Source organism: Bufo gargarizans, chromosome 4 (assembly GCF_014858855.1).
Source record: "Bufo gargarizans isolate SCDJY-AF-19 chromosome 4, ASM1485885v1, whole genome shotgun sequence".
Taxonomy (NCBI): domain Eukaryota; kingdom Metazoa; phylum Chordata; class Amphibia; order Anura; family Bufonidae; genus Bufo; species Bufo gargarizans.
The window spans coordinates 429,262,995-429,551,352 of NC_058083.1; the positions used below are offsets into that span (position 1 = coordinate 429,262,995).

Consider the following 288,358-nt stretch of genomic DNA (forward strand, 5'->3'; position numbering starts at 1 on the left):
ACCCATGTAAAAGTCACTTACGTTAAAGGAGTCAGAAGTCAGTCTGTCGGCTTAATGAAGTGAGAGCATGTTTTATAGCCACTTACATTTTCTGAAATGCATGGACTTTTCACATTCAAGGAAACGCAGGGTCCAATCGCACCTGAAATTTTCAGCTCTCTGGAAGTCTGTTGGAGACACATAAGTTTTACTAAAAACCTGAACCACACGTTAGGTTATCAAAAGTTGAGTCGTGGACAATAAGTAAGTACACTGCAAATTCTTATATTTGGGATGAACAGTGTCCCTTCGAATACCAGTCGATCTGTGTGTATATCACATTACAGTGCACATACTTACCTTAACTTCGAGGTTCGCACCGAAGGCCATTTTGAAGGCTCCATTTGCATCTTTACTGAACACTCGCTGAAATGTCTGCTTAAACAGAGAAGTATTGAAAGAATCTCCAATGACAATCTGACCCCTGGAAAAAAAAAGAAACCGGTTACTATTGTGAACCACACACAGCACAGCCACATTATTGTAATCTCTGGAACGTACCCGGTGAGGTTGGAGCAGCACTTCATCTCCAGGAGGCCTGTCTGGTCCAGGGCACAAGCATAAATGTCAATGCAGTGACCGTTGGCTGCGGAGCGGTTAGCCAGTCCTTCATAGTGCTGTGTCCAGAGAACACAAAGTTGTGATTACACATTTACACCATTTCACACAGGTTATTCATACATATACTGGAGCACAATATCTGTGGTTACAGATCACCCCATATATCTCAGCTGCCCTTTCCGAACAAGTAAGAGATTCACAATTTACACAAATGTGTAGGAGTTCCTTAGAATACAATGACCCACTTTGTACATTCCTTAGAGAACGAAATAAAACACTATTGTCCGACACAATGAAGAGAAATCCAACACCCAGAAAATAAAACTGCTCATGCCTTAGTAGCCTTCTTCATAAAACGTGCATTATCTTTATCAATGTCGTGCCAGGAACGAATTGGTGTTTTCAGTTCATCTCCGACAACCATCCCTGGTCCTTGTGATGGTGGCCCTCCAGTAAACAGCATGATTCTGGCACCAGTGTTTGGAAGTGTTCCCTACAGAGGTAGAAAAAAAAAACATATACTGTATATCAAACCAGAATGGTGAATAATAAACCCAACTGAAGTCTTTAACACTGATGTCTTTGGTTACACATCCAGGTCAGAAATGTATATATACAGAGAAGTCGATAATTAGCATTGGGTATTATCCTCCATCTTCCTCTCTGCCAGCCAGAACTACAAGTGCTTAAAAGGGGTTGTCCAGACTTTTGGACTTTAACCACCTCCAGCACTGTGTGGTATCTACCGAAAAATAAAAATCATACTTCTCTGCTGCCCGGCGCTCCGATCCAGCTCCCTTGCTCTGTTCAACGATCTTCCAATCGCCAGCCTGTACACATTCAGATGGGTCACATGTGGCCTCATCGGTGACATGACCCTCAAGCGGCACACAACTCAGTTCTTCCAATCAGGGTCATGTGTTTACAGGCCGGGGAGCAGAAGATTGCTGAACAGAGGGGCAGGAGAGCATGATTTTTTTTCCACTAGGTACAACACGCTGCTGACGACAGTTAAAGTCCAAAGGTCTGGACAACACCTTTACGTGCAGCCCTTCTACAAAAGAAGGGTCCATTCACATGTCCACAAGTGTTTTGCGGTCTGTAAATTGTGGATCCGCAAAACACAGACACTGGCCATGTGCATTCAGCATTTAGCCGGCCTATTCTTGTCCGTGGCTGCGGACAAGAATAAGACATGCTCTATTTTTTTGCGGGGCCATGGAACGGAAGTGCGGATGCGGACAAGCACACGGTGGTGCTGCCCGCATCTTTTGCGGCCCCAATGAAAAATGAATAGGTCCGCAAACGTTCTGCAAAACTGCATAATGGATGCGGACGCATGAATGATCCCTAAGGCCCTGATCACGTCACACTTTGAGCCTCTATTTGCTGTATACCATTGATGGAAGACTGCAATGTATCTCACTGTATAGACATAGAGCAGGATACGGCACCCATAACTTTCACAGTTTAATAATTACAATGAGATGTGTTGTAGGGCTTTACTTTATATAGAACATAACCTTTAGTTCTCATCTCTTTATTTAGCTGCTTTTATCAGATCAGTGAGCCCAGATAAAGTAGGGTTCATAGTAATGACTGGTCCATTCAAAAGGCTTTTGTATCCTGGTGATTTAAGTGCAAAATAAAGCCTCGCTGACGGGTTAATGCGCATCTTTTAGCACGTGCCATGGCATCTAATTTTACTTGTTAATGTAACGACATCTAGTTAACATTCACTTCAATATTAAAAGTTCTGATCCATTTCCACATGAGCTCATTTATCTAGTGAGCGGTGAAGTCCCCATTACTGTAGGAAACAATTACCTCTAACAAACCAACAGCAATGGACAGAGCCACCCCGGTGGATCTCAGTGGTCTTTTCCCCTGGGTTACAGGCCATGGGTCACGTTGTAATTCCCCAAGTAGATCTGTTAAATTCATGTCGATCTTGTGAACTGGCTGCAAAAACCTACAGCAAGGATGAAAATGTCATTATTGGAAGAAAATAAATAAAATATAGTAGCTGGAAAGGTAAAAAAAACAAAAACATGCAAAACACTACTGTATATTATCCAAAAATGTTACCTGCTTGACAAGAAAGGCTGCTCATGGGGCTGTTGTGGTCTCCCCTGTTGTGCTGCAGCGGAAGGTTTTACAAGACCCAACATATCCTGAATTACCAAAAATAAATAAATAAATCATAAATACTGATGATTATTATTATTAAAAAGCAAATCATCTTGAAATATTGCTAAGGCTTGTTTCACATTTCACATTAGGCCGTTTCATCTAAGTCAGCCATAACAAGAGCCACTATTAGTAGCATGTGTGTATTCCAAGTGGGGGACCCCCTCCCCCAAAACATCCATAAGCCTTAATAGAAATCTCAAATCACCTGAAACGTGGCATAATGATTCAGTCTGGTAGAATTCTTGCAGAAGTAAAGATTGTGCAAGAATCAGGAGGCCATACTGAGCGATTCCAAAGGCTGGAAATGCCAAATTTTCTGATTTTCAGAAATAAAAATATTTCTGCAATGCAAGTCGCTCCCTCCTGCTCAGGCAGCAGCCATTTTTTAGGCTTCGTCCGTGTGCATTCCGTATTTTGCTGAACGGAACAGCTGGCCCCTAATAGAACAGTACTATCCTTGTCCGTGATGCAGACAATAATAGAACATGTTCTATTTTTTTGCGGAACGGAAATACAGACATATGGAAACGCAATGCACACTCCCCCAGCGTTTGTAGGACATTTTATCGTTTCCAGTAGGCCAGGGATCAGCAACCTCCTGCACTCCACTGTTCTGATGCCTGGCCCTGAAATCCTGCGCTTGTGCTGTTGAGACTTCATCGGCACATGTGCAATTGATCTCAGGAGGCTTTTCTTGCTGAGATTCTGCACTGCTCAACCATCAATGATGTCGCTCTCCTCTTGGCAGAGAAGATTCTCGACTTTACTTCTAGATCAGCAAAGTCAGCAACTCTTCTGGGAGGAAACTGATATCACTGGCGGTACAGCAGTGCAGACCTCAGCGGGAAGAGATCAACTCTGCATGTGCTGATTAAGTCACACTGGCACCAAGAGCAAGATTTCGGCGGCAGGCATCAGCGAGGATGCCTGGTCCTGTCAATCGGGCCATGTGGGGGGGGGGGGGGGGGGACGGTGAAGTGGTGCTCCAAGGGGCTAGGCCCCCTACTCACTTGAATAAGCATAAATATAAACATTTTGTACCAATAGTACATCAAATGGCAGCAACACAGGGATCAATGAATTGAATTCACCATGATCAACCCTTCCAGGCAGTACGCCAGACATAGGGTCCTCAGATGTGAGGGCTGCAAAACTGCCACGTCACACAGAACAACATAGCTCCCTGCAACACTAAGAAGTCAAAAGACCCAAGGGAGAACGGATTTCACCGCAATCCCCTTAGGAGTATGTCGTTGCTTGAAATGTAGAAGCTTCACAACACACACAGCAGCTCCTACCTGTATTTGCTTAGCTGTAAGATCTTTGGTTCCTCGGAAGACATAGCTTTTTGAGATCCCATCACAGTTGAGTTCATGCACTTGAACCATTCTCCCAAAAGTAATTAATCCCACCAAGGCATCTGGAGGCAAAAGACTAAGTGACATCTGCAGCGATTCCTTGAGAGCTTGCAAGTCTTCTTCCTCCAGGCAGGTATCGACCACATACAGGAATATCAGAGGAGTTGGTGGACCTCGCTGGAACGATAAAACATACAGCAGTCTTTATATATGCTGTACTATACCGCAGAGTGAAAAAGACCATCATGAACTATGACTATATTCAGACATTATCCATTCTCAAATGAATATTACCTAGAAGAATAAAATAAAATGTTGCATGCAGTTCTGTACTCCACTCACATCCAAAGCTTCATTCAGGAGTGTAGTCACAATGTGTACAGGTTATCTGCACTGTATAGACAGTTTTGTATCTAAGAGCGTAGCCAGACATTAAAGCTGGCCATATACATGACCAAACCTAGATCGGCTGAACATATCAAGTATGCAACGCTTTGTTGGGGGGAGAAATGTGGAGTCAGTGGCCAGGTAGTTTGAGGGTCTCCAGACAGTCACCAACATATTCCAGGTGGATTTTATAAGTTATATTGTTTGTTTCCCTGAAGATTAGCAGTGCCACACATACATATTAATCAGTATAATGCTGTGCGCTCCTGCGAAAAGAGCAGTGTTCATAATGGGAAATCACACTAAGACACGGAGCACAATTTCCACACTTTACACGCTCGTCTGAAGAAGGCCTAAAGAAGATGTCTGGTGGAAACCAGACAACACAGCGAATCGGCCCACAATAAAGAATTAACCTGTCAGATCCTGCGCCGCAGCTCTGGTTCTCACTGGCGGGATCTGTTTACCCGGCTACAGTGGTGATGTCACATCAACTGCAGCCAATTGCTGGCCTCATCGGTGCGCCAAAGAGGCCTGTGACTGGCTGAAGCAGTCAATTGTCGTCAACATGACATCCATGCTACAGACAGGTAAACAGATCTCAGCTGTAAGAACTGAAGCCGCTAGACGGGATCTGCCAGACAGCCCCTTTAAATGTAATAGATAATACAATGAAAGTGGGCATAATAGGCAATTCAGTTGTGACCAGAATAAACGCGACAGGAATTTATTTGCATTTCTCAAAAAAAAAAAAAAAAGACATGAAAACTGTCTATAAAGACAGGATTACGTTAGCATAAAACCCAATCACTGGTGATCAAAGACCATGGTGTTGTTATACTGGTCTGTGCATACAATGCTTACTAGGGAAATCCTCTAGGAGGGGTCTATCAAGAGTGTAAGTTCATGGAAATATTCTTAGACCTGCCGTAGTCTACACTATTCTGCTGGTTCTCTTTGTAAGCTCAGCGCACAGTACCTTACCTGGACAATATATTCGATGGTAGAGAACTGTGGCATCAGCTCCGCAGGCTGATTCACTTCGGATATTCCAGCATACGTAGGAGGGAACTGAAAAATAAATAAAAATGCAATAAAAGGTAAAACAAATTATAAGTCACATACAAAGGGCACATAGCCTAAAAAAACAGGCAACACATGGAAAACACTTGCACTCACCTGGTTACGTTGGAAACAAAAGTTACAAGCCCAAAGCTTAGCTCTGTAGTCAACTTGGCTAAGGAGAGAGAGAGAAAAAAATGAGATGCAAGAAGAAAGAAAAATCGAATTCTGATCCATTTACTGCAGAGGAAGTCTAGTAATGAAGCACGATGCACAGTCTTAGTAAATAAGCCCAGAACAGGAATGTCACATCCCACAGCCCCATTTATCCGGACTCTGCAGGTATAATTATCAGTCATTCCTCACCACAGTGGATTAAGGACCGCTTTGCAGGTTGGCCTTGTGCAGAGGACCGGCTCATACTGCACGGGTGGCAAGTCCGACCGTTCTTTAAGTGGGGTGAAAAGGCATCCTAGGGGAACAACCATCCGCGTAGCTTCCAGCCGGCTCGATGGCCAAACGTTCCAGCTGAAACGCACCCCATCTCGCTCTTCGTTCTGCTGAATAAATTCCAAGTAGGTTGCCATAGAAACGGTAATGCTACAAAAAAAATTAAGAAAAGAAAGGAACAAATCAGTATATATGGCATAAACAGGAGCGATGCGATCTGCAATAACCTAATGCCAGCTGTAACCGCGTCCCCTGGCTCCATCATAAATGTCTACTTTGGTCAACCCCGGGATACGTGGCTATCAGACATCTTAGGATCAGACTGGTTGCACTCCAACCCTATCAAGCCACATTTTGCCAGATATCAGACAGTCTGCCTGTCAGCTATATTGACATGTCTATGGTCAGTGTCTATGACAAGCGGTACTGAAGGTGTGACCACATCTACCCCCCCCACCATCATCATGGACACTACTAGACTAGATCTAGCTAGACACCTTAGATAGATGTTGGTGGAGTGGGCGATTGGCCGACAGCTATTCCTACCCTCCCATACACACTCATTTTGGCTGAGCGCGACACTTTTAGAAACCTCTGGTGGCAGCATATCTCCTGTGAAATCCAACATGCCCAAATCTTCTTTCCTCTCAGACATCTGCTGTCAGGGAAATAGTGGGAACAATACACATAAGATGGTCGGATGCTCCTGCTGATATTGGCGGCGTCACCTGATATTCATCAACGTATAGTATGGGCACCTTAACAAATGATCACCTGATCACCACCACAGAAATGTAATCTACTCTGAAGCATATATTTAATGCAATAAATAAAAAATTTCACTTCTTTTACAACCTTTGACTCTGGTAACCAAAAGAATAACAACAGAGCGACCTCATCACTGAAGAATGCCGCAGGCAATGACTGGGTATATGCTCCCATAACTGCAGGAGCAGCGCCAGGGACCTGCTGGACTTTGTAACATTACAACTTCACAACTCGAGCAAGACACGGCGAACCGACGATAACATCTCTGAATGTCAGCAGTCCAACGCAACGTGTAGAAGCATGTACCAAAGGCCACACAAGCATTCCAAAGGGAGACACGTCGGGCATTAGGCTAGGCTATCCAGCTATATTGCACATGCAACCTAAAGAGATATGAACACAGTGCATATTACACAAAGATTTTCATGCAGAAGAGCCGCAGCCGAAGGCTACTTTCACACTAGCATTTTTTGCGGATCCGTCATGGATCTGCAAAAACACTTCTGTTACATGAACGGATCCAGTAGCATTATGTCTTCTATAGCCATGACGGATTCGTCTTGAACATCACTGAAAGTCAATGGGGGGTCAGATCCGTTTTCTATTGTGTCAGAGAAAACGGATCCGTCCCCATTGACTTACATTGTGTGCCAGGATGGATCCGTTTGGCTTCGCTTCGTCAGGCGGACAGCAAAACACAGAGCGGAATGGAGACGGAACGGTGGTAAACTGATGCATTCTGAGCGGATCCTTTTCCATTCAGAAAGCATTAGGGCAAAACTGATCCGTTTTGGACCGCTTGTGAGAGCCCATGACGGATCTCACAAACAGAAAGCCAAAACGCCGGTGTGAAAGTAGCCTAATACAGTACCCGCTGAGTAGATGAGATTTTCAAAATTAGCTAATCTAAGTGAGGAAATTTTGCAGCTGGGAAATTGACCAGTGGTGCAGATTTCACCCGTTGGGACAGCAAGTAACATAAGCAGATTTTTGTGCAGAAATGCGCATGTACCCTAGGGGTATCTTGAGATGGACAATTTTGTCCTCTAAAAAAAAAAAAAATCCAACGCATATCCCATGGCAGAAATCGCTACGCTGCGGTTTTTGTTGTGGGTTTTCATGCTGACTTGCTTTAGGCTTAAGCTGTATTGAATGGAGCTAAACTGTGAGCGGGCTCCGTCTGCAGCTTGTCAGGAATCCGTACAGTAACCGCGCCAGGAAGGAACCTGTATGGCAAAAATCCTCAGCCGAATGAAATGCAGCATGGTCATTAAAAACACTGTATCCGCGCGCTGACACCGGCACGCAAAACCTTTTGTCTGAACATACACTGAGGAAGCCGTTGATGGTCAGATTCAGCAATGTGAACAATAACGAGATATGGGTATCAAATTGTACCGTTTAGGATCGAAGCAAATCCATTGCATGGGAATTCTCATCCAAACTATATTTTATACATGTTACTGGGCTCAACACTTTCTCCTGGTAATAGACAAGAATGCCCCCATATACAACTGCTGCCTTGTCTGTACACGGCGCTTGTATTCTGCGGCTGACAACTACAGACAGTACCTGATGATGTTTATACAGGGATATGTCCATCTTGTAAAGTGATTGCCGATCGCTAACAATGGCAGCACTGCATGGTTGGCAGGGGTCTGACTTCTGAGCCCCGACCTATCCTGACACCGAAGGGGCTCAGGAGAAAAAATAACAAGCATCATATGTCATTGGCGACAGTGTTGGGAGGTATTCTCCAATTCAAGCATTGCTTACAGGGGACTATACAGAATCACCACAGTACGGGACTACCGATCCTGAGAAGGAAGGGGCTGCAGCACTGATTCTGATCGACGGTACATATTGCTGCTGGTCGGGTCATTTCTAGTACCACGGACACAACCAAGACCGTTGAAGCTTATAAAATGGGTCAGATCGTTACTAATAATTTACACGGATGTCTGTGAAGGTTCTCATTTATTCTTTACACACGGATGGTGAAATTTCGGAGGCGCCTGTAACCTGCTTCATGCAAATCATGTCCATTACATCAACTAGGAAGACGACATCATCAGATGCAACCCCATCACCGGCAGAAGCGGTACAGAAACTGGATGACAGGTCCATAACAACCCCGCTCCCATAGGGTTAAATAACAGGTCTGCTCTATACATCTGATGGCGGGTCACCACTTTATTGCTTTTAGGGTACATTCACACTAGCGGTTTTCTTTTCCGGCATTGAGTTCCATCCTAGGGGCTCAATAGCCCCAGTTTTATCCTAATGCATTCTGAATGTAGAGCAATCCGTTCAGGGTGCATCAGGATGTCTTAAGTTCAATCATTTTGCCTTTTCAGGACAGAGAGAATACCGCAGCATGCTACGGTTATATCTCTGTCCAAAATTCCGGAACACTTGCCGGATCTGGCATTTTTCTCCATCGAAATGCATCAATGCCGGATCCGTCTTTCTGGTCTGCGCATACCGAAAAAAAGTTTGAATTTTTTTTTTTAAATGCCCGGATCCGTTTTTCCGGATGACACCGGAGAGACGCATCCGGCATTTCAATGCATTTGTAAGACGGACCAGGATCCTGATCTGTCTGACAAATGCCATCAGTTGGCATATGTTTTGACGGATCCGACAGGCAGTTCCGGCGACAGAATCCTCTGCCGCAAGTGTGAAAGTAGCCTTACACAGACAGCAAGTGAAATACTGGATCCCTGAGAACCTGTACATGTAACGCTCCTTACTAGATCCACTGGATCACATATTGCAATGATTTATACTGGGTCCAGCAGATTACTGGACAGAATAATGATGGCAGTGTGATCAGAACCGGATCTATATAATATATACAGAAATCATGGACTGCACATCCTACTTATCAATTATCCAATCAAATCATTGCTCCTGATTTTAATAATTTTACACACACAGTTATATATATATATATCTGATAGATAGATAGATAGATAGATAGATAGAGAGAGATACAGACAGACACAGATAGCAATAAGTAACAACCGTCTACACGGTAAGCAGCAGGGCTCCCACGTACCTGCACAGCACCGTACAGTGCGGTATAAAGCCGCAGTATAAACGCAGTGTGCTCTCCTTACCTCCTCTATCTCATTCACTCCGGTGTCGGCACGGTTTCGGAATCCGGGTGTAGGTTCCGGCCAGAAGTACAGCTCAGCAATAGGCCTGTTAGACCAAGACCAAGAAGTGACGTCGGTCGAAAGGGACGTTCTGAGCTACCAGCCACGTAGGTGAGTTTCAGCCAATCAGCGAGAGGATCCTCCCCGCCCTCGACGTACGTCATCAGCTCGGGTCGCGCACGTCTGAAGAAACAGGTTTTGCCAGTTCTCTGACGTCATCACGCTGGGCATTCCTTCCTGACTAGAGGCTATGCCTTCTGTGGTGTATTTAGTTACTCAGTGTGTTACTATAGAAATCATGTCCCTGATCGATCTGTGTGAGATTGTAGGTGAAATAAACGTATCTGCAACATGTCTGTATTGTACATTACATACAGCCATGATATCACTGGAGCACAGCACCAGCCTGGGAATGTCACTTCCCTTTTATCATTTGAGGATGGAAGCTGGCCCAGTTAGGCCTCCTTGGCGCCAGTAAATCTCAGGGTCCATTTCTCTACAGATTGCACACTACCGCAGCTTTCACACAGTGGGACACATTTACTAAGACGTCCGGGTGCATCTGTGGCAGTCCTTGCGCGTGGCATAAAAACTATCCTGGCGTGTGTTTTTTTTTTTTTTGTGCTAACATTTGCACCTGTTTCCAGGCGTAAATGTTAATAGATTTGCCGGGGCTGTAGTCCTGGCATGGCCCCACTCAACGTATTGTCGCACAGCCGGTTAAAAACGGGGAATTATAAAAAAAAAAATTAAAAATAGTTGAAAATCCCTTAGTAAATGTGCCCCAGTGTTTAGTCAGTGACTGAGGCAAATCCAGATACAGGTCAAAAAGACAGAAGAGGTGAAGATCTCCCCATGATACCTCATCCCTGTGTAGCCTCCACTCCTGGTTTTGGCTCCTAATCACTGATTTAGGGCTCATTTATCTGCTTGCTCTACTATTTCCGTCGGGCCCAGAGAAGTGAATGGGAGCAGTGGGCGGTCATGCATGGTGCGCTCCCATTCACTTCTATGGGGAGAGCGCTTGGTGGTGGCCGGACTGGAGTCTTCCAGCCACCACTTTGCCCGCTCCATTCTCGAAATAGGTGCGGGTCCCACCGCTATCAGACAATGGGGCAAAAGTGGCAGAAAGTTTTTTTTATGGGAATACAATGTTAATGGCCTATGCTCAGGATAGGTAATCAGTATCCAATTGTTGGAGGACGACTCCAGGCACCCCCGCTGACCAGCTGTTTGATAGGGCTCTGGTGAGCGACACTCCTCACAGCTCACCAAGCACAGCGCCGTACATTGTATAGTGGCTGCTCTTTGTATTGCAGCCAGGCCCATTCACTTTAATGGGACTGAGCTGCTCCTAGGCCACGTAACCGATGAATGCGACGTCTCCGGCCTAGGAAGGGGTCGCATTGCGTCGTCAAACTGCTGGTCACTGGCGTTGCTGGTGGATGGACCCCCACAATCAGATATTGATGACCTATCCTGAGGACAGGTCATCAGCAGGGGCGTAACTACCATAGCGGCAGACCATGTGACCACTATGGGGCCCAGGGCAAGAGGGGGCCCAGTTTTAGTTGGGATTATCCCCTCTTCTACTGGGGGTGAAAACTTAATCAGGACTCTACCCTCTAAAGGAACAACTTTTAGCAAATGAAGCAGTGAACAAATGGCCCAAGGGTCATTGAAAGGGGTTTAGGCAGAAATCCTTCTGTCCTGTGTGGGGGTCTGGTTTGATCCTTGCTATGGGGCCCTTACTTCTCTATGTACGCCACTGGTCATCAGTGTTGTATTCCCCAAAAATCCCCTGTAATGTCTTTATTCACACATCAGTGGTTTTCTACTGACTGTGAAGCTTGCACTACTTTGGCCTGTGATGCTAACCACCGCGGATGTAATCTTTTGCAAAGGAGTGGGTGAATTCCACAGCTATTTTAGATTTTTGTGGTGAAAAAGCAAAAGAAGAACAGAAAAAAAAAGAAAAATTCTGTAAAAAAAAAAAGAAATCCCTGATCCTAGTTTCACACTAGCGCTAACGATCAGGCAGGCTGGTCCGTCTGTGTGCAGCGGTTTTCTTCCAGCCAATTCTCATCCTATTTGCCGGAATGCGGCCAGATCTCCTCTGGTCCCCATTATAGGGCTAGACAGAGACTTACAAGCTTCTAGCAATGCCAGAATGCAAAGAAATCTCTAACGCTAGCCTTTTGCACTTCTTTCCATCTAAAAAAACAGATCTCAGGCAGAAATTGATGCGCAGGATCTTTTTTTTCTTTCTATTTCTGTTCTTCTGCAGGAAAAATAACGGTGATGTGAACTCGCCCCTACCAACATTTTAATAAATTTGGGGCATGTAAGCCTTTCCCTCGGGAACACCCAAGATTCTAGCTGATATGCCCACAACAACAATTTTTGGCTCGGGAATCACCAAATTTGCCAGGACTGTCTCTGAAAATTTGGGACAGTTGGTAACTATGTAATACAACGTTTTTGCCGGAGAATGGTGGCAAAAACCACGGCGGCCGTCTAAGGCTACTTTCACACCTGCGTTAGGTGCAGATCCGTCTGGTATCTGCACAGACGGATCTGCACCTATAATGCAAACAATTGTATCCGTTCAGAACGGATCCGTTTGCATTATGAAGAACAAAGTCCAAAGTCCATTTTCACTGACACAATATTGTGCAATTGAAAACGGATCCGTCCCCATTGACTTTTAATGTAAGTCAGAACGGATCCGTTTTCAATTGCACAATACTGTGTCAGTGAAAATGGATCCGCCCCTATTGACTTACATTGTAAGTCAGGACGGATCCGTTTGGCTCCGCATCGCCAGGCGGACACCAAAACACTGCAAGCTGCGTTTTGGTGTCCGCATCAAGAGCGGAATGGAGATGGAACGGAGCCAAACTGATGCATTCTGAACGGATCCTTATCCATTCAGAATGCATTGGGGCTGAACTGATCCGCTTTGGACCACTTGTAAGATCCCTGAAACGGATCTCACAAACGGAATTCAAAACGGCAGTGTGAAAGTAGTCTAAGCTGTATTTTCAGGCACGTGTGGACACACCCTGAGAATTCCTAAGGCCCCTTTCACACGAGCAAGTTTTCTGCACGGGTGCAATGCGTGACGTGAACACACAGCACCCGCACTGAATCCTAGTGTCACCTTTAGACGTGGCCCCAGCTTGAAAGACCAATTGGTGCATAGTTTTCTCCCCAAAATTGGGCAGGAAAACAGGAGATCGGTGGTTGAGATCTAGAGTGACTGGTTCCTATCCGTGTGGTGGTTGTACTTTCTGTGGGTTTCTACCCAAAATTAAAAAATTCTCTAATCCAGTTGATGGTAGGGAATATGAAATTCGGGATTGGTTTAATTGTAAAAGCAGTGGAATAGTATATATAGCCTCTTGCACCTGCCCAAAGTTATATGTCGGCAAGACGGTTCAGGAATTGAGGAGACGGACATCGGGGCATATTAGTGCAATCAACACAAAAAAGATACAGTACATCCTTGTATAGACATGTCTCATATGTTCATAATGGTCGCATAGATGTACTTAAATTTTGGGGACTCTTTCAAGCAAAATTGGGCCCTAGATCTGGTAACCTGGATGCTAGGTTACTAAGAGAAGAAGCCAAATGGATATATAGACTGTCTAGTATGACCCCATCTGGACTCAATGAAGGCTTTTCCTTTTCTGCCTTCTTATAAAAATGTCTGTGCCGAACAGATATTTTGGGCTAAATCTGGGTTATTCTTTAGAGACTGCCATCTGTGTGATCATACAAATTAAATAAAATGAAATATTAATAAATTAATATATATGTAAGGTTATAAGATGACCCCATTTCTCCTGTTCTTGGAACTGAGGAATTAATATAGGCTTACGTAGCTTTTAATGTAGAATGGAGGCAAAGGACATCTGAACAATGGATCTAAATTCCTGTTATGCTTTATCTAGTTAGTTTTGTATAAGTATGTATCCGTTGTTACCAGTATAAAAATGTACATCGTTCTGCCTCTGTTCTGTTAGCTGTATCTAATATTTAGCTACTACCCATCTGAATGTATCTAGTTGCGCTTACTATAAATTGTATCCAGTGACTAATTGTGTGACTGTATCTATTTTGGACCTCCGTGACATGGAGGAGGAGGAGCGATTACGTCTGGCATGACGTCATCAGACGGCGCCGACAACCAGAATCGGTAGGAGACGCCTGGTGATGAGGTCATCACCGGGGCGCCTCTGTATGCGATGCAGTCGACACGCCCCACGCAGCCGCGATCAATGGGCCAGCCGCTGCGTACGAGTGGAGGCGTGACTAAGCTCATATGGCCTCTGTTTCCTCAGCGCGCCGGCGCTAATACCCCAAACCCCTGACGAAGCCGCATCGCGGCGAAACATGTCGGGCGGGGACTAGTGTTAGGCGCAGTTGTTTTAGACAGACGCTAGTACTGTGAGAGCTTTAGTTTGCAAAAACATGATATTCTGAGTGTATGGCCCCATGCACACGGCCGTTGTTCACGGCCGTGTGCGGGCCGTGGAACCGCGGCCTGGATCCCTCCTGAGAGCAGGAGCGCACGGCGTCACTGGTTGCTATGACGCCGTGCGCTCCCTGCTGCCGGCACAGTACAGTAATACACTGGTATGATCTATACCAGTGTATTACTGTACTGTGCCGGCAGCAGGGAGCGCACGGCGTCATAGCAACCAGTGACGCCGTGCGCTCCTGCTCTCAGGAGGGATCCAGGCCGCGGTTCCACGGCCCGCACACGGCCGTGAACAACGGCCGTGTGCATGGGGCCTATGTGTGTATCGTGTGTGACAGTGACGAGTAACACACAGCTTGTCTGAGCGGGGATTACTAGCTAGGGTCCTGGGGCTCCCCAATTAGGGTTATATCCTCATTGTGTGTTAAACTGGACACTACCAACTTGCGCATTCAATTTCTTCTCTCCAAACTGAGAGAAATAGGATCAATCTCTATATAAGCCAGTACTATCGTCTGAGAGTTTTAAGTGTGTGGATATTGGGGCATCTATAACCCCCCTCTTTTTAAAAGATCTAATAAAGTTTACGTTTTAATTTTCAAATTAGTAGACCCCTACAGGGATTTCTTTTGGTCTTGAGACCAGTGGTGTATTTGAGATTCGCACTGAATCCTGACCCATTCATTTCAATGGGTCTGTGTACATGAGCGTTGTTTTTCACGCATCAGTTCTGCGTTGCGTGAAAATCGCAGCATGTTCTATATTCAGCGTTTTTCACGCAGCCCTGGCCCCATAGAAGTGAATGGAGCTGCGTGAAAAACGCATTGCATCCGCAAGCGAGTGCGATGCGTTTTTCAATGATGGTTGCTAAGAGATGTTGTTTGTAAACCTTCAGTTTTTTATCACGCGCGTGAAAAACGCATTAAATCGCATTGCACCCGCGCGATAAAAACTGAACAACTGAACGCGATTGCATACTAAACTTATTGGACTTGCTTGCGAAATCCTGCATTTTTCACTGAACGCATCCGGACCTAATCCGCTCACGCTCGTCTGCAAGGGGCCTAATTGAAAATTTGCAGCAAGCAATGCAAGTGAATAACGTTTTATTCACACTGTGCAGAAAAAAAATCGGTGTGGGTTTTAGAGTATGCAGGCTCTTGTTGATGTGGCGTTTTTGTGTGATGTACGGTATTAGGTTTACTGCCCAGTCAAAGCATAACGCGCTTCCTTCAGTACTCTGTAGTAAGAAACTACAATTCCCACGATGCAGTTCTCTCAGGCGCAGCACTTCCTGCACATTGTGATGTGCAGCAATGTCCGAAGGCTCAGCTGCTGCAGGGGTTTCCCCTGTAAAAGCTGTCATAGTGCCCGGCAATGGGGGAGGGAACGTGGAGTCTTGTATCTGGTATGGTTGGACTAAAAAGAGACTTGACAAGGTGAGAATATGTGAAGCATGCACTTATATAAATAGGATTGTATGGGAGGCCACTAACGTGCTTAGGTTAATTGGCTTTCTATGAAACTAGTCCGTATGTGATAGGATAATTAGATTTGTAGCAGCCACCACCACCCCTACCCCCCATGGACGGCTTGAATACAAATGGTGTACAGTGCTGCGGAATAAACAGCGGAGTACAGCCCCACCGAATGGTGCAGGATTAATCACGGAAATGCTGCGGATTTGTCAGAAATCCGCAACATATCGAAACGCTACCGATTTAAGTCCTCACCGCAAGTCATCACGTACGGATTCTGTTGCAGAAACTTTGTTTAGCTTGTGGAGGAGATATTTATTTTACGCACTTAGGCCTCATGCACACGACCGTTGTTCGGGTCCGCATCCGAGCCGCAGTTTTTGAGGCTTGGGTGCGGACCCATTGACTTCAATGGGGCCGCAAAAGACGCGGACAGCACTCCGTGTGCTGTCCGCCTCCGTTGCTCCGTTCTGTGGCCCCGCCCAAAAAATATAACATGTCATATTCTTGTCCGTTTTGTAGACAAGAATAGGCATTTCTACAATGGGCCGCCTGTTCCGTTCCGCAAATTTTTTTGAGGATCCGCGGTTTGCAGACCGCAAAAAAAAAAGGAACGGTCATGTGCATGAGGCCTTATATAGATAAAATGCCATCCACTTTGCTGCTACTGTAAATTCTGTGGATTTTCCACGCACATTTCCAAGCCTGCAGCACAGCCCTACCCTAAAAAGTGTCATTTAAAAGAAAAATTGTAGGACACAAATATACTAAGTAGTGTCCCCCTCCATTACCCTTTAAAGAGGTTCTGCAGTGTGATGACCTATCCTCAGGATAAACCCTCATTCACACGTCTGTGTGCAACGTACGTGCGCTTTACGTGTTCTCCACGGACAGCACACGCCCCCATTCATTTTAATGTGTGTATTATCACGTCTGTGTTTTACCATGGCCCATTTTAGCATCGCACCAGGACGGAAATCTCGCTCGTGTGAAAGGGGCCTTAGACCAACAGCTATTCTTCCTGACCTCCCCCATGCTTAGGCCTCATGCGCACCAACATATATTTTCATTCTGTGTCCGTTCCAATTTTTTTGCGGACCATGTACGGAACCATTTATTTCAATGGGTCCGCAAAAAAAAAAAGGAAGTTACTCCATGTGCATTCCGTTTCCGTATGTTCGTATTTCCGTTCCGCCAAAAAATAGAACATGTCCTATTATTGTCCGCATTACGGACAAGGATAGGACTGTTCTATTAGGGGCCAGCTGTTCCATTAAGGAAAATACGGAATGCACACGGATGTCGTCCGTATTCTTTGCGGATCCATTTTTTGTGGACCGCAAAATACATACGGTCGTGTGCATGAGGCCTTAACCAGGGTGATGGGAAAGCTGCTTTCTAATAACATCTGCAGTCAAAGGGAGACGACACAGACCTATTCATGTTAGATGGTCGGCCGCAGTTCATTTCATGTGTACAGGAGGCATGCGTCTGTGTTTAAAAAGGGAGAAAATCAGTCATTTTAATAGTAAATTAGTTTAATCTTTGGGTTTGTTTGCAGATTCCAAATTTCAAGTGTCTGCTCCGTAACATGCCCGATCCAGGTAAGTATGTATACAGTGCTTGTTAATGCATGGGTTTTCCGGGATTAGATATTGATGACCGATCCTCGGCTTAGCCTTAGATCATGAATATTAGATATACGAGGGTCCAAGACTCGCACCCTCACAGTCAGTTGTTTGGGCAGCCACTGGTGCTAGTAACTAACAGCAGACAGAAGCAGTTATGCCGGGGTACTGCAGCTCAGCATTCACCTCCGTCCACTGTATAGTTTCCGGTACCGGCTACTGCCGGAAAGAGCTGATTGGTGGAGGGGTGGATGTCAGAACCCCACCAATCTGATACGATGACCTAGATTGAAAAACCCTTCAATGTATCTCAAACCCAAGACTAGACTAAAAAGGATGGCGCTGTTGAATTTCAACATGACCAATCCTTTTGCACTCAGAGGAGATAAGCTACTGATAGAGATGTCTGACAGCGACTTTCTCCTCTCATTCACAACACACGAATGGCTGGGTGAGCCGAGTGTGCATGGTTATGGGGCTGACGGCAATCTAAAGCGTGTGACCAGACTTAGGCCCCTTTCACACGGGCGAGTATTCCGCGCAGATGCGATGCGTGAATTGAATGCATTGCACTGAATCCTGACCCATTCATTTCTATGGGGCTGTTCACATGAGCAGTGATTTTCACGCATCACTTGTGCGTTGCGTGAAAATCGCAGCATGCTCTATATTCTGTGTTTTTCACGTAACGCAGGCCCCATAGAAATAAATGGGGTTGCGTGATTTTCACGCACGGTTGCTAGGAGACGATCGGGATGGAGACCCGATCATTATTATTTTTTTCCGTTATAACATGGCTATAAGGGAAAATAATAGCATTCTGAATACAGAATGCATAGTAAAATAGTGCTGCAGGGGTTAAAAAATGTTTAAAAAATAATTTAACTCACCTTAATCCACTTGATCGCGCAGCCGGCATCTCCTTCTGTCTTCATCTTAGCTGTGTGCAGTAACAGGACCTGTGGTGACGGCACTCCGGTCATCACATGGTCCATCACATGATCCATCACCATGGTAAAAGATCATGTGATGACCGGAGTGACGTCACCACAGGTCCTGTTCCTCCACACAGCTAAGATGAAGACAGAAGGAGATGCCGGCTGCGCGATCAAGTGGATTAAGGTGAGTTAAATTTTTTATTATTTTTTTTAACACCTACAGCGCTATTTTACTATGCATTCTGTATTCAGAATGCCATTATTTTCCCTTATAACCATGTTATAAGGGAAAATAATACAATCTACAGAACACCGATCTGTGAAGAAGTTCGGGTTCGGGTACCAAACATGTGGGATTTTTCTCACGCGAGTGCAAAACGCATTACAATGTTTTGCACTCACGCGGAAAAGTCGCGCATGTTCCCGCAACGCACCCGCACCTTTTCCCGCAACGCCCGTGTGAAACCAGTCTTAAGGGGTCACATAACATGAATGGGTTTTAGTTGTAAGACCATACATAGTCAGACACCCACCAATCTAAGGCTACATGCACACAACCGTATGTGTTTTGCGGTCCGCAAATTGCAGATCCGCAAAAAAAAACGCGGATGACATCATTATGCCATCTGTTGTTTTTTTTTTGCAGATCCATTATAACAATGCCTAAAATGGACAAGAATAGGACATGTTCTATTTTTTTTGCGGGGCTACGGAACGGACATACTGATGCGGACTCATTGAAATGAATGGGTTCGCATCCTATCCGCATAAAAAAAAAACGTAACTGACACGGAAACAAACAACGTTTGTGTGCATGTAGACTAATACTGTTCTAAGGATAGACTATCAGTTTTGTAGTCCTGTTAAATCTGTAACTATAGAAAAAAATGAAATGCATTAAAAATGCTGAAATCTTTTCTGTGGTGCCGATTCCACTGCTACATTGCGCAGAGGCCTAATAGTACACGGCAGCCTGCAGTATGTTGTTATGGAGCCCCTGACAGACTTCCACATGTCCTGGCGAATCTCAGGAGACCACGGCCATGGCATTACTAGAGGATCCTCATTCTGGCACGATGAAGGCCCAAAGGTCCTATAAACTTCATTTAGAGCCAATCACTTGTTGCAGGCGCAGCAAGAACCCTATTATAATGTACGACTTTTATGACTTGTTTGCACACTCTCATGCATGTTCTGTACAGATTGAAGGCCCAAGGCATGGCAGTCTGACACCAAAAGTTATTCATAAACTGTACCTTGCATGCTGAAATATAATCTACAATAATCGATAATCCACAATGATAATCACATTGGTAGAAGACGCCAAAGGATGGTGGTCAGCGTCCTTTTTTCTTCCCTACTGCCGAATCTTTGCATGTGATGGTTAGAGGGAGAAGGGAACGTCCTCTGTACTTCTGGATGAAGTTAAGACGGTAACATTTTCTCTCATAGTCAGCATTGAACAAATCCAAAATCTTCTCTACAAAGACAATGGGGGAGATTTATCAAACTGGTGTAAAATAGAACTGTCTTAGTTGCCCATAGCAACCAATCATATTCCACCTTTCATTTTTCACAGCTGCCTTGGAAAATAAAAGGTGGGATCTGATTGGTTGTTATGGGCAACTAAGACAGTTCTAGTTTACACCAGTTTGCTAAATCTCCCCAATGTGTGTTTTGTTTAGCTGCCAGGTTCCTGTTGGCACAATTCACTGTATCCTGTGGTGATATTATACTACAGTGTGCAGCCGGTGCAGGTCACATATCGCCACATTTCATGCACCCATACTTGTACATTACATATTGTTTTACAGTGAATTCTGGAATACGGGAATAAATAGGCTCACACAACTGTGAATAATCAGTGATTTTACTGAATAATAACAGTGATAAAAGGCACAGAACAGATAGGGTTGCCACCTTTCCCAAAAATAAAACATGGTGGTGGGGAGTGGCATAACATGGGGTGTTACATCAATATGATCATATTTTGAGTTTTGCGCCTTTTTTTTTTCCAGATAAAACAATTTTTTATTTGTATTTTTTTAAAAGGGTGGTGTAGTGGCTTAATATTGATGACCTATCCCTTGGAATAGGTCATCAATATCAGATCAGTGGGAATCTGGCTCCCGCTGATCAGCGGTTTGAAGGGGTTGCCTGCGCATCGTTTCCTTTGCAGCAGCTGTGCAGTGTAATTACAATACATTCATTTGAATGGGAAGAGCTGTTATAATTACATTCTTCAAGGAGACAATGCAGGTAAATATTGAAGAGGGCATGTTGCTCGCTACACCTTCAAACAGCTAATCGGCAGTGTTGTCGGGAGTCAGACCCCCGCCGGTCTGATATTGATGACCTATTGTGAGGATTGGTCATCTACATTAAGCCACTGCACAACCCCTTTAATATAAAATGCTGCGTTGGCCTCATGTGTGAACAGGTGTGTGAATGAGCTCTATGGAAAAGCAAAAAAACACAAAGCCAGAAAAAATCCATCCCCTCCATCTATTCCACTGCTGCCCCTGAACCGTACGGCTCTATGCAGGAGCCCAGTTTGCCGTGGTTAATCATACAACACTCAGTGGGAGAAAATGTCTGTTCTGACGAAAACCTTCTCCATCTGCAAGAAATCTATGAAATCTTTCCCTCTAGTAATAGTCTCTATTACTGCAGTGTGTAACGGGTATCGCTAGACAAGTGCTCTATGTTTTACACTACAGATCAGGTATGGACAGGAGAACATGGAAACTTTACTGGTGTCTGTGTGTTTGGTGTGACTAATCAGACGCTGTGGGTTTCGGACGTTGGTAAATGTCTGGGTTGTGGCATCTGTAAATGGCCTAACTTGGAGCAGAGGGGTCAGATGGCTAGCAGTAGTTTTCTCACTCCTTTTCTGGAAAAAAAAAGACCCCCCTTATGTGACATCGGAGAGCAAGTATGCTCAGAATGATGGGGGGTTGATTTGGCTGATGTCACATGTGTATTGGAGGATCAGTCGGTAGCTTCCATTGCCAGATTTTCTAATGGAAACCAGATCCTATCATAGTAAGTGCAGTCCATCAGGTGGCGGTTGTTTTTGTAATTTGACGGGGCAACACTTACATTATTTTAACTTTTCTCCTCCCATAATGGATGGTTTTGTGGCTATTGTAATTTATTTTGCACCATTCATTTACTAAAAAAAGTAACATTATACTCCCGCTTTTATCCTCTAAAAAAACCAAGAGAAAACAAACAACCATTCAATGTACTGGTACATATAGATATATACAGTGCCTTGCAAAAGTATTCACCCGCTTGACTTTTTTTGTGTTTTGTTACATTACAGCCATAATTTCAATGTTTTGTTAAAGGGAACCTGTCACCTGGATTTTAGGTATTGAGCTGAGGACATGGGCTGCTACATCGCCGCTAGCATATCCGCAATACCCAGTCGCTCTGTGCTTTTTATTGTGTCAAAAAAACTATTTTATATATATGTAAATGAGGCTACTAACGTTTCCGGAGCCCAGCCTTGCCCACTGTGAAGTAGCCCAGCACCGCCCCGCATACTCCGAATCTCCTCCTTGCTCCCTGACATCACAAAGCTAGAGTGCCGTGATCTCGCTATGTGCGAGCTAGCGCATGTGCAGTGTCGGCATAGTGTTCCTTCCCTGTGCTTGCATCAGCCTCAGGGAATGAACTGCACATGCGCTTGCTCACGCATCGCGAGATTACGGCGCTCTAGCTTTGTGACGTCGGGGAGCAAGGAGATTCGGAGGATGTGGAGCAGTGCTGGGCTCCTTCACAGTGAGCGTGGCTTGGCTCAGAGTCAAAGAACGCTGGACTCATCTCTTAAGCATGGAGGAGACAGGACATATCAAAGGTTAATTTACATATCTATAAAATCTTTTTTTGACACGATAAAAGCACAGACTGGAAACTGGATATTGCGGATGTGCTAGCGGCGATCTAGCAGCCCATGTCCTCAGCTCTATACCCAAAATCCAGGTGACAGGTTCCCTTTAATCTGAACACAATAGTCTTAGTTGGTGAAGTGAAATGAGAAAAATATATAAATAAAACTATTGTTTAGAAATAGAAAACAGAAAATTGCCATGTGCGTATGTATTCACCCCCTTTGTTAGGAAGCCCATTAAAAGCTCTGGTGCAACCAATTACCTTCAGAAGTCACATAATTAGTGAAATGATGTCCACCTGTGTGCGCAATCTAAGTGTCACATGATCTGTCATTACATATACACCCCTTTTTTGAAAGGCCCCAAAGGCTGCAACACCTAAGCAAGAGGCATCATTAACCAAACAGTGCCATGAAGACTAAGGAACTCTCCAAACAAGTAAGGGACAATGTTGTTGAGAAGTACAAGTCAGGGTTAGGTTATAAAAAAATATCCAAATCTTTGATGATCCCCAGGAGCACTATCAAATCTATCATAACCAAATGGAAAGAACATGCCACAACAGCAAACCTGCCAAGAGAAGGCCGCCCACCAAAACTCATGGACCGGGCAAGGAGGGCATTAATCAGAGAGGCAGCACTAAGGTAACCCTGGATGAGCTGCAGAGTTCCACAGCAGAGACTGGAGTATCTGTACACAGGACGACAATAAGCCGTAAGCTCCATAGAGTTGGGCTTTATGGCAGAGTGGCGGGAAGAAAGCTATTACTTTCAGCTAAAAACAAAAAGGCACGTCGTGATTTTGCGAAAAGCTATGTGGGAGACTCCCAAAATGTATGGAGGAAGGTGCTCTGGTCTGATGAGACTAAAATTAAACTTTTCGGCCATTGAAGAAAACGCCATGTCTGGCGCAAACCCAACACATCACCCAAAGAACACCATCCCCACAGTAAAACATGGTGGTGGCAGCATCATGCTGTGGGGATGTTTTTCAGTAGCCGGGAAACTGGTCAGAATTGAAGGAAAGATGGATGGTGCTAAATACAGAGATATTCTTGAGCAAAACCTGTACCACTGTGTGCGTGATTTGAGGCTAGGACGGAGGTTCACCTTCCAGCAGGACAATGACCCCAAACACACTGCTAAGGGCCCATTCACACGTCCGCAATTTTGTTCCGCATTGCGGACCCATTCATTCAGTTCCCGAAAAAAATAGAACATGTCCTATTCTTGTCCGCAATTGCAGACAAGAACAGGCATATTCTATTAGTGCCGGCAATTTGCGGTCCGCAAAATGCGGAACGCACATTGCCGCTGTCCGTGTTTTGCTGATCTGTGGATCAGCAAAACACGTTGCGGATGTGTGAATGGAGCCTAAAGCAACACTTGAGTGGTTTAAAGGGGAAATATGTAAATGTGTTAGAATGGCCTAGTCAAAGCCCAGATCTCAATCCAATAGAAAATCTGTGGTCAGACTTAGGCCTCTTTCACATGGGCGAGATTTCCGCACGGGTGCAATGCATTCACCTCACGCATTGCAATCCGGACCCATTCATTTCTATAGGGCTGTGCACATGAGCAGTGATTTTCACGCATCACTTGTACGTTGCGTGAAAATCGCAGCATGCTCTATTTTGTGCGGTTTTCACGCAACGCAGGCCCCATAGAAGTGAATTGGGCTGCGTGAAAATTGCAAGCATCCGCAAGCAAGTGCAGATGCGGTGCGATTTTCACGCACGGTTGCTAGGAGACGATCGGGATGGGGACCCGATCATTATTATTTTCCCTTATAACATGGTTATAAGGAAAAATAATAGCATTCTTAATACAGAATGCATAGTACAATAGGGCTGGAGGGGTAAAAAAATTTTTTAACTCACCTTAATCCACTTGTTCGCGCAGCCCGGCTTCTCTTCTGTCTTCATCTTTGCTGTGCACAGGAAAAAGACCTGTGGTGACGTCACTGCACTCATCACATGATCCATCACATGATCCATCACCATGGTGATGGATCATGTGATGGACCATGTGATGAGCGCAGGGACGTCATCAAAGGTCCTATTCCTCAAAGAAGAAGACAGAAGAGATGCCGGCTGTGCGAACAAGTGGATTAAGGTGAGTTACATTTTTATTTTTAGTTTTTTAACCCTTCCAGCCCTATTGTACTATGCATTCTGTATTAAGAATGCTATTATTTTCCCTTATAACCATGTTATAAGGGAAAATAATACAATCTGCACAACCCCGATCCCAAACTTCGGTGAAGAAGTTCGGGTTTGGGTACCAAACATGGTGATTTTTTTCTCACGCGTGTGCAAAACGCATTACAATGTTTTGCACTCGCGCAGAAAAATCGTGCATTTTCCCGCAATGCACCCGCATCTTATCCGGGCCAAAAACATGACGCCCGTGTGAAAGAGGCCTTAAAGATTGCTGTTCACAAGCGCAAACCATTCAACTTGAAGGAGCTGGAACAGTTTTGCAAGGAGGAATTGGCAAAAATCCCAGTGGTAAGATGTGGCAAGCTCATAGAGACTTATCCAAAGCGACTTGGAGCTGTGATTTCCGCAAAAGGTGGCTCTACAAAGTATTGACTTTAGGGGGGTGAATAATTATGCACATTGACTTTTTCTGTTATTTTGTCCTATTTGTTGTTTGCTTCACAATAAAAAAACATCTTTCAAGTTGTGGGCATGTTCTGTAAATTAAATGATGCAAATCCTCAAACAATCCATGTTAATTCCAGGTTGTGAGGCACCAAAACACGAGAAAAGTCAAGGGGGGGTCTGAATACTTTTGCAAGGCACTGTATCTGTCGTTACATGTGGAAACATTATACTTGTGAGGAATACTATTGAGGTTTTGAGTCAGAGAAAAGAGTGGGCTCTGTAGCTCCCATACAATTCACCTCAGAGCACTGACTCCATATATGGACACAGTCATATATGGGCTGGAGTGAAAGCAGGGGTCTCCTAGAAGCACTGACGCCATATATTGACTCTGGTCAAGGTGCCTATGGTCACCTCTGTCCACCACTGAAATCAAGACTGGAACTTCAGTGGGCCGGTAAAAATAAAATACCAACACTGGACTCCTGCCATAAATACTATCTGGGTTGGTGGTTTGTTGGTGAGGTGGAAACCCTATTGACAGAGGAAATATTTTAAATCCTCAACCATTTAAAGAATGGACATGTGCTTTAGCTAAACCCTCAAAACCCCTGCAATAATCTAAAAGTTATATGACTGTCACTTTTGAAATGTACCGTAGTTACCGCAAGAGAATCAATATGGCTGCCATTCATGGAATCAGAGCTGCAGTGTGACAGCAAGACTATAGTCATTGGGCACAGTTCTGGAGCAGCTGCAGCCATGAGGTATGGACACTTTCTCCTCTCCCTTGTGCCATGTTCCGATCCTTCTTTTGATCTAAGAAGATGTGCAGTACAATTAATCTATTGTATGAAATGTGGTTAGCTAAGTAACATGTGGCCAAAATGAACACTCTTGTCTGTTTCTCGCTAGATGCCTAACACGAGGCTGGATAGATCTCCCAAATGACCATTTACTCTATATTCTGTTCTGCAGGTTTTCCGAAACGCATCAAGTGTTTGCCATAATTCTTGTGTCAGCATACACCTCTGACTTGGGAGATGAAAATGAGAGAGAAAGCGGTATGTTTTAAATTACATCATTTTCAATGGATGTGCCACCTAAATGTATGTTCTGACATGTCAGAATATAACATTGTTGGTGGTGGGGAAACAGAGTCTAAAATTAGAAGGGTAAAAAGCTCCAAATCAATCAGGAAATCTCTACCCATTAAGGATTTTGAGGTATGGAAAGCACCCTCAAAGTATGAGAGAGAGGGGCTTAGCCTTTGTTTCAGGAATCAGTGGGGACCAAGAGAAAAAAATAGGTGGGTTGAATCTCCTATTGTATTCTATGGCTTGGTGAAGCTACAAATATGGCAAACCGATTCTTATGTCTCAGGCCTTAACAACTGTCAATACAGATCAACCAGAACATTACACCACCTGCCTTGTGTTGTCTAGATCCTCTATGCTGCAAATACAGCTCTAACCAGTTGAGGCATGGACTCCACAAGACGTCTGAAGGTGTCCAGTGATATCTGGCAGGAAGATGTTAGCAGCTTTGACGCTGGGTTCACACCTGAGCATTCGGGATGTCGCGCTCTGTATGCGCGATTCTACAGGCGTCTGACATACGCGGCTCCGGAACAAGCGAACGCCTATTGTCGCGCGTTCCCGCTAAGTCTATGTACGGGAACGCGCGACAAGACGCCCCAAAGAAGCTCATGTACTTCTTGGGGCGTCGGGCGTTTTACAGCGCGATCGTACGCGCTGTAAAACGCCCAAGTGAGGACCATTCCCATAGGGAATCATTGGTTCTTGCCTGTTGAGCGTTTTACAGCGCGTAGGAACGCGCTGTAAAACGCTCAGGTGTGAACCCAGCCTTAGGCCTATAAGCTGCGAGGTGGATTTGACTTGTTTTTCCAACACATACCACAGAAGCTTGATCAGTTTGAGATCTAGAGAATTTGGAGTCCATCACCTTGAACTCTTCCTCAAACCATACTACTGCCATGGAGGGGCGTACTTGGTCTGTAAGATTATAGGTGATATATGTCCAAGTAATAGCCACATGAATGCTAGGACCCAAGGTTTCCCAGCATAACCCAGAGCATCACACTGCCTGATCTTCTGGTGGTGTCATCTCTTGACAGTGCACATTATATAACAGAAAATATGATTCATCACTCCAGGCCTACTTCCATTGCTGGTCCAGTTCTGATGCTCGATGACTGGATGTCGTATAGATGCAGTTTTTCCCCACAGAAATCATCGGAGACTGAAGAACCACATGCGCATATATATATATATATATATATACATATATATATATATATATATATACAGATCTGTGTAAAACCTCCATATGGTTACCATACAAGTACTGCTTTTCCTCCCCTAAAAAGAATGGATCTGAACACTGGGAACACTTCAGCACTCCTATAGTCATTACTAGGGTGTATATAGGAGCGTCCAGTTTTATTCCTAAATTCAATATAGTAATGTATACCTCTCAACATTGAAAAAAATAAGCAGAGAGGTACAATACTAGTGGCAATTTTTTTTACCTTAAGTCATGCCTGTAACCCCACCCAATCCCTCTCCATAGATGTCCAGTCCAGGGATGTAACTACCATAGCGGCAGACCATGCAACTGCTATGGGGCCCAGGGCAAGAGGGGACCCAGTCTTAGTTGGGATTATCTCTTCTTCTACTGGAGGTGAAAACTTGGTCAGGACTCTACCCTCTAAAGCAGGGATGCTCAACCTGCGGCCCTCCAGCTGTTGCAAAACTACAACTCCCAGCATGCCCGGACAGCCTACAGCTATCAGCTTACAGCAGGGCATGATGGGAATTGTAGTTTTACAACAGCTGGAAGGCCACAGGTTGAGCATGCCTGCTCTAAAGGAACAACTTTTAGCAAATGAGGCAGTGGCAAAATGGCCCAAGGGTCATTGAAAAGGGTTTAGGCGGAAACCCTTCTTTCCTGTGTGGGTGGCCTGGTTTGATACTTGCTATGGGGCCCTTACTTCTCTATGTACGCCACTCGTCCAGTCCTCCTTGTGCTCCCATACAGTAAGTGTATGTTCAGACAGAGGATTTTGGGTGCAGCCTTCAGCACGGATTTGGTGCAGAATCTGCGCTGAAACTGCCTCCCATTTCATGCGGCAGAGGATTTTTGCTGCACGATTTTCAAGACTGTGCCAATAATGCACAGGTGCATTTTTTGTGCGGTTTTCGCATGGACTCCTTGCAAAGCTGCAGCGGGAGCCTGCTCGCGGTTTAGCGCCATTCAATGGAGCAAAACCTAGAGTTGGTCTACATCAGGAATGCCCAACTTGCGGCCCTTCAGCTGTTGTCAAACTACAACTCCCACCATGTTCTACTGTAGGATGATTGCTGTAGGCTGTCTGGGTATGCTGGGAGTTGTAGTTTTGCAACAACTGGAGGGCTGCAGGTTGAGCATCCCTGGTCTACATAAAAACCCAAGGTACAAACTGCGGCACAGTGGTTTCTGCAACAGATTTTGTTGTGGCCAAAATTGTCTGAACATACACTAAGAATGCCCCCTTAGTGCCCCCAACACAGTAAGTAACGTTCCCCCTGCGCCCCACACAGTGATGTCCCCTTAAGTATCCTCCCCGTACGGAGTGATGCTCCTTTAGTGCCTCTGAATTGAATACTGTTCCCACGATAAGCAGAGCAGGTCTACTCTAGACTCTGCTGTCGGTTAAGCGCAGCATCATCAGTGCATAAAGCCTGCCTGGCCAAACTACTGCTGGAATGGTAAAGCAGAAAGCGGATGAGTCTCCTCTTCACCATAGTATTCAACTGACCTGCATCCTGAGGAAGCAGATACATTTAACATCGGGACATATGGCAGCCATCCAGAGTTTGTGGGACGGCGGCCAAAATTCAGGTCTGCCCTGCTGGATCTGGGATGGTAGGGAGGAATGTTAATTTAATGTAGTAAGATTCAATGAAGGAAGCGTGTGGAACTTCTATGGGGCCCAGGACTGAACTCCTTCTGTTCCCGATGTGAAAGTGCTGCATTTTTCTTGCAGCCTCCACTAGAGGGAGCTAATTGCAAAAAGAAACTTTAGAGCAGGGGTGTCAAACTCAAATTCATCGGGGGCCGCATCAGCAGTTTGGTCACCCTCAAAGGGCCGGTTGTATCTGTAGGACTATGTGTCCACTCTTTATTATCATAAATTATTGTCACTGCATTCAATTATTACAGTTTTTTGTAATAATGTAAGTAATAACTAGCTCTGAAAGCTTGACCTGCAAGCGCTGACTGGGGTCACATAGCATTATACTGATTTATGATGCTATGTTCTGGAATGTGTTGGATAACACTGACATAAGACGCACCGGCCCATAAGACGCACCTAGGTTTTTGAGGAGGAAAATAAGAAAAAAAATATTTTGAACCAAAAGGTGTGCTTTTGGTGGGTTTTGAACTAATTGTGGTCTGTGGGTGGCACTGTTATGGGGGATCTGTGGGTGACGCACTGTTATGGGGGATCTGTGGGTGACGCACTGTTATGGGGGATCTGTGGGTGACGCACTGTTATGGGGGATCTGTGGGTGACGCACTGTTATGGGGGATCTGTGGGTGACACTTATGGGGGATCTGTGGGTGACACTTATGGGGGATCTGTGGGTGGCTCTTATGGGGGATCTGTGTATGACAGTTATGGGGGGGATCTGTGGATAACACATATATAGCATCTTATGCTATGTGTCATCCACAGATCCCCTCCATAAGTGTCCCTGTAGTAGTGAATGACCCTCAATACACGGGCTAGGGGCCGGCATCTGCTTTTATAATGACAGCGGGGCCCGTGCAGTGACTATTCTACTACACGGGCCCCGCTCACTGTATAATCGTATCTCTAATAGTTAATGGTTACCGTATGTATATAATCGCATAAGGAGAGCTGTGTATTACCGGTACTTACAACTACAAGCGCTCGCCGAGAGGAGGCAGGCCGGGAGGACAGGCGCTGGCAGCGTGAGTCATACGTCATGCGACCACGCCGCCTGCTTCATTCATAAAGTGGGCGGCGCAGGCGCGTGACGTATGACTCACACTGCCAGCGCCCATCCTCCCAGCCTGCCTCCTCCTTCCTCCCTGCGAGCGCTTGTAGTTGTAAGTACCGGTAATACACAGCGCTCCTTATGCGATTTATTATCACTTCCTGCAGGGGCCGCCTGCAGGAAGTGATAATAAAAGGTGAAGGCCGGCGGCGGCTACGCGGGCCACATGACGAGGTCTGGCGGGCCTTGTGTTTGACACCCGTGCTTTAGAGTATAAGCTCGTATGCACCCAGCGCTCCCTAGTGGTGGCTGTAGGCAGAAAGCTTTGTAATATGTGAAGTAGGAGATTTATCAGTGTATTGAAAAATAGAGTTCAGAAAGAACACTATTTTTGATGCACCCTTTCTGACGTAGAGGGTGACTTTTTATTTCAGATTTCTTCTGAATAATAATAAAAAATCATAAATCAGATAACGGAGACGTTGGGTTTGTATTGCCCATTGCCTGGGTGAACTTGATGCATGTGTACTGAGAAAGTAGTGGTGTTGTGGGGCTCTATGTACGCCCCTGGGAAGATCCATTTTATTATTTTACTTAATTTAAATTTGGAGTGCTGTATCACAAGTGGAGTTCTGACCACTAAATTAATTACAGCAGATTGGACCTAGAAAAGACATGGTGTTAAAATAAGCAAGTTCACTTTATGGACCCTTAGGCCGAATGCACACGGCCGTGTTCCGCAGCCGAGAGCGGTCCGTGGTATGCTGGGCTGGTTACCTGTTCAGAGCAGGAGCGCCCGGCGTCACTGGTTGCTATGACGCAGTGCGCTTCATGTCGCCGCTGCACTACAGTAATACACTATATGAGAGTATTACTGTAGTGCAGTGGCGGCATGAAGCGCACGGTGTCATAGCAACCAATGACGCCGTGCGCTCCTGCTCTGAACAGGTAACCAGCCCGGCATACCACGGACCGCTCTCGGCTGCGGAACACGGCCGTGTGCATTCGGCCTTAGGCCTTTTTTAGATGAGTGAACTCAAGAAACACTCTGTGTGGGAGTGTGGTTTCCTGTCCTGAACTCTGCTGTTAGGCCCCTTTCACACAGGCGAGTATTCCGCGCAGATGCGATGCGTGAGTTGAACGCATTGCACCCGCACTGAATCCTGACCCATTCATTTCTATGGGGCTGTGCACACCAGCGGTGATTTTCACGCATCACTTGTGTGTTGCGTGAAAATCGCAGCATGCTCCTCTTTGTACGTTTTTCACGTAACGCAGGCCCCATAGAAATGAATGGAGTTGCGTGAAAATCGCAAGCATCCGCAAGCCAGTGCGGATGTGGTGTGATTTTCACGCACAGTTGCTAGGTGACGATCGGAATGGGGACCCGATCATTATTATTTCCCCTTATAACATGGTTATAAGGGAAAATAATAGCATTCTGAATACAGAATGCTTAGTACAATAGGGCTGGAGGGGTTAAAAAAATAAAAAAACTTTTTTTTAACTCACCTTAATCCACTTGTTCGCCCAGCCGGCATCTCTTCTGTCTTTATCTGTGAGCAATAGGTCCTTTGATGACGTCACTACGCTCCTCACATGATCCATCACCATGGTGATGGACCATGTGATGAACGCATTGGATCGACGAAGCCTGTGCCAGTAGTCCGCACGGGTGCAGACTACTGTCTACACTGCACCTGCGCGAGATTACGGCGCTTGGAAGGAATGATGTCAGGGCAAGTACAGTGAATAAATTAACTGGTAGGAGGCACTGGGCTCCGGAACGATGGGCGCGGCTGGGCTCCAACGGATCATGGGACAACCCCTTGGGCTCCTTAGCAAGGTAATTTACATATCGATAAAATCGCTTTTTGGAAGAATTAAAGACACACAAAGCAGTAAGAGTGGGATCATTTAATACAAAACAAGGAGACTGATGGGCACATATAAATATCTCTATAGGGTGAATCCTGGTGACAGAATCCCTTTGACATAATAAAATCCACCTTTCTCCAAAACTGTAATAATCTAATGTGCAGATTTCTCAGAGAAATTTCTGTAAAATCTATTCCATACCTATGAATATCATTATGTGTGGGCTTCAAGTCGTAGACATTTCTGCAACAAATCTGCCCTCTGAGGGCATTCCCTAAATTAATTGGTCTAAATTCTAATTATGTTAACTGCACACAATAACTATTTCCTCTTAGGTTATTTCAGTCGTCCTTGGCAATGGGAAAAGATAAAATCCAACTGTCGTCACATCATTCAGTTTGGTTCCACAGATGATCCGTTCCTTCCATGGAGTGAGCAGCAGGCGGTTGCTGATAATTTGAACGCGGAGTTGCATAAGTACACAGACCGTGGACACTTCCAGAATACGGAGTTTAATGACCTTCTGGAGGCCGTGAAGAAACTTATTCCCACTCCTGTATAAACACAATTTTGTACGAAGCATCTGGTTACCGCCTATAGTGTAAGGATACATGCACACGGCCATGTAGTTTATGCAGATTTTGCTGTATTTCAGTCCCCAAATCCACATGTTCCTTCATGATTTTATCACAGTTGAGCCCCAGATCTTACCCTATGCATAGCAAAGTGTGAATTCTGTAGTCCACACTACAGGTCCATTTTCACAGTAATCCCCCACAGTGTACATGAGACTTGGAAAAGGTGTGATTTTAAAATGGCAGCCAGCAAGTTGTCCTAGAATGTGAGCAGGAACGATTTCCTCCACTTGCAGACCCGCCTACGGTTGTGGGGCCTCACTACACTGCTTTACAGAGAGTAATGATACCATCATGGCTGAGCAGCCCGACAGAAACGCTCACCAATCTGTAGTATATGCAAGTGCCCTGCGCCCTCACCTTCCCTAGGCAGCTCTGCAAGTGTAGGCAATCAGTCCTCGCATTCTACGACAGGTTGCTGGTGGTCATTTTAAATCATTCCCAGAGAACACCCCCCCACCATTGCTGGTACCGTATTAGGGTCCGTTCACACGTCCGTAGTGTATTGCGGATCTGCAGTACACCCCGCCAGCACCCTCATAGAACTGCCTATTCTTGTCCGCAATTTTTTTCCGGAGGCGTGGACGGGAAGTGCTCCGGAAATGCGGATGCGGACAGCACGCTGTGTCCTGTCCACTTCCACTCCATAGATAATGAATGGGTCCGCACCCGTTCCGGATAATTGCGGAACGGGTGCAGACACATTTTACGGACGTGTGAATGGACCCTTAGGCTGCAGCTTTTTCACAGTAAAATCCTTGCATAATCCACACAGTGTGCATGAGGCCTAAAATGTCTTGAGTGAGAGCTTTTTCTCTAGATATCTACCCTATTTGTTGTATTCTCATCTGTTATGTAACCTAAAAGAATTAAAAAAATTCATAAAGTGAGGTACTGTTGTTCTGTTTTTCACACCTTTACATCTATTATTGTAGCCTGTGCAATGTGTGGGAAGTTCATTGTAGGCTGTGGAGGCTCTTACCATCTCTAGCAAAATATGTTGTCTGCTATTTAAAAGGTATTTGCACTTTAATAACCGATCACTTCTGTATTACCCTGATGCAGCTGAATGGCAAACAATTGTAAACATCTTAAGTAAACGTTAAATATGCAGTGTGAACTCAGCCTTAGGGCTCATTTAGACAACCGTATATTTGTGTCTGCATCCGTTCCACAGTTTTGGAGAACTGATGTAGACACATCCATTTCAAACGGGGGCCGCAAAAGATTCGGCTCCCACACAGTGTGCTGTCCACTTCCGTTCAGTGGCCCCGCAAAACAGATAGAACGTCTCCTATTCTTGTCTGCAACTGCAAAGGCACTTCTATCATAGCAGCAAAAAAAAAAAAAAAAAAAAAAAAAAACTGTGCAACAGCACTCTGCAAACAAATAGAGCCATACTTACTATAGAAAATGTACTAATGCTACGTTATAAATGTGAGATTTCTGTACAAAATAATTTATGCCTATCCGCCAACGACAAGGTGATCTCTTTAGGACAGGAACCTACACTAAATATTACCTCCGTTGGTGCCATACTGGGCTCTATTTAAATTCAGGGAATGCAGGTTCTACATACATGCTGTGGGCTCACCTGCATTCCCTGAATTTAATGGAGGCCATTGTGACACCAAGAGGTAAAATACAGAGTGGGCTCATCAACTGGGCCAATAATCAGGGTATCTGTCACTAGTTTATGCAGCCCTCAGATAGGGTAGCATAAAACTGGTAAAAGATTACCTTAAAAGCTGCTGACAGGTTCTCTTTAATTCCCCGCAGGACTGGGCGTTTTTGCTTTTCACTCCCTTTCTTCCCTGCACCATAACTTTTTTTTTTTCTCTGCACATAACTGTATGAGGGTTTGTTTTTTTGCAGGACAACTTGTACTTTTCTAATGGCAACATTTGATATTGCATTCGATGTAGTGGGAAGCCAGAAAAAAAACCTGAATGGGGTGGAATTGAAAAAAGTTCAATTCCGCAATAGTTTTATGGGTTTCATTTAAACTGTTTCCTATGCAGTAAAACTGAGCTGTTGGGGGGGGGGGGGGAGACATCAAGAGACTCACTTGCCTCCAGCGAAGACCCTGCCCAGGAGTCTGAGCCTTCTTTGAAACAAGTAACCGAGCAGCTTTTACAAGCCATAGCCAGCTGCCGTTCTTCTCTATCTGGGAAGCTGGAGGAGGTGAAAGTAGATATTGGTCTGCTGAGGCATGACATGCAAAACATGAGGGAACGAATCAGAGAGACTGAAAATCGAATCTCTGCTGTGGAAGACCACACGGCCCCTATACCCGCACAAATAGCGGAGTTGGAGAAGAGGGTGGAATTCTGGCAACAGAAATGCGACTGTTACGTGAATCGCACACGTCGCAATAATCTGCGCATTATAGGGCTACCAGAGAAAGCGGAGGGCACTAATACAAGTGTCTTTGTGACCACATGGCTACGGTCTACGTTTCCTGACGCCATTTTTTCTTCCACCTTCGAGAGGGCTCGCCGTGTGCCAGCAAAGCCTTTACCACCGGGGGCACCTCCGAGGCCTCTATTAGCCAGGCTACTCAACTCTGCAGATAGAGATCATATCCTTCAACTTGCCCGACGCAAACCAGAACAGCGTTTTGAAAATGCAAATATCATGCTATTTCCAGATTTTTCAGCAGATCTCCAAAAATGCAGGGCAACCTTTCCTGCGGTCAAAAGAAGGCTTAAAGATCTGAATCCACCGTACTCGATGGTATATCCGGCCAGACTGCGGGTCGCAGACGGGGAAACCAGCAGATTCTTTAACACGCCGATGGAAGTCTCTAATTGGCTGGACGGCAAAGCTAGACCAGCAAGAGCACAGAGATGAGCCACCTCTTTTGAACTAAACTTACCGCCAATGGACTTCAAGTCTTCTCAGGAGCGGAGTCATCTATATACTCTTCCTTCTTCCATCCTCTTTGCTCCTTCCCTTTATATTTTTATTTCTTTGTCTCTCTTTATACATGCCGACCTCTTCTCTATCTCTATCCTCACTGGTTGAAATTTCTCAGGTGAACCCGAGACTCATGGGATATAGGCGAGACCAAGAAACAAATGAGCTTCTCCTTGCTCTGTCTATGGAAAACTCGGTATATAGTATAGCAGTTATAAGGGACTTTCTCCTCTGAGAGTATCTCCTGTCTATCATTCATATAATTCCATATATTTGCGAGTATTAATGAGCATTATAGTTGTGGCTCATGTTTACAATGCTGTAGTTCAGTGTATTCTAGTGCAACGGGCAAACACTGCCACTAGCACACCCCGTGTGATTATTGCCACGGAAATTTTGATAGTTTTAACCTAATTACCAGGATATCTGGGTTGGGTCAATGAGTTTACACCTCAATCCATAGATACCTTGTGGTATGTTTATGTTTACTAGCCGGTTCTTCTATAATGTACAGCATTATTCTTTGTAGGAGTTAGATCAACGATGGTATATGTATTACTTATTGATAGGATCTTGGAAGCTGGATCACAGAGTATGGAGAAGGGGTATAATGATTATTATGATAATCTGATATGACGGATATACGTATAATGTCCTGGAATATTAGGGGGCTAGGAAACGCACTATGTTTTTTTTCAAGAGTCAGACAATTCAATCCCCATATTTTGTGCCTTCAAGAGACACACTTAACTCCAGCCATTACTAAACGGGCACATAAGAACTGGGTTCAATGGGAACAGCACTCATGTCATACTAATTTATCCCAGGGTGTTTCTGTGCTGGTAAATAAATCCTTACGATGGGAGGTTGAGAAATTGCAAATTGATCCCAACAGACGGTTCATCTTTGTAGCCACATACGTCAATTATGTTCTATATGTGATTATGGGTGTATATATACCCCCACCTTCCTCCTTGCAAGTATTACACCAGGCAATGAGTTTTGCTGCGTCTTATCCATAAGCAAGGGTGTTGTTCATGGGGGGTTGTAATATGACATTATGCAACAGCTTGGACAGGTTCTTCTCAGGGGGATGCCACAGAGGCCGAGAGATGCTAAATCGCCATTAGCCGGGCTGTTGGAAGAGGATATGTAGCGCCTTAAATATCCTGAGGATAGAACCTATTCATGCCAGTCTGCTAGTTACAATGCCCTGTTGCGTATTGATTATACCTTTGGCAATTCTGCTATGTGCTCTTTGGATTACACTGTGGAATGTGGAGCTAGAGGAGTCTCTGATCATTCCCCCGTGAAATTGACTTTGATTTCCAAGGATAAAGGGTTAGGATATTCTATGAGAATACATCCTTTTTGGCTGACTTTATTTTCACCAGCTGATCGTATTCCTGATAAGGGAGTAAACCAGGCATATTACAAATGACAAACGTCTTGCCTTTGTTCATAAATTCCATCCCAATGCACAAAAAGTGATCAATATAATTAAGTCCCATTGGCCCCTCTTACGAAAGGCCTTTCCGGAAATTGAGGAATTCAGGAAACCCCATTCTCCCGTGCAATCGTCGACCTAAAAAACATTAAGGATTTTCCCACACAGAGGCAAACCATATAAAATTCAAGGCTATTTTACTTGTGAGACAGATTATGTAGTGTACACCATTAAATGTCCCTGCGGCCTAATGTATGTAGGCGAAACCACACAAACAATCAGAGACAGAATATGTCAACATAAGTCCACAATACGCCGTCAGAATCTGCTACTACCACTCCCACATCATTTTGATCAAGCCCATCATAACATTTCACAATTGAAATTTCAAATCATTGAACATGTGTTACCCCCGAGAAGAGGGGGAGACAGATCCGGGATGCTGAAACACGGAGGCATTCTGGATTCATACTCTACAAACCTTGTCTCCCAAAGGACTGAATAGAGAATATGAACTTTGTGCGTTTATGTGACTTCTCACCTGCTTGTGACGGTTCAAGACATATCATGAGTTTACAATTATTACAGTTGAGATAACTATGATTTGATGGTTACAACTAATATTATTGTAAAGTGTGTATTTCCACAGCATAAGCGATTACCATATTGTCAGAATTTACATATGGCCATAGTCTATCCATCGTTTATTTCTTCAAATACTAATCTCTATGCTTTTCACCATTCCCACAGGTATCCTAGATAGATCCCTTAGGACCATGCCGCAGGAGGTATCCTTTTTCAAAATTTCATACTTTCCTTATAGATAATAGTTTTTCTGTACTAGCTTCTGTCCAGTGCGCTTCACCTCTCTTTGGAGCGCACATAGTCTATACTTCCTGTCAGTTGGAACGCATCATGCGTTCCACCACCCGTTTCCACTAACATGGAACGCACGCCGGCCGCACTTCCTCCCTCAGACGGCCGCCCTCCCGATGCCGCGAACATGCTAAAAAGCGGGACTGGGACATCAGACTCACAGAGACCGATGTACTGTGTGGCGGCCGGAGCGCTCCATCTCTTTATATATTCTCATCCTCTCACCTCTCGCGGCATAGGTAAGACTATACAATAGAATACTACAGTCATCATAGATATCAGTTACTCTTTCTGGCCCTATTTTTAGAAACGTAATGCAATATAAGAACGTTTCACATACCCTGTCATCATAGGATGCAATTATTCTGTAAATTGAGCTGTTATCAGGTCATTTGAGAAAGTTAAAAAGACTTATGGTGGACAGTTTCCTTATAACCTATTCAACAGATATGAATGTCATAGTAGACTTACCAGTGTATATTGTTTTCTACTACAAAGACAAAGATGGCGATTTTGTTGTAACGGATGTACTTTGTGTTAAATATATAACATGTAAACTGACCATCATGTACATATGGACTGATTTTTGCCAAAATTACTTTTCTAGTGCCTGACGAAGGCCCAATAAGGCCGAAAACGTTTGTGCATATACATTGCTGCTTTTTCCTAAGAAATAAAATTAATTCATGTAAAAAAGAAAAACAACTTACCTGCTGTGATTTTTGCATTCTATTATTACGGGTGGGGACCCTATCCACAGCACCCAAGGAGGCAGGTGGCCACAAAGTCTGGCAAGTTTCGTATTTCTGATCAGTTATCTGTGTTTATCTCAGACCATACAGTTCATGAAGATGCATTACTAGTATGGGAAACCTTGAAAGCGTACTTGAGGGGATGCCTGAAATCATCCATCTCTTTTATCAAACGAGCTACAGCTAGACAGGAACAGGAGTTGGCAACTGAATGCTCCAGATTGGAGGAGGTAGATGTGGCAGACCCCACAGACCATAACAGGGAAGAATGGCTATTAAAAGGACGTCAATACCTCACCTTATTGAGCGAAAAAGCTAAATGTAAAATGTTTTTTTTATTAAAGGGTTCCTATCGCCTCGTTTTGACATAATTAGCTATCAGACACTAGCGATCCGCTAGTGTCTGCTCTACCAAACAATGCTATTATAATACATTTGTCTGCAGCCGTTTGCCTAAAAAACGAACTTTTATTGATATGCTAATGAGCCTCTAGGTGCTCTGGGGGCGTCTTTTCAGCACCTAGAGGCTCTGTCTACTCACACAAAATGCCGCCCAGCGCATCCCTCCAGCCCGCCCATCTCCTCTGGAATGCGATTCTCCCTCTGAGCCAGCAGACGAATTCTCGCGCCTGCACCGTGCGCGTCTGTATTCGGCGCAGTGACTGTCTGAACGCTCCCTGCAGTGGAGATGTCTCTGCAGGGAGCGGTCAAACATTCACTGCGCCTGCGCCGAATACAGACGCGCACGGCGCAGATGCGAGAATTCGTCCGCTGGCTCAGAGGGAGGATCGCATTCCAGAGAAGATGGGCGGGCTGGAGGGACGCGCTGGGCGGCATTTTGTATGAGTAGACAGAGCCTCTAGGTGCTGAAAATACGCCCCCATAGCACCTAGAGGCTCATTAGCATATCAATAAAAGTTCGTTTTTTAGGCAAACAGCTGCACACAAAGGTGTTATAATAGCATTGTTTGGTAAAGCAGACACTAGCGGATCGCTAGTGTCTGATAGCTAATTATGTCAAAACGAGGTGATAGGAACCCTTTAAACAATCTGGCAAATTATTAGCACATATAGTAAGACAGAATCAGGCTCTGTATGCGCGATTGTACGGGCGCTTGCAATCGCGCATACAGAGACAAGCGAACGCCCATTGTCGCGCATTCCCGCTGAAGTCTATGTGCGGGAACACGCGACAAGACACCCCAAAGAAGCTCCTGTACTTCTTGGGGCGTCGGGCATTTTACTGCACGATCGTACGCGCTGTAAAACGCTCAGGTGAGAACCATTCCCATAGGGAATCATTGGTTCTTGCCTGTTGAGCGTTTTACAGCGCGTAGGAACGCGCTGTAAAACGCTCAGGTCTGAACCCAGCCTCAGACTCTCCAGGAAGTGGAATTTCCCAAATTGTCAAGTGAGGCAGTAGAGTTGTTAGAAGCCACAAGAAATTACGGATGCCATCGCCTCCTTAGCGAGGAGGAAGTCCCCTAGCCCAGATGGATTGCCACTAGAAGTATATGCCAAATATGCAGATATTTTGTCTCCCCCTCTGATTCAAATGTATAAGGACTCCTTTGTAAAAGGGAGTTTACCACAGTCATTATATGAAGCTACTATTGTGGTGCTTCTTAAACCAGGCAAGGATCCAACGGAATCTGGATCGTATAGACCTATATCTTTATTGAACCTTGATTATAAAATATTGGCCAAGATACTGGCTATGCGCTTGACAGGTGTTATTAATGGTATTATCCATCCCGATCAGTCGGGATTCTTGCCTGGCAGAACCACAACAGATAACATCAGAACAGTACAGGCGATAACCCAGATAGGTCCTAGGCAGAAGCAGAAATAGGCACTGGCGTCCTAGACACTGCTAAGGCTTTTGATTCAGTGGAATGGCCGTACCTGCTAGCCACTCTTCAATGCTTTGGTTTTGAACCCAACTTCATTAAATGGATCTCAATATTATACCAACAACCAAAGGTCAATGTTCTGGTAAATGGTATGTGCTCGGCGTTCTTCCATCTGGGTCGGGGGACTAGGCAGGGGTGCCCACTATCCCCTTTACTATTCACCCTGGCAATAGAACCCCTAGCCGTGCGGATTAGAGGCGATTCACAATATCGAGGAGTGCAGGTGGGAGATAGGGAGGACAGGGTGGGACTTTATGCAGATGATATGGTGCTCTTTATGACAGAGGTGGAGGGTACCCTTACTCGTGCCATCTCTCTAATTGACGCTTTTAGCTATTTTTCAGGGTTACGGATTAATTGGACCAAATCTGCTCTGTTCCCATTTTATACTTCAGAAGAGATATGTTTCCCCAGAGAATTACCTATGGTTACTAAATTTAAATACTTGGGCATATTTATTACTATGGATGCCTTCCATTCTCCCAACATACAACCTCTTCTAGATTACAGCAGAGATAAATTTCGGGTGTGGAATGGCTTACCACTATCAGGTCAAAATTAATTTAATCAAGTTAATTATACTAAGTTTCTATGTGTGTTAGAATATGCCCCATATATAGTCCCCAAAGCAATTTTTCAGCATCTTACTTCAATAATGTCTCCATTCATCTGGGGCACTAATGGACCCAAATTATCCATACCCAACCTGTGTCGTCCTAGGGGGGAGGGAGGAATGTCTTTGCCTGATTTTTACTCGTACTATCTGGCAGGTCAACTGCAGCACCTGAGGACCTGGGTGTCCTGCACAGAACAACTAGCCAACTCGGAGGCTCACTTGGCCGCATATCTGAACCTTAAATCTTTATGGCCTGTACTGGAGAAACCTCAGTTATTCTCACGAATACTGTTACCAATACACAGATTAGCTATACAGGTTTGGGAAGCCTACAAGAGGATACATGCATATAGGGGTTGTATGGCTGAGACACAACTATGGGACAATCCTATGCTCCTCTCTGGTTTCTCTTCCTGGGAATCAATTCTGGAAGGAATATGGCATACGAACTTTGGGAGATGTGTATAGTAATAAAGTTTTTAACACTTTTGATGCTTTAAGTAATAGATACAACCTACCTAGAACAGCATTTTACAGGTTTTTACAATTAAGACATGCTTTGCATTCTCACTTCAGTGCCACCCGAATTGATATATCCAATGATTGGAGTGATTCGCTCACAAGGTCCCCGTGGATTCATATCAGCATTATATACCCATTTACTGAGCACCAAGATACAATCTACCCCACTACTAGCCATTTCTAAATGGAAAACCATAATACCAGAACTTAAATATGAAGACATAGATGATGTCTTGGAGTCACCATCCTTGGTTTCTCCTGCTATTAATAACAAGTTCATACAGTTATGCGTTATACACCAATGTTATTTAACACCCTCGAGATTGTATAAGATGGACGGGCTATCACATTCAAGATGCCACAGGTGCGCTGCAGAAGGGGCTAACTTTTGGCATCTTATATGGGACTGCACATATATACAAGCATTCCGGAAGGAAATTACAGATTTCTTGTCTAATTTACTGACTCTTCCCAGCACTATGGATCCTATAATGTGCTTATTTGGTATCATGGATGAGGCTATTTATACACATTATACCAGAATATTTTTGAGGGAAGTTTTATTTTTGGCACGAAAAGCCATAGCTATTAGGTGGATGGGAGATAGAACTCCCACCGGGAACCAGTGGAGGGTATTGGTGAATACGGTAATACCGTATGAAAATATAGTTTTCAAAAATCAAAGGTGTTTCCCTAAGTTTCTAAAGGTCTGGGGACTGTGGTGCTCCTCTTCACAAACTTTGTATTCAGCCCATAGATTCACTGCTGCTTTACTTATATGTATAAGTCATTCATATTTGATCTTCTCTATGTACACCAAATGTCATGCTCTTCCTGATTAAGATTGTAAAGACACAGTGCTGTACTTGTTTTTCAGAATTTTGGTATGTAGTTGTTCTGTATAATTCGGTACTATAGACCTGTTCAATAAAACGAATAAAAAAACTAAAAAAAAAACTGAGCAGTTACCTTTATTCCCTGGGTCTGTACAATTACAACATTTATATAGTTTTTCTTGTGTTTTAATAGGTAAAAATAAAAACGCTAGAAAAAATAAATACATTTTTTGTGGGGTGATCTGTAGTTTTTATTGACACCATTTTGGAGTGTGTATGCCTTTTTGATCACTTTTTATTAAGTGATCAAATTATTTTTTGTGGGGGAAAGGAGAATGATTAAAATTTTTTTTTTTTACTTGTTATTTCTTATAAAAGTCCCCCTAGCGGACTTGAATGTGCAATCATTAGATCATGTCTCCCATAGACTGCAATGATTTACCATTTCAGTTTATAGGAGATTCAATAAGTTCCTCTGGAGCCCTATAACAGACAGGCCTCCATAGGAATGTATTGCTGTGGAACCCTTAGCTTCCTAATGCTCAAGACTTACACAGAGAATGAACGGCTACCCCGATCACTGTATTTGGGCCCTGAGAACACAGTGCTCCTGGGAAAAGCTGCCTCAGATGCCGTGGTCACAATTAACCACAGAATCTGAGAAATAAAATGTCTATGATCAGTGTTATCACCAATCACAGACATTAGCTTCAGATATCTGCTGTTTAAAACAGCAGAAGCAGGGAAGCTGTGGTTAAACAATCTGACTTTCCCTTTACATGTATGGCAGTGGTCCTAAAGGGATTTACAATAACTTCCCTGGTTCTGATGACAGTACTTCCAGTGTGGAGCGCCTGCTGGTCTGTGTTATTATAGGGAAGCCAAATCACAGGGACATTAATGCCCCCTATGACAATGACTGAATATAAATTAACAGGATTTTTTTAACATTAGGATAAAATCACAGCAACTTATAAGCTTTACTCAAAAGTGAAATGATCCAATTTTTACCTTTGGAGAATACACATCATCTCCCGATCTATCCTGACCTCACATCTAGTTTAAATGACATCCACCCGGAGGTTTTTTTTTTTCACTCCCTGCCTTTCCAGGGAGGACTTATATTTTGCAAGGCAAGTTGTACTTTCTAATGACACCATTTAAAGGGGTTCTGTACCTTTTTATTACTGATGATGATCTTCAGCATCTGATTGGCCAGGGTCCGACACCCAGGACCCCTGCTGATCAGCTGTTTTAGAAGGCAGCGGCACTCGCAGTAGAGCCGCGGCCTTCTTGCCATTGACGTCACAGCTATTTCACTTCAATGACAAGGAACATCATACTGACAGAACGTGGTGAGCTGTAAATTTTAAAACATTAAAGGGGTTGTCCCACGAAAAATATTTTACACTTTTCAAACCAGCACTTGGGTATGAATACTTGTATGTATCTGTATAGTATTTTTTTTTATTTCTACATCCAGCTCACAGATGGCCGCACATGCTCAGTTTCATCCTTCAACTGGCTACTGAGCTGTGATAGGGAGAGCTGAGACACGCCCCCTTAGCTGCAGCAGAAAAGACACTCCCTTTGAGCCGCCAGCTTGATATAAATCTAGCAGAGCAATGAATGGGGAGATTTCCGGATCCATGCGAGGTACAGGGCTGGTTCTAGCTTTGTTAGAAAGAGATTATCATGTATTGTGTGGTGTCTCATTTTTTACATTAGTCATGGGATAACTCCTTTAAATAGGACTTACCAACATCATCAGTTTCCTAAATTAGGGGACTTGGGGCTGAGCGAGAGTGAACATATAAGGTAAATTTATTAACACTTATCTAACAAGCAATGAGGCATCTGCTTTGCAAATAAGATTTAAGGAATTATTTTGCATTATTCTTCACATCATAACATTCTGACAAGTTATAAATAAGGAATGGAATGATTTAAATAAAACCTTGTTGCTCCTCTGCCAAGACCTTCTTCATCAAATACCAAATATAATAAAATCTTAAAATAAATATATTTAGCACAGTCTGTCCAGTCTAATGTTCCATCCATGACGACCATCCTGCAATATACCGCTATACTTTCATAAGCAGACTTCATTAATATTCCAGCCACTCTGTCATGTATATGCAGTTAGAGGGAGAGATTTCACCACCTTCATGACAATCATGAAATACCTAGGACGACAAAATAAGAGAAAGTGTTTAAGTTCTTAACTAAAACGCTGAACAGTTGAGTGACCTAATTTTTTTTATCCATTTATTATGTCGGTTTCCAGGAAAGCTGGGTGACAACTGGAGGTAAGTGATTGACTACTCCATAGAATATAATGGGATAATCTATTTACCTTTTATTCTATTAAATGGTTTTTCGAAATTGGCAACCTATCCTCAAGATAGGTCACCAATATCAGACTGACAGGGGTGTGACACCTGGGACCCCCGCTGATCAGATCAGCTGTTTGAGGAGGCCTTCTAGCAGCTTACCAAGTGCAGCGCCATCCATTGGATAGTGTCCGTGTTTGGCATCAGAGCTCAGCCCCATTGACTTGCCTAGACCACGTGACCGATGAATGTGACATCACTGGCCTAGGAAGAGGCTGTGGCGATCACTAAAGGGCCGCGGCCTCTTCATACAGATGATTGGTGGGGGATCCCGGGGGATCTATTTCAAAATTACAGAAAAGACCTTTAAATTTGCAAACTCAAAAAACCAGGCACAAAACCTGCTCATTTCTAGACAGGAAACATAACATGAGGCTCTCGGGTTCTGATGGAGAAACTGTAACATAGCCCGCAGATACACAGTACATACAACATATAGTAATGGTATTTCGTTATGTAATTGAGGAATTGTTGGCCACCTCAGACAATCCTCACAATGACTGTCACCTCTGTACCGAATATACTTATGCCCCTGAAACTGCGCAGGAATAATAAGCAGTAGTTATCACAGAAGATGGATAGTGCACACAATTACATGTTACAATAAGGATAATAATCATTGTGACACCACAGCGCAGGGATAATACAATGATGTCCCAGTACAGAAATATTAAACAGTGATCCACATTTACTAATGTGAGTGCACCTTGATTTTGGTGTAAATTATACCAAAATACGGTGTGTCTAAGTGATCTGTGCTTAGTCCAAAAAGGGGGTGTGAATTCATGGGAAAGGGCCGTGCCCTCATGACAAAGGAAGTGCAGTCTAAGGCCCCATTCACACGTCCGCAATTTTGTTCCGCATTTCCTATGGGGTCGCACGATGTGCTGCCCGGATACGGAATTGCGGACCCGCACTTCCGGGTCCGCAATTCCGTTTCCCCAAAAAATAGAACATGTCCTATTCTTGTCCGCAATTGCTGACAAGAATAGGACATGTTCTATTAGTGCCGGAGATGTGCGGTCCGCATGCCGGTGTCCGTGTTTTGCGGATCCGCATAACACGCTACGGACGCGTGAATGGACCCTAAAATGCAACATTGTGCCCTAAAATGTGGCACAATGCTGGTGTAAAATTCTGTCAAGCTATGCCAACCAATAGCTGGTATACTCAGAAAAATTATCCTCCAGTCTGACTCTCTGTGATAAATCTAGTACATGTCTAGACAGCCTATCTAATTTCACGCCATCCACAAGATTAGTAAATCTGCCCCATTGACAGCACAGGAATAATAGTCATTTTGATGTCACAGTGCAGGGATGACAAACTGAGTGATGTCATAATAGGCGATTAATAATAAACACATGGATAATAAAAAACAGTGATGTCACAGGAAAGGGTTATTGTAAAAACGAGATTTTTTGGAAATCACCTGTAAAATCTCTTTCTCGCTTTATTCATTGGGGGACACAGGAACATGGGTATAGCTTGCTGCTGCCACTAGGAGGCGACACTAGGCGGAAAGCTGTTAGCTCCTCCCCTGCAGGCTATATCTCCTCCACAAAACCAAATATACAGCGGTGAAAAATCCTCAAAGTGTAAGCCCCAATACGGTCTACGCGTTTCAAACCAGATGGTTCTTAATCATGAGCACATCGTTAAGCACGAAAAATCGAGGTGCTGGATTTTTTTCCTTTCAAGTATACGAGTCTGGGTCTCTTCCCATCCGTGCACCTTCCAAACTACTGATGCAGGTGAGCTGGACTGTTACTATTATATCTCCTCCAGCCTGGAGAGAGCATATCAGTTTGTGCTCCAGCAGTAGAAGCAGAATTAACTGAAAAAAACAACTAGAACTGCACACTGCCATAAGACCGAACCAAAACCAGGTCCCAACTGGCAAATCAGGACCCCACTTGCCGTATAAAGAAACATTAGTTGGGTGCTGTGTCCCCCAATGAATAATGCGAAAGAGAGATTTTACAGGAGAGTTCACAAAAATCTTGTTTTCTCGCTCATATCATTGGGGGACACAGGACCGTGGGACGTCCTAAAGCAATCCCCAGGGCGGGAAACAACAACTGTCAAAAACGTACTCCCTCATGGAAGTCACTACACTGCGGCCTGTAAGACTCTGCGGCTGATAGCAGCATCTGCCGAGGCTAAAGAATGCACTCTACAAACTTTTGTGAAGGTGTGCTAGGATGACCAAGTTGCTGCCTTACACAATTGAGATGCAGAAGCGTGGTGGAGGTGCGCCCAAGAAGCCCCGACCGCTCTGGTAGAGTGCGCCGTAATTCCGGGAGGAGGAGCCTTGCCCTTAGAACGATAGGCCTCGGCAATGGCCGACCTAATCCACCGAGCAATAGTCCCATTGGAAGCCGCTAAAACCTTTACAAGGCCCTTCCAAGATTACGAACAGAGCGTCAGTGCGCCTAAAGGAGGCCACCACTGACAGGTAGATTTTCAAGGCCCGTACCACGTCCAGACGGTGGAGGGAAACCTCCTGTGAATGAGAAGGCTCAGGGCAAAAAGAGGGCAGAACAATGTCATCGTTAACGTGAAATACAGAAACAACCTTTGGTAAAAAGGACGGCACTGGGCGGAGCACTACCTTATCTTGGTGGAACACTAATAAGGGCTCCCTGCAGGAAAGAGCTGCCAGTTCTGACAACCGACGAATAGACGTAATAGCCACTAAAAACGCCACTTTCCAGGAAAGTAACCGGAGAGAGACCTCTCTCAGGGAGGTTCGAAAGGTGTGGCCTGGAGTTAAACCATAACTAGGTTCAGGTCCCAAGAGTGTAAGGGCGGTAGATAGGGAGGCGTGGTGTGAGCCACCCCCTGCATAAAGGTTTTAACCGGACGCAAGACTGCCAGTGTACGCTGGAAAAAAATGGAAAGGGCTGAGACCTGTCCCTTCAGAGAACTAAGAGCCAGTCCTAGTTCTAATCCAGATTGAAGAAAGGCCAGTACAGTAGGCAGGGAAAACTTCCTGGGAGAAAGACTGCATTGTTTGCAGAAATGTAGGAAGGACTTCCAAGTTTGATATGTTGTAGAAATATTAATAGTTGTAATCCGCTCTCCAATGTCTTTGTGTAAGAAAGGGTAAAAATCTCAACCGCAGTCCGCCAAAGGTGTTTTCATGTTAAGTTCTGCTGAGCAACTGCCCCTCCTCCCTGCCCAGTCTGTTTCTTTTATTTACTCACAAAAGGTGTAAAAGGGGCTGGCCCAAGACAAGGATACAGGAAGTGATGACATACAGGAAGTGATGACATGTCAAAGGACAGGGAAGAGCATCAATGTGGCTGGACAGACAATGCACACATCCCACCCCTGTATAAGGAAGGATGAGTCATGTTCATTGTCTGACCAGCCAGGTGGCCACCCATCCCCCATCACTGTCAGCATGGATCCCATTCAATACTGCTCAAAGTGACCAGTATCTAATGAAGATCATTCTACTGGTTCTTATAGGTTTGAGATTATCATAGAGACATTGCTACGGCTATTATCAGTATACGGTACGAGTATACCGACAAGGCAGATATGCATGTCTTAAAAGCAGATCTGTATCCAGAAAGGGATAGCGAAGCCGCAGCAGAGGTATAATATGTATCTCTCGTTATGCAGACTTCACTTCTCTAATGTGTATAGACATTTGAAGGGAAGAAGCCCAGTGCAGATGTCGTCTAGATACGGTAGTAGAGTAATGCCTCTGGATCGCAGTAGGCCCAGAAGGGGTGCTAGTACCTTTGTGAATACTCGTGGAGCAGTCGCCAGACTGATTGGTAGGGCGACAAATTGGTAATGGGTCGAATGAATGGCGAACCGAAGAAAACGTTGGTGAACAGTTGCAATGGGAACGTGGAGATAGGCATCCTGAATGTCTATGGTTGGCATAAAATACCTTTTACCAATGAAGCAACCACGGAACGGAGGGACACCATCCTGATTCTCTGAATCTGGAGGAATCTGTTCAATAACTTGGAGGTCCAGTACCGGGGACCACAAACAGGTTGGAATAAAAACCCGTAAACCGTTCCTCTAAGGGTACCGGTGCTATCACCCCCCCCGTGAGAGAAGGGATTGAACTGCATGAAAGAATGCCACGGCTCGAACAGGATCCCTGGGAGGCTGCGAGAGGAAAAAATGGTTTGGCGGGAGAGACGAACTCTATTTTGTAGCCCGAGGAAACTACCTTGAGCGTCGATGCGTCCGAAACATGGGATCGCCAAATTTCCTGAAAAAGGAGGAGACGTCCCCCCCACCCGTGAGGGTAGGGACGCACCTTCATGCTAAAGGCTGTTTTCCTGGGGCGGAATGAGGTTGCTGAGCACATGGATGCCAGGCCTGCTGGGGCTCAAAGGCCGGTCCCTTCCGTCGTTCTTGAGTGGACGGTCCCGCCGTTGAGGTTGGGGCTGGACGGGTGCCCGAGAAGCGGCGAAAGGACTGGTAACGGGAGGAGGAAGCTCTAGAATGAAAAGGACGTTTCACCTTAGGTTGGGGCAGATGGGTGCTTTTCCCACCCGTTGCCTCCAAAAAATAATCTCGCCCAGTCGGGTCCCAAAGAGTCACGACCCTGCAAAGTGAAGTCTCAAAAGTGTGCGCTTAGAGGATGGGTCTGCCTTCCAGACCTTAAGCCATAACTCTCGGCGGATAGATACAGCGACAGCCGAGGAACGAGCGACCATCGTCCCCACGTCTAGAGATGCTTTGCAGAGATATTTCCCTGCCTGAGAAATCTGGAGTGCTAAGGACTGAGGGTCCGCGGAGGGAAAGTCGGACACTAGGTCTTAATTCAAACGGAGGGCCCATTCCGAGACCGCCTTGGCTACCCATGCAGAGGCGAAGATCGGACGTAATGCCGAACCACTGGCTGCAAAGATCGACTTGGAGAGTGATTCTATGCGACGGTCTACTGGGTACTGGAGAGAAGAGCCATCCACTACTGGAATGGTCGTGTTCTTAGCCAGGCGGGCGACCGGTGGATCCACTTTCGGTGGAGAGGTCCATTTTTTAACATAATCGCCTGGAAAGGGGAAGAGTAGGTCCAGTCGCTTCGGAACAATGAAGCGTAAACCTGGTTGTTCCCAAGCTTTCGTGATAACGACGGAAAAGTCGTTGTGTAAAGGGAAAGACTTGGGTGTCTGTCTCGAATTGAGAAATGACACCCCCTGGTGGCTAGTGGAGGGAAGTTCCTTCTGAACCTGGATAGTGTCACGAATAGCTGATATCAGGTTATCAACCATGGACGCAATCTGAGAAGAATGCTCCGGGTCTATTTCTGCATCCAAATCCCCAATAATCTCACCCTCTGACATTGCGTCACCTAAGAGGGAGGACGTCTGCGAATGGGAGCCAGGAGGTAGGGGGGATGCAGAGGCGTCAGAGGTCTGCCTCTGGTTTGTACGCCCTGCGACGGTGTGGACTGCACTGGTGGCGGTTTCTCAACCAAACGACCCAGTAAGGAAAGGAATGGAAAGGGAGATTTTAGAGAGTTCTTCCACTGCCCGGGACAGGGACCTTGCCCAGTCGGGTTCCCCATAGCCAGGATGGTCTTGTGCTTCTGTGGGCTGCTGAAGAATAGGGGGATGGCTCTGTGCAGGCGCATGACGTGCAGAGCATAGTGATAGTGACTGGCCACGAGGGAATTTTACTGAGCATAAAGTGCAGGCATAGTAGGTGGTCCTGCAGGAAGCCTGAGGGGGAGCATTGGCTGGGTCAGACATTGTGGCCTGTCTCTATGCTGGAGGGGGTAGCGATCTCCTACAAGAATATGGCTGTCCCCAGTCCTGTGTCTCGCCCTGTAGCGATTGTCGCAAGGAAGAGGAAGCTGTGCTGAGGCAGGAAAATAGGCCCCACCTCCTCCGACACTTGTGAATGAAGGCGAAGTGGGTGATTTGAATAAAATTGAATAAGCCACACCCCACTGCGTTCCGGTCTTCGTCGGGCGGCGCATGCGGCCGCCATAAATAGCGGCCGAGTAAAAAGATGATGGTGGCCGAATCTATTTAACCCCCCATAACGTGGCTGCAATGCAGAAGATGGTAGCGCCTGCGACGATATGTGCCCTTCTGTAACGGGTGCCGCTGAGTGATCTGTACCCGTACTGGAAGGGTACCGAATATCGCTACCCTCTCTGGTGGAGGGGGGATATGGGAGGAGGCTCTCCCCCATCCAGACACGGCCATTCGATTGCGTCTATGTAAAAATGCTGCCTGAGGTGGACTTAACCCCTGATGTCCCGGCGCTCGGTAGGAAGAAGTTGCTGGCCAGACGCTACCCCCTATAATAGGAAGGGAGAGAGGGAGAGATATACTCACCTGGCTTCATCAGTGCTCTTCGCCCTTGCAAATCGGAACCAGCAGGGCCACCACACGACCGCTGGCACCAGGCAGCAGGGGTCCGGCAGAGAAGGGCTGGAGATTAGGTGGCCCTCTTGCTGGCGGGAAGCAGGGGAGCGAGGTTGCCCTGGTCCGTTTTGTCTTCTTGGGGGAGGCAGGGCGGTGAAATCAGTGACACCGGCCAGCCTCCCAGGGAGACAGAAATCTGTGCCCCATTCAGTAAACCTATAAGAAATTTTTTTTTTTATTAAAAAGCGCCACCCTGCAAAGCAGGGAGGTCTGCCTCCTACCACACTAAGCTAAAAACTGATATGCTCTCTCCAGGCTGGAGGGGGTATAGCCTGCAGGGGAGGAACTAACAGCTTTCAGCCTAGTGTCTCCTAGTGGCAGCAGCAAGCTATACCCAGGGTCCTGTGTCCCCCAATGATATGAGCGAGAAATGTGATGTCACATGTGGATAATAAACAAAGCATCATAATTAGGGATGAGCAAATCGACTGCAAATGAAACATCTGAAGTCGATTTCCATAAAACTTTGTTCTAATACTGTAGGGAGCAGGAGCTCCGTACAGTATTACAATGTATTGGCTCCGATGAGACAAAGTTATTGCTTCGCAAAGTCTCGCGAGACTTTGTGCAATAAATTCATTTGTACTGTAAAAAACCAAGGTACCACTTGGAACAGAACCAGAGTTTGGGAAATGTTTTTTTACAGTAGAAATTAATTTAAGAAGTTATTCCGCGAAGTCTCAGCAGACTTCGTGAAGCAAGGCGGGAGGCGGAGGCGGAGGAGGGAGGAGGAGGAACTGTGGCCACTGCGCCACCAATGAATGTGCCGGCCATATCCCACAGGGTCCCCCTCCTCCCCCCCATCATTGGTGGCAGTGTCAGTTCCGATCGGAGCCCCAGCAGTGTAATGCTGGGGCTCCGATCGGTTACCATGGCAGCCAGGACGCTACTGAAGCAGCGCATTATACTCACGTGCGCTGTGGCCAGTGGTCGCTCCTTCTCATAGGTCTGTGCGGCGCATTGCTAATGCTGAAAGCATTAGCAATCCGCCGCACAGACAGAAGAAGGAGCGACCGGCGGCCACAGCGCACGTGAGTATAATGCGCTGCTCTCTGCTCACTAACATACCATGGCAGCCAGGGCTTCAGTAGCGTGACTCCTGGCTGCCATGGTAACCGATCGGAGCCCCAGCATTACACTGCTGGGGCTCCGATCGGAACTGACACTGCCACCAATGATGGGGGGGAGGAGGGGGACCCTGTGGCCACTGCCACCAATGATTAATACTGGGGGGGGGTTGCGTTACCAGAGGGGGCAGGCAGATCAGAGGCTGGGGGGAGGGGGGGGGGCAGATCAGGGGGCATGTCTATGCTGTCCCCATCACAGCTCAGGGGGCATGTCTATGCTGTCCCCATCACAGCTCAGGGGGCATGTCTATGCTGTCCCCATCACAGCTCAGGGGGCATGTCTATGCTGTCCCCATCACAGCTCAGGGGGCATGTCTATGCTGTCCCCATCACAGCTCAGGGGGCATGTCTATGCTCTCCCCATCACAGCTCAGGGGGCATGTCTATGCTCTCCCCATCACAGCTCAGGGGGCATGTCTATGCTCTCCCCATCACAGCTCAGGGGGCATGTCTATGCTCTCCCCATCACAGCTCAGGGGGCATGTCTATGCTCTCCCCATCACAGCTCAGGGGGCATGTCTATGCTCTCCCCATCACAGCTCAGGGGGCATGTCTATGCTCTCCCCATCACAGCTCAGGGGGCATGTCTATGCTCTCCCCATCACAGCTCAGGGGGCATGTCTATGCTCTCCCCATCACAGCTCAGGGGGCATGTCTATGCTCTCCCCATCACAGCTCAGGGGGCATGTCTATGCTCTCCCCATCACAGCTCAGGGGGCATGTCTATGCTCTCCCCATCACAGCTCAGGGGGCATGTCTATGCTCTCCCCATCACAGCTCAGGGGGCATGTCTATGCTCTCCCCATCACAGCTCAGGGGGCATGTCTATGCTCTCCCCATCACAGCTCAGGGGGCATGTCTATGCTCTCCCCATCACAGCTCAGGGGGCATGTCTATGCTCTCCCCATCACAGCTCAGGGGGCATGTCTATGCTCTCCCCATCACAGCTCAGGGGGCATGTCTATGCTCTCCCCATCACAGCTCAGGGGGCATGTCTATGCTCTCCCCATCACAGCTCAGGGGGCATGTCTATGCTCTCCCCATCACAGCTCAGGGGGCATGTCTATGCTCTCCCCATCACAGCTCAGGGGGCATGTCTATGCTCTCCCCATCACAGCTCAGGAGGCATGTCTATGCTCTCCCCATCACAGCTCAGGAGGCATGTCTATGCTCTCCCCATCACAGCTCAGGAGGCATGTCTATGCTCTCCCCATCACAGCTCAGGAGGCATGTCTATGCTCTCCCCATCACAGCTCAGGAGGCATGTCTATGCTCTCCCCATCACAGCTCAGGAGGCATGTCTATGCTCTCCCTATCACAGCTCAGGAGGCAGTTGAAGGATAACACTTAGCATGTGCAGCCATCTCAGTGACCAGGTCAAAGAAATAAGAAAAAAAAAAAAACAGCAGGTGGCGCTATATGGATATATTTTATTGAATAACACAGTGGCTACGCAAAATTTTTATTACATGCAATTACAAAATAATTCTGATCCAGGTGCTTGTTTTAAAACTGTTGAATATTTTTTTATGGGACAACCCCTTTAATTTCTAAAGTGCAACTGAAGTGCCAGGTTTTGACAGAAGTGTCCACTGGCTGGCAAGTTTCCTCTCTACTACCTGTGATCCAGCTTTTGCTCTCATTCTAACTGACATCAGGTAAATATATATATATACACACACATCATTCACATAATGTCCACTTACCGGGCACAGACCGCAGGGAGTACGCACTAAGCCTGCTGGCTGTATGATTGGGTTCACCGCCCTATATAGCTTCATCTGTCCATCTACACTGCCCACTGTCCCCTCTTTAGCAGCAATTATGGTCATCTCTACTTTCCCGTCATAAATTAATGTGTTCAGGATGGTTTCTATATCTTCCATTGATAGTTCAACCTAAGATGGAAAAATATAGACTTAAAAACAGCATATTAGAAAAAAAAAAAAAAAAGATCTAATGTGAAGAAGTACTGATGCATGAGTAAAACATACACCTTTACACCTTTGTAGTATGCTAAATAAAAGGGGTTATCCGGGAATAACTGATGACCTATTCTAGTGATAGGTCATCAATATCAGATTGGCGGGGGTCTGACACCTGGGATCCCCGCTGATCAGCTGTTAGAAGATGCCAGGTGCTCACTGAGCACAGGGGCCTCGTCTTAGGCCATGTGGCGTCACCGTACATTGGTCACACGGCCTAGTTGCAACTCAGTCCCATTCAAGTCAATTGGGCAGAGCTGCAAAACAAAGCACCCGGGAGGCCACCATGCCCACTAAAGCTCCGGTGAGCGCCACAGATTCCCAAACCAGCTGATCGGCAGGGGTGTAGAAATTCGGACCCCCGCTGATGTGATACTGATGACCTATCCTGTGGATGGGTCATCAATATTATTTCACGGATAACCCCTTTAGGCCTCATGCACACGGCCATTGCTCGGCCATTCCCTGCTTTGGGGACAGCAATTTGCATGCGGTTGCCGGGACGGATCCAGACCCATTCAAACTGAATGGGTCCGTGATCCGTCTGAACCAAAAAAATCAAGTTCTATTTTTTTGCAGTGCAGAGTCACGTAGAGGAACCACACAGAAGCACACTGTTCCGCACGGCACTGCCCCTCCGGATTGTGTACCCATTCAAGTGAGTGGGTCCGCATCTGTGATGCTGTGAGCACACGGCCGGTGCCCACATATTGCAGACCCGCTGTGCATGATGCCTCAAAGTAAAGGTCCTGTTTGGCAGAGATCCGATAGTAACCCTGCAGGGAGCAGTAAGCGACAGCAGGAAGAAAGATCATGGCTTGTTCCTGTCATCTCTACTACTGTCCAGCCTTCAGTGACCACAGTGGGGTGGGTACAAGAACTTTTTTTCATGTTATCACCACTTTCCAATGAGAGAGTATAAACTGCTCACTGTCACAGATAGGCTTTGTGCACATCAGGTTTTAGTCCCCTGTTTTAAATATATATGTGATACCTGTTAAATGGATGCCTCAGACAAAAATAAATTGTTTAACCGCCTCCGGACCGCCTAACGCAGATGTGCGGTCCGGAGGCGGCAGCCCTGCGCAGAGTGACGCATATACGCGTCATCTCGCGAGGGCCGAGATTTCCTGTGAAGGCGCGCGCGCTCACAGGAACGGAAGGTAAGCGAGTGGATCTCCAGCCTGCCAGCGGCGATCGCTCGCTGGCAGGCTGGAGATGTGATTTTTTTAACCCCTAACAGGTATATTAGACGCTGTTTTGATAACAGTGTCTAATATACCTGCTACCTGGTCCTCTGGTGGTCCCTTTTGTTTGGATCGACCACCAGAGGACACAGGTAGCTGTGTAAAGTACCACAAAACACTACACTACACCCCCCCCTGTCACTTATTAACCCCTTATGAACCCCTGATCACCCATGATCACCCCATATAGACTCCCTGATCACCCCCCGTCATTGATCACCCCCCGTCATTGATCACCCCCCCGTCATTGATCACCCCCCCGTCATTGATCACCCCCCCGTCATTGATCACCCCCCCTGTCATTGATCACCCCCCCGTCATTGATCACCCCCCTGTCATTGATCACCCCCCTGTCAGGCTCCGTTCAGACGTCCGTATGATTTTTACGGATCCACGGATCGGATCCGCAAAAGCATACGGACGTCTGAATGGAGCCTTACAGGGGGGTGATCAATGACAAGGAGGTGATCACGCATATAGACTTCCTGATCACCCCCCTGTCATTGATCACCCCCCTGTAAGGCTCCATTCAGACATTTTTTGGGGCCCAAGTTAGCGGAATTTTTTTTTTCTTACTAAGTCTCATATTCCACTAACTTGTGTCAAAAAATAAAATCTCACATGAACTCACCATACCCCTCACGGAATCCAAATGCGTAAATTTTTTTAGACATTTATATTCCAGACTTCTTCTCACGCTTTAGGGCCCCTAAAATGCCAGGGCAGTATAAATACCCCACATGTGACCCCATTTCGGAAAGAAGACACCCCAAGGTATTCCGTGAGGGGCATATTGAGTCCATGAAAGATTGAAATTTTTGTCCCATATTAGCGGAAAGGGAGACTGTGAGAAAAAAAAAAAAAAAAAATCAATTTCCGCTAACTTGTGCCAAAAAAAATAAAAATTCTATGAACTCGCCATGCCCCTCATTGAATACCTTGGGGTGTCTTCTTTCCAAAATGGGGTCACATGTGGGGTATTTATACTGCCCTGGCTTTTTAGGGGCCCGAAAGCGTGAGAAGAAGTCTGGGATCCAAATGTCTAAAAATGCCCTCCTAAAAGGAATTTGGGCCGCTTTGCGCATCTAGGCTGCAAAAAAGGGTCACATCTGGTATCGCCGTACATAGGAGAAGTTGGGCAATGTGTTTTGGGGTGTCATTTTACATATACCCATGCTGGGTGAGATAAATATCTTGGTCAAATGCCAACTTTGTATAAAAAAAATGGGAAATGTTGTCTTTTGCCAAGATATTTCTCTCACCCAGCATGGGTATATGTAAAATGACACCCCAAAACACATTCCCCAACTTCTCCTGAGTACGGCGATACCAGATGTGTGACACTTTATTGCCGCCTAGGTGGGCAAAGGGGCACACATTTCAAAGAGCACCTTTAGGATTTCACAGGTCATTTTTTACACATTTTGATTTCAAACTACTTACCACACATTAGGGCCCCTAGAATGCCAGGGCAGTATAACTACCCCACAAGTGACCCCATTTTGGAAAGAAGACACCCCAAGGTATTCCGTGAGGGGCATGGCGAGTTCCTAGAATTTTTTATTTTCTGTCACAAGTTAGCGGAAAATGATGATTTTTTTATTTATTTATTTTTTCTTACAAAGTCTCATATTTTTTGTAAGAAAATTTTTTGCAAAGAAATAGTTACATTTCGATTAATAACAAAAAAAGTAAAAATGTCAGCAGCAATGAAATACCACCAAATGAAAGCTCTATTAGTGAGAAGAAAAGGAGGTCAAATTCATTTGGGTGGTAAGTTGCATGACCAAGCGATAAACGGTGAAAGTAGTGTAGTGCAGAAGTGTAAAAAGTGGCCTGGTCATTAAGGGGGTTTCAGCTAGCGGGGTTGAAGCGGTTAAAGTGTAATCAAAAATGAAATTCCTAACATATGTGATGCTGAAGGGAAGATATTCACAAAGTTTTTTTTTTCCAGTTAATTTTACCTTTCTGATGTCGGTATTCAGCCCTTAGCAACCCTATTTCTCTGTGCCATTATTTCAGCATCTTCCTAAGATGGCCTCTGCTGCACTTCCTGTGGTGATCTTTGCCCTGTCCTTGAGGCCATCCTGTATTTCCCTCACTTCCCATAACCCCTTGCTCTCCTCACATGAACTAGCAAGACCAATCAGAATGCAGATAACCTCCCCCACTACCCCAGAGCAGTGTGCATCCTCTCACAGACAGCTAACCAGCATTTGTTTTAGCCTCTTAATAGTCACCTGTCAGCTCTGCAGCTGCTCCCTCATTCTCCTCCACACCGACAGGAAGGGGGGGGGGGCTGCTTTAGCTGCTCATATCTCTAGTTTGGTACCAGCTAGAGTTATGGGCTTTGTATTGGCTGAAAGCTGAAATTACAAGCTATATCAGAATGACAGCAATCAGTTCAATACAGGGGAAGATAGCACTGAAAGAAATCGGGATGCAGTGAATACAGCGGAAAATAAAAGCATTTTGGTTGTTTATGAAAGCCTGGAATTTCAGCTTTCAAACAAGACCAGTTGCATGTTTCTAGCTTCTACCATTCAGGAAAAAGCAGCATCTAAAGCAGCCGTCCCCTCCACTTTCTGCCCGAGCCCAGGCACTCGGGGCCGTGCTCCTCCTGCCAGTGCTCTCCCCAGCACTCGGGGCCGTGCTCCTCCTGCCAGTGCTCTCCCCAGCACTCGGGGCCGTGCTCCTCCTGCCAGTGCTCTCCCCAGCACTCGGGGCCGTGCTCCTCCTGCCAGTGCTCTCCCCAGCACTCGGGGCCGTGCTCCTCCTGCCAGTGCTCTCCCCAGCACTCGGGGCCGTGCTCCTCCTGCCAGTGCTCTCCCCAGCACTCGGGGCCGTGCTCCTCCTGCCAGTGCTCTCCCCAGCACTCGGGGCCGTGCTCCTCCTGCCAGTGCTCTCCCCAGCACTCGGGGCCGTGCTCCTCCTGCCAGTGCTCTCCCCAGCACTCGGGGCCGTGCTCCTCCTGCCAGTGCTCTCCCCAGCACTCGGGGCCGTGCTCCTCCTGCCAGTGCTCTCCCCAGCACTCGGGGCCGTGCTCCTCCTGCCAGTGCTCTCCCCAGCACTCGGGGCCGTGCTCCTCCTGCCAGTGCTCTCCCCAGCACTCGGGGCCGTGCTCCTCCTGCCAGTGCTCTCCCCAGCACTCGGGGCCGTGCTCCTCCTGCCAGTGCTCTCCCCAGCACTCGGGGCCGTGCTCCTCCTGCCAGTGCTCTCCCCAGCACTCGGGGCCGTGCTCCTCCTGCCAGTGCTCTCCCCAGCACTCGGGGCCGTGCTCCTCCTGCCAGTGCTCTCCCCAGCACTCGGGGCCGTGCTCCTCCTGCCAGTGCTCTCCCCAGCACTCGGGGCCGTGCTCCTCCTGCCAGTGCTCTCCCCAGCACTCGGGGCCGTGCTCCTCCTGCCAGTGCTCTCCCCAGCACTCGGGGCCGTGCTCCTCCTGCCAGTGCTCTCCCCAGCACTCGGGGCCGTGCTCCTCCTGCCAGTGCTCTCCCCAGCACTCGGGGCCGTGCTCCTCCTGCCAGTGCTCTCCCCAGCACTCGGGGCCGTGCTCCTCCTGCCAGTGCTCTCCCCAGCACTCGGGGCCGTGCTCCTCCTGCCAGTGCTCTCCCCAGCACTCGGGGCCGTGCTCCTCCTGCCAGTGCTCTCCCCAGCACTCGGGGCCGTGCTCCTCCTGCCAGTGCTCTCCCCAGCACTCGGGGCCGTGCTCCTCCTGCCAGTGCTCTCCCCAGCACTCGGGGCCGTGCTCCTCCTGCCAGTGCTCTCCCCAGCACTCGGGGCCGTGCTCCTCCTGCCAGTGCTCTCCCCAGCACTCGGGGCCGTGCTCCTCCTGCCAGTGCTCTCCCCAGCACTCGGGGCCGTGCTCCTCCTCCCAGTGCTCTCCCCAGCACTCGGGGCCGTGCTCCTCCTCCAGTGCTCTCCCCAGCACTCGGGCCGTGCTCCTCCTCCCAGTGCTCTCCCCAGCACTCAGGGCCGTGCTCCTCCTCCCAGTGCTCTCCCCAGCACTCAGGGCCGTGCTCCTCCTCCCAGTGCTCTCCCCAGCACTCGGGCCGTGCTCCTCCTGCCAGTGCTCTCCCCAGCACTCAGGGCCGTGCTCCTCCTGCCAGTGCTCTCCCCAGCACTCAGGGCCGTGCTCCTCCTCCCAGTGCTCTCCCCAGCACTCGGGGCCGTGCTCCTCCTGCCAGTGCTCTCCCCAGCACTCGGGGCCGTGCTCCTCCTGCCAGTGCTCTCCCCAGCACTCAGGGCCGTGCTCCTCCTGCCAGTGCTCTCCCCAGCACTCGGGGCCGTGCTCTCCCCAGCACTCGGGGCCGTGCTCCTCCTCCCAGTGCTCTCCCCAGCACTCGGGGCCGTGCTCCTCCTCCCAGTGCTCTCCCCAGCACTCAGGGCCGTGCTCCTCCTCCCAGTGCTCTCCCCAGCACTCAGGGCCGTGCTCCTCCTCCCAGTGCTCTCCCCAGCACTCAGGGCCGTGCTCCTCCTCCCAGTGCTCTCCCCAGCACTCAGGGCCGTGCTCCCCCTCCCAGTGCTCTCCCCAGTACTCAGGGCCGTGCTCCTCCTCCCAGTGCTCTCCCCAGTACTCAGGGCCGTGCTCCTCCTCCCAGTGCTCTCCCCAGCACTCAGGGCCGTGCTCCTCCTCCCAGTGCTCTCCCATCTCTTGTATATATTAGAGAGGAGACGGACTGCACATGATAACGCTGTGAGAGGAGAGCTGCTGAATAGGAAAGTAGCACACATTTGTGAAAGTTATTATCAGGTAAAACTAAAAATGATGACATTTTAAAGCACAAAAGCACTTATACAGCAGGGTGTACTATACCATTAGGGTATAAAAAAATGAAACGCCAGTTACACTTGAATATACATATTTTTTCTGGATTCTGCCTTCAGTGTACTACGTTTCTGCATTCTCCCCCCCTCCCCCAACATATACTGTATATGTAAACATGATGTGAACACAGCCTTAGGGTGCATATTTTTGGTCTTTACAGTTTTGATACATTTTGTGAACACATATGAGTCTGTGATTATTTACTAGGGGTCATGCACGGACCCTGTACAGCTCTTTTTTTTAATTTTTTATGATGTGTTATGCATCTCAGGCTTCATTTAGGATAGCCTTTTAGACACAAAAAGGAATTTATTTTCTGTCAAAAGTGTGAAAGTTGTCCCGGCAGCGAAAAGAGTTAATTCAGCCTCTTACCTTGCTAATGCCAAGTTCACAGATATATTTCCAAACTTCATGTGATGAGCCAAAGGAGCTGTTCCTCTGGATCATGGGGTTCTGCTTACTGTCCCTCGCCGCTTCTGCCTGTTGCGAGCAATGAACAATACCGTAAAGGTGAAAACTCGAGCACAGAAATGAAAAGCGAGAGTAAATATGTCCGACTGCCCGGAATTGTATGCAGCAGGTTATTCATTCAGTCTTGTTAACATCATAAACAGAATTGTGTTATAAAAATAATAGGACTCGTCTAACAAGTATAAATGTGTATTCATCAGAAATACAGCAGACGGCATATGCACATTTACTGTATGTTACTTTATTCCCTACCACAAGTAGCAGCAACCTCCACACTTTTAAAGATGGCTGGCTAAACAGGTGCCATATGCTGGCAAACATGACACAGGACTGCGTGCATGTACGATAGTCTTTAGCCATCATACTGGGGGTGCTGCTCTGAAAGGGGTATCTGACCCGACAGCCCTGTCAACAGTCCCCCTCCAAAGAGAACCATGACAGAGGCACTTTATAAAATGCACAAGACAGTGTGGAGCTGCTAAGAAAATGACTGGGTCAAGACAAGTAACTCACACAGCATTTTAACCACTTCCTTAACGCCGCACAACTTTATACGTTGGTCAGTGAGCTCTTAACTAACTTGGCATATAAAAGCGGTGGGTAACATTACGATCGGCTGGACCCCTGTGGCGCTGCAGTTCGCTGTGACCGTGCCATCAATACACAGCTGTGGTCACAGTAAAGATCCTAGAGACCAGCCAAAGTGGTCTCCAGGAATGTGATCAGAGTGACAGATTGTCAACGGTGAAAGGAAAGCCTTGATATGAGCGTGACCCCATACTGGTTGTAAAGGCAGCTGTCACCTGGCTGAGAATTAACCCCTTCCTGCCCTGAATGGGGCACGAATGAGCTTATTCACTTTTTTCTTAAAATAATAAAAAGTAAAAAAGAAATTAACTTAATTTGAGAATAATAAAAAGAAAAAAATCAGTTATAGCTGTAGTTCGCTAGTTACTAGTTTTAGTAATAGTACAGCAGACTATGTACACACTGACATTTTCTCCTTTTTCTTTCATAAAAAAAGAAATATATTTATTGGTTTTAGCAATAGTATTGCAGACTGTGTGAGCAAAATACAAATAATAATGTACAAACTTTTCTTTTTCTACCTTTTTTTTAAATATACGTATTTGTTTCAGCTACACTTAGTACGGTATATCTTTTTTGTGCACAATATATTTTAAAAAAGCATGCATATTTTTTTCATTTCTAAAAAAAAGAAAATTACTTACGGGTAATTGGATTTTCCTGAACACAAGACAACAGATGGATCCGCCCCCCAAAGACCGGAAACCTGCGGCACAAAAAGGTGGAGACTCCTCTCTGCCCTCAGTATGACACTGCCACGGATTTGAGGAACTCTGCCGTATATGTTAGTTTACTTTTCTATTTTCTTTTTTTTTTTTCTTTGCTACACCCGTGAAAACACTCCACCAGCCAAGAAGGGAGGGAAAATATAAGGGTGCTGTCGTGGGTTCAGGAAAATACAATTACCCGTAGGTAATTTTCATTTTACCCCTCACCCATGACAGCACCACGAGAGAGAGAGCCAAGAAAAACTAGGGAGGGATGACAGCAGAAAGCACCAAAGCTCCAAAGAATAAATCAGAAGGAGAGTTCAATTGTAACCGGTAGTGGTTAAAGAAGGTAGAAGGAGAAGACCAAATTGCCGCTTTACAGATGTCCTCGATAGAGATAGAGAGTGCAGCTTTTTCAGCCCAAGAAGTAGATATAGCCCTTGTGGAGTGTGCCCGGAGACCCTCAGGCGGTTCCTTCCCCGAGGAAGAGTATGCCAGAGTAATCGCTGACTTGATCCATCTTGCCAGAGTCTTCTTTGATGCTAGATGTCTGTTTTTTCCCTAAAAAAGAACAAAAAGCGAGGAAGATTTCCTCCACTCCCTAGTCTCATTCAGGTACTGAATAAGACATCTTCTGACATCCAGGCAATGGAAAACTTCCTCCCTGTCTGAAGCTGGATTGTCATAGAAGGAAGGAAGAATCATTTCTTGTGATCTATAAAATCTAGTAGCTACTTTAGGTAAGAATGCTGGGTCAGGTTTTAAAATGACTCTGTCCTGAAGGATAATTGTGTACGGGGGATTTATTGAAATTGCCTGGATCTCGGAGACTCTACGTGCAGATGTCAATGCCACTAGTAAACATAGTTTTAGAGAAAGAAGCTTTATATTAATCTGATTGATAGGCTCAAAAGGAGGGGCTGTAAGGGCCTGCAGAACCAGATTTAGGTCCCAAGTAGCTATTCTCTGGGAGAGATTAAGAGAAGACCTGGAAACGGCTTTAAAGAAACGCATAATCTAAGGATTAGACGCTAAGCGTTCGTTAAAGAGGGCCGACAAGGCAAACATCTGAACCTTCAAGTTGCTTGGAGACAGGCCCATTTCTAGCCCCTTCTGAAGGAACTCTAAAACCTTTTTTAAGGGAGGAGAGCCGCAAAAGATAAATAGGTTCTGGCATAAATAGTCATAGTTATTCTTTTTCTGCTACCTAAAAGGGTGTTGGTTATTGACAGAAAAACCCTTACTCCTTAACAATTGCCTCTCAAGTTCCACGCAGTCAGGTGGAGGTTGTCCACCTGCGGATGGAAAATTGGACCCTGAAAAAGAAGATCCTGAGTTGCCGGGAGCACCCAAGGATCTGGGATCGATAGTTTTCTCAGCCATGTAAACTATGGTCTCCAAGGCCAAAATGGGGCAATTAGAATTACCCTTGCCTGGTCTTCCCTTATTTTCCTCAGCACTCAGGGAATCAGAGGGAGAGGAGAGAAGGCATAGGCCAGAGGAAAATCCCACCTGTGGAGGAAAGCATCCAGCCCACAGGGGGACCCCTCTGGAGACAGGGAAAAAAAAACATCTCCACCTTTTTGTTCTGGGCCGAGGAAAACAGGTCCACATGTGGGAGACCCCAGTTTTTTGAGATCTGAGAGAACACGTTCTGGTCCAGACACCACTCTCCCTGGGAAATCTGATGGCGACTCAAAGTCTGCATGAATATTTTCCTTCCCCCTGATGTGGACTGCTGAGATAGACCTGCATTTGCCCTCTACCATCTTCTGGAGGATGCAACTTAGAACTAGCATTAGGTCCTGACTCCTGCCCCCCCCCCCCTCCTTGTTTATGTAGGAGACAACTGTTGTATTGTTGGACATAATTCTTAGATCCTTGCCTACACAGAGGAAAAGCCTCCTGAATTGCTTCCTTCACTGCCATGAGCTCCTTCATGTTGGAGGAAGCCTTCATTAGGCTTCCCTTCCAACATCCCTGAAAGGATATCTTCTGAATGTGGGCCCCCCAGCCCCATGGACTTGCGTCTGTTGTCAGACAAACAATGTTGTTCCTTAGCCAAGGAAGACCTTGATTTAAATTGTCTGTCTTGAGCCACCATCTTAAGTTGAGTAAGGTCTGGGAGGATATTGTGAATCTCATATCTAGAGGCAAACTTCCTTTCTGCCAAGTCTCTAGAATCTCCCACTGCAGCTCTCTTGTATGGAACTGTGCCCAAGTGACAGCTGGGATGCAGGAAGTTAAGCTCCCCAAGATCGACATACCTTTTCTTAGAGTAATCCGGGGATGATCTATTAAGTTTAGAATTTTCTGTCGTATACCGACCATCTTTTCTTCTGTTAAAAAACACCTCGAGCCTGGAGTCCAAGATTAGGCCCAGGAACTGCTGATGTTGAATAGGCATTGGTTTCGACTTCCTGTCCTTGAGAATCCACCCCAGCTTCCTCAAGATGCAGATTACTTCCAAGACCGCCAACTCGCAGGCTTTTTCTGTTTCTGCCACAATCAAGAAATCGTCTAGATAAAGTATGAATAATGTGTCCTTTTCCCGGATGTGAGCTGACATTTCTGCTATCACCTTGGTGAAGACCCTGGGGGACATTACTAAGCCGAATGGGAGTGCCTGAAACTGCCAGTGTTTTAATTCTCCTTCCATCTGGATCGCAAATCTCAGGTATTTCTGATAGTCCTGATGAATCGGAACATGGAGATAGGCGTCCTTCAAGTCCAGAATCGCCATGAAGCAACCTGGGAAGAGTAGATTTATCGTTGAGTTGATAGTCTCCATTCTGAACTTTTTCTCTAAGAGAAAATGGTTCAGTCTCTTTAAATTGATTATGTGTAATGACCGGCGTCACGCAAAGGGAGGGAAGAGGGAAGGCCCTGCCCAAGGGAGAGGGAAAGGTGGTGACCCCTGACTCACCTCGCGGCTGGCACCTGACTGCCCTGACGTCCCTAGACGGGTTCCTCACCCGTACGCCGATCACGTGCCTGAACCCCGGCTTTCCCTTAAGATGAGCCCTAGGTAGTGAACGGGGCGGTGGGATCACTAGTCCGCACCACTGACACTAAGAGGAAAACACCAAGGAGAGGACAGACAATACAGACAAACATATAATCCCAGATGGGCGACAACAGCAGACCACAAAGGCCCAACAGGGATCCGGAGGGTAACGTTCTGGAACAACAACCAGGGAACGCAGCAACACAGCTCCAGTGGGTCATTATAGAAGTCCAGGCAGGAAGCTCTATATCTGGCAACCAGAGAAGTGGGAGAGGGGAATATAAGGAGGTTGGGAGTGCTGGACAAGGAACAGCTGAGGAGAAGGAGCTACGGATCCCTGAGTGAGCCAAAAAGGGTTGCAAAGCAAACCCAGAAAGCTACCATAAAGAAACAGCCCCATCTTTCTACCTAGAGCGCGCAGCCAACCGCTGCGACTTCCTGACCACGGGTATAACGGAGTCAGGCGTGGTTCTTGACGCCCTCGTGACATTATGGTTCTGTAAGAACTATCGGGCTTTTTCACCAAAAATAGAGAAGAATAAAACCCCTCTCCTTCCTGATGCTTCTAGACTGCTACTAAGACCTTCTTTTCTGCTAAAGACTGGACTTCTGATGTGATTGTCCCTCCATCCTTTTGCGCTGCTTCCGTAATTACGAACCTTGAAGGAGGACTTAAACGGAATTCCAGCTTTAACCCCTCTTTTTAAAGTGTCCAGAATCCAAGGGCTGCTGGAAATATGGGTCCATGCAGGTAGAAAGTGTTTTAACCTTCCTCTCACATGGTCCCTGGCGTCATTGTTGTTCAGACTTTTTCTCTCCTCTGGTCTGTTTGTTGACGAAATAGCCTTTTGCTCCTTCTCTTCGGGATCTTGGTTTGTAAGACTTCTCTTCCTTTGTATTTTCTCTGTTACTCCGAAAGGAACGGAAGGTGGGAAAGGATCGATTGGATCTTTCCCTCGAAAAAAAGGTGGTCTGTGTAGAATTTTTTTTTTTCCTTGTCAGCAGCCTTATCTAGAAGGTCATCCAGAGCTGATCCGAAGAGATACTCTCCCTCACAAGGTACTGCACACAGTCTTTTCTTAGACTAAGTCTCCCTTCCAATTTTTCAGCCATAAGTCTCTTAAAGACCCCATGTCCTCGAACGGAAGAGCCGATTTCTTAGATTCTTTAGAAATGGCCACGTCAACCTTTGGCGCTTTATTCCAGACAGCGGCTACATCCTCAGAAAAGGGATATTTCCTCTTTAAATTTATTTGAAATGAAAACTCTCTTGTTTGGTTTACGCCACTCCTCATTAATCAGGTCTGATACATTTTTATGCAGCCCCAACATAATGTCCTGCACCGACCTAGTCTCCTTAACGTCTTCTATACCCATAGTTGCTTTGATCGCTTTCAAGAGTTTATCCACATCCTCCACGGGAAAGAAAGCTCTCTCAATTTCGTTATTATTGGAATCCGAGGAGAGGGATGAAGCATCCGAGTCCAAACCAAAAGACTGGACCTCCTCCCCCTCGTCTGACTCAGAAGACACCACTTTAAACTCCTTTTTCTTTTTTCTTGATTTGGAGGATAAGGAAGCGTTAATCTCAGCTCTTACGAAATTTTGAAGACCGCTATTAAAAGATGGAGTCTCCTCAGCCACTGTTTTATCTATACATTGCTTGCATAACCTCTTGCTATAGTCAACAGTCAGAGAATATCTGCACAAAGCACATTCTTTGTGACGTCTTTTAGAAACGGCTTTTTTAGGTTTTTCCTGCAAGACACATATACATTCATACATCAAAAGATTGTTATAAAATCAGTGGCTACATCAGCCTCTCACCCCTCCCTGGTACCGAGGTCTGGTTGGCCGCCGGATCCTCCATAGTCTCCTTTTCTTCTTCCATACTGCAGCTCCTGAGCTCAGACGCTGTCTCTGCAATCGTGACCGCCGGCAGCCATTTCCGGGTTCCAGTGGGCTTTAAACCACACACCCCCCTGCACGCGATTCCAATCCGTGCGCTCCATGCCTCACTCTCAACCCGAAAGTGGCAGTCATGTGAGCGGAGCTTCTCCTACGACTCCTCCCCTGGCTGGATCTCCTGCGTCGACGAATGCTTACTGGTGCTCGTTATCGCACCGAAGCATCATGCCCCTCCAGCGCTCAGGAACGCCGAGCCATCACGCCTCTGCAAGCCCCACTGCGCACAGCGTGCTGCATACAAACGGGAGCCGCAGGTAACAGGGCAGCCTAGTGGGAAGAGGACGAACCACAGGCTTCCCCTCAAAGACAGGAAAGCATACTGAGGGCAGAGAGGAGTCTCCGCCTTCTTGTGCCGCAGGTTTCCTGTCTTTGGGGGGCGGATCCATCCTCTCTCGTGGGGCTGTCGTGGGTAAGGGGTAAAATTTTTTTTTTTAAAGCAAAAAGGGGGGGGGGGCGCATGCACGCGGCTTGCAGGAAAGACATGGCTCTGTGAGCTCCGCTCCGACCGCTGACAAATTCCCTATACCAGCGCAGTTTAAACGGCTCCACAAGCCCTGAATACTCATGCAGGGGTCGCAGAAGACTGCCCGAGGCAAGAGGGGAGCTAAAATCCCAGGAACGCCGACAGCATCGCAGACCATACCGGAGATCTACTGGAGCACGAGGCAATCCATCATGGCGGATAAAGCAGCGTCCCCAGCAAGTCCAGCCTCCTCTATTGAGAGTGAACCCCGCACGGACGCGGCAACTTCACAAGCAGGTCAGGCAGATCTGTATGCCAACATAGCAAGTCTTTTTAAAACCGAGCTTTCCCAAGCGGTTGCAGAGTTCTCCCGCCAGATAAATGATTTGGGGAACAGAGTCTCGGACCTGGAGTCCAAAGCGGACGACCTTTCTGACGCCATAGGCACCGACAGGGAGGACATTGATGCGCTCTCTCTCCAACTACAAGCGCTTGAAGCGAAACTAGAGGATTTGGAGAACAGGTCAAGGAGAGGTAACTTGCGGATCCAGGGCTTACCCGAGTCCTACCAGGACCTCACAACCACCATGGGTTCACTATTCGCCACTTTATTACCCCAGGCCCAACCAAATCTGTTGCGGATGGACAGAGTTCATTGAGCCCTGGGGAAACCGCGAACCCCGGACACTCCCAGAGATGCAGTCCTGAAATTTCATCACCCTGAGGTGAGGGACATGATATTAAATGCCGCAAAAAATATGGCGGCCCTGCCGGATCTCCCACCCACGGTGCACCTTTATGCTGACTTAGCCCCCACAACGCTTCGTAAGCGCAGGGAAATGAGGCCTGTGACACAGGCGCTCCAACAAGTGCAAGTGCGCTACAGGTGGGGGTTCCCCTTTGCTTTATCTTTTCAACTGAACTCTCGCTCCTACACAGTCCATACCCCAGAAGAAGGGATTTAAAAGTTACTTCAAGCTGGATTAAAAGGTGGATCGTTTGGAGAGACCAGCTGCGCCTCCGAGGCCCCAGCGCCCGGCCAGAGCCTGGACCCAAGTTCCCACCGCCGCTTCTTCGACAAATAAGTCCCCGGGTCATTGAGTGAGCCATTATGTCCTATACTCCTCTGTCCAGGGGAAAATGGGACACTAATCCAACACGTTCTACTATTGCTAATGTTCACTTCATGAATGGGCTCATCGTGCAGCCCAGTAATGTTGTATTTTGATTATATCCTCTTGCATGAGTATCAATCAGGTTATCCGATAGGGACACAGCTAATCGGATTCCTATGTTGCCTTCCATTGTTGGGCTCTTACTTGTGGGTACAGGGATAGATATTATTCCCCCGATGCCCATATCCGGCCCACTTGTTTATGCTGGCCTTTTTGGGCACAGTCAATCAAGCTGTCTAACAGCATTGTTAGAATTATTGTCCTTTTTGTATGTTAGTTTATTTGTCTTATTGGAGATCCATACTCTTGCCGTCCACTTCACTATGTGGTCTTTACTATTTGATTTGCTAAGCTTCACTATTTACTGTTGGGATAATGTGTAAGTTGCTGTCACACAATGTACGGAGTTTGAACTCCCTGAGGAAACGCAAAACGGCCCTTACATCCTATCTTAGACATAGCCCGGATATAATATGTATACAGGAAACACACTTTACACCTACCTCCCATCCCAAATTCTTCCACCCCCGCTACTCCAGATTCTTCTCCTCTACATTTCGCACTAAAAGCAGGGGAGTAGTCACCCTTTTGCGGAACTCTTTTCCGATCCAGATAACTAACCACATTACTGATCAAGAGGGACGCTATGTTATCCTGCTGGGGGAATTTGAGGGGAAAATATTGTGTATAGTGAATGTGTATGCCCCAACTGAAGATCCGATTGCCTTTTTCACTCGAATGTATCACACACTTGAGGCACTATGATGAGATAATATGGGCTGGGGACTTCAACTTTGTGGTTAATCCCTCACTGGATTGCTCCTCACCTCCTAACACTCCGCGCCCTGCTGCCCAAGGAACCCAAATTAGAACTGTTATGGAGTCCCTTTCCATTGCTGACTCCTGGAGGGAACACAAGAGCACTAAAAGAAGTTATACTTACTATGTGCCCACCCATCACCTCTATACCCGCATCGACCTGGTCCTGATCTCCACGTCCCTGCTACCACTTTTGGCTTATTGCAGACACCAAGTAGCGTCATGGTCTGATCATGATATGGTCATCATTGACATTACCCCAGCCACTCCCACGAATCGTCTCTTCACATGGAGACTTAATGAGTCACTGTTGTCCAGGCCGGCCGTGCGAGATCGGCTTCAGGATAACTTAAAGCAATATTTCCTGGAAAACACTGACCCAGATATTGACCCTGTCGTGATCTGGCTCTCCCACAAAGCTTTTATGAGGGGGCAAATTATTAAGGAAGCATCGCTGTTAAAAAAAAGAGACATGCCCTTCTGTTAAACCTTGAGTCCAAACTTAGTAAACTGGTAAGGGCCCACCAGAGAGCCCCCTCACTTTACTGAGAGAAATTAAAAACACCAAACGGCTAATAAACATGATTCTCACGAATCATACAGAGAAAGCCTTACGTTGGACCGCATCCTACCACTACAAATACTCTAACAAACCTGACAAGATGCTGGCCCGTCAACTTAAAGGGCTTATGTCACCCCACTAAAGTCATTTTTTTGGGGGGCTAGTTAAATTCCTTATACGGCGATATATGAAAATATAATGGTGTTACTTACTTTCCTTCAGCCGTTTCTTATAAAAAATAACTTTTATAATATGTAAATTAGGTCTCTACCAGCAAGTAGGGCTCGTCTCCTCAGAACTCCCTCAGTGCGCCTGCGCAGATGACATCACCGAAAGAGAAGACGTCATCGGCGCAGGCGCACTGAGGGAGAGCTGAGGAGGCGAGCCTCCTCATCTCAGAGCGCCTGCGCCGAATGAATATAGGCGCGCGATTTTTGAAATGCTGACAGGGCCGGCCGGCCGGAGGAGATCGCGGCTGGCCCTGTCAATCAACACGACGAGGGGGCGTTTTTTTGCGGCGGCTACCAGCAAGTAGACGCCCTACTTGCTGGTAGAGACCTAATTTACATATTATAAAAGTTTGTTTTTATAAGAAACTGCTGAAGGAAAGTAAGTAACACCATTATATTTTCATATATCGCAGTATAAGGAATTTAACTAGCCCCCAAAAAATATGACTTTAGTGTGGTGACAGAAGCCCTTTAAAGCTAGACAAAAAATCAACCAGGTGTTTCGGATTCGCTCTGGGTCAGGACAGGTGTCCTCCAACCCGGAGACCATATACCAAACCTTCCAAGCATTTTACCAGAAACTGTATGCTAAACCAGGTGCTAAACAGGGGCAAGCGGATAGCAATTTTCTGCAGTCTGTCAGGTTGCCACAAGTTTCCTCCGAGGCTATAAACGACCTAAGCAAAGTAATAGTGAATGAGGAAGTAGAACTTACGATTAAGGCCCTGAAGTTAGGTAAGGCACCTGGGCCAGATGGGCTATCGGCCCTCTACTACAAAAGATTTGCTTCCTTGCTGACCCCTCATATCACCAAATTTTGTAACCATATAATGCTAGGTAATATTCCTCACCCCGATTTTCTTGCTGCCAACATCACGGTAATTCCCAAACCTAAAAAAAAGACCACCTTTCTCCATCCAATTATAGGCCAATTTCATTATTGAACCTAGATACAAAAATTCTCACATCCATTCTGGCCCGGCGACTAAATAATCTTCTCCCGAGCCTCATTGGTAAAGACCAGGTAGGATTCATACCAGGTAGGGAAGCCCCCGATAACATCCGAAAAATCCTCAATCTGATCCAGGTAGCAAATAAACGGACCACTTCGTTAGCTGTCTAAGCTCTTGACATAGAAAAGGCTTTCGATTCTGTCACATGGGATTATTTACATCAAGTCCTTCTGTCCATGGGTATTAGGGGTCCATTTGTGCAGGCAGTCAAGGCCCTTTATTCCAATCCGTTTGCCTACCTTAAGCTTCCGTCCAGGAGCCCTGCTCCCATCCAAATACTCAGAGGTACACGTTAGGGGTGCCCTCTTTCCCCGGCTCTCTTTGCCTTAGCAATGGAACCCCTTGCCATTTCTATCAGAAATGACCGGAATGTTACGGGACTCAGGGTGGGGAACACTGAACACAAGCTGAGCTTGTTTGCGGATGACCTCTTATCCCTTACAAACCCTCTCATTTCCCTGACAAATCTTTTACAAATCCTGAAATCCTTCTCAGAAGTTTCTGGGCTACATATCAAATCATCAAAAATCTGAGCTTATGTTATGCAATGTTTCCCCATCACTAAAGTCAACCCCATTGCAAGACTTCCAGTTCCAATATTTACCCAACCATATCCCATATCTGGGTACTATAGTGCCCGCCCAACTCCACTTGATGTATAAATTGAACTATACCCCCCTATATCGAACAATTAGAGATGATCTTAAAACATGGGGCGCGCTGCCAGTATCTTGGATGGGCAGGATACACATAATAAGAACGGTAGTTCTACCTAAACTATTGTACCTCTTCCGCACTATACCATTGCCAGTCCCGAGTCGGGATCTCCATGACCTACAAAAGGATGTACTGAAATTTATCTGGGGCAATAAGCGAGCACGCATTGCTAGGGCCACCATGTGTCGACATAAGACACAGGGGGGTCTTTCAGTACCCGACTTCATAAAATACTATAAAGCAGCTAGAATAGCTCAGCTTTTCCTGACACATCTGAAACCAGAGACTCACCCCTTATGGGTATCAATAGAACAATCACTCCTTGCACCTCGTGGAGAGCTCTGCTCTGGACTACCCTGCCTATCCCGGCGGCAGTTCGTTCTAATTCACCGCTATCCTATCAGGCCATACTGATGTGGAGGTCTGTCAGGTTCAAGTTGGGCTTGCAGTCTAAATACACACCACTGCTTCACATAATAGGTAACCCGGCCTTCCCACCAGGGCTTAGGGCATCCGATTTTAGCTGGTGGATCAATAATAAATGTGGAAGGTTACATAAATTTCTGGTCAGGGGCAAATTAATCACACTGACTGATTTTAAGGACAGGTTTGATCTCCCTACTAGTGAGTCATTCTCAGCCAATCAAGTCTTTTCATTCCTTCACTCTTTAAAGATTGACGATATGAGCTTAGATTTTACTCCCTTTGAGTGTTTTGTTACTTTTTCTTTATGTAAGCAGGGACTACTATCTAGACTATATGGAATGCTTGATGCCTTGCCTGAGGGAGTCAAACTTTCATATATGGTGGAGTGGGAGAAGGATATACAGGAAGAATACCCACTTTCAGAGTGGTTTCTCCGTTCCCAGACTTTAACCAAAAACTCATGGCAGACCACTCTGGCAGAGACCTCTGTAAAAGTCCTTCATAGGACCCATCTGGTACCCTACAGGTTACATCATATATATCCAGAAGTTTCACCGAGGATGGTACAGTTTATCACATCTGGTGGACTTGCCCTCAAGCCCACCCCCTCACTATGTCTTTTAGGGGATAAACCCCCTTGGCTGACATTTGCCATGTTCAAATTATCGCAACACATCTTGCTAGCTGCTAGAATCCATATTGCGTCTAAATGGAAATCTGATACATTAAGTTTTAGTGCAGTTATAGATAGAGTCAATAAGATTCTACTATATGAAAAACTGTCGGCCATTCGCATGGATACATATAAACCTTTTGAGAAATTGTGGGAACTTTGGGTTTCCTCCTCCTACTCCGCCAATGTACAACAAAGTATATCGCTGTGATATCTAATACACCCTGTGGGAGACTTCAAGTATACGAGGCCTATAAACCACTTGATTATGTACGGTTGTAACACTCTACACCATTTCCCTGTAATTGACCACTATAAGATCTCCACTGGATAATTGTTCAAGTACTTTCTTTTTGTTCCTTTGTTTTATTATTTGTATGTACCAAATACCTTTATCATTGGTATCTCAGGATACATTCCTGATGCTATAAACTTTCAATAAAGCATTTGAAACATAAAAAAGCCAAAAGCTTAAAACGTCCTAACTTCACTAATATGATGTCCTTAATAATAGTCACTTGAACCCTAATGTAATAAACAGTATTTCTTCTCGTGATGGCTATATATCAGACACTTTAAAGCAAATGATAAGCAACTATTCTTATTCTTCAGAATTCACACAAAGTTACCTTGGTTTGCAAGAATTTAAAACACTGTTGGTTTAATACTTCTACAAATTCGGATTCAAAGTCTTGGTCACTGTACCATGCTCCGCCGGTCACCGAACGGTCAGGCTGTACGTTATAGAGCATGTACACCTTCTTTTTTGAAGCCTGGAAAAGAACAAACACAGAATTTTAGGGTCCATTCACATGTCCGCAACTGTTTTGCAGTCCGCAAATTGCAGATCCGAAATACACAGACACCAGCCAAGAGCACTCCACATTTTGCGGACAGCACATGGCCGGCACAATTATAGAAATACCTTTTCTTGTCTATGTCTGTGGACAAGAATAGGACATGTTCTATTTTTTTTGCGGGGCACCAGAACGGAAGTGCGGATGCGGACAGCACACTGTGTGCTGTCCGCATCTTATGCGGCTGCTTTGAAAATGAATGGGTCTGCACCCGTTCCGCAAAATGGGAAACAAAACCCACGAAACTAGGGTGGAATTGCATTTTATTTCCAATTTCACCCCATTAGGAATTTTTCCCAACTTCCTGCTACATCGTATGCAACATGAAATGGTGCCATTGGAGAGTACAATTTGGTGCCATTAGAGTACAAAAAAAAATAAAGTTATGGCTCCTGAAATGCAGGGAGCAAAAAAAAAAAAAAACGAAAGTCCCTCTGGTCCTGAAGGGATTAAAGTGCTGTTTTTCTCCCGGTTGCTGCAGGTGCAGAGCAATGAGAACTCATAGTGCACCTACATAAAAACAATAGGACTTCTTACCGCCACTGACTTGACAGCTTTGATGAGTTTCTTGCTTTCCATGTTCTTCAGGATCTTGTTGATCTCAGTAAGTGGAAGATTACTTTTGTATCGTATATCTCTGCTCCATATTCCTAGTAAAAGCAGGTACATTTATATAAAGAAAGAAAAATTGTCTCCAAGAGACAACAAACTAAATGATGGAAAGAATACTAAAGACTCCAGAAGATGCTACAGCCCCTTTGTTCTTGTGAATCTGAAGGCGGTTCCCCTTCACTAACCCTCCACCAATGTTCACTTATACCTCTATGACATTAGCTGTGACCAGAAAGCTAGTTCGCCACAGCATCTTTCTGCAACTGAAATTAAACCGCAGTCCACAGGAACATTTTAAAGGGGTTGTGTCACTTCAGCAAGTGGCATACTGTATGTCATGTAGATAAAGTTAATACAAGCCACTTACTAATGTATTGCCATTATCCATATTGCTTCCTTGCTGGCTTGATTCAGTTTTCCATCACATTATACACTGCTTGTTTCCATGGTTACGACCACCCTGCAAACCATCAGCGGTGGCTGTGTTTGCACACTATAGGAAAAGCACCGGCCTCTCTGGTGGATGGGATTGGGGGAGCTCACGTAGGCTGTTGCCTTTTCCTATAGTGTGCAAACACGGTCACCACTGCTGGATTGCAGGGTGGTTGTAACCATGGAAACGAGCAGTGTATAATGTGATGGGAAAATGAATCAAACCAGCAAAGGAGGCAATATGGATAATAATAATAATAATACATTAGTAAGTGTCTTGTAATAACTTTCCCTATGTAATAAATGCAATTTGCTGAAGTGAGAGAAACAGTATAAAGGGATTATGGTCACCAGATTTAACCCTATTAAGCGAGCTGATATGAGCGATGTGCTAATGTCAGCTAAACCTAACTTGCCTATTCCTACTTTTATCTATGTCCCCGTTACACCAGAAATCTAACTTATATAATATGCTACTTAGCCTCTAGGAGCGGGGCGCTGTTCCTGCTCCTAGAGGCTCCGTTCTCCCACCTTTGTCGCCTCCCTCCAAATCCTGATTGACAGGGCCAGGCAGCGCTCACATCTGTCTGCCAGCCCTGTGCTCTGGTGAAATCTTGCACCGTTCAGTATTCGGCGCAGGCGCAGTGAGGAAGCTGGCAGCCTGTGAAAGTCTTTTCCTCACCGCGCCTGCGCCAATTACTGAACGGCGCGAGATTTCACCAGAGCACAGGGCTGGCAGACAGATGCGAACGTTGCCTGGTCCTGTCAATCAGGACTTGGAGAGAGGCGACAAAGGTGGGAGAACAGAGCCTCTAGGGGGATAATTTGCATATTATAAAAGTTAGATTTCTGGCGTAACGGGGGCATAGATAAAAGTAGGAATAGGCTAGTGAGGTTTAGCTGACATTAGCACATCGCTAGTGTCAGCTAGCTTAATAGGGTTAAATCTGGTGACAGAATCCCTTTAAGTTGCATGCAGCACAGCGTGCTCATGTGGACTGCAGATGTCATTCATCAAAAAAACTCACTAGCCTAAAATGATACATCTGCTATACAAAACAACCTAGGCAAGTGTGACATGAGCGTGTTCGGTCATGGAAATGCATGTGACAGTCACATTTCCCAGACCGACTGCTGCTTGTCGGACCCAAACTCATGTTGTGCGTTCCTGTCCAACGAAAGGTCTACTCATGTGCTCCAATGACGGTGTGAGAACAGGACAGCAGACCTGTGGTCAGGCAGGCATTCACAGGATCAAACTACTACCATGTGGCAAGTCCGTCTGAGCAGCGGTCAGTCCACAAAATGCAGACGGCCTTGTGTGAAAACTGGCCTTAAAGGCACACTTAGATCAATTATACATACCTTTATTGCCAGCATCTTCAATAATCTGATATACTAACTTTTCCTGGTTGTCAGAACCCTTCATTTTACTACAGAAAGTGAGAAAAAAAAAATCATAAACGGTGTCATTTGTATAGAAAGCAGGTCTACTGCAGTACAGATATTAAATCACTAGCAAACACTAAGGCAGGGAACAGCTTGCCTACTCTCTCTGTATTCGGCACTGTCGGAAGCTACAGCATTGCTGTCCAGCCCCATTAACTACAATATCTATAATAATTAATAATACCGCGCAGCGGAATTTGCCTGGATAATTCTTGCCATAGTTGCCGGATACAGAGAGAGACGGCAGGCTGCTCCCTTTCGGAACAGCCTGCCAGATGTAGCAAGCGCTATTGTCAAACTAGCCTAAGGCCTCATGCACACAACCGTATGTATTTTGTGGACCACAAAGTGGAGATCCACCAAATACAGATACAGTCCGTGTTGTATCCATCTGCATCTTATTTTTGCGGATTCGTTGACGTCAACGGGTCCCTCTGTTCTACGCCCAAGCACAGGACATGTTCTATCTCTTTGCAGAATGGACATACAAATGCAGAAAGCTCGAGGTTCTGCAAAATGCGGACCACGGCCCCACTGAAGTCAATGGTTCCACACACACAAAAAAAGACTGCATTTCTATTTTGCGGACTGCAAAAATGATACGGTCGTGTGCATGAGGCCTAAATCAGCATAAAAACAAAATAATAGTTTAAAGAAACACTCCACAAAATAATATAAAAGGTGGTCCTCCTGAACACCTAGAGAGCTATAGGTCCACACTATGTTCCATCTCCATTTCCTCCCAGAACCATTGCTTCTAGGGGACATATGGAAGCAGAGGGACGCTATGTGCTACTGTAAGGCTCCTCACAGAGGTCTTCCATTGTATTTCATTGTTGGGGCAGATTAAATCGCTCTGCCACACTTACACACTCTGTAATGCAATCAGCTTACACAGAAGGCTGTATGGATCAATACCACATCTCCCTATGCATCTGCACTACTACTATCATGACATGGTTAAAGGGGTTCTGCAGGTTTTTTAAACTGATGATTAGTGTTGAGCGAACTTGTGTTTTAAGTTCGGTGTCTAAAGTTCGGGTTATCGAAGAATCGCGTTATAGATTCCGCTACCATGGACCATAACGGAATTTAGAATCCATAACACGATTCTTCGATAACCCGAACTTTAGACGCCGAACTTAAAATACAAGTTCGCTCAACACTACTGATGATCTATCCTCTGGATAGATCACCAGCATCTGATCGGCGGGGGTCCGACACCCAGGACCCCTGCCGATCAGCTGTTTGAGAAGGCATCGGCGCTTGCATTAGTGCCGCGGCCTTCTCGCTGTTTACCACAGGCCCAGTGACGTCACGACTAGTATCAATGGCCTGGGTGCGGCTAAGCTCTGTTCCCTTGAATGGAGCTTAGCCCCGCCCAGGCCAGTTGATACTAGTCGTGACGTCACTTGGCCAGCTGTAAACAGCAAGAAGGCTGCGGCACTACTGCCAGCGGTGCTGCCTTCTCAAACAGCTGATCGGCGGGGGTCCCGGGTGTCGGACCCCCACCGATCAGATGCTGATGATCTATCCAGAGGATAGATCATCAGTTTAAAAAAAACTGCAGAACCCCTTTACTATCGCTATCCATGTGTCTATATAACTGCACACTATCACGACCTGTATCCAAGAAAACTCTGTTGCATATAATACTGACATGCATGCATCAGGCTCCAATCTGTCATAAATGGCATAAGGGCCGATTCATGCGTCACAATTTTTTTAGCCTTTTGTGCTGACATCTAGTGGCCAACATGAGAACTGCAATATTTCGCAGTTTTTAGAGCTAGTCATGGCAATTTTAAGAAAAAACATGGATGTAGAAAATAAAGCATGTGGCCCATGAGACATTGTCATTTTCTAGCCTCTAATGTCATGTGTGATAAGTATATGTAGCACAGTTATGTAATACTCCTTACCTAGCAGTTTGTGCGTCCTTCAGCCTGTACAAAAGACCGGTCCCACTTCTAAGCAGATCCAACTGACCCTAGGGGGTTAAACATTTTTTCAGTTAAATATAAGCACTAAAACAGTCAAAACCTGGGGTCAGCAATCTCCAGCTGCTGTGAAACTACAGCTCCCAGCATACGCCATTCATTTCTATTCCAAGAAGAGCCAAGCGTGTACATTGGGAGTTGTAGTTTCTGCTCGTATGCGGGAGACTGCTGACCTCTGATCCAATACTCCTTTCTGCATCGGATCGACGAGTCATGTGGCCATGTGCAGCAAGCATAGCCAACGCTTTTGTAATTAATATTTACGGGGGGACACCGGAGAGTCCTTTGACGTCCACCAGTTGTCAGGGCAAACAAGCATCAGACTGGACGGGTACTCACCTGTCCAAACACGTTCCTTTCCTGAACTAAGATATCAATAATTCATTTAGAATTTTTATACAGTTCTGATCACAAGTTTAAGACCACTTGAAAAATGGCAAAAAATCATATTTAGCATGGCTGGATCTTAACAAGGTTCCAAGTAGAGCTTCAACATGCAACAAGAAGAGATGGGAGTGAGACTAAACATTTTTTGAGCATTCAATTTAATGAAAACAACGAATAAACTGAAACAGGCTGTTTTACAGCTGATCAAAAGTTTAGGACCACACCTCCAAAAAAAACTAAACCCCCCCAAAAACAGAAATCGAACTTCCAAACATGAACTCAGTAATGAGTAGCTCCGCCGTTATTGTTTATCACTTCCAAAATTTCTTTCGGCATGCTTGATGCAAGCGTTTCCATGAGGTGAGTGGGAACATTTCTTCAAGTGGTGAAGACGGCCGCACGAAGGCCATCTACTGTCTGGAACTGTTGTCCATTTCTGTAAACTTCCCTTGCCATCCATCCCCAAAGGTTCTCAATTGGATTTAGATCAGGGGAACACGCAGGATGGGCCAAAAGAGTGATGTTATTCTCCTGGAAGAAGTCCCTTGTCCTGCGGGCATTGTGTACTGTAGCGTTGTCCTGTTGAAAAACCCAGTTACCACACAGACGAGGGCCCTCAGTCATGAGGAATGCTCTCTGCAACAACTGGACATAGCCAGCCGCCGTTTGACGCCCCTGCACTTTCTGAAGCTCCATTGTTCCACTGAAGGAAAAAGCACCCCAGACCATTATGGCGCCCCCTCCACTGTGGCGCGTAGAAAACATCTCAGGTGGGATCTGCTTGTCATGCCAGTAACGTTGGAAACCATCGGGATCATCAAGGTAAAAAAAATTCTCATCAGAGAATAAAACTTTCTTCCACATTTGAATGTCCCATGTTTGGTGCTCTCTTGCAAAGTCCAAACGAGCAGTTCTGTGGCGTTCAAGGAGACGAGGTCTTTGAAGACGTTTTTTGTTTTTCAAGCTCTTCAGTCTCAGATGCCGTCTGATGGTTATAGAGCTGCAGTCAGCACCAGTAAGGGCCTTAATTTGGGTCGAGGATCGTCCAGTGTCTTGACGGACATCCAATTGGATCCTCCGGCTCAGTGCTGATGACATTTTTTTGGGTCTTCCACTTGACTTTTTTGTTCCATAACCCTCAGGATCATTTAAGAAATTCCAAATGACTGTCTTACTGCGTCCCACCTCAGCAGCGATGGCGCGCTGTGAGAGACCCTGCTTATGCAGTTCAACAACCCGACCACGTTCAAAAAGGGAGAGTTTTTTTGCCTTTGCCATCACGTGTGACTACCTGACAGAAAATGACAATGAATCCACATCTTTGCACAGATTTGGCCTTTTAAAGGCATGTGGTCCTAAAATTTGGATCAGCTGAAAAACAGCCTGTTTCAGTTTAATCGTTATTTTCAATTAATTAAATGCTCAAAAAATGTTTTGTCTCACTCCCATTTCTTCTTGTTGCATGTTGAAGCTCTACTTGGAACCTTGTTAAGATCCAACAATGTAAGATATGATTTTTTGCCATTTTTCAAGTGGTCTTAAACTTTTGATCAGGACTGTATAAGGAAAAGAAATCCCTGGAAAGTCCACAAGTCATGTGAGGCCTCTTACACTGCTGACTGGATCAAATGTCCCCATTTACAAGGTTGTGTGATTATTTTGATACCAATGGCCTATCCTGAGATAAGTGGGGGTCCCAGCACCCCACCAATCAGATGAGCGCTTCAGACTCTTGCCAGGCACAGCGCCGTATGCTCTGTAGTGGCTTTACCCCATTCATTTCAATACAACAGAGCTACAGTACCACATACAGCCACTACAGAACACGTGGCGCTGTGCCTAGAAAATGAAGAGGCTGCATCGGTCTAATATAGGAAGAGATCTGATCCAAGGATGGGCCCCATTTACACCATCGTGCGTGAATTGTTTTCTGCAGACAATCCGCGTCCGTCACAAAACAGATTATTAGATGACATCTTATCTTACTGGAGGATTCACTCCTGGTTTTGGTTCCTAATCACTGACCAAACACTGACTGTGAATGAGGCCTTACGTTTCCCTGCTCTAAAATCGCCTGTAATGAATTGTACATTGGACGGCATTACGTCAGTACGATGCTTTATAGTGAACGCAGAGCAGGGGAACCATTATAAGAGCAAAGTTCAGGCCGGGAAAAAACGCTCCCACGTGGAAGGTGTTTCCCTCAACTGAAGCCAGCCATAAACTTACAGTGGACAGCAAGCGGTTAATCGCCATCGCTCTCTGCTTCGGTTCAATATTCGGCATCTCATTTTGAATAACTTGATCGGTGATCCCGTGAGGGAACTGCTGACAGAGCTCAATAATCCTAAAACACGTAAAATAAAGATCAGGTTCAGTTTTCGGATACAAGACATCCTGTAATATCAAATTAGCACAACCCCCATCATTTCTGGTTTATTTAAAGGGATTGTGTCAGCAGATTTGTACCTATGAAACTGGCTGACCTGTTACATCTGCGCTTAGCAGCTGAAAACATCTGTGTAGGTCCCATGTTCACATATGCCCGCATTGCTGAGAAAAATTAAGTTTTACTATATGCAAATGAGCCTCTAGGAGCAACAGGGGCGTTGCCATTACACCTAGAGGCTCTGCTCTCTCTGCAACTGCCACACCCTCTGCACATTGATTGACAGGACCAGGTGTGATTACATTTTCATTGTTTTCAAGTGTAGAGCACAGCAGTTGCAGAGAGAGCAGAGCCTCTGGGTGTAACAGCAACACCCCCATTGCTCCTAGAGGCTCATTTGCATATGTTAAAACATCATTTTTCTCAACAATGTGGGCACATATGTACATGGGACCAACACAGATGCCCTCAGCTGCCAAGTGCACATGTAACAGGTCAGCCAGTGTCATGGGTACAAAGTAGTCCTATCAGTTACTCACAGTGCACAGGGCTGTTCTCGTGTCAAAGTTTTGGGGCACATTCCCACTACATTTCTTACTGAAGGGGGGGGGAATTTACTAAAGGCCGCTGCTTCACACGCCAGTCTTAGTAAAAACCGACCAATCTATTAAGTGGTGCACGTCTCTTAATACATCTGTCTCTCCTTCTGCTGTCCGTTTGACAGACGTGAAACCTGCTCCCCCAATGCCGCGGGCACACAGGTGAAAAACACCGTCGGGTGCATGAGGCCTTAGGGGGAGTTCACACAGAGGCAGAATCCTCTTTTAAAAATTCTGCGTGGTTTTTGATCCTTCCCATTTCAACAGTCGTGGATTCGAGGCGGAAAGAAGCGTTCACTTTCTCCGCACCCTTCTCAGTAAAATCCATGGATTTTAGGTGGGGAATCTGCACCGAAATCCAGACTGGAAGACCTCAGTGTGAACGCATCCCTTTAGCGAGCTTTATCCCCCGCCAGCACACGGGAGACCGTATTCACTACAAGTGCTGACTACGGATGAGCGAACTTGTGTTTCCAAGTTTGGCGTAGAAGGTTCGGGTTATCTAAGAATTCCGATTCCACCATAACTTATGGTCCACGGTAGCGGAATCCATAATGGTATACTTAGATAGCCCGAACCTTGGACGCCGGACTTGAAACATAAGTTCGCTCATCCCTAGTGACAACCCAACCACGGATCGGAGCTCATTGATCATCATGACGACCCGACGGCTGAAAGGACGAGACCAAGCATAGCGCCAGCTGTGCCAGTGCAATTCACCTGGCGAAGGAGCTGGGCAAATAAACATGCTCTGGTCCAGCAGGGGTTAATGAACCCATATCATTCACACACCCATCCCTGGAGAACCCATTGCCTCTGGTTTTAAGCAGTCAGTAAATTTACTGACCCACAGAAGACATGAACGTCAAGGAGTGTCAAGGCTTTGGCTGCCCCCCATGTTTTTGAGACATTCTGACAGTGCTATCCTCAGCATGGCGGCAGCGCACCTGTTCTCTATCTCTGCGGCCTCTGCTCCCTCCTGCTTCACTTTCACCTCCGCCATCTCCTAGCACCTCTCTATCCACGCCGCCGTGCACTACCATTCACAGCGTCCGCCGTCTCGTGACTACTGCGCATGCGCCGCAAGACCTGCCTGACACCTCGCCGGACATATTGTTTAAGGGCAAGACCATAAAAATCATAACATTTCACAGTCTTTGCCTATCTAAATGACAGAACAGAACGTTTCCACGTGAACTGTTACTGCTAATCCGTAGTATAACTAAACTATAGACGAGAATCCTTTGCCCCTATTAAAGATGGCTGCTCGGAGCATTTCCTCTCCCGCTGACGTCTTTCCGTTCTTCGACTGCGGGGCGGGGTGTGTTTTCGCATCTTTGGTTACCAAGGCAACTGAGAATGTGCCAATCACTGGACTCGGTCCTGACGAGTTGCAGGCTCCGCCGGGGGAAGCGTCTGTAGTAACGGGACTGGAGATTCAGCTGCTGACCACCAAGTGCCCTGTGCCAGCGCTGTGCGGGTAGGAAGAGGGCATGAGGGGTGGGGGAGGTGGGCACTGCGTGCATTCATGTGTTTCACCTTCTGTCACTCAGTGCCCGGATAGCTGTGCTAAAGCTGCTTATAAAAACGTCCTTCCAGGCGCAGATGTTTGCAGCTTTGCCAATTATTTTCCATTGTGTTTTATTATTACTTTTTATTGATGGATTTCTAGCAGATTTGGAGCAGAAATATCCAAATCTGCATTCATGAGGGTGAAATCTGCAAGGTTTGCCTTGGATTGGCAGCAAAATCTGCCGCAGGTTGTGAACAGTGTCCGCGGTGCGTGGACGACATCTTTTTAGTATCTCATCTGCTTGGTTGGTACAAACTGCAGATCCGCGTCCGTTCCGTATTTTGTGGAACGTACGACCCCTAATAGAACAGTCCTATCCTTGTCCGTAATGGGGACAATTGTAGGACATGTTCTTTTTTTTTTTGTGGAACGGACATGCGGACATACGGAAACGGAATGCAACGGAGTCATTTTTTCCGTTCCCCATCTTACGGATTTCGGACCCATTGAAGTGAATGGGTCCGTGATGCGGGATGCACATGGCCGGTGCCCGTGTATTGCGGACCCGCCGTATGCAAGCCCACAATACGGCCACGGACAGCACACGGTCATGTGCATGAGCCTTTAGGCCTCTTGCACACAAACGTTGTGCATCTGTTCCATACATTGGGGACCATAATTTCTATAGGGGTACTGGGCGGGTGTGTTGCGGATCCGCAATTTGTGGGTCCGCAACACACCATGGACGTGTTAATGGAGCCTAAGATGAGGAAGAGTAATACAGTCGTGTGCATGAGATCCTAGGCTTCATGCACGCAACCATGTACGTTTTGCAGTCCGCAAAATACACATGCGGTCCATGTGCTGTCCACATTTTTTTGTGGACCTGTTGACTTCATTGAGTCCGTGTTCAGCATCTTGCGGACATATTCTATCTCTGTGTAAAGAATATACGGATGTGGAAAGCACGCTGATGATCCGTGCGTTTCCTGCATCCATATGTATCCAATCTTTAGTATTTTTGACAATAATAAATTATCAGTATTTGTAATTATCCTCTACCCTGCATACCAGACTATGTAAATGTCTGTGTAATCAGGAGATTCCTTACTGGTTGTGTTGGGGTCTTGTAGTACATCTAGGGATGGCCAACCTGCGGCTCTCCAGCTGTTGTAAAACTACAATTCCCACCATGCACCGCTGTAGGCTGTCTGGGCATGCTGGGAGTTGTAGTTTTGCAACAGCTGGAGAGCCGCAGGTTGGCCATCCCTGAAATTCTAGAGAAGCCTCCGCTCACCATAGACCCCATCATGTTCCTTGTACCGCACCCATCTAACATCTCCTCCGTCTCCATAATACCTGGACCATCACCATGGTGATGGATCATGTGACGGACCATGTGATGAGCGCAGTGACGTCACCACAGGTTCTTTTTCTCCTGGTCATCAAAGAAGAAGAAAGAAGAGAAGCCGGGCTGCGCGAACAAGTGGATGAGGTGCGTTAAATATTATTTTTTATTTTTTTTAACCCCTCCATCCCTATTTTACTAAGCATTCTGTATTCAGAATGCTATTATTTTCCCTTATAACCATCTTATAAGGGAAAATAATAAAATCTACAGAACACCTAAACCAGACCCGAACTTCTGTGAAGAAGTCCAGGGTCGGGTCTGGGTACCAAACATGACGATTTTTCTCAAGCGCATGCAAAACGCATTAAAACGCTTAGCACTCGCGTGGAAAAATTGTGCATTTTACCGTGACGCACCCGCATCTTGTCCGACCCTCACACGCGACGCCCGTGTGAAAGAGGCCGTAGAATTACTATTTCAATGAGAATACAAATATTCACTAAATCAGACATGTGAGGAGAGGTGACTGGGCCCCTAGAATACATCTATTAGTGACCCCATGGATATTGCCTCCTGCACGCTGCTTGCACTTGGACACGTACAGATTCCTTTTTTTCCACACAGCGGCAGAGAGGCGTCAGTATGGTCCCTATATGTGATATATTGGTGTTTATTCCTTTTTTGCATATGTATATACTGTAATGCTAACGTTGATCTCCGCAGGTCCCCTCTCAGGAAGAATGACGGCAGGCTCGATATGTGTACCGCAGATTATACCGCTCCGTGTCCCTGTTCCTGGCAAAGGGAAGTACGAAGTAGACTCAAATACTCCGATTGAAATAAAATCAGGTACGAAAAAAAGATAACTCACATTTACAGTCGATTTTTTTTTCCAATTTATGATTTCATTAGTAATAATTCATATGTCATATAGAAGGGTCATAGTAAATGTGAAGAAAGTAGGCTTGCTGTGCTGTGCTGTGTCCGTAGATCTCATGCACCGCAGTAGGAGCTACTGAGACCGCGCGTGCCGGAGCACTTCTTGGCCGGCTGGTGGTCGGGACTGTGTCTCATGAGACAACCCCTTTAAGCCTGTAGCCTTTCGTCCCCATGACAACACTTCTTGCCAGTGCTCTGCTTCTTTGTCATAGGGGCGTTCCATGTCAGTGCATACACACAAATAACTGCTACAACTGACAAAGGTTAAAGGGGGGGTCCGGATCAAGGTGCAACAAAGAACAGGTAACAACCGCACTGACCTGTCAGATCCCGCACTGCCGCTCCGGTTCTCCCACCCACGCTCTATTTACCCGACTGCAGCAGTGATCTCATGTTGACAACATTTAACTGCCGCAGCCAATCACTGGCCTTAGCGTTGACGTCACCACCGCAGCCGAGTAAATGGAGCCCAGCCGGGGTAGGTACTGGTTCTTCATTGAAGCTTAATCCGGAGGACTGTCTGGTTTCATCCTGAAACTGGACAACCCCTTTAAACTGGCTGTATACACTAGTTATGTAATGGGGCGAACCTGACAATTTTGGTGGTTTTGGCTGACCTTCTAATTATTATGAAGGGATGTCAGAATGGTGGATTTATTGTTACACTTTTGGTACCCCAGGCACATCCCCCATCCTAATAGTAACCCCGTGTATTCATCTTTTGGCCCAGTTGCCATCTAAATACAATGGAAACACAAGGTTACTGAACCCAGTCAAAGTTATCTACCTTTCTACCCAAGTCCAGGACCCCGTATCTTCCCCCATCACCGACTGGAAGAAGCAATGTCAGTAAATAAGGAAATGTCACAGGGCCTTTTGGTAATTCCTTTCCTCCCCCATCTGCATGTATTTTAGATACACCAGATGTTTCCATCTTCTATACACTGGATGGAAGCAAGCCAGACTTCCTAAAGAAGACCACTCATCAGGAAAACACCACTTTGAAATATCGAGGGCCATTCACATTGCCCGATGGTAAAATAACCCTTAAGGCTTTGGCTGTGAGCAGGTAGGTGACTGCAGCTTCTAATGACGTATAATCCTGTTTCATCGTGATGTACAGTACAGACCAAAAGTTTGGACACACCTTCTCATTCAAAGAGTTTTCTTTATTTTCATGACTATGAAAATTGTAGATTTACACTGAAGGCATCAAAACTATGAATTAACACATGTGGAATTATATACATAACAAAAAAGTGTGAAACAACTGAAAATATGTCATATTCTAGGTTCTTCAAAGTAGCCACCTTTTGCTTTGATTACTGCTTTGCACACTCTTGGCATTCCCTTGATGAGCTTCAAGAGGTAGTCACCTGAAATGGTCTTCCAACAGTCTTGAAGGAGTTCCCACAGATGCTTAGCACTTGTTGGCCCTTTTGCCTTCACTCTGCGGTCCAGCTCACCCCAAACCATCTCGATTGGGTTCAGGTCCGGTGACTGTGGAGGCCAGGTCATCTGGCGCAGCACCCCATCACTCTCCTTCATGGTCAAATAGCCCTTACACAGCCTGGAGGTGTGTTTGGGGTCATTGTCCTGTTGAAAAATAAATGATGGTCCAACTAAACGCAAATCGGATGGAATAGCATGCCGCTGCAAGATGCTGTGGTAGCCATGCTGGTTCAGTATGCCTTCAATTTTGAATAAATCCCCAACAGTGTCACCAGCTAAGCACCCCCACACCATCACAACTCCTCCTCTATGCTTCACGGTGGGAACAAGGCATGTAAAGTCCATCCGTTCACCTTTTCTGCGTCGCACAAAGACACGGTGGTTGGAACCAAAGATCTCAAATTTGGACTCATCAGACCAAAGCACAGATTTCCACTGGTCTAATGTCCATTCCTTGTGTTCTTTAGCCCAAACAAGTCTCTTCTGCTTGTTGCCTGTCCTTAGCAGTGGTTTCCTAGCAGATATTCTACCATGAAGGCCTGATTCACACAGTCTCCTCTTAACAGTTGTTCTAGAGATGTGTCTGCTGCTAGAACTCGGTGTGGCATTGACCTGGTCTCTAATCTGAGCTGCTGTTAACCTGCGATTTCTGAGGCTGGTGACTCGGGTGAACTTATCCTCCGCAGCAGAGGTGACTCTTGGTCTTCCTTTCCTGGGGCGGTCTGCATGTGAGCCAATTTCTTTGTAGCGCTTGATGGTTTTTGTGACTGCACTTGGGGACACTTTCAAAGTTTTCCCAATTTTTTGGACCGACTGATCTTCATTTCTTAACGTAATGATGGCCACTCGTTTTTCTTTACTTAGCTGCTTTTTTCTTGCAATAATACAAATTCTAACAGTCTATTCAGTAGGACTATCAGCTGTGTATCCCCCTGACTTCTCCACAACGCAACTGATGGTCCCAACCCAATTCATAAGGCAAGAAATCCCACTTATTAAACCTGACAGGGCACACCTGTGAAGTGAAAACCATTTCAGCTGACTACCTCTTGAAGCTCATCAAGAGAATGCCAAGAGTGTGCAAAGCAGTAATCAAAGCAAAGGGTGGCTACTTTGAAGAACCTAGAATATGACATATTCTCAGTTGTTTCACACTTTTTTGTTATGTATATAATTCCACATGTGTTAATTCATAGTTTTGATGCCTTCAGTGTGAATATACAATTTTCATAGTTATGAAAATAAAGAAAACTCTTTGAATGAGAAGGTGTGTCCAAACTTTTGGTCTGTACTGTATATCACTGGTTGGTTAGAACTATAACTCTGCTGTTACTGTGGTGTGACTCCGCTCGCTACGTTACATGACAAGCTATTGCATTAATCATACCACCGTGCATCAGTTGTGGAAGATTCATGTTTACCCCAACTTTTCACATTCCTCAACCACCATGGCTTTCTCAGCTGTTTGGCAGATACGCCATCTGTCCTAGCACCGAGCACATCAAGAACTATCAGTAAGATACGCCTCCTGAAGAAGACCCCTGTCCATAAGTAAAGTATTGGCAACAGGGAAAAAGGCTCTCATCTCATAGAGTAAATAAGGAATGGGACTTGGTCCCTCAAAGGCATGTATTGTGCTCACCTGTAACCATTGTGCAAAGTGGGTCACAACACCAATGAGAGCTTAGGTAGAAGATACAGGGGTTGGTGCACCCAATGCTATTTTTGTTCTCTGGGGGAAGAGGCCAGTGAACCAAAGGAGTAATGGAATCGTAGGAAAAAAACGAGTGGACCAATTAAGTCTCACTCTGAAGTGATAGCTGGCAGGCGCAAAACCACAACAAAAATAGTAGTGAACTGTAGGATCTTTATTTGATATTTCACATGGACAATGCGTTTCGGGGTACTCAGGACCTCCTTTTCAAGTCTTAAGGCTGACAGTTACCTCTGGATGCTTGCCAGAGGTAACTGTCAGCCTTAAGACTTGAAAAGGAGGTCCTGAGTACCCCGAAACGCGTGGGGGAGGCATTTAGACACGAGTGGCAAGCACGCAGAATCTGCTGTCAGCCTTAAAGGGGTTTTCTGGGCTTTTGATACTAATGACCTATCCTCAGGATAGGTCATCAGTATCTGATCGGTGGGGGTCTGACACCCGGATCCCCAGCCGATCAGCTGTTTTAGAAGGCACCACCGCTTCTGTGAGCACTGCGGCATTCAATTCTTGTGGCTGAGCGCGATACTAAGAACAGCCGCTATACAATGTACTGCGAGTGCTGGTGCCTTCTCAAACAGCTGATCAGTGGGGGTCCCCGGTGTCGGACCCCCACCAATCACATACTAATGATCTATCTTGAGGATAGGTCATCAGTATCAAAATCTCGGGTGACCCCTCGGATGGGTCCTGAATGAAAGCGTCGCTACTAATTATCTGCTGTTCTGCTGTTTAGAGATGGCCGAGAAAGTGGGACTGTGACTAAAGTTTTCATCGTGGAATATGATCGTCCAGAGATAGACTCGTCAGATGAAGACAATGATGAAAACTTCTTAAAAGAACTTTCTAAACAGGTGAGGCATCCCGATGAATGTGCAGGTCGGAGACATTGAACGTTTTCTGTTTTAGGCATAGAAAATGGTCTAAAGGTAAGACAGCTAGGAAGATGTCTTACATTTGGAAGTGGCGGAAGACCTGCACCTCTTCATAACTCCGGCGGATCCACCGCCAGGTATAGGGCTTATTAAGACCAGCGTCTGAAACGCCGGTCTTAATAAATGTGCCCCATAGTCGTTTGTCAATGTGGTTCCCAAATGAAGATTAGTGTGGTCCCTGAGATAATGACTGCCAAAATGCAAAAGTCAAGTGGTAAATGCCAGAGGACCTCTTTGTTGGTACTCATGGAGATGTCAGCAGAGATTATAACGTTTGAGCAGGATAATAAGCACCACTCAGGACCCCCCTTTCTTACCAAGTGCCACCTATAACCTTGGATGCTTGCCATGCACTACCCAGCTGGTCCTAAATTCAAGTAATTTATGACATGTATATAGACAGATATATACAAATCAATACATCACAGGACACAATAAATACTAATATTTATGTCTGTATTTCAGGATAAAGTTATTTCTCCTGCAAAGCCAAAGAAGAAAGATGTCACCTTGCAGAGAACATCGGCCTGGGATGAAAGGACACAAACTCATGGAGGTATGATTTACTATGAAGAAGAAAACACTTCTTTGGACTGTGAGCGATGCAGGTCCGGAATCTGCAGCAATGTCTTTTGACATTGCTGCAGGAAGGCTCCTGCAATCTGGCAGAAGCAGGTCAGATCCAAGGTTGTAGGGCTAGCTCACCTGAATGTAATGATACCTGTCACTTAGGGACCCGTTTCTTCATTCCATATACAAATGAGCAGTTAAAGGGGTTCTGCACTTTCATTTAACTGATGATCTATCCTCTGGATAGATCATCAGCTTCTGATCGGCGGGGGTCCGACACCCGGGACCCCCGCCGATCAGCTGTTTGAGAAGGCAGCGGCGCTCCAGGAGCACTGCGGCCTTCTCACTGTTTACCGCCGGGCCGCCCGCCCTCTGACGTCACGACTTGTATCAACTAGAGTGGGCGTGGCTAAGCTCTGTTCATTGAATGAAGCTTAGCCGCGTCCACTCTAGTTGATACAAGTCGTGACGTCAGTGGGCGGGCGGCCCGGCGGTAAACAGTGAGAAGGCTGCTGCGCTGCTGGAGCGCCGCTGCCTTCTCAAACAGCTGATCGGCGGGGGTCCCGGGTGTCGGACCCCCGCCGATCAGAAGCTGATGATCTATCCAGAGGATAGATCATCAGTGAAATGAAAGTGCAGAACCCCTTTAAGTGCACCGAGGGCAGGTCTGAACCACTCTGTTCACTGTTACTCCTCCTACTCCCTCTGCTTCTTGCTTGACAGAGGCAGGTCCTTGAATAGTCTTTTGGCCCTGTGGGGCTGGAGAAGGAAGCCGAAAGAGCATTGGTGCACAGAATGACTTGGGCCCGTCATCAGTGCACTTAACTGCTTATTTGCATGCAAAGTACTTTTTCTCCAGAATAAAGCAACAAATCGCTAAATTAAGCTGGTCCTGCAGGACACTGTGCCAGGTTTAACAGTAAATCTTCTAGTGACAGACTCCTTTTATCTTACATTCACACATGGATTTTTCAGCAGTTTTTGAGCCAGAGCTAGAAGTGGATCCAGCAGAAGAAGTAGAAATCTTTCCTTTATATTTTTCATTCCCTTCTAACTCACTTCTTGCTTTGGTCCAAAAAGCTGCCACAAAACCCTATGTGTGAACCCACCCTAAAGGCCTCCTTTTCATATTTTTAGCTGCATATCTGTCAATTCCCTGGCTTCTCTTCTGTCATCCAAAATGGCAGCACCACTTCTCAAACTACCCGATACATACTGTGGATCAGTAGTCCAAGACACTTCCCACTTGTCCAGCCCTGCTCTTGGATTGGCCGATACTGCTCATGTGAGTGATGCTGGCCAATCCAAAGGCAGCAGGAAGTGTCTTGAGCTACCAAATGCACAATGTGCGTCAGTTAGTCTGCGAAGAAGTGCAGCCATCTTGGATGGCAGAAGGGAAGTCCTGTAATAGATGGAACATTGGGCCTAAAAAACAAGTCTGAATACGTTGATGATTCTGCCCCAATGATTATTGTTAAAGTTTATTGTTTTACTATGCGTTTGTATATACACTCACCTAAAGAATTATTAGGAACACCATACAAATACAGTGTTGGACCCCCTTTTGCCTTCAGAACTGCCTTAATTCTACGTGGCATTGAGTCAACAAGGTGCTGATAGAATTCTTTAGAAATGTTGGCCCATATTGATAGGATAGCATCTTGCAGTTGATGGAGATTTGAGGGATGCACATCTAGGGCACGAAGCTCCCGTTCCACCACATCCCAAAGATGCTCTATTGGGTTGAGATCTGGTGACTGTGGGGGCCATTTTAGTACATTGTCATGTTCAAGAAACCAATTTGAAATGATTCGAGCTTTGTGACATGGTGCATTATCCTGCTGGAAGTAGCCATCAGAGGATGGGTACATGGTGGTCATGAAGGGATGGACATGGTCAGAAACAATGCTCAGGTAGCCCGTGGCATTTAAACGATGGCCAATTGGCACTAAGGGGCCTAAAGTGTGCCCAGAAAACATCCCCCACACCATTACACCACCACCACCAGCCTGCACAGTGGTAACAAGGCATGATGGATACATGTTCTCATTCTGTTTACGCCAAATTCGGACTCTACCATTTGAATGTCTCAACAGAAATCGAGACTCATCAGACCAGGCAACATTTTTCCAGTCTTCAACAGTCCAATTTTGGTGAGCTTGTGCAATTTGTAGACTCTTTTTCCTATTTGTAGTGGAGATGAGTGGTACCCGGTGGGGTCTTCTGCTGTTGTAGCCCACCTTTCTTTCCCATTCTGACATTCAGTTTGGAGTTCAGGAGATTGTCTTGACCAGGACCACAACCCTACATGCATTGAAGCAACTGCCATGTGATTGGTTGACTAAATAATCACATTAATGAGAAATAGAACAGGTGTTCCTAATAATTCTTTAGGTGAGTGTATATATTTAGTATATGAAGGACACCGTCTGTACGGTACAATCTCATGAAATGTATGTATCTCCACTTGTTGTGAATGAACATGCTGTTTCAATCAGTAAGTCTCTGCAGGAAACATAGAAACATAGAATGTGTGGGCAGATAAGAACCATTTGGCCCATCTAGTCTGCCCAATATACTGAATACTATGAATAGCCCTTGGCCCTATCTTATATGAAGGATGGCCTTATGCCTGTCCCATGCATGCTTAAACTCCTTCACTATCCTGACATATAGTGAGAATTATTTTAGAATGAATTGTGAAGATTCCATTTTTCCAGACCATGAAACAGATGGTAGACCCAACAAGTCCTTCACCGGCCCAAGATTTATGACTAGTCGCCTAGGAAAACCCAGCCAAGGAGAAGAGCCATCGTCTGCACTTCAGACCCAGAGATCTCAGGTACAATTCATAGTTATCAGATCATAAACTCAAGGGTGCACAAGCTTCTCTGGTCTGAAGGTCACATGGTCCATACCATTCCTAAGGACCACAGTAAGGTACATTGCCATGTGAGACAATTAAGGCATAGTGACAGTATATGCCATAGATGTCCGAGTGGTGGAGGTTCTGCTATGGGAGAATAGGGGTCCTCTGCTCCCATGTTAAACTTTCCAGAGAAGAGGAAACGAGTTAGCCGCACATGCACGCCGCCCCCCCCCCCCCCCCCCCCTTGACTTTTTTCATATTTTGGTGCCTCACAACCTGGAATTAACATGGATTGTTTGAGGATTTGCATCATTTAATTTACAGAACATGCCCACAACGTTGAAGATGTTTTTTTTTTATTGTGAAGCAAACAACAAATAGGACAAAATAACAGAAAAAGTCAATGTGCATTTACCCCCCTAAAGTCAACACTTTGTAGAGCCACCTTTTGCGGCAATCACAGCTCCAAGTCGCTTTGGATAAGTCTCTATGAGCTTGCCACATCTAACCACTGGGATGTTTGCCCATTCTTCCTTGCAAAACTGCTCCAGCTCCTTCAAACTGGATGTTTGAACTTGTGAACAGCAATCTTTAAGTCTGACCACAGATTTTCTATTGGATTGAGATCTGGGCTTTGACTAGGCCATTCCAACACATTTACATGTTTCCCCTTAAACCACTCAAGTGTTGCTTTAGCAGTGTGTTTGGGGTCATTGTCCTGCTGGAAGGTGAACCTCCATCCTAGCCTCAAATCACTCACAGAGTGGTACAGGTTTTGCTCAAGAATATCTCTGTATTTAGGACCGTCCATCTTTCCCTCAACTCTGACCAGTTTCCCAGTCCTGGCTGCTGAAAAACATCCCCACAGCATGATGCTGCCACCACCATGTTTCACTGTGGGGATGGTGTTCTTTAGGTTATGTGATGTGTTAGGTGGCGTTTTCTTTGATGGCCGAAAAGTTTAATTTTCGTCTCATCAGACCAGAGCACCTTCCTCCATACATTTTGGGAGTCTCCCACATGCCTTTTCGCAAACTCACAACGTGCCTTATTGTTTTTAGATGAAAGTACTGTCTTTCTTCTGGCCACTCTGCCATAAAGCCCAACTCTATGGAGCATACGACTTATTGTCGTCCTATGTACAGATACTCCAGTCTCTGCTGTGGAACTCTGCAGCTCCTTCAGGGTTACCTTAGGTCTCTGTGCTGCCTCTCTGATTAATGCCCTCTTTGCCCGGTCCGTGAGTTTTGGTGGGCGGCCTTCTCTTGGCAGGTTTGCTGTTGTGCCATGTTCTTTCCATTTGGTTATGATATATTTGATGGTGCTCCTGGGGATCATCAAAGATTTGGATATTTTTTTATAACCTAACCCTGACTTGTACTTCTCAACAACATTGTCCCTTACTTGTTTGGAGAGTTCCTTGGTCTTCATGGCAGTGTTTGGTTAGTGATGCCTCTTGCTTACGTGTTGCAGCCTCTGGGGCCTTTCAAAAAAGGTGTGTATATGTAATGACAGATCATGTGACACTTAGATCGCACACAGGTGGACATCATTTCACAAATTATATGACTTCTAAAGGTAATTGGTTGCACCAGAGCTTTTTATGGGCTTCCTAACAAAGGGTGGTGAATACATACGCACATGGCAATTTTCTGTTTTCTATTTCTAAACAATAGTTTTATTTTATATATTTTTCTCATTTCACTTCACCAACTTAGACTATTGTGTTCTGATCCATCACATAAAATTCAGATGAACAAAACATTGAATTTAAGGCTGTAATGTAACAAAATATGGAAAAAGTCAAGGGGGGGGGTGAATACTTTTGCAAGGCACTGTACATGGCCGTCTTTCCACCGTGTTTACTACTCTGTGGAGTGTTGAACCATCAGACATTTTCGTTTATTAGGATATGCTAAAAATGTCTTGTATGGGAATGCCCCTTTAAGGAGCACTCTGGATAAATCTGCTAGTGCGGGGTCTGAGGGACAGTGCATGACACAAGGATTCTAAGAACGCCAAAGAGAATTCTGGTACGGTCACAAATTCAGCTTTCCTGATGTAGTTTTAAAAGCCAAACCCATGGGTATTCCGGATCCATGGAATTGGTGACCTATCCTCAGGATAGGCCACAATTTCAGACTGCTGGAGATCCGACTTCCGGCACCCCTTCTGATCAGCTGTTGGAAGGGGGTTGCAGCCACTACAATGTATATGGTGTGTGGCTAAACATTGAAGAGGACACAGCTCTCACACTAGCGTCACAGCCCCATCAAACAGCTGATCGGCAGGTGTCTCCTGAGTAGAGGTCATTAATATCACAAAACAGTCTATGGGACCGATGGAGATATCTGAGAACTAGCGTTGGCTTTCTCTGTCAGTCTCATAGACATTGAATACAGCTGTAGTGCACAAAAGTGACCATCACCCTGTAACAGTGCCAGCTACACAGTGCTCTCCTCATAATATTGCCAGTCTGAATGTTGGGGGCTGTTTACAATGGCATTGTGGCCCTGAGTACAGGTTGTTCACCTCTGCTCTAGAAGTAAACTAGAAAAAAACAAGGTTTATAAAAACTGGGGCAGATCAGAGTAGATCCAGAGTGGAAAATCATGTATAAACATGCAACAATTCTATATCATTTGGCAGCCATTTTTTGCATGTCCTCCTAATCTCGTGTCATTGCGGCACAATAATATCTATAGCTGCTGACAACTATTGTTCTTATTTTTAAGGGCCCATGTATAAGGCCATATTGTACATCTGCTTTGTACAGAGCCATAATAGGGCTGCTATAGAAATGCATGGCACCTCTACTTCACCTCTGTATTCCCCCACTTTCATACTGAGGTGTACAGGGGTTTTCGCTCAGAATCCGTATAAACCCAGCAGAAAAAATATGACATGTTCCAATGTACGTAAATAAGTATTCTTCCCTACAAGCAGGGGCGGACTAGAAGCTAAAAGTGGCCCTGGAAAAAACCCTAATGCTGGGTTCAGACCTGAGCGTTTTACAGCGCATTCCTACGCGCTGTAAAACGCTCAACAGGTAAGAACCAATGATTCCCTATGGGAATGGTTCTCACCTGAGCATTTAACAGCGCGTACGATCGCGCTGTAAAACGCCCGACGCCCCAAGAAGTACATGAGCTTCTTTGGGGCGTCTTGTCGCGCGTTCCCGTACATAGACTTCAGCGGGAACGCGCGACAATGGGCGTTCGCTTGTCTCTGTATGTGCGATTGCAAACGCCCGTACAATCGCGCATACAGAGCGCTCCATCGCGAACGCTCAGGTCTGAACCCAGCCTAAAAGAGGCCCCATGTAGTAGATGGGTCCAGATTGACGGAAGACGGGGCAACACAAGTAGGCAAGGACAACACAAATCAACACAAATAGGCAGGGGCAACAGAAGAAGTCGGGCCAGCAATAACGTAGTGCAGCACAAAATGCCGACCCAGCAGAACCAAATACCACAGTGCGGCAAAATACAGAGCCCCCCTCATTGCAGTATTCAACTGTATCCCCGTCCTAAGGATGACGATGCAGTTAAATTCAGGAGGGCACCTACTGCCACCAGCCAGGCGCATAAGTACCTGATGCCCCTAGCATTAATTGCTACGGAGAGCGTGAGATCGTTAGGTAACCTGCTGGCGGCCAGTGCAAGTACCCAAATTCTCCATCCTTAGAGGAGTCCATGGGAGAAATATAGCTTTAAAGTCAGTTATGCAGCAGTCTGTGTTGCTGTAATTTGAAACATTCGATACATTTGGTGCATCTCTGAATCTAACGCTGCTGCCTTTAAATATAACTCCACTTTTTACGCTACAATTTTATCAACCAGCTTGACCGGCCACCCACTTTTGAAAACTGCAGTAAGTGGTGGCAAAATGTCACAAAAGCCCTATGTTGTCACTTTTTGAAGCCAGAATTCTGGAGCGGGGGGCCTGATAACTTTTCCCCATATGTCCAACCAGTCTTAGGCCTCAGGCACACAACAGTATTTTTTCACGGTCCGCAAAACAGGGTTCCGTTGTTCCGTGATCCGTGTCCCTTTTGGTTTCCGTGTGTCTTCCTTGATTTTTGGAGGATCACCAGACATGAAGGAAATAGAAAAAAAATCTTTGCCTTGCAAATGATAGAAAAAAAAACGGACACGGATCACGGACGCGGATGACAATCTTGTGTGCCTCCGTGTTTTTTCACTGACCCATTGACTTGAATGGGTCCGCGAACCGTTGTCCGTGAAAAAAATAGGACAGGTCTTATTTTTTTCACGGACTAGAAACACGGATCACGGACGCGGATGACAAACGGTGCATTTTCCGAATTTTCCACGGACCCATTAAAAGTCAATGGGTCCACAGAAAATCACGGAAAACGGAACAACGGACACGGGACACAACAACGGTCGTGTGCATGAGGCCTTAGTATTACTATATTCTAGTACTGTTGTACTTCAGAATTTGATTTCTTTTTTCAGCTTAATGGAACATCAGAACCTATTGTCCGGAAAAATCTGACAAGTACACAGAGTATGAGAATCCAGAGGGAGACTGATTTCCTCAAGTAAGTCTTGCTTTGGAATGTATTAGATCCATAGAGGTGAAGTATGAAAAAGTGTCTTCTATGGTTAAAGGGGTTGTCTCACTTCAGCAAATAGCCTTTATCATGTAGAGAAAGGTAATACAAGGCACTTCCTAATGTATTGTGATTGTCTATATTGCCTCCTTTGTTGGCTGGACTCATTTTTTCATCACATTATACACTGCTCCTTTCCATGGTTACGACCACCCTGCAGAGGTGGCTATGCTTGCACACTTTAGGAAAAAGCACCAGCCTATGTGCGTTCCCACGGTCCCAACCACCAGAGAGGCCGTCACTTTTTCCAATAGTGTGCAAGCATGACCACCACTGATGGATTGCAGGGGGGTCGTAACCATGGAAACACGCAGTTTAAAATGTGATGAAAAAAAAAAATCCAGCCAGCAAAGGAAGCAATATGGACAATAACAATACATTAGTAAGTGCCTTGTATTAATTTTCTTTACATGATAAATGCCATTTGCTGAAGTAAGACAACCAACCTTTAATCTGGGTACTAAATGAGGGACAAAGTGGTCTAAGCTATTAATTATATATGCATCATAACTGATCCACGTGAGGCCACTTACCATCTCTATCTGCATAGGTACTCACAGTTTCCAGTACTAGAAAATGTCACATGTCTTTTACACATTAGACATTTGTGGCGTATCCATAGGTGGATGAGAAGGATTAAAGTGGCACTGTACTTTAAACAAGCTTTTGATATGTTATAGAGACCTATCAAAAGTTTAGATCGGTGGGGGTCTGAGCGCTGAGACCCCCACAGATCTCTAGAACGACGGGAGGGAAGTGTTTGCATATCTCACCTCACTGCCTGACATGAAGCGAGACAGACTCAATAGATAGTCCATTGGGGAGAGAGAGCGCTCTTCTCTTCCCTGGTTCTACAGATCAGTGGGGGTCTCGGCTGTTTCTGTATCTTCCATTCAGCATGGCACAGCCAGCCTGGCTATTTTTGTAACTATGGTAATGCTGGCCGCTGCGTAAGATCAGTATCAAAAGGAGATGGGAATACCTTTTTAAGGTGGCGATCCATGGGAGGGGGAGTAAAAGTGTCTGATAGGTGGGGAAGTAGGCATTTTCCTCTGATAAGACTAAAATATGTTTCTTATGTTCACTTGTGCTATTGATATATGGAACGTTAATAAAACTGGACGGGATATGGGACGGTGATGCTGTCCACTTGGTAGAGCCCTCACAGTGAGGAGCAGGGCTTATACTGATTTTTGTGAAGGGACCCTATGATTTCTGTGTACCCCTCTGGAAAGGTATGCCACATAAGGAGATGCGCATGAACATTTGGTTGATCTTAATAAAGGAATATTTTGTTGTACAGTGGGATCCAGTGTAAATAACAATTTAAATGTCCTTAAAGGGGTTCTCCGGACTACAAGTATTGATGACCTTAGATTAGCTGTTTCAGGCCGTAAGCTGTCCTGTGTACAGACCTGGAGGCAGACAACTCCATAGTCTATGTAGTGGCCATGCTGGGTATCAGGGCCGGTGCAAGGATTTTTGTCAACACAAGCGAATCTACATTTCTGCCCCTCATGATTCATGTCCATTTCTTGACCCCCCATCATTTCACATTTCTGCCCCTCATGATTCATGTCCATTTCTTGCCCCCCCATGTGCTAATATCATAGTGCCATCCTCTCCCCCTGCCCCCTAATGTGCCAGTATCAAGTGCCTCTCTCCTCCCCCTCCATGTGCCAGTATCATGGCGCCAATAGCCCCCCTCCCCTGTGGCAGTAAAGTAACAGTCCGGTATTAAAAAAAAAAAAAAGAAAAACTTTTATACTTACCTCTATGTCAGCAATGCAATGCAGGCCTCTTCCTCTTCCTGTGTTCCCAGCAGCCTCTAGTGTTGAAGATTTCGTGCTCGTGTTCTTATTTAGCCTGTCTTTCAGAAAAGTTTATGCTGGGATTCAAACCCATGACCTTCTGTATCAGAGGCAAGGCATTTACCCACACAGCTATGAGAGCTGTATAGCCAGTTACTTAAAAAAAAAAAATATATATATATATATATATATATCTTCTACTTTAGATAACTTTGATACCTAGTGTACATCCATACACATGACTGCTGCCCCAGTACACTGTGTATGGATGTAGCAGAGCTGGGTGTGTTAGGGCAGCTGTCATGTGTATGGATGTACACTAGGTATCAAAGTTACCTACAGTAGAAGTCTTATTTTATTTTTTATTTTTTTAAGTAACTGGCTGTACAGCTCTCATAGCTGTGTGGGTAAATGCCTTGCCTCTGATCTGAAAGGTCGTGAGTTTGAATCCCAGGAGAAACTTTTCTGAAAGACAGACTAAATGAGATTTAAATACACCAGGGTCTCGTAGCTCACAGTGTGTTTTGTGTTGCTGCGTGCCGCTCGCTCTGTGACTGAGACAGTGAGGGCCGGGCTGCGGGGCAAGTGTAAGTTAGGCTACTTTCACACTTGCAGCAAAGAGGCAAAACGTATGCCAACTAATGGCATTAGTAAGACTGATCAGGATCCTGATCAGTCGAAAAAATGCATTGAAATGCCGGATCTGTTTTTCCAGTGTCATCCAGCATTTATTCTTTTCACCTCTTTTCAGTCTGCGCATGCGCAGACCGGAAGGACGGATCCGGCATTCCGGTATTCTGAATGCCGGATCAGGCACTAATACATTCCTATTGGAACAAAATGCCGGATCCGGCATTCAGGCAAGTCTTCAGTTTTTTTCGCCGGAGATAAAACCGTAGCATGCTGCGGTTTTCTCTTTTGCCTGATCAGTCAAAACGACTGAACTGAAGACATCCTGATGCATCCTGAACGGATTACTCTCCATTCAGAATGCATTAGGATAAAACTGATCAGTTCTTTTCCGGTATAGAGCCCCTGTGACGGAACTCTATGCCGGAAAAGAAAAACGCAAGTGTGAAAGTACCCATAGCAAGTTAATTGTTTGCCGCCCCCCCCCCCCCCCCCCACCCCTTCTCTGCGCCCTCAAGCAGCCGCTTGGGCTGCCTTATGATAGAGCCGGCCCTGCCGGGTATTGTGGGGTGAATGGGAGCTGAGCGGCAGTACGTACGCCAGTGCCAAAAACTACACAGCTCCGTATGCTGTTAGTTTCAAGTGCCACGGCAGCCTAAAGCAGCTGATCAGTGTTGGACCCCCATTGGTCTGATATAGGTCATCAATATCTGTAGCCTGGAGAACCCCTTTAATAGATCTTTGCATTGTTGTTTACACTGGATCCAATTTTACAACAAATATCTATGATCGTCTGTTCAGAAAATAGAATAAGATTCTGTGAAATAAAAAGTCTGAGCAGGTTAGTTTATGAGGTCTAATAAGAAAAAGACACTTTAGATTTGTTGAAAATGGAAAGTGCTTTTGGATACCTTGCACTTCCACCCTTACTTGCTTTTTATAATTTCACCACTAGGTGCCACTAAAGCACCATTTTACTTATTCTACCTGGCGCTCAGGATTCTAAATGCTGAATGCTCCACTATTTTGCTTGTATTTGTAGACTGCCCTTATTTGAGCAGTGAAAAGTATTTTTTTTTCCCAAGAGTATATTTTAAGTTTGCTTTTATAGTTTTTATTGGAAAGTAAGACATACCGTATACTTAATTCAGCTAAACCTGAGTAACATAGTGTCAATTACTTCATGTTATTTATGCTTAATTCTGCTTTATGCTCTTTATTTATGCCCGCTGCTGTCCCATAGACATACAGCAGTGGACAGGAAGAGAGGACGGAGACAGCACGTGCCCACTGCGTGCACCCTCTCTTCGTACAGTTGATTGGTGGGGGTTGCGGGTTGTCAGACCCCCACTGATCTGATATTGATGACCTATCCTGAGGCTATGGCTCTGGGTCTATCATATTTCATTAGCCAGGGAAACGAATGGCCAATCGCATCTTTACCTGGAGATAAAAGATGATTTGCAGATTTGATTTGAATGTTGCCCTGGTAAATATCAGTGCAAGCTTGAATGCACTGGAAATGACCCTATCTAAAAACCCACATTTTTTCATGATATTTCTCGTTTGGGCTTCCTTAGGTGTTTAGTACCATGACCTCTGCTCTTTCACCATTTTCTAGGTGTGCTCACTGCTTAGCACCTCGGCCATCAGACCCTTTTGCGCTCTTCTGCCAAGAATGTGGATCTCCTGTTCCACCTGTGCCTGGCCGTCGTCTCCCACCTCCTGAGAGAGGACAGGTAGCCATTGAATGATATATCTTAGTGTTGCACATACAGACAGAGCATCATACTGCAGTATACGGAGTCTCTAGGATCTGAGCTGTTTGAGACTCTGTGTGCCGCCATCCAGCCTCCTGCACATGGCTCCGCTGTGTGCCTGAGGCCTCAGTATACAGTTTTTATTACAGGCACATTTTGTCCTCTTTCTTTGCAGATGGGGCTGTGTGTGGAATGTAGGACAATGGTCCCCATGAACACTCCTTCCTGTATTGTCTGTGAAGCACCGCTGTATGCCCAGATGCAACCTCAAGCTAGTATCCACCTTAAAGTAAGCTTAACTGTGCTCATCTGCTCATCAATATTCTTACAGTGACTATCCAGTTATGACGTTAAAAATGATATGTAAGTCAGTACCTACAGGATATGGTTACCTGCTACTTCTTCTTCAGTTCTTGATCCTTGGCTACCTTTTTACTCAGGCTACTTTCACACTAGCGTTTTTTACCTGAAAAACGCTTCCGTTACTGATAATACAACCGTCTGCATCCGTTATGAACAGATCCGGTTGTATTATCTGTAACATAGCAATGACGGATCCGTCGAGAACACCATTGAAAGTCAATGGGGGACAAACCCGTTTGCTATTGTGTCTGTGAAAACGGATCCGTCCCCATTGACTTGCTTTGTGGGTCATACCAGATCCGTCATGCTCCACATCCCATGAACTAAAGAAGCTGCAGTTTGCTCTCCGGTATGGGAACGCAACCAAACAGAACGGAATGCATTTTGGGGCATTCCGTTCTCTTCTGTTCCGTTTTGTCCCCATTGACAATGAATGGGGACAAAACGGAAGCGTTTTTCTGGAAATTAGTGGACAACCGCTTTAAGGAAGTCAGCACATGGAAAGGTGATTTTTATTACCACAAGCACAGAATGATTATAAACTACAGACTACTAATACACCAGTGAGAAAAAACCACATACTAAAGGGAATGATAAGGGAGGGCCTGGAAAGTTGCTTTAAGGCCGATATGCATTATAAAAAAGGCCCGTCCTCTGGGGTAAGTATTGTTAGAAGGTCCCGCTCATGTCGTTAAATAGTGTGAGTATGTGATGTCTCCTCTTATACACCAATAAAACTTGCTGATATCAATGTTTTTTTTTTTTTTTAGGATAAAACAATCTGTCGTTTTTGTGGAACCGGCAATCCCATCAATCTAAAGCATTGTGTGACCTGTGAGACAAAGCTGCCGGAAACTCAGATGGTACAGCCTGTGTCTCTGTTTTGTATGTATGGGGTACACGTTGAGATGCCAGTAATGAAGGTGCTATGATAATAGTTATAAAACCATTTGAGGTTCAACATTATGAGTTATCAGCCAGAATGATGAGATGGAAGTGAAGAAGGGACCATAGGGAAGAACACTAAACAGTATCTGTAATGAAAGGAAAATCAATCATACTAAAACAGAAAGTTCTTCTTTATATGCATTATATATTCCAGATGCTAGATCACTCCCGTAACTGCTATTGTTACCAGTAGGCATCCACTTATAATTTTCACATACAGTGCTTTCGGAAAATGTTTAGACCTTTTCAGTTTTTTCACAATTTGCAGCCTCGTGCTAAAAATGAAAAAAATAAAGTATTCAGACCCTTTGCTGTGACACTGGAAATTTAGCTCTGGGGGCCTCCCATTTCTGTGATGTTTCTACACTTTGGTTGGAGTCCACCTCTGGTAAATTTAGTTGAATGGACATGATTTGGAAAGACATAGTCTTGTCTATATAAGGTTTCACAGCTGACAATGCATAGCAAAGCAAAAACCAAGCCATAAGGAGGAAAGAGCTCAGAGACAGGAGTATGTGTAGGCACAGATCTGGTACAAAAAAAATTCTGCTGCAGTGAAAGTTCCCAAGAGCACAGTGTTCTCCATAATTCTTAAATGGGAAGAGGTGTGGAACAACCAGGAGCTGGCTGCCCGTCCAAACTATGTAATCGGAGGGGAATGGGCCTTGGTAAGGGAGATAACCAAGAACCCAATGGTTACTGTGTTTCAGCGCCAAAGATCCTGTGTGTAGATGGGAGAAACTTCCAGAAGGTCAACCATCACTGCAGCACCCCACCAATTTAAGCTTTATGGCAAGTTGGTCAAAAAAAAAGCCTCTACTCAGTAAAAGACACATGAAAGCCTGTCTGGAATTTGCAAAAATGCACCTAAAGGACTCTCAGACTGTGAGAATCAAGATTCTCTGGTCTGATGAAACCAAGATTTATTTTTTTGGCCTCAATTCGAAGTGTCATGTCTGGAGAAAACCAGGCATTGCTCAGCACCTGCCCAGTACCATCCCTACAGTGAGGCATGGTGGTGGCACCATCATACTGTGGGGGTGTTCTTCAGCAGCTGAGACCGGGAGAAGGGTCAGAGTTGAAGGAAAGCTGAATGGAATAAAGTACAGAGAGATATTCTTAAGAAAACCTGATCCAGAGCACTCTGGACCTCAGACTGGGCTGAAGGTTCACCTTCCAACAAGATAATGACTCTAAGCACACAGCCAAGACAACACAGGAGAGGCTTAGGGACAACTCTGTGAGTGTACTTGAGTGGCCAAGCCAGAGCCTTGACTTGAACCTAATCAAACATCTCTGAAGAAACCTGAAAATGGCTATCTACTGACATCCAACCTGACAGAGCTTGAGAGGATGCCGAGAAGAATGGCAAAAAATGCCTAAATCCATGTGTGCCAGCCTTGTGACATCATACCCAAGAAGACTGGAGGCTGTAATTTCTGCCAAAGGTTCTTCAACTAAGTACTTTTCTTCATTTTACATTTTTAATAAATTAGCAAAGATTTCTAAATTCTATTTTCACTTTCTCATTATGGGGTATTGAGTGGAGAATGATGGGGAAAACTAGAATTTTTTATTTTAGCACAAGGCCACAACATAACAAAATGTGAAAAAGTGAAAGGGTCTGAAGACTTTCCGAATGCACTCTATATTAATGACTATACTGTATGTGTATTAGCAGATGATATTTAGTGGGGATTCTGCTCCACCATTACCAAACCAGCGGGGGAAAATGCAGAGTTGTTCCAAGTGTGGCCGCGTGAACCTGGCAGATGCTCGATTCTGTGACTGGTGTGGGGCAAAGGTAATCATTTATTGCACTACCAACCTATGTTTAACTGTGTGCTGGAGATAAAACTCTTACCATTTTCATTAAAAACTGTCATCTCCATTTAGTAAAATATATATACACCCATTTTTGTTTTACAGCCAGGTCCTTCTGTGAGTTACCTGACCTGCTCCAAGTGCAGCGCAAGCAACCAGCCATATGCCCATTTCTGTTCATCTTGTGGAGTTTACCTGGAGCCTCCAACAAGATTCTCCACCCAACAGAATGGGATGGTGCGGCCTGCAGACCGCTTAACATTATCGGATGTAAGCTGTTTTTTGTGTTTTATTCATTTCCATTACAATATATTAAAAAAGTGTTGTTTGCACATTTTAAACTAAAGTATTCATGAGACAGTAGTCCATATCTGCAACCTCACTCAAAACCTGAAGTGTTACTACAGTTAAAAGGGTTCTCCGGACTTTTTCATATTGATGACCTATCCTCAGGATAGGTCATCAATATCAGATCGGCGGGGGTACGACACCCGGCACCCCCGCCGATCAGCTGTTTGAGGGGACGTCGCGTGCTGTGCACATGTGCCGTTTCCCGCCTCTCTTCCTGTACTCTGCTGCTGTACCATAGGCATACAGCAGTGAGCAGGAAGAGAGAAGGGAGACGGCACAGCGTGCGCCGTCTCCTCAAACTGCTGATCGGCGGTGGTGCCGGGTGTTGGACCCCCGCCGATCTGATATTGATTACCTATATCCATGGGTAGACTGGGAACTTAAATTGGCCTTGGAAAAAAACTAAAAGTGGCCCTCTATTGTAGGCGGCTCTACATTGACAGAAGGAGGGGCAACACAAATAGGCAGGGCCTGCAATACTGTAGAGGAGTACAAAATACTTCCCCAGCAGCGGCAAACACCGCAGTGCAGAACAAAATACTGCCTCAGCAGCAACAGACACCGCAGTGCAGAACAAAATACTGCCACCAACATCCTGAGGACAGTGATACAGTTGAGCTCATGAGGGTATCTATGGCTGTTGGCCAGGTGCATAAGTACCTGATGCTCCTACATTAATTAATGCTTACCGGCAGCTGTGAGGAGGGCTCAGGCGGTCCCCTGGGCACCGGCCCACTGATATGGCCAAACCTTTCCTGGGGCCATCACACCACAGAGCTGCTTTAGCTGTCCTTGTGTCTGCCGGTGACAAGGAGGGAACATTTTGGCCATCTAGAGGTTCACTTACCAAGGAAATAATGACCTTGGAGGATCAATAATCATCAAATCTTTTTTTATCTCTTAACCCCGAAGCATCACTGTTTGGTTGGTCAGAGTACGAAAATGACTTGTGGTCATGCCATCAGTGTCATTGGCAGGCATATGGTCAGCTAAAGCAAATAGTAGGATCATACCAAAGAAATCCCCATGGACAGCATGACATGGAGAGATGGGATATGGGACACTGAAGTTAGCTAAAGTGACGTCCAAATTGTTAGGTCTTAAGTGGAGACTTTAAAGTGGCCTCCAGGTGGCGATACAAAACTTAAGTTTACTCTTGACATTCACAAGGAGAATTGTATTTTTGATAGATTCAGCTTAGAATCTGACAACAAACCATTATATTCTTAGCCCATGTACCTATAGTTTGTAGTCAGATTCTGAGATGCAGCTATCAGTAATAGTTGTCATTTCTGTAAATCCCTGACATGTCATAGAGTCATGTTAGAAGTTTTTAGGAGTTGGGGTCCTCAGAACCTTGTTGTCTGTAGAGTGAAAGTATACAATTTGTATGTAGCTTGAAGATGTATGTATGGTCCCTATACCTTCTATGTAATTTCAGTTTTTTTTACATATTTCTCTTAGCCTCAGATTGTTTTTACATCTGCATAAGAGGCTTTGTTAGGAGCCTAATTCAGATTCCATAGTTTTCTAATGGGAAAAATAGCCCTACATGCGGAGCTATATTTCCCCAGGTAGCATTGATGTCCATTGTGCAATGGATCTGGCACAACACAGATGTGAACAGAGCCCAGTTTCATTTAGATAAATGTCAGCCAAACCCACAGATCTTGGCGGGTATGGCCGATCATCTATTGTGTATGTGGACTTCCTAACTTTCGTCAGATGACAGATGTCAAGGGAAAGAAATGTTGGTCTGTTGGATTTCAATATGCCTGATCCTTTTGTTCTCAGGGAAGATAACCCAGATGTGTCTGGTAGCAGTTTGCTCCCCTGTCCCCATTCAGAACACATGAAGGATCTGTCATCTAAGGGTTGGGAGATACAGCTGTCAGTCAAACAGGCGTCTGGCTGGCAGCTGTCTCTTAAATGTGCAACCAGTTTTAATCATAAATTGAATGTTGTTCTTTATTTCAGGATTTAGATGGCCGGGCTTCCTGGCAACCTTTATCCGTCTCATTGCCAAACCCAAGGCTAGATGTAGACAGAATGGACAAAGGAACCCAGACAGTTGGATTGTTTTACCCATCTGGCAAGCTGATGGAGAAAAAAGAACAAGAATTATTGTCCGAGAAAGAAAAGAAGGAGAAGATGAGTGATCGCAAGCCTGTGGTCACAGCAATCAGCCCTGGTCGAGGTGAGCATGTCCATTCCTTTGAAGTGTGGCATAACAATGCTGTAGAGAAAACATGGGCCTGAGGGAAGAACATGGTATTGTCCTGTGTAATTAACAGCAGCCTTTCCACAGCAGGGACAATAAAGCAAACATTGCGGTATATCAAAGTAAAGGCTGTATTACACAGCCCGAAGCGGCATACGATTGTAGGGAGCGAAGCGTTCCCTCCCAGCAATTGCCTGCTCGCCAGCGGAGGAGACCGCTGCTATTACATGCAATTATCTCCTCCGCAGCATAGGGACAAGTTATGCCATCGCTCGTCACCATGCTGTATAGTGGTTTGCCAGTGGTAGATCATTATTAGACACCACGATCTGCTGCCTGCAAATGATAATCTTTTATCATGTCAAAAGATTTGGATTGCCTGATGATCATTGGGCAATCAGCAGACGTATTACGCTGCCAGATGATCGCCAACAAGCGTTCATGCGAACACTCGTTAGCGATTATCTGCCTAAAGATCGGCAGACCCAAATCGCAAAGCGAGTGAACGCCCGGTATTATTGCTGTCCGAACTAACTGCAAGTATTTACCCAAAACTAGACTCAGAACAGCATAAATTATAGAAATACTAAATCTTTTATTGGACATACACTTGTATAAAAACATAGAAATCCGTATACATAAGCAGCATTAAATCACACAGGATGATCTCCACAGGTCTGTCACATTATATTACATATAACTTTGCAATAAGAATTCCCAGGCTGTGAGAAAAGGTAATCAGTCACAGCCCTCAGTCAATATATATAAAGTGCATAGTGTCTCAACTAAAAAATGACATAGGGGGAAAAAACATGCATTAAAAGTGAATACAGACCAAAGAGTCCTGGATCCCAACACGTGTTTCGCGGTCGCTTTCTCAATCGGGCAGTGTAGTACAGGCTTTAGGGACCCCATAATGGTTGGGTTTGAGTATGGAGGCCTCATGGTGAGAACTTCGATCCTGCCTTTGCTGTGCAGCGACACACAGTCCCAGCTGTTAGTGTGATGATCTGGGGAGCCATCACATACGACAGTCGGTGACCCCCTAGTAGTGATACCAGGGATAGTAACAGCTCAGCGATACGTGCAGGACATCCTGCGGCCACATGTTGCCTCTCATGGCAGGGCTACCAACTGGCATTTCCCTGCAGGATACTTCTCGCCCACACATGGCAAGAGTTTCCCGAAATGTCTTCTCCAGATTACAACACTTCCTTGGCCTGCCCAGTCACCAGATTTATCACAAATTGAGCATTTATGGATCAGCAGGGTCACAAGCTTCGCCAACCTTCGAGTGTACAGGATCTACAGGTCCAGCTGCAACATCTGTGGGCAAATGTGCCAAAGGATAAAATATCGAACCTGTATGCCTCCATGCCCAACCGTATGTCATCTTGTATCCAGCCTAGATGCTGCCCAACAGGGTCTTAGAGCCTTCTTTCTATTGTACAGTTTCCCCAATAAACATATCTCTTCACTCTAATATTGTAGTCGTTTACATATATTACATATACCATCACGACATTCACACATAAAAACTTTCATTCCATTCTAACAACTCCTTCTTGGTGTTTTTTTTTTTGTGTGGTCAATACGTTTATTTGAATACAGCCTTAAAGGGAACCGGTCACATTGATTGTGCTGTTCAATGTACAAGCAGCATATTATAGAAGAGGTTGGTTTATAGTTTTGTGGGAAAAAAATAAATTATAGCTCATATTATATTCATTTAAATCCTAGCATAGGACTGCTGACTACAGGGAAATTTCCCAGTGGGCCGATGCCCAGGGGGCCGCCTGAGCCCTCCTCACGGCCGGCCAGTGGAAGTATTTGGGGATGTATTTTGTGCTGCTGCAGGCAGTAGTTTGTGATGGACTGTGGTATTTGGCTCTGTTTGGGTTCTTTTTGGTATAATGTGCCACTGTATGGTATTGCTGGCCCTGCCTTCCATCAATTTGGACCCAACTACAATACAGGGCCACTTTTAGTATTTTCTCTAGGGCCACTTTAACTTCCCAGTCCGCCCCTGCCCGCTGGAGTCTTAATCTTTTTTTTTTTTTTTAGTTCCCGCCTTCGTACGATGAGTACCATATTGGCAAAATCCAAAGATTTCGGGGGATTGCAGGCCTCACAATTACACCATTACTATATACTGTAGTATATTAGAGTAAGCCATGTTGGAAGCTCTTTCCCCACCATTTCACAACCTATAGCTGCTTCTCCATTTTGCATTCTTGCATCTTCATCGGCCATTCAGGGTAGCATTTTGTTTAAGGCCTGGTCTAGGGAAATGTAGTCCTGACCTGAAGATGCTCTCTCATACAGCCCATAAACCAATCACATTTCAATCATTTAATAAAACATAGTACAGAACTAGCTCTATGTACTCTATGTATCCATATAGAAAATGTAGTGGACATGTATTAACAAGGTGTATATCTTTGCAGGCTTTTGGAGACAGCAGTTGGACCATATCTATGCTCACCTGCGCTGCTACACACAGAGTGATTCCGAGTTTAAAGCTTTAATTGGAAAGCCTCGGATGGGAAGAGTAAGTGAGAAGATGTAACAGATGTACATGGTTACGCCATGCGTGATGTAGAAAATGAAAATCAGACAGCACATGACAATCTTTGTCTAACAAAGCTAGAATCAGTCATGTACCTCACATGGATCTAGTTGTTCTGCTAGATTTATTTCAGGCTGGCAGGTCAGGTCAGGGGTTGTGTCCTTTCTTCTGTAGCTCTTTCCCTGTAACTGCAAAAGCTGCCAACAGAAGACATAGCGGGTAACAGTTTCTAAGCTTTAAACTGAGCACGTGCAACCACCTCAGTGAGGTGGACAAGACATAAGGTAAAGAACAAACAGCAGGTGGGTGTTATACACATACAGTTTATGGAATAATTTTTAATGACATGCAGTTACAATAGATCCAGGTGCTGGGCTGAAAAATGTTGAATAGTTTTCGTGGCACAAGCCCTTTTATTAGATTAGGGGAAACCTTTCTGTAAGACAGATCACTTTAAATGAAATCATCAGTGTGATAGATCTATATTAGCGAGTCTAATTTCATCCACTAAATGGCCCTCAAACTGGCAAGCTCGGGGCTGAAAACAAAGCAGTGTCTGTGAAATTTGCAGGTCTGAGATGGATCATGTCATGCCAGTCCTTTTGTGAGTTATGGACTGTATGACACATGATGCAAAGTTGCAGTCCTTAGAATAGTCAATGATAGGTGGCAGTTGTGGTAAAGAAGCAGTAGCAAAGTCAGGAATGTGGCCAAGAGTCATCACCAGGAGAGTGGTCAAGATGAAGCAGGCCAGAGGATGAGACAAAGGTGTAATGAGGAACCGAGGCATGTGTTAGAGCCAGACGTGAAACATCAGGTATCAGGGGAACTATCTAGTGGGTAAAGCAGGGTCATCTGGAGTCATGGTCAAAATGCAGAAGAACAGGAGCCAGGTAAAGGAATAGCTTAATCTGAAGATTACGTGGTGTGGTTGAAGTCCCCTTTAAATAGACATCCAGGGCTTAATGTTATCTTTAGTACCAGTTGGCAACCCAACACCACCATTCAATTACAGAACAAGAGTAGTGGTAGGATCCAGCAGCGGATCTAGCAGTTGAGTAACAACTTTATTAGGCTGTCATACAGAGGTCCTAACGTTAACGAGAAGCATTATGTTTGGAGATTAGAAAACACTGGATTCCAGCATAAAAACCTCATATCATCTGTGAAACATGGTGGTGGTAGTATCATGGTTTGGGCCTGTTTTGCTGCATCTGGGCCAGAATGGCTTGCCATCATTGGTGGAACAATGAATTCTAAATTATACCTGCAAATTCTGAAGGAAAATGTCAGGAAGTTTCACGGATCAATTGCTGTCTTGACTTAATGGATGTTTTCTCAATTGCAGATCATCTCAGCAACTATGCATGAAGATGGCTATGAAGTCAGTTTGAGGCTGAATTATGTTTTAGTAACAGACAAGGTTGGTTCTATAAATACTTATACTTATCTTCCACACATTTACATTCCAGGCATGTAGGTATTTCTTTGTACAGTACATAGACATGTAGGAATTGTATTGGAAATGGTAAACATTTCTGATGATCAGTACTGATCAGTATGTGTGTAGTAGAATGTCTTAAGCTGCCCATACACATTCAATAACTGTCGGCCAACAGCTATCTCTCCCGGACTCCCTCCCAGCTTCCCCATACATATATACGTTTGGCTCAGCTGTATGTGTATTCCATGGGGGGGAGCAGAAAAAACTGCTGCCAGACACTTCTCGAAGAGGCTTATCTCCTGGGAATAAAAGGATTGGGCAAAAATATTCATTTTAACCAATTTTTGTATCCCCTGACATCATCTGTCGGGAGACAGTCAGGAGCTCCCCACGCACATTAGTGTGTCAGCTGATCCGACCATTCTCTGTGGGTTCGGCTGACAAAAATATAATGTGTATGCTTTAGGCTGGCAATACAATCACTTTAGTTCACTGATGGCCAGGTACGCAATCGGCCTAAAGATATCCCTCTCAACACCCCTATACACATGCATGCAGGAAAGAGACAGCACACCTCCAACAGACATTAGACTGCTGACTGATAATATGAAATATACAATATACACTCTATCCATTCTTAGTATGACTAATGTCATTAATGGATCTGCTGACAAACTACCGTATTTTTCGCTTTATAAGGTGCACCTCATGATAAGACGCACCTAGGTTTTAGAGAATGAAAATAAGAAAACTAATATTTTTCATCAGATCCCCAAACTAAACCCTTAATCTTCATCAAACTTCAGATCAGACCCCAATATCAGATCCTCAGATCAGACCCCATATTTGACTCCCATATCAAACCTCAGATCAGATCCCCATGTCAGACCCTCATATTAGATCAGACCCCCATGTCAGACCTCAGATCATACCCCTATATTAGATTAGAACCCTATGTCAGACCTCAGATCAGACCCTCATATTACATCAGACCCCCATATTAGATCAGAGCCCCATCAGACCCCCATATTAGATCAGACCCTCATCAGAGCTTACATTAGACCTCCATGTCAGACCTCAGATCAGATGCCCATCACAAATAAAATAAATTCACTTACCGGTCGTGCTCCCTGATCTTCTCTCGTTCCGCGATGCACTGTGACCTAACTGTGTACAACGTCAGGTCATAGTGCGCGCACTACGTCTTGACGCTGTATGCCCAGAGAAAACCAGGGAGAGGTGACTACCAACAGCGCTAGCAGCGCTGCACTCCCCACTCCCAACAACTCCATAATGGAAGCGCTCACTAGTATTCCCTTTATAAGATGCACTGCCATTTTTCCACAACTAATAAGTGCGTCATATAAAGCGGAAAATACGGTAATTAGGGGCAGTCTTAAAGCACTGTTGGGGAAAGAAGGATCAAGGGTCTTGGATTTTGATGTGATTGATCCTATGAAAGCAGCTTTTGCCCTTCTTTCTATTGAAATAGTCAGGAGAGATGGCTATGGCCGGCATGGTGTGACATAGGGATGAGGCGTGTCTATCTACTACTATATTCTACATAAGATTTAATTTGCATCTTAGAATGATATTGTCTCTGTTGGCTGCATAGCTTGTGTAATAACCGATATGCAAACCGAACAGTATACATACTCCTAATATAGTTCAGTGTTAATGCATTGTATATTATCAGGGCATAGGAATAATGACTGCTACAAAGACATATAAACCTACAAACAGCAAGCCAAATGCCCACAATATGTCTATCACAAAATATATACTATCTTACTAAATGTTACACCTACAAAAATGGGAATACAAAGCACTGGGAGAAGATGGGGGTTGGTCCAATCCAGGAAGCAGGAGACCATCATGGGTAATATCCCTAAAAGCCCCTATACACATTAGTGTGTTGTTAGCCAAACCTGTCGAGAACGGCTGGTTTGGTTGAGACTCTAATGTGTACGGGGAGCTGTAGGGCAAAGTGAATATTTTTGCCCGATCCGTTTTGTTCTTCCAGGAGATAAGCTGCCAACAGAAGTGTCTGGCTTTCTCCTCTACCTGTATTGACAACACATACACGTTGGGCCAAACCAAACGTGTATGTTTATGGGGGAGTCGGGAGAGGGAGCTGTTGGCTGAACGATCATTCAGCCAACAGTTATTGAATTAGTTACTTGACCCTTTTACTAGTGGTACACAACCACTGTGATGATTTAGCTATTGGGTTAAAATGTTTGCTGTAATATCTCAGTGCGTATGCATGTACTTTAGATTGTGCCATTATCTATATACCCTCTATGGCTATTGTACCAACTCGGGGTCATTTAGCTCTCCAGGATCGCCGTCTTCTCAGCTTAGATGGTTGGCACACCTCAAGAAGCCACTCCAACACTGCAGATTTAGGTGCAAACTGGCCTTGACCAGATTTATTGTCACTTTTACAGCAGTCCAAACATAAACCCATAAACATAAATCCTCGGCCGTCTGGCCACTAACTACACAGCAGTTTCCCTCTCTACCGGGATCTGGGTCTACCACCCAGCTCCCCAAAACACAACACAGTGCTTACCCTACCCAGGGTAAGAGGGTCCTGGCTCCCACAGGCCTTGGATCGGCCTGTTTATTCTCCAGACAGGGAGCCCTGATTGAGGACCCCAGCCCACCTTTACCTGAGCTCCTCAGCTGGCTGCTATTTACCTATCATTAACAGTCTGGCCGATACACACAGAGGAGAAACACTATTTTCCCAGCCTTTCTTGTTCTCATCCAGCTTCTAATGGCCCTCATATGGCCCTTTGGCAGCTCCACTGCCACGCTATATTGCTATATATATTGTATTTTGCTGAAAGCTTTACATTTTAGACTGAGTTCACATCACATTTTTTCCATCCGGTTAACGTATACGTTAAACGGGTGCCTCCGACTGATGCCATACATTGGCATCCGTTCACTATTGTAAAAAATAAATAAAAAATAAAAGTATTTTTTCCCCTGGACTGTGCAGGATACAAAAATGTATACATCAAATGGAGGCATAAACCATGATGTGAACCCACCCATATAACTAATCCAATTTTGATGTAGGGTCTGCCCTGCCGTTTTATATTATGAGTATCTATAACTATTCTTCTTGATATTGTACGGATTGATATAATTATCACCTGCTGGTAATGTCACATTCAGTTTTGTATTGTCATTTTTAATTTTTCTGTATGAGTGACATTTAATAAAGACTGTACATATTTTGTACTAGACATCTTGTGTGTGTGTGTATAAGGTTTATATGCCTAGTTTGTGTGTATATTGTATTATAGTGTATGTCGTTTGGTTACATTATACTTATGAAAAAAACTTTTAACATCCCAAAGAATGTTGTAACTGGGAAGCCAATGAAGCTGTCCAACAATCATTTCTTGAGCAACGTGACGGAGGGCAGAGATGACCACGATGAAACCCAGTCTAGTGTGGGTAAGTCTTATAACATGCAGGTTTGCCCTGACTATTGTCACTGTATCTATTTCTGATCCTGCCATGCTTGACCTATGGGAAACACTGAAGCTATGAATTGTACTTCCATGGGAAATATTGGTCTGCTCAGCAGCTCTTGAATGTGACACCCTCATTTTTTAATTAATCTACAGAAATAACCATATACATATGTATACAACAGATTTCCAAACTTAAAGGGGTTATTCGAGACTATAAAAAGCTCCCCCATATGCCAGGCCCCTCTGGCTCTCTGCACCGCTCCTGGTCCCCACACCGCCGCTGCTGCTTCTCCCCGTGCACAGATGAAAACGTCCGGTGTCGGGGGGGAAGCAGCCAATGACAGACGGGGACGAGGCTCCCTAGCATCGCAGGTGACGCTAGGGAGAATTGTCCCAGTCCCCGTCTGTCATTGGCGCGGGGAGCCAGGTAAGTATATTTAATGTGAGGGGCCCGGCATATGGGGGAGCTTTTTATAGTCTCAGATAACATCTTTAACAATGTTTGCACCAAATCTGCTGTGAAAATACCATTAACCGCTAGTGGGCTCAGAAGCTGAGACGGCTCCATACATGGCAGGTGCCATCAGTGTTATACAGCTAAGCTCTAACTGCTGCATGTGAGCAGTAAGAGGGAGGGTGCCAAGCAGTTGTCATGTCAGGCCTGCTATGGTTAGGACTTCTATTACACCTTGCTTCTAACTGGATGTAATAGGATGATGGTAAAATGCCAATACAATGCAGTTCAAAAGTATTGCAGTTTATTGTACAAGTGATCAAACGATTGCATGTTCAAGTCCTCTAGGAGGACTAAAAATAAAATGTTGAAAAAAGGGTTTAAAAGTTTTTAAAACCATTAAAAAAAACAAATATTAAAAATGAAGAACAAAAATTCTGGTTCATATAAAATAAAAAGTTGACATTCATGAACAGGCCCATTTTTCATTCTTTTTTTTAGCACGTGCATCTTTGTAAGCCATACCTTTTTCTTCTTATTTTAGTATTTTTAGTTTTTATTTCCAGGGGGAAAAAAATTGTGTTTTACCATTTTTTCCCCATTTTCTTCTGTTAATAGCACAATGTGCAACTATTTTTATGTATTTATTATGTCTTCTTTCCCTAATGGTCACTTTAATATATGGGCAGAAGATGGCACTTTTCAATAATAAAGGGGTTTTCCAATGCCCAGGCCCTTTGCATACATTATGCTTGCCTGCTTCTCACAACCCGCGTTGCTCCGGATCCCTGCATTGCCGCTGCTGCGTCACCCGTGATGCTAGGGAGGCTTGTCCCCGTTGGAGCCTGTTATTGGCTGCTATTGATGCAGTGGTGGCCGCGCAGGGACCTGGTAAGTATCATGTGTCCAAGGGGCCTGGACACTGGAAAGGGGGGGTCATTATAGGGGTTGGATAACCCCTTTTTGCTTACAGAGATGAAAACTAAATTTTAAACTGTTGTTTTGTCTTTCATTTATGCACTTCACATTTTATTTTGAAAGAGCATCTTGTCAGCAGATTTGTACCTATAAAACTGGCTGACCTATTACATGTACGTTTGGCAGCTGAAGGCATGTGTTCGTCCCATGTTCATATGTGCCCACTTAGCTGAACAAAATGAAGATTTTATTATATGCAAATGAGCCTCTAGGAGCAACGGGGGCGTTGTCATTATACCTAGAGACTTGGATGTCACACCCTCTGCACTTTGACTGACAGGGCCAGGCAATGAAAACATCATCATGCCTGGCCCTGTCAATACAAGTGGAGTGGGAGCGGCAGTTGTCGAGACAGCAAAGCCTCTAGGTGTAATGTCAACGCCCCCGTTGCTCCTAGAGGCTCATTTGTATATATAAGGCCTCGTGTACACTATACGAGTGTATTACTGTAGTGCTGCGGCGGCATGAAGCGCACGGCGTCATAGCAACCAATGACGCCGTACGCTCCTGCTCTCAACAGGAATCCAGGCCGTGTTACCACGGACCGTTCTCGGCCGCGGAACACGGCCGTGTGCATGAGGCCTAGCAATGCAGGCACATATGAACATGGGACGAACACGGATGCCTTCAGCTGCCAATCGCACATGTAACAGGTCAGCCAGTTTTCATAGGCACAAATCTGCTGTCAGATGCCCTTTAATTTTGACCTTCAAATACCAGTATAGGTGATGATAAATATACCGTATGATAAAAAAAAAAAGGAAAATTAAAAGATAAAGGGCTTGGAGTCGAAAATGAAATTTCAAATGAAAGTATTTTATTTTTAATTATGGCATAAAGTTTGCACACATGGGTTGAAAATGAAATGGCAAATAGGTATTTGCATGTCAATTTTATGTTCTTAATTGAAATTTTGGCTGCTTTTACTTTAAGAAGTAGACCTAAATAATAATAAATATTAATACTTCCAGAGTCTTGGGAATTGATGGGATAGCATAATTTACACAATACAATGGGTGCACACAAATCAAAGAAACCTGCTAACAATGTGTTTATTGACTCAGGAGTTTGTGCCTTTCACATGACATTGTTTTTCTTGCAGGGCAAATATTGACTTGAGCATTGTGCTAGATAAAGCTGTTCTGAATGCCATAAAACCATGTAGTGGAAGATGTTGCATATATATATATATCTAAAAAAAATATATATACCAGAATTAAAGGGGCTATCCAGTTGTTTTTTTTTATATCCCTCAGGCAGTGGTAACTGTGACGAAATCTATACTTACTTGCTCCATTTTGGCTCCGTGGCTCTTTCAGTCCCGTCTGTCAGCCTCCGCACGCATGGGGTCATGTGCACACTGCAAACCAATGACTTGCCACAGCGGTCATGTGTCCCCAAGCGGCATGTCAAGTTGTTTGAAGACGCGGCACTGCTGAGAGGCACACGTGATCCTGTCCATGTGAAAGTAGACAAGACGGGGATTGGAAGGCCAGTGAAGACGTTCTGGAGCCATGAAGCTGGAATGGAGTATTGCGGACAAGATAAGCATAGAGTTCTTCACAGTTACCCCTAGCTGGGAGGAAATGTAAAAAAAAAAAGAACTGGGGAACCACCTTAGGATGTTCTAAAGCTGATGTGCAGTTCTTAAAGGGGTTGTCCAACTTTCACAAAGTGATGGCCTATGCTCAGGAAAGGCCATCACTAACTGATAGGGGGAGAGGGGGGTCTGACACCCTGCACCCTCCGCTGTTCTGCTGTAGCACTGGCACTATACAGCTCTATCAACCGTGCAGTGGACAGAGCTCTTCGCTGCAGTGCTGCTGCCATTGACTTCAATGGGAGCAGTGCAATAGGAATAAGCTCCCTCCGCTACCCAGTTGACGTTGCTGTGTAGTGCTGGCACCGACGTCCTCTCTCTGGGGTAGCAATAGATGAGCAGTTACTGTCAAATACTCATTTCACCTATTTAATCTGCACAGAAGGGTGAAACTATTTAGATGAAAAATGACTAAATTGTGTTCACTGCTAGACATTCTCTTTAGGAGTTGCATTCTTTTAAGGCTAAACCTTTTTTCCTCTATCTAAAATTAAAGGTGTTGTCCCATGAACAATATTCTACAGTTTTCAAACCAGCACCTGCATCTGAATACTTTTGTACATCCCCTTTTTGCTAATTATCATTCTGTGACTTATTGTCCATCACATTTTTAGGAACAGAAATTTGCATGACTAGTGATCCGTGCCTGCGACTGCCACCAGAATGTAAAATAATGCACCATTGTATAATACTTGTGTCTCCCCTGCAGCGAGTGAGGATGGGCTGAGTGCCAGAAGCAGCAATGGAAAAGCAAAAAGGTCCAAGAGAAAGAACAGAAAACCTCTCCAGAAGGAAGACCGTCTCCCGGTACGTATATGACCGAACCCAGGAACTCAAGAGGAATGAAATGCATCTACAATAAGCAATTCTTTAAACAAGTTTTAAAACTCCATCATACTTGTTTGTTCGAAGGTAGATTCGTGATTTGGGCACTTGGGCACTAGTCTAAAGGCTTAGAACAATAAAGGGGAACACACCTCTCTACCTAGACATGACACCATATACCTTTATGGGAGTCCAGAGCTCTTTTTTTCTTATATGGAGCTTCAGATTCCTCACCTTCTTGCCCTACAGATAAAATGCTGGCTGTCTGAAGCCACCACCAGGGGGAGCTAGTACCTTACCGATTTCTATTAATATTAAGTTCCATGGGGCTGTATGAAGTATAGCAGAGGATTTGGAGACAGCGCTCTGACCTCATTATAAAGATGTATGGTGCAGTTTCTGGGACCACAAGAAACACCAACTTTCAAAAATGGTAGACATTGATATAATTAATTTCTACCAATCTATTATCTAAAACAATTCATATATATATATATATATATATATATATATATATATATAAAACAACTAGCATGTGGTCAGTGACACAGTGAAGTTACCCGCATAATGCAAGCAGGACACTTCTTTCCCATCTGGAGATATATTATAGGACTCGGTAAGGAAAATAACATAAGAGTCAATGGCAAGATGTCTACGGTACCACATATAGCCATAGATTACAGATACTGCAGTAGAGCACAGTCTGTAGTAGCATGGACTATTCTATAATGTTGATGAAGTAATTGTATTATACTGATGTAATAGTTGCTGCAGCTTAGGCTACTTTCATACTCGCGTTTGGTGCGGGTCCGTTCTGGATCTGCACAGACAGATCTGTTCAGATAATACAACCGTCTGCATCCATTCAGAACGGGTCAGTTTGTATTATCTTTAACATAGCCAAGACGGATCTGTCTGGAACACCATTGAAAGTCAATGGAGGACGGATCCGTTTTCTATTGTGCCAGATTGTAGAAAACAGATCCGTCCCCATTGACTTACATTGTGTGTCAGGACGGATCCGTTTGGCTCAGTTTCGTCAGACGGACACCAAAATGCAAAGCAGCATTTTGGTGTCCGCCAGCAAAGCGTAATGGTGACTGAACGGTGGTAAACTGATGCATTCTGAGCGAATCCTTTTCCATTCAGAAAGCATTAGGGCAAAACTGATCCGTTTTGGACCACCTGAACGGATCTCAGAAACGGAAAGCCAAAACGCCAGTATGAAAGTAGCCTTACAATGTAGGCAGTAACAGAGCAGTTTTATAGATTTTTAACATCATATAAATTATTTTTTTCTTTTCAACACATGAATATGTCACAGCCTGAAGATCGCAAACTTCTCAAGGAAGTTGGCCCAAAAGGAGAAGGGAAGATTTCTATGGTGGAGGAGCTCTTGGATGAGGTACACATCAGGAAAAGATAACGTATAAATCTGGAAATGCACATTATAGACCAGATTTACTAAACCGATACATTGTGTAAACTTAGACAGGCTGTCTAGGCCTGCACCAGATTTACCGGTGAAGGGATAGACACTTTTGTCGAGCTCTATACCAACTATTGGTTGGCTTACTTTGAGACAGAATTTTATGCCAGAATTGTGATGCAATTTTGGTGCAAATCAGTGCCTCTTAGAGCACGTCCCTTTCACACAATGTCTCGCCTCCTTTTGAGCAAGTCAGAAAAAAGTTTTGAAACCCTAAGGTCCCTTTCACACAAGCAAGTTTTCCACGTGGGTGCAATGCGTGATGTGAACGCATTGCACCCGCACTGAATCCGGACCCATTCATTTCTATGGGGCTGTGCACATGAGCTGTGATTTTCACACGTCACTTGTGCGTTGCGTGAAAATCGCAACATGTTCTATATTCTGCATTTTTCACGCAACGCAGGCCCCATAGAAGTGAATGGGGCTGCGTGAAAATCGCAAGCATCCGCAAGCAAGTGCGGATGGGGCGCGATTTTCACGGATGGTTGCTAGATGATCGTGATGGGGACCTGATCATTATTATTTTCCCTTATAATATGGTTATAAGGGAAAATAATAGCATTCTTAATACAGAATGCTTAGTAAAATAGGACTGGAGGGGTTAAAAAAAATATTATTTAACTCACCTCATCCACTTGATCGCGCAGCTCGGCTTCTCTTCTGTCTTCTTCTTTGCTGTGCACAGGAAAAGGACCTTTGATGACGTCACTGCGATCATCACATGGTCCGTCACATGATCCATTACCATGTGAAGAAGTTCGGGTCTGGGTACAACATTCAGTTTTTTATCACACGCGTGCAAAACACATTGCACTCGCGCGATAAAAACTGGACAACGGAACGCAATCGCAGTCAAAACTGACAGCAATTGGGTACCTACTCCGGACACGCTCGTGTGAAAGGGGCCTAACTGCCACAAAAAATCTGTGTATTTGATCAAATGAGTTCAAACATTTGTGGCATTTTGTCATAAATGTCTGATTGGTGGAAAGTGGAAATAATGTGCAGAGTTAGGCCTCACGCACATGCCTGTATCCAATTGTCTGTCCACAGAAAACATGATAATAAAAAAAAACGGATAGCTTCTATGTGCACAGTTTTTTTTCACTCCTGTTATTGTCATCCACAAAAATAAGACCCGCAGTGAGTTTCTCAGATGGGGCTCATGAAGCTGTGAAAACACGTGTGTGAATAGCCCCATGTTTATGTTATATTTGCACTTGGATGTGTCTAAAGAGAGAAAAGCAAAAAATAGAATTTTAATGCACAAAACATTGGGGCCCATTTATTAACCCCGGCGTTTTAGACAAATAAGCCCCTGCTCTATGCCTCTACATTCACCGCCGATTCTAAATGTAAGCCGGCTTCCTTGCTGTCTTAAATTTAGACCATTTTCTACAGATAAAACAGGCGTAGGGCCTTCCGGGAGGCCCGTCTCATTTACCATTTTCTATGCCTGGTTTAGGTGTAGAAAATGTTCTAAATGTAAGATGGCTCGGGAGCGGTCTTACATTTAGAACTGGTGGAGGATCCACCAAAGTTATGAAGAGGCCTGCGCCTCTAACTTCGGCGGAACCACCACCAGCTTAGGGATTTATTAAGACCAGCATCTAAAACGCCGGTCTTAATAAATGTGCCCCATTGTGATCAATTTTTTTTTAAAAGGTTTGTTAAATCTTTAACTTATGTATTAAATTGCTATCAGTTAATAGGTCTTTATTCTTTGTGCACATCCAGAGCTGTAATCAGAATTCCGCAGGATTCATCCTATCACAGTGCAGTGTTTTTTTTCCGTTGATCTATTACATGTGACTCTTGTCTGTTTCCAAGGGGAACCATAGTTTGAAAACCTGTAATCATAATACAGTATATGAGTGAGCAAAATGACATAAAAAAGGAGCGTTTCAATGCTATTATGAGCCAGGTGATCTTAGTGTCTATGGTCAGATTTAGTGCTTATGCACACAGCCTTTGCCTGTTTTGCAGTCTGAAGATCGCGGATCCGCAAAGCATGGATACTGGCTGTGTGCATTCCACATTTTGCTGAACGGAACCTCCAGCTCATAATAGAACAGTCCTCTCCTTGTCCGTAATGTGGTCAATAATAGGACATGTTCTGTATTTTTGTGGATGCCACGGAACAGACATACGGATGTGGACAGCACGTGGTGTGCAGTCTGTATTGCGGCCCCTTTGAAGTGAATGGGTCCGCATCCAGCCTGCAAAAAAATGCGAGTGGATGCAGACAAAGAATACGTTTGTGTGCATGAGCCCTTAGGCTGAGGCTAAACCTAAACTTGCACGAAGGAGCTTCAAAATCACTTCCAAATGGCTGCTGCCAAGTGAGTATTGTTGAAGCGTTTTAATTGCTACAGATAAAATCACTATGAAATTGCTGCAGAAAAGATGTGGGTGCATTGCGGGAACATGCACGATTTTTCCCCGCAAGTGCAAAGCGTTTTAGTGCGTTTTGCACGCGCGTGAGGAGAAATCGGCATGTTTGGTACCCAGACCCGAACCCGGACTTCTTCGCAGAAGTTCGGGTTTGGGTTCAGTATTCTGTAAATTTTATTATTTTCCCTTATAACATGGTTATAAGGGAAAATAATAGCATTCTTTAATACAGAATGCTAAGTAAAAGGTCAATTGAGGGTTAAAAAATAAAATAAAAATTATCGCATAGCTGCCGATCTCCTGTTCTTTCTTCAGGACCTGTCGTGACATCACTGAGCTCATCACATGGTCCATCACCATGGTGATGGATCATGTGATGAGCACAGTGATGTCACCACAGGTCCTACGCTACACGATCAATTGGAGGAGGTGAGTTAATTTATTTATTTTTTTTAACCCTCAATTGACCTTCTACTAAGCATTCTGTATTAAAAATTGCTATTATTTTCCCTTATAACCATGTTATAAGGGAAAATAATACAGTGAATAGACTTTCATCTTAGTAACCATGCGTGAAAATCCCACCGCATCCGCACTTGCTTGCGGATGCTTGCGATTTTCACGCACCCCTAATCACTTCTATGGGGCCTGCGTGAAAAACGCATGTGCACAGCCCCATAGAAATGAATGGGTCTGGATTCAGTGCTTGTGCAATGCGTTCACCTCACGCATTGCACCCGTGCGGAAATCTCGCCTGTGTGAACCCAGCCTAAGGCCTCTTGCACACGACCGTATGCCCTCAGAGATCATGAGATCTTATGAGTGCGGGACAATAGCCCCACGGGCGGCCCGACGTGGACAGCATAATTGTAATCTATGATGCTATGTGCTCCCGTGCACACAGGATCAATGCCGCTCCGGGACATATGGCCCGTTCTCGGAGGGCATACGGTCATGTGCAAGAGGCCTAAGGGTGAGTTCCCATCACCGTTAGGATTCCGTTTTTGTTTTCGGTTATAACATGGTTATAACAGAAAATAACAGAAACCATAAGACGGAATTCAAAACAGAAGCCTGTAAGAGGCACTCTCTTTTGATCCATCATAATAGAAGTCTATGGGCAACATAACGGATCTGGTTTCTGCTATGCAGAACAGAAAAAAAGGTCTTGTCGACAGGATTTTGTTTTCCGTCTTGCATAACGGGAACCAAACGAATCCGTTATGATTGCCCATAGACTTCTATTATGACGGATCAAAACTGAGTGCCTCTTAAAGGCTTCCGTTATTTTCTGTTATAACCGTGTTATAACGGAATCCTAACGGTGATGTGATCGCACCCTAACATGAAAATCTCTAAGCAATACAGTCACTGCGTAATCTCTAACAATTAAATCCCTCCAGCTAATGGCAGCAGCATTTTTAAGCAATTTTCAAACTACTCCCTATGGAGAATGATTTCACGAATTTTTTTTGTACTGTGTCAAAAAAGTCTAGGTCGTTGTTATTCAGAAACTAGATGCTACAATCACTATCGATTGTCACTTATAGGGGTTGTCAGCTTTTTACTATTGTTGCCCTATCCTCAGGATTGGTCATCAATATCAGATTGGCGGGTCTGACACCCGGCACCCCTGCCGAATTAGCTGTTGGAAGAGAAAGCAGTGCTGCCTTCTCTTCTCTGTTTACCTGGTCAGTGGCGAGCAGTGCAATTACAATGACGTCCCCATTCACTTCTATGGAACGGCTCCATACTATTCAATGTTTCAGACGGGAGCCATCCCTTAGAAGTGAATGGAGACGCCATACTTGTAATTACACTGCTTGCCGCTGACCAGGTAAACAGAGAAGAGAAGGGAGCACTTGTACAAGTGCTGCTTTCTTTTCAAACAGCTGATCGGCGGGGGGGTCTGAGGGTCACCTCCCCGGATCTGATATTGAGGACCTATCCTGAAGATAGGTCATCTGTAGTAAAAAGCGGACAAACCCTTTCAAGGGAACCTGTCATGTGGATATTTGATTATAATCTAACTAATTATATACAATCATTAACTACTAAAAAGTACCTTAGATGTATTCACTTACTGGTGTGACAGATACTATAATATACACACAAAGATGCTGCATGCCGCATGCTAATGAGCTGATTTGAGTCCAGCATGATGTCATTGAGTCCAGCGTATATTTAATTCAGAGCTATAGCCACTCCCCTGCCCACCTGCTGCTGATTCATATGGAAAATAACTGTCAATCAGCAGCAGGTTGGCGGGGAGAGTCAGGAGCTCATGAATATTCATGACCATCATTATCAGCTGGAGCTTTTCAATACAAGATGTTGGCAGATTGACTGGGTCAATTAAAGAAAGTGACCCAGCATTTTGCTAAGAGAATCGGTCACTTATTTATGTTGCCCTTAGTTAGGACACCATAAAACTGGTGACAGGTTCCCTTTAAGTGGATTAAAAGGGTTTCCTGGGACTTCGTTATTGATGACCTACCCTCAGAATAGGTCATCGGTATCTGGTTGGTTGGGGTCAGACACCCGGCACACCCACCAGTCAGCTGTTTGAAGAAGCGGTGCTGCAGAGTGACAGGTTACCAAGCACAGCATCGTACATTGTATAGCAGCTGTGCTTGGTATTGAATCACTTGAATGGGACTGAGCTGCAAGTAGGCCACGTGACCAATGAACAAGATGTCACTGGCCTAGGACAAGGATGCAGTGGTCACAGAAGTGCCTTGCAATCTTCAAGCACAGGGAGTCAGACTCCCAACATTCAGATATTGATGCCCCATCCTGAGGATAAGCCATCAATATCAAACCCTTTAATTTGGCCTTAATAATTTATATTTCTCAAAACTATCATTGTTTGCAGGGAGCAGATCCTAACTGCTGTACTAATGAAGAGCGTCCAGTACTGACGGTGGCAGTCCTCAATGGACATGATAAAGTTATACCAGTCCTGGTTCAGAAAGGAGCAGATATAGACCAGCAGTCTGGACCGTAAGTGCTTCTTTCTTTCCTTACACTTAAATAGCAAAAGGTATTGAATATAAGCATTGCATTAAAAAGTCCAAAACTGGAAGAAAACAAAACTCATTGGGGGAGATTTAGTAAGGATTTTACGCCACTTTTGTAGGATTGGAAAACTTGAAAATCAGGGTGCATGCCATAATGTGCAGCTCTAAGAACTTCTCAACACTTTTCTAGTGGTGAGAAAAGAGAGTATGGCTTAGCGGAAGGGGCCGAGCCGCCAGCGTGTCGCTGAATTTACTATAATTTATGCCAGAAACATAAATGATAGCTCCACTCTACAGCAGCCCCTTCCCTAACCTGACTTTCATGGGAAACCCAAACAGAACCTGGATTAATTACTAAAGACGACATGGGTACCATCTGTAGTAGTCCATGTTTCTCGTTCACGACACCACTGCAAATGAAGGCAAGTGTGTCCGGCGGTCAATGGCAGGACCTGTAATGGGTGCCATGAAAACAAATTTCCTTCCCTTCCCATCGGTTTTATCACCTTTAAAAGGGATGTCAGCACAATTTCCCCCTTCAAACTCACCGGAACACTTTTAGATTAGGTTGATGTTGTCCCTGATGGGGTTCTTATATAGTTTCTCAAACTCGTGAATGCAGTAAAAATGATTATTCACCGCTCCTGCCATATACAAATGAGGGGGTTTGAAGTCAAACTAGCAGTGTCCACGCCCTGCCCCTTGTCCTTTGACTGAGGTGGTCCAGCACTGGGCCTCCACACAGAAACTGGTCTTGTCGTTTGTCCAGCTCTCATCTGGGCCCAAGTGAATAATCTAATATGACCGATTTTCCTTGCAGACACAACAACACTGCTCTACATGAGGCCGTCCTGCTTGGCTTGGAAGGGAAGAAAAGTATTGAAGTATTACTAGGGTAAGGGTTACCATCAAGCCTTGAAAGAAAAATGTTTAACACTGACAGACATTCTAGGCCAGGTTCTGACCCACATTTACTAAGGTAATCGCTTCTGGACCTTGTTATAAAAAACATGGCAACATTAGGCACGTAATTTGGTGCACCTAGCTTACCAAGGGGGTATGGCTTAGTGAAAAAGGTCTGTGGCTTAGTCTAAGCCCCCTAGCCATCTAAGGCTTCATGTACACGATTGTATCTCTTCATGAATCCACAAAACACAGATATCAACCGCGTGGTCCCCACATTTATCAGGTACGCACGTCCTGCCCTATGTTTATAAAATGCCTATTCTTGTCCGCAAAATGGGCAGGAATAGGGCATGTTCTCTCTTTGTTGCGGGACAGCGGAATGGACACACAATCCTGTCCGTGCTGCATGTGCATTGTTAGTGGATCCGTTGATTTCAATGGGGACAGGTATAGGAGGACATTGTTCTATCCTTATGCGGAACGGACGTATGTTCGTTCCGCAAACTGTGGACCATGGACCCAATGAAAACAATGGGCCTGTAAATAAAATTAGGACAGCTCACGAACCACATCCGTATTTTGCAGATTCTGCAATTTGCGGACTGCAAAACCGAAATGCTCATGTACATGGGGTTTAAGGGTGTGGATTTTCAATGAGAATGCATGTTGGATATCTTGGTCCACATCCATCGTCAGTCCAAATAGGATGTCATTTGCTTTGCTGTTGGATTTTGAAGGCTAGGTCCAGGTGATTTTATGTTGTTTTTAGTCTCTGAAAGTTTTCATACAAGAAGTCTCCATCACTTAAGTAATTATTTTTATTCAGGTGTAATGCAAGTATAAAAAAGAAAAACGATAAAGGGATGTCCGCGTACGACTTGGCCTTGAAGAGCGGAAATGACCAGATCTCCTCACTCTTTGCCTCCAGGTTGGGGCAAGGCATGTTGGACAAGCTCACCAAGCCAAAGAACATCAGTCTGGATGTGTTCTGATCCGAGATTTGAAATGAAAAATCTTGTTACCTTGAACCTTTTCCTAATCGTGGTCATATAATCCAGAAATGATCTGCCTTGATTCCATGCAGTATGTACTTGGTGCCTTTATATTTTCAATAAATGTGTTCTTACCTTGAGTGTGGGTTCTTTACTGAGAAATTGGCACATGAGAAACATGAGCTGCCAGGCACTGAAGTGGAAGGAGTCATTTCCTCTTATAGTTTGATCAGTACATGGCTGGGTCCACGGCAGCTTCTTTTTGCCTCATTGACCATTTGAAAGTAATACATGAACCTTGAGTTTGTGACTGTTCCATCCAATTTCCTTTCTAGCTGCACTTCCTATTAATTAAACGTATGACCTCTTCAAACATAAGCTGGTACATATTAAGAACTGCAATAAATCCAGTTCCTCAATCTATCAATATACCTGGAAAATAGACGTAATTAACTTATACTTTATATATAATAAATATCTATAATTTTTTTATTTATTTTTTATACACTGTGTATGTGATGCTTGATGGGGGTTATTAGCATTCTCTGTAGGTACATGTCCCATGAGCAGGGTGGCCAGTCATGGCCTGCTGTAGTGACATCAGTATGGGTGACATGCAACAGTCCATGATTAGCCAGCCCACTCAAGGGGCATGAGTCTAAATCAATGCAGCTGGAGGTGATGCATTTTAAAGGGGTTTTCAGAGATTTTTTTAACTCTGCATAGGTCATCAGTATGATGGGTGGTTGTCGAACACCCGGGACGTCCACTGATCAACTGTTTGAGAAGGCACCGGCACTCACAGGAGCACAGCAGCCTTCCCTCAGCATACCAAGCACAGCGCCATACATTGTATAGTGGCTGTGCTTGGTATGGCTGCTCAGCCCCATTCACTTCAATGGGGCTGAGCTGTGCCTAGGCCATGCGACCGATGAACATGACGTCTCATGGCCTAGGAAAAGAAGCAATGAGGCTGTGGCACTACAGCGATCGCCAGTGCCTCCTTAAACAGCTGATTGGTGGGGATCCCAGGTGTCGGACACCCACTGATCAGATACTGATGACCTAGGTCAGGTTAAAAAATTTCGGAAAACCCCTTTAGAGGTAAGTATATTGAGAGCTTACTAATTCCGAATTTTGGGTGGTTATTAGATGTAAATGTAATGATAATATTCTACATCATTACTTCAAAATAATTCTAAAATAAGTTATCAATAGGGTGACAGAAGTGAACTCTACCACCCCTTACAGAAACAATGCAAGCAAAATGGATACAATGGGGCAAATTTACTAATTTGATTTCTCCTAGATCTTACAATGTGCTAACATTTTGGCACATAATGGCGCATCATTTTAGACCTATTTATGCAGCAAACGTGCCAGAGAGAATAATCCACTAATCCTAGCTTACCTGGCCCAGCAAGAGGTTGTGGCTAATAGCGCCAAATTTTGTTGCAAAGTAATCGTTAATTTAAAGTCAATTGTCTAGCCACGTCTAAATTTTATTATCATACTGCACAAGATAGTGTATAACGTTCTTTCATGCTATAAGGCAGCTCCCTTTATTGAGCGTGCAAAAAAAAAAAAAACACCCAAAAAAAATAAACACTATCTTAAATGCTTTAAAAATTTAAAACTGAGGCACATAGTGGAAAGCGATTCCAGTTAATTGCGAAATTTTTGGTCTTAGAAGCCAGTCACAGGTCAGTGATTTTTTTTTCTTACTATCCATGCAATATCCCTGCCATTTTTAAAGAAACATTTAAAAAAAAAATCTTTTACAGTTCTTAGGGCATAAAACAGTAATAAATGACATTAATCACAATTTTTAATTACACAAGACTGAGGAGTTTGTTGAAAGGCACAGAGAGTCCTTATGAATCCATAGGTACTCCATATCCTGCTTCTATAAGAGATCTTAGACCTTCCTAGAAACAGTAAATGCCTCTGTTATATGTATAAAATTTGGGGAATACAGAGGTACAGTATTGGCCCATGGCAAGCTATGCGTACTGTATTACAGCTCATGTCGTGTGCACAAGGCCTCTGCCAATCCAGACCAAAAAAGACCATTGGTGGTATCACAATGGTGTATGTTTCACTTTGCTGAGAGTTTTTTTTTATTACATATGTGCATAACAGCCCTATTGTAAGACAGGAGCAGAGGAAGATGCAGAAAATACAAACTTGATGACAAAGACAAGGAAAAGAGAAGTAAACAAAATGATTTATTCACTTTGACCACAAGTCCCAAGTGAGAAGACAGTTCACCAACGTCAACATTGAATGTCGAGGAGAGAGATAAAAGTGACTACAGGGAGAGTTACAGAACCACTCCGGTAAACATATTCTTCTATGAAATATATTTGGTGATGTTAGTATTACCTTAAAGTGTAACTGTATATCGTATAAGGACAGACATTTTTATAATACACTTTATTAGGGAAATATGTCTCTTTGTTCTAGAAAACAGTGTAAAGGGTCTTCTTAGGGTACTTTCACACTTGCGGCAGGACGGATCCGACGGGCTGTTCACCCTGTCTGATCCGTCCTTCCGCTATTTTGCCGTACCGCGGCTCCGTCCCCTATGACTATAATGGGAACGGGGCGGAGCTCCGGCGCAGCACAGCAGTGCACGGCAAAAGGCCGCCGGACTAAAAGTACTGCATGTCCGACTTTTTAGTCCGGCGGCCTCTCACCGCGAACTGCCGTACTACGCCGGAGCTTCCGCCCCATCCCTATTATAGTCAATGGGGACCGAGCGGTGGTCTGGCGGCACGGTGAAATAGCGGAAGGACGGATCCGACAGGGTGAACAGCCTGTCGGATCCGTCCTGCCTCAAGTGTGAAAGTACCCTTAGCCAAACTCCATTGCCAAGTAGAGTCTGTCTTCAGTTCTCCTGAGTGCTGAAGACACCTGCGTGTATCACGTCAGATAGGCAGGGTGAAGGGTAGTGATAGATAGGGCACATGTACATTGTCAGGGGCTGGGGTAATGACAAGAGGCAGGCTGGAAACCTTTGTATTTTACACACAGGCGTCTATAGTCTGTGTATTTTACACACAGACTATAGACAGACTATCCTTGGTAACACCCAATTAGAGTTTTGCTAAGAAGACTCTTTACACCCTGTTTTCTAGTACAAAGAAACAACTTTCAGTAAAAATGTTTACTGTCCCTGTCCCTACATTATATTAAAAATAAACTCAAACCTACACCTTAAAGGCTATGTACACCTTTGGTGACAATTTTTTGGGGTAAAAATATATATATTTTTAGTTAGTCTTTATTAAAAATATTGAGCCGTTCTGTCACAAAGGGTTAACTGTTTTTCTAGCTGTGTGAATGTTACTTTCACTTTGTCTTGGTCATCTAATAACCCTTATGTGTATATTACTAAAAGGTGATAAACACTTATTTAAGCCACATTCTTATTAGTAAGTTAGGAATTGAGCTATAATGAGTGTTTATGAGGTCAGAGATAAGGAGCCCATCAGCTCTCTGCCTGACGGAGCAGATAAAAAAAATAAAAACCAGCTACTAGATAAACTCAAAGATGTGCAGGGAAAACGGCTCAATATTTTTAATAAAGTTCCTTCCATTGGGTCTCGTGATACTCCAAGGCAGGGGGTCACCATCTCCCAGCGTGGCCCACTTTACTGCAGCTTACTAGGTCTTCTCTTCACACTGTGCAGAATGAAGCAGAGTCGGGACGCAAGAGGAGTAGCTCCAAAAGTCTATTATTGTACCATTTAATTTGACTGATCAATTCTTTTTTTTTAGTTGTTTAAAAAAAGTTACATTTTGACAACTATTGAAATTGATGCAGACAAAATAACCTAGAATGGATTGTCGTATTAATTTTACAGTTCATGAACAATCAGAGCTGTACATCTATGTCCAGAGTAAAATCTTACATGTGCAGCAATATTTACAATCCCCCCCCCCCCCCCCCAAAAAAAAAACATAGTAACCGTACAAAATAAAATAAAGGCTGCACCCGGCTTCATTGCAGGAATTGATTTTCAATGTAAGGCAGGGCAGGGCAGCTGCTAAAAAAATCTTTACTTGTGTGACTAGTACAAGGAGATTCCTTTCAATGCAGCATTTGCCAGGAACTGCAGTATCTGACCTCATGCACATGACCATATGTGGTTTGCGGGCCGCAAAACGCAGATGCCAGCTGTGTGCATGCCACCTTTTTCTTTTTTCCCCTTCTGTAGATACGTCCTATCCTTTTCTACAAAAAGGAAAAGTATAGGACACGTTCTATTTATTTATTTATTTTTGTGCGACTGCGGCACGGACATACGGATGCGGATAGCACACGGTGTGCCGTCTACATTTTTTTGTGGCCCCAGTAAAATGAATGCGTCCACATCAGATCTGCAAAAACTGCGTATCGGATATGGAACAAAAATATGGTCGTGTAATGCAGTAGTCCACAAGATTAGAAGTAAAGACTGCACTGATTAAAACAGCTATAGCTCCATACTATATGATCATTTTTTACACTGGGCTTTCTCTATCCTTACAAATCAGTTTTAGATACCCACAATCCAGATGATCAAATCAAGGAGTACTGGAGGAATCTAGCAGCATTAAATTGGTTTTCCAGGATGTTCAATAGATGGTTTATGGTAAGGATAGGCTATCAATGTAAGAACAGTCTGTGTTTCTGAACTCTGGGGCCCAGATCAATGATCAGAACGCCACGGCACTCGCTATGAGCAGTTATGGGAATTTATTTTCTAAGAATTTATTGCAGTTGGGACTATAAGACTGGCATATATCCGTTGGCCAATAGTCACAGTGACCACCTTTTTATCTAGGGTCAACAGAGGATTTTTAGCCTACCTTTTGCAACTTGAAACTTGCCATGATATGTAAAGGAACGCTGTCGAGGTGATGTCACTGTTGCAATTTATAAACTGTTCTAGTCTCTTAAAGTATACCTACCATCACAATCCTCTAAGAAAGCTGTTGCATACATGATTTGGAGTATTTTTTGTTTTATTTGTACTTTTGTGTTTTAGCATGGATCTTTTCTCCCATAGACACACTAGATCAGGTCACGTATGGCATTATACAGATTGCCCCCTCTAGTGGCAGCAACAGGTAGACAATTTTTTTGTGTAGAGAAAGATGTAGACCAAGCATGTCAAACTCAAAGGCTAACATGGGCCAAAAAAACAAAATTAAGTTTATGTGGGCCGCATAAAAAAAAAAAATGCCTGGCCGTGCGGAGGCAAGCGGATCCGTCCAGACTTACAATGGAAGTCAATGGGGACGGATCCGTTTGAAGATGACACAATATGGCTCAATCTTCAAACGGATCCGTCCCCCATTGACTTTCAATGTAAAAGTCTGGACGGATCCGTTCAGGCTACTTTCACAGTTAGAATTTTTTTTACAATATAATGCAGACGGATCCGTTCTGAACGGATCCACCGTCTGCATTATATGAGCGGATCCGTCCGCTCTGAACGCAAGTGTGAAAGTAGCCTTAGGGGCGAGAACCTGGGATCTTTCATCCCTTGTCCTATTCAGCTCCATCAGGGTGAATAGGACTTCACACTGTCCCTGCTGCTCTGTGCCTTGTGCACACAGCATCAGGGATGTTACCATGGCAACCGGGGCTTCTGTAGCGTCCTGGCTGCCATGGTAACTGATCGAAGCCCCAGGATTACACAGCAGGGGCTCCGATCAGAAGCTGCCACTGTACCACCAATGAGGGGGAGGGGAGAGGTCCCTGTGGCCACTGCCACCAATGATTTTAATACTGGGGGGGTTGAGAGGGGCTGGCGCACTGTGCCACCAATGATTTTAATGGGATGGGGGGTTAAGGGGGGGGGGGGGGGCACACTGCACCACCAATGATAAATTACCCCTTTATACAGGAGGCTGGTACTGGCAGATCAGGAGTTAACCCCTCAGGTGTGGCACCTAAGGGGTTAACTGCCTCTGATCGCAGCTCCCTGTCAGGGGCAGGGTGCCGGCAATGCGATTCTGCTGCCGGCACCCGCCTCCTGTATTGTGTTAAAGACTGACTTTCACTATCAGGCCACACAGAGCGGCGCCCAGCGATGTCTCAGCACTCACCATTAGTCCTGGGCGCCGCTCCGTTCGCCCGCAGTGCTCCATTACTGTCTCCTCTCCTGCTCCACATGCTGCTGATTACTATCGGAGCGATGGGAGGAGACATCAGCTTCATTAGTGGGCGTTCCTTCTTCCTGGCTGTAGCGCTGTCCAATCGCAGCGCAGGGAGAAGGAGCGCCCACTAGTGAAGCTGATGTCTCCTCCCATCGCTCCGATAGTAATCAGCAGCATGTGGAGCAGGAGAGGAGACAGTAATGGGGCACTGCGGGCGAACGGAGCGGCGCCCAGGACTAATGGTGAGTGCTGGGACGTCGCTGGGCGCCGCTCTGTGTGGAAATAGTCCCATCATTGGTGGCGCAGTGCGCCCGCCCCTCCTCCCCCCCTTCTATCCTCATTGGTGGCACAAATATCTGTTCCAATGAGAAACTTGTGGGTGGGAGTTGTTTTGGAGGAGAATGGCAGATGTGCCCCTTACAGGAAAATTATAATCAGGTGTGAAATGGAACTGCAATGTTGTATTAGCATCGAGCCCCCTAACTGAAAGCCTCATTCTACATAACTGGTTTCCAAATATTCCTTTCCTCTACAGATCTACACTAAATCTTCTTGTTGTACTGAACAATTCATAGACACATAGAACATGTTCCGCAATCTGCAGAGAAGACTTGCTGTCCATGTAGGGAATCTCCGTGAGAGGACTGCACATGTAGGACTCACCACTTCTATCACACAGACCTTTCACTGTTACTACAAAAAAAATAGTCCTTCCAAGAAATATTCTGTATTTCTGTATAAATCTCAGTAAACAAAGTCATCTCTCGCCTCCTGGTCCACCATGGTATCACCTCCGTAACCGCAAGAAAAAAGCGTGTTTCCATTCCTTGCTGTCCACTGGGAAGTACTTGTCATAAAAATCCAGGACGTACTCCTCGGTCTTGAATCCAAACTTCTGGTAAAGCAGCATTGCTGGATTATTGGCAGAGACGTGGAGAGTAACGTCTTTCCCCATGCAGGTCTGCCCGAGAGAAAGATAAAGAGGAAAGAGCTTAGCTTTTTGTGATACAGAAGGGGGCAGAGCTGCAGCTGTGCAAATATGCAATACACAACTGCTGATATAATATGCACCTAAATAATGACATGCCTCATGAAAAATATTCTACAGTTTTCAAACCAGCACCTGGATCTGAATATTTTTTTATTTGCATATAATTAAAAATGTATTATAGCTAAGGAGTTACTAAATGAAACCTATCTGTATAGCGCCACCTGCTGTTTGCTATTTTTCTAATCCCCTGTCCTGCTCACTGAGATGGATGCACATGCTCAGTTTCATCCTTCAGCTGCAATAGTAAAGACCTACACCATGAGAAATCACTCGCTCCTTTAGCTGCCAGCGTGAAATATCTGGCAGAACAATTGGAGCAATGAATGTGGAGATCTCTGGATCCATGTGAGGTACAGGGCTGGTTCTAGCTTTGTTAGAAAGAGGCTGTCAAGTACTCGATTATGTCTGATTCCCATTGTTTCCCAGGACAACCCCTTTAAATGGTGAACACACAGCTATTATGTTTACTGGGGTTTCCTTTAAAGGGAACCCGTCACCGGGATTTGGGGTATAGAGCTTAGGACATGGGTTGCTAGATGGCCACTAGCACATCTGCAATACCCAGTCCCCATAGCTCTGGGTGCTTTTATTGTGTAAAAAACCCAATTTGATAAATATGCAAATTAACCTGAGATGAGTCAGAGCTTGTAAATATGACTCTTCTCTGATCACACAAGTAAGATATGATTCTTTTATGTTAATTTGCATATGTATCAAATCACTTTTTTTACACAATAAAAGCACACAGAGCTATGGGGACTGGGTATTGCGGATGTTCTAGCGGCCATCTAGCAACCTGTGTCCTCAGCTCTATACACAAAATCCCGGTGACAGGTTCCCTTAAACTATATCCCTTTCATTGAGACAGATAAATAATCCTTAAAGGGGATGTCCTACTATAACGTATTGCCTATCAACAGGATAGGTGATAAGCATCTGATCACTGGGGGTCTTACTACTGGGACCCCTATGATCATTAGAGTGCGGCTATGTCCATCCCCTCCCCCTCTCCAGTCGAGTATGCACGCTTCTGCTATATCCACCTCTGTGCTCTGTGAGACTGTACCAGTCCTCTCTCAGACAGTCCCACAAAGTTAAATAGAGTTAAGGGGCCCCTCTACCTTTTCGGGATCGCTGTGGGTCCCAGGGTTCAGATTCCCACTAATCAGGTTTATGTTCTCAATTCTGTTTGATAAGATCTGGAGATCACTTTTTCTTTGAGACATGAGGCTTGTTGTGCCTTATGCCTCAGCAAAACATATACAGACGTGGACAAAATTGTTGGTACCCTTTGGTCAATGAAAGAAAAAGTCACAATGGTCACAGAAATAACTTTAATCTGACAAAAGTAATAATAAATTAAAATTCTATAAATGTTAACCAATGAAAGTCAGACATTGTTTTTCAACCATGCTTCAACAGAATTATGTAAAAAAATAAACTCATGAAACAGGCATGGACAAAAATGATGGTACCCCTAACTTAATATTTTGTTGCGCAACCTTTTGAGGCAATCACTGCAATCAAACGCTTCCTGTAACTGTCAATGAGACATCTGCACCTCTCAGCAGGTATTTTGGCCCACTCCTCATGAGCAAACTGCTCCAGTTGTGTCCGGTTTGAAGGGTGCCTTTTCCAGACTGCATGTTTCAGCTCCTTCCAAAGATGCTCAATAGGATTGAGGTCAGGGCTCATAGAAGGCCACTTTAGAATAGTCCAATTTTTTCCTCTTAGCCATTCTTGGGTGTTTTTAGCGGTGTGTTTTGGGTCATTGTCCTGTTGCAAGACCCATGACCTGCGACTGAGACCAAGCTTTCTGACACTGGCTAGTACATTTCTCTCTAGAATTCCTTGATAGTCTTGAGATTTCATTGTACCCTGCACAGATTCAAGACACCCTGTGCCAGACGCAGCAAAGCAGCCCCAGAACATAACAGAGCCTCCTCCATGTTTCACAGTAGGGACAGTGTTCTTTTCTTGATATGCTTCATTTTTTCGTCTGTGAACATACAGCTGATGTGCCTTGGCAAAAACTTCGATTTTTGTCTCATCTGTCCACAGGACATTCTCCCAGAAGCTTTGTGGCTTGTCAACATGTAGTTTGGCATATTCCAGTCTTGCTTTTTTATGATTCGTTTTCAACAATGGTGTCCTCCTTGGTCGTCTCCCATGTAGTCCACTTTGGCTCAAACAACGACGGATGGTGCGATCTGACACTGATGTTCCTTGAGCATGAAGTTCACCTTGAATCTCTTTAGAAGTCTTTCTAGGCTCTTTTGTTACCATTCGGATTATCCGTCTCTTAGATTTGTCATCAATTTTCCTCCTGCGGCCACGTCCAGGGAGGTTGGCTACAGTCCCATGGATCTTAAACTTATGAATAATATGTGCAACTGTACTCACAGGAACATCTAGTTGCTTGGAGATGGTCTTATAGCCTTTACCTTTAACATGCTTGTCTATAATTTTCTTTCTGATCTCTTGAGACAGCTCTTTCCTTTGCTTCCTCTGGTCCATGTCGAGTGTGGTACACACCATATCACCAAACAACACAGTGATTACCTGGAGCCATATATATAGGCCCAATGGCTGATTACAAGGTTGTAGACACCTGTGATGCTAATTAGTGGACACACCTTGAATTAACATGTCCCTTTGGTCACATTATGTTCTGTGTTTTCTAGGGGTACCATCATTTTTGTCCATGCCTGTTTCATGAGTTTATTTTTTTACATAATTCTGTTGAAGCATGGTTGAAAAACAATGTCTGACTTTCATTGGTTAACATTTATAGAATTTTAATTTATTATTACTTTTGTCAGATTAAAGTTATTTCTGTGACCATTGTGACTTTTTCTTTCATTGACCAAAGGGTACCAACAATTTTGTCCACGTCTGTATTGTATGTAGAAAATCGGATTCACTTCCCAAAAAAACATAGTAGTCAATGGTTACCTGAATTAGATGGTAGATCATAAATGTGGCTATGCCAGCTCGCCTCCATTCTGGATGTACAAACAGAAATGAAATATAGGCCTCATTGTATTTGACATCGGGCACCATGAATCCAAAGGCAATAATAACCTTTTTGTACAGGACCACCACACTGAAATCCGGGTACTGCAAACACTCTGAAACATCAATTCCTAGAAACACAAGGAACACTGGTATATTATCATACTATTAAAATAGCATCTGTCACCTCTCCTGGCATGTTTTAGTAACTACAGTACATGCATTCTTCTTGTAATAATTCTGGAGCATCTATTCTTATAACACTGCTCCATTCCTTTATTATTCCTGATAAAAGTTATGAATGAATTACTAGCAGTTTGAAATTTAGGTCCAGATGGGTGTTATCAGACCCTGGCAGTACTGATTGGATAATGTCAGACTTTGCAAGAACTCCCCCGAACTGGTAACACCCATCTGGACCTTCTTGGCAGACTGATAGTAAATCATTCATAAACTTCTAGCAGGGTTAATAAAGGAATGTAAGAACAAAGAGTCACAAGAATAGATGCATCAGAATTGTTATTACATGGGGATGCAACTATTTGCTAAAACAGGATCCCATTTAAAGGGGTTGTCATTAAATCAGCTCTGTCATCAGGATCAACCCTATTAAACCAGACATACTGCCTGGTAGGGCTCATCATGCTGATTCAAACTATACCTTTCTTTGAATCATTTGAGCACTGCTATGTATCACCCCCTGTGCTCTGCACACTTTCCCTCCTCTTCATTGACAGGGCTAGACATGCTGAGGGCAGAGCGGTGTCCTAGCATCTACATATCATATACACTATGTACTGTAGCTTCACCACACTGAGATCTGCTCAGAAAGCTATATACATATTGCTGCTTTATTCACAAGGACAATATATTATTATAAAGACACCAGTAATATGTCTTAGCTTATAAACATAAAAAAAACATAAGCATCTCTATGTGGTAATGCTATAGCTTGGTGGTAAGAGCATGGTTTTGAATGTAGAGATTCCACATTTAACCCCTCATAAAAGTCTGCATCCTTATCATATTGAGAATAATGTTTTTAGAAAGCTAATAAATATTGCTGGTTTCTTTATATTCATATATTGGCTGTGAATAAACCAGTAATAGGTTTCAGGTTTCTTAGAAAAAATAAAAATAAAAAAATATTCTCAATATAGTAAGTCCTTATTGTTATTATATGATTTATTATAGTATTGCCTTTTATTATGGGTTAAATAAAAGAGGGAAAAAATAAACAGAAAAAAAAAAAAAGTTTAGATAAGTCTCTCTGGGGATTTGAACACAACAGACCACTTACCAATAAGCTATAGCATTACCACACAGAAATTAATTATTTTTCTATGCTTATAAGCTAACACATATTACTGGTGTCTGTATAAGGCTACTTTCACACTCGCGTTTGGTGCGGATCCGTTCAGATAATACAACCGTCTGCATCCGTTCTGAACAGATCCGTTTGTATTATCTTTAACATAGCCAAAACGGATCCGTCTTAAACACCATTGAAAGTCAAAGGGGGGCGGATCAGTTTTCTATTGTGCCAGACTGTCATAGAAAACGGATCTGTCCCCATTGACTTACATTGTGTGTCAGGACGGATCCGTTTGGCTCAGTTTCGTCAGACGGACACCAAACTGAGCCAAACTGATGCATTCTGAGCGGATCCTTTTCCATTCAGAATGCATTAAGGGCAAAACTAATCCGTTTTGGGCCGCTTGTGAGAGCTCTGAACAGATCTCCCAAACAGAAAGCCAAAACGCGAGTGTGAGAGTAGCCTAATTTTAAATTGTGCTTGTGAATAAAGCAGTAATATGTATATAGCTTTCTGAGCAGTTCTCGGTATGGTGAAGCTATAGTACATAGTGTACATGACATATACATATTAGGACACCGCTCTCCCCTCAGCATGTCTAGCCCTATCAATCAAAAGCAGGGGGGCATGTGCAGAGAACAGGGGTGTTACATAGCAGAGCTCAAAGAGTTCAGCCCTGCTGAACATATGAATAAAACGCATATCTCTACAGTTGTTTAGCATACAGACAAAAGAAAGGTATAGTTTTAATCAGCATGACGAGCCCTACCAGCCAGTATGTCTGATTTAATAGGGTTGATCCTGTTGACAGAGCCCCTTTAAGACCACTTGACCCTATCTGCAGGATAGTGGATAAGTGTTTGATTAGCGGGGTGCTGACTTTTTTTCACAAGAATGGAAGCACATGCTCTCTGTTTGAATGGAGTGGGAGACATAGATGTGTATGCGCTGCTCCAATCAACTCTAGGGGACTGCCTAGCTCAAACCTTTAGCTATGTCCGGCAACCTCATAAAGCTGAATGGAGCACGCCCGACTGCCATTCCATTAAAAGAGGGGGGGAGGGGAGATCACAGTCCCCTACTCTTGTGATCAACGTGGGGCCCCAGAAGTCAGACCCCTGCTGATCAGGCACATCCTCTATTCACAGATTGTCTTAAAGGGACAACCCAGTAGATTTTCTCCTCATTTTGGGCTTAGCAGTCAGCAGAATAGTAAAGGCCCCTTTCACACAAGCGATTATTCCGCGAGGGTGCAATGCGTGATGTGAACGCATTGCGCCCGCACGGAATCCGGACCCATTCATTTCAATGGAGCTGTGTACATGTGCGTTGGTTTTCACGCATCGCTTGTGCTTTGCGTGAAAATTGCAGCATGTTCTATATTCAGCGATTTTCACGCAACGCTGGCCCCATAGAAGTGAATGGAGCTGTGTGAAAATCGCATCGCATCCGCAAGCAAGTGGGGATGCGATGCGTTTTTCACGCATGGTTGTTAAGAGATGTTTGTACACATTCAGTTTTTTATCACGCACGTGCAAAACGCATTAAATCGCATTGCACCTGCGTGATAAAAACCAAACAACTGAACGCGATCGCAGGCAAAAACTGAATGACTTTGCCTGCAAAATTGTGCAGTTATCACTGAATGCACCCGGACCTAATCCGGACACGCTCGTCTGCAAGGGGCCTAAATGCACATTTCAAAGTTTTAAAAAAGTTACAATACCTGGCCAGAAAAATTCCTGGCATATGGAGTTGATTGTGGGGATGTGGCCTGGACGGACATAGCAGTAGTCGATGGGAGCTTCCATTCCTGGTGCCCAGCCGGCATCATTTCTGTGGGTGTAAGCCCTGATCTGAGCCAAAAGGTGCAGTCTACATGGCCTGGTCTCATAGTCACGTCTGACAGAGAAAAGTAGAAGATTGTTGTTCTCAGATTAAAATTTGTCCACACAGGTTTCTTCACCAGTAACACACAGAGAAAACTTCCTTAAAATATTCTGTATTATCAGACAGATGTGGCATCCTCTCTGTTCACAGCTAGAAGGACGGCTGTGTATACACAGCTCGCTCTCGCTTTGCTATGTGGTCCCATTCTGGAGATAGAAGTGGGTCCCAGAGGTGGGATTCGCACCTACCTGACATTTCTAGCATATCCTAGAAATATACCAAAAATATACGCTAAATAAGGTACGAACAGCCACACTGTGATCCCCAGATCTTCAAACATTAAGAAGAACACCCCTGTTTATATATACTATATCAGAGCCGGCCAACCTGCGACTCTCCAGCTGTTGTAAAACTACAATTTCCATCATGCCCTGCTGTAGGCTGTCAGGGCATGCTGGGAGTTGTAGCTTTGCAACAGCTGGAGAGCCACAGGTTGGCCATCCCTGTACTATATGTTCATATGGAATGATTACATTAACGATCAACTTCTATTGGGATAAGGAAGAGCATCCATAAACCATCCATCTGTGGGCAATAGCTTTGTATGCTAGGAATAAGGTAGTAGTATAATGAGGATACCAAACAGAAAGATAGTCGGATGGGTAGGTAAAGGGATGTCCTTAACATCAGACAGAAATTTTGTAATTCCTGCCAAGAATGTTTTCATATAGGGACAGGTCAACATGAGGTGCCAAAAATTTGCCACCACCATCGAGCACCTATGACATCTGGTGTGGGGAAGTCTGTCCATCTTGTGTAGTCGTGAAGGTGAAAGGTAACTTTGGTGAATACATACTTGTATAAAATTATTGTTAATAGCAGGAGAAACATAAAGGGGTGATTAAAGAACGTCTGGGAAGTAATCTTCTGTGGTATCATGGCTTTTAATAGGTGGGACTGGAACAGACTGTTAGCGCCCAACAGGTGAGTATACAGAGCAGATATAAATCCACACGGTCCCTGTGAGCAGAATACACCAAAGGGTAATTAGAAATAGCTATCTGGGTGCCTACAAAGTGAGAATTGAGGGCATATCAGAGTTCAAAACATCTATAAAACTCCGTCCGAGGCAGATCATAACGAACACGTAAGACATCGAATGTTTTAAACACACTGTCCTCCGATTGTCCACATCAGAGTATGCACACCAAGAGATTTCCTGAAGTGAGAGATTTTAGAGCAGAGAACATAGGGTTAACCCATAAAGGCGTCTCAGCCATAGTTCCCCGATAGGCATGAATACCCCTTCTAGCTGCCCAGACTTGTATAGCTACTCTATGAATAGGCAAAAAGGACATGAGGGACACCTGAGGTTTCTCCAACACTGGCCACAGGGATCTTCAATTAAGATACATAGCTAGGTGAGCCTCAGAGCTTGGAAGCTGTTTATATGGAGATAGCCTCATCTTTAAATAGAGGAGCTGACCCGCCAAATCATAAAAGTAAAAATCAGGTAAAGACAACCCCCTCGCTCTTTAGGAAGACACAGTGTCGATATGGAAAGCTTAGGTCCGGTAGACCCCTATATAAATGGAGACAGTAGGGAGTTAAGGTGTTGAAAAATGGCCTTAGGAACAATATACGAAGCATGTTCAAGATATATAAACATTTAGGCAATGAAATCATCCTGATCAGGTTAACAGGACCAGAGACTGGCAGAGGCAGAGCTCCTCATACACAGAATTTATCTCTGCAGTAATCCAAAATAGGCTGAATGTGAAAAGTAGTAGAGTCTTTGGTAATGACTATGCCCAAATATATAACGTGAGGAACAACCAGGAAGTCATCCCTGATAAGTGACCAATCGGCATGGTATAACAGTAACAGGGTAGATTTGTCCCAGTTTATCTGTAAACTTGAGTACTGACCAAAGGTGTTTATAAGAGACATTGCGAGAGGGAGAGTGTCCTCCACCCTAGACATAAAGAGCACTCAATCATCAGCAAATAATCCCACTCTGTCCCCCATTCAGACACCATAGTATAGTTGGTTAAGTCTTAGGGTACTTTCACACTTGCGGCAGAGGATTCCGGCAGGCAGTTCCATCACCGGAACTGCCTGCCGGCTCTGGCAATCCAGACACAAACTGATGGCATTTGTCAGACGGATCCGGATGCGGATCCATCTGACAAATGCATTGAAATACCGGATCCGTCTCTCCGGTGTCATCCAGAAAAACGGATCCGGTATTCAATTTTTTTGCATTTTTAAAAGGTCTACGCATGCGTACACCGGAAAGCCGGATCCGTTTTGCCAGAACACTTAAATGACAGATCCAGCACTAATACACTTCAACGTAAATTAATGCCTAATGTAAGGCCCCATGCACACGGCCGGGTTTCACAGCCGCGTGCAGGCCGTGGAACCGCGGCCTGGATCCCTCCTGAGAGCAGGAGCGCACGGCGTCACTGGTTGCTATGACGCCGTGCGCTCCCTGCTGCCGGCACAGTACAGTAATACACTGGTATGATCTATACCAGTGTATTACTGTACTGTGCCGGCAGCAGGGAGCGCACGGCGTCATAGCAACCAGTGACGCCGTGCGCTCCTGCTCTCAGGAGGGATCCAGGCCGCGGTTCCACGGCCCGCACGCGGCTGTGAAACACGGCCGTGTGCATGGGGCCTAAGAGGGACTGAACTGAAGACATCCTGATGCATCCTGAACGGATTGCTCTCCATTCAGAATGCATTAGGATAAAACTGATCAATTTTTTTCCGGTATTGAGCCCGTAGGACGGAACTCAATACCGGAAAACTAAAACGCTAGTGTGAAAGTACTCTTATATAGATAGCCAGAGGCTCTATGGTCCGTGCAAACAGCAGTGGGGAGAGCGGACCCCCCTGCCTCGTTCCTCTTCCCAGTGGGAAGAAGACTGTATCCTATTAACAGATATATTGGATCTGGGGCTGTTATAGAGAATAGAAGAATAGACACCCACTTGATAAATGTGTCATGCCCTGCTCAGGTTATATGCGGAGGTCTGCCAGGTTACCACCCCCCTTTCAGGTGCACTGGGTGGGGTTGTTTATGTGAGTTTAAATTACGCCCCTACCCAGTGTCCTGTGCGGGTTATAGCTTCTATCTTGCTCTGAGGAATGGTGGAGCTGCTGTTTCTGCTCTGCTACAAGATAAGTTGGTTTTGGTTTCCTTTTTGTGTTCTGTCTAGGCTGTTAGAAAGACACCTGCCTCCTCCAGGACCTGAGGAAGCAGGCTGCCTCTTTCCCCCTTTCCACCATCTTAGGGACTTTAGGGAATCTTCAGCCTTAGGCACAGGGGGCACGTTGATTCCCACCTGTAGGGTCTGAACGTGGGCACAGAAGTCCAGGAAGAGCTGGTAGGGAATTGTCAGGAGGTGACCTTTATCCCCAGCTTCTGGCCTAGACGCTTGTTTTGAGGTTTTCTGTGTGTTTATTGTATCTTGTATCCTACCCACCGTGACAAAATGAAGGACCAAAACCAAAGCATTTAAGGGTAGCTAGTAAATACAGCCATTCAACTGAATCGGAAGCCTTGGCGGCATCAAGAAACGCCAAGGCCCAATGCTTCTGCTGTCAGAGACCAATCTGGGTGATGACTTGAACCCGCCTAATATTGTCTCTAGTGGATTTACTGGGCATCAAGCCAGATTGATCCAGGTGTATAACAGTCAGTATGCACTTCGCCAATTGTGTGGCCAGGATTTTAGCTAGTATTTTCTAATCTAGGTTCAGTAATGATAATGGACGGTATGATCCACACTCAACTGGAGTTTTCCCAGGCTTCAAAAGTACCATTATAGTGGCGTCATATGAAGACGGTGATAGGGTGCCAATAGTATAGGCTCTCTCATTCAATTTTTTCAGAGGTAACAATAAATAATCTGAATATCTGGCATATACAGTACAGACCAAAAGTTTGGACACACCTTCTCATTCAAGGAGTTCTTTATTTTCATGACTATGAAAATTGTAGATTCACACTGAATTCATCAAAACTATGAATTAACACATGTGGAATTATATACATAACAAAAAAGTGTGAAAACTTAAAATATGTCATATTCTAGGTTCTTCAAAGTAGCCACCTTTTGCTTTGATTACTGCTTTGCACACTCTTGGCATTCTCTTGATGAGCTTCAAGAGGTAGTCACCTGAAATGGTTTTACCCTTTACAGGTGTGCCCTGTGAGGTTTAATAAGTGGGATTTCTTGCCTTATAAATGGTGTTGGGACCATCAGTTGCGTTGTGGAGAAGTCAGGTGGATACACAACTGATAGTCCTACTGAATAGACTGTTAGAATTTGTATTATGGCAAGAAAAAAGCAGCTAAGTAAAGAAAAACGAGTGGCCATCATTACTTTAAGAAATGAAGGTCAGTCAGTCCGAAAAATTGGAAAAACTTTGAAAGTGTCCCCAAGTGCAGTCACAAAAACCATCAAGCGCTACAAAGAAACTGGCTCACATGCGGACCGCCCCAGGAAAGGAAGACCAAGAGTCACCTCTGCTGCGGAGGATAAGTTCATCCGAGTCACCAGCCTCAGAAATCGCAGGTTAACAGCTGCTCAGATTAAAGACCAGGTCAATGCCACACAGAGTTCTAGCAGCAGACACATCTCTACAACAACTGTTAAGCATGGAGGAGGAGGTGTGATGGTGCTTTGCTGGTGACACTGTTGGGGATTTATTCAAAATTGAAGGCATACTGAACCAGCATGGCTACCACAGCATCTTGCAGCGGCATGCTATTCCATCCGGTTTGCGTTTAGTTGGACCATCATTTATTTTTCAACAGGACAATGACCCCAAACACACCTCCAGGCTGTGTAAGGGCTATTTGACCATGAAGGAGAGTGATGGGGTGTTGCGCCAGATGACCTGGCCTCCACAGTCACCGGACCTGAACCCAATCGAGATGGTTTGGGGTGAGCTGGACCGCAGAGTGCCAACAAGTGCTAAGCATCTCTGGGAACTCCTTCAAGACTGTTGGAAGACCATTTCAGGTGACTACCTCTTGAAGCTCATCAAGAAAATGCCAAGAGTGTGCAAAGCAGTAATCAAAGCAAAAGGTGGCTACTTTGAAGAACCTAGAATATGACATATTTTCAGTTGTTTCACACTTTTTTGTTATGTATATAATTCCACATGTGTTAATTCATAGTTTTGATGCCTTCAGTGTGAATCTACAATGAAAATAAAGAAAACTCTTTGAATGAGAAGGTGTGTCCAAACTTTTGGTCTGTACTGTATATATTTACATATACCAGTATATAGAAATCAATTTTAGTTAAGTAGTGTTAGTGTAGATTTTTGCATGCACGCAACAGTCTGTGTGTGCGTGCATCCGGCAAATGTAAGGACTTTACAATTCACTTTATCTCCAGTTGCTGCTTTCTCGGATTTCACTGAGGGTCACATGACCTGTGATGTCAGCCTCTCTCCCTGCTCTGATGAGGATTTGTGCACAAGCCAGGAAGAGCAGGTGTGTGTCTGCACACCAGAGGTCACTGTGTTGGCCACGCCCCCCCCCCCCCCCTTCACTGCCCTCTGCTCTCTCCCTGGATTCTTAACCCCTTCAGCCGCACAGACTCAGGGCTGAAGTCTTTACTGAGTAGCTGCAGGCAGTTAGGAGACAAATGCTGGGTATAGGAGCTCACAGACTAGTGGAGTTCTGCACAAGAACAGGTAGGGGGAAGATCCTGTGTGTATCAGCAGTGTGTTTGTACAGCTGGGACTTTTAGTCCTACAAATACAACATGCTGTTAAATTTCCCAGCAGGCAGAAATGCCACTCAGGGCAGTACTTGTATTCACTCTCTTTGCACTGCAGGGGGCGGGGCAGAGACTGTTATTGCAGGTAAACAAAGGGCCAGAAGAGAACCAGCGAAATGAGGAAATATAATTTTTTACCAAAAACTTGCTTAGCTCAGTTATATATTGCTGCCCATCAGATTCACAGTGCTATATATATTTTTTTCCATAACTCTGACAACCTTTAACGTGAGGAAGCAAAACGCGAAACACGTGTAGGGATCCAGGAGGACTTGGTCTGTATTCATTTATGTATTTTCCCTAGGTCATTGTTTACAATAAGCACTATGCACTTTGTACTGTCTTGACTGCGGGCTGTGTTTGAATACACTCTGCACAGTCTGGGATCATTCATTGTTATTTTTTACAACAGACCTGTAAGTGTTATCCTGTGTGGCTTTGTGCTGCTTATTTATATATATGGATATGTATGTTTTAACAAATGTATGTCCAATAAAAGATTTCTGTACTTGTTTAAATCATGCTGTTCTGAGTCTAGCTTTGGTTTGATATACTTAATTGGTCTAGGACAGCAACAGTGCCGTTTGTTTCGCTTTGCGTTTATTTGGGATTGTTTGGTTAAGTACAAGGACAAGAGGGACATCCTTGTACTGACCACCATTCACACTAACCCCAGCTCCCCTGCTCCTGTACGAGGTACCACAACCACTACCCCCATATCAGTTTTTTTATCCTGGACTACAACAGGCACATGGTAGGGGAGGATCTTTTAGATCAACTTCTGAAGCACTACAGTGCTACACGAAAAACGAAAATGTAGTACAAAAAGCTAGCCGTACACATTGTACAGATGGCAATGTGCAAACGCGTTAGGGCTATTTCAATCTGCAGGCCACACAGAAACTTTCCTTCAGTTCAAAGAGGTGGTTATCAAGGCCCTAATTTTTCAAAGCCAGGCCGGTTAGGGTCCAGTACTTCAGAAAGTCATGGTGCCAGTGTTGTACCAGGGCAACATTTTCCAAGTCAAGTCGCCCAGACAGCAAGGAAAGGAGGAACCAAAAGGGGGATAAGGAAAGACACCATTTACCACTGCGAATCCTGCCCTGAAAAACCTGGCCTGTGCATGCAGGAGTGTTTTAAAATCTACCACTCATCCATGGAGTTATCATTTAATTTCATCCATGATGTACCCTGTAGTTTTACCACCTTATATACTGCCTGTCCAAAAAAAAAAAAAAATAAGATTCTCAATGGGGTTAAGGTCTGGACTCTGTGGTGGCCAATCCATGTGTGACAATGATGTCTCATGCTCCCTGAACCACTCTTTCACAATTTGAGCCCAATGAAACCTGGCATTGTCATCTTGGAATATGCCTGTGCCATCAGGGAAGAAAAAATCCATTGATGGAATAACCTGGTCATTTAGTATGTTCAGGTCGTCAGCTGACCTCATTATTGGAGCACATACTGTTGCTGAACCTAGACCTGACCAACTGCAGCAACCCCAGATCATAGCACTGCCCCCACAGGCTTGTACAGTAGGTACTAGGCATGATGGGTGCATCACTTCATCTGCCTCTCTTCTTATCCTGATGCACCCATCACTCTGGAACAGGGTAAATCTTGACTCATCAGACCACATGACCTTCTTCCATTGCTCCAGAGTCCAATCTTTATGCTCCCTAGCAAATTGAAGCCATTTTTTTCTGGTTTGCCTCACTGATTAGTGGTTTTCTTACAGCTACACAGCTGTTCAGTCCCAATCCCTTGAGTTCCCTTCACATTGTGCATGTGGAAGTGCTCTTACCTTCACTATTAAAACATACCCCTGAGTTCTACTGTTGTTTTTCTTCGATTTGATTTGACCAAACGTTTAAGTGATCGCCGATCACGATAATTCAGGATTTTTTTATCGACGCATTTCTTCCTCGAATACGATGGGTCCCCACTATCCTTCCAGTTTTTAATAATGCGTTGGACAGTTCTTAACCTAATTTTAGCAGTTTCTGCAATCTCCTGAGATGTTTTCTCTGCTTGATGCATGCCAATGATTGAACCCTTCTCAAACAGACTAACATCTTTTCCACGACCACGAGATGTGTCTTGACATGGTTGTTTAAGAAATGAGAAGCAACTCATTGCACCAGTTGGGGTTTAATTACTTATTGCCAGCTGAAATCGCCCCCATGCAGTAATTATCCAATAGGAGGCTCATAACCATTTGCTTAGTTAAATCCAGGTAGCAACTTTCTTTTGGGACAGGCAGTGTATCTCTAATTTAGTCCGCATAGCTTACAGATCCACTTTTCACTAACCACTACATATTCATTTCTGTGAAACACCTTTTAGGTCAAAAGTGCCCTTTCCACCCTTTAAAATGTTTGTACAGGGGTGCTCTTTCCAAAATGGGGTCACTTCTTGGGGTTTTTAATTTCTGGGGACCTCAGGAATTTTTTTAATGCGACATGGCACCTAAAATCTATGTCTGCCAATTCAGGCCTGCCAGCAAAATCCATATTTTGCCGTTTGCCTGCTGTGCGCCCATACAGCAGGCTACAAGCACATATGGAGTGTTTCCTGAATGGGGAGAAAATAGGGAACACATACTGGGGTGCATTTTCTCCTTTAACCCCTTAAAATTGGGGTCTGCTTGTAATTTTTCATTTTCACAAATGTGTGCTTTGAAATCCTTTAACAAGCGTTTCTGCCTTCTGTGAGACACCTGCTTGCTGAAAAGTACCCTTTCCACCACTTGAAATGTTCGGATGGCGGTGCTCTTTCCAAAATGGCATCACTTCTTGGGGTTTTTAATTTCTGGAGACCTCAGGAATTTTTTTAATGCAACATGGCACCTAAAACCAAAGTCTGCCAATTCAGGTCAGCAAAATCCATATTTTGCTGTTTGACTCTAGAGCCCTGCTGTGCGCCCATACATCATTTTTCTAGCACATATGGGGTGTTGCTGTATTCGGGGGGAAATAGGAAACTAAATGTGGGGTGCATTTTGTCCTGTTACCCTTTGGGAAAGTGAAAAATGTGGGTGTAAAGCAACTTTTTTGTGAGAAAAATGCAATTTTCACCGTCAATTTTTTCCTAATTCTAGGAAACACCTTTGAGGTCAAAGTGCTCACTACACACCTTGAAAGAGTCCTTGAAGGGTGTAGTTTCCAAAATGGGGTCAGTTTTTGGGGGTTTACACTGTAGGGCCCCCTCAGGGTGTCTTCATATTCGACATAGCTCCCAATTACCATTCCAGCTAAATCAGCTCTCCTAAAGCCATATGGTGCTCCTTCCACTCTGAAGCCTGCTGTGCGCCCATACATCAGTTTTTGAGCACATATGAGGGGTTTCTGTAAACTCCAGATTCAGGGTAATAGATTTTAAGTTTTGTTTGGCTGTTAACCCTTGATGTGTTGCAGAAATAATAGATTAAAATGTAAAATCTGCTAAAAAAAAAATGGGGTGAGTTATGGGTGGTTTCGAATATGCGAGCACCACAAAGTGACTTCATAACTGAACTGGTCCTTAAGAAATTGGGTTTTGGAAATTTTCTTAAAAATTTTAAGATTTGCTTCTTAACTCCTAAGCCTTCTAACGTCCCAAAAAAAAAAAAAAAAATTGAATTTTCAAAATGATCCAAATATGAAGTAGACATATGGGGAATGTAAAGTAATAACTATGTTTTTTTTTGTAAATGTGGTATTTTTTTAATAAATAAAAATGAAATATTTACCACTGTTATGAAGTACAATATGTGACGAGAAAATCTCAGAATGGCCTGGATAAGTAAAAGTTATCACCACATAAAGTGACACTAGTCAGATTTGCAAAAAATGGCCTAGTCCATAAGGTGAAAAATGGCAGGGTCCTGAAGGGGTTAATCTAGAAAGATTCCAAGCATTCTGAGTATTACTAAGGGCTCCATTCACACGTCCGCAGCGTGTTTTGCGGATCCACGGAGCCGCAAAACACGGAAAGCGGCAATGTGCGTTCCGCATTTTGCAGACAGCACATTGCCGGCACTAATAGAATATGCCTGTTCTTGTCCGCAATTGCAGACAAGAATAGGACATGTTCTATTTTTTTGCGGAACGAAAGTGCGGATCCGCAATTCCGTGTCCAGGAAGCACATCGTGCTGCCCCATAGGAATGAATGGGTCCGCAATTCCGTTCCGCAATGTGCGGAACGAAATTGCGGACGTGTGAATGGAGCCTAAGGTTAAGAAAGGTAAATAAAACAAAAGCAAAAGGAAATGAACACTCTTCAATCGGAACAGACACAACCAGAACATTAGTATTCAGATGATACTATCAATGAACACGGAAAGATACCCTGGAACATACAAAGGATCCGACTGTTCTCTACTGGCCAAGATCCCATTAAACAATGGATTACACATGCAAACATAACTTCCACCAGAAACTTCAGAAAAAGGTATTGTTGAACACAATATTAATATAAAAAAACTTTTTTTTTTTTTTTTTTTTTTTTTTAGACTGTTCAGCAGTTTTTTTGTTGTTTTTTTTTACTTTCAGCAAGTAAGGTTCACACTAGCGGCAGGGGACTCCAGCAGGCTGTTCCGGCGGGTGAACAGCCTATAGGTTCCGTCCTGCCGCTAGTTCACGTGTGCCTCCCGGACTACCGCTCCGTCCCCATTGACTATAATGGGGGCGGGGGCGGAGTTCCGGCAGCGCACACAGAGAGGCGGCCAGACTAAAAGTTCCGGCTGCCTCTCAAAGTGCGCTGCCATCAGAACTCCGCCCCCATTATAGTCAATGGGGACGGAGCGGTAGTCCGGGGGGCACACGTGAACTAGCAGCAGGACAGATCCTATAGGCTGTTCACCTGCCGGAACAGCCTGCCGGAGTCCCCTGCCGCTAGTGTGAAAGTACCCTAAACAAAAAAATAAAAATTGTTCTTTAGCAGTAATGTACGAGAGAGACAAAAATCCTCAATGGGACAGCACAGTAATTTAAGTTTATGATCCTGCTGCACAGAAAAGGGTTTGTCTGGAAGGTAATCATTATTAGAATAGTAGGTGGAGGTTGGAAATGACCGACAGAATAAAAGCTCTATTTTTCTCTTCATATCGCATTGCACTGACTAGTGTAACGTGAGAAGCCCTAGCCAGCCAACCTACTGAGACAACAGAGCAGAGGTGTGATGCTCAAAAACTGTTTTCCTCGACTCTAGTCCTCAGGGCCCACCTACCAGTCATGATTTGAGAATATCCCACAGAATGAATACCTGTGATAATTCCTGATGCACTGACACTAATTATATCACCTGCTCAGTACTAAGGAAATCCAGAAAACATGACTGGTAGGTGGGCCCCTGAGGACTGGAGTTGAGGAACACTACACGAATAAACGTACTGCCTTTCACTCCTCAGTGGTCTGACTGATGGTCTGAGAAATGGTGTTAAGTGAGACTCTCTGCCATGCAGAAAGTCCATACAGAGCAAAAGTTAAAGACTCTGGACAGGAACTAGTATATATGACTGACTTATGTCCCTTTAAATTAAAAGAAAAAGACAATTCCTTCAGCTGTACAGGTTCCAGGGATAAGAACCCCAAAAATCATGAAACTGAAGAGATAAAAGGGCCTGTCTGAGTGGTGTGACATTGTATTGTGTTTGGCTACAGAGCAGTGTACAGGCCCACAGAAAACGTATACACTTGACAAATATATTTCAGAAACAACCACTAAATAGCAGTTAGACCAGTATATTTATCAGATTGGTGGGATCCAAAGCACCTGGCCCCTCCACGGTACTCCAGATCACCTGGCCCCTCCACGGTACTCCAGATCACCTGGCCCCTCCACGGTACTCCAGATCACCTGGCCCCTCCACGGTACTCCAGATCACCTGGCCCCTCCACGGTACTCCAGATCACCTGGCCCCTCCACGGTACTCCAGATCACCTGGCCCCTCCACGGTACTCCAGATCACCTGGCCCCTCCACGGTACTCCAGATCACCTGGCCCCTCCACGGTACTCCAGATCACCTGGCCCCTCCACGGTACTCCAGATCACCTGGCCCCTCCACGGTACTCCACTGATGCATTCTGAACGGATCCTTTTCCATTTAGAATGCATTAGGGCAAAACTGATCCGTTTTGGACCGCTTGTGAGAGCCCAGGATGTGAAAGTAGCCTTACATGTCAGACTGAATTCTGAGTTAACAGATGGAGGTCCATACTATGAATTCTAAGTAAAAAATCATACAATTGTACAACACCGCCAATCTGAAAAGAAAAATTATCATTTTTAAATTTTACCTGTAAATAAATAGTATTACCTTAAAGGGACACTGACAGGCCCAATAAGCATATTTAGCTATAATTATGACTGCACAGGTCTTCTAATGTGTATTAAAATCATATAAGTATACCCCCCTGTCCACCTTACAAATACAGTAAACTCATGTTTTATAACCTGATAGAATCGTCTTCTTTCTGCCCAAGGGGCGGCGTTTCAGCTTCACTTGCGCCCAGCCAGACTCGCCCCAACCGCCGTTTTGAAGACGATTCTATCAGGTTATAAAACATGAGTTTACTGTATTCATAAGGTGGACACTTATATGATTTTAATACACATTAGAAGACCTGTGCAGTCATAATTATAGCTAAATATGCTTATTGGGCCTGTCAGTGTCCCTTTAAACCATCCAGTACCCCAGCCAAATGATAGCATATATAGGGCCTAGTAGATATATACCAAAGCAAAAGCCTATACAGACAAAATAATAGCCCAAACAAAATAAAGCAACAAATGTATATAAAATATATCAAAATGTATTAAGGATATAATCAAACAAATATAAAAGGTGAAAACAACGGAAAAAAGGAGGAGGAAAAGGGGACAAGATGTAAAAATCCCACGAACCCCTGCAGAATGGAGACCACACGGGTATACAGACAGCCACTATGGGTATATATTGTGAATAGAAATCAGGCCACCAAGGGCCCCCTAACCCCGCAAAATAAATAACGTAGATAATATAGAAAACCGCGCTGCTTCAACTTGAGTGCAGTTCACACTGAAGGAGACAAAAGGTTGAAGCAGAGCGGTTTTCTATATTATATACATTGCTTATTTGTGAAGGGTACCCACCACCTCACAAGAAAAACTGCAGCGCAAAAGGACAATACTGATCTGGGGACTGTAACTTTCGTCTGTGTTTATATGCGATTCTCCCCCCCCCCCCCCCCCCCCCTTTTTTGGGGGGTTATTTTTATTTATAATTTGATCTTCAAAATAAATAGCCCGGTTGTAAAAAAAAAAAAAAATTACAAATATCATAGCATACTGGGTAAGGAGGGATAGAGGCTTTTGATAAAAAGCTTGAGGAAGATCTCTGTCTATGGGAAAAAGATATACAGGATTTGAAAGTTAAAAGAGATTTGGTGGACTTTCAGGCTAAGAAGGTCCACCGTTGGCAACATAGACAGGATAGAACTGGTTCCATTACCCCATCTGTATCCAGGAGCTCAATAACTTTGGAAGAGTCATGTGGGGATTATTTTTTAGACGGACGGGGGGTGTTGGAAAATGGTGCAGAATGGGTGTTCCACCCTCACGCACCCAACACCCCGATATTAAAAGAAAGACCAGAAATACAAACCGGATTTAAAAGAGACACATGAAACATTGAAGGTAATTAATTTGTCTACCTTTAAACTTACAAAGTCTCAGATAGATGTGCTCCAGAAAGGTCTTACCTTTGCTCCTTCCAGTGGCTTTGATATTTTTATGGCAGTGCAAGATTTACAGTTATTTGGTAGGAAATTATTGCTTAAAAATATATTTCAGCAAAAATCTGGAGGTAGTGGGCTTACCATCACCGGCACAACAACAGGCATTAAATGATCTACAATCCCTGCTAGAGGAGGCTGAATCTACCTCTAAATTGCCCATGTATCTGTGTCGCCGTTCACAACTTTTCCCCCCTCGTAATACTTGTGCACCAGTAGACATATTTATGAAGATGGTGAAAAAGGAGTTTGAATCTATTCCTACAGATCGGAGTCATCATAATCTTAAGTGGTCTCAACTTCAAGCAATTAAGGAATTATGAAATCTTAGAGATGTGGTAATCAAACCAGCAGACCTTTCACCGATCCTGACATTGGGAACCAAGTATCCTGACATATACAGCGACGGCCAGGGATCTCCCTGCACTTACTATTATCCCTGGGCGCCGCTCCGTTCTCCCGTTATGTCCTCCGGTATGTTCGGGGACTTGGTTATAGTAGGCGGAGTCTGCCCTTGTTCTGCTGGGCGTCTCCTCCTCCTAGGCTGTAGCGCTGGCCAATCGCAGCGCAGAGCTCACAGCCTGGGAGAAGAAAAAAAAAAACTCCCAGGCTGTGAGCTCTGCGCTGCGATTGGCCAGCGCTACAGCCTAGGAGGAGGAGACGCCCAGCAGAACAAGGGCAGACTCCGCCTACTATAACCAAGTCCCCTAAGTCTCCACCTACTATAACCAAGTCCCCGAACATACCGGAGGACATAACGGGAGAACGGAGCGGCGCCCAGGGATAATAGTAAGTGCAGGGAGATCCCTGGGCGCCGCTGTATATGTCATGATACTTAGTTCACAATGTCAGGATCGGTGAAAGGTCCTCTTTAAACGAGAAAGAATGTTATATAGACGTCTTAACTTAGGTGTGGGCAATATGGCCTAAAATCTATATTGCAATATAATTTGAAACATGTGCGTTATGCAATATATATTGCGATATATTTTCTTCTGTATGTATACAAAAAATACTAATTACAAAACCTGGCCCAGAGCCAGTGCCATCAGCCTTTTGGCATTTGCTAATTGCCATCATCATACATGTCTCCCAGAGCCAGTGCCATCAGCCCCAAGCCCTATGGCATTTGCCATTATCTGCCATCAGACATGTCCCTCAGAACCAGTGCCATCAGCCCTATGGCATTTGCCATCATCATACATGTCCCCCTGTGGCCCAGAGCCAGTGCCATCATCCCCATGGCATTTGCAATTGCCATCATGAATGTCCCCCAGGGCCAGTGCCATCAGCCCCATGGCATTTGCCATCATCTGCCATCAGACATGTCCCCCAGAGCCAGTGCCATCAGATCAGCCCCATGGCCATCCTTTGCAAACAGATCCCCCCCGCCCCCAGAAGAATCGCTATACTTACCTTTCCTTCAGTGTGCTCGGCAGTCCGCAGGTGTCGAGTCTTCTTCCCAGCATGCATTGGGCGGGACCTGACGTCACACACAGCGTTAGCCAGGGGGCTGACGCTGTGTGCATGCCAGGCCCTGGCCACTCCAGTACAGCGCGGAGTCGGGAGAAGCTTCTTCAATTCACTACCGCTCCGTGGTCAGATCGCGGTCCGGCGATATGGACAAAATCTGTATCGTTGCACAGATTCATATCAGTGCATATCGCATATATCGCCCACCCCTATCTTGACTACAATCCCATTTCGAAATTCAAGATAGAATCTGGAGTGTGTTATCAGATACTCCCCCCTAGATTAAAAGAGGGCTTGTCGGTGGACCGTCCGGTAACACCTACATTTTATTTGCTGCCCAAAATACATAAGGACAGGTCCAACCCTCCAGAATGACCTATCATGTCAGGAATTGGAAGTCTTTGTGAGCAAGCCAGTAGATTTGTGGACTTTTATCTGTGGAGATGTGATGTGTGGAGACCCTGCCGTCTTATGTTAGGGATACATCAGATGTTTTGGGGAAGTTAAATGGAGTTTATATGGAGGAAGACATGATTTTTGTTACATGTGGAGTCTGTATATACGTCGATCTGTCACGACCACGGGATCTGAGCGGCCAAGTATTTTTTGCAAATGACGTATTTGGAGCATTTTCCCCATCTGCCTATCTCTATACACTAAGAGGGATTAGCCTTATTTTATTTATTATATATATTCTTTATAAAGTTTTGTTATGTTCTTTTTAACCGTTCTTCTAGGCAGTGAGTCATATTATTGTATTAATCATGTTTTGGATTTATTGTTTCACGGTTTTGATATTTCATCATGTGTTTTTCACTAATTATGTATGGGTATATCTCACTTATATCTTATGTCTTTTTATATATAGTCTTTTAGGGCTAGACTAAATAGTATTTTACCCTTATGTCTGGTCCTCATTTGTATCTGGCGTCTTTCATAGTATATGTTCGTTCCAGGCGTGCGCTGGGACTCTGTATTGCTGCATGCTCCACGTTGGTCGTCTCCGTGGTGATGGCCGGGAGCGCGTTTCTGCGTGTCAGAGCGTGGTATCCACTTCCTGGATGCGCATGCTGGTCCGCACAGACGCGCCCGGCTACGTCACGTGGGGGGCGACTAAGCATGCTGTGGTGATGTCAGCATCCATATCATGCGGGGAACACAACCTATATTGAACACAGGTGTAATTTTACTATTTATACCTCAACACTCCACTTTATCCTTGCCTCCTGACGAAGCCAGTGGGTTGACGAAATGCGCTTCGAGGTAGTCTTACCAGCCAGGTGGACCAGACGGCGCATTGACATGGATAATTGATTTCTTACTGTTTGACTCTGCCCTTCTTGTTACTTTATGCTGCAGAGTTACTGCTTATTTATATTAGTGCCAGTAACTGATTAAGGGTTCATATGGGTCCGCATCTGTTCCGCAATATCGGGAACAGGTGCGGACCCATTCATTCTCAATGGGGCAGGAATGGATGCGGAGAGCTCCGCATAAAAATAGAACATGTCCTATTCTTGTCCGCAAAACGGCAGTTCTTTGGGGGGTGCCGGCCGGGTGTATTGCGGATCCGCAATACACTACGGACGTGTAAATGGACCCTAAGGTGTATTTTACCATGATATGCAAGTACGTAGCTGATATTCTTACTGGTCTTGCAAGCGTAACCCTGTAGCATTATTAGCTAATAACTTTGGGGTTTATATCTCCCTTGTGCTCGGTGTGCTATGATATTTGTAATTTCCTACAACCGGGCTATTTATTTTGAGGGGTTAGGGGGCCCTTGGTGGCCTGATTCTATTCACAATATATACCCATAGTGGCTGTTTGTATACCTGTGTGGTCTCCGTTCTGCAGGAGTTCAGTGGGATTTTTACATCTTGTCCCCTTTTCCCCCTTCTTTTTTCGTTATTTTCACCTTTATATTTGTTTGACTATATCCTTAATAAATTTTGATATATTTTATATATATTTGTTGCCTTATTTTGTTTGGGCTAATAGTTTGTCTGTATAGGCTTTTGTTTTAAGAAATAGTATTACCAACTGTAAACCCTTACCTTATATATGGCTTCAGAATGCGAGCAGTGTAGGGACTAACTATGCTGAGGTCTGCCTCTTTATCTTCAGCTGCTCCAAGCCGATACAAGAAACGCACAGCGGACTGACGGACTCCTTTGGTTGTGGGCACAGCAGTCTACAAGAAAAAAAATACTACTGTAAACTGAAAAATAAGGATGGTAGTGGTTCAATCAATGCCCATTCATAGTATTTTCAATCCACAGCAATAATGCTTCACAAAAGAGCTGATGACTACACCGATCTCTGCAGGTACATGGACCAAATAACTACTCACCTGATATCTGTCCAAGATCTGCCGATCCTTGCTTGTTGCCTTGTATTCAGGCCGATTGGATACTGGCCTAGAAACGGACCCTTCCCTGGCTCCATAGACCCCTCCAACAAGCATTAGTGCTGCATTCACTGCTTGATCCAAGTCAAAGAGAGGCAAACCTCTTTCACGCTTGGCCTTACGGACAAGCAGCTTCCGCCTGAGCCGTCTAGCTTCTGGCGTCACAGCTACAGCATTGGGACAGGCCTCGATGCGTTTCAAGAGCAGCTTTTCTTCATAAAGGCTGATGGCATGGTATTGAGAAGATTTGTTTTTATCCTTCTCTATGGGTTGAATACGTCTCTTGTCGCGGGCTCTATCCCCAGATGGGCCCTTATGCAGTTCACCCTCTACCCGGTCCAGTTTCTCCTCTTCGCTCTCTATTTCTTGTTTCACATGCACAGACGACTTGAAATTCTTTTGACATATAGGAGTTGAGTGGGTGGTGTTGGGAGAAGGCAAGTATTCAATTCCAGGATCAATGACACCATCGACATCCATCTCTTCATCATCTGAAATGATTACATTGGAAAGTTTAATTCATCCCCCCAAAAACACACCAGATTGACCGCCATTAGTCTCAACAGCAACACTGTGATAATCTGGAAATCACTTGAGTCCTGTAAATGGTCTGAAAGAGAAAGTCAGCTCAAACACCTTTCCCTAAAACCCTTCACATTGTTCTCCTGTTGGACACTGCTCAAGGTACTCCACAACTTGGAAAATTCAGGGATCCAAGATGCCGGTTGCAGAATGTAATGAGACCCACTCCCTGTAGGGCCACAGAGACCACTGGCCAGGTAATACTTCATGAAGCAATGCAGCTTTTACCTAACACACTACATACACGTATCAACACACCATAGAAAGTCCTTTGATATCTACTGCCACGTTGATCTCAGCAGGACTAAACCCGTAAGACCTGGGCTACATGACAAAATCAAAGTCACATGTGAATTGTGGTTAAATCACAGTTACAACATTAATAGTTCCAGATGGGGATAAAACACATTGAATAAAAAAAGTCGCTTAGCACTTTTTTTCCCACGGAGAACCAACAAAGCTGCACCATGAGCAACTTCCGGGTTACCTCTCCATCCCCTGATCTGAGCCACAAAACATGGGGGCGATAAAGTCACATCTATGAAATAAAAAGTGCTATAGAAAATGGGACATAATCCGCTTGTCAGGGGAATTTCCATTTCATAAAGTGATGGCAGATCACTACGACCCCCACCAATCCCAAGAATGAATGGGGGGCAGTGCTGGCCTATCACTGCATTCCCTTTGAACTGCAGCCGGCCCGACCTGTGCTGTACAGAGGGTGAACAGGGCACTGCTGTGCCAGGAACGCACTGCTTTCCCTTCATTCTCAAGATTAGTGAGAGAGCGATGTGACATTACTTTATAAGATGGGCATACCCTTTTAAAGGGTTTTCAAGGAGGAAAATATGGATGATCTATCTTCAAGAAAGGTCATCAATATCTGATCAGTGGGGGCCCGACTCCTGACACCCTTGCTAAGCGGTTTGAAGAGACCAGCGATATCACGTTCATGGTATGTCCCATTCAAGTCAATGGGCCTGGGCTGCAATACCAAGCACAGCCACTATACAATGTAGAGCGCTCACAAGAGTGCTGTGGCCCTTTCAAACAGCTGATTGGTGGGGGTGTTGGGAGTTGGACCCCCACCGATCAAATATTGATGAAGTATCCTAAAGATAGGTCACTCATTTTGTACTCCTGGAAAACCCCTTACTTAAAATTACGATCTATAACATAATAGTCTTGTTGTAGATGTTTTCCAAGTTGAAGACCACCTGCCAAAATGCAAGCAATGACAGATATTCTGTAAAATAACTTTCATTACAGGGATTAGAAAATGTATTTTCCAGGTGACATTGATATCTGCACGTTTGCCACAAGGAATGATTTCTGATCTTTGAACCAAAAAAATATAAGAAAGAGAATCTGAGGAAACAAGTCTCCAAATTACTATGACATTTATCACAGTCGTATGCTCATCATTGAACGCGACGGTAGTTTATTTTAGAAACTTGCATAAAATGTCAAGTAACTTGTTAAATACATTGCATATCTTGTACCAATCTGGAGTTAAAGATGAATTGTACTCCAGAGCTGCATTCATAATTCTTGCCCAATACGCCATAAAGATTAGAAACCATTCCTGCATACAAATTATGTAATGGGATAGTTTGCTCTCAGTAGGACACATTTTTACCTTGAGCTAAACAAAAGGATATAGAAAAATAGATTTGTTCTTATGAAAGCTGCCAGATATACTAACCATGAAATAAAGCTTGGGGTGGCATGACATCTGGAATTAGATCAGCCTCTGAGAGTAGGCTTGGTGTTGCTGAGTGAGAAGCTGGTGTACCCGGAGCAGAGAAATCCAAAGAAGGAGATGGAGAAGGACTGGTCATGGGCGTCCGGTCTGATGAACTCATAGAGGAGAAGTCTATTACTTCCCCTTTCTCAAGCACAATATCTGGGCGACGGTTCCGACTGCTGGAGAATTTTACTGGAGTAGAACATGAGCTGTGATCCACAAATCCAGAGGCTTCTTTCTGGGCCCTCCTGATGTCTTTTGCCTCCTGGGTACGGGATCTCTTTTCTTTTAGCTCTATAGCAGACTCAACCGGGTTCCCTCTAGATCTCTTTCTGAGTCCTTCTACTGTGATCACTGGGTCCAAGCTAGACTTACTGGGAGCTAGAGAAATCATGAACCACTAAGTTGTGCTGTTATAACATCCTTTCATCCTTAAAATTTAAAGGGGCACGGTAAACATAGCTCAATAGATTACGACTTGAAAATAATAATTTGTTGAGCTTGCTCTGAGATTTCCATGGTGGCATGAACAGTTACTCCCACAAATAGACTGATGTCATGTGACCTTTCTAATAAAGAATGCCATGGAAACCCCAGAGTAAGCACAATATTCAGGTTACTACAGTAGGTGGAGAAGATAAAAAAAATAAAAAAGGCCTGTACGGTATTTTTAAGGGGTTGACAAGCAAATTTCTTTAAAGACAGGTATGCATTCAAAGTAATGAAATCGTCCATTTATTCTGCCCTCCACTCCAGCACCCACAGCCTCTGTTTAATTCAGGACAGCCACTAACATGCTGTCTATCCACGAGAATGCTGGACAAGACAAGAGGTCTTGTCTACATGTATGGTACTAGTCTGATGATGAGTATTATACCCTCCAAATGATCACCGTTCATTGGGTAGGACATGTCTGCAATAATTGGCAATGTGGAAGATTATTGTAACTAGTGTACAGGACCATAACTCAGGGCTCCAGGAGCGAGGTCACACAGACCAGGTGCCAAGCCTCTGGTTGGGACCACTAAAGTGTCATTATTTTCAAAAGTAAAACCTATTCAGCTTGATTTTTAATGTACATCACATATTGCATATATATCATGATCAACATTATATGAAGAAAACATTAGAAAGTAAAATAAGAAGGAAAATCAGGTATCCCAAAGAAACCTCCATTACTGCTGAAACCAGGAGCCTGGAGTGTCAATCCCATAGAATTATTACCTATTGATAGCCAATGGATTGTTAGCAAAACCACAAGTCATAAAGAGCAACCAGGAGAAAGAGGTTAGAATCCAGAATACCACCAAAGCATGAAAATAGAGCTTCCACTGAATATCCAGAATTAGTACATGAAGGATTACTAGCTGGAGTCACTCATATAATGTCACTTCACCTTCTTGATTTAAAGGGGTATTCCAGCTTTTGGATACTGAGGACCCATCCCAAGATAGGTCATCAAAATCAGATCTGTGAGGGTCCGACAACTGGCATCCACACCAATCAGCTGATTTAGTTAGCCACCAGCATCAGAAACGAAACAGTGGAGTTCGGTGGAAGCAGAAGGCTCCATCCACTGTGTAGTGGCCATGCTGGCGTACTTCTCCCAAAGCGATCTGATACTGATGACCTATCTAAAGTATAAGTAATCAATATCTAAAAACTGGGAACCCCCTTTAAAGCAAGAATTAAGCATTCACCTGCATGGACCAAATAAGGGACATAAAAGCTAGGTTCACACACCGAGAAGGTACTGCGTCCAAGACTTGCCTTCAATGCGTCCGAATCTAGATCGCTATTTTCTAATTGACTGCAGCTAAAGCCAGTTTCATTGGTAATGGCCACGTGGTAAACTGCTGTTTAGCTGCATAAACGGGTGGCCGTTAACAATGAAACTGCTTTTAGCTGCAGCCGTGGTGCATCTGCAATGTTTGTAAACCCAAAGTGTAGAATTTGGGACTTTAGGTCTATGTGAACTTCTGGACATTCAATGTAAAACTGAATCTTCAGGCGATGAATGTTGTAATGATGTGAATAGGATGACCAACATTTTTGACTGTAGATTGTTTGTAGACAACATAGGGTCACCTGCTAGGGGGGTGACATATTCAAATACATACTTTTTATTTTTTGTGAAGTAGATATATACTTGTCTCCTTCAGGTTTCATAACAGGAGGTTTGTTGTGAACAAGCTTCCACCACCCTGGTTCTCCAAAGTCCTGGGCTCCAGATTTGAAGAACATCGGACTGCCCACAGAGAGACATCCTGCAACCGTGCTCCACCATGTAGAGGTCTTCTTCCTGAAAAACACAAGAAGGCTCATACATGTGTATACTATGCTCCTCAACATTGGAAGAGCAACACCAAGAAGAACAAGTCGTAGGGTTATGCAAATCGAGGGGTCGCTAAAATATGCAGATGATCACATTTCCAAGCACCTAGCTCCAATCTGTGGCATGTGGGAGAGGCAGACAAGCCAGATTGAAAACAAAGTTCTTTAGCCACATGAAACCTCAAAAATCAGGATTAAAAGGGAGTCTGTCACCACATTTGAGCATATTAGACTGATCAAATAGCGTTATATGTGCCACCGAGAACTTAAAAACGGTACCTTTGTTGTATCTAATGGAGTTTTCTTTCAGCCAAAAATGAACTTTTAAGATTCTGTAAATGGGCCCTCTCAAGTGCCCAGGGCGGCGTCTCAATCGTCCGAGCCCCAGGCAGCACCTCCTCGACGGCTCATAACCCCGCCCTCCATGTGCCTCTGCCCGCCCATTTACTCTTTTCTCTCCTTTTCCACTGCGGCTGCGCGGTCAAATTCGTAGCGGGCGCAGTGGAAAAGGAGAGAGGAGGAGAGTAAACGGGCGGGCAGAGGCACATGGAGGGCGGGGTTATGAGCCGTTGAGGAGGTGCTGCCTGGGGCTCAGACGATTGAGACGCCACCCTGGGCACTTGAGAGGGCGCATTTACAGAATCTTAAAAGTTCATTTTTGGCTGAAAGAAAACTCCATTAGATACAACAAAGGTATCGTTTTTAAGTTCTCGGTGGCACATATAACGCTATTTGATCAGTCTAATATGCTCAAATGTCGTGACAGACTCCCTTTAAGTCATGCGGGATGATTGTGTGATGCCATTTATCTCCACTAATCACAAACTGAGAGGGACAGGATTCTTGAGCTGAAAGATCTTGGTTTATCATCTGGCTGATCGCTAAGCACCTAGGCTGAAATGTCAGCACTGTTCAAGGTTGTGCATTCCAGTGTTTGGGAGAGCAAAGACAAACTGGAATGACAGCAAGAGGTGCACAGATAAATCGCCTGATTACAATAATGGTGCGTAGTGATCCATTCTGTACTGCAAATGAAATTGGACGTCACAGCCCAAGCCTTAAGCGGCAAATAGTGTCTACGCAAACGATCAGAAGGCTGTGCACGACATTGGGGTATAAGCCAGACATCCAGCTAGATGTGTTGCACAGCAAGAAGGCAATGGAGGCTGAAAGGAGGTCTAACCTCTTCAATGAGGAGTCCCGCTTTTGTCTCAGACACAATGAAAGCTGGAGATTGGTCTGGAGACCATGTGGGCAACACCATAAAAGAGGCCTTCACAAGAGAATGTCACTCTGGCCCTACTCCCAGGATTATATCACGTACAGTAGCTGGACTCCTCTAGTCTTCATTTAAAGTACACTAACAACTAAGCATTACATGGATTTGGTTGTGGAACCAGCTGAATAACCATTTATCCAATGTGTCCTAGTAGCCATTTTTTAACAGCGCATCTTTTTATTATCCTACCTTATAGGGCGTCCCCCACTGATGCCATGGCACTAATATCATAATATAAGGCGCCAAAATATACGGGGCCAACAGCGGACGAACAGGGGGTTCTGTAGAAAAAAAAATAATATGTGCCATGGCATCAGTGGGGGCCGCCCTATAAAGGTAGGATAATAATTAGGCTAGAGCTAGCCTGATGAAAGGTCCTCTTTAACATCTCGCACAAGCTCTCTAATAGCAAAAAATATAAAAATTTAAATCAAGTAATACTCACCCCCTGATGTGCCGCTATACAGCATGTGACTGCTGCAGCCAGTGGTCACAAGCTGTATAGCGGCACATCTCCACTGCAATTCGTAAACTGGCGTCGACAGTAGGACCGGACCAGTGGCGCAGAGAATGGCCCCAGGGCCTGTTATGTTTGAGACTGGAAAACTGAATTGGGAGCCCCACTGGGGGCAAGGACAGAAGACTCTCTCTGCTTAGTGCAGATGAATATAACGGGATATACAAGTAACAGGAAATTTAAATATTAAAGAGGTTATCCAGGCTCATAATATTGATGATCTATCCTCAGGATAGGACATTCATATCAGATCAGCGGGGGTCCGACACCTGACACCCTCATTGATCAGCTGTCTGAGGAGACAGCGCGCGCAGTGTGCACCTGCCGTTTCCCTTCTCTATTCCTGCTCACCGCTGCTTTGCTATAGACAGAAGCAGCTCGCGCCGTCTTCTCATACAGCTGATCAGCGGGGGTCCTGAGGATAGGTCATCAATATTAAAAGCCCGGACAACTCTTTTTCGGCAATGTTCATACTTTCTGTTTTTCTGCTCCGTTAGAGGAGCAGAACAACAAAAATAATGGGAGCGCCACATAACTGAAATGGACCACAATAATCTGCATACAGGACTTTTCTGTCACTCTTTGGCAGAACCTGCAATAAAGGCCCCGAACTGAGCCTCCAACGCAGATGTGAACAAGCCCTCAGGCCTCTTTAATACAAGTGAGTTTTCTGGGTGAGATATATGTATAGTGAACAGACTGAATCCTAACCCATTCATTTTAATGGGTCTGTGTACATGAGCACCATTTTTAACGCACCATCTTTGCGTTCAGGAAAAAATCACAGCATGTTCTATATTGTGCGTTTTTTTCACGAACCTCTGGCTCCACAGAAGTGAATGGGGCTTGTGTGAAAAACGGAAGGCATTTTCACTGATGATCGCTAGGAGATATAGACTGTTATTCTTCAGCTTTGATTCACGCATGTGAAAAACGCATACAATCCGGAAACACTGACCGCAATAGCGGAAATAACGGACTGAATTTGCATGCAAAGCCATAAATTGAACACATCCTGATACAATCTGCATCGCTCGTGTGATAGAGGCCTATATGGGCACAGCTGATAGCATAGAAAATAATCTTTTGGAAAAGGTATCCGACGTTGCCAGGGTAACAGTTATTCCAAAAGCAGCGCTTTCTAAGGTAATTCAAGATTAAATCTAAATCTGGGTGAAAACCCCATGCATCAGATTCCTCATACTCAATTCCACAAACATTCACCTGTTTCCCAGGAGGAAGGTCCAGTGCTTCTCTATAAATAAGCAGATGTCCTCTTTCCATCTGAAGTAGCCCTGGCGGCCAGACCCCTCCAGGGATAAGTTGTACATGGCCAACATGACAACCTGGAAAATGACAAATTTCACGTATGAGAACCAGAGCTGTGCGCCATAATCCATTACCGCTAAAAGCCATCACCGACTTACCTGCTGCCAAGTTAGCCGTAAACGCTCAAACTGCTCTTTTCCATCCTCCGAACAGTCGTTACATGCGAGTTTGAAGAAATTGTCTCCTTTCAGATAACTTGGGGGATCGCCTCTCAGCTGATCTGCAAAAGGACAATGTAAAGGAGTTGGCTGCGTGGGAACGAATGTAGAATATATACGGGGGGCTTTTTAATAGCTCCTAAAACAGAAGTTTTGGGGCCACTCAAATGCAATCAGGAGCCTCAGTTGTTTTTTCAGAGATGCCAAGGTTAAAGGGGAATTCCGGTAGGTACACGTTATCCCCTATCCACAGGATAGGAGATAACTATCAGATCAGTGGGGGTCCTACTGCTGGGACCCCCACCGATCACGTACCCCCTGCAGCTCCCCTGAAATTAACAGAGTGGCTTGTTGAGCAGCAGGCAGGGCCATGGCCTGCAGGGGGTACGGGGCCCCCCGTTCTAGTGACCGGTGAGAGTCCCAGCGGTAGGACCCCCGCCGATCTGATAGATAGGGGATAACTTGTATCTACTGGAATACCCCTTTAAGGATGTGATGAACTGTGCAACAAAGGCCAGAATGGATCAGACTGGTGGGAAGCAGTATTAAGGAGGAGTCCCACTAACCATATTTATCACCTACACGCAGAACAGGTGCAACATGTCATGGGGGTCCCTCACATTACTGCATAGGGCGTGTGCAGTGAAGCAAGGCGTTTCATATTGTGCCCAATCCCACTCTCAGGTCATTTGGGTTTTATTTGCTAAGGAAAGCTCAAAATGTCCAGACCTGCTGGTGCCCTCCCAGGTAGGTTCCCTTCAAAGTCTACTATGTTGCATCTACTGGACTTATCGTAAATGTCTCATCTCTGTGAATAGGACCCCACCAACCCCGATGTATGGGCAGTGCAAGGGCCGATGGATGAAAACACGTCTATCAGTGCTGATTACGCAGGACAATGCAAACCAAATGTAGGAGGAACGATCACTGCTGTAGTCGTTCCTCCCTTATTCTCTTCTATTCATTATCGGCAGCACATCCCTGATTACACCGGGAGATGTGCTGCCAATAATTGGAAATCTTTTATCCTGATGAACGAGCGGCCACTCGATTACACAAGCCTATGAAGGCTTGTTCCCAACAATCGTGCGGTCTAATGGACTGAGCAAGTTGATGGATTTGCAGTGTCCCAGTGGTTGGACTTGTACTGAACTGGGCAGGGGTCCCAGCGATTCAATTCATACAAATAAGACTAATACAGCAACTTATGCAGAGGCGCCACACTCATCTTTTCTTGAGAATCCCCTTTAAAGAGAAAAATTGCTTACTTGCTGGAATCCATTTTTGACATTTCTCACAATGAAATGGCATCTCCTCCATCCATGGTGGCTCTATGTCATCACCAATGTCACTGTTCAGCGAGTCACCACTTTGATCATGAGACAAGTCAATAGATGCCTGATCTTCAGACTCTACCAGCAAGAGAGTCTCCCCTTCCACTTCGCCCTCCTCCAAGCCCTCGGAGGCAGATGTTCTAGTGGCGTCATCATCCACAGGCGTGATGTGGGCAGAAGTATCCATTGTCTACGCACAGCAGGATCAACTCTAATTGAGCTCCGTTGGTTTCTAATATTTAGCAGCTGCCGTGTATTGTTCCAGATCTGCCAACATTAAACAAAAAAAAACTGCAGAGACCACACTAGACAAGTTCATAGAGGGCATGGCACCTTTATTACAAGTCCATGACGTATTTTAACGCAAAAGTTCCAAAAGTGATCATCAGCCTCCGAGATGATGATTTACAGAAAGCAGAAACTACCCGTAATCATCCCGTCACTTCTAACAAGTCCGCGGCAGGGGGACGGGTCCGGCCTTAAGATTGGTTTGTCGCCGCATGTGAAAGACTCTTGTCTCGTTCTGACTCCAGCTGTTTGGTTAAATCAATCTGTTCTTGCAAAAGACGCCGATTTTCCTCTTTCCGCCTCTGCCTTTCCAGATCATGGACGACACCCAAACGCAGCCTCTGAACAGATAAAAAAAAGAAATAAAAAAATTATAATCATCTAATTTAACTGTACAATTCATTGGTGACTACTTAATAGGGGGACGAGCCTCCTTAGCGTCGCAGGTGACGGCCTCTATTGGCTGCAAACAGCCCCCAAACCCCCATGTCCCCACATCTTTTGATCGCGCAATGCTGTGGCGGGCATCAGAATTAACATGGTGCCAGGGAGCGGGGTAGGCATGACCAGTATGAGGGGCCCAGGCATTTCTTTTTTTGGGGGGGGGGGGGCATGAATGGATCACTATACGCAAAGAAAAAAAATAATGCAGAGATGAAAAATACAGTCGTGGCCTTAAAGGGGTATTTCCATCTTAGACAATGGGGGCATATCGCTAGGATATGCCCCCATTGTCTGATAGGTGCGGGTCCCACCGCTATATCGAGAACGGAGCGGGGAGCGCTGTGGCTGGAGGACCCCAGATTTCCCGGGGTCCGTCCACCACCAAGCGCTAATCCCCGCCTCTCCCACAGAAGTGAATGGGAGCATGCCGCGCATGCGCGGCCCATGCTCCCATTCATTTCTATGGGGCGGAGGGCAATAGCCGAGCTATGTTCGGCGCTCAGCTATGTTCGGTGGCCCCATAGAAATGAATGGAGGGCGGCTGCGCGTGTGCTCTCCTTCACTTTCGGGGCTCTGTTCTGGATATAGGTACGGGTCCCAGCGGTGGGACCCACACCTATAAGACAATGGGGGCATATCCTAGTGATATGCCCCCATTGTCGATGATGAGACAACCCTTTAAAGAGGAGCTGTTACCTCTCCTGACATGTCTGTTCTAGTACCTCCTTTCATTCCCCATGTAGAAACAAATCTGGAGCATCTATTCTTAGGACTATTATTTGCAAACTTCTAGAATAATACAGGAACGGCACAACGTATAAATTGTCAGCAGTCTGCAGTAAAGGTACTGCTGGTCGTTACCAGTAGCGGGTGAGTGTGACTATGTCCAAGTGCTGCTGTTTGACTGTGCAGGGACACAGCTCCTAACTGGTAACACCCATCTGTACCTTTACTGCAAGCTGCTGACAATTCATTCGCACACTTGTAGTAGAAGTAAGTAATAGAGGAATGGCACAACATACAGACATAAGAATAGAGGCTCCAGAATTGTTACTACATGGGGACTGTAAGTGCAGACATGACAGGAGAGAGGACAGGTCCCCTCTAAAAAGTTTGCCGCAGACTCCTTTATAAATTTGGTGCATCTCCTGCAAACCTGTGCGCCAGAAAAGCAAATCTATACCAGCTATAAGATGGCGTAGATTTGCATTAAAAAGGGCTCATTCACACGACCGTATGGTCACCGTTCCCCTGTTGCGGTCTGCAAAACATAGGCACTGGCCGTGTGATCTCTGCATCACGGATGTGGGGTCTGCGATCCGCAAGATACGTAAAAAGATAGCACGTCCTATTTTTTTCCATATCTTGCGGATCGCAGACCCATTCACATCAATGATGCGGAGTTCATACCGCTAGCGCCTGCATTTGCGGACCGTAACAGGGGAAACTGCGACCAAGTGGTTGTGTGAATGAGCCCTTATGTATGCCCGTTTCTGGTGTTTATTACGGTAAAGAGGCCACGCCCCTTCCACTAAGCCCCACACACTTTTTCTTTGTAAATTTTTTGTCATTTTAGGGCAAAGGGGAAAAGAAAACCATGAGGGGCTTTAGCTTTTTAACAAGTGAGCAGCATAAACACTGGGGGGGGGGGGGGAAGCTGCAAATATACATAACTGGACTTGTATCAGACAGCGCTACAATGCAGGCTGCAAACTGTGTGCAAAATAAAGGCGGGGCAGCTGCGCCTAGCAACCAATTAGATTGCAGCTTTCATTTTTCGAAAGCTGGAACATGAAAGCTGCAGGACGATTGGCTGCTCCAGGTCTCCTTCGCCCTGGTTTTATTACCCTCCCCCACAGGAGACGGCTATTCACCAGGCAGCCCGATGTCTTATAGAGCTGCTGACCCCATCTCACTGTGCTCACACACCGGTCCACCGTTCTGTTTGACCTTCAATACGTCACAACCCCCTGCAAACACAAAACGACAGGTCACCCGCACACCGACCTCTCTGTCCAGATTCTGCTTCACGTGTACCCCAACCACGGTGCCGACAGACAGGACCCCCGTGATACCCAGGACCACCTTGGATCGGGTAGACATGCCTGCTACTCTACCGGATGGGGCGGCGCTACAGTGGAACGCACTGACGGAGAAGTGAGACGCAACGCTACGGGGTGCGAAAAGGGACAAACTTCCTGAGTCTTCAATGTGGCGTGCTCTGCCCAGTGGGACAGCCAGGGGTTCTATGGAGTATGCCGTGCGTATGGACGAGTGTTTTAAAGGGAAGCTACTCTGCTGAAACTATGTCATACACATATACAATTGCATATTTAATAATATCAGTTATCCAATATAAAGTTTATTTGTTTGTTTTATTACTTGAAAAAAATAAAAACGTTTGAAAAAAAAAATCAATTTTCTGCATCCCCATTTTCTTACGGCCATAACTTTTTTATATTTCTGTCTACCAAGCTGTAAGAGGGCTTGTCTTTTGCAGGATGAACTGTAGTTTTTATTGGTACTATTCTTGGGGTACATACAACTTTTTGACTGTTATTCCATTATTTATATTTAGGGGGGAGCCGAGACAAAAAAAAAAAATGACAATTCATGTGTTTTTACCCTTTGTTCCTTTACAGCATTCACCGCGGAGGAAAAATATTTGAATAGTTCAGACATTTTCGGACGCAGCGATACCTGTTATGTTTATTTTTTTATTGTTTATATATTTTTCTGTGTAGAATTGGGACAGAGGGGTGATCACAATTTTTTTATAATTTTATTTATAAACTTTTTTTTTTACTCAGTAACTAATAGCCCCATTAGGGGGCCATAATGTGTGATCTATATGATTTTCACTGCCTGCCTGTGAAGCTGTGCCTTGTGCTTTACAGGAAGGTTACCATGACAGGTCTGGGAACCTTCAGCAGGCAACAGGCTTTCCTGGTAACCAACCAGAGCCGAACCCCCCTGCCTCTCCTTTGAACGTGGCATCCGAGGGGTTAAATGACCGGTTTCTGCGTTATTGCTACCGGGTGCCTGCTGTATCATATAGCCAGAACCCACGTATATGGCTCCATACAAGCCCTTGCACCTCCAAAAAGGCTGCATTCGGACCTTGCACTCCTGGGGGGCGACCACATATCTAGGATGTCTCGACAGGAGTCAAGAAGAATTTTCGAGTTCGACTTCATTCAACCAAATGGCTTGAATGCGGAACTCGAGATCTTTGGCTTCCTGTAAAATGGGGTGCCCCTGGTTGACGGACGACGGTGGTTTCTGTTTGATATCAGCACCCCCGTCCTCCCTTGACGAGGGGTCTCCCATAAAACTGCATGAATTCTCCAGAGGTCTCTATGTATTTTACAATAGGATATTTTATAATAGGATAACTGTATTTATAATCACACGTATTTTTAATAATTGAAATATGGATATTATATATACCTCTCCAATATTTTATAGAGTTTTTATATATATTTCTTCTATATATTTTATATAAATATTTTAATATTTACAAACAACTGTATTTGAAAGCAACTTAAAAATACTCTAAAAATATTTACAAATAACAGTGTTTGAAAGCAGCATTAAATAAATGATTCAAATATCTCTATAATAGAGAACTGGAAGTTTATACAATGGAACACACAAAGAGACGATTCTGGATTAGACTCCGGCTTTTCCGACAGATCGGCACAAAATAAAAAGAGGACATTATGTAAAGTATGCTTGACCACTGAGGAAGGAGCGAGTTTGAGCTCCGAAACATGTTTGGGTGAACAAGCATACAAAATCGGAATTACACTGTTGGAGCGCTCCAAGAGGAATCTAACTTAAAATACTCACGAAAATTGACCTATTATCTATGAAGCGGAACCCCGGCAGCTGAAATAAAGAAGTGAAGAGGCGATCCGAACATTGGAGGGGCGGAACTAATAACAAACAGAGACGCCGCCATAGCATGTGGCACGCCGACTTTTAAACAAGCTGCGATCGGAGGATCCAAGCCATAAAGGTCAGTCTCTTTTTCAGAATAGGAGCGGGACGCCGCACCAAAGAACAGCCGAACCGTGAGTAAAGGAAATATCCAAAAATATTCAAAATAATCAATGTGCAAAACGAGACTATATTTGATTATCTGCATGATATATGAAAGAAACAGAAGAAGATACCCAGTGATCAATTGCAATCAGTTTTATAACTAAATTCTCACAACTGCTACAAATAAGAACATTGTTGCGACACTATTACATGGTACAGAGACCTTGTTTCCACTGAGAATAGTGGTCTACAACATATATGGAATTAGTGCTATTAAATCAACCATAGAAGAACTTTCTGCTTTTCATTATCATCAACTGTTGCGAATATTTCTGTTATCCATTAACTGCTAATTGTCAACTGCTATTTAATTGCTGTTATATTGAAATTATTTATTCTATAGGTATTAATTGTTGTTACCGTATATTGTCGTCATCATCTACTGTTTTATGTATATACAATTTATGTCATTTAAATTAACTAATAAAATTGCCTTTCCATGAACCCATAAATAGAGTGCCTGCCCGCCATTACCTTATTTTAAATCTATTTATAATTGACTAGGGTGAGTCAAATTGGGCAAGAGCACCTGCTGCCAGAAAACCAGTGGAGAGCCACCTTTTTTTGCTATACTCCTGCCCATGTTCCCAGAGCTTTTAGGGCTCATGCAGGCGGCCATAGCCTGTTTCGCTGTCCGCATATTGCAGATCTGCAAAACACAGGTATCGGCCGTGTGCATTTTGCGCAACGGAACGTTCTGTCCTCTGTAGAACAGTCCTATCCTTGTCAGTAAAACGGCTGGAATGGACATACAGATGCAGGCAGTACGCTGAAAATAGCCCCACAGCATGATGCTGCCACCACCATGCTTCACTGTAGGGATGATATTGGGCATTGCCTAGTTTCCTTCAAACATGTTGCTTAGAATAGAATAAAAAAAAAATCTATATTTGTTTAATCAGACCAGAAAATCGTGTTTTTCACCTTTAACAGTTTTTTATTTATTTTTTGCAATATATGTTTTACTGAGGAGAGGCTATTTTTTGGCCACTCTGCCCTAAATACCAGATTTGTGGAGCACTGCAGTAGTGGTTGACCTTCTTTAAGTTTCTCCTATCTGCACTCAAGATCTTTGGAGCTCAGCCAGAGTCACCACTGGGTTCTTGGTCACCTCTCCTACCAAGGCCCCTTTTCCTCTAATTACTTAGTTTGGTGGGGCATCTAGCTCTAGAAAGAGACCTGGTTGTTCCAAACTTATTCCATATAAGAATTATGGAGGCCACTGAGCTCTTTCATTGCAGCAGAAATTGTCTGGTACCTTTCTCCAGACCTCCACACAATCCTGTCCTAGAGTTCTACAGACAGTTCTTTTCTCCTCCGGGCTTGGTTTTTGCTCTGATAAATATAGACAGGGCTGTGTCTTTCTAAATCATGTCCTATCAAATGAATTTACCACGGGTGGGCTCCAAACAAGGTGTACAAACTTCTCAAAGATGATCAAGAGATATAGGAAAATTTTAAGTGTCATAGCAAAGGGTCTGAATACTTACATCCATGCAAAATTATTATTTTTTTATTTTTTTTAATACATTTGCAAACATTTTTAAAATTCTGTTTTCAAGGGGGATTGAGTGCAGAATGACTGGTGGGAAAACTGGAATTTATTTTTATTTTAGCACAAAAGGCCACAACATAACAAAACAGTTCCCATCTGAAGACTTTCTGAATGCACTTGGAATGTAAGATTGCAGTAGTCCACAGCACTTTGCAGATTTTTTCATCACTCACTGTCCTCAGTGGGGCTCAAAAAGTAGATTCCCTGTCAGTGAGTCTTTGGGGGGAGGAAACAACTGAGAGCATACAAACTCAATGCAGATGTTGCTCTAAGTCGGATTTGAAACCACAGACCCCATCACTGCAAAGAACCAATGCTAATTAATGAGCCACAATGCTAACTATTTTTCGTTACCTAAAACTTTTTGGCATTAAGCCCTCCCTGACAGCTACCGTACATGTATATATGTGCATGATGTCAGGTCTTTAAAGATGGTGCCCACTTTGGAGCAGAAAGAGTGCCATAGACGCCTGCTGTTTCAAAGCACATGGCGGCTTTTTCTTTTCAGAGTGCCCCTTAAAATTCCCATTCCACCCCTGTATTTATACATTGAAATCTCTGCTATTTCTGACTTCAGTTGTACACGAGAGGGAAGTTATCAAGGATTAATAGTATTCTCTGTGTCAATGTGTATACAGAGATAGCTGCCAGTCACTGATAGGTTGGCACAGGAGTGGTTTTAAGTAAATAAATTTTGGAGAATAGTGGTTGGCACTCTGGTATTATTTAGGGAGGTGCTCTGTGTTAGGAATACATCTGTGCCCACATAGAGAAAGTAACCATGGCACTGACATTCTAATGGAATAAATGAGCGTATTCTATAAGTTATAACCAAGGGAAGGACAAGTGCCGATGGACAATAAACATGCCCATCAGCGCTTGTTCATATTGACCTATTACACAGGCTGATGCAAAGTCTATGTAGGCGGAACAAGGTAGGATCCCCACCAATCTAATAGTTGTCCCCTATCCTATAGATAGAGGATAATTTAATGTAACCGGAATACCCCTTAAAGTATAGGAAGAGTAGAAATTGTACCACCTACGTTAACTTTGCATCAGCCTGTGCAATAGCTCAATATGAACAAGTACTGATGGATTTGTTTATTGTCCATCGGCACTTGTCCCTCCCTTGGTTATGAGAAAAGGTTAAAAGAATTACATTTATTTATATACTGTAACTGGACCGCACATAAAATGTAGTGAAAAGGGCGTGGCTTGGCTGCCGACGGGAATGGCCGCTTGAACCTCGAGCACCAAGCAACCTGTACAGCGCGACACAGCGAGGTCCCTCAATATACAGTACCCTGCTTACCCCCGCTTGGGTCCCGGATCAGCAGCGAGATGCCCCGGGGGAAAAGAGCGCCTCAGAAGCAGGGGAAGCTCGAATTATACTTTGAAGCGGGAGCGGAGGGCGCGAACTCCAATGTGCCTCCGCCATCTCCCCAGCGCACTTCCGCGCCATCGCTCCGACCGCATGGAGACACCAACTCTCCGTTGCATCTAACATCCCTGCAGGATGTCTCCCCTTCAGTGCCGCGGAAGACAATAGCGGATACCCCACTAGCCGACGGGGTGCGCAATTCACCCGCGGCATCGCACATTCTGGACACCAGGAGCCCTGCTAAGCAGAAACCGCAGTTCCAGGGGGATGACCCACTTGAGGTAGGCCCAGACTGGGAATTAGGCCGCCCTGACCACCTGGCCAGTGTCCTCCAACACCTCCCTACCTCAGATCAACCTGCTTCAGGGAACCTTATGAAAAATATGCTGATGGCATTCAGCTCTGCCCTGCATAAGGACTTTATATCTTTACTCACCCCGTTGAAACTATCTATTGCGGAGACAGAGTCACGTGTGGCCCATATCGAAACCAAAATGGGCGAATTCGCCTCGTCGCATAATCAGCTCATAGATTCCCATGAGGAGGTGAAAACAGATATGGACGCTATCAAGGCTAAGCTTATGGATCTGGAAGACCGCTGAAGGTGGAACAATATAAAGTTCAGAGGGATACCAGAAGACATCAGCCCATCTGCGCTGACTCCATACCTGCAAGCCCTTTTTAAACAACTTCTCCCTTCCTGCTCCACTATGGATGTTACAATTGATAGGGCTCACAGAATTCCAAAGCACCGCCATTTGCCCAACTCTACACCTAGAGACGCTCTAGCACGCGTACATTTTTATCACGTCAAGGAAGCTGCTCTAGCAGCGGCGAGACAGTTGCCAGAACTACCGGCACCTTATCAGTCGGTGAAATTGTACGCAGACCTGTCGGCGGGAACTCTGCGACAACGCCGGATGCTAGCCCCAATTACTATAGCTCTGAGAGAGCACAAAATAGCGTACAAATGGGGTTTCCCGGTGAAAATTCTGTTGCAGCAAGAGGGGAAACATTATATCATCAATACAGTAGAAGGTAAAAAGCTTCTGGGGTCCTGGAACATCGCGGCTGCGGATCCACCCATTTCAAGCAGGCATCCAATACAGAAGCTAGAATCGGAATGGTGCACCACTGGCGCCCGCCGAGGGACCAAACACTGACTGAATCGACTCCTTAATAGTGCCGGAGAGTGACACGCTGACCAGCGGCACCAACATGGACTCTGTTCCCCCACGACAGTCGTCCGTGGCTAGGATGATAGATTCAAGTCTATTATCATCTAAACATCTGATTCAGCAGATAAGAACCTTGTTTTTTTGTTTAACCCCTGGTTTTTCTTCCTTACTATGTGGTTTTACTACTAGGTCATACAAGAAATTTGATATTATTGACTACTGCGGTTCTCTTGTAAGTGTCTCCCATTCAATGGGGTTGCGGGCTACCACTATTGTACTCCCCATGCAGTATAGCACTTTAATCCAACCATAATGGTGATTAAAGTAATGTCCCTTAATGTTAGGGGCCTCAATAGCCCACAAAAACGCTCTTATATGTGGAAAGAGGCCATCCAATTAAATGCAGACATTATGTGTATCCAGGAGTCGCATATCATCGCTCAGGATGCACATAGAGTGACTCACCGCCTATTCCCTCACATTATCCAGTCCCACTATCACAAAAAACAGAGAGGAGTGGTGTTAGCTTTCAAAGCTTCTATCGCTTATCAGCCAATTTTATCTACAGTTGACCCGCATGGGAGGTTCATTATCCAGGTATGTAATATAAACAATATCACATACACAGTAGTTGTGGCCTACGCACCCAACAAGCATCAATTACGATTCTTCAACAAAATTATGGCTAAAACGAATAAGATGAAACAAGGTCATGTTTTGCTATGTGGGGATTGTAATGCGGTCCCTGATGCGGAGGTGGACTCCACAGCCCCCTCCAGAATTTGAGGCGGAGCCCTGGGTCCCCTGTTGCATAGGGAAGAACTTTATGATATATGGAGGATCCATCATCTCCAGGAACGCGATTTCTCCTTTTGTTCTTCTGTACACAACACATACTCGCGTATTGACCTCTTTCTCTTGGGCAGATCTCTTTTACAATTAGCTTCCAAATCCACTATTGAATCTATCAAATGGTCAGACCATGCCGCCATATCTTTGTCTATCACAGAAACTTATAACGTCAGAGATACTATGTGGCGCTGCAATGACTATTTATTGTCTCACCCCACTTATAAGTCTGCTATTGAGAAAGAGCTATTAGAATACTTCTCATTAAATGTGGGCTCTGTGTCCATCCCTTTTACATTCTGGAACGCCCATAAGGCATTTATTAGGGCTATCTTTATCAAAATAGGTCATTGGGCGAAAAAGGAGCGAGAACAACACATAGATACCATTACATCCACATTATCCACTTTGGAAACCTTGAACAAATCTCTCTTTACAGAGGAGCGCAAGTCGCAAATTAATTCCCTGAGATTGCAACTCAAAAAGTGTCTACTCCACAGGTATGAAAAGCAACTCACCTCAATTAGAGCCCGTTATTACTCCCAAAACAATAAAGCGGGTAAATTACTGGCCAATAGGATCAAACAAAGGTCAATTAAATCTAGGATTCCTTTCCTACTTCACTCAGATAACAAAAGCAAAGTTTCTAACCCTAAAGATATTGCCAACCAGTTCATGGAATATTATTCCTCATTATACAATCTGGACAGATCTCAACAAATTTATCGAGCAACACCAGAGGAAATTAACACCTTCCTAACCTCCCTTCACCTCCCAACATTGAATACACAACAACAAGAAGCCCTAGCTATTCCATTTACGACAACTGAAATATCTCAAATTATCTCCTCTCTACCTCTGCACAAGTCCCCGGGCCCTGACGGCCTTTCCAACGCTTACTATAAAACCTTTACCCCTGGTCTTATCCCCCACTTGATGGCAGTGCTCTCACATGCGTATTCTGAGGGATCTTTTCCCCCAGAGATGTTAGCTGCCACCATTGTAACCCTGCCGAAACCTGGTAAATCACAAGACAAACCCCAAAACTTTAGACCCATATCTCTCCTGAACTCAGACGTTAAAATATATGCCAAAGCACTTGCCAACAGGCTCTCAAAAATACTTCCATTATTAGTGAATATAGACCAAGTGGGATTTGTTAAGGGGAGACAACTTACAGATAACACAAGGAGGGCTCTGAACATTTTAGACCATATTGTACGACACAAGACCCCAGCGTTTATGATCGTGTTAGACGCGGAGAAGGCGTTTGACCGCCTTAATTGGATGTATGCCTTCTCGGTCCTTAGGGAGCTAGGCCTGGAGGAGACCCTGATCACAGCCATTGGAGCATTATATTCGGTCCCATCAGCGAAAGTTTTTGTAAACGGAGCAGTGTCATCTAGTTTCCCAATCACTAACGGAACCCGCCAAGGTTGCCCGTTGTCTCCACTTATCTTTGTTTTAGCCATTGAACCCCTGGCACAGGCCATTAGAATACATCCTGACATTACTGGCATTGACTTTGGGAACAAACAACACCGTATATCTCTCTACGCAGATAATATCCTTTTATCCTTATCCTCCCCTCAGACGTCATTGGAACATGCTATTCCACTCATTGAACAATTTGGAAAACTTTCAAACTATAAGATGAATGAAAACAAATCCCAAATCCTCCCCTTTAACATCCCAACACATCAACTGGCTTATCTTCAATCCAAATTCCGACTGGATTGGCGACCCACATATATTAAATACCTGGGTATTAATATTACCTCATCTATCCCTTTATTATTCCAACATAAAATGTAGTGAAAAGCTGTTCCTTATTAAACTCCCTCAAAGCCAAGGTGCATTGTCTCCTCCTGGAGTAGAAAATAGTTTAATCTCCAAGTCCAGCAAGGATTCTTTACATTAAGCGCTATGAATCTATGCAATACCTCGCAGCTGGTCATTGCAGGAACAGGTAAAGTCTTCTAAAAAGGGGCTGCCCCATGAACAATATTCTACAGTTTTCAAACCTACACCTGGATCTGAATATTTTTGTAATTATATGTAATTAAAAATTTAGCATAATCAAAAAATGACGCGGCTCACTGCTGTTAGTGGGTGGTGTGGTGCTTCAAACTTGAATTGAGGACGCCTCACCTCAATGTGAAGGAAAATTGAAAAAATAGGAGAGCGAGCACTCACTCTATGGCAAAATACTCAGATTTATTAATAAAATTGAATAATACACCTATAATTATTCAATGTAATAAAATAATACAATATCAATAACACAATAAAAAGATGAATAAAATCGTTGGTCGACCAGATTCACACCATAGGATAGTATCGCATTACAACTTGATAAAAGGGCATGTGTAAGTGGTGTTGGAACGGTGTCCTAAATAAGGGTGAACGTGATACTATACGGTGGGTTGAATCAGATATAAGAATAAATATATAAATCCGATATATAAATCCTCAGTGTTAAATCAAATGAAGAATTCTCAGTGTTTCAAACGTGCTTCAAATCAATCAACATAAAAGTATACAATGATAATGGACAAATAGTTACAAAATTTGTTGCAAAAAAATGTGGGTGAACGAAGTGATAGGACACCTGGTAATGAACCTATACACCAAACCCTTGATACAAAATTCCTCCTGTAACGTTGAATAACCGCAACAAACACTGGCCGGATTAGCCGTAATGTTGTCTCAGCCTGATGGCTGTAGTACGTTTGGTGATGGCAGTTCAGTAAATGTCTTTGCTTAAAGGATAAACTTTCCTGAAAAAGGAGTCTTACCTCCTATGATGGTATACTTCTGCTGTGCAAGTGCGCTATCATCCACGCACTTGCTGTTCCTACTTGGAAATGCCGGCAGTCCGCTGTACGAGATGCGCTGATGTCCACGCTCTCGTTAGTGCTGCTTGTAAGGCAATCACGTCTGGTCTCGCGGTGTTATAGGTAAGACTTCCGTCCGATCTCTATGTCCGCTCCGACGTTGTACAGCAGTTTAATTATCCCAGCAAAGTAGTTTATGAAGAATGTCTCTTAGCGCATGGCCATGCGGAAAATCTTTCTCCTGGAGGTTATAGCAGAGTGTCGCCCAGACGCGTTTCGGGACTGTTCTGGTCCCTTCCTCAGTGGTAATGGCAGACACTCCTAAACCTCCTCCTTTTTAAGCATTTCCTTGGTGAACGGCAATTCCTGGTTGTATAGTCCTGACCAGGAGTAACAATACATGATTATCGCCATATTGCGATTCAGTTGCGTTTTTCTTGCGTTTTTTTTCGGGTTGATGCGTTTTTTGTAAACTGCAAGAAAAACGCAACTGAATCGCAATATGGCGATAATCATGTATTGTTACTCCTGGTCTGGACTATACAACCAGGAATTGCCGTTCACCAAGGAAATGCTTAAAAAGGAGGAGGTTTAGGAGTGTCTGCCATTACCACTGAGGAAGGGACCAGAACAGTCCCGAAACGCGTCTGGGCGACACTCTGCTATAACCTCCAGGAGAAAGATTTTCCGCATGGCCATGCGCTAAGAGACATTCTTCATAAACTACTTTGCTGGGATAATTAAACTGCTGTACAACGTCGGAGCGGACATAGAGATCGGACGGAAGTCTTACCTATAACACCGCGAGACCAGACGTGATTGCCTTACAAGCAGCACTAACGAGAGCGTGGACATCAGCGCATCTCGTACAGCGGACTGCCGGCATTTCCAAGTAGGAACAGCAAGTGCGTGGATGATAGCGCACTTGCACAGCAGAAGTATACCATCATAGGAGGTAAGACTCCTTTTTCAGGAAAGTTTATCCTTTAAGCAAAGACATTTACTGAACTGCCATCACCAAACGTACTACAGCCATCAGGCTGAGACAACATTACGGCTAATCCGGCCAGTGTTTGTTGCGGTTATTCAACGTTACAGGAGGAATTTTGTATCAAGGGTTTGGTGTATAGGTTCATTACCAGGTGTCCTATCACTTCGTTCACCCACATTTTTTTGCAACAAATTTTGTAACTATTTGTCCATTATCATTGTATACTTTTATGTTGATTGATTTGAAGCACGTTTGAAACACTGAGAATTCTTCATTTGATTTAACACTGAGGATTTATATATCGGATTTATATATTTATTCTTATATCTGATTCAACCCACCGTATAGTATCATGTTCACCCTTATTTAGGACACCGTTCCAACACCACTTACACATGCCCTTTTATCAAGTTGTAATGCGATACTATCCTATGGTGTGAATCTGGTCGACCAACGATTTTATTCATCTTTTTATTGTGTTATTGATATTGTATTATTTTATTACATTGAATGATTATAGGTGTATTATTCAATTTTATTAATAAATCTGAGTGTTTTGCCATAGAGTGAGTGCTCGCTCTCCTATTTTTTCAAAAATTTAGCATAGCCACAGAGTTATTCAATCAAATGTATCTGTATGGCGCCACCTGCTGTTTTTTTTCTTTTCTTATTTCTTTGTCCAGCTCACTGAGGTGGCCGCACATGCTCAGTTTCATCCATTAACTGCCTCTTGAGCTGTGATAGGGAGAACTCAGACACGCCCCCCGAGCTGCAGCAGAAAAGACATGCCCCTTGAGCTGCCAGCTTGATATAAATCTAGCAGAGTAATGAATGTGGAGATCTCTGGATCTATGCAAGGTACAGGGCTGGGTCTAAAACTTGTTAGAAAGAGATTGTCATATACTATATGATATTTTCAATTTTACAATAGTCATGGTATAACCCCTTTAAATGATTTCTTAGACCAAAGTAACATTAACGCTTATGGAAATGTGTAGAATTCTGTTTTCTCACTTCACATCTCTTCATCCAAACCACTTAAAATACCTTGGTTGAACTTGATGGACACACATCAAGTATTTTTTCAACCATACTATGTCATAGCATCTCCACAGAACTTAGGTCAGGAATCTGACTTGCCTTTTAAAAAATACAAACCGGATTCCAAAAAAGTTGGGACACTATACAAATCGTGAATAAAAACTGAATGCAATGATGTGGAGATGCCAACTTCTAATATTTTATTCAGAATAGAACATAAATCACGGAACAAAAGTTTAAACTGAGAAAATGTACCATTTTAAGGGAAAAATATGTTGAATCAGAATTTCATGGTGTCAACAAATCCCCCAAAAATTGGGACAAGGCCATTTTCACCACTGTGTGGCATCTCCCTTTCTTCTTACAACACTCAACAGACGTCTGGGGACCGAGGAGACCAGTTTCTCAAGTTTAGAAATAGTAATGCTCTCCCATTCTTGTCTAATACAGGCCTCTAGCTGTTCAATCGTCTTGGGCCTTCTTTGTTGCACCTTCCTCTTTATGATGTGCCAAATGTTCTCTATAGGTGAAAGATCTGGACTGCAGACTGGCCATTTCAGTACCCGGATCCTTCTCCTACGCAGCCATGATGTTGTGATTGATGCAGAATGTGGTCTGGCATTATCTTGTTGAAAAATGCAGGGTCTTCCCTGAAAGAGATGACGTCTGGATGGGAGCATATGTTGTTCTAGACCCTGAATATATTTTTCTGCATTGATGATGCCTTTCCAGACATGCAAGCTGCCCATGCCACACGCACTCATGCAACCCCATACCATCAGAGATGCAGGCTTCTGAACTGAGCGTTGATAACAACTTGGGTTGTCCTTGTCCTCTTTGGTCCGGATGACATGGCGTCCCAGATTTACAAAAAGAACTTTGAATCGTGACTCGTCTGACCACAGAACAGTCTTCCATTTTGCCACACTCCATTTTAAATGATCCCTGGCCCAGTGAAAACGCCTGAGCTTGTGGATCCTGCTTAGAAATGGCTTCTTCTTTGCACTGTAGAGTTTCAGCTGGCAACGGCGGATGGCACAGTGGATTGTGTTCACTGACAATGGTTTTTGGAAGTATTTCTGAGCCCATTCTGTGATTTCCTTTACAGTAGCATTCCTGTTTGTGGTGCAGTGTCGTTTAAGGGCCCGGAGATCACGGGCATCCAGTATGGTTTTACGGCCTTGACCCTTACGCACAGAGATTGTTCCAGATTCTCTGAATCTTCGGATGATGTTATGCACAGTTGATGATGATAGATGCAAAGTCTTTGCAATTTTTCGCTGGGTAACACCTTTCTGACATTGCTCCACTATCTTTCTGCGCAACATTGTGGGAATTGGTGATCCTCTACCCATCTTGGCTTCTGAGAGACACTGCCACTCTGAGAAGCTCTTTTTATACCCAATCATGTTGCCAATTGACCTAATTAGTGTTAATTGGTCTTCCAGCTCTTTGTTATGCTCAAATTTACTTTTTCCAGCCTCTTATTGCTACTTGTCCCAACTTTTTGGGGATTTGTTGACACCGTGAAAATTTGAATCAACGTATTTTTCCTTTAAAATGATACATTTACTCGGATTAAACGTTTAATCTGTCATCTACGTTCTATTACAAATAAAATATTGACATTTGCCATCTCCACATCATTGCTTTCAGTTTTTATTCACAATTTGTTTAGTGTCCCAACTTTTTGGGAATCCGGTTTGTATAAATTATCTTCTTTTTGCGCCATTCTTCAGCAGATTTACTTGTGTGTGTATTGGTCATTGTCCTGTTGCATCATCCAATGTCCCATCAGCTTGAGTTCATGGATGCTGCCCTATGCATTTCCCTATACGTACACCAAACACAATAAGTAGAATAGATAATGACATCTTTATTGGAAATGTCATTATCCCTTCATATTATAATTAATGTTGGGAGCATTGCTCGGGTGCTACTCTGGGAAGTTTCCCGGAGGAAAAACCTCCCTGGCTGTGACGCTCTTCGCTGTGATTGGATCGCGGCACAGCCAGGGAGAAGGAGACGCGCATTGAGAAACCATGGCGTCTCCTCCACCCTGTACCGATGCTCAGTATTTACATACTGAGCGCAAGAACTTCAGGCGGGCGAAGTGGGGCGCAGGAGTGATATATATTAAAAAAAAAATGGGTGGCAGCATCTGTTCCACTTACAAAATAGGCACTCGAAGTTCAGGTGCCTATAGCTCTTTGGAATCCATACACTCGGGCCACAGTGAGCATTGTACTGGCATTGCTGCTCCTGCCTGTACCAGCTTGGCTCTGCTAAAGCCTGTTGTGCTATGTAAAGCTTTTTAGCGGAGCAAGCAGGCACCAGCAAGAGCTCTACATAGCACATCACCTCTCCTCCCTGTGCCAACTCTGCTAAACTCTGGCATAACACATTAGATGTGATATGCCTGACTTTAGTAGAGCAGACGGGCAGGAGCAGTGATGTGTGCGTCTACCTGTATAGCACTCACTACAGACCAACAGTGGAATCCATACACCGCCAAAATAGATGTCTGAACTTCAGGTGTTTACTTTGTAAGGAAAATGGAAGAAAAAAAGTATATTACAAAAATATAACATGTCATTTAGAGTAGTCTTTAATTAAAAAAAAATGCTAAAGTTTAGGTATACTTTAAAGTATTTTTACCAAGCATGGTGTGAACAGGGCCTTTGTTCTCCTGGTATGTGTTGTCAGGTATTGTGCTCTTGGAATCATCTTATGGAAGATTCACCACTCTCTGAAGTCTTCTCTGTTTGGAGTTGATGGCTTTCCCTGTGGTTTTTGTGGAGCTCCAAAACCTTATAAATGGCTTTTTGGTCCAAAACAAAATATATTTTAGCAAGCAGATTCCAAAGCACTATAGACACCTACATTTTGCCTATTTTGTAAGTAAAGCATGAACAAGTATATTAAAAAAATTAATTTTATGGCATTTAGAATCATTTTTAATGACTTGAAGAATCCAAGCAAAAACCTTGGGGAAACCTGTGGCTGTCAATGCTAAAGAGCACTTGTCAGCAGGATCAACCCCTTTAAATCAAACACAATACATGATAGGGTTGATCCAGCTGAATAAAAAAAGGCCTCACTTATGCAGATCATTTGCACTACTCTTGAAGAAATTCCCTTTTTATTAATATGTAGTTTAGATGTTGCATCAAGGGACAGGCCTGAGCCCCTCTGAGCACCAGAGCTATGTATTTATGGCCAATCCCCCCACTTCACTTTGATTGCCAGTGCCAGGCAAGAAGCAGTTTTGAGACAGTGCCTTAGATCAGAGCAATATGTAGTGTCCCACTAGGTAAATGTGGACACTACACAAGGGTCAATATGGCCACGTTACTCTCCACCTCCTGTATTATATATGATGTTTTATGTGTATTTTCCCTGTTATCTGTGTATCAGGCCTGTTAGGGTGTAGTTCCTCCTCCTAGACAGTAGAGGGAGCTAGGGAACCCCTAATATATATAGTTAGACCCAGACAGGAAAGGGGCAGTGTAGTCCAGGAGGCTACTTAGTGCAGTCTAGCCTGCCAGAGGTTCCTGAGCAAGAGTAGCTCAGAAGTTTGTCACCAGGAGAAGAGTTACCTCCTGAGGAACCTGTAGTTCCTACAAAAGTACAGTGCAGAGCAGAGCAGAAGTGTTTCCAGCTGAACCAGAGAGCTGAAGGGCAGAAGGATCTATTTAATGCAAGGAGATATATACCTGAGGAAGTTTCCCTAACCAAGGATAAAGCCATCAATAGGGCATGCAGGCCTTGGGATAAAGACAGACAGGATTCTGAGGAAAAGGGCAGCCTGATCTGTAAGTGTTTAACCCTCTGAGTATCTTGCAAGAACATTGTGTCACAACCAGACATCTGAGAAGCTCTGACAGATGCCTTTCAGAACCTCCTCCTTGAGCTATTCTTTGTTTTGGTTTTCAGTTCTTCATCTCGTTAGCCTCTCTCAGCTGTCATGTAGTTGGACTGATTGCATCCCTTTAAATTCCTCCCCATAATGCATTAGTGTGCGGCTTATACAACTTCCTGGAGTGTGTGTGCATGCTGATCCTATTTCCCAGTCATCTACAAGATAAGTGTTACATTCTTTGTGATTTCCTGTTTGCTGAATCCCAGGTGACCCTGACTCCCTCCGTGTCTAGTGTAGGGAGCCGGTGGTCGTGTCCCCTCACTATTGTAGGGTGTTCAGGTGTTATACAGTCGAGGTACGAGGATATGCGATCATCTACCATTGGGATTTTCACATAGGCTGAGCAGTCAGGGAGAGTGCCAGGTCTTATGCAGGGGTCTCCCTTTTGTTCCTTAGTTTTGGATCCAGTGAGTCATACATTCATTTTGCATTGTCTTGTTACCTGTACACCTTCCGTGACACATTGAGCCTGCCATGTGTGTAAGCCTGCTATTGACTGCTGCTGTTATATGGAACTTTCCCAAAAAGACTGTAAATAGTTGCTTGTTCCAGTAAAAGGAAGTTTTGGTTCACCACAACATTGTGTTCCTCAATTATTCCTATCATAAATCGGTGTGCCACCGTTGCCGGCACTGGCGTCACAAATCTTAAAGAGATCTTGCCACCGGCACGTTAATCCTGCAACACCCTGGGCACCTCACCTACCACCGGCCTGGTCTCTATACAAAGAGAGTGCCCCAGAGGACCCCTGTGCCAGCCTCTCCATCACTGCTGTACACCTGCCCAGGGTCTTCTATGAACTGTGAGTACTCTGTACAACCCTCGTTCTGCCTAGTAACCGTGACCTACCACTCACCTAACCCTGCAGGGCTGCGTACTGCATATTTTGGCGTCACAAACAGGATCCGATTATTCCTGCGCCATTGTGGAATCTGAACTGTGTGCCGTTATTTGCCCATAAAGCGAAAAAGCCCTATCCGTTTATTTGACAAATTGCTGGGCCAAAGAACTGTTAAAATCGCGGTGTGAAAGCTGTATATTATGGACTGTTAGTCGCTTCTTAAGTCACCGCTTGCTGTCAGTGAATTGACAGTCCAGTGTTTAAAGATGGCCGCCTAAGCTGACTGGATTATCGGTGCGCCTCGTGTGTCTGTTTGGCGCGAAAAAGAAGAAGAGAAGGTACCGCCCAGCCTGCAAAAAGAAAAACACACCCCCTTTCTGTAAAGAAGATACAGCCTACCTTGAATCTCGGAGCTCCAAAAGGCCGCTCCTATCTTCTGACGCACAACGTAACCACGTACCTTGCGAGATTTTGACTGAGCATCGCCGGAGTAAGTAAAAACTTTCATATTCACCGGCCCCTTTATATACCAGCACCGGGGAGGTTCCGATCCTTACAAAGAGTCTGGGGAAGGTCCCTCACTAGTAACAAAAGACTTAACCCGGGAGGGAAGTACGTCCAACTTAGATCCGGCCTGCTCCGTCGCTCCTTAAAGGGCCATATCCACTCCGTAGGCGCCCTTAGCAACGTTTAAGCAAGCGAAGGCCAGTGTGTGACTGCCTATAGAACTGGCCACCAGAGACCACGCAATGTCCGCACCTGTAGAAGCGGAGCGGGCGGTCCCCAATGTACCTCCTGAAATGAACACCGCTGATAACAGGGCGCCCGCCGCTGTGGCAGCATCTAGCCTGATGCCACTGACCATGCCATATTATTTCGGGGCCCCCTGGTTCCCGCGATATTCCGAGGAAGCCCACAAATTAAAAGACTTTAGAGACCAGATCCTGGCCTTGTTCTGGCTCTACCCTATCTCCACTGAGCAACAAATGGAGATCTTCTTAGCACAGCTAGAAGGGGCCGCCCGCAGGGAAGTCATGTCATGGCCCAGCTCCGAAAAGAATAGCCTGGAACAGATCTTCGATCGCCTCGGCACCACGTTTGAGGCCAGAACGGTGTCCGAAGTTAAGATGCGATTTTTCAGCAGGAAGCAACACTCTGGTGTGTCCCTCCGGGATTTTGCTTTGTCCCTGCAAGAGACCCTGAGGGCTGTAGTCCAGATAGACCCCCGGGAGGCTGAGGACCAGGACCGGACTCTAAGAGAGCAGTTCCTTGTTGGTGTAAACACTGAGCATTTAAAGGGCCAGCTGAGGATGCTGTCGGCCCAACACCCCAATTGTGCGTTTTTGGACTTTAAAGAGCTGGCCATCAGTATCCTAGGCCAAAACCCGCTCACGGGGCCAGCGGCCTCCCTTGAACCTCAGGCCTGCCAGTCAAAAACTATTAATGTGAGGCCGTCTGGAGCCAGTCAAGCCACTCAGGCTCCAGTAACAGATGTGGTGGCGGCATTATTGGAGCAAGTTAACCATCTCACTAAGAGCCTGGAAAAGGTGTGCAGGAAAATAGAGGAATGTGTAAGACCATTGTTATTGGAAGATGAAAGCCCCCTTCATCAAAGGCTCCAGCCTGCATATAAAGAGGTATACCACAAAGAACCTGATGGACGATCAAGTTACCGGTCTAATAATCGCAAGCAGCCTGTCTGCCACTATTGTAAAAAATATGGACTTAATGAATCAACATGTTGGCAGTTAAACGGGCCACCCCGAGGCCGAGGACTGCCCCTCGGGAGGTAGAACAGTAGGTCCAAGGGATCCAAGTTGGATGCCCAGATACGTAGGATCTCGCCCAAAAATGAACGTCTGCATCAACGGGATACCTTTTGAAGCCCTGTTGGATACTGGGTCTCAGGTCACCACCAGCCAACGACCCGGCTGGATATCATTGCTAGCAACGGCAAGCCGGTGAAAGTCCATCGGTACTGGGAACCTACCATTCAGGTGGGAGAAGCAACCTTACCACAGCAAGGTGTGATTGTGGTGCAAGCCGGAGATAAAGGGGACACCCCGTGATCTTAGGGACTAATGTTTTTAAAAATTGTTACTCCAAGGTGCTTGAGGCGTTTAACCAATCCATACCTTCAGCTTCACCTGCTTCTAAAAGAGTCATTCATAAGACTATCAGCGTGCTGTGTGCTCAACAAAAATTAGCAAATAGAAAAGGAGAAATCTGTACTGCCCGGAAACGGGATAACCGGACAGTAATCCTGCCACAGAATTCCCAGATCATCCTGTGGTGCCGTGCTGTACTAGGGATCCAGGGTCAGGACTATCAAGTCCTAGTGAAACCTATCTAAATTGAGAATCATCCCTTCATGCGAACAGCCAAGAGTCTGGTGACCGTATCTCAAGGTAAAGTACCTGTCCATTTGATTAATTTCGGTGATCACCCTGTTACTTTCTCTAAGCACTGTCCCGTTGCTCAGCTTTTCCAGGTGTCTTTCCAGGATGTTATCCGTCTGCCTGCCACGGAGACGTTCCAGACCGCACAGAGCAGCAACGTCCCTGCCAGCGCCTCTTCAGTATCCTGGTGGGAGGAACTTCATGTGGGGAACGAATCCACCCCGAAGGAGCAAATAGAGGGAGTCCTGAATCTGGTGAAAGAACACCACAAGGCCTTTAGCAAGCACTCCACGGACTACGGAGAGGTCAGTGTAATCAAACACACCATACCCACTGGCTCTCATCCTCCTATCAAGGAGAGATACAGACCCATACCACCTACTACCTATCAGTCCATAAAGGGATGATACAGGAAATGAAGGACTCTAATATAATCCGGGACAGTCATAGTCCCTGGGCTGCGCCCCTAGTTCTTGTCTGAAAAAAAAGATGGCAGCATTAGGTTCTGCGTGGATTATAGAAAAATCTATCAAATCACACATAAAGATGCATATCCATTGCCACGCATTGAAGAGTCCTTAACTGCCCTGGGGTCATCAGCCTACATCTCCACTCTGGATTTAACCAGCGGATACTGGCAGGTACCCATGGCCCCGGAAGACCGGGAGAAGACCGCTTTCACTACGCCTACGACCCTGTTCGAGTTTAATTACATGTCGTTCGGACTGTGTAACGCTTCAGGGACATTCCAGCGGTTGATGGAGCGTTGTTTAGGCCATAAGAACTTTGAGACTGTATTGCTATACTTGGATGACGTTATTATCTACTCCAAGATATATGAGGATCATTTAAACCACCTGGCTGAAGTGTTTCAAGTCCTCATTAAATATGACCTTAAAATCAAGCCGTCCAAGTGCCATCTGCTGAAGCCAGTGGTTAAATACATAGGGCACGTTGTTAGTGCCGAAGGAGTCCAGCCTGATCCTGATAAACTTGCTGCTGTCCGTAATTGGCCTACTCCTACCACCGTGAAGGAGGTGAGAAGTTTCCTCAGCTAAGCAGGATATTACAGACGCTTCATCCCGCATTTTGCACAGATTGCGGATCCGATCCAGGAACTCCTAAGGGGGCATCCCAAAAAGAGTCCAAAGATTCCTATTCCGGTTGAATGGAATGAAGACCGGGAGATTGCCTTCCAGCTCCTAAAGAAGAAGCTGACTGAACCCCCTGTCCTGGGTTACCCGGATTATCAGAAGCCGTTTCATCTCTATACGGATGCCAGTAAAAGAGGCCTGGGAGCCGTGGTTCAGGTGCAAGACAACAAAGAGAGGGTGATTGCTTATGCCAGCAGATCCCTGAGGGGAGCTGAGAAAAACGATCAGAACTATAGTTCCTTCAAGCTGGAGTTCCTTGCTTTAGTGTGGGCTGTGACTAAAAAGTTCAAAGACTATCTTGTGGCCACTCCGTTTGTCGCCTTCGCGGACAACAATCCCCTGGCGCATCTGAATACGGCCAAGTTAGGGGCGCTGGAGAAAAGATGGGCCTCCCGCCTTGCCAACTATGACTTCACTGTGAAATACCGGGCAGGCCGCTCTAATGATAATGCTGATGCCCTGTCATGGCTTCCCACTATCGAAGCACCAGATGAACCTAAGGATGCCTGGGAAGAAGTGGAGATGCCGGCGTTCTACAGCAAATTTGCTCAACAAGATAATGTTCGCACTGAAAATCACTCAGCTGCTGATCCCTCTTCATCAAATACTCCTGAGTCCAGGGGCGAACAAGAAAAGTGGATTAAGCTCCAGTCAGAAACTAGGGTCCTCGGTGAACTGCTCGACTTCCTTACTAGTGGGAGAACTCCTGAGAGAGTCCGCAGGAAGAGTGCAGACCCAGAACTAATGAGACTGTGGGGACATCGCCACCAACTCTTCCTCCAAAAAGGCCTGTTGCTTAGGAGGAGCCTGGATCCAGTGTCCTGCTATAGGGTGTACCAGATCCTCATACCACGTTGAGATGCCAGTCTGGTGTTAGAGATGTATCATGACCAATCCGGACACTTCGGCATGCAAAAAACTGACGCCACCATTCGCAGGAGGTTCTATTGGATCGGGATGAGAGAAGACATTGAAAAATGGTGCCCGGAATGTACTGCCTGTGCCATTGGGAGAAATGAACGCCATCACCAGAGAGCACCTCTCCATCCTATCGTGAGTAGACTCCCTTAGAACTTGTTGCCATTGATCATGTGAAGTTGGAGCCAAGTCGCTCAGGGTATACTTATGCCATGACCATTATTGATCACTTCACTAAGTTTGTCGTAGCAGTGCCTGTGAAAGACCTGACAGCCAAGACTGCGGCAGAGGCATTCTGGAAGCATTTGCTCCTGCCCTACGGCTGCCTAGAGAGGATCCTCACCGACCAGGGGTCTGCGTTTGAATCACAGTTATTCCAAGAGATGTGACTGCTACATAACTGCCAGAAGGTCCGGACCACAGCCTATCATACGCAAGGTAACGGATTCTGTGAGAAGATGAATCAAACTCTCATTGAAATGTTGAGACAAGGGGTAGTTGGCCTACTCTGCTGCCACAACTCATGTATACCTATAACAATACAATTCACTGCTCCACCGGGTACACGCCCTTTTATTTGATGTTCGGTCGTCAGGGGAGGTTGCCTGCTGACCACTCCCTGGATGTACAAGTACCTGATGTCATCAACCCACTACTAAGGACTGATTGGGTGGTGGAGCATCAAAGGCATCTCCTTACTTGCTAAAGAGATTGTTCAGGAGCATATGGAAAGTGCCCGAGAGCGACAGCAGAGAGACTATGACCTGGCTGCTCATGCAGAGCCACTAGCTATAGGAGACATGGTGTGGTTGAAAAATAACCACTGAACCAGTAAACTGGACAGTAAGTCGGAAAGGACTCCCTACGTCATTTCTGCTATTCCTAATGCTGAGGCCCACATTTATCAAATCTCTAGGGAAGATAAAGGCTCCCAAATTTTACACAGGAACCGTTTAAAACCCTGCATAGAAGGAGAAATTGCAGCAGGGGACATTGAGCCAGAGTCTCCTGATCCAGTTGCGTGTGAAAACTGATTACATTTGAATCCTGATCAGGATTTTGATCACAATGAAAAAATGCATTGGAAAAAACGGATCCGCCATTTATGGACTTTAACTTTTTTTTCAAATTTTTCGGGTTTAACATGCAAAAGCCGGATCCGTTTTGACGGTTTTCTGAAAAGCCTGATCAGTCAAAAAGACTGAACTGAAGACATCCTGATGCATCCGGATTTCTCTCCATTCAGAATGCATTAGGATAAAACTGATCAGTTCTTTTCCGGATTTGAGCCCCTAGGACGGAACTCAGCGCAGGAAAAGAAAAACGCTAGTGTGAAAGTACCCTTAGTCAGTAGAACTGTTAAATCTCAGATATACCTCTCAGAGAGATCATAAAGTGCTTAAATAACTTAAAGTGATAGTACAGATACTGAAGAGAGAAATATATCCACCATTTTATGTTGAATGGCAAGATTGAACAGTTGAACCACCATCTTAATCATACCGCCATTTTGTGATATCTTTTCAACACGTGTTATGTACATGGACTATCTGCTGCACAGGCGGCAGTGTTATATGAAGAATAGTTGAAGTTAATAAAAAAGTTATTTCAAGCATTTGGTGTGCTCTTTAAACCTACTGTTTCTGTAGAATGGCGCTAGAGGAATTACAGAGTAATAGACAGTCTGGTTAGACTAAAAGTCAGAGATATCAAATTTTTTTCTAATGCCACAGCGCAAAAAGCACTTCATAGTGCTGCGCCTGCCACAGTGGAACTATTGCCCTCAGAGGGCGAAGTGATAGCGCTCCTCAACTTGCACAGTAAAGGGCACATTAGAGCAGCGGAGCAGCAACTATTCCCTGAGTGAGCAAGCAAAGACACCTCAGCGGAGCTACCATAGAGGCCATAGAACGTGCGCATTAGTCAAACTGCAGCCGACTCTTAAAGTGGCAGAACGGCAAAGGCAAGATAGTCAGAGAAAGAGCGCCAACCCTCCTGCGATCCCTAGAGAGAGAAAGAGACGCATGGTGGGAGGCCAAAGTCCAGAGCTAGAGTGCCTGCACCTCTATCCATGGAGAGACCACGTACTGCATCCAACTAGTTTACCGCCACTAGGCCCAAAACCTGCAGCAACGTATCCAAGCCAGCGCATCGCAAGTCATCACAGATCATCGCAAGTCATCACAGATCATCGCAAGTCATCACAAAGCATAGCAAGTCTGCACAGAGCATCGCAACTCAGTGCAGAGCATTGCAAGTCTGCACAAGCATCGCAAGTCAGCGCAGAGCATCGCATGACATCAAGAAAATACAAGTCTCCTTTAAGACAGACATTTGTTCCAGCAACCTTCAGATCGCAGTATCCTGCTCTTTAGAATAAGGTCAGAGCTTTCCTTTTATTACTTATAATTGCATATAGGCTTTGGCATAAAGAGACATTTTTTTGTGTTCAGAAATAATAGACTTTAAATAAAAACAAAGGACAGTTTGTAGTACACTGACTCTAAAGCATTTAAAGTTAAAGTCATTTATTGCCTGCATTTATCGTTGTTCTATTTAAAGTGACATTCATTTATTTCTGCATTTGTCAGTATTGCATTTAAAGTGAAAGGACTCTTAATATTCGTATTGATTGTTATAGCATTTAAAGTAAAATGTCTGAGCTTAGTATTACCATGCCACTGTTGGAGGATACAAAGATAGATAGAGTAGAGGGGGAAGAGCAAGGGAACCTTGATTGAGTCTGATATAGCATTAGTCTTGCCTCAAAAAAATATAGCCCAAACAGATGAACTAAGACGTTTATCACTTGCCAGAAAACCGACCCCAAAGATGTTGGAAAATTTGGAGCAAGAAGCAGCACTGAAAGGAAAAAAGTTGACCAGAATGTATGATAAATGGAAATTATACATTAAAGACATTCGTAAAAAGCTAAAGCAAGAAAGTATAAAAGGGAACTTGAGTGATATGGTAGAGACGGTACAAGAATCTGAATCAGAGCTTATCGCAGCATATGTCAACCTGCGGTCAATTATGACACCTTCCCAGGATATTGTAAGGAACATAGAAACATGTATTGCGGTTAATAAAGATTTGGTAAAGCTCATGAGAGAACTATCATCTGCAGAAAACTACGGATGGAGCAGAGTTAACACTCCTGTTTTCTGAGATTTCTGAGTTGTGTTATCTAATCTAAGCAAACACCTTCAATTGCTTTTCAATGGCTTTTGTCTCAAGATAACGCGATGAGTTAAGAAATTTGAGTTAAGAGCTGGAGTGCTAACCCTGCTACATCTGTATGATGAAGTTAAAGCAAGAAGTAGAATGAAGGAGCTTTTATGAGAGACTATGCTAGGTCCTTAAGTGGTACCACAATCTCAAGTGTGACTTAATTTGTGTCAAGGCCTATTGTGTACGCTGTGACTCTGTTGCCACACTTGCGGTTTCCCGCGGCAACGTGTTGCTGTGAGAGCATGCGGTGGCAGTGTCTCGGCCTTCTGGGTGATTGCCGTGACATGGTTGCCACACATACTGGTGCCGGTGGTTATGTGTTTGGTATGCTTGTGTGTGCACTTCCCCTTTAAGTTGTAGCCTCCCTCAGTCTGGTGCTGTAAGGGTTAACTCCCTGACTGGGTATGGTCACTTGGCTTATATCTTCTCTGGTTTCCTGGCTGGAGTCATTTGTACTTAAGCTGTGGTTGGTGCTGGAGCTCTTCTCCAGTCCAGGGTGTCCCATCTGTCCAGTGAGGGCCACCCTTGTGGGTTATGTTCAGGATGTTTGTATGTCTGGTTTGGTGTTACTTGTCTGGTGGCGTTTGGTGTCCAGCATGTTTACTAGACATTTCCCTGTCTCATGTTTATTGCAGCTATGGGTGTCCTGGGTTTCTGTGTGGTTTGGGGTGTGTGCTGTGTCCTTTAATGTTGGTGTGGGCAGCAGCACTAGTGCGCGGTTTCCAGTCATTGTGTCTGTGGCAGGTAAGTGTGTTAATAATTTTGGCATACAGCTCATGAAAACCCAAAATTCCTATCTAAAAAAATTAGCATATCATGAAAAGGTTCTCTAAACGAGCTATTAACCTAATCATCTGAATCAACTAATTAACTCTAAACACCTGCAAAAGATTCCTGAGGCTTTTAAAAACTCCCAGCCTGGTTCATTACTCAAAACCGCAATCATGGGTAAGACTGCCGACCTGACTGCTGTCCAGAAGGCTATCATTGACACCCTCAAGCAAGAGGGTAAGTCACAGAAAGAAATCTCTGAACGAATAGGCTGTTCCCAGAGTGCTGTATCAAGGCACCTCAGTGGGAAGTTTGTGGAAGGAAAAAGTGTGGCAGAAAACGCTGCACAACGAGAAGAGGTGGCTGGACCCTGAGGAAGATTGAGGAGAAGGACCGATTCCAGACCTTGGGGGGGGGACCTGCGGAAGCAGTGGACTGAGTCTGGAGTAGAAACATCCAGAGCCACCGTGTACAGGCGTGTGCAGGAAATGGGCTACAGGTGCTGCATTCCCCAGGTCAAGCCACTTTTGAACCAGAAACAGCGGCAGAAGCACCTGACCTAGGCTACAGAGAAGCAGCACTGGACTGTTGCTCAGTGGTCCAAAGTACTTTTTTCGGATGAAAGCAAATTTTGCATGTCATTCAGAAATCAAGGTGCCAGAGTCTGGAGGAAGACTGGGGAGAGGGAAATGCCAAAATGCCTGAAGTCCAGTGTCAAGTACCCACAGTCAGTGATGGTCTGGGGTGCCATGTCAGCTGCTGGTGTTGGTCCACTGTGTTTTATCAAGGGCAGGGTCAATGCAGCTAGCTATCAGGAGATTTTAGAGCACTTCATGCTTCCATCTGCTGAAAAGCTTTATGGAGATGAAGATTTCATTTTTCAGCACGACCTGGCACCTGCTCATAGTGCCAAAACCACTGGTAAATGGTTTACTGACCATGGTATTACTGTGCTCAATTGGCCTGCCAACTCTCCTGACCTGAACCCCATAGAGAATCTGTGGGATATTGGGAAGAGAAAGTTGAGAGACGCAAGACCCAACACTCTGGATGAGCTTAAGGTCGCTATCGAAGCATCCTGGGCCTCCATAACACCTCAGCAGTGCCACAGGCTGATTGCCTCCATGCCACGCCGCATTGAAGCAGTCATTTCTGCAAAAGGATTCCCGACCAAGTATTGAGTGCATAACTGAACATAATTATTGGAAGGTTGACTTTTTTTGTATTAAAAACACTTTTCTTTTATTGGTCGGATGAAATATGCTAATTTTTTAAAGATTTTTTTGACCCAGACCCACTTGGTTCTTGAAGATCCAGTGGGTCTGATGTCTGTATAATACAGTACAGTACACTATATAGTGTATTGTACTGTATTTTACTTACACTTTGTCTTAACAGATCTCTGCCTTTAGCACAGATCTGTTCAGCACCATGAACAGCAGGATGCCTGAGAAGGCGTCCTTTTGCCATGGGAAACTTCCCTGTCCGCCATAACTGAGCAGACGGGGAAGGGGAAGGAGGGGGGCACATCTGTGACCCCACCCTGTCTGGGGGCTGCAAAGGCACAGCAGCCCCCCGAAGGGAGAGGGAGGGAGCTCCCTGACTTTTAACCTCTTCCATACAGCGGTCCGTACGGGCCGCTGTATGGAAAGGGTTAAACGGCTGACATCAACAGCACAGATGTCAGCCGTTTATACCAGAGTGTCAGCAATGTGCTGACACTCTGGTATAACCACTGGACACCAATGACTATCCAAGAGGAGGCGGGCGGGGGATCGCGATCCCCCCTGCCGCACCGCCCACCTTCCGCACCGCATGCAACTCCCCCCTTGCACCACCCGCCGACATAAAATCATTCAGGGGTGCAGGGGGGGTGAAAAATATATATTTTGGGCAATTTAAAGTTTCAGAAACTGCAGAAAGCGCAGCAAACCGCCGGTCTGAATTGACCGGCGGTTTGCGGCAATCGCCGACATGGGGGGGGGGGGGGGTCACGAGACCCCCCCGCACATTTAGCCAAGGGTCCTGCTCAATGATTTGAGCAGGCACCTTGTTTCGATCACCGCCCGCCGGGCAGCGGTGATCGGAACAACACATGATGTACCTTAAGGACTCGGAAAACATGCCATACCGATATGTCATGTGTTCTTAAGGGCTTAAAGGTGACACCAAGTCTTGGGCTTTTTCTCTGCCGACTGGATCACAGTCCCTCCAGTCAGTAGATTAACTTTTTTAGAGCCTTGGGTCTTATTTACGATGACCCGGATTGGATCTCTCAGGCCAAGACCAAATTACGTAATTTATGGCGGGGAGATCGCTCTGCAGAGAACTATTGCTCTGAATTTAGGAGATGGTCTACAGATACGGAGTGGAATGATCCTGCTCTCCGTAGCCAATTCTGTCAGGGTCTATCTGAGAGGCTGAAGGACGCGTCATTGGAAGCAGCTATGTCCCTTGCTGTATGTCTTGATAGACGCCTGAGAGAGAGATCTAGGGTCCCTCACCCTGAGGACGTACTATTGAATAATGTGGCGGCTTCCTTTGACACTTATGGTGGAGAGACACCAGTGGTTACGCCTTGTGACGAGCCTATGCAGCTAGGAGGAGCTACACCTGGAACTGCTGGCAAGAGCGTTGGTCATATGAAGGGAATCTGTTTTTGTTGTGGAAAGAAGGGACATTTTGTGAATATATGTCCATACATTCAGCGTCAAGGTGAAAACGAAAAAAAAAAAAAAACGCTTAATCATCAACTTACTATTGGTGGTGTGGGTGGGGAGCCAGAAAACTTACTTTTTTGATTTACTGGTAGTACCTGATTTCTCCTGTCGGCCGAAGTGGCGCTAGACTCCAAAACTGTGGGAATTGAGGTGTTTATTGACAGTGGGGCAGGGGTTAACCTAGTTGATGGTCAGTTTGTTCGTATGCATGGTTTGACAACAAATGTATTAGACAAAATTATTTCGGCGGTTGCAATTGATTCCACTCCACTGACTCAAAAATGTTTATCACAAATTGTGCAGGACATCCGTTTAAAGGTGGGTGATTTTCATCAAGAATCCATCTCGTGTTTTGTGCTGGAGGGTCTGCCTGCTTCGGTGGTGCTAGGTTTAACATGGTTAAGTAAACATAACCCACCATCGATTGGTAAGCGAGACGGATTCTTGATTGGAGTGATTATTGCATAGACAACTGTCTTAGCACGTTGCTTTCTGTTGTAACCACTAAAGCTGTACCTTTCTTTATTTCTGATTTAGCTGATGTATTCTCTGAAAGTGGAGACCAGGAGTTACCCCCACATCGAGAGTATGTTTGTCCTGTCAACCTTATTCCCAGAGCTAAATTGCCCAAATCTCGGTTGTATAATCTTTCTGAACCCGAAAGAGCAGCCATGCGAGAGTCGAATGGACAGACTGAGCGCACTAACCAGAATCTGGAGACTTATCTAAGATGTTTTGTCTCAGAGAATCAGGAGGAGTGGTCTTCTTTCTTGTCTTTGGCCGAGTTCTGTAGGCAGGAATCCACTGATAAGTCGCCGTTTTTTGGGGCATATGGGTTCCATCCGCAGTTTGCCACATTTTCTGGTACTGAGACTTCTGGTATACCTGAAGAGAAAAGATTTTCCTCTTCTTTGTCATCTATTTGGCGGAAAATGCTAAATAATCTGAAAAAGATGGGCAAGAAATATAAACAAATGGCTGACAAGAGGCATGTGATTGGTCTGGACCTGAGAGTGGCTGTCCACAAGAAACATTAAGTTGAAAGTACCTTTGTGGAAGTTGGGCCCAATGTTTATTGGTCCATATAAGATCTCTGCAGACTTTAAAGATTCATAATGTTTTCCACAAATCATTACTGAAGAGATATGTCGAACCTGCTGAACTGTCCTCCATGCCACCCCCTTCTGTCATGGTGGATAGTAATCTTGAATTTCAGATTCACCAGGATAGTGGACTCCCGAATTCTCCGTAGATCCCTCCAATATCTCGTTCACTGGAAGGGTTACAGTCCAGGAGAGAGAATGGGGGTTCCAGCGGCCAACGTTAATGCCAGTCGCCTTGTGAAAGCCTTTCGTGTCCGGAGGTCACTCGTAGAAGGGGGGGTACTGTCATGGTAACTTCTGTAACAGAGGTTAGAAGATCGGAGAGACTGACTGCACGTGAGGTTAACTGACAATCTCTTGATTCTCAGTGTTGTGGTTTGGCAATGACATCACCTCTTGCCAGCTGCAGCCCGTGGTCATTATTGCATTCCCTACTTAGTTTGGTCTCACACTTCATACCATGCGGTTGATCTTCTCTGCTTGGATTTGGAAGAGTTGGTGTGTGGACCTTACCTGTGTTCCTGCTCATCCATTTGCTATAAGATAAGTTTGGTACAGCTCTTTGTATTTGGTTGTTCCCCTGTCTTTTTGTTACTAGGCCTCAGGGAGACGCTGGTTTGTTCATCTGGGAAGGAACCAGTAGTCTCATTCCCTGCCACTACCTAGGGCATTCCAGGGCTCCTAGAGTCTAGGTTCCGGCGTATGTATTTTCCCACCATACTGACAGAAGTCAGGGCCAGGTTTAGGGGCTTCCTAGGAGGTGACCTTTTCCCTTTCCCTAGCCTTGAGGCCTAGTTTTGTGTCCCTCCCCTCCCCTGTATTGGTGACACATACAGAGCAATGTACACTCTTTAAAGAAACATATACTAGACAGATGGCTGAAATAAGCAAACAGATAACAAGGTTCAATGTCCTTCAACAGATAAATAAAGGATTGATATCGATTAGCTTAATTGCCTCACAACTGCAAAAATGACTAGGTCGTTGAACTGATTTCTGCATAAATGCACCAAATATTGCTTCCGTAATCCTATTCTTCCATATCATTAGAACTGAAAATGCTGTAAACTTTGATTTGCAAATTTAAACCCAAAAACAAACACAAGCAAAGAATAGTGCACATACAGTATATAGCAAAAATTTAAAACAACTTTATTAAATACGCAACATAAAAACTACAGTGGCATGCAAAAGTTGGGGCACACCTGGTCAAAATTTCTGTTGAAGTTGAAGAGGAAATTTTTTTTTTATTTTCATCTTTTACATTTTCAAAATAACAAAAAAGGGCCTGAAGCAAAAGTTTAGGAACCCTGCATAGTTAGTACCAAGTAGTGCTGAGGGATTTTCATCCATTTTTCCTGGCAAAATTCTGTGAGATTTCTGGGCTGTCTTGCATGCACTGCTCTTCGGAGGTCTATCCACAGTGATGTTCAGATCAGGGGACTGTCAGAGGGCCATGGAAAAACCTTCAGCTTTAGAGATAGTCTATTGTGATTTTGAAGTGTGTTTAGGATCAATATTTCATTGAATCAATTCTTCCCTCTAACTGTAAATGTTCCCTGTGCCATTGGCTGCAATAAAACCCCAAAGCATGATTGATCCACCCCCATGCTTAATGGTTGGAAAGGTATTCTTTTCATGAAATTCTGGGCCCTTTTTCTCCAAACATACCTTTTATCATTGTGGCTAAAGAGTTCTATTTTAGTCTTATGGGTCCACAGGACATGTTTTAAAAATACAGCAGGCTTGTTTAGATGTTCTTTGCAGAGGCGTGCATGGGGGGGGGGGGGGGGCGGCTCTAAGGGGGTTCCACAAGCAATGAGCGCTTCCATCAATACAGAAGAAAGCCCTCATTGCTGGAGTGCTGTCAGCCCACATACTGCAGCGGGGCACGGGAGCGCATAGTTCTCTGCCCCGCCGCCGATCACCACCATAGGCTTCAGGCCTAGTAGGCCCAAGGCCTATGCAGTAATAAAATCCTGGCGCAGGCGAGCATGACGACGCCATCACGCGCGCCTGTGCCGGGACGCAGCAGCACAGTGAAGTGTGCGCGCCTTCCTCTGCGAGCAAGTGCCTGGACATAGATGAGTATTTAGCTTTTATTTATTTAATTTTATTTTTTTATTTTATGCACCAACTTTGGGGGACACGGGGGGACACAGGAGGACATGAGGGGGGAAAAAATTATGATGGGATACTGTGTGTGGGCAAATTATTATGGGAGGGATTACTAAGTGGGGGGAAAATTACTATATAGGGAAATGTGGAGGAAACTACAGTGTGGGGGGCAGTGTGGGGGAAACTACTGTGTGGGGGCAGTGTGGGGGAAACTACTATGTGGGGCCATCTGTGGGAAATTACTGTGCGGGGACAGTGTGGGGAAAGTACTGTGTGGGGGAAACTACAGTGTGGGGAGAACTAATGTGTGGGGGAAACTACAGTGTGGGGGCAGTGTGGGGGAAACTACTGTGTAGGGGAAACTACTGTGTGGGGGGCAGTGCGGGGAAAACTACTGTGTGGGGGCAGTGTGGGGGAAACTACTATGTAAGGGCAGTGTGGGGGAAACTACAGTGTGGGGGATGTGTGGGGAAAATTACTGTGTGGGGGCAGTGTGGGGGAAACTACTGTGTGGGGGCAGTGTGGGGTAAATTACTGTGTGAGGGCAGTGTGGGGTAAAGTACTGTGTGGGGGCAGTTTGGGAGAAAGTACTGTGTGGGGGCAGTGTGGGGGAAACTACTGTGTGGGGGCAGTGTGGGGGCAGTGTGGGGGAAACTACTGTGTGGATGGCAGTGTGGGGAAAAACTACTGTGTGGGGGAAACTACTGTGTGGGGGCAGTGTGGGGGAAACTACTGTGTTGGGGCAGTATAGGGGAAACTACTGTGTGGGGGGCAGTGCGGGGACAACTACTGTGTGGGGGCAGTGCGGGGGAAACTACTATGTTGGGGACAGTGTGGGGGAAACTACGGTGTGGGGGATGTGTGGGGAAAATTACTGTGTGGGGGCAGTGTGGGGGAAACTACTGTGTGGGGGCAGTGTGGGGGAAACTACTGTGTGGATGGCAGTGTGGTGGAAACTGCAGTGTGGGGGAAACTGCAGTGTGGGGCAAACTGCAGTGTGGGGGCAGTGTGGGGGAAACTACTGTTGAAAAGAACAAAGACCATCTGGCTTGTCTCGGGTTCAGACGCTTGGCTGACTCCAAGTAGGCCAGATTCTTATAGTCAGTAAAAACGGTAATAGGGTGTCTGGCTCCCTCTAGCCAATGGCGCCATTCCTCAAAAGCTAACTTGTTGGCCAACAACTCCATATCTCCCACATCGTAATTTCTTTCTGCGGAGAAGAGTTTCTTCGAGAAAAAGGCACACGGTCGCCATTTGGCGGGAGAGGGACCCTGAGACAAGACCGCACCCACACCCACCTCAGAAGCATCCACCTCAACTATGAAGGGCAGAGAGATATCAGGTTGTTCCAAGATGGGAGTGGAAGCAAAACTCTCCTTGATACTAGAAAAGGCCTTACGCACCTCTACCGACCAGGAATTTCTGGAACCGCAAACACATTTTTCCAGTTTAGCGTACAATTTATTCTCCCGCAGGATGAGCAAGACCTGACGTAGGTGGTCCTTATGAGTCTTGAAATCAGGAAAAAAAATCAAAATGTCATCTAGATACACTAGTACGAATTTCCCCATTATATGATAAAAAATGCTGTTCATAAAATGCTGAAAGATGGCTGGAGCATTCATCAAACCAAAAGGCATAACCAAATTCTCAAAATGGCCCTCAGGGGTATTGAAGGCCGTCTTCCATTTGTCTCCTTCTCTGACCCTGACCAGGTTGTATGCCCCTCTTAGATCCAACTTGGAAAAACTTTAGCCCCAACAACCTGGTTAAACAGGTCCGGGATCAGAGGAAGCGGATAAGGGTCACAAATTGTGATACTGTTCAGCTCCCTGAAATCCAGACATGGTCTTAAAGAACCATCTTTTTTCTTAACAAAGAAAAAAACTGCGGCAACAGGTGACTTCGAGGGTCGTATGTGTCCCTTTCTCAGGCTCTTAGAGATATAAGCACGCATGGCGACCCTTTCAGGTTGGGAGAGATTGTATAAACGAGATTTAGGCAGCTTGGCGCTTGGGATGAGATTAATAGGGCAATCGTACTCCCTGTGAGAGGGCAGCTCCTGAACACCACTCTCAGAGAACACATCCGAAAATTCAGAGAGAAAAGATGGTACGGTCTTAGTAGAAACCTCTGAAACAGATGTCGTAAGGCAATTCTCTCTGCAAAAGTCACTCCAACCATTTATTTGCCTCGCTTGGCAATCAATGGTGGGGTTATGTTTAGTGAGCCAGGGTAGCCCCAACACTAGAGGACTAGGCAACCCACTTAGGACGAAACATGACACATCCTCAACATGAGTATCACTCACAATCAAACGGATATTGTGAACTATGCCCTTTAACGATTTCTGAGAAAGTGGAGCGGAATCAATAGCAAAAACCGGTATATCCTTTCCCAAAGCGCCTACCTGGAAACCATGTGTTATAGCAAATTGATTATCAATGAGATTGACAGCTGCTCCACTATCTACAAAAATCTCACAAAAAAATGTTCTTGCTCTCTAGCACCACTCTGGCAGGTAGGACAAAACGGGAACTACAAGCAAACGAAAAACCTTCAATTTCCGCATCAACCTTGCCAATAGTAACAGATGGAACGTTTTTAGAGGATTTTTTTCTTTTTGTTTCTTTATTACTCTAAAAAAACTGCCTGAATCTCCTAGAGGGACAAACATTTGCCAAATGATTTATACCTCCACAACAGAAACAAACCCTCCTCTGAGAGCTGAATCTTCTATTGTCAGAGGCAAGCAAACCCAGCTGCATGGGCTCCTGCTCAGAGGGGATTGAGAGAGACTGAGACCCCTGCACACTGAATGAGACCGCCGCACTGTCCTTGGACTGAGTATGACAGGAAGGAGTGATCTCTCCTCTCTCTCTAAGACGCCTGTCAATACGAACGGCCCGAGACATGGCAGAGTCCAAGGAGGTAGGTCTCTCATGAAAGGCAAATGCATCTTTCAATCCCTCTGAAAGACCATGGCAAAATTGACTTCAGAGTGCAGCATCATTCCAACCAGTATCAGCTGCCCATCTCCAAAATTCTGAACAGTATAACTCTGCGGACTGTTTACCCTGGCATAAAAGACGTAGTCTAGACTCAGCCAGAGCAATATGATCCGAATCATCATATATCTGACCCAGGGCTAAAAAAAATTAATCCACTGAACGGAGGGGCCGTGCCCCCACCGGCAGCGAAAAGGCCCAAGACTGAGCGTTATCCCTGAGCAGCGAGATGATGATCCCCACCCTCCACTCCTCATCACCAGAGGAATGGGGAAGTAGGCGAAAATGGAGTTTGCAAGCCTCTCTAAAACAAACAAAATTCTCACTACCCCTGGAGAACGTATCCGGAAGCGAGATTTTAGGCTCAGAACAAATTCCATGAATGCCACCAGAAACGGTCCCCTCAAACTGAGAGACAGTTTTCCGGAGTTCTGCTACCTCCAGTGAAAGACCCTGCATGCGGTCAATCAAGGTTGAAACCGGATTCATGCTTAAGGTGGTTTATAATGTCACGGATGGTGTAACAGGAAACAAGAAGTTACAAATAAGGATCCGACTGGCTTGATCCGAAACTAAGGAACAAAAGGGTGACCCCTATTTAAGCCCTAAAACTCTCCCTGTCTTCTCAGCCCATGCAAAGATCTCTATGATAGAAAATTGCATGCCCTCGTGCCTCGACTGTATGACACCTGAACACCCTATAATAGTGAGGGGACACAACCACCAGCTCCCTACACTTGATACGGAGGGAGTCAGGGTCACTTAGGATCAAGCACACAGGAAAACACAAATCAATGAACAGACATCTGTAGAAGCATCAATTGTAGCATCCAGTATGTACACACTCCAGGAAGTTGTATAAACCGCAAAGTGATGCAGTATAGGAGGGGATTTAAAGGGATGCAATCAGTGCAACTAGATGACAGCTGAGAGAGGGAAACGAGATGACAAAATGAAAGCAAAACAAAAGAACCTCAAGCAGGAGGTTCTGAAGAACGTCTGACAGAGCTTCTCAGATGTCTGGCAGTGACAACTGTGTAAGGGCAGTGTGGGGAAAACTACTATATGGGGCAGTGTGGGGGAAACTTCTAAGAGGGCACAGTGTGGGGGAAACTACTAAGAGGGCACAGTGTGGGGGGAACTACTGTGTGGGGGGCAGTGTGGCGAAAATGACTGTGTGGGGGAAACTACTGTGTGGGGGCAGTGTGGTGTGGGAGACTACTATAAGGGGGCAGTGTGGGGAAATTACTGTATGGGGAAGTGTGGGGGAAACTAATGTGTGGGGGAAATTACTGTATGGGGCGGTGTGGGGGAAATTACTGTATAGGGGCAGTGCGGGGGAAATTACTGTATAGGGGCAGTGTGGGGGAAATTACTGTATAGGGGCAGTGTGGGGGAAATTACTGTATAGGGGCAGTGTGGGGGAAATTACTGTATGGGGCAGTGTGGGGGAAATTACTGTATGGGGCAGTGTGGGGAAATTACTGTATGGGGCAGTGTGGGGGAAATTACTGTATGGGCAGTGTAGGGGAAATTACTGTATGGGCAGTGTAGGGGAAATTACTGTGGGGGGGCAGTGTGGGGGAAATTACTGTGGGGGGGCAGTGTGGGGGAAACTACTGTGTGGATGGCAGTGTGGGGGAAACTACTGTGTGGGGGAAACTACAGTGTGGACAAATTACTATATGGGGGCAGTATGTGGGAAACTACTTTGTGGGGCAGTGTGGGGGAAACAACTGTGTGGGGCAGTGTGGGGGAAACTACTGTGTGGATGGCAGTGTGGGGGAAACTACAGTGTGGGGGCAGTGTGGAGGAATCTACGGTGTGGGGGCAGTGTGGGGAAAATTACTGTGTGGGGGAAACTACTGTGTGGGGGCAGCGTGGGGGAAACTACTGTGTGGATGGCAGTGTGGTGGAAACTACTGTGTGTGGGAAACTGCAGTGTGGGGGAAACTACAGTGTGGAGGCAGTGTGGGGGAAACTACTGTGTGGGGGCAGTGTGAGGGAAACTACTGTGTGGGGGCAGTGTGGGGGGAAATTACTGTGTGGGGGCAGTGTGGGAGAAACTACTGTAGGGGCAGTGTGGGGAAAACCACTATATGGGGCAGTGTGGGAGAAACTACTTTGTGGGGGCAGTGACGGGGAAACTACTGTGTGGGGGCAGTGTTGGGCGAACTACTGTGGGGGGAACTACTGTGTGGGGGAAACTACTGTGTGGGGGTCAGTGTGGCGGAAATTACTGTGTGGGGGAAACTACTGTGTGGGGGCAGTGCGGGGGAAACTACTATAAGTTGGTAGTGTGGGGGAAATGACTGTATGGGGCAGTGTGGGGGAAACTAATGTGTGGGGGAAATTACTGTATGAGGGCAGTGTGGGGGAAATTACCGTATGGGGGCAGTGTGGGGGAAACTACCATGTGGGGTGTGGCAGTGTGGGGGAAACTACTGTATGGGGGCAGTGTGGAAGAAACTACTTTGTGGGGGCAGTGTGGGGGAAACTACTGTGTGGGGCAAACTACTGTGTGGGGGCAGTGTGGAAGAAACTACTTTGTGGGGGCAATGTGGGGGAAACTACTGTGTGGGGGCAGTGTGGCGGAAACTACTGTGTGGGGGAAACTGCTGTGTGGAGGCAGGGTGGGGAAAACTACTATAAGGGGGCAGTGTGGGGGAAATTACTGTATGGGGACAGTGAGGGGGAAACTAATGTGTGGTCTGAAATTACTGTATGGGTCAGGGTGGGGGAAATTACTGTATGGGGGCAGTGTGGTGGAAATTACTGTGGGGGCAGTGTGGGGTAATAATGTGGGGGGCAGTGTGGGGGAAATTACTATATGGGGGCAATGTGTTGGAAACTACTTTGTGAGGGCAGTGTGGGAGAAACTACTATGTGGGGGCAGTGTGGGGGAAACTACTGTGTGGGGGAAACTACTGTGTGGGGGCAGTGAGGGGGAAATTACTGTATGGGGGAAATTACTGTGGGGGAAACGACTACTTGGGGCAGTGTGGGGGAAACTACTGTGTGGGGGCCGTGGGGGGGAAATTACTGTGTGGGGGAAACTACTGTGTGGGGGCAGTGTGGGGGAAACTACTGTGTGGATGGCAGTGTGGGGAAAAACTACTGTGTGAGGGAAACTACTGTGTGGGGGGCAGTACAGGGGAAACTACTGTGTGGGGGGCAGTACAGGGGAAACTACTGTGTGGGGGGCAGTACAGGGGAAACTACTGTGTGGGGGCAGTGCGAGGAAACTACTGTGTGGGGGTAAGAATGGGGGAAACTACTATGTGGGGCAGTGTGGGGGAAACTACTGTATGGGGCAGTGTGGGGGAAACTAATGTGTAGGGGAAATTACTGTATGGGGCAGTGTGGGGGAAATTACTGTATGGGGCAGTGTGGGGGAAATTACTGTATGGGGCAGTGTGGGGGAAATTACTGTATGGGGCAGTGTGGGGGAAATTACTGTATGGGGCAGTGTGGGGGAAATTACTGTATGGGGGCAGTGTGGGGGAAATTACTGTATGGGGCAGTGTGGGGGAAATTACTGTATGGGGCAGTGTGGGGGAAATTACTGTATGGGGCAGTGTGGGGGAAATTACTGTATGGGGCAGTGTGGGGGAAATTACTGTATGGGGCAGTGTGGGGGAAATTATTGTATGGGGCAGTGTGGGGAAATTATTGTATGGGGCAGTGTGGGGAAATTACTGTATGGGGCAGTGTGGGGGAAACTAATGTGTGGGGGAAATTACTATATGGGGCAGTGTGGGGGAAATTACTATATGGGGCAGTGTGGGGGAAACTACTAGAAGGGGGCAGTGTGGGGGAAATTACTGTATGGGGCAGTGGTGGGGGGAAACTAATGTGTGGGGGCAGTGTGGGGGAAACTACAGTGTGGGGGAAGTGTGGGGGAAACTACTATAAGGGGGCAGTGTGGGGGAAATTACTGTATGGGGCAGTGTGGGGGAAACTAATGTGTGGGGGCAGTGTGGGGGAAACTACAGTGTGGGGGAAGTGTGGGGGAAACTACTATAAGGGGGCAGTGTGGGGGAAATTACTGTATGGGGCAGTGTGGGGGAAACTAATGTGTGGGGGCAGTGTGGGGGAAACTACAGTGTGGGGGAAGTGTGGGGGAAACTACTATAAGGGGGCAGTGTGGGGGAAATTACTGTATGGGGCAGTGTGGGGGAAACTAATGTGTGGGGGAAATTACTGTATGGGGCAGTGTGGGGGAAATTACTGTATGGGGCAGTGTGGGGGAAACTAATGTGTGGGGGAAATTACTGTATGGGGCAGTGTGGGGGAAATTACTGTATGGGGCAGTGTGGGGGAAACTACTGTGTGGGGGCAGTGTGGGGGAAAACTACTGTGTGGAGGCAGTGTGGGGGAAAACTACTGTGTGGGGGAAAACTACTGTGTGGGGGCAGTGTGGCGGAAACTACTGTGTAGGGGAAACTACTTTGTGGGGGCAGTGGGGGGGGAAACTACTGTGTGGGGGCAGTGGGGGGGAAACTACTGTGCAGGGCAGTGTGGGGGAAACTAATGTGTAGGGCAGTGTGGGGTAAACTACTGTGTAGGGCAGAGTGGCGAAAACTACTGTGTGGGGGCAGTGTGGGGGGGAAACTACTGTGTGGGGGCAGTGTGTGGAAAACTACTATATGGGGCAGTGGTAGGGAAACTACTTTTTAGGGGCAGTGGTAGGGAAACTACTTTTTGGGGGCAGTGGTAGGGAAACTACTTTTTGGGGGCAGTGTGGGGAAAACTACTGTGTGGGGGGCAGTGTGGGGGAAACTACTGTGTGGGGGGCAGTGTGGGGGGAAACTACTGTATGGATGGCAGTGTGGGGAAAAACTACTGTGTGGGGGCAGTGTGGGGCAAACTGCTGTGTGGGGGGCAGTACAGGGGAAACTACTGTGTGGGGGCAGTACAGGGGAAACTACTGTGTGGGGGCAGTGCGAGGAAACTACTGTGTGGGGGGAAGAATGGGGGAAACTACTATGTGGGGCAGTGTGGGGGAAACTACTGTGTGGGGGCAGTGTGGGGGAAACTACTGTGTGGATGGCAGTGTGGTGGAAACTACTGTGTGGGGGAAACTACAGTGTGGGGGCAGTGTGGGGGAAACTACTGTGTGGGGGGCAGTGTAGGGGGAAACTACTGTGTGGGGGGCAGTGTAGGGGGAAACTACTGTGTGGTGGCAGTGTGGGGGAAACTACTGTGTGGGGGAAGTGTGGGGGAAACTACTGTGTGGGGGAAACTACTGTGTGGGGCAGTGTGGGGGAAACTACTGTGTGGGGCAGTGTGGGAGAAACTACTGTGTGGGGGCAGTGTGGGGGAAACTACTGTGTGGGGACAGTGTGGGGGAAACTACTGTGTGGATGGCAGTGTGGTGGAAACTACTGTGTGGGGCAAACTACTGTGTGGGCGCAGTGTGGGGGAAACTACTGTGTGGATGGCAGTGTGGGGGAAACTACTGTGTGGGGGCAGTGTGGGGGCAGTGTGGGGGAAACTACTGTGTGGGGGCAGTGTGGGGGAAACTACTGTGTGGGGACAGTGTGGGGGAAACTTCTGTGTGGGGGCAGTGTGGGGAAAACTACTGTGTGGGGGCAGTGTGGCGGAAACTACTGTGTAGGGGAAACTACTGTGTGGGGGCAGTGTGGGGGAAACTACTGTGTGGATGGTAGTGTGGTTGAAACTACTGTGTGGTGGAAACTATTATATGGGGGCAGTGTGGGGGAAACTACTGTGTGGGGGCAATGTGGGGGAAACTACTGTGTGGTGGCAGTGTAGGGGAAATTACTGTGTGGGGGCAGTGTGGGGGAAACTACTGTGTGGGGGCAGTGTGGGGGAAACTACTGTGTGGGGGCAGTGTGGGGGAAACTACTGTGTGGGGGCAGTGTGGGGGAAACTACTGTGTGGGGGCAGTGTAGGGGGAAGTGTGGGGAAAACTACTGTGTCGGGGCAGTGTGGCGGAAACTACTGTGTAGGGGAAACTACTGTGTGGGGGCAGTGTGGGGGAAACTACTTTGTGGGGGCAGTGTGGGGGAAACTACTGTGTGGGGGCAGTGTGGGGGAAACTACTGTGTGGGGGCAGTGTGGGGGAAACTACTGTGTGGGGGCAGTGTGGGGTAAAGTACTCTGTGGGGGCAGTGTGGCGGAAACTACTGTGTGGGGGCAGTGTGGGGGAAACTCCTGTGTGGGGGCAGTGTGGGGGAAATTACTGTATGGGGCAGTGTGGGGGGAAACTAATGTGTGGGGTAAATTACTGTATGGGGGCAGTGTGGGGGAAATTACTATATGGGGAAGTGTGGGGGAAATTACTATATGGGGAAGTGTGGGGGAAATTACTATATGGGGAAGTGTGGGGGAAATTAATGTGGGGGGGGCAGTGTGGCAGAAATTAATGTGGGGCAGTGTGGGAGAAACTACTGTGTGGGGGCAGTGTGGGGGAAACTACTGTGTGTGGGGCAGTGTGGGAGAAACTACTGTGTGGGGGCAGTGTGGGGGAAACTACTGTGTGGGGACAGTGTGGGGGAAACTACTGTGTGGATGGCAGTGTGGTGGAAACTACTGTGTGGGGGAAACTACTGTGTGGGGGAAACTACTGTGTGGGGGGCAGTGTAGGGGGAAACTACTGTGTGGGGGAAGTGTGGGGGAAACTACTGTGTGGGGGAAACTACTGTGTGGGGCAGTGTGGGGGAAACTACTGTGTGGGGGAAGTGTGGGGGAAACTACTGTGTGGGGGCAGTGTGGGGGAAACTACTGTGTGGGGGCAGTGTGGGGGAAACTACTGTGTGGGGGCAGTGTGGGGGAAACTACTGTGTGGGGACAGTGTGGGGGAAACTTCTGTGTGGGGGCAGTGTGGGGAAAACTACTGTGTGGGGGCAGTGTGGCGGAAACTACTGTGTAGGGGAAACTACTGTGTGGGGGCAGTGTGGGGGAAACTACTTTGCGGGGGCAGTGTGGGGGAAACTTCTGTGTAGGGCAGTGTGGGGTAAACTACTGTGTAGGGCAGAGTGGCGGAAACTACTATGTGGGGGCAGTGTGGGGGAAACTCCTGTGTGGGGGCAGTGTGGGGGAAACTCCTGTATGGGGCAGTGTGGGGGAAACTACTGTGTGGGGGCAGTGTGGGGGAAACTACTGTGTGGATGGTAGTGTGTTTGAAACTACTGTGTGGTGGAAACTACTATATGGGGGCAGTGTGGGGGAAACTACTGTGTGGGGGCAATGTGGGGGAAACTACTGTGTGGTGGCAGTGTAGGGGAAATTACTGTGTGGGGGCAGTGTGGGGGAAACTACTGTGTGGGGGCAGTGTGGGGGAAACTACTGTGTGGGGGCAGTGTAGGGGGAAGTGTGGGGAAAACTACTGTGTCGGGGCAGTGTGGCGGAAACTACTGTGTAGGGGAAACTACTGTGTGGGGGCAGTGTGGGGGAAACTACTTTGTGGGGGCAGTGTGGGGGAAACTACTGTGTGGGGGCAGTGTGGGGGTAAAGTACTGTGTGGAGGCAGTGTGGGGGAAACTACTGTGTAGGGCAGTGTGGCGGAAACTACTGTGTGGGGGCAGTGTGGGGGAAACTCCTGTGTGGGGGCAGTGTGGGGGAAACTCCTGTGTGGGGGGAGTGTGGGGGAAATTACTGTATGGGGCAGTGTGGGGGGAAACTAATGTGTGGGGTAAATTACTGTATGGGGCAGTGTGGGGGAAATTACTATATGGGGAAGTGTGGGGGAAATTACTATATGGGGAAGTGTGGGGGAAATTAATGTGGGGGGGCAGTGTGGCAGAAATTAATGTGGGGGCAGTGGGGGGGAGCTACTGTGTGGGGGCAATGTGGGGGAAACTACTGTGTGGGGGCAATGTGGGGGAAACTACTGTGTGTCGGGGGGCAGGGTGGGGGAAACTACTGTGTGGGGGGGCAGGGTGAGGGAAACTACTGTGTGGGGGAAATTACTGTATGGGGGCAGTGTGGGGGAAACTACTATATGGGGCAGTGTGGGGGAAACTACTGTGTGGGGGAAATTACTGTATGGGGAAGTGTGGGGGAAACTACTATATGGGGCAGTGTGGAGGAAACTACTGTGTGGGGGTAATGTGGGGGAAACTACTGTGTGGGGGCAGTGTGGGGGAAACTACTGTGTGGATGGCAGTGTGGTTGAAACTACTGTGTGGTGGAAACTACTATATGGGGGCAGTGTGGGGGGAAACTACTGTGTGGGGGCAGTGTGGGGAAAACTACTGTGTAGGGGCAGTGTGGGGGAAACTACTGTGTGGGGGAAGTGTGGGGGAAACTACTGTGTGGGGGCAGTGTGGTGGAAACTATTGTGTGGGAGCAGTGTGGGAGAAAATACTGTGTGGGGGCAGTGTGGGGAAAACTACTATATGGGACAGTGTGGGGGGAAACTACTTTGTGGGGGTAGTGTAGGGGAAACTACTGTGTTGGGGAAGTGTGGCGGAAACTACTGTGTGGGGGCAGTGTGGGGGAAACTACGGTGTGGGGGCAGTGTGGGGGAAACTACGATGTGGGGGCAGTGTGGGGGAAACTACTATAAGAGGGCAGTGTGGGGGAAACTACTATAAGAGGGCAGTGTGGGGAAAATTACTGTATGGGGCAGTGTGTGAGAAACTACTATAAGTGGGCATTGTGGTGGAATTTACTGTATGGGGCAGGGTGGGGGAAACTAATGTGTGATCTTCATCTAAGGCACAACAATAGACAATCACAGTCTGCTTAAACTAATAACACACAAAGAATTAAATGTTACCCTGTTTTTATTGAACACACCATGTAAACATTCACAGTGCAGGTTGAAAAAGTATGTAAACCCCTAGACTAGTTACATCTCCAAGAGCTAATTGGAGTGAGGGGTCAGCCAACTGGAGTCCAATCAATGAGATGAGATTGGAGGTGTTGGTTACAGCTGCCCTGCCCTATAAAAAACACACACCAGTTCTGGGTTTGCTTTTCACAAGAAGCATTGCCTGATGTGAATGATGCCTCGCACAAAAGAGCTCTCAGAAGACCTACGATTAAGAATTGTTGACTTGCATAAAGCTGGAAAGGGTTATAAAAGTATCTCCAAATGCCTTGCTGTTCATCAGTCCACGGTAAGACAAATTGTCTATAAATGGAGAAAGTTCAGCACTGCTGCTACTCTCCCTAGGAGTGGCCGTCCTGTAAAGATCACTGCAAGAGCACAGCGCAGACTGCTCAATGAGGTGAAGAAGAATCCTAGAGTGTCAGTTAAAGACTTACAAAAGTCCCTGGCATATGCTAACATCCCTGTTAGTGAATCTACGATATGTAAAACACTAAATAAGAATGGATTTTATGGGAGGATACCACAGAAGAAGCCACTGCTGTCCATAAAAAAACATTGCTGCACGTTTACAGTTTGCACAAGAGCACCTGGATGTTCCACAGCAGTACTGGCAAAATATTCTGTGGACAGATGAAACCAAAGTTGAGTTGTTTGTAAGAAACACACAACACTATGTGTGGAGAAAAAGGCACAGCACACCAACATCAAAACTTCATCCCAACTGTGAAGTATGGTGGTGGGGGCATCATGGTTTTGGGCTGCGTCAGGGCCTAGACGGATTGCTATCATCGAAGCAAAAATGAATTCCCAAGTTTATCAAGACATTTTGCAGGAGAACTTAAGGCCATCTGTCCACCAGCTGAAGCTCAACAGAAGATGGGTGTTGCAACAGGACAACGGCTCAAAGCATAGAAGTAAATCAACAACAGAATGGCTTAAACAGAAGAAAATACGCCTTCTGGAGTGGCCCAGTCAGAGTCCTGACCTCAACCAGATTGAGATGCTGTGGCATGACCTCAAGAAAGCGATTCATACCAGACATCCCAAAAATATTGCTGAACTGAAACAGTTCTGTAAAGCGGAATGGTTAAGAATTACTCCTGACCGTTGTGCACGTCTGATCTGCAACTACAGGAAACGTTTGGTTGAAGTTATTGCTGCCAAAGGAGGTCAACCAGTTATTAAATCCAATAGTTTGCATACTTTTTCCACCTGCACTGTGAATGTTTACATGGTGTGTTCAATAAAAACATGGTAACATTTAATTTTTTGTGTGTTATTAGTTTAAGCAGACTGTGATTGTCTATTGTTCTGACTTAGATGAAGATCAGATCACATTTTCTGATCAATTTGTGAAGAATCCATATAATTTCAAAGGGTTCACATACTTTTTCTTGCAACTGTATATATATATATATATATATATACAGTACAGACCAAAAGTTCGTTCAAAGAGTTTTCTTTATTTTCATGACTATGAAAATTGTAGATTCACACTGAAGGCATCAAAACTATGAATTAACACATGTGGAATTATATACATAACAAAAAAGTGTGAAACAACTGAAATTATGTCATATTCTAGGTTCTTCAAAATAGCTACCTTTTGCTTTGATTACTGCTTTGCAAACTCTTGGCATTTTCTTGATGAGCTTCAAGAGGTAGTCACCTGAAATGGTTTTCACTTCACGTCAGGTTTAATAAGTGGGATTTCTTGCCTTATAGATGGGGTTGGGACCATCAGTGGCGTTGAGGAGAAGTCAGGTGGATACACCTACTGAATAGACTGTTAGAATTTGTATTATGGCAAGAAAAAAGCAGCTAAGTAAAGAAAAACGAGTGGCCATCATTACTTTAAGAAATGAAGGTCAGTCAGTCAGCCGAAAAATTGGGAAAACTTTGAAAGTAAGGGCTATTTGACCATGAAGGAGAGTGATGGGGTGCTGCGCCAGATGACCTGGCCTCTACAGTCACCGGACCTGAGCCCAATCGAGATGGTTTGGGGTGAGCTGGACCGCAGAGTGAAGGCAAAAGGGCCGACAAGTGCTAAGCATCTCTGGAAACTCCTTCAAGACTGTTAGAAGACCATTTCAGGGGACTACCTCTTGAAGCTCATCAAGAGAATGCCAAGAGTGTGCAAAGCAGTAATCAAAGCAAAAGGTGGCTACTTTGAAGAACCTAGAATATGACATATTTTCAGTTGTTTCACACTTGTTTGTTATGTATATATTTCCACATGTGTTAATTCATAGTTTTGATGCCTTCAGTGTGAATCTACAATTTTCATAGTCATGAAAATTAAGAAAACTCTTTGAATGAGAAGGTGTGTCCAAACCTTTGGTCTGTACTGTATATACATATATATAGTAACACCAGCCCCATCTAGATGTGGCTGATGATATGGCCCATCAACACCTTGTGCAAATGCAGGCATATACATGTTAAAGCAAACATATTTGTATTGCTTTCTTTTGCACTTTGCTGTGTACAACTGCTCTGGAGTGGGATTTGGCAGATATACAGTATAGGGGCAAATTTACTCATACTGTCTAAAAGTAATTAGCCATATAAACTTAGACCATCTATTAGTGGCTGATGATAAATCTGGTGCATCTTTACACTTTCTAGTTTAATGTTACACCACTTATCTGTTGACTAAGTCTAGGGCTACATGGCATCATTTGTCGCTAAAAAGTTGCGCAACAGTTTTTGTCAATGGTATCGCACTGCGACATGCTGCGACACGACAGTTGCCCAAAAAAATCTGAATGAATGAATTTTTGTGGCTGTTGCATCGCACTCACAGCATGTGGCACGTGGCATTGCTACACCATTGACTATCATTACACAAAATGTCAAATGACTTTTCAGCAACACATGTTGCCATGTATCCCTTACCTTAGTTTACCCAAAAAAGTGCCAACTTTCTGGTGCATGATGTCACCTCTAAGCCATGCCACATTTCCACTAAACCACAACTGTTTGTTGGATGAGTCACAAAAAGTATAGAAAGTGCCTAAAACTGTTAAAGTATGTTCTTTGGCACAAATAAATCTCTCCCTTTGGCACAAATAAATCTCTCCATAGTTTTATGAGAATGGAATCTGTATAACTTGTATTTTATTCAGTTAAATTTTTATTCTTATACAGGGCAGGCTGTCAATCATTAGGTTACTCCTCCCACTGGACTCCTAAGGATAGAATGAACAGGTATTTCAATTAATAAGTTACAAGTTTTACTGTATCTTTTCCCCCAAAACTATATATGAGGCTGCTCATGTCCTCCTGCTCTGTAACATGATAGTGGCAGATTGGACAGTATTTTCAAGGTGACGGGTTCCCTTTGTTCTCAGTGTTGACACTTTGTATTGGAACCTGCACCATGAGTTGAAGGGAGAATCTCCTGGAAACCTACATAAAAGAAAATATGTGTACAGTACCTGCTTAAAGGGGTACTCCAAGAGTAAAAAATAAAGATGGCTGCTTCCTTTTAAAAACAGCACCACGGCTGTCCACAGCTTGCGTGTGGTAATACAGCTCAGCCCTATTCACTTCATTAGAGCTGAGTAGTAATACCAGACTGCTTTTGGAATAAAGCAGCCATGTTTTTGTAATCCTGGACAACACCTTTATTGGCAAACTTCGGTACAGATAACACTTCCTCTACATATGATCTTTTAACTTCAAAGCATGATTTGACCCTTGAACACCGTTATATACGTAATCTACATAAAATGGCTTTACTGATGTTATATAATAACTTAGAGCTGCTTTGTATGGTTGGAAACAGTCAACAGTGACCTGACACATCCTCAAGGGTGAAGCAAAGGGAGGAAAATTGGATGAGCTATTCAGAGATAGGATGGATGGGGGAGCGCTGGCCCAGCCCTATCTTGACCTTGTCACTCATTAAAGGGGTATTCCAGTTATGTAAAACTTCCCCCAATCCACAGGATAGAGCATGACTATTAGGTCAGTGGGAGTCCTACCCCTGGAACCCCCAACGATTATGATTAAGGAAACCCATACCCTGTGAAGACCCTCTGGAATGAATGGAGTGGCTGGTGGGAATTCGCATGGCTGCTCCATTCATTTCTATGGGAGTTCCGCAAATAGCAGAGTGCAGCAGTGTTGAAACAGAAGTTAGCATCCTGTGAACGCAGTGGAGAAAGAGTGGGTAGCCAATGCTGGGAAGCAGGTGAGTAGACTTCCCTTTACAGGTCTGCCTAAGAGGGTGGATGGCCAAAAACTGCCCCAAAGGTGCACAACCAAAGACTGGATATCATATTTAAAAAGTTTCGAGCTATGAAAAATAGATATTTAAATAAAGAGGAAATTGTATAACATTCTCAAAAATTAGATCACCATGTCTTGATTCATTTGGGGGTAGGTACTTGAAAAAGTATATTAATACTTTTTGATCTATGTATATTTCTGTATGTTTTGATACCTTTATGCTATAAAAAAAGTCTGCATAAAAACTTATTTCAAGCAAAGTTTGGCAAACTATGGAATTTCATCTGGACATATACTGCAAAATATAGCACGCTGAAAATCTTGGAAATGTGCAACATACCTTTAAAGAGAAGCTGTCACATTGAACATGAAGTCCAACCATGGTAAAGACCTAAGTTACATACATTGGCCATTCTTATAAAGAAATGTATATAACCTCTGGTCCACTCTTCTTCACTTTGGGGGCCCCAATCTGGAAATAGGAGCTTGTCCCAGAGGTGGTACCCACACCTTTCTGACATTGGTGACATATCCTAGCGATATGCCAGCAATGTCTTAGATGGGTACAACCCTTTAATGTCTGAAAACTTGTAATGTTCTTGATTAAATGGGTTATCCAAAGTATAATACGTGCACCCCAATGCCCCCCGGGCCCCTCATATAGATTATACTTACCTTTCTCCCCGACACCCGTGTTGCTCCTGATCCCAACATGGCCTTTGCTGCATCTCCTGCAATGCTAGGGAGGTTCATCCCCATCGCGGCCTGCTATTGCCTGCTTGACAGCAGCGGCCGTGCGGGGATCAGGAGCACCGCAGGTGACAGGGAGTGGGGTAAGTATAATCTATATAATGGGCCCTAGCATTGAGGGGAATGTTTTATATTTTGGATAACCCCTTTAAGGGCCCTTTTACATAGGCCAAAGATTGGGAACTAAAAAAAACATTGGCTCCCGATTATTCCCCCATGTAAAACTGCTGCTGATCACCCATCGATCGGGCAAGTAATAGCATTTATCATGTGGCAACAACAACAGTTATCAGTTGGTGTGCTGCTGACAACATGCAAACTAAAAGGGGATGAATGATCGTGGTAATGCTCTTTCACCCCTTCCCCATTCCGTATGGATTGGGTCATGTGAAAACGAGTACTGATAAATCTGAGTCGAATGGCTCTTGTTCAGGGCTGAATCTCCCCCATATGGAAGGTCCTTTACAGTATAAATGATAACTAAATCAAAGAAGTCCATACACCTATCATAGTCAAAATAAAATGAGTCTCATATTGGTTTAAGTAAAACAGAAACTAGGAGCTAGTCATAAAGTTTGGAACAGAGATCAAAGATCGCACTAATAATCTTACTGGACTGACACTTCTTCAAACAGTTAAACGGTCACCTGACACACGCGCTTTTAATGATTCTGTTTCCTTGAAGCCTTAGTATATTTGTATTGCAGGAATTCTCTCGTTGGCTAAATGACATGTTACGTCTGGTTTTAGTCATGTTGAAGATTTATGAGTCACTTCTGTATAAGCTCTTGATATTTGTGATAGCGGGCTTATTATTTACCTTAGTATCTTGTTATATAATTTATGGCACATATGAAATAATCACAAAAATTGTAGTTTATTTTATTTAACTCTTTATTAGTTTTAAATGTAAAATATACAAAAATAGTAGCAATCATTTATCTTTATACCACTTTTTACATAATTTACATCCTCTTAAAATTTTCTCTAGATCAGTGACATGAATAGTCAAACATTAATTACCCCTAACCCTCCATCCAACCCTATTCACGCAACTTTCACACAATAAAAACATAATTAAAGAGTAACTAAACTTTTATTCAACGTCTTTAAAAATGTCCCAAATGCCCTAAAAATATTTTTTCTAATATACTTTATTAATTGATTTAGACTTTTTACTAAAGAAATTTGCACCTAACGTCCTGATTTGAACCGCACTTTAAATTCACAATTTTTACTCTTAAGATCATGTTTGGATTGTCTGGAAAAAGTAGTTTTGATGGCTCCAAAGTGCCCAACAGGGCGGGTTTGGGTCTTCAAAGTGCACCCCTAAGATTAAAATGTTTCTTCCCATCATCAACAAGGTTATGCTTATGCAGCACTTCACTCCGGCTTCCTCCTCTCCTAGGAGGCATCTCAGTGAAATTGGGGCAAAGGGAAAGGATGCCGGACACAGTATAGGGGACGAGAAAGACGGAAACACAGGCAGTGGACATAGACCAGTGGAAGTCTGTCCTTTGCTCTGATGAGTGAAGATCTGAGGTTCTTCGCTTGAACCATGAACCAGTCCTATTGAGGCATTGGGGGCAGAATTCTAAAAGACGGTTCAGAATCTCAGATTGCTTAGATAGATGAGGTCCTAAGTTTTCTTTCTCAGATAAAGAGCACCAAAAGCTGCAGTATTTTTAAGATTTTTAAATGTTTAAAAAAGAGACAAAGACAGGAATCCACAGCCTATATAAGCAGAGTTGACCTATCATACAACAGAGTAGCAAGAACATATTTTAGCTGTCCATAAGGTTCTCTGAATATGAATATGTGCAATGCTGTGATTCATTGTACAAGACTGATGTCCGGAAGAATGGTCTTCCACTCCTCCCTATTTAAAGGGGTTGTCCGGGTTCAGAGCTGAACCCGGACATACCCTTATTTTCACCCCGGCAGCCCTCCTGAGCCTCGCATCAGAGCATCTCATGCTCCGATGCGCTCCCGTGCCCTGCGCTAGATCGCGCAGGGCACGGGCTCTTTTGTTTTCAATAACACACTGCCGGGCGGTAACTTCCGCCCAGCAGTGTGTTCGGTGACGTCACCGGCTCTGAGGGGCGGGCTTTAGCTCTGCCCTAGCCGTTTTACTGGCTAGGGCAGAGCCAAATCCCGCCCATCAGTGCCGGTGACGTCACCGGGCTGCCTGTCAGCCCCATAGAGAGCCCGGTACGTCACCGGAACTCAGAAAAATGCCTTTGCCCTGCGCGATTTAGCGCAGGGCAAAGGAGAGCATCGGAGCATGAACTGCTCCGATGCTCATGTCAGGGGGGCTGGCGGGGGGAAAATGGAGGTATGTCCAGGTTCAGCTCTGAACCTGGACAACCCCTTTAAGTATATGTAGCCTGGCTCCAAAATTATCCTTTGTTCTATGGAATACCAGCCTGAAAGACTGTTTTACCACAGTTTGCATCGCTTTATGGCAATGGCAGTGATAATTCTCTTTCAGCAAGTACACTTCCCTGGAGAGATTCAGATATTTGGGGGATGAGTATAAGACCTCCCGACAGAATGGATCTGCCTGCATTTTCAACTACTGGACAGAAGAGATCTGAGAACCTTGTGTTGTGGATATTATCAATCTACATAAGCAATAACATTCTGCAAAATGTCAAAGGCTGATTGTTGATCCTTTCTCTTCCGAGACCTCCTGCAAGGAAGAACTTCCAGGAAATACAGTGTGATTGAGAATATTCATATTGACATTTTGCAAGGCAGCAAGTCCCATCTTTCAGCCACAATTTTCAACATAATTCAGTGTCAACTGGGCAGATAGTTCAGCAGCATATATTAAGGGCTCCAGATATATGTTGGAAGATCACATACAGTGCATTTTAAAAGTTTTCAGACCTACTTTTTTCACATTTTGTTATGTTACGGCCTTGTGCTAAAATAAAAAAAAAAAAATCAAGTTTTCCCCCATCATTCTGCACTCAATACCTCATAATGAGAAAGTGAAAAACAAAAATTTTGAAATGTTTACAAATGTATTGAAAAAAATAAAATAAAAATTACATGGAGATCAGCATTGAGACCCTTTTCTATCGACACTTGAAATTTAACTCTGAGGCCTCCCATTTTTCTTGATCATCTGTGAGACGTTTCTAACCCTTGATTGCTGTCCACCTGTGGTAACTTCAGTTGATTGGACCTGATTTGGAAAAACACAGCTCTGTCTATATAAAGTCTTAGAGCTGACAATGCATATTAGAGCATTACCAATCCATTAGGAGGAAAGAACTGCTTGTAGAGCTCAGAGACAGGATTGCGTAGAGACACAGATCTGGAGAAGAGTACAAAAAATTTCTACTCCACTGAGTTCCCAAGAGCACAGCGGCCTCCATAATTTTTAAATGGAAAAAGTTTGAAACAAGACTCCTCCTAGAGCTGGCTGCCCCACCAAACTCTCTTGTTTAGAGAGGTGACCAAGAACCCAAAGCTCACTCAAGCTGAGCTCCAAAGATACTGTGTGCGGATGGGATAAACTTACAGAAGGTCCACCATCACTGCAGCATTCTACCAATCTGGGCTTTATGGCAGAGTGGCCAGAAAGAAACCTCTCAGTAAAAAAAAAAAAAAAAAAAGCATCTAAAGGACTCTCGGACTATGAGTAACAAGATTTTCTGGCCCGATGAAACCAAGATTAAACTTTTTGGTCACAGTTCTAAGTGTCATGTTTAGAGGAAACCAGGCAATACCATCGCTACAGTGATGCATGGTGGTGGCGGCAGCATCATGCTGTGAGGGTGTTTTTCAGCCAGCGATAGGGAGATTGGTCAGAGTTGAGGGAAAGCTGAATGGAGCAAAGTACAGATATTCTTAATGAAAACCTGATAAAGTTTGCAAGACTTCTGTTCATATGTGCTGTTTGAGTAGGAGATCAGCTGTCATGAGAGAGCTGCAATCCTGTTCTCCACTGCCTTGGGGACGCATGCAATGCTTTCACTAGGCCACCGTAAAAGCATAAAAAGGCATATTGGCAAACAGTAGGGAGTTGATGTAAAAAAAAATTAAATAATATATCATATCCTACATGACAATCACTTTCTAACAAAGTTAGAATCAGTACTGTACCTCACACAGCGCCAGAGATCTCACCATTCATTTCTCCATATAGCCTACTAGATTTTCTTCAGGCTGACAGCTTATGGGGTATGTTCTTGCTCAGGAGGGCATGCCCTTTCAGCTCAGCTCACTTTTTGTAACTGTTACAGCCTCTAACAGTAAATACAGCTTGTGACAGTTGAAGGATAAAATCCGAGCATGTGCGGCCACCCCAGCAATGTTACTAAGGGTACTTTCACACTTGCGTTTTTCTTTTCCGGCGCTGAGTTCCGTCACAGGGGCTCTATACCGGAAAATAACTGATCAGGCATATCCCCATGCATTCTGAATGGAGAGTAATCCGTTCAGGATGCATCAGGATGTCTTCAGTTTAGTCGTTTTGACTGATCAGGAAAAAGAGAAAACCGCAGCATGCTATGGTTTTCTCTCCGGTGAAAAAAACTGAAGACTTGAAGCCTGAACGCCGGATACGGCATTTTTTCCCATAGGAATGTATAAGCGCCGGATCTGGCATTCAGAATACCGGAAGATAAAAAATAAAAATTTGAAAAAATGTACAAGACGGATCCGTCGGTCCGCATGACAAGCGGAGAGACAGATCCGTTCTTGCAATGCATTTGTGAGCCGGATCCGCATCCGGATCCGTCTCACAAATGCTTTCAGTCAGCGGCAGATCGGCGGATCCGGCGGCCAGTTCTGACGACGGAACTGCCCGCCGGATCACACTGCCGCAAGTGTGAAAGTAGCCTAAGGTGGACAGAGAAATAAGGAAAAGAACTAACAGCAGGTGGAACGATACAGATACAGTTTATTGAATAACTCAATAACAATACTAAATTTTTAATTAAATACAATTAGCAAAATATTCAGATCCAGGTTCTGGTTTGAAAAATTTTGAACTTTTTTTGTGGGACACCCTGTTAAGCAATTTGAGATATGTGTATTACAGGGTAGGGTGGCACTAAAATTCTAAATATATATTATTTTACACTACACTTTTGAAGAAAAAAAAAGAACCATGTTAAAATAACCTTTGCAATTGTTAGGGCTGCGCTGCTACCAGTGGAATTACGATTAATTAGTTGTCACCACCGAAACCAATAGAGGTTGCATAGGTGCTTGCATTCCAGACAGTCCATTCTTGCAGGTGACTTAAACCCAAGAAGTACATTTCTAAATAGCATCAATGGTTCATGCCCTCATGTTCTTGATGCAAAAAGCTTGACGCAACGCAGCCATCCAAAATCCTATAGCTGTTAGGACGTGCCACATTATCTCCATGATTCTTCACATTGACTTTGTGCTTCCATTTTGCAAGTAATGCTGCTTTCATAGGCGGATTTAACACAGAAATGTCTACGATTGTCCCATTCACCTCAATAGAGTTTACAGAAATCCATGTTTTTTGCCATTGAGGCACCTCATTCAAATATAGTGAATTGATGTTCAGTCACAGAAATTCAGCTGAAATGTACTTATATCTTCTGACCCCTCATACACATGCCCTGCTGAGCAAACATATATTCCCAGTATGCTGCAGCCGGACTCATCTGGCAGAGGCGTATGTCCGTTAGAGCTAAAGGATTGAACTGCCCAATCCTTAGAAGAGTTGGGAGACGCCACATTTGGATGCCTTTCAGCTAGTTCCCCTATGTCACCGGATCTGCAGATGGAAGCATACTTACCTGCTCCAAGCTGATTGATTTTGCCTCCTGAGCAGTGGGGTAGCGTGGGTTGCCAGCACCCAGGGCAAGCCAAGTATTGCGCCCACCCAACATGTGAACACGCCCCTTTTTACAAATAATGCAGTAGATGCCACCTGCAGTCCTATGTAACACCACAGATAACACAGTGGTAACTCTGTGAGTACAGATAATGTAGTACTGTAGATGGGTGTGAGGCCCCAGAATTCAGAACAGGCACAGTGTGACCAGAAGTCTGGGGGCAGGCTTCGGCAGTGTGGGCCAAATCCTATAGCCACCCCCCCTAAACAGATATGTGGATGGGCATTACATATAATGGTACACACTATACAGTAGAGTACAGCAGCACATACCTGTTACCTCCAGTGACATCTCCTGTGATGTAGACCTTCCTCAACGTCTTCATTCGGAGATAGAACCGCCATGATAACTTTCATATCTTTCAGCTGCGTCTCGTCTCTGTAGAGATTCACAGAATTTTTTGGGGATTTCTCACTTTACTATCATCCTCAGATAACAGACCTCCCCTCCCCCGTAGTGCCCATAACTATAATGCCCTCTGTATAATTATAATATATACTGGCCCCTCTGTGTTATTATTATTATTTCCTCCTCTGTATTATTATTATTATTATTATTAATATTATAATGGCCCACCCCCCTTCAGCCCCTCCAGCATACAGTCCCATGTAAGATACAACCTTCCCCCTGCCTTCAGCCCCTCCAGCATACAGTCTCATGTAAAATACATCACTCCTTGCCTTCAGCCCCTGCAACATACAGTCCTATGTGAATAATATCACACTCCCTCTCTTTGCCGTCTGCCTTCAGCCGCTCCAGCATACATTCCAATGTAAGATACATTACACCCCTGCCTTCCAGCCCTTCTTGAAAACAGTCCCATGTAAAATGCATCACCCCTCCTGCCTTCAGCCCCTCCAGCATACAGTCCCATGTATAATACATCACTCCCCCTGCCTTCAGATTCTCCAGAATACAGTCCCATGTAAGATACATCACTCACCTGCCTTCCGGGCCTCCAGCATATAATCCCATGTAAGATACAACCCCCCGCCTTCAGCCCCTCCAGCATACAGTCCCATGTAAGACACATCACTTCCCTGCCTTAGCCCCTCCAGCATACAGTCACATGTAAAATAATATCACCCCCCTGCCTTCAGCCCCTCCAGCATACAGTCCCATGTAAATAATATTACCCCCACTACCCTCTCTTCAGACCCCTCTAACATACAGTCTCCAGTACAAAGATTAGTCCTCCTCCCTTCAGCCCCTGCAAAAAAAGGCCCCCAAGTAAAAATAACAGTCACTATTCTCCTCCACATACTTACCTGCTGCAGACTCTGCTCCTCTCTCCAACATCCTGCTCTGTAAAATCTCCCGCACATCTTTAGGACCCGCCCCCTGGATGACGAGACTCCGCCTCTTCCCCTGACATCATACCTCCTAGGAGCAACTCCATTCTAGACACTACGGTCGCTCTACTGCCTCATAGGCTTCAGGCCACTAGCCTGAAGCCTATGAGGAAGAACAGAGGGGACGGGAGCCATAGGCTCCCATGGTCCTCATTGAAGTGCTTGCTGCCTGGCGCCCCCTGCAATTTTGCGCCCGGTGCAACGGCCCCCACGCCTCCACCCCCCCCCCCCCCCCACGCTACTGCTCCTGTGGCTCCAGTTCCCGCTTGTAAACGTCTTTTAAATCTGCAGGTTTCCCGCCGAACAAGACTTCTGCCAATCCGTCTCCGTAAATCTTCCCGCCGCCCAACAGCTGACTCCTTCGACAGCTGTCACTGGGCAGAAGATGTCACAAACCAGCTGGGACCAGATTTGATGCCAAGTAAGCCTGAAATATAAAAAAAAAGGGGGGGAAGGGAGAGACCCACCACACAACCACCACCAGCCAATACAATAAAACTAGCAATAACATAAAGTGATTGTGCCCCCATGTGTCCCCCAAGCTATCCGCTCTGGGGGCCCCTTCATTATTCCCATAAAAAGATTTTTTAATTCTACTTAAACGTGTATAATAAAACTATATGTTTTGAAGGGGTTCTCCAGGCTTTTTATATTAATGACCAGGCATGGGATTCAGCCAGTTCCCTCCAGTTCTCCAGATCCGGTTGTTAAAATTGCATCTGGATCGGAGATCCGTGTTCCCAGCTGAGTCCTGATCCGGTGCTCTGGTGGCAGCAGATGTTCGCTTCCATTGCTTTGCGTGCCGCTGATAGTTTATCTCCTTAGTTGGGTGGTATGTGTGTGTAGTGTATATATGGCAGGCATCTCAAACTGCGAACCTCCAGCTGTTGCAAAACTACAACTCCCACAATGCCCTGCTGTAGGCCGATACCTGTAGACTGTCCGGGCATTGTGGGAGTTGTAGTTTTGCAACAGCTGGAGGGCCGCAGTTTGAGATCCCTGATATATGATGTATTTATGTATGTGTACCATGTATATGATGTATTTATGTGTATGTGTGTTGCATATATATGGTGTATGTATATGTAAACATCTGTCACGGCGCTGCGTATCCGCCAGCGAGTAGGTAACCAGGTAAAAATTTGAATCCCACCCTTGTTTATGACCTATCCTCAGGATAGGTCATCAATATCAGAGCGGCAGGGGTCGGACAACAGGCACCCCCGCCGATCAGCTGTATGACGAGAAGGCACGAGCAGTGTGCACATGCAGTCTCCCATCTCTATTCCTGCTGTTGCTTTGCCATAGACATAGCAGCAGCAGGAAGAGAGACGGGAGACGGCACGTCCACACTGCTCACGCCTTTCCCTTCATACAGCTGATAGGCGGGGGTGCCAGGTATCGGACCCCTGCCAATCTGATATTGATGACCTATCCTGAGGCCCAGACAACCCCTTTAAAAGGCAAAGGTTTATATGGAATAACAAAATTCCTGCATACCGCCTGCACCAAATCGTGCCACAGGTGAAAGTGGCCCTTAAAAAAAAAAAGCACTATTAGACCAAGTATAAAGGTGCCAAATGCACCCGTTTTATGTTTCGGTTTATCACAATGACATTTTCATACTCAGTTCAAATACTTTTGAGGAATATGTTGAAAGCAGCTGCATTGAGCTCCCTCCAGCTATTGACACCAGGCTTTGAACAAGTCGGAGGAGCTATTTACAGCATTATCTTGTGACTCTCCACAAAACTGGAGATTCGGTTTATTAACCACAAATCATGCACATTAAGTAAGGCGTGCATCTGATTATGACATAAAGGATCCTCCCATCCACAACAAATACCTGTATAACACGATATAAAATAATAAAACATCTGCTGACAATACAGCTATATTGTGAAACTGCTTGGGAGCATACCACAGTTTCAGAGCCAGAGGGCTTTGGAGTGAGCATGATGTAACTGATCGGCTGCACTGGGTGAGGAAAAAGCAGAATGTAAAGTCAGATCCCCTGGATATAATGGAAATGCGACTATGGTATAAAGGGCAAATTGTAGTGTTACACGCAGCTATTGATAGGTTCCTTTCAACACAACATTAGAGGCGCTGCTGGTTTTGTGAGCGAAAAAAGGGCCGTGTCCTAATTCTCCCTAAGTCGGTATATAAGTGATTCAAAGAATGAATGGGTGTGCCTGCAATTCTCTGTCTGGGGGTGGGAGTCTAAAAAGCCTTTTAACAGACTGAGTAAAGGTATTGTCTCGACTCGAGCCTCCATGCATTTAACACATTTAGTGCAGAAACGGACGGGACGATGAGTGAATATAGTCATTGACTTATTTTTTTTTTGCAAGTTATTGAATTTGTGAACTGTTGAATTAACTGTACTTTAAAAAGGGGCTTACACATATAAATCTCTAAAAGTCCTGGGAAAACCAGTTTCTTTCTCCTTTTATGATATTTGGGTGTATGACGTTAAAGGCCTAAAGCCTGAGGCTGCAGTACTGAAGCATTAAGTTTGAAAAGAGGTTATCTCCTAGGGATAAGAACCCCTACTAAGGCTTCGTTCACATCACCGTTCAGCCTTTCCGTTCTCCTGCTCCGTTTAGGGGCAAGAGAACGGAAAGGACGGATAAGCACATAACTGACGCCAAACTGAGTCAAACGGAGCCTGAGGACCCCATAGACTATAATGGGGTCCGTTATGTTTCCGCTCAGAAGATGATTTTTAAGCGGAGACAAAAGTCCTGCATACAGAACTTTTGTCTCCGCTTAAAAATCATCTTCTGAGCGGAAACATAACGGACCCCATTATAGTCTATGGGGTCCTCAGGCTCCGTTTGACTCAGTTTGGCGTCAGTTATGTGCTTATCCGTCCTTTCCGTTCTCTTGCCCCTAAACGGAGCAGGAGAACGGAAAGGCTGAACGGTGATGTGAACAAAGCCTTAGGTGCTGCTAGTGAGAAGGTTCTCTTTCCCTGGGGGATACCTATTTGCATATCATTTTTCCACGAAGCATTGCCACTAAGGGCTGATTCACATGACTGTGCTCAGTCTGGGAAACACGGTCCACGTGTTGTCTGCGGCTCCCCTAACCCAAACTGACTGCATCATAAAGATTTACGAAACAGACAGTTCCTATCTGATTGCCAGGGGTGGACTGGCCATAGAACCTACAGGGAAACTTCTCGGTGGGCCATAGTCCAGGGGGGGTGCCTGAGCCTTCTTCTTGGCCTCCAGCCAAGTAAGTAATGATCAGGTGCTCCAAGAGCTGGGAGCATCAGGTACCTATGTACCTAGGTGGCTGCTACGGGTGCCATCCTGAGGCAACTGGTGTAGGAGCAAAGAGTGTGGTGCTGGCCACCACAGTGAGGCATCTTCTGGGAGATACTTTGTGGTGCACTACAGTATTTCATGTCGTATTCCACAGATGGTTCTTCTGGGCCAGTATAGTCTGCTGCACTGTGGTATTTGGCTCTTCTGGGGTGGTATATTGTTCCGCAAAATGGTATTGCTGCCCCTGCCTTCTTGTGTTGGCTCCACCTACTTTTGTTGGCTGCTTTCACAGGCCACCAGCACTGAGGAGCTGTAAGTCCCTATGTGCCTGTGCGTGCACGCTCCCGCACTGTGAGAGATTCATAGCACATACGGAGACAGGAGCTAATGTGCAGCATGGCAGACTATGCGCGCTCGCTCCCGCAATCCCGGCCACCAGAAAGGCCGGCATTATTTCTTTTCAGAGCGCAACCGCGACCACCACTGGTGTGTTCCAGTGGTGACCGTAACCCCTAGAGACGAGAAGTGTTTAAAGACAAGGAAAATTATGAGAAGAAAAATCAGGCCGCATTATTGTAACATTAAGCATATTGGTAAGTTACTTGTATTAGGTTGGTACACATATGTCACTTCATGTGATGAGACAACCCCTTTAAAAAGAGACAGTACTTCACCCCAAAAAACTAAATACATAAATATGGATGAAAATCGGAGGAAGCAGGCTACACTGAATCTGATGTGGAGAACGTATACTGTATATGGCCACAGTTAAAAAAAAGAGTCGTGTGAATAGGTGGATTGATTAATATTAGCTTAATCTGTGGAACACAACATGAAATATGCTTGAGTGCACCAAAAAAGGGATATATTGGACATGTCTGTAAGCTTTTGAATACGCACGTAAAATAGGCTTTGCCATTTATTGGGAGATGTAGGTCATATGCGCACACTGCAGGTCGTGGAAGAATGGCTGCATTGTGTAACGTCTTCACTATCACCAGAAAATCAGTAGTGTTTTCTAAGGGGAGAAGGAACGATCCGTTAAGTGCTCAGCTTCCAAAGGTCACCCTTGAGAGACAAGAGCTATTGGCTCTGCGTGCTTGCTGGGCCTCTGGATGTCTGTGACTGCTCACATTTCATGATCATGCAGGTGAGGTGTCAGGTTAGAAAGCGGTTGCCTCCCAATGCTGGAGGCATGTTCAGGAGATAGAGGTATGCCTGAGAATGAGACGACAAGGGAGTATGTGGCAAGCGCCAGGCTTAGAAAACATGTGGCTCTCCAGCTTCTGGAAAGAGGCAAGCACCAACATGCTGTGACTTGTAGTACCTCAACAGCTTGAAAGCCATTTCTTCTGTTCTTTGTTCCTGCCAAGTTTCAGGGATATATAATAGAGAGAACTTTTTTCGACTACTACTTGCCAGTAGATAAAGTTGTTAGGGAAGGTTAGGAATAGCTTTTTTCAAAAATCCAGGGGGTAAAACCTACAGCACTTCTGCAACGAAATCCACAACAATCCTCAGGAAAAATCCACAGCGGATTCATCATGTGTGACCGTACCCTTAAGGGCTTGTGCAAACGACCGTGGTTTGGGTCCGCATCCGATCCGCATTTTTGCTTGCAGGATACGAACCCATTCACTTCAATGGGGTTGCAAAAGATGCGGATAGCACTACGTGTACTGTTCGCATCTGCACGTCCGATCTGTGCTGTCTGCAAAAATATAGAACATGTCCTATTCGTGTCCGTATTACGGACAAGGAGAGGACTGTTCTATTAGGGGCCATATGTTCCGTTCTGCAAAATCCCTGTTTTGCGGATCTGCAATTTGCAGACCACAAAAATAGCTAGGAACATGTGAATGAGCCCTAAAAGGATTACCCAGTAACGGATAATGATGCCCTATCCTCAGGATAGGTCATCATTATCACCTCAGCACGGGTCCGAGTCCTGGCACCCCCGACGATCAGCTGTTCCAGGGAGCCGCCTCACTCCCAGCAGCACAGTGCTTTACATAGAATACTATAGTATACTATGTACATATTGTATAGTGTACTGCTTATATTGTATAGTATTACTTATATATATTATATTGTATAGTATTACTGCTTAGCCCCATTCACCAACGGGGCTGAGCTGAAACTAGGCCATGTGACCGATGTACAATGATGGCCTCGGAAGAGACTGCGGCGCTCACAAAGCACCAGCTGCTTCTAACAGCTGATCGGCGGACCCCCATTGATCTGATATTGATGACCTATCCTGAGAAGAGGTCATCAAATCGGATAACCCCTTTAGCATACATGTACACCTACAAATAGGAGAGGTACAATGCAAATCTAATACTGACTGCACATGACTGTGACTTCCATGTGATAAAGAAGGGGTTTTCCAGAATGATTATGGTATTTAAAAGATCCACTCATGCAGTTGCTTGCTTGCCTTATGTACACCTCCTCTATGCTTTTTTTTTTTTTTTTTTAACTTTGACTCTCCTGACCTGTTTTCACCATGTAAACCAATCCTTCTGGTTTGTTTCCATCTTGTATGTAGCACTTCCTGTTGCTGTATCCAACCAAACCCATGATGCACTTCTCCTTCCTCCAGCACCGCCCCTAACACTTTATTAAAAAAACTGCCCCACACCTATCCATGGGTTGTGCTTGGTATTGCAGCTCTGCTCCATTTAAGTAAATAGGAATGAGCTGCAATACCACACACAACCTGTGGACGGGTGTGGTGCTATTTTTGGAATATAGGAGCCATCTTTTTCTAGTCATGGACAACCCCTTTAAGCAAACTCGACTGAAAATTGTGCTATAATAGTGGACTGCATGGCGTGCTCCAAGTTGTTGGGACATTTTACATGTACGTAAACACTTTAAAAAAAAAGAAAAGAAAATGTTGGTGCTAAGAGAGGTTATCAAATGGACCAAATTTATTAAATATGTGTTATTGTTTGGTGAAAAAACGAGATTTTTGTATAACTTACCAGTAAAATCTCTTTCTCGCTCTTTCCTTGGGGGACACAGAAGACCTTGGGTATAGCTCATCTCCATAGGAGGCGTGACACTAAGTGAAAACTGTTAAGCCCCTCCTCCACAGCTATACCCTCAGCCTGGAGAGAGAGGCTGCCAGTTGCGTGTCCAAGTAGTGAAAAAAGGCAAAGTCCAAAAATGGAACCAACAAGCCAACTACCCAACGGGTAAAACAAACTCGGAAACCGTGTAGAGAAAAAACAAAGAATGGGTGGGTGCTGTGTCCCCCAAGGAAAGAGCGAGAAAGAGATTTTACTGGTAAGTTATACAGAAATCTCGTTTTCTCGCCCAGTTTCCTTGGGGGACACAGAAGACCTTGGGACGTTCAAAAGCAGTCCAAAAAGGGGAGGGACCACAGCACCAAGGCGAAGCACCCTAAGGCACCAAGAAACCGCCGCCTGCAGACCAGGCAGCCCAAGGCAGCATCTGCCGAAGCCAGAGTATGCACCCTGTAGAACTCTGCAAGGAAGACCAGTGACTGCCTTGCACAAACGCATGGCCGAAGCCAAATGCCTCCGGCCTAGGAGGCACCGACCGCTCCAGTGAAACAACGGTGACACCAAAAGCAGAACCCTGCCCTTGGTGCGGTAACCACAGCAATAGCCACTGTGAGAAAGCGGAGGAAAGCCACCCTGGAGGCCGCCAACCCTTTGCGCGGACCTCCTGGAAACCCAAGAGACCGAACGTCGACAAGAGTCGGAGATCTCCAAGTAAAAACCGCAAGGCCCAAACAACGTCCAAACCGGTGAAGTGTCCGTTCCCGGGGGTGGGAAGGGGAGGACGAATGCCTCGTTAAAATGAAAGACAAACACCACCTTCAGAAGGAAGGAAGAGACGGGATGGAGAACAGCCCTGTCCTGAGGAAAGACAGAAGGCTCGAAACAAGAAGGGCCGCCACTCAGGCACCCGTCAGAGACACAACGGCTACGGGAACACAACCGTACAGGACAGAAGGAGTAGAGAGAACCTCTGTAACGGCTCCAATGGAAAGATTGGAGTGCCAAGAGCCCAGTATGTAATTCCCAGGGCGGAACCCGAGGGCAGTACAAGGGAACCCCAAAGCCGCTCCACGGAAGAGGGTCTTGACAGGCCCAGAAGGCCGGGGAACGCTGAAAGGGGAAGGACAGTGCTGACACTTGACACTTCAAGCAACAGAGTCCCAGTCCCAGATCTAGGTCGGACTGGAGAAAGACAGAACCATGGAGAAAGAAAGGCAGAGTGGGGGAACGCCCAGCTTCCCACAGAACCCCCGGTAAAAACCCTAAGTCCTACAACAGATCCTGGACGAAACACGGCCAGGAGCGAACACTAGCGAGCCCGCTAGAGTCACCTGGGCAAGCGGGTGAAAACCCAATGTGATAAGGCGCAGACCAGTAATACGGGCAGAACTGTCGGCAAAACTGGTCCCGCCGGCCCCCGAGCAACGTTGTCCCGTAACCACCCGGAGTGGGGGGAGCAGAAGGACAGACGGAAGGAACCGAAGGGTCCGCCAGCAACCGCCAGGACAAGACAGGCCAAAGTCCATGTCGATGTAGCCACCACAGGAAGACGTCCTACAGTCCCGGTGTGGGAGATCTAAGGACAATCTCGACCGAATGGAAGTCCTCCCAAGTTACCGAGAAGGTAAGTCCATAGCAGGACCATTGCCCAGAATGGAAAATAAAGGGAGGACAGAACGCGGTAGACCCGGTAAATAGGCACACAGCTAGTACAGCCACTGTGAACAAGGGAGACCGTACGAGGCCAAAAGGAACACTGGAACCATCCACATGAACAACCATGCTCTCCCCGGAGGGGAGGGCAGTGAAAGAACAGCCTCTGAAGCGTGGCCGGGACAGAAGCCACATCGGAGTGATCTGTACCGAGCCGGAGCCAAACAGAGTCGGCGATTAAAGGCAGTCGAGACAGAGGCCGGCATAACACCCTCCAACCAAAAGGAGGAGTGGGCAACAGGGAAGCCATAGGACAGCTAAAAGGCAGAATTCCGCTACACTGAGGCGCCCGGTACACTGCTACGCCGAAGGCGAATACCCTGAAGAACCCAAGGTGGAAGTCCTCCGGACCTGGGTAAGCGAGCACCCAAGAGAAGTTGGGTGACCATGAGGAGAAAAGCGGCCCCAACCCGGTAGCGGACCAGCCTGAAGCGCAGAGGGCGCTAAAAGAAAAGACTTAAACCGCACGACACCCGAAGAGGAGGAAACAGTAGTAGGCGAGGGAACAGCAGTCCCGCCAGAGCCAACGCAGAAGTCGACTGCAAACGGCACTCTCGACCCAGTGACCGCTTGCGCCGGGAAGCAAGTGCGCGGGAGAACGAATGGGTACGTATCTAAGAACCACAAACACTCCCCAGGTGGAAAGACCAACGGACATGGTGGATGCCGACACAACGGTACCACAATATACAGGCCAAACCAGAGAACGAGCACCACCCAGCTCGGTGCAGTAGAGAGCAAGTAGAGCCCATCTACTCATATCTAAAGTATACACCTTTGAATACAATGGCATTCTTTTAATGCTGGTATGACAACACCCAGGGGTTATACAGGTGGACAGAATGATCTCCTTAGAGAAGAGTGCAGGGCCCGTGACAAGCACCATATCCCAAGAGAAAAAAGTATGTCGCAGAAGGAAGTGAGGCATACGCAAGCAAGCAGTGAGAAGGCCAACCCACCTATGGGAGGAGAAGGCATACACGGCCCAAACAACGGACAGAGCGCACCAGAAATTCCGCTCACTGCAAAAAAATAGTCACCCAGTGAAAGGGATCAGCCACAGAGTCCAACAGTATCCAGAAGGTGACCATGCACATGGCCGCACAGTACCCAGCAGGAACGCAGGAGGTCCGCCCAGTGAAAGGGGGACATGCACGGGGTTATCCTAGCATTAAGCGATTGCGCAATAACCCACCTAACACCGAATACTGTGAGAGTGCAACTACTCCGCAATGAAGGGGAACATGCAAGAGTCCCGCACAGCATATCAAGGACAGCCATGGGTCTCGTGAGGGTGCAAATTTCCACCCATGGAATGAGGAGGGCTGTTTATGGCCCGCAACACATCCGGTGAAAGTGCAGTATTCCGCCCAGAAAGGGGTGGGGCCATGTACACGGCCGTCATCGCATCCAGTGAAAATGCAAGCACCCCTCCAAGGATGCGGGTCATGCACATGGCCAGCAACGCACTGGCGAGAAAAACAACCACAGTCAGTGGCGTTGAAAGAGAACAACCACAGTCAGAGGGTATGTGCGCATGCCGCCTGAGGAAAGGATACATGCCCATTGCTGGCAGCGAATCCAGTCAGTGCAGCACACCGCCCCTGGAAAGGGGGTCATGCACATGGCCGGCAGCGGATCCAGTGAGAGCGCAGCATACCACCCAAGGAAGGGGGTCGTGCACATGGCCGACAGCGAATCCAGTGAGAGCGCAGCATTCCGCCTATGGACGGAGGTTATGCGTATGGCCGGCAGCGAATCCAGAAAGTGCAGCATTCCGCCTATGGACGGAGGTCATGCATATGGCCAGCAGCGAATCCAGCGAGAGTGCAGCGTTCTGCCTATGGACGGAGGTCATGCATATGGCCGGCAGCGAATCCAGAGAGAGAGTGCAGCAGTCCTCCATGGGACGGAGGTCATGCGTATGACCAGCAGTGAATCCAGAGAGAGTGCAGCACTCCACCAATGGAAGGAGGCCATGCATATGGCCGTAGCGAATCCAGCGAGAGTGCAGCGTTCTGCCTATGGACGGATGCCATGCATATGGCTGGCAGCGAATCCAGAGAGAGAGGGCAGCAGTCCTCCATTGGACGGAGGTCATGCGTATGGCCAGCAGCGAATCCAGAGAGAGTGCCGCATTCCACTTATGGAAGGAGGTCATGCATATGGCCGTAGCGAACCCAGCGAGAGTGCAGCGTTCCGCCTACTGAAGGAGGTCATGCATATGGCCGTAGCGAATCCAGCGAGAGTGCAGCATTCCGCCTATGAAAGGGGGTCGTGCACATGGCCAGCACCGTATGCTGTAAAAGAGCAGTATTCCGCCTACAGAAGGGGGTCATGCACAAGGCCAGCCCGCAGCCAGGGAGAGTGCAGTATGCCGCCTAGAATGGGGGGTCATGCACATGGCCAGCACCGTGACTGGATAGGGCAACTAATTCTGCCCATAGAAAAGGTGGCCTGCACCTGGCCAGCGCCGTACCCCAGGAGAGGGCAAGGGTCCGCCTAGAAGGGGAACATGTACCTTTTAGTTTTATATTATTTCGGTATTTATATTTTTTTTATTTAATTTTTTATTTTTATTTATTTATTATTCTAAAACACAGCCTCTTTGAGGTAGGAAGGGGCCACCATATAAGGGCACAGCCTGCGCCGACGTCATCGTCTATGCTAGGTGGATTAGACAGGCCATTTCCTTAGGGTCTCCTCCAGATGGGAGCCGTCGGCATCCAAGAGGTTAACAGGGATCCGATCTGAGGGCGGTGCAGCGATCTCCTGGGGGCGGGGGAACCTCCGGCGGGAAGAATTCGCGCCCGGAGAGTGCCCGCCCCCTCCAATGGAGGCCGGAATTTTGCGGCCTAGTAGGCCGCGAAGCCGGGGCCTAAATGTTTGCGGTGCCCGGAGGTACCGGCCGGGACCTGGAGGGAGCGGAGCGGCGCGTGCATAATACCGGCCGCGGGAGCCCACCCCGCGGGCCGGAACAGTCAGGGGGCCCGGGAAGGAGCCGGAATCCTGGGACAGGATCTCTCTGCGGCGCCCGGCCGACCGGAAAGACAGCCTCTCTGAGAGCACCAGCGGTCGGCCAGGGTCTGCAGGAACACCGCACCAGTCATTCCGGCCGCGGGTGCCCACCCCGCGGACCGGAAACAAGGGCCCTACGCTGCAGCCGTCAGGAGAGGGCCTCTGGCCCTGAGCAGCGCACCGGTAAGGCGATAGGGGGGGGGACCGGGTGCCCGTAAAGGATAAGGCACCTATTGTGGAGGGGAGGAGAGGGAGCTAATAAAAACAAGCTAGGATGGGGCCAGCCCAGGACCAGCAGGAGTATGGGGGTCAGTCACGCAGGAGACCGGGGTGGGAGGGGGAGGGGGTCGTAGGGCTGGAGAAGCCACTCTCTCACCACAGCCGTCTTCACCCTCGGTCCGTTCCAGCAGGGTCGCCCCTTCAGCTACTGGCACCGTAGTGGCAGGACGCTGGAAGAGGGACTTGGCGTGCGGGCGACCCTTGCGCTGGCGGGATGCAGGGGAGCTGGGCTGCCCTGGTCCACCTTGCCTTCTGTGGGGGAGGCAGCAGTGCGGATGACCGGCACTGGCGCAGCTCGACCCCGGGAGAAACAGAGAGGTCTAGTGCGTCTCTGTTGTCCCGTATTGTCTGGAACAAAAAGAAAAGAAAAAAAGTAAAAATCAAAATTGAAACAAGGAGAAAACAGCCCTGCAGTAGCAGGGAGTGTCTTGCCTCCTTGGACACTAAGCAAAAAACTGGCAGCCTCTCTCTCCAGGCTGAGGGTATAGCTGTGGAGGAGGGGCTTAACAGTTTTCACTTAGTGTCACGCCTCCTATGGAGATGAGCTATACCCAAGGTCTTCTGTGTCCCCCAAGGAAACTGGGCGAGAAATAATATTTTAATCAGCCATAGGGTGGCATAAGAATGGAGAAATGTGTTTAACGTAAGGTGCATCTGGAGAAATATACTTTGTCTGATACTTAGAAAATATGACACATGTAGCATTTTGATACATTCGGTGGAATTTCTGTTGACTCCTACTAATTATAAACCTCACCTCGTGTATCTGAATTAACATGAAGACAACTATGTCTTCTGGAAACAGCTTGACCTGCTGTGCGGCTGTCTGTGGGACATCAAGCCATGAAGCATGGGACTAAATGTTCTTCTCTTCCATGCAAGAAGCAATTATTTAAGTCAAACATTACAGCTGGCAAGCACTGGCCCTGTAAAATGATAAGAGTATAATACAAAGACTCTCACAGTCCTGTATCTTTATATCAATATATCTGCTGCTCGTAAAGCTCTGTCCCTGCTAGTGTCTGCCATTACAAGCTCAGAAAGCATCTGCTGAAAGCAGAACAGCTTCCATATTATGACACCCACTGTAGAGTCAATGACGTGGGCACCACCCAAACTGTGCACACTGCTTTATTGTTTGACATTTTTACATGAAAAACTAGTTACATAATTGTCTGGTTCTGACATATTGTAGAACAACATTGCACTGACAACCGCAAGCAGCAGGGTATAACAGATATGGAATATGTCCATCACATTTAAAGAGGTTTTCTGAGAATTTTATATTGAAAGGTCATCAGTATCTGATCGGCGTTTGAGAAGGCAGCGGCTCTCGTAGTAGTGACGAGGCCTTCTCGCCATCTTCTCCTAGGCCTTGTGACATCTGGATATCCTTTTTTGAAGTCTGTATTCTACTTCCTGTCCTGGTTCTTTAAAGGGGTATGCCCATCTGGGATATTAATGTCATAAAGGAGAGGACACTGCGCGTGTGAGGTCTGCTCTCCATTCACTGCTATAGAACATGCCGTGCAAACTATGGCCACCTCTTCATTCACTGTCATGGGACTGCAGGAAACAGCCAAACCAGCGTTCAGCTCTTTTCTGAACTCCCACAGAGGTGAACGGAGGGCGGATGCAGATTTCAGGGGCCCCATTCTGGAGACAAGAGCCTCTGGGACCCACACCTATTTGACATTGATGGCATATCCTAGTGATATGCCATCAATGTATCAGATGGGAATACCTTTTTAACTTTTTTGTATTTTAAGCACAAATACCAGTCTCACTTAACTCTGTCAGTCAGACCATCACTGTGACCAGACAGAGCCCTATGCAGTGACTTAATTAGAGCATCACAGATTACACTGCTAAGTGCAATGCTCCTATTGTTCAAGAGAATAATAGAGTTGTCACACTGTTGCCTCAAGTCTACTATTATAACGAGCATTACTATCAGCAGCAGTAAACTGACAATGGAGTACCTATCATTATATTATTTATCACCCTCTGCTGACTGGTAAAGGAGGACAACATTTTGTAGTTATTTTTTAATGGTATACTACTTCCAAAATGAAAAATAAAAACAGCCAAAATTCCAAAAAATGTTTTCTCTGAATATTGATTTTAAAAAGATGACCCCTTTCTGATAAAAGTGTCCCTTTAAATAGAAATGCATGAGCCATAACCAGAGTTACAACCATTAGGATCAAGATTAAAACTCAACTAAAGGGCTTGTGCAACCTCTAAGATGTACCAAACTATAATATAGCCCTCATAAACTTTTAAAATTGTAGAATGATCCATTAGATTTTGAATGTACAAAGGTATTCTCCCTTAGAAGCAATCTACTGCATATCTATTGCCTCTGCTGGTATCTATTAGGGCACACTGACCCAACATAGACAATACCTTAAAGAGGACCTGTCATGAGCTTAAAGGGAACCTGTCACCATGTTCTGACATATAAAACCGAATGTACCTAAATGCTTGGTTACCCTAATAGTTCCTAGAGATCGATCCATAATCTTCTCAGGACTAACCTTTCCTATTTTATCGCCCTATAAACCTTTTTCGCTGTTAGGCTCATTTGCATAAATTATTCCTTCCCCTCACACCATCATAACCTATTTCCCAGCCCCTAAACTTTGATTGACAGCTGATTTCTGCCCTCACTGCTTGTAATCTCGTCTCGTCAGATAGTTTAGTGCATGTCCTCTCCCCCTCACGCCACTACATGCTGGAATGTTCTCAAATATCCGCTTCACAATACTTATGCAACGGAGCTCTGACCGAAATGAATATTGCGCATGCGCTAGATCTTAAAGGGGTTCTGCAGTTTGTTTAAACTGATGATCTATCCTCTGGATAGATCATCAGCTTCTAATCGGCGGGGGTCCGACACCTGGGACCCCTGCCGATCAGCTGTTTGAGAAGGCAGCGGCGCTCCAGTAGCGCCGCAGCCTTCTCACTGTTTACCGCAGGCCCAGTGACGTCACGACTAGTATCAACTGGCCTGGGCGGGGCTAAACTCCGTTCACTTGAATGGAGCTTAGCCCCGCCCAGGCCAGTAATACTAGTCGTGACGTCACTGCGTCTGCGGTAAACAGTGAGAAAGCCAAGGCGCTGCTGGAGCACCGCTGCCTTCTCAAACAGCTGATCGGCGGGGGTCCTGGGTGTCGGACCCCCGCCGATCAGAAGCTGCTGATCTATCCAGAGGATAGATCATCAGTTTAAACAAAGTGCAGAACCCCTTTAACTATAAGGGCGTTTCTTAGGCGGAGCTGAGGTGCTTGACTCTTCTCATGTCAAACAAGTAAGATATGACTCCTTTATGCTAATTAGCATAAAAGGCGGGAAATGTTTATAGGGCGATAAAATAGGACAGGTTAGTCCTGAGAAGATTATGGATCGATCGCTGGGAACTATCAGGGTAACAAAGCATTATGGTACATTTGGTTTTATATGTCAGAACATGGTGACAGGTTCCCTTTTAGAAATGTAACCTGCGTACCTGGCATAATTCCCGATTGCTCCCTGAGCATTCAGGTTTTTTTTTTCTGACCCGACCCTCTTATCCTGAAATTTGTCCCCTGTCCACAGTGGTGCCCTATATATGCTAAACAGACTGTGATTTCCCAACAGGGTGGCAACCACATCTTTTCTCCAGAGGTGAAGTCTTCATGTTCATTCTGATACCATCCAATCACCTTGAATACCATAAAAGCATGACCTTGTGAGATCTAATATGTCTCACAAGACCAGTATAAAGACTTTATTTCCCAGCGATGAGGTCCCTCTGATCTAACTTCTGGTGGTGCTCAGAACAAAGTCTTCATATTAGATCTCACAAGATAATGCTCAGCCAGGACTTTGTCGGAGATGATTGTGGGGACATATCTCAGTATGGATCAGAAAAACAAAAAACAAAGAACAGAACGGGCAGGTGGGGTGGCAGTAATTATACCAGGTATGTAGATTATATATCTTAAACTCTTGACAGATGCTCTTTAAGCTGGCTATATACTTTAGATTGATATAGTTGTTGACCGAATGTTCATTCAACCGATAGCTGTTTTTCTTGACCCTTTCCCCCATACACATGTACAGTATCTCACAAAAGTGAGCCCCCCCCCTCACATTTTTGTAAATATTTTATTCTATCTTTTCATGGGACAACACTGAAGATATGCCACTTTAATACAATGTAAAGTAGTCAGTGTACAGCTTGTGTAAATTTTGTGTGCCCTCAAAATAACTCAACACACAGCCATTAATGTCTAAACCGCTGGCACCAAAAGTGAGTACATCCCTAAGTGAAAAGGGCCAAATTGGGCCCAAAGTGTCAATATTTTGTGTGGCCACCATTATTTTCCAGGACTGCCTTAACTCTCTTGGGCATGGAGTTCACTAGAGCTTCACAGGTTGCCACTGGAATCCTCTTCCACTCCTCCATGACTACATCACGGAGCTGGTAGATGTTAGAGACCTTGCGCTCCTCCACCTTCCATTTGAGGATGTCCCACAGATGCTCAATAGGGTTTGCGTCTGGAGACATGCTTCCCAATAATAATCAGACTGCAAATATACTGAGGTAGTCTTGGTCAGAATATCTTTGCACATACGGTACCTGACGGGGCCTGTACATCAGTCCAAAAAGGCTATGTGTCTATTTACTGTAGGAATGCAGCTCCACACACACAATGCATTGCACCATAATCTCCTTTAAAAGGTCACTGTGCTTTCAGGGACATATAAAATGTTTTGATAGGTGGAGGTCTGAGCGCTGAGAACCCCACAGATCTTTAGAATGATGGACATGCACAATACAGAAATCTGTTCAACTATCAGCGCTGCTGGAAAAAAAAAAATCATTCTTATTCCCATTTTATAGCTAAAATTGTTATTCATAATGATCTTTTGCCAGAATGAGAGATTCCATCCTCTTGAAGAAAATATCTTTGCATGTACATAGATTAAAAATGAGAGTCCAGATTGTTTGTATGATGAGAAATGAATCCCATTACTTTCCATATACTGGGCAATTATTGTGCAGATCAATCATTGACTCCTTATGGTAACACAATACACTAAAACAAGAGGATTTAGTAAATGCCCCTTTGTTCCTGCTATAGTGGGAAGGGTGGAGTATCACTAAATGGTATCTTTCCCTCACAGAGAGACACTTCAACAATAGCTGAAAATACCCTCAAACCATTCAAACTATAAAGTGCTTGGAAACCCCTGTGCCACATAATAATGGTTGTGGTACCGGAGTGAAGTATTATATCAGCTGCCTGAAACTTCACCGGGAGTGATACATAGGAGTATAAAACCTAAAACACTCACTGATGAAGGGACCGTGCGTTGTCCCGAAACGCGTATGAGGACATGGAGGATACTGGAAAGTCTTAAGACTTACATACAAAGATCGAATTAGATCGAATTACTCATACGAGCGCTCCTACAGGCAACCCGATTCAAAGACTACAGGCCTTGGAGCTCCATTATCGCCACAAATTGGCCTGTATCCATATGATATGCTGTATCACAAATAAGGTACAAGGTCAATACTGAAGTTCTGGAGACATTGTCAAATAAACCATACATTGTTCCCTTATAGCAGCGTTCTTAATCTGGACTTTTATCCCATAACATAGAGTGGACTAAGAACACTAGTACAAGTCTAGTATTTGCAGCCCAGGCACAACGCAAACAAAGGCCTCATGCACACGACCGTTTTTTTTTTTAAGGTCCGCAAAAACGGGGTCCGTAGGTCCGTGATCCGTGACCGTTTTTTCGTCCGTGGGTCTTCCTTGTTTTTTGGAGGATCCACGGACATGAAAAATGAAAAAAAAATCTAAGTCAAGTTTGCCATTGAAATGATAGGAAAAAACGGACACGGATCACGGACACGGATGACAATCTTGTGTGCATCCGTGATTTTTTACGGCCCCATTGACTTGAATGGGTCCGTGAACCGTTGGCCGTGAAAAAAATAGGACAGGTCATATTTTTTTCACGGCCAGGAAACACGGATCACGGATGCGGCTGCCAAACGGTGCATTTTCCGATTTTTCCACGGACCCATTGAAAGTCAATGGGTCCGCGAAAAAAAATGGAAAACGGCACAACGGCCACGGATGCACACAACGGTCGTGTGCATGAGGCCAAAGCCTGTTAACTACAATACAGGCAGCACGCCATTAACATCAACCCATGTTTATTTGCCCATAGTAGCACAAATACAAATCTATTGCTATACTTTACAACCACAGGACTGCGCAACACCAGCGAGACATTTTGGGAGATTTATTTTATTTTCCAATTATTTATTTTTCAATATTGTATTTATATTGCATTTTATGTCATTTTTATGTCATTTTATATTGGGCGCCCAATCAGTACCATATAGCATAATTATATGCCTTAAGATATATGAATTTATGTACATCATCCATTTATTTGTAATAAACTAGTATATTAAACATATACCTGTGTCCAGCTATATTCCATATAGAGTGCCTGCTAGATCTTTTGCTTATTAAAACACAATATACTTCATCATCTAAAACTTTCAAAAGGTTTATATCATCTATCTATCTACGATTTATCTATCTATCTATCATCTATCTAATGTCCAGGGCCGATGCAAGGATTTTTGCCGCCCTAGGCAAAGATCCATTTTACCGCCCCCTCATGTCACTCACTCACTGACAGACATACACACACTCAGACACTCACTGAATGACGTACACAGAAACTCACTGACAGACACACATACACTCACTGACAGACATATACACACACTCACTGAATGACGTACACAGAAACTCACTGACAGACACACACTCACTCACAGACAGACATACACCTACCCACTGAAACTCACTGACAGACAAACACACACATACTCACTGACAAACACACAGACACTTTCTGACCGACAGACATCCACACTCACTGACATCCACACATACATTTACTGACAGAAAGACAGACATACATACACTCACTTACTGACATAAATACACAGGCAGACACTCACTCAGTCAAACACTTACACATTCACCTCCCTGGGGTCCAGTGTGGTGCAGATCCTCAGTCCTCCAGCGCGCCAATTAGTATGCCGGGGCCGGAATGACGCCATATTCCGCATCACAGAGGGCGCGCAAGGGAGGAGTGGGGAGCTGCTAGAACAGCCTCCTTTGCCGCCCGCCTCCTCTCCTCCGGTAATTTACTGGCAGAGCAGGCACCTGCCATCAGGGTAAGCAGATGCCTGCTCTGCCATATTTAAGAAGGACCTCCACCTCCTGGCCCCCCTGTAACGGCGCTGGGGGCGGCTCAAGATCCGCTCGCCCTGTCGCCCAGGGCTGCAGCTTCAGTTAGGGGGAGCCCACTAGGGCGCCCCCAGCAGACCGGCGCCCTAGTTGCGCCGGCCCTGCTAATGTCTATCTATCTATTTATCTATCTCTATATCTATCTATCTGCTTATGAAAATGTGTAGAAGTCTCACTTCCTTCTGGGATTCACGCCCCCACATATCACTTGGTTGAACTTGATGGACTTATGTCTTTTTTCAACTGTATTAACAATGTATCTCATATCTATTAATCATTCTATCTAATATCTGTCTATCTACAGTTGAAACCAAAAGTTTACATACACTATATAAAAAGACACATATGTATGTTTTTCTCTATATCTGACATGAAATCAGAATAAACCTTTCCTGTTTATGGCCAATTAGGATTACCATAATTATTATTATTTGCCACATGCCAGAATAATGAGAGAGAGAGAGAGAGAGAGAGAGAGAGAGAATGTTTTAAGGCATTTTTATTACTTTCTGCAATGTCAAAAGTATACATACACTAAGATTTTTATGCCGTTAAACAATTCTGCACTGCCCATATGATGATGTCATGTGTTTGGAAGCTTCTGCTTGGTTTGTTGGCAACATCTGAGTTAATTAGAGACACACCTGTGGATGTATTTAAATGCACACCTGAAACACACTGCTTCTTTGTGTAGCATCATGGGAAAGTCTAAGGAAGTCAGCCAACATATCAGGAAGAGAATTGTGGACTTGCACAAGTCTGGCTCAACCTTGGGTGCAATTTCAAGATACCTGAAGGTGCCTCTTTCATCCGTACAAACAATTATACACAAGTACAAACAAGATGGGAATGTCCTGCCATCATACCGCTCAGGAAGGAGACAGGTTCTGTGTCCCAGAGATGAACGTGCTTTGGCCCGACAAGTGTATATCAACCTAAGTTGGTAAGATTGTGTCAATATCCACAGTGAAACATGGGCTGAAAGGTCACTCTGCCAGGAAGAAGCCATTACTCCAAAAGAAACATAAAAAAGCTAGATTAATGCTTGCAAATGCACACCGGAACAAAGACCTAGATATTTGAAGACATATCCTGTGGTCTGATGAAACTAAAATGGAACTTTTTGGCCATAATGACCATCGTTACGTTTGGAGGAAAAAGGTAGAAGCTTGGAAGCCTAAGAACACCATCCCAACTGTGAAACATGGGGGTGGCAGCATCATGTTGTGGGGTTGTTTTGCTGCAGGAGGGACTGGTGCACGTCACAAAATAGATGGCATCATGAGGAAAGAAGATTATGTAGAAATACTAAAGCAACATCTCAAGACATCAGCCAGGAAGTTAGAGCTTGGGTGAAAATGGGTCTTCCAAATGGACAATGACCCGAAGCATACTGCCAAACTGGTTACAAAGTGGCTTAAGGATAACAAAGTCAATGTTTTGGAGTGGCCATCACAAAGCCCTGATCTCAATCCTATTGAAAATGTATGGGCAGAGCTGAAAAGGCAGATGTGAGCAAGGCGACCAACAAACATGGCTCAGTTAGGCTACTTTCACACTTGCGTTCAGAGCGGATCCGTCTGCATTATATTGTAAAAAAATTCTAAGTGTGAAAGTAGCCTCAGACGTTTGAAAATTGAGCCATAGTGTGTCATATTCAAACGGATCCGTCCCCATTGACTTACATTGTAAGTCTGGACGGATCCGCCTGCCTCCGCACGGCCAGGCGGACACCTGAACGCTTGCTGAGCGGAGGACAAACGGTGCCAGACTGATGCATTCTGAGCGGATCCGCATCCACTCAGAATGCATTAGGGCTGGACGGATGCGTTCGGGGCCGCTTGTGAGAGCCTTCAAACGGAACTCACAAGCGGAGCCCCGAATGCAAGTGTGAAAGTAGCCTTACACCAATTTTGTCAGGAGGAATGGGCCCAAATTCCGACCAACTATTGTGAGAAGCTTATAGAAGGATATCCAAAACGTTTGACCCAAGTCATACAGTTTAAGGGCAATGGTACCAAATATTAGTGAAATGTATGTAAACTTTTGACTTTGCAGAAAGTAATAAAAATGCCTTAAAACATTCTCTCTCTCATTCTGGCATTTGGCAAATAATAATTATTATGGTAATCCCAATTGACAAAAAACAGGAAAGGTTGATTCTGATTTCATGTCAGATATTGAGAAAAACATGCATTTGTGTCTTTTTATATAGTGTATGTAAACTTCTGGTTTCAACTGTATCTATCATCTATCTCATATCTGTTATCTATCTATGTCTCCTATCTATCTAATGTAGGAAGGCACAAGGGACCATCGTTGATGGTAGATATGTGTCACCGAGGTTCCTGACCTTGGTGAAGTAAGAGCCAGTATTTCATGTGTCAGTGGCAGTAGGTGGTTGACATTTCGTTTATTTAGTATAGCTGTGAATAGCTGATCTGGGACGGCTCTTGGGCTACTTTCACACTTGCGTTCAGAGCGGATCCGTCTGAGACGGATCCGCTCATATAATGCAGACGGTGGCTCCGTTCAGAACGGATCCGTCTGCATTATATTGTTAAAAAATTTCTAAGTGTGAAAGTAGCCTGAACAGATCCGTCCAGACTTTACATTGAAAGTCAAAGGGGGACGGATCCGTTTAAAGATTGAGTCATATTGTGTCATCTTCAAACGGATCCGTCCCCATTGACATACATTGTAAGTCTGGACGGATCCGCACGGCCAGGCGGACACCCGAACGCTGCAAGCAGCGTTCAGGTGTCCGCCTGCTGAGCGGAGCGGAGGCTGAACGCTGCCAGACTGATGCATTCTGAGCGGATCCGCGTCCACTCAGAATGCATTAGTGCTGGACGGATGCGTTCGGGGCCGCTTGTGAGCCCCTTCAAATGGAGCTCACAAGCGGACACCCGAACGCTAGTGTGAAAGTAGCCTTACTGGGAGTAGTCATAGTGCTGGGTGGGTGACTACTCCCCACGTTCTAGGCCAGGTTTTGACTGGCCTACAAAAAAAAACTGCCAGCAGTGTCAGGTGGGGATGATTACCTCTCTGACAGTGGCGCTCTGTGGAGTGCTGAGCTGGAGTTGCATTGCCTGAAAGACTGAGGACAAGGCGAAGTCCACATACCTCCCGTGGGGTTACAGTACTGTGCAAAACCATACCTGTGTTGTGCTATAGATATGGGACTTTATTGTTTCCTTGAGGCTGACTGGAGCAAGCCGATCACTGCCGATTACTGCTTTGTTGTTTTGTCAAGAATATAAGACAATCGTTGCTTTGCTTTCACCGCTAAACGTCTGCTGGTGCGTTATTATCTGAAGGCTACCATTGGGGCAGATCCCTACTCTATCTATCTATCACATCATATGATCCTCATAGATTGTAAATGTGCTATCAGCTGACTGAGTTATGTTGTGATCGCAACTGAAAGTATATGTACATTCTCATACTATAGCTTATTAGGCAGGGAAAAAACAAAATTCTATATAATTTACTTGATGACATGTAATATACATGGCAAAAGTCAGATTGAACATTGCAACTTGAAAATAGTTCATGAGGCCTCCATCTCTCCAGCCGCCCCACCTCCATCTATCACTTATACATCTATCCATGTAGCCCTCTTGTTGCCTAACGTGCCACATTTATCTGTTGTTCCAGACACACTCTATCTATCTGTCCCGCTGGTTGAAGGACATATTTCGAATGGTTCAAAATGGAAGCATAACAACCCGCTGCCTGAGAAGAAGACTATAGAAGCTTTAGGTTCCCTGCACACCAGTGCGGGTTGTTTTGCAGAAATTGTGCAGATTTCTTTGTGTTTCTGCACAAACAAACACATGCGTTACTTGCGGGTTAGGCCTCATCCACATGACCGTTGTTTTGGTCCGCATCCGAGACGCAGTATTTGTGGCTGGGATGCAGACCCATTCACTTCAATGGGGCTGCAAAAGATCCGGACAGCACTCCGTGTGCTTTCCGCATCCGTTGCTCCGTTCTGTGGTCCGTAAAAAAAATTATAACCTGTCCTATTCTTGTCTGTTTAGGGCAGTTATATTAATGGCTGTCCGCACCGTTCCGCAAATTGCAGAACGCACATGGACACCATCCGTGTTTTGCGTATCTGCAATTTGTGGACCGCAAAGCACACAACGGTCGTGTGCATGAGGCCTTGTGGTGTGGATTCGAGGCGATTTTACTACAGATCTCCCCCTTGCATTGAAAAGGGTGAAATCCACACAAAATAACCGCACAAAGAATACACATGCTGTGGATTTCCACACTGAACGAAAAAGCAAAATGTACATGAGATTTGACTAATACACTCATACACTTTGCTGGTGCTGTATTACGCTGCGGTTTTTCCTGCGTGGAAAAACAATGTGCGTAATCCGCAGTGTGTGCAGGTAGCCTAAGACTACGATCACACAGCATTTATTCTCCCTTCACCGTATGTGTACGGAATGCCCTACGGATAAGCTGAACGCATCCACAGCAGCGCTGCCAACCTGAAATTTTCTTTTTTCTGCACATTTATCCAAAAATCACAGCAAATATTTTTATGGACAAATTTGAAAATAATAATAAATGGTAAAGATTGTAATACATGTCTATAGCTCTGTATAGTGATATAAACTCATTGGGGACATTTACTACGGCAAGCATGTTGCGCCAGAATAATGGCGTAAAATGCGCCAAAAAGAATGGCGTTTGGATTTGCACCAAATATATCAACAGTTTTCTTCAGAATTTTCAGCATTAAAAAAAAGCATCACAACAGAAATAAGTTATAAATGTCAAAGTGGGCGGGGCTATCAAATTGGCGCATATTACGCCTCATTTATCATCCTCTTTATCATCAGTAGAAATGGCTCAAATTGTTGAGTACAATTAAGCCAGCTTATGTGGTGGTGTTTTGTGTAATAAAAAAAAAAAAAAAACGGATTTATGGCAGAAAGGTGCAACCTTTTATAAGAAAGTCGCTTTTATGAAAAGAAAAACCAACTCGTCGTGGGAACAAGTGGCAGGTAAGTGTTAAAACAGGATGCGTTCATTTTTATCTAATAGAAATGAGCCAAACTACAGGGTTTTGTCAGAAAATTGACATTTAACAAAAACAAAATAAGGGCTCATGCACACGACTATGTATTTTGTGGTCCGCAAAAGACAGATCCGTAAAAGAATACGGATGATGTCTGTGTGCATCCAGTATTTTGCGGAAAGGAACAGCTGGTCCCTAATAGAACAGTCCTATCCTTGTCTGTAATGCGGACAATAATAGGACACGCTCTATTTTTTTGTGATACAGACATACGGAGACGGCATGCATACGGAGTATGTTCCTTTTTTTGTTTTTTTTGTAGACCCATTGAAATGAAGGGTTCCGCATACGGTCCGCCAAAAAAATGAAACGGACACGGATAGAAAATACGATCGTGTGCATAAGCCCCAACAAAAATGTCCAGAGTCTGAGACAAAAATCGCAATTTACCACAGAAAATGTGGCAAATATGCTTCAAAAGTCGCAAGTGCGGTCTGGCAGGGGTTGGATTAAATGGCGCTTTTCAGTTTTAAATTAAAGGGGTTGTCCGGGTTCGGAGCTGAACCCAGGACATACCTCCATTTTCACCCCGGCAGCCCCCCTGACAGGAGCATCGGAGCAGTTCATGCTCTGATGCTCTCCTTTGCTCTGCGCTAAATCGCGCAGGGCAAAGGCATTTTTGGGAGATCCGGTGACGTACTGGGCTCTCCATGTGGCTGCCAGGAAGCCCGGTGACATCACCAGCACTGATGGGCGGGATTTAGCGCTGCCCTAGCCGGTGCTAGGGCAAGGCTAAAGCCCGCCGATCAGAGCCGGTGACCTCACCGAACACACTGCCGGGCAGAAGTTTCCGCCCGGCAGTGTGTTATTGTAAATAAAAGATTGCTTGCCCTGCGCGATTTAGCGCAGCGCAAAGGAGAGCATCGGAGCATGAGATGCTCTGATGCCAGCCTCAGGGGGGCTACCTGGGTGAAAATAAGGGTATGTCCAGTTTCATCTCTGAACTCGGACAACCCCTTTAAGTCCCATTTTAGTGCTATTGGCATTAAAATGTCGCAAATTGAGACAACTAGGTGGGAAAATCAAGTTTACATTTTAAAAAGTCACATTTTAAAAGTGGCCTATGCTTTTTGATATATGAGGTAAAAGAAATCACCACTTTTGATTTGTAATGTTACTATTTTGTTTGTTGCAAATTATGACACTATTAATAAATGTCCCCCATTGTCATTATTTACTGTGATCTGTGAAATGATAATTGGGGCTCGTTCACACAAACGTTTTTTGCATTCCGTATAAGGGCTGTTTTTTGTGTTCTGTATACGGTCCGTATACGGAACCATTCGTTTCAATGGTTCAGAAAAAAAAAATGGAATGTACTCCGTATGCATTCCGTTTCCGTATTTCCGTTCCGTTGAAAGAGAGAACATGTCCTAATATTGCCTGCAAATCATGTTCCGTGGCTCCACTCAAGTCAATGGGTCCGCAAAAAAAAAAAAAAAAACGCAATACATACGGAATGTACTCAGTATGTCTTCTGTATCCGTTCTGTTTTTGCGGAACCATCTATTGAAAATGTTATGCCCAGCCCAATTTTTTTTTGTGTAATTTCTGTATATGCCATACGGAAAAATGCAACGGAAAATCGTAACGGAACCGGAAACACTACTGAAAACCCCCCCGGAAAAACGATCTGGGAAAAATGGCCCACAAAACACTGAAAAAGACATACGGCCGTGTGAAGGAGGGACCTTCTCAACCACCAGCCTAAAAGTGATAAAAAATCCTCAGAGGACACGTCGGTTTTGGTCAATGTCAAAAGCAATGAAACGCAAACCTAACGTAATGGACCCAGACTCCAACCGCCCTGAATGGACTGTGTTATCAGGGGCAGTGCCCACCTTCACCTGCTGTTCCCCAGCAGGTAACCCCATCTGCAGGGTGGGCTGCAGCAATGAATGGCTCTGCCGGGCTTTGTTACATTCCTGTGCAGACACTCAGCAGCCGCTCCATGAGGAAGGGCCGGGGCTGAGCTGCTCCAACCGGTCGGACAGGTAAGGAGCTTGTTGACACCGTTATATTTGCAGCACGCATGCGCACTGCCGCAGTTCCTGGTGCGGTTCTCTAGCGCTCCTATTCTCGGAAGTTTTTGGAGAGCGGATACAGGTAGCGGAGGACACCTGAGGTCTGTTATATCCCGGACGCCTCCGCCGCGCACGCGGGACGGACCCTTTCTGCTGCTGCAAACTTCTGGCGGGACCTTCCAGGTGCAGGTGCGATCTCTGGAAGCCATCGGAGCGCCATGCCCAGAGCTTTCCTGGTGAAGAGGAGGACCCCGCCACCTGTGGTCCGCAGCTGGGACGAGCTGCCCGACGAGGAGAGAGCGGACACCTACATCCCAGGTGAGGGGATATATATATACACTGCTGTATAACCTCCAGACCTATAGGCACACTCCCTATATACATTATATATACACTGCTGTATAACGTCCCTATACAGTAATATACACACTGCTGTATAACCTCCAGACCTATAGGCACACTATATATACACACACTGCTGTATAATGTGCAGACATACTGCCTCCCTACATACAACATAATATACACACATACACTTCTCATATTGAAAAAAATAAAAAATATATATACTTTTTAATCCATACAGTATATACATATATATGTACAACACTCGTACATATGCTAATATATATATATATATATATATATATATACACCTCTAATCTTTACAGCTAGCCTCTGTATACAGTCTCCCATTACTACCTCTGTAATCTTTACAGCTAGCCTCTGTATACAGTCTCCCATTACTACCTCTGTAATCTTTACAGCTAGCCTCGGTATACAGTCTCCCATTACTACCTCTGTATACAGTCTCCCATTACTACCTCTGTAATCTTTACAGCTAGCCTCGGTATACAGTCTCCCATTACTACCTCTGTATACAGTCTCCCATTACTACCTCTGTATACATTCTCCCATTACTACCTCTGTAATCTTTACAGCTAGCCTCGGTATACAGTCTCCCATTACTACCTCTGTATACAGTCTCCCATTACTACCTCTGTATACAGTCTCCCATTACTACCTCTGTATACAGTCTCCCATTACTACCTCTGTATACAGTCTCCCATTACTACCTCTGTATACAGTCTCCCATTACTACCTTTGTATACAGTCTCCCATTACTACCTCTGTAATCTTTACAGCTAGCCTCTGTATACCGTCCTCTTGTACGTGGGACCGTGGAGGCCATTGTGAAGTTTCCAGGACCTGTGCTGTTTGCACAAGTGGCGCAGGTGCCATGCTGGGTGATCTTGTGTTTGTCTTTGGAACAATAGGAACAATTTAGGCCGGGGCTTCAAGGAATGACTTGTCTGTGGGCGAGGGGGGTCCGAGTTCAGATTGGGGGGCTCCCAGCCTGAGCCTGGCTCTTATCTGCTCTATGTTTGTCTTTCTTTGCTCACAATCTAACGGAAAGTCCACGCCATCACTGCAGCTCCTATATGTTTGCTTTAAGCCATTGACTTGTTAATGAGAGACTTGCATTGTGACTACACCCTCAGTTCAAACAGTGCGGCCCTCACCTGCCGCCCCCTCCTCCTCCTCCTCCTCTAATGATTGTTGCTCTGGGGAAAAGGGATCAGCTTTACATATTTGCCTTTCATTTCACTTTAGAAAAAAGCCACCCTTAGCCTCACCGTACCCTGCAGGTGATGCTCTCCTTTTATGCAACTTATCTGCTCACCTCCGCCCTTGTGATTTGCCTTCAGACAGTATTGACTGCATCTTAAAGTATGTGACTGAAGACAGCCTGAGTAACAGCAGCAGCAATGGAGACCCTGTAGGGGACAGTCCTGAGAGGGGCAGCAGTGACTCCAGCCTGACCACCCCCAACCCTGCCGACCAGTGTGAAGAGGAGTTGTCCCCTGAAGCAAAAGGAAGCGGCGAAGAGAATGCAGAGGAACAAGCCCTGAATCTTAAGAAATCATCCGTCAGATCCAAGATTAAGGTATTTTTAAGGGCAAAGTGCCAGCATTCTCCTCTGTAGACAGGAGCAAGACATTTTGAAATGTTTGAGAATTATTAGATTTAAAGTAAATATTTCTGGAGTTTTTCTTTTTTTTACAGAATTGGATATATGTGACACAAAGTAGTAGTCATGGAGGGCAGGGATTGCTGGATTGTTGAATCCCATTGGAAAACACTACAGTTGGTATCACCGCAGCAGTAGCTTGTAGTCCGCTGCACAGCATGAGTGACAGATTTATTATAGTATTATTAGGGATGAGCGAATTTCATATTTTTGAAATTCGTTCTCTGTTCACGGACCATAACGCATTTCCATGACGGAATGTCATAATAGAAGTCTATGGGCTGCACAACGGATCCGTCCTGTTTCCGTTATGCAGGAGAGGACTCTGACACCAAAATCTGATGAGAAGCTGCACCCCCAGCATATAAATGGGGTGTTTCGGACATAAGTGGCATTTCACATGGAACTGATGAGGATCAGCCCCCTTGCAGGGTAACGGGGCTAATACTTGTGTGAATCTGCTGCACGCTCGAGCGCGTCGGCCTCCAATTTCAGCTGTGGAAATATAGATTGTCAATGTCCGATTCAGAATCCAAATAACTTATGTTGATGGGAAACCTGTAGTATGAAACAAGTTTGCAAACAATATGTGGGGGTGGGGCGGGAGGTAATGCATCAGAAGCACATATTTTTCAAACTGGGAACGGAAAGTTCGCTTGTATAAGGCTACTTCGACACTCGCGTTTTGTGCGGATCCGTCTTGTATCTGCACAGACGGATCCGCACCGATAATGCAAACGCTTAGATCCGTTCATAACGGATCCGTTTGCTTTATTCATAAAAAAAAAAGTCTAAGTAAAAACGGATCTGTCTTGACTTACATTGAAAGTCAATGGGGGACGGATCCGTTTTCAATTGCACCATATTGTGTCAGTGCAAAATGGATCCGTCCCTATTGACTTACATTGTAAGTCTAGACGGATCCGTTTGGCTCTGCATCGTCAGACGGACACCAAAACTCTGCAAGCTGCGTTTTAGTGACCGTCTAAAAAAAATGCAACAGAGACCAAACTGAGCCAAATGGATGCATTCTGAGCCGATCCTTATCCATTCAGAATGCGTTGGGGCTGAGCTGATTTGTTTGGGGCCGCTTGTGAGAGCCCTGAAACGGATCTCACAAACGGACCCAGAAACGCCAGTGTGAAAGTAGCCTTAGGCTGGTTTCACTAGGGCAAGCGATGCTGTGGCCAGATGTTTTATACTGACCAATAGGAAATTATAAAATTGTTCTGTTTCAATAGTTTTTATTGAATTTCTCATTTCAAACCATTAACAATACTACATTACAGTTTGATTGCAGAATACCATTCTAGTCAGGCAGCCAAAGGAGAACATACATTTCATTAGAAGACAACTATTGAGATGATGATCTCAGACTTCTGTATGATATCATCTTGGGCTTTGGTGTAGTGACCTTCTAGTTGGGGCTTGGAGCCCGCTTTACATGACCGAAACAGTATTGTGCACCAGGAGAGGTATAGTTGTGGACTCTCGATGCAGTCTTTGGTGGCCATTTGGCACCAGGAGTGGTGTGGAGTGAGCCCAGGCATACATGTTGGTACCTGCATTCCTTGGATATAATGGAGGCCATTTTGGCACCAAAGATGACAGAAATTAAAGCAGGCCCAGCATGCATGTGGAACCTACACTCCCTGAGTTGTATGGTAGCCATCATGGCACATAACAGGTAGAATTTAGTGTTAGGAACACGTCTTACAGAGATCGCCCTGACGTGTGGCAGATGGGCTCATATGTAATTATTATGCGTTTTTGTACTTTATTTGGTTTGCATGTAGCTGTTGCATTGCATGTTTTGTGTACTGTATGACTGACAGATGAAGATGGAGAGGAAATTAACAAAAAGCTAGATAAGGCTGCTTTCACACGGACGTTTTGGTTTCCGTTTGGGTCGGGAGATCCGTTCAGGGCTCTCATAAGCAGTCCAAAACGGATCAGTTTACATCAGTTCAGTCTCCATTCCGCTTTGGAGGCGGACACCAAAATGCTGCTTGCAGCGTTTTGGTGTCCGTTTGATGAAACTGAGCCAAATGATCCGTTTTCACGGACACAATCTGGCACAATAGCAAACGGATCCGTCCTCCATTGACTTTCAATGGTGTTCAAGACGGATCTGTCTTGGCTATGTTAAAGGGAGTCTGTCAGCAGATTTACCCCTTTTTAACAGTTGCCATACCGCTGTAGTCGCAAAACAGATGATTAACACAGTACCTTTTATATGCTTTGGTGGACTTTTAAATATTCCAAAAACGAACTTTGAGGGCTCGCAAGTGCCCAGGGCGGAGTCCACCGGGTTGGAGCCCAGGCAGATCTGCCTCTTTGGCTCTTATCCCCGCCCAGCCTCCTCCTCTGCCCACCTATCTGTTGTCTCTCCCCCTCAGCGAGATCCGCGCCGACGCGATGACTTCTTTGGTCGGGGCATGCGCATAAGCTACTGCGATGCCGTGTCAGCAATGGGCATGGCAGTGCGCATGCCCCGGCCAAGGAAGTTATCGCATCGGCGCGGGATCTCGCTGAGGGGGAGAGACAACAGATAGGCGGGCAGAGGAAGAGGCTGGGCGGGGATAAGAGCCGAAGAGGCAGAGCTGCCTGGGCTCCAACCCGGTGGACTCCGCCCTGGGCACTTGCGAGCCCTCATCAAAGTTCGTTTTTGGCATATTTAAAAGTCCACCAAAGCATATAAAGGTACTGTGTTAATCATCTGTTTTGCGGCTACAGCGGTATGGCAACTGTTAAAAAGGGGTAAATCTGCTGACAGACTCCATTTAAAGATAATACAAACGGATCTGTTCAGAACGGATGCAGACTGTTGTATCATCTGAACGGATCCGTCCGCGAGTGTGCAAGTAGCCTAAGGGCTCTTTCACACCTGCGTTATAGTCTTCCGGCATAGAGTTCCGTCGTCGGGGCTCTATGCCGGAAGAATACTGATCAGGATTTTCCTAATGCATTCTGAATGGACAGTCCGTCCTTCAGGATGTCTTCCGTTCCGGAACGGAACGTTTTTCGGCCGCAGCAAATAGCGCAGCATGCTGCGCTTTTTGCTCCGGCCAAAAATCCGGAACACTTGCCGCAAGGCCGGATCCGGAATGAATGCCCATTGAAAGGCATTGATCCGGATCCGGCCTTAAGCTAAACGTCGTTTCGGCGCATTGCCGGATGCGACGTTTAGCTTTTTCTCAATGGTTACCATGGCTGCCGGGACGCTAAAGTCCTGGCAGCCATGGTAAAGTGTAGCGGGGAGCGGCATACTTACCATCCGTGCGGCTCCCGGGGCGCTCCAGAGTGACGTCAGGGCGCCCCAAGCGCATGGATCACGTGATCGCATGGACACGTCATCCATGCGCATGGGGTGCTCTGACGTCATTCTGGAGCGCCCCGGGAGCCGCACGGATGGTAAGTATGCTGCTCCCCCGCTCCCCGCTACTACTATGGCAACCAGGACTTTAATAGCGTCCTGGGTGCCATAGTAACACTGAAAGCATTTTGAAGACGGATCCGTCTTGAAATGCTTTCAGTACACTTGCGTTTTTCCGGATCCGGCGTGTAATTCCGGCAAGTGGAGTACACGCCGGATCCGGACAACGCAAGTGTGAAAGAGGCCTAAGCAAAGAGAACTTAGAAAACCTATTTAGGTCCTTTAAGTAAAAGAGAAAACAACCCTATAAAGTTTAAACACTAGGTCAGTTACTTATCCTATAGGTGGTGTACATTTCGGCTAACTTCACACTTGTGGTAAAGCTATCCAGCAGGTGTTCTCCGGATCCGAACGTTGTGTGCAATGGCTGAATCCCGGCATTTATGCTGAGGAGCAGATAGATCCCCTTACAGTCAGCGGAGTCTGGGGGGTAAGCGGTACTGTCTGGCTGCGCTGGATCTGAAGAACAGTGACGGGCTACACTCTGCTTGCTGCTAGTGCGACGTTAGCTTTAGGGTACCTGCATACGAGTCCCGATTTCAAAACAGAAAACCCGTGGATTTCTATGCATTTCCGCACCAAATTTGTGGTTTACTTGCGGATTTGTCGCAGTTTTGCCACAGATTGCGTCCTTTCATTGAAAAGTGTGTAATTTGCACCAGAAATCGCACAACCAGTTGACATGCTGCGGATATCTAAGGCTTTGTTCACATCAGCATTCTGCCTTTCCTACGAGGAGCAGGAGAACGGAAAGGACGGATTCGCACGTAACTAAGCCAAACGGAGCCCTTAGGACCCCATATACTATAATGGGGTACGTTATGTGTCCGCTCAGAAGATGATTTTGGAGCGGAGACAAAAGTCCTGCATGCACATCTTCTAAGCGGAAACATAACGGACCCCATTGTAGTCTATGGGGTCCTTAGGCTCCGTTCAGCTCAGTTATGTGCGAATCCGTCCTTTCCGTTCTCCTGCTGCTGAACGGTGATGTGAATGAAGCCACACATCAGGTCAGTTTCGGCATGGAAGAAAGAAGCAAAGTGTACTCCAGATTTGTCTAATCTCATACACTTTGCTGGTACTGGACGGAGCTGCGGTTTTTCGCTGACTCTACACCGACTTGGTTTAATATAATAATCTTATTCCAGATTGTGGTGCAGTTTTGGCACTGAATGTCCTGTATTAGGGCACACCTTTCACCGGTGAAGCCACAACCCCTTGTTGAGCAGGGTGCAGAAGATTTCTGAAGAACTGGATGCACCAGTTTGTAAAAAATGTGGCACAGATGAGTGTCTAGGAGCGCTGACATTAGTAAATCTGGCCCGCTGTTTTTTTTTGTTTGTTTTTTTGTAGTGGAGTTTTGAGACAGTTACCGTACTTTTTTGCCTTTAATTCCAGCATACTGTGGGTGTGGTGTTTTTTCAGCCTTTTCTGATGGACTCCTCTATAAGGCCCCATGCACACGGCCGTGTTTCACGGCCGTGTGCGGGCCGTGGAACCGCAGCCTGGATCCCTCCTGAGAGCAGGAGCGCACGGCGTCACTGGTTGCTATGACGCCGTGCGCTCCCTGCTGCCGGCACAGTACAGTAATACACTGGTATAGATCATACCAGTGTACTACCGTATTGCGGCGGCAGCAGGGAGCGCACGGCGTCATAGCAACCAGTGACGCCGTGCACTCCTGCTCTCAGGAGGGATCCAGGCCGCGGTTCCACGGCCCGCACACGGCTATGAAACACGGCCGTGTGCATGGGGCCTAAGAAAAAGAAAATTCTTTAAAAATGCAAATGTTTTGTGGCTTAAAAAAAAGCCAGTGTGGCAGCAGCCTATGGGGTCGAACTTGTTGTGTGCACACTATTTTTATTTTTGCATACCTGGATGGAAATATTACAAATGCCTTTTTGTTATGTGGTTTTTGTGCAGATTTCATGTGGACTTTCTGCAGACCATATGCAGGTACTTTTGCAGAAAAACCACAGCGTAATACATTACCAGCAAAGTGTATGAGGTTAGACAAATCTCGTGTATAGGCCTCTTGCACACATTTAAGTTCAGTTTTTACGTTCCGTATACGGAACCATTCATTTCATTGGATCCGCAAAAAAACTGGTACTCCGTATGCCTTCCATTTCCGTATTTCCATTCCATTCAAAAATAGAACATGTCCTATTATTCTCCGCATAACGGACAAGGATAAGACTGTTCTATTAGGGGTCAGCTGTTCTGTTCTGCAAAAAAACGGAATGCACACGGACATCATCTGTATTTTTTTTTGCGGATCCATTATTTGTGGACTGCAAATTACTAAAAAGGCCGTACGGTCGTGTGCAAGAGGCCATACTTTGCTTTTTTTTTTTTTTTTTTCTTCTGTGCAGAAATTGACCTGCCATGCGGACTTTCAAATCTGCAGCGTGTCAATATAATTAGTGTGTTTTTTGTTTTGTTAGTTTTTCTTTTCTCTTAGTGTGTAATTTATCCTTTTCCGTGAAAGTATGAGATCTGCGGAAAATCCACATCAAATCTGTACCAAAAACCACAAGTCACAAATGCGGTTTTTGGTGTGTGCTGGAATTCATGCAGATCTTATGTGCGATCACCCGCTCTCGTGGAGGTGTTAATTGACATGGTGTGCAGATCTAGAAGATTTAGAAATCTGCAGCATGTCAATTATGTTTGTGTTTTTTGTGTGCGGATTTCACCCTTTTGAAAGCAACCAAAAACTGCAAGTAGCACATGCAGTATTTCATGCAGAAATACAGCCGTATGCCGATACACTAAGGGCCGCTTCACACGAGCGGATGCCGTGCGTGGCATCCGCTCCGTGAAAGAGTGCCAAGACCCGCTGCAGACTGCAGAGGCACGGAGCGGTAACATGACTGTTAATGCTCCGTGCCTCTCTGTGATCTCTTTACTACGAAATCACAGTTGTCACTGTGATTTCGTAGTAAAGAGATCACAGAGAGGCACGGAGCATTAACAGTCATGTTACCGCTCCGTGCCTCTGCAGTCTGCAGCGGGTCTTGGCACTCTTTCACGGAGCGGATGCCACGCACGGCATCCGCTCGTGTGAAGCGGCCCTTAGGGTATAATTTATTTTTGTTGCAGACATTTGTGTGACTGTTCCCCTGAAGGGGCTTGGCATCCACAGTGTAAGGCCTAGTTCACACCATTTTTTTTTTTTTTTGCGAGTGTACGGGCCGTTTTTTTGTGTTCCGTATACGGAACCATTTATTTCAATGGTTCCGCCCAAAAAAATGAATGTACTCCATATGCATTCCGTTTCCGTATTTCCGTTCCATTGAAAGATAGAACATGTCCTATTATTGTTTTACTGCCTGAATATACGCTTAAAAGGAAATTTTATTTATCATATATTAAAATCTAACATATCGCCGGAGGCTGTATCTCTTGAAGCTGCACGCGCGCAAATAGCAGCGTGCAGCGTTCTCCATCAGTGTGCAGAGTTTGGATTGTCCATGACTATAATAATCTAAACTTATGCCGCTGTTATTTCTGCTCCTGAAGAAATGTCACCACACACAGAGTGACATAGAAACGCGTCGAGCAGACGCTTATATTTGCAGAGACGGTTCTCTATTAGATAGTGATCGGACAATAGGGATGCAAATCAGCTGGGTTGTAAGTAGAGCTCGTACATAACGGCTCTCACCCACAGTTCACCTATCCTTTCCTCTATCTACCCATACTCACTACGTGGATACATTGTTGCAGCTGACCATTGAAGCTGCCAATTTTGTTGCTGGTACCCTTGACACACCTTTGGGAATCCAAGCACCACTAGTGAATATATGGGAGTGCATCTGTGAATCATCAGAAGTGGCATCCAGAACGGACCATACTGATATTCCAGCTCTGCACGTCTTACAAGCCTGTTTTGAGTGGCTGTACCCATACAATTGTGGAGTGGGCCACTCATCCAGGCTTAGCCTGACGAATCCTACATGTGGCAAGCTCGCCACGATTTTAATATATGATAAATAAAATTTCCTTTTAAGCGTATATTCAGGCAGTAAAACATTTTTTCACATACATACGCAAAATTCAGTCTTTAGTTACACCCCATGTCCTATTATTGCCCGCAAATCATGTTCAGTGGCTCCATTCAAGTCAATGGGTCCGCAAAAAAAAACGGAACACATACGGAAATGCATCCATATGTCTTCTGTATCCGTTCCGTTTTTTCTGAACCATCTATTGAAAATGTTATGCCCAGCCCAATTTTTTCTATGTAATTACTGTATACTGTACATGGCATACGGAAAAACGGAAACACAACGGAACTCAAAAACGGAACAACGGATCCGTGAAAAACGGGCCGCAAAAAACTATAATAGCCATACGTTCTGTGAACTAGGCCTAATGGAAGGATCGCAGAAATTTCTGCAGCAAATCTACTGTGTGTGAATTCATCTTTAGGGGGACAGGGGATTCAGAGCCCCCTTTATTTTTTTAGGGCTCATGCACACGGCCGTTTCTCAGCCATTCCATAATTTACGGTCCCCAATGCACGGGCAACATCTGTGTGGATTCCGCAGATGGATGCAGACCCATTCAACTTCTATTCTATTTTTATTTATTTTTTTCTTCTTCAGAATGTATGTGAAACCATTCACTTCAATGGGTCTGTAAAAAAAAAAAAAAAGGAAGTTACTGTGTGCATTCCGTTTCCACGTGTCCATATTTCTGTTCCGCCAAAAAAAAAAAGAACATGTCCTATTATTGTCCGCATTACGGACAAGGATAGTACTGTTCTATGAAGGGCCGGCTTTTCCGTTCCGCAAAATACGGAATGCACACTGACGTCATCAGTTTTTTTTGCGGACTGCAAAATACATACGTTTGTGTGCATGAGCCCTAAGGGTAACGGCACACAATGAGGATTTATATGCAGAAAATTCCCACCAAAAACCTGCACATAAATACGCAACAAAAAAAGCACCAAAACCACTCCCTTTTGGTGCGGATTTTATGTATACAAATTTGCAGAGTGTACAGGTACCCTCAGGGCAGTGGTGGTGAACATATGGCACGGCTCTATGGGCACCCGCTCCCTGGAAAAAGTATAAGGTGTACCAATATACCTTAGACTTTTCCTGCCATTCATCAGCGCAGGGCACACTATGAACAGCACAGGCCGCGCACTGAATGTAGGCAGGATATGATAGCTATATGATAAAGTACATGGAAGATATACTATATTGGTATTCAGGTTAAATTGCCGTGTTGGCACTTTGCGATAAATAAGTGAGTTTTGGTTTGCAAAAAGGTTCACCATCACTGCCTTAGGGTTACTGCAAATGATGCGGATTTGTATGCAGAAAAATTCACACCAAAACACACATCTGCTCTTCTTATTGTATTATTATTATTATTATTATATATATATATTTTTTTTTTGTGTGTGCATTTTTATGTGTTTTTTGGTGCCGTTTATGAAATCTATGGGGAAACCACTACATCTATGGTGTGGACTTGCACAAACTATTGACAGGCTGCAGACTTTAAAATCCTCATGGCAGATCAATTTTCCGCACGGAAGAAAAAAAAAGCTAATCTAATCTCACTCACTTTGTTGGTACTGTTATTGCGCTGTGATTTTTAGTAATTTTTTTGCCCAAAAAAAATCTATGCAAAAAAAGTGATTTCCCCCCCCCCCCCATGTCTGCGGGTAGCCTAATTATGGCTAGAGCTTATACTGGAAATGATAAATGAATGTGTACGTATATACAGGAGAGCACAATGAGGTCTTCTGCACGGTACCACTGCTGGTCACATCTCAGCTAGCACATCTGATTGTAACCTTACATTGCCCCAGAGCCTTTGATCAGTGACAGGCGAGGGTTTCCTTCTAATTACAAATAGGGAAGAGATAAAAGGAAGCGTCATATGGTGTGCGGTCACTTGCTATTTCCTTAGAGATCAATAATATTAACACTAATATTTTGTTAATCGTTGAACTGAAGGAATGTAAAGCTGGCCAATGGCCCAAGATAGCTGCTGGCCAAACAATCAACTATCGGCCTTGTCTTCATGGCTCAGGCAGAATGTACTTTTTTTTTTTTTTTCTTTTTCAATATGAAGATTGCCACCTGTGAAGACCACTTCTGGCCCAGGCTCCAGGCTAAAATAATCAATTCGGTGTCTTTGGCTGCTAAAGCTGGCCATAAACGTGAGATTTTTGTTATCTCAACCTATCAATTTTTGGCAGGGCCAGGTGACCATCTAGTGAGTATGTCAGGAGAAAGAAGGATCAGACTATTGAATTACAACATGCCTGATCCTGGCTTGAAAAGGCGCAACAAGCGCGAAACAGCTGTTGCCTTCTGGCTGTGTTTTTGCCCGCATGATGCTGACCTTTTTATGTGAATAAAGCTGCAAAGAGTATTTTTTTGGTGAGTGCCGTATTCTTTTTTTTCTTTTCTCTCCTTTGTTGCAAATACTACTTGTTTTTTATGCTGAGCACCACCACTACTCACATCCGATCAGTGCAGCACCAAATAAAATCCTACACCTACAGAAGTGCCGCCTGTATACTCTACAGATTACTACAACATGCCTGATCCTTTTGCTCCCAAGGCAGATGAGCCATGCCGAACAGCTGTACACTAGGCCAACCTGAGCATGCATGTGTATGGCGCGGCTGGGAGAGAGAGGTCAGCCGACCAATTAAACGTCTGTTTGTCCTAATTTTTAAAATCTAGGAGCAAGCTTATGGCATTACTTATCATAGGGGAAAGGATCAGATAAGTTGAATTCTAACCTGTCTGATCTATAGAGATCAGGTTTTCAGTGGACCTTATAGGAGTCGGACAGATTATTGGTAATCTTTGCTCTATGGTATTAAATTGGTTGATTTTGTTTCTTGGTGATATTTGGTAATCGGCTACTGATATGCCAAAATGCATGTACAGCAATGTTCACGATCAATACCATAATACTAGGAAGGATTTTCTTTTGCCTAAATTAAAAACTAATGTCCTGATACTAGAATTAAACGGAGTGCTGGTTAGATTGTGGTCTGCAGCTTCTACGTATCACAGTACATTGTAAAGTATGGTGTGGGGCGCAGTATACGCTATTCACACCTCTGAGTTTGCTTTGATCATAACGGAGTATAGATGATTGTTGTGGGTAACCAAGCTCTTTGAGGGATTTCGCTGTGCATAGCATTCTCTGATGCACTGTGTACTGTGATACACAGAAGCTGCAGAAGCCAAAGATTGAACATTTCTAAGGCTACTTTCACACTAGCGTTTTCAATTCCGCTATTGAGATCCGTCATAGGACGGTTCAGTTTTGTCCCCATTGTCAATGGGGACAAAACTGAACGAAACGGAATGCACCAAAATGCATTCCGTTCCATTTGGTTGCGTCCTCATCGCGGACAGAAAAACGCTGCAAGCAGTGTTTTTCTGTCCGTGTTGTGGTGCGGAGCAAGACGGATCCGTCCTGACAAACAATGTAGGTCAACGGGGACTTATCATTTTTCTCTGACGCAATAGAAAACTGATCCGAAATGCATATATGCATTTCAGTAAACCTGCCCTAAATGTGTCCATATATCCTGTAATTGTTACATCTTCTGTTGGCTTACACAGGTACAATAGGCACAAGGTGGAGGATTCGCCAATAGCAACCAGTACTACAGTAGAAATAATAAGGGAACAAGCATGTTTTAGGGAACTTGTTTTATCTGGTCCCTGAATCTGGTTTCTTGATCAGATATTATCAAAATAATATATAAAATAATATATAAAATGTGCCTTAATTTATTACTTTATTTGGTTTTCCTGGAGGTTTACTACTTTTACTAGTATAGTTTGTATATTTCTATATGACTGTCTAATTCAGAACATCGGACAATTTCACAACTGCTACTTTAGTACCAGAGTGCATTCATTTGATTGCAATGTGATCCTAGTAATAGAGTAAAGGCTACATGCACACCAGAGTGAAAAATGGATGTGTGATGGGCATTTTTTTATTTATTTTTTAACGGCCATCACACGTCTGTTTTAAGACCAATGGCAGTCTGTGGGGTTATTCACATGGCAGCTTTTTTTGACGGCCAGTGAAAAACGGACTTAAAAAAAATAGAACATGTTCTATTTTGTCTGTTTTTTCCACTGACCAATGGCCTCATAAAATTGAATGGGTCAGTTTTAATGTCTGTTTCTCAGAAAAGCATCGGTGAAAAAAAAGGCTGTTTAAAAATGGTCAGTTTATCAGTTTTTAACGGCTGTTTTTTTTTTCCACTGTCGTGTGCGCGAGCCCGTATGGACGTCATCCGTATGCATTTTGCGGTCTGTAAAAAAATATGGATGACGTCCGTATGACATCCATAGTGTGTGTGTGTGTGTGTGTGTGTATATATAGATAGATAGAGATTTATTAATATATATATATATATATATATATATATATATATATATATATATATATATATATATATATTATTTATTTTTTTTTTCTTCTCATGGATTCATTGTAACTATGCCTATCCCTGTCTGAAAACGGACAAGATAGAACATGCCAGAACGGCCATGTTAACATATGAAAAATGTTTTTAGCGGACCCATTGAAGTGAATGGTTCCATATACGGGCCACAAAAAAATGGAAAGGACAATGAAAAAAAAAGTTTGTGTGCATGAGCCCTAAGAGAAAGATAGGTATATGAATAGCATGGAAATTCTGATCACAAACCTATGGATCACTGCTTATACCACCCATTACTGTGGTGGTGGTGGGGAGTGCAAGGACGATCAAATCAATAAATACCGTTCCCACGCAATATACTAGGAAATTCGTAGTTCAGCGTTTACCCAATAGTTCAAATGCACTCGTGCACTTTTTTATTTTATTTTTTTAGCATAAAAAAAACCCTGTGTTAATTTTGTTCTATAATGAAATATATGAAACCTACCTGTTCGCTATATTTAAATAGTGTAATTACACTGGCAGAGAGCCATACCATTGTCATACAAGAACAAATCTTCATGTAAATATGTTTCTCATGTAATCTAGTAGTAATGTGACTCTCAACTGCCTCATTAGCTTCCCATGCGAACATACCCTTATGAAGACCACCCCTGTCCATTGTGGACATTATAGAGCCCACCCTCTCCCTATTGTAATAAATATGTAATGCCAAAGTATGGACAAAAGTGGTTTCCTTTGCAATAGCAGGTGATGGGCAGAGGGCAGAAAAAATGTCTTCATGGCAACCCCTATCCGGGTATTGTTCACATGGGCAAAATACTTTAAGTTAAAATTTGAGTGTTTGGCCTATGGAACCTGCAGAAAGCCGAGGCTGAGCTAACTGCTACGCATCCTCGTGCTGACTAGCCTCATTCAGCGGCCTGATCAGTGTGCGGGCAACCTTTTGCGGTCTCAGCACTGTTTGCGGTCCTGAAGCTGTAGGCGGGTAGGGCAGGAGTCTCTTTTTTTTCAGTGTGCAGAGAAAAAAAATAAAAGAATCAGCAGTCGGAGGCAGGTTGCAGGCATTTTTCCACACTGATTTGCGCAGGAAAAAAAAAAGGATAAAGCCCCTTTCACACTAGCGAGTTCTCCATCCGGGCCCATTCATTTCAATGGGTCTATGTACATGGGTAGTGTTTTTCACACATCATTTCTGCGTTTAGTGAGAATTGCAGCATGTTCTATATTCTGTGGTTTTCGTGCAGCCCTGGCCCCATAGAAGTGAAACGTTTTTCACTGATGGTTGCTAAAAATGCATCAAAACTGATTGCACCCACGCGGAAAAACTGAAACACTGAACGCAATCGCAGACAAAACTGACTGAACTTGCTTGAGTTTCACTGAATGCATCCGTATTGTTCGTGTGAAAGAGGCCTCAGGGTACTTTTCACACTAGCGTTAAAGTTTTCCGGCATGGAGTTCTGTCCTAGGGGCTCAATACCGGAAAAAAACGAATCGGTTTTATCCGCATTCTGAATGGAGAGCAATCCGTTCAGTATGCATCAGGATGTCTTCAGTTCAGTCACTCTTACGGTATTTGGCCGGAAAAAATACTGCAGCATGCTGCAGTATTTTCTCTGCCAAAATTCCAGACCACATTCCCATCGAAATGTACTAATGCCGGATCCGGTACCAAGTGTTTCAGAAAACCGAATCCGGTTTCCCGGTCTGCGCATGCTCAGACCTTTCAAAATGTGAAAATAAATACCGGATCCGTTTTTTCAGATGATACCAGAGAGATGGTATTTCAATGCATTTGTCAGCCGGATCCGAAAACAAATTAACTGCCTGCTGGAATCTTCTACCGCAAGTGTGAAAGTACCCTAAGGGTGCCCGTGTACATTGTCGTCCAACCGCTAGATCTGCAAGTGCACTACCTCTAAGGGTGCATTCACATGACCATATGTATTTTGCGGTGTGCAAAAATATAGATGACGTCCATATTGCATCCGCTTTTTCTTTGCAGACCTATTGTAACAATGCCTTTCTTGATTGCAAAAAACTACAAGAGTAGGACATGTTCTGTGTTTTCTTTGCAGGAACATATATTGGGCCCGTTGTGTGTGTGTGTGTGTGTGTGTGTGTGTGTGTTTTTTTGTTTTTGTTTTTTGGATATGTTTGTACTAACTGTGAGATGCCTTGTGCATTTTCTTAGGTCACCTCTGGGACACTCAGCGAGGAGATTTATAGCTGTGACATCTGTGGTAAAGGGTTCCGCTTGCAGCGCATGCTCAATCGTCACCTCAAGTGTCATAACCAGGTTAAAAGGCACCTCTGCACCTTCTGCGGTAAAGGATTCAATGATACGTTTGATCTGAAGAGACACGTGAGGACTCACACAGGTATGCACACTTTACTCACTCTCGCTGTCGTTGCTACCCTCTGCAGGTTGCTTAAGGCTACTTTCACACAACGTTTTTACTGGATCTGGCAGAGTTCAGAAACTCTTCCGTTACTGATGATACAACCATCTGCATCCATTACATAGCCAAGACGGATCAGTTTTCTATTGTGTCAGAGAAAACCTGCTCCGCATCCCAGGACATGAGAATGGAACGGAATGCATTTTGCAGTGTTCCGTTCTGTTCAGTTACGTTTTGTTCCCATTGACAATGAATGGGGACAAAACTGAAGCGTTTTTTTTCCGGTATTGAGCCCCTGTGACGGATCTCAATACCGGAAAACTAAAACGCTTGTGTGAAAGTAGCCTTAGGCTGGTTTTAAACATGTTGGTTGTTTTTTTTTTTTTGTTCCCCCCCCCCCACCCCAGTGTTTAATTTTTGCATTTGTATTTTTATTTTTATTTTTTACATTTTTGTAGGCAAAAAAAACAGTTTTAAAAGTTAGCTGTAAATCTGTGGGAATTATGAAATGCAACACAAATATATATTTTTGTTCACTTGCATTGCACACAAAAAAGCAATAAATAGCTGCGCTTTTTAACCGCACAATTTCAGCAAATAACTCCGCTCCCATGATTACGTGCGGTTTTGTAATACCGTACCAGCAAAGTAAATGAAAGTTGCCAGATGTCATGTATGCCTTGCATATTTTTTTGTGTGTGGAAATAGCTCTGTCGTACAGATTTTAAAATCTGCAGCATGTCAAATGTTCGACATTTAAAAGTCCGCAAACAAAAGTGCAACTGCCTGGACCCCCATCAATCCTCAGACTGAGGATTTGGAAATCTGAACTGTAGGTGAATTTCTGCACAGAAACAGTCTGCACAGTGTAGATGAGATTTGTGTAATCTCATAGACTCTGCTGGTACTGTACGACGCTGCTGTTTTTCCGCACCGGAATCTACGTGACACACACTCTGCATCAGGGGCAGGTTGCTGCACACAGTGCAGATTTATGTACAGAAAATCCACATGAAATCCAGACCGAAATCGCTCAGAAAAATGCACATATTCACTGAGTTTAGGGTTCGGATTTGATGCGGTTTTGCCGCAGATCTCGCCCCATTGAAAAGGGTGAAATCCATGCTGAAAAAAAATCACATAATCCACAACCTGCTTATGCCTCATGCACACGGCTGTTGCTTGACCATAACGTAGCTCTTACTAGTATTTGCTTTATAGGAAGCGTTCCTACCTGGCAATCGCCTACTTGCTAGCGGAGGAGTTTCCACAGTATAGGGAGGAACGATCGTTATACCATCGCTCTTCCCTATACTGAATCATTGTTTGTTTGCCGGCAGCAGAGCGTAATTAGACACTACGATCTGCCGCCTGCAAACGATGTCAAAATATTTGGATTGTCCAATCGGGGATTGCCAGCAGTATTACGCTGCCAGATAATTACTACGAACGCTTGTTTTTCGATCTGGCAGAAAATCTGCTTTAGTCTTCAGTAAATTTTTCAGAGACAAAAAAACATGGATATCTATTACAGAGTTAAAGCCCCCATTGTCTGGGACCCGCACCTACACAGAGAATGGAGCGGAGAGAGCTGTGGCTGGAGGACCCTGGATTTCCCAGGGTCTGTCCACCGCCAAGCGCTGCTCCCATAGAAGTGAATGGGCGTGCACGCGCAGCCCCTGCTCCCATTCATTTCTATAACGCTCGGCTATTTTCGGCGGCCCCATAGAAATAAATGGAGGGCGGCTGGGCATGCACAGTGCGCCCTCCGTTCATTTCCCCGCTCCGTTCTCATTGTAGGTTCAGGTCTCAGAGGTGGGACCCGCACCTATCAGACAATGAGGGCACATCCTAGCGATATGCCCCCATTGTCTGACATGTTAAACCCCTTTAATATATAATGAAGCACAACTCATAGCCAAAGTCTACATCGGAGTAAAGCCTAATTCACACGTCCGTGGAACACGGTCCGTGAGATACCAGACTGGCATCCTGCTTAGCGCATGGCGTCGTCAGTTGCTATGATGCCGTGCTCTTCGTGCCACCGCTGCTGTACAGTGATACACTCGTATGAGCTATAAGAGTGTATTACTGTGCTGTGGTGGCGGCACAAAGTGCACGACGTCATAGCAACCAATGACGCCATGCGCTCCTGCACTAAGCAGGATGCCAGTCTGGTATCTCACGGACGGTGTTCCATGGATGTGTGAATTAGGCTTAAGTGGCCTTGGTGATGTCATGTGCAGATAATATCGCGTAATCCTAGATATAAAACACTTGACTAAACCTGTGTGAGCTCAGTCATTATGTTGTTAGGCGCAGTTCGTTCTCCACCCAGGAGATAAAAGTATGATTCATCTGTATGGTTTTGGTTGAACGTTACCAGCACTGATAGTAGCTGCACGCACCATAGCCTGTGTAGTGAAGTTTTATTATTCTGTGCTGGAATGGGAGTTCAGGCCTCCTGCTGCCTGTATGCAAGGGGGTTAAAGGGGGTTTGTTTTATACTGATGACCTAGCCTCAGGATAGGTCATTAGTAAGTGATTAGTGGGGGTACGGCTCCCATCTCCGATCAGCTGTTTCTGCGGCACTCCGGTGAGCACCATGGCTTCCTCCATTGGACAGCAGCAGTGCATGTGACTGGTGAACATGACATCACTGGCCTAGGAAGAGGCCACAGGACTCGCCTAAGCACCGCGGCCGCCTCAAACAGCTGATCAACAGTGGTGCCGGGAATCGGATCCCCACCAGGAAACACCCGGAAAACACAGATGATGAATTAAAACCACTAGGGATGTACATGTGTTTTTTTTCCGGATAATTCTTCAAATTTAAGCAGTTAGCGTTCAGCTAGTGATAAATTGTTCATTTTCCAAGGAATGGACCAATCTGCCTGATTGAAAGATTATAGATAATCTCCACATTCCTTGGTGCACATGCATTAGTTCATGAATTATTATATATATATATTTTTTTTTAAGAAGTTTGAGTTTTTTTAAGGCCAAAAAATGCTACTTCTAGAGATGAACAGAATTGCATTATGGATTCCGTTACCACGGACCAGAACGCAATTCTATGACTGAATGCCTTTAGAGGTATTCCGTCATAATAGAAGTCTATTGACTGCAAAACGGATCCGTCCCATTTCCGTTATGCAGGGGAGTCCTCTCCTGCATAACGGAAATGGGACGGATCCATTTTGCAGTCAATAGACTTCTATTATGACGGAATACCTCTAAAGGCATTCAGTCATAGAATTGCGTTCTGGTCCGTGGTAACGGAATCCATAACGCAATTCTGCTTTTACCACCAAACGAAGCGTGAACGAATTTCCTAACCTGAAATTCGCTCATCTCTAACTACTTCTTTGGGTCAGTGTTTTTCTTTCTTTTTTTTTTTTTTCATATTACAGCATGCTCTGTGTGTGTGTGTGTGTGTCTTTATTATTATTATTATTATTTTTTTTTTAACCGTAGCATTTTTGATATTAACATCAAAAGGGAAGTACTATATTTTCTGCTTTTATAAGAAACATCGGATAAACCTAGGTTTACTTCAGATCAAAACCCATCATAGCTCAGATTAGACCCCCATCAGAGATAAATGTATGTACCTCTCCTGCTCCTCCGCCACTCTGCAGATCCAGGGGTTTCTCCTGCATTCCCCACTCCCTGGTCTGAGCGGTGAGTACAGGCAGTGCTAGCAGCTCTAGACTCGCCACTTCCTGAGCCTTCTGCATACTAATGACCGCTTTCATAACGTAGCGCTTACTAGTATTTTCTTTATAAGGCCTCATGCACACGACTGTTGTGCGCCCGTTCTGTGCATTGGGGACCGCAAATTCACGGGCAACATCAGTGCGGCGGCCGGGACGGATCAAGACCCATTTAACTTGAATGGGTCCCTGATCCGTCCGCACAGTAAAAGAATAGAACATATTATTGCCGTGCTGAGGCACTGACAAACACCACGGAAGCACTCCGTAGTGCTTCCGTTCCGCACTGCACGGATTGTGAATCCATTAAAGTGATTGGGTTCCGCATCCGTGATGCGGGGGGCACACGGCCGGTGCCCGTGTATTGCGGACCCGTTGTATGAGCCCTAAGACGCACTGCCATTTTCCCCCTTTTTGGGGGGGAAAAATGCATCTCATCAAGTGAAAAATATAGTAATTGCCTGACCAGGAATATCACGCACATAGCACTACACCTATAATTGATACATCAGAAAGTGAATCAGTCATCTAATTACAGGTTAGACAAGTCATTCAGTTAATTTGCTGGTTTAACCAGTTATTAGCCAATATGTGTGTGTGTATATATATGTGCATACATGCTACATGAGAATATAGACAGTATATTAATGTAATTAACCATTAATATGTATTTACAGGTATCCGGCCATATAAATGTGACATCTGCAACAAAGCATTTACCCAGCGCTGCTCACTGGAATCTCATCTGAAGAAGATCCATGGGGTGCAGCAAGGCTATGCGTATAAGCAGAGAAGGGACAAGCTCTTTGTGTGTGAAGAATGCGGTTACACCGGACCCTCCCAGGAGGATTTATATTTGCACGTTTACAATACCCACCCCGGCAGTGCCTTTCTCAGGAAGACCACAAAAAAACTCAATGCTCTTCTACAAAACAAAATTCATTCTGTGCTCCAGGGAAGTCCCGAGCCAGAAGAGGAGGGAGAGTGAGACGCACACAGACTTTTTGTACAGATGTTTACAATTCTATATTTTTACAGCTAATTTTATTATTTTTACTATGGCAGAGGGATAACTACATTTTAGTACACCATATTTATCATAAATGAATTTCTCATAGAGGAAACTACTGACTTTTTTAGCGAAAAAAAAAAAAAATGTAAATGGAAAAGTGCTACATTTTTTCATGCCAGTTATTTAATGCCATGCTTTTGGAGCTGGGACAAGAACAGTGTGTACATATTATGATATATTATAGATGTAAAGCTATACCAAGTGTCTGTACCAACAATTGTAAAAACAAAGTCATTATTTACTTTGTATCCTAAGATTTTTTTTTTTTTGTAATATTGTACTTTTATGTTTTTATATATAATGGGTGCTGGTGCCTTTTAATAAAAATAAGGTTTATATTTTTGTGTCCTGTTTTCTTTCTCCTGTTTTGAATTTTTAGAAATTACATAATATAACGTGGTCTCAAAAAGCAGGAAATGCTCAACCCCATATGCAGTTGTGAATTTATAACCGGGGGAGCAATCTTGAGACCACGTTATATTATGTAATTTGTATACGTATGTCTGGAGGTGTATAAACTCAAAATTTAGAATGTGCCTAATTTTTTATTTTATTTTTTATCTATAGGCAGCATTTGGTGCACCTGTGAGGCCTGCATCATATGAGTCAACTTTGGGTGGGACTCGTAGCCTCCTGGGAGCTATTTGCTGTGAGTCGGACCATACGTTAGTGATGGGAAGTTTGAATCTACTAAATGGATTGGTTCATTTGAATCAGTTCATTCAAAAGAACCGATTCACTTGCTGAGTCGGCTGAGAAGCAAGTGAACCGAATCTCGGGAGTTAAAAGCATCCAGGGGGTAGGGTAAAATGGTTGCAGACCAGGTGGGTTGGGAGGGCCCAGCCTTCACTCTAGGACAGGCATGTCCAAACTGCGGCCCTCCAGCTGTTGCAAAACTACAACTCCCAGCATACCCTAATAGCTGTAAGCTATCCAGGCATGCTGGGAGTTGTAGTTTTGCAACAGCTGGAGGGCCGCAGTTTGGACATGCCTGCTCTAGGATCATGTTACACAAGACCTGTTTGAGTCTCTGCTACCTCACACTGCTACCTTTTAAACGGATCAGCTCAGTCAGATGAATCGACTCCTCCAGTTCAGTAAAAGGAATCGATTCAAAAGAATGATTTGTTCAAGAACTGGACATCTCTACCTTTTCGCTTCTGTAATTTGCCCACTGGCCCCTGGTGCTGCCCATATGGCACAGGTAGGTTAGCGTTAGGTCCCGTGCCACCAGAGATACCTTTATGTGGTGTGCGGGCTCCGGTATGTCCTTCATATAAGGAAATGTTGGCTAAAGTCTCATTTTAACATCAGTGTGAGGGTTTAGTCAGATTTTGTTGATTGCCTCCACCACAGTAGTGCACCTATTTTTCTAAATGTTTACCTAAAATTTTTAGCACACACTATTGTGAAAATTTTATAGGTTGTAACACCCGATAATTTCAACAAAACATCTTGCTGTAATAAAAAAAATAACCTAATTATCAGTTACAATTTACAATCATGTAGATTCATATAATAGAGAACAGTGAAGAAAAACAGTGTGAGCAAACTTTCTAAATGATATCAATCCTGTCCATGTAAATGTTTTTTTTTTTTTTTCTAGCATTGAATACAATTAACAGGTTGGTAATTCATTAATGCCCCGTTCAGTTATGTTTAAATTCCAGTGGCCTAATCTGGCTGAGGATAAAGCTACCGGAGCTCACCATATCCGGCAGCTTTTCCGGCATTAATGGCAGGTTTCGGCCAAACAAATACTGCTGCGTGCTGGCATTTATGCAGGTACATCCTGTCTGATCAGGCTACCAGATTCACAATGCCACTGTGAACATAGCCTAAGGTGTCTACGATGGCAAGTGGAATCAACCTAGAGTCTCTAAACCATCACTATAGAGGGGACCAGGTGTAAAAAGGAAGTCCAGAGAGCAGATGTCCTACACAGCAACTGTGCTGCCGCGCCCCCCCACTTCCCTATTCTTAAAGGGGTTGTCTCACTTCAGTAAATAGCATCTATTATGTAGAGCAGGGATGTCAAACTCGTGGCCCTCCAGCTGTTGCAAAACTACAACTCCCATCATGCATGGGCATACTACAGCTATCAGGGAATGATGGGAGTTGTAGTTTTGCAACATCTGGAGGGCCATGAGTTTGACATCCATGATGTAGAGGAAGTTAATAAAAGCCACTTCCTAATGTATTGTGATTGTCCATATTGCTTCCTTTGCTGGCTGGATTCATTCTTCCACCACATTATACACTGCTCGTTTACATGGTTACAACAACCCTGTAATCCAGCAGTGGTGGCCATGCTTGCACACTATAGGAAAAAGCGCTGGCCTCTCTGTTGGCCAGGACCGTAGGAGCACACAAAGACTAGTGTGTGCAAGCATGACCACCGCTGCTGGATTACAGGGTAGTCGTAACCATAGAAACGAGCAGCGTATAATGTGATGGAAAAATGAATCCAGCCAACAAAGGAGGCAAAATGGACAATCGCAGTACATTTAATAAGTGACTTGTATAAACATTGTCTACATGATAAACACCATTTGCTGAAGACAACCCCCTTTAAGAATTACTTCCGGCAAGTTTTTGCTGACTGAACGGGGATGTACTTTTAGTGGTTTGTGTCAGTTCATAGTTGAGGTTCTAGGCTTATTCTAACTTCAAAGGGAAGTTAGTTTGACGTACCAGTTGTTGGTTGCAGTGAATGTCATAGACCAGGGATGGCCAACCTGAGGCTCTCCAGATGTTGCAAAACTACAACTCCCAGCATGCCCGGACTGCCAACAGCTATCAGCCTACAGCAGGGCATGGTGGGAATTGTAGTTTTACAACAGCTGGAGAGCCACAGGTTGGCCAGCCCTGTCATAGACCATTGGTCCAAGGCACCTAGAGACCCCAGCCAGAGACACGTCTCCGATGACCCCCCCCCCCCCCCCATGTATTGCTGCTCTGCTTACTAGAGAATTGATATGACGCTAAAGTCCAGGCATCTCAAACTGGGGCCCTCCAGCTGTTGCAAAACTACAACTCCCACAATGCCCTGCTGTAGGTTGATACCTGTAGGCTGTCCGGGCATTGTGGGAGTTGTAGTTTTGCAACAGCTGGAGGGCCGCAGTTTGAGATCCCTGACTAAACTGTTATGTCTTGAGGGTTCAAAGGTCTAACGTTATTTCATAAAAAATTTGTTTGGAATGTACAATTTTAATTTTCTTCTCACAAACTAAAGGCAGTATAAAGCCATAATAATCTCGCTCATGTGCCATTATTTGCAGTATTAGTTATGATATGACTACAAAAAAAAAGAATAGGCGGTTGTGCATGTGCTGCTAAAATTCATTTAGTGGCACATGTCAATTCATTGTTGCGGATTCATAGGCCTATCGCTCGCAGCTATTGTTGAGTGGACTTGCAGATGTTAGTGGTCGCATAAACTCAGAGCTCAGGATTTCCCTTTCTGAACCCATACACAACCGTACAACTGGCTACTGAGCAATCAAAGTCCATGGGGATCGACAGTATCCGGCTATGCCAGATATGGCAAACTCTGCTGGGCTGTTCCTCTGCTGGACACGGATGGCGCCCAGAACAGGAGGCCTATTATAGAAATGCCTAATCTTTGTATCGCAGTCCATCAGGAACAAACAACCTCCCTGGGGGACAAGAACCAGGAGCCCCCTCCTGGGCTCTCAACACCTCCATCTCCAATTTGGGATACAGAGCGGAGACCACCACCCCATCAGCCAAAATCGGAGCAGGATCCTCTGAATCACATCCCCCAGGAAAGCTGCGAGACAACGCATCAGCCTTGACGTTTTTAACCCCCGGGCGAAAAGTAACCACAAAATTGAACCTGGTAAAGAACAGTGACCATCTGGTCTGTCTAAGATTCAGACACTTGGCAGATTGCAGGTAAGCAAAATTCTTATGATCCATATATACTGTAACGGGATGAGACGCCCCCTCCAACCAGTGACGCCATTCCTCAAAGGCCAATTTGATGGCCAGCAATTCCCTATCTCCTACATCATAATTCCTCTTGGTGACGAGAGCTTCTTGGAAAAAAAAAAAAAAAAAAAAGCACACTGAACCCATTTGCCAGGAGATGAACCTGCGACAGCACTGCTCCAACCCCCACCTCTGATGCATCAACCTCCACCACGAATGGCTGAGACACATCGGGCTGCACCAGAATGGGAGCAGACGCAAAACATTCCTTAATAGCCGAAAAGGCCTGCAATGCCTCATCCGACCAGACAGAGAAATCGGCGCCCTTCTTAGTCATATCGGTCATAGGCTTCACAATGGTAGAATAGTTCAAGATACATTTTCTATAATAATTTGTAACCCCAAAAACCGCATCAAAGCTTTCTGATTCTCTGGTCGGTCCCATTCCAGAACCGCCCGGACCTTTTCGGGATCCATACGAAAACCGGAGTCAGAAAGCAGATATCCCAGAAACGGAAGCTCCTGCACAGAAAACACACATTTCTCCAATTTGGCATATAATTTATACTCCCGAAGGATCGTCAAAACCTGTCTCACGTGATCCTGATGGGTCTTCAGATCAGGAGAGTAAATTAGAATGTCATCCAAGTAAACTACCACGAACCTCCCCACAAAATGATGGAAAATGTAATCGAAAAATCGCTGAAATACAGCTGGTGCGTTAGTTAACCCAAAAGGCATAACCAGATTCTCTAAATGACCCTCGTGCGTGTTGAAGGCTGTTTTCCACTCACCCCCTTCCTTGATTCTGATCAGATTGTAGGCCCCTCTTAAATCCAACTTGGAGAACACCTTGGCTCCAACAATCTGATCAAAAAGATCAGAGATCAAAAGGAAGGGGATATGGGTCACGGACCGTAATACGGTTCAATTCCCGGAAATCCAAACAAGGTCTCAGTGATGCATCCTTTTTCTTTATAAAGAATAAACCCACTGCCACCGGAGCCATGGATGGCCTAATATGACCTTTTGCCAAACTCGCGGCAATATATTTCCGCATGACCTCTCTTTCAGGTTGAGAAAGATTGTAAAGCCGAGACTTTGGCAACTTAGCCCCTGGGATGAGATTAACTGGACAATCAGTCACGATTAGGGGGCAATTCCTGAGCCCCACCCTCCGAAAAGACATCCGCAAAATCTGAGAGATACTGAGGTAAAGCCGTAGTAGACACACCAGCGATAGATGTACCAAGACAATTGTCCGAACAAAGTTCACTCCAACCAATGATCTTTCTTGCTTGGCAATCTATAATTGGGTTATGTTTTGTCAACCACGGTAACCCTAAGACTATAGGAGCGGGCAAGTCCTTCATGACAAAAGAAGACATGATCTCAACATGTGAATCACCCACCCTTAACTGAATACCATGAGCAATATGAGCGAGACTCCTTTGAGAAAGAGGGGAAGAATCAATTGCGAAAACCGGAATCTCTCTTTCTAAAGTGCAAGTACTTAGACCCAGATTTTGAAGAAAAAGCAAATCAATAAGGTTTACCCCAGCACCACAGTCAATGATCACTTAAAAAAAAAATATATATATATATACTTGAGTCTAGCGCCACCATAGCTGGAAGGAGAAAACGAGTATTACAGGGAGCTTGCATACCTGCTTGCTCCACCACCCCATTTACACTGCCAAGAGTCAGGGATGTTAAACCTCTTTGTGATTCTTTCTCATCAACATGCGGTTTAACAAAAGGACAAGCAAAAATAAAAAGACCACTTTTTCCACAGTAATAACATAGTTTATGCAGCCTCCTAAAGTTCCTACTACCAGAATGGATAGATACCTGACCCAGCTGCATTGGTTCCTCCCCTACCCCAGAGTTATATGTCATATCACCCTGGGGAGAAGGTGAGACGAAACCACTCACAGAAGGGATCCCTTGCGTGGAGAGAACCTTACACCTCTCTCTAATACGTCTATCTAACCGTACTGCCAAAGACATAGCATTCTCTAATGTATCCGGGTACTCATGAAAAGCTAGTGCATCTTTCAATCTCTCAGATAACCCCTGACAAAACTGACTACGTAACGCGGGGTCATTCCACTCTGACTCGGTAGCCCATCTCCTAAACTCAACGCAGTAAGCCTCTGCAGTATGTTCACCTTGTAATAAATTACGCAATTTAGATTCCGCCATAGAGACCCGATCTGGATCATCATAATTTAATCCCAAGGCTTTAAAAAAATTCTTCCACCGACTGGAGGGCCAGAGAACCGGATGGCAGAGAAAAGGCCCAGGATTGCGTGTCCCCTTTTAGCAGGGAAATGATTATCCCTACCCTCTGACTCTCATCACCAGACAAAGATGGACGCAGCCGAAAATACAACTTGCATGACTCTTTAAAGCGGATAAAGTCATCCACACCCCCTGCAAATCTATCAGGGAGAGCGACTTTAGGCTCCCCATAAATTTGACTTCCTCCTATTGCACCTGATGCCAGAGCATTCTGACACAGTGTGACCGAATTACGCAGATCCGCAACCTCTAGGGATAATCCCTGCATGCGATCAACTACCACCTCAATTGACTCCATCTCAAAACAGCTGAGAAATGGTAGTCAAGGTATTGGCGGGTTATAATGTCACGGCGGACAGGATACAAGATACACAGAAAATAAACAAACAAGTGTCTAGGCAAGAAGCTGGGGATAAAGGTCACCTCCTGACAAATCCCTACCAGCTTTCCCTAGACTTCTATGCCCACATTTAGACCCTGAAGGTGGGAATAACGTGTCCTCGTGCCTGGGCTGAAAATACCCTAAAATCCCTAAGATGGTGAACGGGGGAAAAAGGTAGCCTGCTCCCTCAGAACCTGGAGGGGCAGGCGTCTCTCTAACAGCCTAGACAGACAACCACAAGGAAACAAAAACCAACTTATCTTTACTGAGCAGGAACAGCAAATCCTTTCTTCCTTCCTACCTGAGCCAGACAGAAGCTATAACCCGCACAGGACACTGGGAGTGGGTGTAATTTAAACTCAAACCAACGACCACACCCAGTGCACCTGAAGGGAGGCGGATATAGCTCCAAAACAAAACAAAAAGGCTACACACGTGCTGCTAATCTGGCAGACCTCCGCACATAGCCTGAACAGGGCATGACACTCACGCTCTAAACTACTATGGGTTAGTGCTCACACTAATAAAATGATTCACCACATTCAGTAAGGTAAGTATAATCGTCATCTGGTTCTATATCAAATCAATGAATATGTATATGTAAGTTTAATTCAGACAGGTTTATTCACATCACAATATACTTAAAATACAAAAATTAGATAAAATATAATACATTTTTTAAAACCCTACAGACCAGACATATAATGTCTGGTATTGGTAACTGGTAGTACTATTCCGTATGGCCATACAGTATTAGAGATGTTTTTGATGACTGTTAGTAATGACCAAAGTGGTTGCCAGCAATAGCCATTACGTATATTTAGCTGTATAGCGTTAGTCTTCTTGTAGACAGAAAGATGTTACTATGATAAGTTGTTAAAATCATTTACAAATGGAAGTATCCGTAGTCTTTCCTGATGGTGAATTATTTTGGTCACAACAGTGCAGAACGGAGATTAGTATTCCATTAACAGTATTAGTGTCGATTTCCAAGACATTAAGTCTAGAATAGATAACACCAACAAGAAACACAGATTCCATTTTATACTCATTACAGGGTTTTTTGTGTTTTTTTAGTATGTATATTATGGTTCTTTATACTGTCTGGTAGAAATATCTAAGAAACCCTTGTAATAGCTAAATAAAACGCATATATTTTGAAAAACTGACTCATACAATTAATTGCTCAAAAAAGAACACAAATTTTAGAGGAAACAACAGAAAAAGAGTATTTCAAATAAGAGAGACCATAGACAAATTCCCAAAGAATGAAGAATACACGGGTTGGCATGAAAAAAATCTGTAAACATTTAGGAACAGGAAATTATAAATAAAAAAAGTAAGAAAATATGTAACCTTGTGAAAAACGAGATGTACATAGTTGATGAAGAGGGAAAACATAAAGATCAACTTGATACCTGTACCCAAAAAGATAAAGATGAACATGCACAAAGGCAATGTAATATTCTAACAACAAATAGATATGAATCGTTGAAAAATCCCCTTTTTTTTGACCGAACACCCCCACACCACAGAATACGAACGAGATCAACACGTCAGTCACCACAGGATCAGGGATATCACCAACTTCCAACTGTAGGGCACAAATACAACCTAAGGTACAAGGGGGAAACTCAGAGGGGAAACCAGAACCAATACACTCAAGGGACACATTACACGAGGAATCAATATCAAGAACACACAAAGAGGGAAGAGCATCCAGAGAATCACTATCACTACCCGTGCAAACAGAACGTAGAAAACAGAACACGAAGGGGAAAGGGAAAAGGGAGAAAGAAGGAACTACAGAAGATAATGGAAAAAGGGGATTCTATAGTTAATTTAAGCTCTATTATTTTGACACCAGCACAATCAAGTTTGCTTAATAAAGGGTTGAAATTTGCAACCAAGGCACATTTAAATAAATTTGACACATTTATTGGAATAGAAAAATTCATAAGAAAGTTATGTTTGAAAAAGTATTTTTTGAAAAATCCAATTAGTCATGGTGATAATAGACAAGATAAATACCAAGCATGAGATAGGACAGGAAATCATTACCGTCAAAAGAAAATTTAGAGGCCGATATAAGTAAAATAAAGGAAGGCTCAAGAAAGTTTAATAATCTTACTTCAAGGGAAATCCAAGCAATCAAATGTCACCAGCCGTCCGGCAGACAAGAGGGGTGCTATTGTGATTTTAGACACGCAAAAATACAATATGGAATGCAAAAAACAATTGTCAGACATAATAACATACAAAAAATTATCTAAAAACCCGAAAAAGGAATTCAGTCATTCTTTAAAAATTATATGTGGAAAAGGGATTAGAGAAAGGTTTTCTAAATGAACATGAGTATAAATACAGGAACCCAACAACGGTTACCGCTCCTTTATTGCATTCCGAAAATCCATAAAGACCCAATAAACCGTCCGGGTAGGCCGAATATTTCCGGTATAGGTTCCTTTACATCTAATCTATCTCAACATTTGGACAAACAACTGCAACCAATAGTGAAGTAAACTTTCTCATACATTAAAGACACCACTCAAATAATCCAAAGTATCGAGGGTCTACAATATCAGCCACAGTGGATCCTGGGGACTTTGGATGTAAATTCCCTAACACTATAATCAGTCACGAACGGGGAATACAATCTTTAAAAAAACGGTTAGAAAAACATGGACAATTTCGATCAGAACAAATAGAATATATAGCTGAGCGAGTTGAATATATCCTGACTCACAATTATTTTGCTTATGATTCAGATTTTTACCTCCAAACAAGGGGTACAGCCATGGGCACTAGGTTTGCCCCCAGTTATGCCAATTTATGGCCTAATGAGAAGATCAACATATTGTACATAGACTGGGGGAGGACCTAGTGCTCTGGCGAAGGTTTATAGATGTTGTCATTTTTATTTGGCAAAAAACAGAGCAAATTGGGAATATTGTGGAAGAGATAAATCAGAACCAAAATAATCTAAAATTCACTGTTAATATTAGTACAAGACAAATAGAATTTTTGGATCTAATCATTAAAACACAAGAAGATCGATTAATATGTCAAACATATCAAAAGCTGGTAGCAAGAAACAGCTATATTCTCTACTCCAGCTGCCACCTACCAACATGGCTGTTAAATAACCCTAAAGGTCAATTTAGACGGTTAAAAGGAACTGTACAGTTAAAGAAGACTTCGAACAGGAAGCAGCATGTATGAAAGAACAATTCCTCACTAAAAATTACCCTGCCCACCTCATTGAAACATCATTAACTGAAGTAAGGAATATGGAAAGGGACTAAACTAAACATCAGGAACAAGATGACCAAATTAGGATTATCTTGCCTTACAGTGCCCAATATAGAAAAAAAGACCATTGTGAGAAAACACTGGCACCATGTTGCAAAAGATAAATTAATAGGCCCACTTTTAGCTAGTGGACCCCAAATCGTATACACTAAAGCACCTAACCTACAACTTAAAATAGCACCAACTGTTAAAGCAAAAAAACAAAAGAAGGACTCTACCAGAATTCATTTAACCTGAAAGGTTTCTACAGATGCAACACATGTAAAAATACAAAATTTGCAAAAAACAAAACGATCAGAGCCTCCTCCACAAATAATACCTTCACGTATGAAATATGCAAAATAATTGTAGAGCCCCAGTTATGGGTCAACACAGTGAAAGCCAGATATCCCTCAAAGGAAGGAAAACCAAGCAAAGGGGTGTCCCCATTACAGAGATCACCAAATTCACCATATTAAGTGGCCCCTATGTCAAGATCCCGCTCTTTTACAAGCTTAAAGGATGTGACGGGGAAGACCTAAGTCAGTTATCCATCCACAGACAGCTGTTTCAGGGTGTCCAAAATTATTTTGCATATTACTGTTTCCCAGGGAGCTTTGCACTTTGGATTAATGTGTCGAGACTCTTAAATGAGGCTCCACAGTTTTTTCTGTAGCTGGTCTCCTTAAGATCAGCCATTGTTTTGTTCACGTATGAAATAGACACCTTCCTATCTTGCAACACATCTAACGTGTTGTAATTAATCGAATGCCCGTGTAAAAAGCAATATATTTGAAGAACAAAAAGGTTATTAAAATCTAGAATCTCTGAACATATGACAAAAATTTGAAATGGTTATGAAAAACACTCCTTATCTAAGCATTTTAAGCATTACCATAATAAAGATCCAAGTCAACTAACATTCATGACATTCGAAAAAGTAGAAACCCATTGGAGAGGGGGGAGACCACATTGCAAACATGTCGAGACAAGAAGCCAGACGGATACATGATTTTAACACACTAATCCCTGATGACCTGAATTCCTATTTTGAACTGTTTTTTTTTTTTTTGAAGATAGACGGGTGGGTGCCCCTCGCCAACGGGACATCGGGTGTCTGGCTGTTCTATCAGCACCCTGATCTCCCCTTGGTGGAGGGCCCCCACCCAACTCACTGACATCAAGTCTAGAATAGAAAACACCAACAAGAAACAAACACAGATTCCATTTTATACTCATTACAGTTTTTAGTAGTTTTTTTTTGTATGTACAGTCCTGATCAAAAGTTTAAGACCACTTGAAAAATGGCAAAAAAACATATTCAGCATGGCTGGATCTTAACAAGGTTCCAAGTAGAGCTTTAACATGCAACAAGAAGAAATGGGAGTGAGACAAAACATTTTTTGAGCATTCAATTTAATGAAAACAACGAATAAACTGAAATAGGCTTTTTTTTCAGCTGATCAAAAGTTTAGGACCACACCTCCAAAAAAAACTAAACCCCCCAAAACAGAAATCCAACTTCCAAACATTAACTCAGTAATGAGTAGCTCCGCAGTTATTGTTTATCACTTCAAAAATTTGTTTCGGCATGCTTGATGCAAGCGTTTCCATGAGGTGAGTGGGAACATTTCTCCAAGTGGTGAAGACGGCCGCACGAAGGCCATCTACTGTCTGGAACTGTTGTCCATTTTTGTAAACTTCCCTTGCCATCCATCCCCAAAGGTTCTCAATTGGATTTAGATCAGGGGAACACGCAGGATGGGCCAAAAGAGTGATGTTATTCTCTTGGAAGTCCCTTGTCCTGCGGGCATTGTGTACTGTAGCGTTGTCCTGTTAAAAAATCTAGTCGTTACCACACAGACGAGGGCCCTCAGTCATGAGGAATGCTCTCTGCAACATCTGGACATAGCCAGCGGCCGTTTGACGCCCCTGCACTTCCTGAAGCTCTATTGTTCCACTGAAGGAAAAAGCACCCAGACCATTATGGTGCCCCCTCCACTGTGGCGCGTAGAGAACATCTCAGGTGGGATCTGCTTGTCATGCCAATAACGTTGGAAACCATCAGGACCATCAAGGTTACATTTTTTCTCATCAGAGAATAAAACTTTCTTCCACCTTTGAATGTCCCATGTTTGGTGCTCTCTTGCAAAGTCCAAACGAGCAGTTCTGTGGCGTTAAAGGAGACGAGGTCTTTGAAGACTTTTTTGTTTTTGAAGCCCTTCAGTCTCAGATGCCGTCTGATGGTTATGGGGCTGCAGTCAGCACCAGTAAGGGCCTTAATTTGGGTCGAGGATCGTTTAGTGTCTTGACGGACAGCCAATTGGATCCTCTGGCTCAGTGCTGATGAAATTTTTTTGGGGTCTTCCACTTGACTTTTTTGTTCCATAACCCTCACGATCATTTAAGAATTTAAGAAATTCCAAATGACTGTCTTACTGCGTCCCATCTCAGCAGAGATGGCGCGCTGTGAGAGACCCTACTTATGCAGTTCAACAACCCGACCACATTTAATAAGGGAGAGTTTTTTTGCCTTTGCCATCACGTGTGACTACCTGACAGAAAATGACAATGAATCCACATCTTTGCACAGATTTGGCCTTTTAAAGGGATGTGGTCCTAAACTTTTGATCAGCTTAAAAACAGCCCGTTTTAGTTTATTCGTTGTTTTCATTAAATTGAATGCTCAAAAAACATTTTGTCTCACTCTCATTTCTTCTTGTTGCATGTGGAAGCTCTACTTGGAACCTTGTTAAGATCCAGCCATGCTAAATATGATTTTTTGCCATTTTTCAAGTGGTCTTAAACTTTTGATCAGGACTGTATATTATGGTTCTTTATACTGTCTGTTAGAAATATCTAAGAAACCCTTGTAATGGGGGGAGAAACGTATATATAACATATATTTTGAAAAACGCATGTAAAACGCACAGAAACCGCATATGCGTTTTTTGCGTTAAACAATTAAATAGTTGCAAACACAAGAATGCCAGAAGACTCAACTAAAATTGGAGTTGTATTACATTTGTTGGACCCAATGTAACATAATTAGTGAAAAATAAGGTTGGTTCCATGTCGGATTTTAAAAGTAAACTAATATTATGCCCATACTGGGTTTTGGGGGCAACCTAGATGGGTATAAAAAAAAAAAAGTTCTTCTTCTGTTGTAACATGGCTACCGAGGGAGAGGTCAGAGAACCTCAAAACGCGTTTAGCAAGCTCACTACAACACCCATCAGGAATATATCAGATATCCTGTAATATTATTTCTAATAAACAGCACAAGAATCATCGAGCAAACCAAGGCACGAATAACCAGCTCGTTAATAAAGAAAATAGCAGACTATACCACAGAGGAAAACACCACATTAGAAAACCACATGACACCATCCTAGTCACGTGAGAAGCCGAAAACCCGGAACACAGCAAACTACCACCGCCACGAGGGTCCGGACTGCAATACACATTGTACGTTCAAGTGGGGTGAGTGCATTTATCCTCAGGTGGGACGCCACTTGAAGACTCAAACCAACTGAACAGTGAGTAAAAGATCTGATAAAGCGATCTCCATTATTACTATCAATACTCACCGGAATAAGGATAAATAGGTCTGCTGATTGTGGTGTATCTACAACTAACAATATCACCATTATTAACTATTAACACTGTCTTGGCAATCAACACTAACTATTAATACTGTTAATGGAATACTATCTCCGTTCTGCACTGTTGTGACCAAAATAATTCACCATGTGGCGGTGGTGGTTTGCTGTAGTCCGGGTTTTCGGCGTCTCACGTGGTTCCAACAAATGTAATACAACTCCAATTTTAGTTGAGTCTTCTGACATTCTTGTGTGTGCAACCATTTCATTGTTTAACGCAAAAAAACGCATATGCGGTTTCTGTGCGTTTTTTTCTCCTATTACAAGGGTTTCTTAGATATTTCTACCAGACAGTATAAAGAACCATAATATACATACAAAAAAACTCTGTAATGGGTGTAAAATGGAATCTGTGTTTCATGTTGGGATTTTCTATTCTAGACTTGATGTCTTGGCAAGCAACACTAACCGTTAATACTGTTAATGGAATACTAATCTCCGTTCTGCACTGTTAAGACCAAAAGAATTCACCATCAGGAAAGACTATGGATACCTCCATTTGTAAATGATTTTAACAACTTATCTTTCTGTCTACAAGAAGACTAACGCTATACAGCTAAATATACGTAATGGCTATTACTGACAAGCACTTTGGTCATTACTAACAGTTACTCTGTCATCAAAAATATCTCTAATACTGTATGGCCATACGGACAAGTACTACCAGTTACTAATACCAGACATTATTTGTCTGATCCGTAGGGTTTTAAAACGTTTTATTATATTTTACGTATATTGTGATGTGAATAAACCTGTGAGTTAAACGTACATATACATATATATTGATTGATATAGAACCAGATGATGAGTGCCCACTTATTTCAATTATACTTGCAAAAACAAAAAAACCTGCATCATAATGTTGGATAACAATGTCAATACTAATGTAGAAACGGAACAGTTACTGTATCTGTAAATTGATGGATTTGCAACGAGAAATATCATTCTAATTGTTGTAAGCGACAATTTTTAATAAATAAAAATATGAAAGAAATAAATACTATATATCTGTACACACTGCATCCATTATTACACCTCTTAATATCAGACAGTTAGCAACATGTGACGTTACACCTCCTTTTACCCACTCCATTCTACATTCTAGCTCCCTCCAACTTCAGCCTCACTACTCCACTAAACCATACTTCTCCTACTCCCCACCCCCACGTATCTGCGGCACAAGAGCACAGTATATTATATCCTAACCCCAGCAAAAACTAAGAATGACATTACATCCAATTATGCTGTATAAATGCCTCTGGATTGTTGAAACATTCCACCTTGTGGAAAATCTCGAATGTTGCTTGCTATTGCAGGGAAAAACAAAAGTTTCCACACTAATGAGGTGCAAATTGTGGTGAAGGCCTTCTGTTTTCTCTCCACTTCGGTAAAATAGTCCCCAAACACCAACACCTTGTGGCTATTAATCAGGACAGAATCCCAAGCCTGCTTGAATGCTCTCAATATGGCAGATTTTTTTGTCAAGGATTTTACTATAACAGGTATTGGGCATCCTAGTGTTCCCGCCATTCTGTCTCTTGGGCATTCCCAATCGATGCGCCCGTTTTACTTTGAAATTCCCTGGTAGTTCCCAGACACGCGGCAGGTTCATGGCATAAAGTTGGTGTAACAGTTTGGGAAGTATCGTTTCTGAGATTCCAATAATCCGAAGATTGTTCCGCCTTGAGCGGTTTTCTAAGTCGGCCAGTTGTTCTTGTAGTGCCTACTTCGATTTCACCAGCAGTTGGGGCAGTGTGTTGCTCCACAGCAAACACGGGATTG

The 288,358-nt window shown here is 44.9% G+C and overlaps 7 protein-coding genes across 9 annotated transcripts in view; 3 read left to right on the forward strand and 4 right to left on the reverse strand.

The window, feature by feature from the left end:
- SEC23B (SEC23 homolog B, COPII coat complex component) overlaps positions 1-10,074 on the reverse strand; it is an 18,756-nt gene extending 8,682 nt beyond the window's left edge. Inside the window, exons 1-11 of the mRNA XM_044289008.1 lie at positions 9,941-10,074; positions 5,967-6,200; positions 5,718-5,775; positions 5,523-5,609; positions 4,092-4,328; positions 2,689-2,774; positions 2,428-2,572; positions 935-1,093; positions 541-656; positions 340-463; positions 87-167 (exon numbers count right to left, since the gene is read on the reverse strand). Of these exons, the coding sequence (XP_044144943.1) occupies positions 87-167; positions 340-463; positions 541-656; positions 935-1,093; positions 2,428-2,572; positions 2,689-2,774; positions 4,092-4,328; positions 5,523-5,609; positions 5,718-5,775; positions 5,967-6,187 (1,314 nt within the window). The 5' untranslated portion in view covers positions 6,188-6,200; positions 9,941-10,074. The remainder of the gene's footprint in view (positions 1-86; positions 168-339; positions 464-540; positions 657-934; positions 1,094-2,427; positions 2,573-2,688; positions 2,775-4,091; positions 4,329-5,522; positions 5,610-5,717; positions 5,776-5,966; positions 6,201-9,940) is intronic.
- A 5,684-nt stretch (positions 10,075-15,758) lies between these two features.
- Positions 15,759-33,449, forward strand: RBBP9 (RB binding protein 9, serine hydrolase). Its single transcript, XM_044290678.1, has 5 exons — positions 15,759-15,907; positions 17,508-17,550; positions 25,681-25,786; positions 25,998-26,083; positions 32,260-33,449. The coding sequence occupies exons 1-5, from the start codon at positions 15,785-15,787 to the stop codon at positions 32,484-32,486; spliced, it is 585 nt and encodes a 194-aa protein (XP_044146613.1). The 5' UTR covers positions 15,759-15,784; the 3' UTR covers positions 32,487-33,449.
- Positions 33,450-44,250: 10,801 nt separating this feature from the next.
- Positions 44,251-83,054, reverse strand: POLR3F (RNA polymerase III subunit F). The gene is made up of 9 exons (XM_044290747.1): positions 82,928-83,054; positions 81,222-81,339; positions 78,528-78,595; positions 76,522-76,589; positions 74,650-74,762; positions 73,885-74,028; positions 60,806-60,913; positions 54,083-54,274; positions 44,251-44,626 (listed from the first exon to the last, which is right to left on the reverse strand). Exons 1-9 carry the CDS (start codon positions 82,981-82,983, stop codon positions 44,549-44,551), a joined length of 945 nt encoding a protein of 314 aa, XP_044146682.1. The 5' UTR covers positions 82,984-83,054; the 3' UTR covers positions 44,251-44,548.
- Positions 83,055-83,331: 277 nt separating this feature from the next.
- On the forward strand, positions 83,332-128,148 carry DZANK1 (double zinc ribbon and ankyrin repeat domains 1). Of its 2 annotated transcripts, none has more exons than XM_044291481.1 (21): positions 83,332-83,460; positions 85,568-85,693; positions 86,699-86,852; positions 89,683-89,800; positions 90,347-90,437; positions 93,172-93,293; positions 97,802-97,887; positions 102,022-102,139; positions 102,336-102,449; positions 103,294-103,386; positions 105,150-105,275; positions 105,401-105,565; positions 107,624-107,843; positions 110,315-110,418; positions 111,785-111,859; positions 115,255-115,354; positions 119,116-119,213; positions 120,556-120,636; positions 125,993-126,120; positions 126,958-127,032; positions 127,870-128,148. In XM_044291481.1, the coding sequence occupies exons 2-21, from the start codon at positions 85,585-85,587 to the stop codon at positions 128,033-128,035; spliced, it is 2,343 nt and encodes a 780-aa protein (XP_044147416.1). In that variant the 5' UTR covers positions 83,332-83,460; positions 85,568-85,584; the 3' UTR covers positions 128,036-128,148. The 2 variants fall into 2 exon arrangements, with proteins under 2 accessions (XP_044147416.1, XP_044147417.1); XM_044291482.1 differs by having other exon boundaries at positions 105,153-105,275.
- Positions 128,149-134,470: 6,322 nt separating this feature from the next.
- KAT14 (lysine acetyltransferase 14) lies at positions 134,471-168,378 on the reverse strand. Of its 2 annotated transcripts, XM_044289996.1 has the most exons (10): positions 168,123-168,378; positions 166,795-166,916; positions 166,592-166,713; positions 163,358-163,539; positions 161,196-161,618; positions 158,852-159,399; positions 158,556-158,692; positions 141,296-141,471; positions 138,195-138,385; positions 134,471-135,149 (listed from the first exon to the last, which is right to left on the reverse strand). In XM_044289996.1, exons 1-10 carry the CDS (start codon positions 168,373-168,375, stop codon positions 134,976-134,978), a joined length of 2,328 nt encoding a protein of 775 aa, XP_044145931.1. In that variant the 5' UTR covers positions 168,376-168,378; the 3' UTR covers positions 134,471-134,975. The 2 variants fall into 2 exon arrangements, with proteins under 2 accessions (XP_044145931.1, XP_044145932.1); XM_044289997.1 differs by lacking the exon at positions 161,196-161,618.
- Positions 168,379-168,506: 128 nt separating this feature from the next.
- Positions 168,507-171,082, reverse strand: LOC122934497 (protein PET117 homolog, mitochondrial). Its single transcript, XM_044289998.1, has 2 exons — positions 170,928-171,082; positions 168,507-168,817 (listed from the first exon to the last, which is right to left on the reverse strand). The coding sequence occupies exons 1-2, from the start codon at positions 171,021-171,023 to the stop codon at positions 168,668-168,670; spliced, it is 246 nt and encodes an 81-aa protein (XP_044145933.1). The 5' UTR covers positions 171,024-171,082; the 3' UTR covers positions 168,507-168,667.
- Positions 171,083-251,897: 80,815 nt separating this feature from the next.
- OVOL2 (ovo like zinc finger 2) lies at positions 251,898-273,097 on the forward strand. The gene is made up of 4 exons (XM_044291578.1): positions 251,898-252,182; positions 253,574-253,812; positions 267,988-268,174; positions 272,589-273,097. The coding sequence occupies exons 1-4, from the start codon at positions 252,083-252,085 to the stop codon at positions 272,897-272,899; spliced, it is 837 nt and encodes a 278-aa protein (XP_044147513.1). The 5' UTR covers positions 251,898-252,082; the 3' UTR covers positions 272,900-273,097.
- Positions 273,098-288,358: the final 15,261 nt, after the last annotated feature.

Bases quoted from the DNA above. Each gene is read 5' to 3' on its own strand.
- RBBP9 (XM_044290678.1), top strand. From the start codon at position 15,785: ATGTCCGAAGGCTCAGCTGCTGCAGGGGTTTCCCCTGTAAAAGCTGTC. The intron at 15,908-17,507 runs GTGAGAATATGT...GTTTGTTTGCAG, and splicing joins CTAAAAAGAGACTTGACAAG to ATTCCAAATTTCAAGTGTCT. The intron at 26,084-32,259 runs GTATGTTTTAAA...ATTTCCTCTTAG, and splicing joins TGAAAATGAGAGAGAAAGCG to GTTATTTCAGTCGTCCTTGG.
- POLR3F (XM_044290747.1), bottom strand. From the start codon at position 82,983: ATGGCGGAGGTGAAAGTGAAGCAGGAGGGAGCAGAGGCCGCAGAGATA. The intron at 78,596-81,221 runs GTAAGTTTATGG...TTAACCCCCTAG, and splicing joins TTAACCGCTTGCTGTCCACT to GGTCAGTTGGATCTGCTTAG. The intron at 44,627-54,082 runs GTAAGTGGACAT...TTGTCGTCCTAG, and splicing joins CTCCCTGCGGTCTGTGCCCG to GTATTTCATGATTGTCATGA.
- DZANK1 (XM_044291481.1), top strand. From the start codon at position 85,585: ATGACGGCAGGCTCGATATGTGTACCGCAGATTATACCGCTCCGTGTC. The intron at 93,294-97,801 runs GTACAATTCATA...TTCTTTTTTCAG, and splicing joins TTCAGACCCAGAGATCTCAG to CTTAATGGAACATCAGAACC. The intron at 111,860-115,254 runs GTTGGTTCTATA...AACATCCCAAAG, and splicing joins ATGTTTTAGTAACAGACAAG to AATGTTGTAACTGGGAAGCC.
- KAT14 (XM_044289996.1), bottom strand. From the start codon at position 168,375: ATGGATACTTCTGCCCACATCACGCCTGTGGATGATGACGCCACTAGA. The intron at 166,917-168,122 runs GTAAGCAATTTT...GTCCTTTTGCAG, and splicing joins TCAAAAATGGATTCCAGCAA to ATCAGCTGAGAGGCGATCCC. The intron at 159,400-161,195 runs GTTAGTATATCT...TAATCATTTCAG, and splicing joins ACCCCAAGCTTTATTTCATG to ATGATGAAGAGATGGATGTC.
- LOC122934497 (XM_044289998.1), bottom strand. From the start codon at position 171,023: ATGTCTACCCGATCCAAGGTGGTCCTGGGTATCACGGGGGTCCTGTCT. The intron at 168,818-170,927 runs GTCGGTGTGCGG...TTATCTGTTCAG, and splicing joins AGCAGAATCTGGACAGAGAG to AGGCTGCGTTTGGGTGTCGT.
- OVOL2 (XM_044291578.1), top strand. From the start codon at position 252,083: ATGCCCAGAGCTTTCCTGGTGAAGAGGAGGACCCCGCCACCTGTGGTC. The intron at 252,183-253,573 runs GTGAGGGGATAT...ATTTGCCTTCAG, and splicing joins AGCGGACACCTACATCCCAG to ACAGTATTGACTGCATCTTA. The intron at 268,175-272,588 runs GTATGCACACTT...ATGTATTTACAG, and splicing joins ACACGTGAGGACTCACACAG to GTATCCGGCCATATAAATGT.